The sequence below is a fragment of the Podarcis pityusensis genome, assembly GCF_964106645.2.
Source record: "Podarcis pityusensis genome assembly, chromosome: 6".
Lineage (NCBI taxonomy): Eukaryota > Metazoa > Chordata > Lepidosauria > Squamata > Lacertidae > Podarcis > Podarcis pityusensis.
Window position 1 is genome coordinate 12741389 of NC_138030.1, and position 229403 is coordinate 12970791.

At 42.7% G+C, this 229403-nt stretch overlaps 4 protein-coding genes and 4 long non-coding RNA genes across 11 annotated transcripts; 6 read left to right on the top strand and 2 right to left on the bottom strand.

The window, feature by feature from the left end:
• Nucleotides 1-26410: 26410 nt before the first annotated feature.
• Nucleotides 26411-130949, top strand: LOC308480336. The gene is made up of 2 exons (XR_013988054.1): nt 26411-26633; nt 130712-130949. It is a non-coding gene; the product is annotated as an uncharacterized lncRNA (long non-coding RNA).
• Nucleotides 53364-96143, bottom strand: EDN3 (endothelin 3). 3 transcript variants are annotated; one of them, XM_081011632.1, is made up of 5 exons: nt 94827-95789; nt 90820-91093; nt 60078-60254; nt 58293-58432; nt 53364-56209 (listed from the first exon to the last, which is right to left on the bottom strand). In XM_081011632.1, the coding sequence occupies exons 1-4, from the start codon at nt 94876-94878 to the stop codon at nt 58306-58308; spliced, it is 630 nt and encodes a 209-aa protein (XP_080867758.1). In that variant the 5' UTR covers nt 94879-95789; the 3' UTR covers nt 53364-56209; nt 58293-58305. The 3 variants fall into 3 exon arrangements, with proteins under 3 accessions (XP_080867758.1, XP_080867759.1, XP_080867760.1); XM_081011633.1 differs by having other exon boundaries at nt 58324-58432; nt 94827-95753; XM_081011634.1 differs by lacking the exon at nt 58293-58432 and having other exon boundaries at nt 94827-96143.
• LOC308480248 lies at nt 74328-102185 on the top strand. Its single transcript, XR_013987947.1, has 7 exons — nt 74328-75602; nt 77676-77883; nt 78669-78745; nt 86863-87738; nt 93953-94506; nt 100327-100838; nt 101271-102185. It is a non-coding gene; the product is annotated as an uncharacterized lncRNA (long non-coding RNA).
• An 8103-nt stretch (nt 130950-139052) lies between the features above and the next one.
• On the top strand, nt 139053-147435 carry LOC308480220 (large ribosomal subunit protein uL15-like). Its single transcript, XM_081011677.1, has 5 exons — nt 139053-139192; nt 142405-142468; nt 144058-144133; nt 145822-145996; nt 147262-147435. Exons 1-5 carry the CDS (start codon nt 139190-139192, stop codon nt 147388-147390), a joined length of 447 nt encoding a protein of 148 aa, XP_080867803.1. The 5' UTR covers nt 139053-139189; the 3' UTR covers nt 147391-147435.
• Nucleotides 147436-147914: 479 nt separating this feature from the next.
• On the bottom strand, nt 147915-193062 carry ZNF831 (zinc finger protein 831). The gene is given in 9 exon segments (XM_081010980.1): nt 147915-150535; nt 151920-152005; nt 157628-157800; nt 160039-160190; nt 160815-165020; nt 186423-186440; nt 186442-186477; nt 187368-187426; nt 188751-193062. Coding segments are annotated over 8 exon segments (5511 nt in total). The 5' UTR covers nt 187413-187426; nt 188751-193062; the 3' UTR covers nt 147915-149740.
• A 2674-nt stretch (nt 193063-195736) lies between these two features.
• On the top strand, nt 195737-205906 carry LOC308480181 (androgen-induced gene 1 protein-like). 2 transcript variants are annotated; one of them, XM_081011609.1, is made up of 6 exons: nt 195737-196403; nt 197302-197445; nt 199943-200044; nt 202397-202512; nt 204738-204889; nt 205757-205906. In XM_081011609.1, the coding sequence occupies exons 1-6, from the start codon at nt 196233-196235 to the stop codon at nt 205780-205782; spliced, it is 711 nt and encodes a 236-aa protein (XP_080867735.1). In that variant the 5' UTR covers nt 195737-196232; the 3' UTR covers nt 205783-205906. The 2 variants fall into 2 exon arrangements, with proteins under 2 accessions (XP_080867735.1, XP_080867736.1); XM_081011610.1 differs by having other exon boundaries at nt 195748-196400.
• A 10504-nt stretch (nt 205907-216410) lies between these two features.
• Nucleotides 216411-217323, top strand: LOC308480342. The gene is made up of 2 exons (XR_013988060.1): nt 216411-216827; nt 217055-217323. It is a non-coding gene; the product is annotated as an uncharacterized lncRNA (long non-coding RNA).
• Nucleotides 217324-218621: 1298 nt separating this feature from the next.
• LOC308480299 lies at nt 218622-228472 on the top strand. Its single transcript, XR_013988009.1, has 3 exons — nt 218622-219916; nt 225038-225107; nt 225553-228472. It is a non-coding gene; the product is annotated as an uncharacterized lncRNA (long non-coding RNA).
• The last annotated feature ends 931 nt before the right edge of the window (nt 228473-229403 follow it).

Sequence of the window (229403 nt, forward strand, 5' to 3'; positions counted from 1 at the left end):
GTTGGCAGGAGCTGGGACCGAGCAACGGGAGCTCACCCCGACACGGGGATTTGAACCGCCGACCTTCTGATCAGCAAGTCCTAGGCTCTGTGGTTTAACCCATAGCGCCACCCGCGTCCCTCTTCTGATGTTTAGGAAAGTCCTAAAAATTGACTTGTTTTTGCTAGCCTTTCCTTGAATTCTTTTACTCACCTGCTCATGATTTTGGTGGTAGTTTTCCTCTACATTTTAGGCTGTGTAGCCACCATACGCTTAAAAGCACATTTCCCCACCCCAAAGAATCCAGGGAGCAGTAGTTTATTCCTAATGGAGCTACAATTCCCAGCACCCTAACAAACTACAGTCCCCAGGGTTCTTTGTCAGAGGACATGCTTTAAATGAATGGTGTGAATGCAGCCTTTGTGAATGAATGAATGAATGAATGAATGAATGAATGAATTTTATTATTTCGGTCACAGACCGGTTCCAGCCCACATACAATATCAAGGAAGTCATAAAACACGATTGGGATACATTTGAATTTGCAGTTAGGTATAACAGGGACAATACAGATATAGCAACAGTTAAAAAAATATATAAATTAAAACTTTGTTGTTGTTGTTTAGTCGTTTAGTCGTGTCCGACTCTTCGTGACCCCATGGACCAGAGCACGCCAGGCACTCCTGTCTTCTACTGCCTCCCGCAGTTTGGTCAAACTCATGCTGGTAGCTTCGAGAACACTGTGCAACCATCTCATCCTCTGTCATCCCCTTCTCCTTGTGCCCTCAATCTTTCCCAACATCGGGGTCTTTTCCAGGAAGTCTTCTCTTCTCATGAGGTGGCCAAAGTATTGGAGCCTCAGCTTCAGGATCTGTCCTTCCAGTGAGCACTCAGGGCTGATTTCCTTCAGAATGGATACATTTGATCTTCTTGCAGTCCATGGGACTCTCAAGAGTCTCCTCCAGCACCATAATTCAAAAGCATCAATTCTTCGGCGATCAGCCTTCTTTATGGTCCAGCTCTCACTTCCATACATCACTACTGGGAAAACCATGGCTTTAACTATACGGACCTTTGTTGGCAAGGTGATGTCTCTGCTTTTTAAGATGCTGTCTAGGTTTGTCATTGCTTTTCTCCCAAGAAGCAGGCATCTTTTAATTTTGTGACTGCTGTCACCATATTCAGTGATCATGGAGCCCAAGAAAGTAAAATCTCTCACTGTCTCCATTTCTTCCCGTTCTATTTGTCAGGAGGTGATGGGCCCAGTGGCCATAATCTTAGGTTTTTTTGATGTTGAGCTTCAGACCATATTTTGCGCTCTCCTCTTTCACACTCATTAAAAGGTTCTTTAATTCCTCCTCACTTTCTGTCATCAAGGTTGTGTCATCTGCATATCTGAGGTTGTTGATATTTCTTCCGGCAATCTTAATTTCGGCTTGGGATTCATCCAGCCCCGCCATATAACCTAAAAGTATCATTTAAAACCTTAATCATTATGATAGCACAGCTTGTTCCCTAAGTGTTATTACATCACAACTGACATATGGCTCTCAGATCTGCAGCTTCTTTAACCTTGCTCCCTTAAAATCATTCCAAACTAAGTTCTACCGCTGCCTGCTAGGGATCCCTTCTTGTGTGTCTAACGTAGTTGTCCGTCAGGAGGTCAGGCAAATCCCTGTTAGCCTTCGGATAGGGATTCTGAAGATCCATGATTGGTTAAAACTTACCTTTTTCCCTGTTGGGTTGGCACCCTTAACCCTACTGGATTTCTACCAATCCAAATGAAAAGCTACACTGCATGAAAAGCTAAGAGGCTTGGGGTTTTCCCCACAGGCCCTGATAGCTGTAGGTTATGAGAAAGCTAGAGCAATAATCCACCAACGAATTTGGGATGTGGAACTGCAATGCCACGTGAGCAAGATGAATAAACACCCAGCAGCCTTTGTGTCTTTAGGCTGATAGCCGGTTGCTTTAATATTTCTGACTTTTACCAACAATTTTATTGTGATAGTTGTATTCTGTTGCATTCTAATCATAAGTAGTTTTGAGAAGGTTTTACCGTTAAAGGTGGCCTAAAAATATTTTCAATTAATAAATCTAAACAGTCATGGTGGTTTTGCTCCTCTATTGCCTTTATAGCACAGGCTGTAAATGTCACCTGGGAGTTACATCTCTGACCACAATATAAGGACAGGATTCCTCTCTACAGGTACTTCCCCTAAATTCCTGATCATTTCCCGGCAATGGAGGGGGGGAGGGAATTATAGCCAATAAACTCAGCAACAATTTTAGTATATATATATGTTTATACTGCCATATAACTTGTCCAGTCACCATAAAATACAGCTACGCAGGGCTATTTTTCAGAAAGATGCAGATTTCTGAGCATTCCCCAAGTACATTCCTTTAAAATCTTGCCAGTAATATTCCTTAGCTATTCCCTTAAGGTATAATATGATTTATTAAACATGTGTCTGTTATTGCCTTGCAGAGCTGTTAAGATGACATTTGTAATTTATTTCAGCGCCTCACGAAGCTTAAACTTGGCTTGGAGAGATAAACATGAAGATTTATGCATGGAGATCTCACACCCAGCCTTGCACTCTTTTGTTTACATTTTAGAGTCCTAGATAAGGTAATTGTGAAGCCCCAAGTGTCATTTGTATACCAATTTCATGTGTGCAAAAAAAAAAAAATTAAAAAAAACGTTTCCCAGTTTTTCTGTAAATCAAGATCGCATTTGTGATATCCGTAAGGGTCAAACTAGAATTGATGTGGGAGAACTGTGACTAGGATTTTCTGCAGTGCTGAAAAAAAAAAGTACCCTGAAACTGCAGAACAAAACATACAGGTACCCTAACATTGTAACGGCCCCATCTTTAAAAGGAAAATTTGGGGAGCACAATAAATTCCACCATAGAGAATAAAAATGTAGAAGCTTGCCTGCTTTGGGCTTTTCATAATGTTTCCTATCTGGTAAACGTACCTGAGATAAAAAGGTAAAGGGACCCCTGACCATTAGGTCCAGTCGTGGCCGACTCTGAGGTTGTGGCGCTCATCTCGCTTTATTGGCCGAGGGAGCCGGCGTACAGCTTCCGGGTCATGTGGCCAGCATGACTAAGCCGCTTCTAGCGAACCAGAGCAGCGCACAGAAACGCTGTTTACCTTCCCGCCGGAGCAGTACCTATTTATCTACTTGCATTTTGATGTGCTTTCGAACTGCTAGGTTGGCAGGAACAGGGACCGAGCAACGGGAGCTCACCCCATCACAGGGATTCGAACCGCCGACCTTCTGATCGGCAAGCCCTAGGCTCTGTGGTTTAACCCACAGCGCCACCCACGTCCCTTCGTACCTGAGATAAATTGGGCTTATTTTTAATTTTCACCTAAATGAATTAAATGAGGTTTCTTTCCCCCTTTCCCCACCTGTTTGTTGAAAGAAAGCTGCTGCTTGTTTGACTGCAGCTCCTATCCTCCCTGACCATTGATCAAGCTGGCTGGGGTTGATGGGAACTGTAGTCCAACAACACTTGAAGGATTCCAAATTGGGAAATGCTGGTATACAATATACCCAGGCAGCAATCTGACTTCACAGTCACTGTTGTATGACATTCACAGTTTCAACAACATTAAATGCCTTCTCAGTGGAAGGCATTATAAGTTTATTTGTATGCTTATTAGGCACTCGGAAATGAGGCACTCAAATAAAAGGTCTTTCCAGAGGCATTCGTCATAGGTGATTTAATGCCTGTCATTTCTGCAGCACTGGGTTTTCTTCAACAAAGTGCTGTTTTAATGAGCGGTACTCAAGATTATTCTTATTATTTATTAAACTGTGCATCATTTGTTCTTTATTTATAGTGAAATGCTTTTTTAAAAGAACTAACTAATAGATTCTGCAATTTGGTGTTTAAATATTCAACCTGGTTCAAGTTATTTGCGTCAGATCAATTACCTTTCACTGTACTTAATTCCCCCAGGAGGGGGATTAAGGGTTTACTCCTTAGCCTTTTACGTCTTCAGACCCAGAGACCTCCTCCTAAATAAATTCACACTTGACTCAAATTTTAGTTTTGGCAGAATTTAGGCCACAACTTTATTGATTACAGAAGGTGATTGGTTGCATAGGCTCTGGTTTGACTAGCTCCCTGCACCCTTGCAGGCAGCACTGACCCAGGGCACCAGCATAGGTCAGCCAAGGGTGAACACCTGGGTAGGCGAAAAGCCGGGAACAGACTATGTTCACCACCCAGATGTCCCCCTGGACTCAGGCACAGGCACAACCCCTCTCAGGGTTGACCAAACCAGTTGAGTCCCTGGATTCCTTTAACGGAATACCCTTCACATAAGGATGGCGAGACCGCTCTCCCATACCTATCACCTGAACCAGTGCCTATCCACAACCTTATAAGTTGTGACGGTTTGCTACGCGACAGGCGAAACCCAAATGGCAACAGCTAATCAGCCAAGTGGGGAAATTCCTGCCATGCCCCTGTCCCAATGACAGACGACACACGATGGCATAGCAAGGTCAATCACACCATGCCCTAAAAGTAGTGAGAGGTGGGCGGGTGTTCTGAATGCACGAGCCGAAAGAGGAAGCTCTGGGTCACGTGCATGGGTATATATATATCCCTCGATCCATTTGGACTGCGTCCCATTGGCCAGATTGAATCCAAAATTGAGAGACCTACCAATCAGGTGCTGTGTCTAACCAATCCAACCCACCCACAACGCAGGAGGTTAGTCTCCAGGTCTCACCGCAACACGTGCCCTCTTTTAGGGAGGACACGATTTCTTCTTCCCAAGATATCCTCCAAGGATATTTAGGATATTTTGGATATCCTGCAAGGAGGTTTAGGATCAGAGTTTTCCTTCTCCTAGATGAGCTACCTTCCCATGTTGTTAAAATATTGTACAGATGCTGATTGTCTGGTGTGAAATAATTGACTGAGGATTGATTAATCTCCAATATATTCCTGATTGTGTTCGCTTCACTGCAGACCTCTTATCATCAGATTGCAAACAGGACATATGTGCCTAATAATGGGACTTAAAAACTGCCTAACTTTAGCTACTTTATCTATTTATTTGTGCATTTGAGGCATATTTACCCTGTTGCTCAGCCAAAAAAAATCCTCCCCCGCCACTCTCAGAGAGGGTCATAAAGATTAGCAGTAACACAGCTCCTGCCCTCAGGATAACAATATAAAACAAATGGCATATAAGGAAAAGATGATGGGAAGGGAGGAGGAAAAACATTCTTAAAGTTACAGTTCCTGTAATAATAAGCTGGGATGGAAACAGTTCAGCGAGCCTGATGGGATGTTGACATTTGAGGGAGGGCAAAAAGCAGCTTTATGTCCTTACTGTGATTCACTGCCTTAGCTTTAAAAAGAACACTTAGCGTTTTTCCATGAACAATATAATCTGCTGCGACATCTCTTTTAAACCTGGGGGCTTTAAGAACTCCCTGTTGTGGTTAAGCACCACACAGCATCCACTGATCCTATCAGCTAGCCGTTTCCACTATTAAAGCCACAGCCATGACAATACCAAAAGAAACTCGGGCCTTTTCCTGTTCAAACCTCATTAAAATGAATAGCACATGTTCAGGGGAAGACATCCCCACACAGACTGTGTACACGTTACCAGCTTAAAACACAACTAGGCTGCTCATTTTCTCAGTTGGGATCAAAGCTGGTTTGGGGGGAATGCCTGAAGACACAGTATTTCATAAGAAACTGCAAGATAGATGTGTATTATTGTGGGTAACTGATTCGCAAACCAGCAGCAGGGGTGGACTTGATGCAGAGTAAACAGGATAATGGCCTCTCGTTGTTGTTGTTTTTAAAAAATGGCTAGTATAGCATCACATGCTGTGATGTTGCCCAGTTGGATTCCATTTTGTGCCTATTCTCGTCCTCCTGACAGCCACAGAAAGCTATGATAATCTTCTAAGCAACCTGAGGGATACATCCCAGTCTCCTTTGGCTACTGCCTCTGTTATGTACTGAAGTTCTCACCCTGGGCCAGCAGGAAGATACTGTAAATAGTTTTCACTCAGGTCCACATATGCAAATAAGGAACTGAAAGTGACGTTCAGTGATTGGATAGTTACAAAAAATTGTTACAGTTGCTTTGTAGTTGAGCTCTAGATAAGCAGGTTGGCCCAGTTCTGTTCTGGCCTGTGAATAAACAAGAGCTGCCTGAAGAATCGCTGTGTCATCTGATATGTTCACCCACAACTTAACAGCCTCTTTCTACAGTTGTTGATGTCACTGAAAGGCTTCACTCTGAATCAGTATTTCTAGGAAAATCACACACACACACACACAGAGAGAGAGAGAGAGAGAGAGAGAGAGAGAGAGAGAGAGAGAGAGATCGCATTACCTAAAGTCAGGAAGCACACAGGCAGATACGGTGTGAACATCACACAACACTCTCTCAATAAATACCATCTTCCCTCTTTGTTTTGAAGGCACTTGGTGTCCTACTCCAGGAGTTTTATTTCCGGAGAAGAGCACAGGAAGGTCTGGCTTATTTAAAAACTGTCAAACAATCAGACAAGAAGTAAAACTCATTTTTATATACAAACTTAGGAAAATATGAGGGATTGTTTGAAGGAATGAGAGAGGAAAGGCAGAGTCCCATATCAATCTGCCAGGAAATAATTCTCATTGAACTCAGTGGCAGACCCTCCAAGTGTCTCTATCTTCCAGGGACACCCCGGATTTACAGAAGCTGTCCCAGTTTTTTATTTGATCCCAGAATGTCCCGCTTTCCTTAGGATGTCCCTCTTTCCATCAAAGAAATGTTGAAGGAATGGAGTTATGCGACCCCCGAGCCAAAGAGATAAGTAACTATACAACCTTTAGAAGACTTCTGAAGGCAGCCCTGTAGAGTCTTACCTGTACTGTTCATAAAATATTTCTTCTCCCTGGGAGATCTTCCCTTCCCTGTCTCTCACACAAGGTCTTCCTGTTTCCTTTTCCTCTTTTTTTCTGTTGCTTCATTTCTGGTTTTTGTTTTGTTTTGCTTTGCTTTGCTTTGCTTTGCTTTTTGCTTTTGCTTTTGCTTTTGCTTTTGCTTTATGCTTTGTTGTCCTCTACTCTGGGTCACTGAAGGGATTGTACCCACATGAAGGTGATGGACCATATGCCGTTCATTCCAACAGTAGGAGTTGAAATTGCACAGCTCTTTCTCTGAGTTTTTAAAAATTCATATGATTTTCCAAGCCCGGGAGAAAGACTGATCAGGAAAACATGAGGCAGGGGTGTGTTGTCCATGATACCATCTAGATGCTGCATAAAAAGCAACAGAACAAATTGTGACTATCCCACAGTATCCAGTGTGGAAACAGCCTTTGGGCACTAAACAAAATAACTGTTTTCAAGCAACGATCCTGTTGTAACGTATGATTGTTGGCTTCTCTTGTTGGGAGGTTCAAACCAAAAACAAGAAACTCCCATTCTTCCCAGCATTATCTAAATCTTGGCAACCAGTGATCTTCTGAGGATTACAAAACTATGATTTAAAAAGAGAATATCCAAGCTCCACAGACCCCATGGAAGGCTCAAGTCAGTGTCCTAGTTCAGGATGAGGTTCTCAGGAAAGCTGGCCCCGCAAACTGCTTGGATCAGGACCAACTTGGGAACCATGTTTAAGCATGTCAGTTATTCCGAATAAGATTTCCAAAAATGTGTTTGTGGAAGGGGTCGTCCACAAAACAAGGCCTCATCTGCACTACATATTTAAACGCAGTCATGGCTTCCCCCAGAAAACCCAGAGGATTGAAGTTTGTTAAGGATGCTTAGGGAACCGCTAACAATTTTATTATAGTTTGACTTCCAGCGCAGCCACCATGGCGAACTGCCAATCCCGTGCATAGCTGTCAACTTTTCCCTTTTCTTGCAAGGAATCCTATTCGGAATAAGGGAATTTCCCTTAAAAAAAGGGAAATGTTGACAGCTATGATCCCGTGGTAGCGGATGCCAGCCGTGCAGTTAATTAAGGATAGTTTGGGAGCAATTATCCTTGCAAGTCCCGTCCCCACCCACAAGTCGGGGGGGGGAGAGCTTTCTCTCACGGATCGTCCAATTACTGCTTCTCTCTCTGATGGAATGCGGGGTCAGGGATGCAGAGGGCATAACACTGCACGTATTGGAAACTCCCCAATGTGGTCGCCATGAGCGGAAGTCTTCTGTTTCTTTTAAGATGTATCTGAATTTGGACTTAAGAAACAGACGTGTTTTGGAAGAAGGAGAAAGATAACTTGAGAAATGAATCAGCCCCTGAGTGCCAAGGTTTTGATCTGGAGAGGACTCTCGTCATCATAACTGGAATGCTACATAAGTGAAGGGAGCCTTTGTTCTCTTTATACATACCGCATACCGCATACTATTAGAATGAGAGATGAAAGATGAAGAGTTAAAATCAGTTATGATTAAATGGGCACAAGATGTAGGTCACAACTTTATGATGGAAGATTGGGAAAAATTATGGAAAACTGATTTAAAATTTACAGATTGTTCCCTATTGAAGAAGAATTACATGAAGATGATGTACAGATGGTACACAACACCAGTGCAGTTAGGGAAAATGTACAAAACTAGTTCAAATATATGTTGGAAGCGTAAGGAAAAGGAGGGGACATTTTATCATATGTGGTGGGATTGTAAGGTAATTTTTAAAAAATTGGGAAATGATATACAACGAATTGAAGAAAATGTTCCATTTAACATTTGTTAAAAAAACCTGAAGCATTTTTATTAGGGATTGTAGGGAAAGATCTGCCAAAAAAGCTGAAAAACATCTTCATGTATGCGACAACGGCCGCAAGAGTTTTAATAGCACAAGGATGGAAGACTGAAGAAACCCCAACTAAAGAATTATGGCAAGAAAAATTGATGGACTATGCAGAATTGGCAAAACTGACATACAAGCTACGGGACAAGGATAACTGTGACTTTAAAGATGAATGGGAACCCTTTACAAAGTATTTGAAGACGCAACAAAGCAAATTGGACTCCTTGGCTGGTTTTGAATAAACATTCACAAACTTTTTATTGATAATAATCAGCTAAATAGTTTGAGGATCTATGCAACTGTGTAACATGCAGAAAACAGCATTTTTAGAGAAATCAAGGACTGGGACTGAGGGAAGTCGGGGGGTTGGTGGGTTCTGTGGGGGAAAGGAGGGGGAGGGAGGAAAAATGGGGGGAAATAAGGATGATATGTTTTTGGATAATACGTTTTGTTTCAATTTTGAATAAAAAAAAGTTATTAAAAAAAAGAAGAAGAAGAAGTTTGAGTGCTGCTCCAGGGGGAAAAAGCATTTTCTGGTGCAGCCCCTAAGTTATGGAATTCCCTCGACATAACTTCAGAGACACCTCTGTACCCAGGATTATGATAGCTGAGATGTATGTGTTCTAGGCTTACCCTGCTCCTGTGACTGTAATTGGTTTTAACTCTTTTTAATTTTTAATTACTGCAACCTTCCTTGGGACTTGCTTGTGAGGGGTAGGTAATAAATTCAATCATCATCTTGAAGGCACAATACAAAGGATGTGGGATGAGAACATTTAAGATCACCATGTTCCAGATTTTCAGAAACAGGACTCCTCAGAAACTCCATCTTACAACAAAGACCCCATGCTGATTTTATGACTTAATTGTCTGCCTTGGTCCCTCTTTCCTCACCCAGAAGCAAAAAGAAGAAGAAGAAGAAGAAGAAGAAGAAGAAGAAGAAGAAGAAGACGACGACGACGACATTGTTGGCTGGTACAACCTACTTTAGGTCAATGCAAGACCTAAATGTGGGCTTCTTGTTAACCTGACACACAGTGATTTAAGTTGTACTGTAGAAGAATTGACAGGCTATGAGGAAAATCAGCTGCAGTTTATGGAAACTGTACATGCATACTCTGTGAAATGGGAATAGTAATTGGGGCAGGACATGACAAATGCTGCACCGTCAGCAGTTATGAATTGTTATTTCTCTCCCAAACTTTCAGCACAGTACATGACCCTAAGATTCATCAATGGCACCTGGGTGGGCTAGAGGCTTCCTGCCACTTCTCCTCAGGAAATTCGTGCTCTTGAATTACCCATGCTATAAATAGCTATATATGTATTTACATGGATGCTGGTAAATGCCTGAACTGCTTTCTGGTCTCACTCTCTAGGCATTTTCTTGGAATCAAAAATACTCCCTTAGCGTATGTATCCAATCCTAAATTTTGGATCGCTCAACTGAGCAACCTATTTGCCTGAAATTATCCAAAATTCCTTTGGATTAATAACATCTTTTTGTTTGGTTTTTTGAGCTCTTGATCATTTATAGAAAAGCAATTAGGCCGTCAGACCATAACTGACCTCATATACTCCAGGGAAAGTGTAATTTCAGCAATTTTTGGAACTCTGAAAAAGTTCTGCTTCTCGACCGTGTCGAGCGTTGTGCAATCTTATGCCAAAAAGTGTGCTTGCAAAGTCAGGCAAATTGGATTGCAATTTTAACCCTTACTTGAGAAAACTATAATATCATTAATGGAACCTGAATGGGAGAATCCTCCGGTGCGCTGGAAGCACTGGCGGAGGAAGAGGAGTGTGGGGGAGTACACCGCCCCCGGCAGCGCGATCCCCAGGGTGACATCATGGCGGGAAAGTAAACGGCGTTTCCGTGTGCAGCACTGGTGCTGGCTCACCAGTTGCAGCTTCGTCATGCTGGCCACGTGACCCGGAAGTGTCTTCGGCTCCCGGCCTCTTGAGCGAGATGAGCGCGCAACCCTGGAGTCGGTCACGACTGGCCCGTACGGGCAGGGGTACCTTTACCTTTACCTTACTATAACTTGAATACAAATAGAATCCATCTCACCATAGACTGCTATCCAGTTGCTAGCTGATGATGTGCAACTTCCCCAGCTCTCACTTCCTAGGGCTTTTTGTCTTTAAAGGGTTTTTGGGTGAGATACCCCCTCAAACTGGGGGTGCCTTCAACTTGAAGGTTATCCTCCATAAAGACAGACAGTCAGTCACAACCCAAGTGGATTTTACCATTTGTAACACGTTCTCTATAGTGTGGTATACAGTTGTATATATAGCCAATGTAGCAATTTTTTAAATTTTTTTATTTTATTTTATTTTGCAAGGAATGTCACCCAAGGATGAATAAATGAGCAGACTCGAAAACACATGATTTCTGGGCCACTAGGTGGCATTGCATTGTAGCTTTCTTAGCAAAATAAGAAGCATCTGAATCAGAATCAGAAGAATCTTTATTTGCATCAGCCACTAGCCATAGCAATAAAATAAAATAAAATGTACTGAAGATAGAGGTAAAAACTTAACTATAGAAAATACATTTTGGGGGGTTTACATCAATAATCAAATAATAGATCTTATTCTAATTGCCCCCGCTAAAACCCTTGCAGTTTTTGCTGATCATCTTGATCTGCTAAAAGAAAGGACATAGCAGCAATGGTTGATTGACCCGGCATGGACAATAATAGAGGGGTAATACCCTCACGGGTACTACCCGTGACAGGACGTGGGTGGCGCTGTGGATTAAACCACAGAGCCTAGGACTTGCCGATCAGAAGGTCAGTGATTCGAATCCCCGCGACGGGGTGAGCTCCCATTGTTTGGTCCCAGTTTCTGCCAACCTAGCAGTTCGAAAGCACATCAAAGTGCAAGTAGAGAAATAGGTACCACTCTGGCTGGAAGGTAAACGGTGTTTCCGTGGGCTGCTCTGGTTTCGCCAGAAGCGGCTTAGTCATGCTGGCTACATGACCCGGAAGCTGTCTGCGGACAAACGCCGGCTCCCTCGGCCAATAAAGCGAGATGAGCGCTGCAACCCCAGAGTCAGTCACGACTGGACCTAATGGTTAGGGGTCCCTATACCTTTACCTAATACCCAAACTCCTCAAATTTTTATAAAGTGTGTAAGCCAGAAGCACGTGAGCCACTGACTCAATACTGCCATCTCCGCAGGGACATAACCGTTTTTTTGTATTAAATATTGAGAATGGATGAGAATACAGATGGTGGGGCAGCTGCATTTCACGGAACTTGAAGCTGCTCCCTGGCATCTAGCAAACGGATCAGAGCATGCTCGTTCTTTCGCCTCTGTGATAATTACACACATTGTGGTGCCTCTGGTTATATAGCTTGGCTTTGATTCATCTGCTCTACACACAGAAGGAGGAGCCCGGCAGTTCCATGAATGGAAGACAGAAGACTGGCAGAGGCTGAGTGACAAGCAAAGGAGGGTACATGGGAAGGAGGGCGAACCGTATAGTTAAAGCTATGGTTTTCCCAGTAGTGATGTATGGAAGTGAGAGCTGGACCATAAAGAAGGCTGATCGCCGAAGAATTGATACTTTTGAATTTTGGTGCTGGAGGAGACTCTTGCGAGTCCCATGGAATGCAAGAAGATCAAACCTATCCATTCTGAAGGAAATCAGCCCTGAGTGCTCACTGGAAGGACAGATCCTGAAGCTGAGGCTCCAATATTTTGGCCACCTCATGAGAAGAGAAGACTCCCTGGGAAAGACCCTGATGTTGGTAAAGATGGAGGGCACAAGGAGAAGGGGGCGACAGAGAACGAGATGGTTGGTCAGTGTTCTTGAAGCTACGAAGGTCACAAAGAGTTGGACACGACTAAACAACTTAACAACAACAACATGTTAGTAAAAAAAAAAGCGTTATAAACATGCAACACCAGATGGTGCTGTAGAGCACAAAATGTTTCTATGCGGTTTTACATAGTGTTTTTTTCCCCTTTTGTTTGTTGTCATGTCCGACTCTTCGTGACCCCATGGACCAGAGCACCGCCAGGCACTCCTGCCTTCCACTGCCTCCTGCAGCTTGGTCAAACTCATGTTTGTAGCTTCAAGACCACTATCCAACCATCTCGTCCTCTGTCGTCCCCTTCTTGTGCCCTCCATCTTTACCATCATCAGGGTCTTCTCCAGGGAGTCTTCTCTTCTCATGAGGTGGCTAAAGTACTGGAGCCTCAGCTTCACGATCTGTCCTTCCAGTGAGCACTCAGGGCTGATTTCCTTCAGAATGGATCGGTTTGATCTTCTTGCAGTCCATGGGACTCTCCCACCACTCCACCTGCACCACACTGAGCTCCCGCTGCCTCTGTCTCCCTTTGGGTAAGCAGCAGTAACACAACACAGTCTGAGGACAGGAAAGCAGTGCCCCACCAGCCTCATCTGCAAACTGATTTGAAATGCCCACATTAGCAGGAAAGGGCATTGCCCAGAGGAAGAGGGTATGCATGGCGTGCAGGAGTTCATGACTTCACTTCCTGTCTGTGGCTGCTGTGACTGTGGAGATCGATGCTGGAGAGACAAGTTTTGTTGCAGCTGGGCGAGAGGAAGACGTCTGGTTGTGCAGAGCAATGAATGTCGATTTTAACTTTTGTATTGTAGACTGATTCTTTTCTACACACAGTCACAGACCCCTCTCTATTGTCCAGGCAAACAAAAGGCTCCAAAGTGGGACATTCTCTTATTTATTTATTTTTCTTGTCTCTAAAATCCTTTATTATTTTATTCACGTAATATACATTCTTTACAGCAAACAACTCCAAAATAAGCAGACAACTCCAAAATAAAATCATATCAAAGTGGGACATTTTCAATGGTAGCACCTCAACTATATAGAACTCCCCGGCAAGGAGAAATCAGGCAGTCCTCTTTTTCAGCTGTAGAAGAAATGTTAAAGCTATCGTTCTAGGTTTTGAAAGATAGAGTCATCAGGGTTTTTTTACACAGTTGGTATCAACCGCTATTTGTAATATGTTACAGTGTTGTTTTACATTTCTGGTTTTTATAGTTGTGGGAAGGAAGGGTAGGTTATGAAAAATTAATAGATAAAAAGCAGTCTGGGTAGTTTCTCTCATAATAAATCCTGTATTTGCATAATTTCCTCTGCAGTAATCATATTTATTCAGATCAGCTCTTATTCCTTCATTTTTGTGCTTTAATGTTTTGTTGGAAGCTGCCCAGAGTGGCAGATGGGCATATTATTATTATTATTATTATTATTATTATTATTATTCTAGATATTACTTCCAATAATTGAACCTCATTCACAATTCATCTTTGTTCATAGCGAATGATGACAACACAAGTCTTATTTAGAAACATGCAAACTGTTGGCACTCATTATGTCATCCGCTTAGCTCCACAATCTCCTGAGGAGAACTGGGTGGTGACTTGAATGTGCTCTAGGCTCTTAATAGTCCTGAATACTGTTTCCGTTTTTATTATCCTTATGATCGTATCTTTTTTGTTTGTCTGAGGGAAAGAGGATTATATGTACTCCAACGTGAGCCTCCAGACAGCCCCATAACATAAAGGTTATGGGACTGAGCCCTTCTTAATTTTCAGAGAATAAATAAATTTATGCCCCAGGGTTTTGTTTTTTTCTGAATAACTTTATGAACAAAACAAAACAAAAAAACCCAACTGCGATACCGAGTTGTTAATGAAATTCCTAACTGAATCTCTCAGTGCAAAAGGGTACTGCGCTGCTTGGAAACTAGAGAGCGGAAAGGCAGAGGTGTGTTGCCTCACCTCAAAAGGGATATTGCAGAGCTGAGAAAGGTGCAGGAAAGGGCAACAGAAATTTCTCTATGAGGAAAGGTCACAAGCAAACTGGCGCCTTTTAGTTGAGAACAGGAGTGGAAATAATAGAGGCTTATAACTTTATGCACAGGGAAGAAGAAGCAGATAGAGAGAAGATCTGGAACAGACAAAAGGGAATCCTAACAGCACTTAGTTAAACTGTGGAATTTGCTAGCACAAGACATAGCGACGCTCACCGACTTGGACAGTTTTTTTATTTTGGATAATAATAATAATAATAATAATAATAATATATTTGTACCCCGCCCATCTGGCTGGGTTTCCCCAGCCACTCTGGGCGGCTTCCACAAAGACCAAAAATACACTAAGATGTCACACATTAAAAACTTCCCTGACCAGGGCTGCCTTAAGATGTCTTCTGAATGTCAGGTAGTTGTTTATCTCTTTGACATCTGATGGGAGGGCGTTTCACAGGGTGGGTGCCACTACTGAGAAGGCCCTCTGCCTGGTTCCCTGTAGCTTTGCTTCTCGCAATGAGGGAACCGCCAGAAGGCCCTCGGCACTGGACCTCAGCGTCCGGGCAGAACGATGGGAGTGGAGATGCTCCTTCAGGTATACAGGACCGAGGGCTATTGAGGGATGTACAGTAAGTCATGGTGAAAATGTACCAGCAGTGCTCACCAGTCCCCATAGCTGACTTGTATTCATAGGTTCAGGAAGATGTTTTATTTGTTTTGAGCTGCTCAGCGCTTTTCCAACCTTCGTTAAAATCAAAGCTGGCTTCCCCCTTGTTCACTGCAATGGGGAATCTAGAAACAGCTGAAACAGATTTCCTTTCCGTGGAACTGGATGCAGCATGGGAATGGATTAAGCCTGCCCACTGGTACCATCTCCAGGGGGGCCAGGGTCTTGAGCACCCACAAATTTTTTGCTGTGGGTGCCCGACTTCTGCCCACGTCACCACCGGGACCTACACCGGTGCCACAGGGCCTCTGTTGGGACCTGCTGTGGCCACAGATGTGCTTCCACAGTCTGGGGCCCAAGTCGGTGCCTCTGAGCCTGCAAAATTGTAGGCAGCTAATTGAAAAGATAAAGAGACAATCTCCATTGACTTCCATAGGGTAAGGGAATGGGGGGCGGAGGGAGACCATGCATCCAGAAGAAAGACTGGAATGGGGAAAGTGTCACATGCAAAGCCCCTCTCATCGCAAGTGGACTTCGGTCCCCGTCCCCCCCATGTATTTCTGGGGGATACAAGCTCTTCTACTAGGAAGAAAAAGAGATCTCTCAATTAATTTGCATAGGTGGTGAAAGAGCATAAAAGCAAACACCATTTTTAATTCCTTCCTCCCAAATCACTGTGATTGGAGTGCCCTGGGGGGGGGGGGGGAATTCACAGTGATTAAAACCTAGATAGACCTATGAGTTGAAATAAAAGGTTATCCATGTGCAGATGCACACACAGAGATACCCCTCCCTCCTACTTGAGCTCAAGTTGTTTCCATAGCCAGCTTGGCTTCCCTATCTTTATTTATTTTTTAACGCCCATTTCTTTAAAAATTCAGCGTGCTTTGAGCACCCGATTCTGCAGAGCAACTTAGGACTGGAGGGAGTCCCTGGTCCGACTTGAGATGCCTTGTTAATGGCTCAGACTGACTCAGGAAATCCAACTCATAATTCAAAGAAGTACCCAAAATGGATGCACACCCCTACTATGTCTACCTCCAGTTTCAGAAGCACAGTCCCTCTCAATACCAGCTGAGCTTGAGAAGTAGCAAGAGACGGAGAGAGCTATTGGCCACAGGTCTTGTTATGAGCTTCCCAAAGACATCTGGTTGGCCACTGTGAGAATAGGATATGAAACCAGATGGGCCTTTGGCCTGACCCAACAGAGCTCTTCTTGTGTTCTTAAAATCTTGTCAGAAATTGGGACAAAAGGGGGCTGTATCAAGAAGTAAGAGATCTAGACTTCTTCTGCCCTCTTGGCAATTCAGAACTGCACTGAGCGCCAGCATGCCTTCTACCCATTGCTCAACCGTCAAGAGTGTGGTGAGACGTTCAGTGTTGAAGAATCAACACAAATTTGTACTCAGAGGGAAATGGTTTCAGTCCTTGCCTCCTTGCCAGATCTTTTCATAACACTGGCTTCCGGCTTTCTTCCAAGATTTCATTTTTTAGGAAAACAAATAAATAAATAACAGTGGCTTGAGTAACATGATTTTGCTGCTAACCAGGACGCGTCTGAATTGCATTAAGCACTACAACTTTTCCAGACCAAAGGGGGATAAAGTGATAAAGAAAAGAATGGCTTTTTTTGGTCATTTTAAAATAGAATTGGAGACCCAGCAAACATTTCTAGAGTTCATGGCAGTTGGCAGCTAGCAGGATTGCCAGATGGACTTTATTTTTAAGAGGTACCTGCTGTTTAAAAGGATTCTTTCTTAATTCCGAGAAAGGCATCACAGATATAATGTATGCTTCTGGTTTTCAGACACAACACCGAAGTGTTTCTTATTAGTGAAGTGTTTCTTATTAGTCTTTGACAGTCCACATGTGCACTGGAATGACTTGTGATCAAGATGCAGGCAGATCCTTGCTTTCTCTCAAGAACTACCCCTAGCAAAAGCATAGTGCAGAAGGTTTACCCAAAGGCTCAGCAGATCCCATTGAAACCTCCTTTCCCAATGGCACGTGCACACACACGACAGCAGGCCATGACAGAGAGTGAGAAGCCTGTGACAGAGTCATAGAATTGCATAGTTGGAAGGGACCCAAGCGTCACATAATCCAACTGCCTATAATGTAGGAATCACAACTAAAGCATCCCTGACTGTTTTTTTAAAAATCCAGTGAAGGAAAGCCCACCACTAGCAGACTCTCCAAGTGTTCCTGTTTTCCAGTGACAGTCCCTGACTCACAGAAGCCATCCTGGTTTCTGATTCGATCCCGGAATGTCCCACTTTTCCTTAGGAAATCCCTTGGATGGTTTGGAGTTATGCAACCCTCAAGTCAAGGAGATACAACCTTTAGAATACATCTGAAGGCAGCCCCGTATAGGGAAGGTTTTTAAAAAATGTTTAATGTTTTATTATGTTTTTACATATGTTGGAAGCTGCCCAGAGTAACTGGGGCAACCCAATCAGATGGGCGGGGTATAAATAATAAAATCATTGTTATTATCATGGAATTTGTTGTTGTTGTTTAGTCGTTTAGTTGTGTCCGACTCTTCATGACCCCATGGACCAGAGCACGCAAGGCACTCCTCTCCTCCACTGCCTACCGCAGTTTGATAAAACGCATGCTGGTAGCTTCGAGAACACTGTGCAACCATCTTGTCCTCTGTCGTCCCCTTCTCCTTGTGCCCTCCATCTTTCCCAACATCAGGGTTGTATTCCTAGCCTTTGATCCGTATTGTTGGAAGTGCCCCCATCTACTAGTCTCCACTAGCATCCATCAGTGCAGGTCAGTGAACTCTGCATCTTTAGTGAATGCTGGTAGCTTCGAGAACACTATCCAACCATCTCATCCTCTGTTGTCCCCTTCTCCTTGTGCCCTCCATCTTTCCCAACATCAGGGTCTTTTCCAGGGAGTCTTCTCTTCTCATGAGGTGGCCAAAGTATTGGAGCCTCAGCTTCACGATCTGTCCTTCCAGTGAGCACTCAGGGCTGATTTCCTTAAGAATGGATAGGTTTGATCTTCTTGCAGTCCATGGGACTCTCAAAAGTCTCCTCCAGCACCATAATTCAAAAGCATCAATTCTTTGACGATCAGCCTTCTTTATGGTCCAGCTCTCACTTTCATACATCACTACTGGGAAAATCATAGCTTTAACTATATGGGCCTTAGTTGGCAAGGTGATGTCTCTGCTCTTTAAGGTATCATGGAATAGGGTGTCCCTATTTTCATTGAAGAAATGTTGGAGGATATGCTCTAGTTCTGAGGTAGGACATTCCACTGTCGACTGTCTCTTATTTTGTTAGCTTGTTCCTCTTTAAGGGAAGCAAATTATTCCATTTTTATTTTCGTTATAGCTTTATAGCTAAATAGCAGTGCTGTAGAAAAGAAGGTGGGAACTAATGGAAAGAAATCACTCATTGAAGCAATACACCCATGTGCAACAAACTCTGGCTAATTAAAGTGAAATTAAACACTAATCCATACAGTGAAGCAATACAATGAGCTGAATCTCCAATGGGAAGTTTTCAATTAGCACTGAAAAGGAGCTTTGCTTGACTGATCCTTATTTGTGAGTAGGCCAAGGATTTTGGCCAAGGGAAAAAAGTGTTACTGGACAATAGTGTTCCTGCTTTTCTGTACAAAGTTACGCTCAAAGCAGATCACCAGGACAGCAAGATATAGAAAAGACAGCACGTTATGTTGACTTGTTTGCACATGTCCTTCATTTTAATTCCATTTATAGCAAATTGCAAAAACGCCTCAGTAGCACTCAATGAGTTGTGTGGAAGTTCACATATTAGGAATGTGCACTGATCACATTCCTGGCAATTTATAAAACAGGTTGTCTTGATCTGAGGCACTTCATAGTTTGCCAAATTTAGCTCATGATCTGTCTGAGTAGGAAATTTAAAAATTACTTTTTCCCTGATGACAGAAGTAGATGAAATTTGCAGACATACTATCCCCTGCAGAGTGGATAAAGCCTGTTGAATTATAGACAAACAGGTCCAGGGGCTTCTGTGTTTTCTAGGTCAACTCTAATTACAAATTTGACCTCTTAGCCACCTCTCGGGTGGGCACCATTGCTATTCTAAGAGAATGAGGGACGTGTTCATTTTTCTAGAAAAATAGCTCTGACCTCCCACAACACAGATAGCTGAGCTGGTTTCTGCAAGAATCTGAGCTGAGCTTGGTTCTGCAAGGAACCAAACCTGAAACCTATCATCACTCAGAGAAATGTGGCAAGTGTAAGAGATCCAAAGGAACTATTAACTAAGAGGACTGCACATCTTCCGATTCTGAAATCCATTCTAGAAATTCACCCAGCGAACAGTGCAGAACAGAAACAATAAAAGTAGAAAGCAAGGGAAATCCCCTCCACCCTTCATAAACGTTTTTATCGTCTGGATCTGCTCAAAATCGCAATTCCATTAAGGAAATAATGTTGCCAAGTCAAAACCAAGAGTAGCCAATGTGGTGCCTTTGGGTGTTGTTGGGGCTCCAACTCTCACCAGCCCCATTCTACATGGCCAACGGTCAGCTGCAATCCAGCAATATCTGGAGGGCACTGCATTGACTACGCCTGCAAGGAGCAGGGAGATGAAATGCAGGAAAAGATCACTATACTGAATGAATGAAGCAGGTGATAGCTCCAAATTAACAACTGTGGGTTTCTGTTTGCTTAGCTATGTTCATTTGGCCTCAAGGCCAACAGTAACCAGGAGTCATTATGCACAACCTCTAATATAAGCCATTTCCTCCAGCGTGCATCCAAAGCACCTTTTGCTCAGGCCTTTCCCTTTTCTTCTCTTGCAGGAGTGAAAACATGTTTTGATGCCACCCTAATTAAAAAATCTCTTTCTTCGGGGCCTTTCAGATGGTTGTTGATTACTTTGACTATATGCCCAATGTTGTAAAACAAGCCTTCAGGTTCTGTATGTTGAGCAATCGGTCTGAAAGGAGATTGCTCTTCCAGAGTGTTGTTTTCCTGTGTGTCTGTAGGGCTATGGCAATGGTGTTCCATGTTGCGAAGCTATGTGTGGCCTTAGGGAGGGAAAACCCACATTTGCAAATCACAGTGAAGAATTACCCGCTATCACCTTTGGAATCTTATTTATGAGATGAAATGTGAGACGTTCTGAGCTGCAATAAACCATTGTAGCCTTTGAACTGCTTGCCAAAGGATTAAAGGGTTTGAGGAGGTTTATAACTACACTATTAAACTTTACTGGGAACATCAGCTTTGAATGAAACTCAGAAGAGGTGAAAACAGTGGTGGGAAGGTTTGTCAAGGTAAAATATGTTGCCTACTTGTGAAAGACACTTGTGGCAGCACCAGAGAGTACCCAATGTGATGTCATCCAGATGTTGCAGACTACAACTACAACCAGCCCCAACCAAAATGGTCAATGGCCAGAGATGAGGAGGGAAGGCATTTTAACCCTTTTGGCAGCTGCTCTACACAGATCAGCTGAGAAGCTTGGGCTGTGTGCCTGTGTGGGTGCATCCTGCTAAAGTGAGAAGTGCCCACACCTACTTTTGGACATACCTGCCACCAGCATGTGGTCCCTGGCTGTCAGACTTCAGGGAATCCAAAACCCCCACAGTAGGCTACCAGGAAGAGACAAACAGGGAGAGTTCTTACCAATGCCTTTTATTCAATATTCACAGAGAGAAGCTTAAAAATGCTGCCTCTTGGAGTAATGGCGTTGCTCTGAGTGAAACCCCACCCTGTCCGTCTCTCCCATTATACGTCATCCCTACGGTGGCTGATCTGTGTCTTCTGCCTCTGAGCTCTCTGCTCTCCTACTTTCAATGCCCACCGGTTCTGGGAGAAGGGGGATCTGAAATGCTTTCTGAAGACACTGAGTCTGTCAGCTGTCTCTCCCCTGGTGCTTCTTCTTCCTGCTCCTCTTCCATTATTTCCCAGCTTTCCCCCTCATCTGTCTCTGAGCTATGACCCCCCGCAAATCACTGTTGTACAGTGGTACCTCGCAAGACGAATGCTTCGCAAGACGAAAAACTCGCAAGACGAAAGAGTTTTTCATTTTTTGAGTTGCTTCGCAAGACAAATTTCCCTATGGGCTTGCTTCGCAAGACAAAAACGTCTTGCGAGTTTGTTTCCTTTTTCTTAAAACCGTTAATACCGTTAAAACCGTGCTTCGCAAGACGAAAAATTCGCAAGACGAAAAAACTCGCAGAACGAATTAATTTCGTCTTGCGAGGAACCACTGTAAATCGATACTGCCCTCCTCTTCTCTGGAAAGGTCAGGCATGGGAGGCGGTTCCCACCATTCCTCCTCTGTCCAGTCCCTGACACTGGAGGGGTTACCAAGGGGGGAATGTGACCCTCAGACTAAAAAGATTAGGTGCCCCAATATGTACAATTGCAGCCTATATCACATGTCCTCAAGAAATGCTTGAACTGTCCTTGACGTTTCTGGAAGAGCAATCTGCAGAGAAGGAAGCGAGAGGAACCATCAAGCGAGTTATATTTGGGATTTTGCAGCTGATGGTCTTTCTAAAACTGTTTCCTGCCCATTGCTCCCAATGGGAGGGAAATAAATTGTGCCAGCTCCAGACCTGGGGGCAGAAGGGACTCTGGGGGATGGGAAGGCTTTGGACCAGGCTCTAGCCCATGACCCTCCTTTTGTCACCTGACTTTGGTGTTCCAACATCATAAGATCAGGCCAAATGCTCAACATAGTCCAGATGCCTGTATGAACATGAAGCTCGCAAGCAGGACCAGAGCGCAACAGCTCTCTCCTCTTGTGCTCCCCAGAAACCATAATAATAATAATAATAATAATTTTTATTTATACCCTGCCGTCCCCAGCCAAGGCCGGGCTCAGGGCGGCTAATAAGCAATAATAAAAACAAGTTGAATGAATACAACTTAAAAACAAGATTAAAAATACAACATTAAAATATTGAAACAGTAAAAATATTAAAGTAGTATTCAGAGACATACTGACACTGGGCACAGCCATCAGGGCTAGCAGGCAAATGATGGTGGTTTTATCCTGTGGTTTTAATAATAACTTGCAAGACTGTCAGAAGAGTCTGGCTGAATCTGACCGAAGTCCCATCATAGTCCAGCATCGTGTGGGTCAACCCAGTGGAAAACTGAATCAATAAAAGACCACACAAAATGGCAACTGGGCCATCTTGAAGAAATTATTTAGCTTTCCGTTCGTTCGCTCAGCAAAAATCCAAAGGGCTAAAAAAAAGTGATGCAAATAATTATTTTAATTTATTCCTCATTTTTTTCCTACACTCAGCAAATGTCCACAAGGATTTAAAAAAAAAAAGTCTTTTCAGTTATTCTTTTTTCAAAGCACCATCATAGTGGCTGGTACAAACTAATGGTTCACTTATTTGTAAGACACATAATAATATATCATGTGCAATCAAACCCTTTCTCTGAGTCATTGGGACATTGCCTTTTTTTCCCTTTCAAAGCCTTTGCACCTTTAAAGGCTGAAATACAATTGTTGTTGTTGTTGTTTAGTCGTTTAGTCGTGTCCGACTCTTCGTGACCCCATGGACCAAAGCACGCCAGGTACTCCTGTCTTCCACTGCCTCCCGCAGTTTGGTCAAACTCATGCTGGTAGCTTTGAGAACACTGTCCAACCATCTCATCCTCTGTCATCCCCTTCTCCTTGTGCCCTCCATCTTTCCCAACATCAGGGTCTTTTCCAGGGACTCTTTTCTTCTCACGAGGTGGCCAAAGTATTGGTGCCTTAGCTTCAGGATCTGTCCTTCCAGTGAGCACTCAGGGCTGATTTCCTTAAGAATGGAGAGGTTTGATCTTCTTGCAGTCCATGGAACTCTCAAGAGTCTCCTCCAGCACCATAATTCAAAAGCATCAATTCTTCGGCGATCAGCCTTCTTTATGGTCCAGCAATTTCCCTTCACTCCATCTCTATGCTGGGAAAGCTGCCCCTACTGCATTCCAGCCTGCAGGCAACTTTTGGGAGCCCAGCTCCCTTGGTCTGCCTGGGAATGTAAAAATGCCCACTGCTGAGTCATTCCTTCAGAGGTTGGCATTCTAACCCAGCTAGGGATAGAGGTCTGCAGAATTTGGAAGAAGAAGCCATGTACACAATCAGGTGATGCTATTCACCTCTGCAAAAGGAACAGGAGACTTTTTGCGTTCCAGATGCTGTGGGATTCCAACTCCCATCAGCCCCAGCCAGAACGAATTTCGGTTCCTCTCAGTTTCAAGTCTTAAACTCAGCTCTCTGTATTTCCACAGCAGTCTGCAATTTTACGTCATTTATAAAAATCCTCGTGAAAATTCGTCTACAGTAAGCATCCATGCAAATTTATATTTCAGTGCAGCTTTAAGTAACATACATGTTTTTTTAGCACTTTTCTACATGTTTAATGTGATTTTCACTAATATATGCATCTGTATGTAAATATCCCCTTACTACATGCATTTTTTTTGCACATATGGTTTGGTTGGAAAAGTGTATTACAAAATTTAGAGAAGTGTGAATTTCACATACAGTGGTACCTCAGGTTACATACGCTTCAGGTTACAGACTCCGCTAACCCAGAAATATTACCCCGGGTTAAGAACTTTGCTTCAGGATGAGAACAGAAATCGTGCTCCGGCGGCGCGGCGGCAGCAGGAGGCCCCATTAGCTAAAGTGGTGCTTCAGGTTAAGAACAGTTTCAGGTTAAGAACAGACCTCCGGAACGAATTAAGTACGTAACCAGAGGTACCACTGTATTCCTTTGAAAAGTGCAAATCAGGCAGTTTCTTGTTAAAATGTGAACAAAATCTGATTTATTTGCCATCCCTACTGGCTGATGGGTGATGGGTGATGGGAACTCTAGTCCAACAACATTTGGAGTTCTACAGGTTACCCATCCCTGGTTTGCTGTCTACATGACTTGGGACCTGGGTCTCTGAAATAGAGCTTGCCCAAGACATCTTGCTTTCTTCAGCAAACAATAAGGCACCCTCCCGCTCCCCTCAGTCTACAGAAAAGAGATAGTCTGAATCAACCTTAAATGAACTTGAATGAGGAAGGGGCTTGCATCAAAAGTCATGCTAAAATGAAATGGGGGAAATCATTTAAGTCAGAGTTTCAATGGGAAGCTGCTGAACAGAGCAGGATTTAATCCCTACTCTTTGGCTGATGCATGATGGGTTAAATTCCGCTGCTTTGGCTGTTCCCTCTTAGAAGATTCAACCCTAAATTGTTTCAATGCCTTCTGTGTACCTCTACTATTTTTCACTTTTCGCTCTGGAAACAGTGCCCGAATAGAGTTTTGAAAACAAATATTCTTCTCCAGTTGAGAACCAAGGCGTTACCACAGATATGCACCACAATCCCAAAGGGCGATTTTTATCATCATTTATTTTTCTTCCTTTCCCCATCTCCCATTCTAAAAACATGATAATAATGCATGGGCTGAGTATACATTTAATTATTTTCAGTGGACCAAAGAAAAAAGCTGCACAATCCCTGGGAATGAACTTATAAAGCTTGATAGTTATGAAGATAGCAGCCACTTCATGGCAAAACCCTGCAAAAAGTCAGGCAGATATATGTGGTCCTACTTAAATAAACCTCAGAACCTCTGTTGAAATACTAATGTTTTTTTCAGGGCTACTGATTTGCCTGAAAAACAGTGCCTGAGGTCCAACAAGAAATGCAACCATGGAAGAAATTCAAGAACTACAGATTCTTGGCTAGCAGCTGCTTAAGCTTAGTGCTTCCACCTCCTCCAATCAACACCCTGATTTCACTTCCATAAAGCAAACAGGCATGTGTTATTGGCAGAGGATCATGTGTTAGACTGAAAAATACATTGTTCCACATGATAAATCTTTGTTATTATTTTAGAGGCACATCCAACTAGGTTGTCCTGTTCATGCAAGGACTTCTGCTTGCATAACCGAAATTCCCTTCTCTCTGCTCTCCCTGTGCTCCACCCCACTCTGCAAAATTTACTCCAAAGGGTTAGGGGAACCCCCAGGACAGATCTGGGGCATGTGGAGAAGGGGGGAGTTCCACTGAAGAAGCAGAAGCACGAACAGGTCTACTTTGTTGGATACAACCCATCATCATCATCATTACTAAAACAATAATAACTGAATATCTTAGTTGCTTGCTACATGAGGAATCTCTAAGCAATTCACTAAATTTTAACAGCAGGAAGCATTACATAAAATCTGAGAAAAGAACAAATACAACACATTTAAAGCCATAGAATAATCATAGGACAGACCCAATGAAATAGCAAGGAAAACCTCAGCAGCAAAAGCATATCATCAATTAACAACATAATCACTGACTGCCTGGGAGGAGATGAGTTTTTAACCTGGTGCGGAAATGGCGTTATTGATGTCATCAAGAGGATCTTACTGAGGAGAATGTTCTACAAGCAGGGAGGCACAACTGAAAAGGCCCTCTCCTTTGTCTTCTCCATCTCAACCTTCCTCAGAGAGGGCGCCTGGAGGAGAGCTTCAGATCAAAATTTACAGGTGCGTTCACATTGTGAAGGGTGCTCTGAAATATCTTGGAGTCCCAAGCCATAAAAGTATCGTAGACTAATATCAACACTTTGTGTTACTTTCAGAAGGTAGTGCTCCTCTCTGAATGTGTTCATGTGGAATACTTCAGACTGGAGTGCAGCTTCTTGGCCAGGGATGGTGAAAGCTGTAGTTCAGCAACATCTGGAGGACCAAAGCTTCACCACACCTGAGTTGAGACACTGCCTCTCTTCACATAAACTCACTCACTCATTGAGGTCTAGTCAACAGATACTGTCAGATACTGGGAGTAGCTCTTTCTTTCAAGAGAAGGATGCTTTACTGGTCCTCTCAGGAGGTAGAGACACCTGCCCTGTCACCATGAAGATGAGCCAAAAGAGAAGGGAACAAAGGATTCTGCCTACTAGATATAGTGAGACATTGCAGAAACACTTACTGCCCTAAATGTGCCTGCCCCGTTCCTAGATATAAGGATGTGCAAAGGGATGTGTCAGTGTTAGATCAATATCTAACATCTAACCATGCTCTGGTTATCTCCCACTTGGACTACTGCAATGCGCTCTACGTGCGGCTACCTTTGAAGGTAACCCGGAAACTACAACTAATCCAGAACGCGGCAGCCGGACTGGTGACTGGGAGCGGCCGCTGAGACCATATAACACCGGTCTTGAAAGACCTACACTGGCTCCCAGTACGTTTCCGAGCACAATTCAAAGTGTTGGTGCTGACCTTTAAAGCCCTAAACGGCCTCGGTCCAGTATATCTGAAGGAGCGTCTCCACCCCCATCGTTCTACCCGGACACTGAGGTCCAGCACTGAGGGCCTTCTGGCGGCTCCCTCACTGCCAGAAGCCAAGTTACTGGGTACCAGGCAGAGGGCCTTCTCGGTAGTGGCGCCCTCCCTGTGGAACGCCCTCCTACCAGATGTCAAAGAGAACAACAACTACCAGACTTTTAGAAGACATCTGAAGGCAGCCCTGTTTATGGACGCTTTTAATGTTTGATGTATTATAGTATTTTAATATATATTTTTAGAAGCCGCCCAGAGTGGCTGGGGAGGCCCAGCCAGATGGGCAAGGTATAAATAATAAAATTATTATCATTATTATTATTATTATTATTATTATTATTATCTAAACTTTTGGCAGTTAGAGTATTTGCTTTTGTTGTAGCTGTATTTAGGCTTAACCATGTGTATTGCCAGAAGTGCCTTAAACCAGTGATCTGCATATGTACCTCGGGTTACAGATGCTTCAGGTTACAGACTCCGCTAACCCATAAATAGTACCTCGGGTTAAGAACTTTGCTTCAGGGGAAAAAAAGAACTTTGCTTCAGGATGACAACAGAAATCATGCTCCGGCAGGAGGCCCCATTAGCTAAAGTGGTACCTCCGGTTAAGAAGGGACCTCCAGAACGAATTAAGTTCTTAACCTGAGGCACAAAGTCATTAAAGACTTTGGGAAGAATCGTTTTTCAAGACTTTGTTCTTCAGCAACTGGGAGCCATGACAGCACATAGCCTTGTGTTTTACCCCAGTAAACCTACGTAAAAGCACCTCAAAAGCACAGGGAGGGGAATCAAACCTTTTAATTTTTAAAAAAATCCATCAAAATTAGGAGGCTCCTTGCACAAAAATCACTGGATCTTTGTGTCAGACAATTGGCAGACTTCATTTCGCTCCACCCTAAAGGGGCTACTATGCCTGACAATTCCAGCCAGTTCTGCCAAACAATTTTTAAAAAAAGGTATAGGCAGTTGTTGCTTTTCCTTTTGTAGTAAATGGGTCAGCCATCCAAAATGAGGTGAGGCAACTCTTTGCCTCTGATCTGAGGTGAAGCATAATTGTCCAACCAAGGCAATCCCCTTCCAAGCCAATGAGGAAGATTCTGAGGTAAATATATTTTTTTCTCCACACAGCCCTGAGAATCAGGCATTCACAACAAAAACCTCTTAAGGAATAGCAGTATGAGCAATTTCTTAATGTACCTCAGAAAAAGAACCTCCCTTTCCTTCCTGCTGGGCTTGGCACAATATCTTATAGCACAATATCTTATATTTTATCCATTATAATGAGTGTTTATGTTATTGGGGGGGGGGGTTGTACTGCAAAACAGAAAATACATCCCTCCTTGGCCTCACCCTGCCTTTTCAGCTTCTGCCATTTTTGGCCATGGTAAGTAAGAATAGAGAAACCAAAACAAGCAGCACAAGAAAGAGGCAGCAAGAAAAGATAGCTTGTAAAACAAATTTTTACAGCCACAAAGAATGGAGATCTTTGCCCATCTCTGCAATGCTGCCTAGTGTTGGGGCTGGGACAACTTATTGTGTATTTGAATTATGGATGTTTATTTTAATGTTTGTGTAACTGGGTTTTGTTTGTATTTTATAAAACATTATTACAAAGATTAAAATCATTGTGGAAGAAATTGCAAAAGAAGTGCACACAGAAGGCCAAAAAAAAACCACATGCATGGTGCCCTACATCCAGATACACAAAAAAGTCAATTACAGTTTAAGGTGTGCCTATAGAGCCTAGGGCTTGCTGATCAGAAGGTCAGTGGTTCGAATACCCGCAACGGGGTGAGCTCCCGTTGCTCGGTCCCTGCTCCTGCCAACCTGGTAGTTTGAAAGCACATCAAGTGCAAGTAGATAAATAGGTACCGCTCTGGTGGGAAGGTAAACAGCGTTTCCGTGCGCTGCTCTGGTTCGCCAGAAGCGGCTTAGTCATGCTGGCCACATGACCTGGAAGCTGTACGCCTGCTCCCTCGGCCAATAAAGCGAGATGAACTCTGCAACCCCAGAGTCGGCCACGATTGGACCTAATGGTCAGGGGTCCCCTTACCTTTACCTATAGATTTATAGGTGCCGTTGGTAACTAATACAGCTTAAGCAGAATATCAAATGATATGAGTGAAAATGTATGTAATGCTAAAATGCACATAACATGTACGTACATTGAAACCATGATAAAATAGTGGGTAACTGAGCTTAAAACTGCAAAAAGAGAGAGAGAAACCAAAACAGAAATGTTTGCCTATCCCTGGAAGTGATATAAGCAGATGATAGGTCATCCCAGAAAAGAACCTCGCTGCTGCATTTTGTACTAGATGCACCTCCTTCTTTCGTTCCTTTTCCTCTATGATTAAACAATTCATCACTAGGCACAGCTTCTGAACTAACCTTAAAGGCAGCCCAGCACAGTGTCCTGCAAGAATCCAGTCTTGAGGTTACCAATTCAAGCACCACTGTAAGCTTTGTGAAGAGTTTGGTTGTCAACATTATTGACATCCATCTGTCTCAAGAGACAATGGAGTGCGCCTCCAGGGGTGAAGTCAAACTGCTGCATTAGCAGCATTAAAGTGACCTCCCCAGGGCACAAGCCTGGGAAGTGTGTGTGGAGGTCCTGGGCTGCTCAGACAACAAGACCCCTGCCTCACTGATTGTGGCTATCACACAGGGTCCCCGGACGTTTCACCGTCTATTGATCCCTGTGCCACCACTTTATTTCTTGCTGCCACCACCCAGGCCCTACCTGGTACAATACTGAGTCCAGTCAGGGTTAAATTGAAACATAAACTTTTGTGTATTTCTTGCAGTTTAACAAGCGTGTGGTTTCATAAACGGTATCGGTCCATTACAATCATGGGGTGCCTATCCAGACCCTAACTTCCGCTACCTGCTCTCACGCACTAAACCACCTCTCAGATATTTACTTGTCTTCCTAGCCCCTAACTGTTCCTGACTCAGCTTATTTTGCTACACTAACTCAACCTACCCACAAACTTTATCCCAATTCACTCCTACTCCAACCAACCTCCCAACGAACTCCTCTCTTTGCCCCTCCCAGAGCTGGTTTTATACTCCCTCTGACTCCACCCCCCTGGGTCCTGATTGGGTAACCTGTTTAACTATTTCACCTCCAGCACTCTCATATGTTAACGTCACACTGATGTGGTCCAAAAGAAAGCAGAGCAATACGTTTGGCACTAACATGGCTGCAGTAGTTGCAGGAAGGAGGCATACAAGGTGTCACCCGTCTTAGGGACTCTACTCCAGATTTGTGTAGGCTTTACTCTTTAGCCTTTCTTCTCCCGAAGATATCCTGCAAGGCAGAGGTGGTTTAGGATGTGAGTTTTCCTTCATTTTCCTAGACGGGCTACCTTCTTGAAATAGTCAGGCTAGCCTTCTGGTAGCTTCGAAAAGACAGATAATTGTTTATTTCCTTGACATCTGATGGGAGAGCGTTCCACAGGGCGGGTGCCACTACTGAGAAGGCCCTCTGCCTGGATCCCCGTAACCTTATTTCTCACAGTGAGGGAACCACCAGAAGGCCCTTGGAGGTAGACCTTCATGTCCAGGCTGAACGATGGGGGTGGAGACGCTCCTTCAGGTATCCTGGGCTGAGGCCATTTAGGGCTTTAAAGGTCAGCACCAACACTTTGAATTGTGCTCGGAAACGTACTGGGAGCCAGTGTAGGTCTTTCAAGACCAGTGTTATATGGTCTTGGTGGCCACTCCCAGTCACCAGTCTAGCTGCCACATTCTGGATTAGTTGTAGTTTCTGAGTCACCGTCAAAGGTAGCCGCGCGTAGAGCGCATTGCAGTAGTCCAAGTGGGAGATAACCAAGGCATGCACCACTCTGGCGAGACAGTCTGCGGGCTGGTAGGGTCTGAACCTACATACCAGATGGAGCTGGTAAACAGCTGCCCTGGACACAGAATTGACGTGCCCCTCCATGGACAGCTGTGAATCCAAAATGACTCCCGGATATCCTGTTCAGGACCAGGGAGTTTCCCACACCCACCTATCCCCTGTCCCCCAAGAACAGTACTTCTGTCTTGTCAAGGGTTTGAGAACCATCGGTGGCCTCACCTGGTTTAGCCAGCCAGTCAAAGTTGTTGTTTTTGGGTGCGGCTGCTGTTGTATGCTGACAGCTCCTAGGAGCCACACTCAGTGAGTCTGTAACACACCCTTACTACTTACATGGTGCTGAAATTTTGGTGCAAGTTGTAACTTACCATGTCTATGCTGTTTGGAGCATGAGTGAATTAGTATCAGCCTTAAGTTTTCTCTTAAACCAAAGCTTTTTGAGCCTTAGAATATTCTTTGTATACTTTGACACGAACACTGTCGACAGGGGAGACAATCATCTGTTGGGAAAGTTTAGCTGAGGCATGTGGGGGCCTAACCACTGTGTCGGGAATGCCTGTCATTTTTAATACAGCAGTAATATTTTTGCAGTACCCATGATGTGTTTATAGTTTGTGTAATTCCCTTTGCAGAAATTCAAGGCCAAGCAAACCGGCTACAACGCTAACTGGAAAACATCAGTTAAACAAAGCAATGCTTGTAAACAGAGAAACTTTACAAGATGCTTAGAAAGCTGAGGTAATATTAATCTGTTTTAGTATTTTAACTTTTGCATGTTTCAAAGTATGGTTCTGAATGTTTCTTGATTTTACTGTTTTGTAATCTGTTTAGAGAGTTTTTTCTACAGTCAACCAGAGTAAAAATTTTATGAAATAAATTAAATAAGTAAGGGCCCTCTTCCAGGATATCTGCCTTATAATTTGCTAGTTGTGCAGCAGAACTTTAAAACATGAATCCAGTTATTAAATTTATCTCTTCCCCTAGGATCCAGCAGTCAGGCTTGGAAGATCTCCTCTCCAGCCCAAGAAACCTTCTAAGATGCATCTCTTTCTTCTATCACTTACTCAGCCTTGGTCGCTAGCCTATAGGTTAGCTGATCATCCAGCTGAGTCACATGATCCACATGCAGATGAACTGCCCACATGACTCTCTCAAAGTAGGAACACCAAAAGCTGCCTTATACTCAGACTATTTGTCTATCTGTTCCAGTGAATTTGCGGAACAACATAACAGATTTCAAACAGATGTCTTTCTCTGTTCTCCTTCTACCTTGCAATAAACACAAACTGTTCCAGCACAATTGGCAATATGAAACTCTAGTTTTAATTGCCTTATTTACAAGGCCTCTTCCACCTCCATCTTCACCGAAGGCCTCCCACCAATTCTACTCAACAGCTCATGACAAGAGTTTGCATGAAAAAGCCAACTGGTGTTCATATTTATTCTTGCCACCAATTACTATTTTGTTGCTTATTTTGTTAACTTATTGTCCTGTGCAAAGTGTTTGGAGAGAGAGAGAGAGAGCTCATGCTCCCTTTGAAAAGCAAAGTTATTGTCTTGTTATTGTCATTAAAAGCAGAAGAGCCAGTGAGATGTAGTGGGAAGAGTTTTGGTCATAAAAGAGGAAGATCTGAGTTGCCCAATATTTTAAACTTGTAGCTACCTGGAGGGCCATTCACAAGTGGGAGGGAAAAAATACGTTCTTCTCAGGAAAGACCATTCCTATTTCTGTGTTGACCATATCTTGACCCTGGAAGAGTAGACCCACAAACTCCTCTCCTCTAAGATAGGCTCAGTTTTGGTATCTGACCATTTTACCCTCACGACTGTCTTTATTTTGGATGACTTACTTCCCACCCCTCCATGCTGGAGACTCAACCCCACTTTGCTATCTAACACCTTGGTTGCAGAAAAGATACAGAAAGTGTCCGTAGACTTTCCCCCTCCTCCATGATACAAGAGAATACTCTTTGGTGCTATTGTAGGACACGTTTAAGACAGTGTTGGTGAGACCTTTTATTAGCAAAAGAGCTTGTTGTTGTTTTTGTTTTTGTTAGGGAAGCAGTATGGGCCGCATTCCTCCTAGATATAAAAGAACTAGAGATCAAACATAAGAGAACTACTATTCCCAGAAAGCTCCTGTGCAAATACGCTGAGCCTAAGGCATTAGATATTCCAAAAACTGCTAACTCTCTACAATACTTTAGCAAAGCTTTCTATGAATTGAGTGATAAGAATTCTAGAATTTTGGCCAATCTGTTGTGGAACAACTAACAGAAGCAGAAGTATCCGCCCTTAAGTTAAATAACAGGCTTCTGATAGACTTATTGATGACTGTTTTGTAATGTAGCTGTAATGTCCACTCATAACTTCACATAGCCCATTTCACAACTGTGGATGTCCTGCTGCAAAATTTGCGAATTATCAGATTCATGTTACTACAACATACCAGTTTTGGGGGTTGGGAGCAATGCTGAGGTCGTGACCTCTCCTTGTTGCTGCATCCCCTTGATCTTAACAAGTCATCGTTCCCAACTGGGTTGAGAATACAAGACAGCAGGAACAAATCTCTCCCCAGTCCTCCCCACCCCATCACATGCCTGCAAAGACTACAGTCAGCCAGCAGCTGCTTGAGGGGGAAAGGGATGGGTCTTTTAGATAGTTTATATTTCAAGGATTAGAAGCCCCTGGAATTCAGTTCTACCTCCCATCCAACTACCCAGTTTCTACTGCCTCCTGCCCTTTGCTCCCTTTATCTATTCAAACAAACTGCAAATGCTTTCACCATGACTTCCAACAAGATTTTCAACACCCTTGCCTGTTTGAAACTCCTCAATTCTCCCACAGAGAGTCACTGCTTGGTCCCCCGCGATTAAACAACTCTTCTGCAGTCATTAGTTCTGATTTAAAAGCCAAGAGAGTGTCTGTTCTTTTGCCTAGATATGTCAGAAATGCATAAGCCTATATACTAACCACAAATTTATTATCCAAGTGCCTTTCCCTGAGAGATCACAATCAGGAAGGAATTATGAGGAATATACCCTCTTCCTTTTGTTGCTAGTTATTTGCAAATTGTTTTCTAACATCTGAAACTGATGCCAAACTGTAGCTGCAGATGTGCCTATGTAATTTGGAAAGCTTTGACCAATTGGAAAGCTTTGACCAAGCAGCCTGTTTGCATGAGCGTATTGCTTCCTTGGTGCTAACTATCACTGCACAACATCAAGGCAATGCCTGGTCTCCTTTCTTGAAACTAGTCTTTGATCTGACAGTCCAGAGGACCATCATTTGTAAGGCAAAAACCCTCAGGTGCCTGAAAACTGCAGCTCTAGTAGCTCACACTTCTTGTTGACCTCCATCTATCTTGGGAGACTCACTCGCAGGATGATCGCCTTGTCATGGTGAGTGGGCTTGCTCGTTCCTATGATCCTTGTGAGTGATGCTGTCGGGAGTTCCGTATTCCCAGTAGGGTCAGCCAAGGCAGTAAGGTCAAAGGGGAGGAGAAAGACAAAGCATGATCCAAGAAGTCCTCAATGGCAGAACTGGATGTTACAACAGCTGTGAAGGGGGATGAAGGCTGTAGCAGAGAAGAATCTACTGGTCATCATGATATTCATGCCATCGGAATAGAGCCTTATTGCAAAGACTGCACTGATCTCCACACATAAAACAAATTCACACACAGGTGTCTTCCAGAAGAAAGAAGTCTTGGGAGACTGTGGAAGAGTGTGCCTTTGTGGGGGAAGTCAAACTGTTGGAGACTTACAGCACCTGCTGTGGCTGTAGAGACTAATACAGGAGAGACATGTTTTATTGCAGCTTGGGTAGCTGAAGGTTGTGCTGCTGCAAGTGCACCATAGAGTTTTCTCTCTTCAGTCCTCGCAGTGGTCATTCCTCCTCTGGTTACTGCTATGGATGCACAACTTGCACAGGCTGTCTGCAAGACATTCCCACACAGTAAGGTTAGTGTGGCCAGGCTTCATGTCTTGTTTGCGTCATATGAGCATCATATGAACAGCAGGTATTTATCTGGGGCAGGCCCTGGTAAATAGGGACACTTGGTGCATGTCTTCAATTGTCAGGCACACTGTGGCTTTTCTCTTGCAGCAATGGTTCTACAAGTGACAAATACATGGAATAGGCATATATATTGTGGCATAGGATTTCCATTCTAAAAGACATGACACACAAGGGAAAAGGGAGGAGGAGGGAGGAGGAAAAAATGTAGCTCCGGACACCAGTTATGACATACAGGTAGCCTGAAAAATGTACAAGGCACTTGCAAATGGTTCAGATAGCCTGATGGAATGGCATTTGTAAATGTAAAGGGACCCCGACCATTAGGTCCAGTCGTGGCCGACTCTGGGGTTGCGGTGCTCATCTCACTTTATTGGCCGAGGGAGCCGGTGTACAGCTTCTGGGTCATGTGGCCAACATGACTAAGCCGTTTCTGGCGAACCAGAGCAGCGCATGGAAACACCGTTTACCTTCCTGCTGGAGCGGTACCTATTTATCTGCTTGGACTTTGTGCTTTTGAAGTGCTAGGTTGGCAGGAGCAGGGACGGAGCAACAGGAGCTCACCCCGTTGCGGGGATTCGAACCGCCAACCTTCTGATCGGCAAGTCCTAGGCTGAATGGCATTTGAGGGAGGGCCAAAGGCAGCAGGGGCAATGGAACAGCCTGTTTCTCTTCTCTTCTCTTCCCCTGCTCTGCAACCTGACGAAATGACTGCCATTCGAATACAATATCTGAGTAAACATACACAGGATTTTGTTACTAACTGTGGAGAGGTTGCATGTGTACAGTCTAGGGTTGCCATGTGTCCTCTTTTTCCAGGACACATCCTATTTTGGGGGGGTAAAATTTGAGACAAATTGCATTTATTTGTTTTGAATGGCTGCCGTAGCATGCTCTTTTTTGCTCTTCGAAGTATGGCAACCTTAGTGTGCACTGTACTATAGAGCAGGTGTGAGCAGACTTTGGACTTGCAGAATCTACTTTGTTTTTTACTAGAATCCTTGGATCCACCAACTGGAGCCTGGTGCAAAAGATATATGCTTCAAATTAAAAAATTGCGAGTCCACAAATTTGCTTTGAGCCCCAGAACTGAACGGATCACACAATATTTTGACAGCAAAAACCCACCCACCCCAGCTTTCTTCATTTTGGTGCCATAGTATACATTTCCAAGATGACTGAGGAACCACTTAATCCTAGTCATTTTCCAGCAATGCTCCTTGATCTCATCTACAGATATATACAGTGGTACCTCGGGTTACATACGCTTCAGGTTACATACGCTTCAGGTTACAGACTCCGCTTACCCAAAAACAATACCTCGGGTTAAGAACTTTGCTTCAGGATGAAAACAGAAATCGTGCGGTGGCGGCGCAGCAGCAGCGGGAGGCCCCATTAGCTAAAGTGGTGCTTCAGGTTAAGAACAGTTTCAGGCTAAGAATGGACCTCCGGAACGAATTAAGTACGTAACCAGAGGTACCACTGTAATATCCAGCCCATATCTGATCTAATATACAGTGCTTTTTTTCTTTAAAAAAATGTTTAGGGGTACTCTTGTTTTCCTACTCGTTTTGAAATACCAGGTCAAACTTAGATTCACAAAATGTTTAGGGGTATGCGTACCCCTGTGTCCCCCCCCCCCCGAAAAAAGCACTGCTAATATATGATTGCACCCAGCACCCGTGCCTAGACTCATTGTTAAAACCGTGTTTATGGAAGACAATCTTACTTGGCTACGAGTGATCGCCAAAGAAGAAGAATTGGTCAGTTGAGTTGGGTTGGGTTGTGTGTGAAAGGAGCTTGCTCACATTGGCCTAATCCTGTACATGTCCACGTAGAAGGGGGAGTTGTTTTTGGTTTGTTTTTAAGCACTGCTTAGGATTGCAACCCAAGTGGAAGACGATTCCTTTTGAAAATTGGTCCCACTGTGCGCCAGTTGCATCTCCAGTGCCTAAGAGCATCTGTTGCCATTGAAGTTGGGTTATGTCAGCAGATGTGTCAGCTAAGACAAACAATTGGGGGCCACTCTGGCTGTTAACCTCTGAAACAGCAGGTCAAAATCGCATTAGACTGGCTACTTCATCATAAACCCATCCCGGAAAATGGCTTTGTTGTGACCTGTGTCAGAGGTGTGCACTTAACCCAGGCCTCCGTCTCAACAGGTCTTCTGGGTGGCATCCTAGAATAAAACAGGACTAAAAGGAGGGGAAAGCCGTAACTCATTCAATTTCGCCCAGCTGCCTGTTGATGTTCAGCCTGCGGCCAGGGGGTTTTCTGGGGGCCATATGGCATCCTTCACAAGTGGTGAGATTTATTTTTTATTCGATTGCATCTTTGCATTTTTTGGCACACACATCTGGAGGTCGTGACAGGGACATTGTTTAATTTTATTGTATTTATCTGCTTATTTGAATGCTTCAGCTGCATGCGCTAAATTAGCTGTGCGTGCCATGCGTTATGAGCATAGCACACTCAGGCTAGGCATGCCGCAAAGCCAAATTCCATTCCGTACCTCTTCCATGTATGGATTACACAAGGAGAGCTGACAACTGCGCCTTGCCTGTTCTTGCCTGTTACGCAGAAAGTAAGGCAACGAGTCAGCTTATCTCAGCAACAGTCACAGGGATCTCCAATCTCACCCTGGCAACACCTTTGACCCCAAGTGCTGCTATAGTTCCAGCTGCTGCTGTCAACTCTCAAAGTGCTACACTCCTGCTTCCTCTTTCCCTTCGTTTCCTTTGGTTCTACAGAAGGGTATGCCCTTCCCTTTGCCATACTCTCCATGCTTTGCAGTATCAGCCCCTAGTTGCCCCAACACAAGGGCAATGCACCCATGATCTTCAACAGATGGACTCTAGCTTTAAGACCCAGGTGACTTATATTATGTGCCAGCGTGGGCAAAATGAAGATCAGGATCTCAGTAGGTTGGTAAGAAAAAGAAGAAGAAGAAGAAGAAGAAGAAGAAGAAGAAGAAGAGGAGGAGGAGGAGGAGGAGGAGTTTGGATTTGATATCCTGCTTTACCACTGCCCTAAGGACTCTCAAAGTGGCTCACAATCTCCTTTCCCTTCCTCCCCCACAACAAACACTCTGTGAGGTGAGTGGGGCTGAGAGACTTCAAGAAGTGTGACTAGCCCAAGGTCACCCAGCAGCTGCATGTGGAGGAGTGGAGACACCGGTTCACCACTCTTAACCACTACACCACACAGAGTTTCTTAATCACAATTGCTTAATTATGGCAGCAACAATGGGGTGATTTTCCCACCTAAATTGGGGTGCTGAAATGTAGGAAGCTAACCAAGGATGGCATTTTGTATGAAAGAATAGTGAGCAGTCTGTTCTTTCATTCCAACTGTATTTCTTTTGAACCCATCTGGTTCTTGTTAGGAGCATAGGAATCTGCCTTATACTGAGCCAGACCATTGGTCCATCTAGCTCAGTATTACCTGCACTGATTGGTTGTGGCTTTCCATGGTTCCGGGCACGTGACATTCCCAGCCCTACCTTGAGATTCCATGGATTGAGCCTGGAACCTTCAAGATGCAAACCAGATGCTGTACCACTGACCTACATCCCTTCCCCTGGTTGGCAGATCTTGGAGGTCAAGTAAAACAGGAAGTAGATCCAACAAACCAGAAGTCTGCCCACCCTTGTTCTACTCCTAGAGGACAGAGCTGCTGGTCTGGTTTCTGAGAGAGCCGTACCTAAAGGTAAAGGGGTTTCAGTGCTCATCTCGCTTTATTGGCCAAGGGAGCCGGCGTACAGCTTCCAGGTCATGTGGCCAGCATGACTAAGCCGCTTCTGGCAAACCAGAGCAGCACACAGAAACGCCGTTTATCTTCCCGCCGGAGTGATACCTATTTATCTACTTGCGCTTTGACGTGCTTTCAAACTGCTAGGTTGGCAGGAGCAGGGACCGAGCAACGGGAGCTCACCCCGTCACGGGGATTTGAACCGCCAACCTTCTGATAGGCAAGTCCTAGGCTCTGTAGTTTAACCCACAGCGCCAAGTTTCTGACAGAGGCGTACCTAGGGGTCTCTGCCAATTGCACCCTGGGGCACAAAAATCACCCATCAGACTATGGAGTGTCTGATGTCTATGTGTATGGTAGCACACTTCATCTGTTGTGGTGAGATCAAATGCAAAAGAAACTTTCCGTCCTTCTCGCACTGTGGCACAAAGGTGTGCAGTAAAATAATTTTTTTCTGGGGTGAGGGGTACCAATATAGCTCCTTCCTAAGGGCACAAGGGACCTTAGGTACACCTCTTGTTTCTGATTGGTTTTATTGTCACCCTGAAGGTGGCCTAAGGTTGGTATTGAAGGTGTAAGGTCAGCAGGAGTCAACTGAAGGAGTCGGTTGGGTCCCACCTGGACTTATGAAGCTGTTGACTGTGGGCTTATCTCCATCTGTCCAAGCAACTCTTTGCTTGGGCAGTGACGATCAACTTGCCATGTTGACTGTCATCTTGCCTTCAGACTGCAAGCAAGTGGCTTTAGAAATGAGATCTACGAGTCCTGGTTGAGCTGCGGTTTGTCATTCTTCAGTCCCGTTGAAATCAGTAGGACACATTAGCCACAGCTAACTGAAGTCCTGCTAATTTCAATGGGATTTCAATGTAACTAATTTTTGCAAGCTTTTTGCCGGTCACTTCCACTTACATCTGAGGAACTCCAGTCTCTCCTCTGCTGTGCTTTTTACGACTAGGCTGGTTTCTGCTGCTAACACTGATTTTGTGGCTTCATTATTTGCTGGTATGAAGTGGATTTTTAGATGTTGCAGTGGTTTTCATTGTTCTAATTTCTTAAGGCCTCCCAAGTGAAATGAGAGTGCAGGGCACAATATGTAAATCTTTAAATAAAGAAACATTCGTTTGAATTGGTCTGGATGGGAATATGACTACCATCATGAGTCTGATGATTGTGGATGTTGAGAAAAGTGGTACCATGTTCATGGAACTTGATGCTGGCTGTAACCATCTGCTTCATATTAGTATTCCCCCCCGTGCAATAGTTGGCACCTCCCTACCAAAGACAGGCTGTAATTGCTCACTTGCAGGAGAAACTGTGTGAAACAACCTTAAGAGTTAAGTCAAAACCAAATAATGTGGTTCTGCAAACCAAATAATCCAGGGCAACTCTCCTGAGACGTCATCTTAAATCCAAGCGCTCCAGTTTTCATGGTTTGTAGCCTACATTCTTTGAATGTTTTATCTTCAGAGCTCTGAAAAGGGGTTCAAATTACAGGAAGCTCTGTCCATTTGAGACCCTGTCTCCTATTTCCATGGTGCTGGCAAACTTCAATGTTATGGTTTCTGTAGTATGGGGACAAATACCATACTTACATGGCTGCTTAGTCTATCAAAGCACAACATGCAATGTGGTTTAGTGTCAGGGGAGAGAGAAAGTCAATTCACTTTGCATTTTAATGTGAACTGAACTAATTCACGATTCCCAAAACTATATGTGAACCAAAACACAGCCACCCTTCGAAATTTGCATTTTTCTGGATTTTGTGATGCAGTATTCCAACAGAAAAGGCTAGAAAAAATATGTACATTGGGAAATGTGTGCATAAAATAAAATCTAAACATGAATTTTATTAGAGATTATTGCTTGCAAAACTGTGAATATTAAGCAAAACTTGAAACAAAAATATGTGTATTAGGAGAAATTCCTACTAAAATGCTGGTGAATTTTCATGGTGACCTTTTTTAAATGGCAAACTGATACAGAAAGACTGGGAAAATGAGAAACTGAGAAAAAGTAAAATGGTCAGCTTTGTCAGTTGCTAGTGTAGGTCCTGGGAATCTGCTCCCACTGGTTTCAAAATCCACACCATTTGTTATCATGCCTATTTTGGTGTCCTAACTTCTTTCACCTTTAAAATACTAAGTAGCTTGACCTGCAGCTAACCCGTGACATGATAAATTGACATCAGAAGGTGTTAAATTCTGGCTTCATTCCTGTGAAGTTAACACATTTCCTCTGGTGTGATAAGCACAGTGAAACAAAATACATTTTTTTAAGCATGTAGGTGCTTTTATCTCTTTTATGAGCTTTTGCATCTGTCTTGTTGAAGGGCTGTGTATGAGAAGGGCAACTTTGGAGGGAGTGAATAGATCAGTCCTGTTGTCTTTGTCCATGGAGTTTTCTTGGGAGGGATACTGGAGTGGCTTGCCGATTCCTGCTCCAGGTGGATCACGTTTAGTCAAAACTCTCTACTATGAGCTGCCATGGACTGCAAGAAGATCAAAACTATCCATTCTGAAGGAAATCAGCCCTGAGTCCTCACTGGAAGGACAGATCCTGAAGTTGAGACTCCAATACTTTGGCCACCTCATGAGAAGAGAAGACTCCCTGGAAAAGACCTTGATGTTGGGAAAGATTGAGGGCACAAGGAGAAGGGGACGACAGAGGATGAGATGGTTGGACAGTGTTCTCAAAGCTATTAACATGAGTTTGACCAAACTGCAGGAGGCAGTGGAAGACAGGGGTGCCTGGCGTGCTCTGGTCCATGGGTCACGAAGAGTTAGACACGACTAAACGACTAAACAACAATAGATCTGCCCAGGGTTGTTCTCCTTTCTCAAGTGGCCACCAAACTCTGAGTTGCCAGCCTCCAATCTGAGCCGCACCTCTGGGTTCTACTATATACCCTTTCAAGATATAAAATGAGATCAAGGTGAGGTGGGAGACAAAGGGTGGTTGACTCTAGCCCTGGCACAAGATGAAAGGCAGGGAAGAGTGGCAGAGATATAAAAAGGGGACTTGAGTCAGACCCATTTCAGATGGGACAAAAGAGGAGAAAAATAGGACAAGCAATTCAATTCAAATCACTTTCATTTTCTCCTCCCCCATATTTCTGTCTTGCCCGGAATTGATCTTGTACATCTCCCTGTTGTTGAGCGAGGGGGAATACAAGATCAATCTCAGAGCAGACAAAAGTGAAAGCCAATTTGTGCATACTGTCTGCCCCTCCATTCTCCTTTTTTTCTTCTTCTTTTTTGAGTCATGTCCAAAACAGCTCCCCTGTAGCTTTGACCAAAACTATACCAGTAGCTGGGAACTCACACATACTAGAAAATGCAGTCCGGCAAAGCCAACTGTATTTCATCTTGGAGCAGACGAAATAAATTAAGAAAATGAGACAAAGCCGAGTTGAGATAGGGGGAGTCTTGCTTTATGCAATTGGCAGCCTTTTATCCTTAATTGTATGTTGCCTTTTTAAAAAATGCTCTTCTGTTAGAGGATCTTATCTTGCACAACAGCAACTATGGTAAATTGATATGAATATCTATTTGGGAAAATCTACTTTTTTCCAAACCTCAGTCTCTGGAGTGCCCTCCTTATAGTATAACTGTATTTGCACAACCTTCTGTCCAATTTGCTCCTGCTTATTTGCATTTTTTTATTACTAACAGTATTTGGACATTGTGGAAACAGTGGCGCTACATTGCACTGAACTGTTCCTTTATCGTTGTTCTGATTAAAGCAGGTGTGGAGAAGCAGTGACCCTCCTCAAGGTATTGTGCTCCGGTTCCCAATAACCACAGCAATCATAGCTGATGGTTCTTCTTTCATCTTTTTCTCTCCATCCTTTTAGCCCAAGTTACCACTTCTAAGGTACATCACTTGCTTAAATCAGTGGTGTGGAAAAGATTGGCTGGGATCTATTGGTTGATTTATAGCAGCTTGACAAGAGTTTTCAACTCCGAGTTACTTTAAACATGGCAACAACCAAATGGCTTTTCCCAGCTAAACTGGACTGCTGAAATTAAGAAAGCTAACGGAGGTGCAGAAAGCTCCAATCATTTCTCTCAGTGAAAATAAAGTGCTATGCTCAGAATATGCTCAGAGGCACCCTGGTTTTTAATTGCCACGTTTGTCTTTTGCTGGCTGTGGTTGGTAGATCTTGGGGTTCTAGTGGAAAACTAAGTACAGTGGTACCTCAGATTAAGTACTTAATTCGTTCCGGAGGTCCATTCTTAACCTGAAACTGTTCTTAACCTGAAGCACCACTTTAGCTAATGGGGCCTCCCACTGCTGCCGCGCCACCGGAGCAGGATTTCTGTTCTCATCCTGAAGCAATGTTCTTAACCCGAGGTACTATTTCTGGGTTAATGGAGTTGGTAACCTGAAGCGTATGTAACCTGAAGAGTATGTAACCCAAGGTACCACTGTAGATCTCAGAAGCCTGAAGTTTGCCTACCCTATCTTTGTTCACATCTGTGATTTTTCACTATGTGAATCTTCCTCTTCCTTGGACTGCAGCCTTCCTTTGTCTTGACATGCCAAATACAGAAAATGTCATTTTTTGTGATAACGAGCTCTATCAGAGCTCAGTAGCGTGCAATAACTCTTCCTTAAAAACCTTTGACCATTGACATTCTTCACACATTTTCCTGGAGCATGTTTCATTCATGTCTAGGCTGTTGCAAATTTACTGGCCCTGAGGGCTGTTTGCTTTATAGCAAAGCTCCGCTTTTATCTGAGAGTATGTTCCGCAAAAAGCTCCCCTGGGTTTCACTTCAACAAGGTCTCGCAAGTTCATCAGCCAGATGTGAGTTTGTAGCCGACTTAGCACAGCAGACATACCTCCTGGCCTGCTATCCTGCTGCCTTAATATCCATTGGGGATTTCACCACTGGTTTTCTTGGGGGTAGAATTGTACTCTGGTGGAAGAATTTTCCCTGAGATATTTTCCATTTTAAATGCATTAAAATACAGCACTGCCTAGGTTTGATATGCTTACTTTAAATGGCATTAGATTTATAGAACTTTTGCTAGACAATCAGTTTGCAACATTAAAAGCACAGTTGGTGCATGAAATCCAAAGAACTTTCCACAAAGAACTCCATCTATTTGGGGCATACCTTTTTTCTTTGCTCCCACCAGTCAAACTGTTCTATATTGTTGCTTAGAAAAGAAAAGAAAATTGTCCCAGCTAAAAAGACCATTGCAATTATATGAGCTGTCTGGACTGTGGATACTTATGCAGATATCACAGGCACCAACTGGGCAATTCCCATAACATCACTACTGGCATGTGACACATCCTATTCTTATTTGCATTATTATTTTGTAACCCAGTGCTCAGCATTCTGAATGAGGGGTTGCAAGGGCACAGACCTTGTCTTCCCGCAAGGTAAACTGTCAGTCCCTGCCTCCCCTTGCAGCAGGTCCATTTTTTATGTTGCACTTTTAGTAGGGCTGGCTGCTGGCTGAAAGAAAAAGGGCTTTGCTTCACCAGGCTCCTGTTGTGTACTGGAGTGCTGGTTAATGTCAGGTGTTATGTACTGAGTTGAATAGGATCCAAACTGCAGCAGTCTGATTGGTCCTAAAACAATGCAGCAGTATGATTGGTTGGCAGGAGCCACCCAATCCAGCTCCAGATAGAAGTGAATCCACAACCTGATTGGCCTACAGGACAATTCCGGAATTAGCCAATCACGTGCAGCCCATTGTGTAAATAATGTATACAAAGCAGATACTTTGAGGGGACTTTCATTCCCTCCTCACCACTATGAGCTGAATAAAGAGCATGAAATCCACTCTCAACTCTGAGTATATTTCATCAGTCTTTGTCTTTTTGAAGGCAGGCATTGGCCCAGCCATCCCGTCCTCCTCCAAGAAGCTGGTTTCTTACCCACTTAACCGCTTACTGAAAGCTGGTTCATGTCATCACTTGATTAGCCAACAGTTGCTCGCTTGTAGTGGGATTGTGATTCAACTCCATTGACACCAGATGAAAGTCCTAGCTGTGTTGTAAGATCTGCAATGCCTTATTCCCAAAGCCATGCCATCAATTGATATTGTGGTCATCAATATATGTACCCTCAAAATAAATGGCCTGACAAAGTAAATCCAGCACAAGTCTTTCTGTATCTCAAAAATAGGTTAACTGGCTATATGCTAACTCTATCAAGAAAATGGCAAAAAGTACCCAGTTTGCAAACTTCTGGCTGGCTGCTGATGGAAGCAGAATACTGGGTTAATGGGCCTTGACTGGATCAAGCAAAACAGTTCTGATGTTTCAGGACTAAACGGCCTTTTAAGCCCAATTGTAATTAACTGACTCTAATTCATTAATCAATTCCATACTGAGTTGGCGAAATTCTGAAAGGCCCAAAATGCTTTATATTTTATAAGAAACAGATACAGGCTACTCTGTAGAATTTGCTCCCTCCTCCATGTGGAACTAATAGCTTAGCTTGAAATGCTGGATTTAAATGCTGATGTTTATCGGTGTTTTTGTTGGTTCCCTGTTTTGATGCAAGGTTATACGAACATTTTCCGTCATTGTACTTGTGGATGGGCTTCTGTTTTGTTTTCAGTGTCTCAGTCAGGGCGCCATTCTGAGATCTTGGGACAAGTTTATTATTGTTTAGCGAACTTTTTGCACAAATTATTCTTTCATTTTGATCGTTTCCAGTTCTGATTAAAGAAGCAGCAGTGTAAACAGCTTAATACAGGAGCAGGGAGTTTACTTTTGAATAGTTGTGCCGGGACAATAAAATAATCCCATCCCAAAATTATCTTTTTTAAAATTATCTTTTATTAGTTTTCAAATTATTATGGAGACAAGAATAACAAAAATTCAATAATATATCCAACTAAAGGCAGAGCATACAAATTTTTATTTAATACCACTGAAATAATAGCAACCTTATTTCTCTAGACCAGGGGTGTCAAACTCAAATTCATCGGGGGCCGCATCAGCAGTTTGGTCACCCTCAAAGGGCTGGTTCGAGTTCGAGTGTCTTCAAAGCCCATGACACCTTTAACAGCTGGATTAAGTAATGCAGAGCTTCTGGCTCATGGAACACTACACCTTGATTTCATTTGAATACATATATGAATATAAAAATTGTTTCCTGTTTGGCTTGGTGTTTAAGTTACACAAGATGTGCAGGTTTTAATTTTTCTCATTCCCCAAATTTTAATTGAGCATTTGTTTGGATTTTTTCCCCTTTGCTACCTACCCTAAACCTTTGAGGAGGGCGGGAACTGATGGCCGGACCCTGTAATAACATTGAGGGAAAAATTGCATGATGTGTAAATACCCTAAAAAATAAACCAATTCCTTATCAGCTTTTTTTCCATATATAAATTTTTGCAACGCGCACCCTGCGGAAGCTGCGCCTGACGTTATTTACAAAACATACACTTGCGTATCGAATTTGCTTTTGAATCACGAATCCCCAGAGGCGGAGGATGCTGTTCATTGAGCAGCGCGGAAACGCGCCTAAAGAAATAAATAAAGAAAAGAAAAGCAAAAGCATGCCGCCCCGAGTATTCACAGGGCGCACTCCCAAAACACAAGCGCGCTCTCGGTCTCCCTCTCTCCAACGCGCGCGAAGCCGGCTCTGCCCTTCTCCGCGTTCCACCTCGCGCAGGCGCACTGCGCTCCCGCCGGGACTTATTTCACCCCGGTGAGCCCGAAAAGAATTTGAGAGCAGCAGCAGCGGCCTCCCATATCCAACCCCACCCTCGCCGTGTCAAATAAGTCTCGGCTAGGTAGCTGGAGGAGGGAGAGGCCTGCGCCTGCGCAGAAGGGACCCGAGGCGCCCTGCGCGCGCGCCGCAGCCCAAGCTTCCCTCACAGATATATATAGACCAGACTACACGGGCCACATGACGAGGTCTGGCGGGCCGGATTCGGCCCGCGGGCCTTGTGTTTGACACCCGTGCTCTAGACGGTTGGAAGAGATACATGAAAATCTGAACCTAAACTATATGAAATAAAATCCCACCGTACTGAATAGAAATGACCAGGAACTTCCTGTCCCTTAGAGAACAGTTAACATATGTGTTCTTTTTCTGCAATAACTAACTCCAGAGATATTTATGCCATAAGGATATAGTCAGACTTGTGCTATAGAGACCCTGTCAGCCGCCGGCGTCCATGTCAATAGTTCCTTTTGGTAAAATGAATTCATAGCAGGGTCAGCCCAGGGCGTTTTGCTGCCCAAGAAAAAACAGAAAATACTGCCCTTCCTCTGCAGCAACCACCACTTGAGGAACTGGAGGTAGTTATCATGGTGATGACAGGTAAGGAATGACTAGGGGGAGGAATTAACTCTGTATTGTCAAAAGTGCACCTGCAAGTTAGGGGAAAGCATAGTATCCTTTAGTCTAGGGTTACCAGATGTCCCCAGTTCCTGGGGACAGTCCCCGGATTTGCAAATCTGTCCCCGGACAAATTCCATCCCCAGAATGTCCCCAGATTTGCAAATCTGTCCCCTGGAAATGTGGCAGCGGCAGCCTCAGCAGCCCGGAGCCAGCTTCAGGAGCTGCTCACTGCTCACTGCTGTGGCGCAGGAAAAATGGCAGGCCAGTGTGGTGTAGAGCCAGTGTGGTGTAGTGGTTAAGAGCGGTGGACTCGTAATCTGGGGAACCAGGTTTGCGTCTCCGTTCCTCCACATGCAGCTGCTGGGTGACCTTGGGCCAGTCACACTTCTCTGAAGTCTCTCAGCCCCACTCACCTCACAGAGTGTTTGTTGTGGGGGAGGAAGGGAAAGGAGAATGTTAGCCGCTTTGAGACTCCTTCGGGTAGTGATAAAGCGGGATATCAAATCCAAACTCCTCCTCCTCCAGCGAGCAGCTCCTGAAGCCAGCCAGAGCCAACTGCACTACCAGGCTAGCCCCTCCTGGGCAACGGCTGCCCGCCTGTGACTCCCGAGCCTCCCCTGATCTGTCAAAACGAAGGGGGAAGGGAAAGGAGATCAGGGAAGGCTAGGGAGTCATGGGCGGGTGGCGCGCCATTGCCCAGTTTTTAAAAAATCTCTGTGCATTTATGTTTCACAGGGTGAGAAAGAAGGGCTTTGCACCTTTATACAATATGCATGTGTGCTTGGGCCCAGGGTGTTTTGCCTCACCATCCCCACTACTGACTCCTGTTGCTACTCAGCCTCCCAAAAAAAAAAAAAAAAAGGGTCCCCGGATTCATTGAAAAGAATCTGGTAACCACACTTAGTCCTGTGTCTCTCAGCTGCTCCTTGGTGTGGACCCAATGAGGCAGTTGCTGCAACAGAGAGACCCCGCTCCCAACCTCAGCTTAAGTATCTTCCTTATCCTAAGCAGATAAAGACTCCACCTACGTGTAACTTAAAGCCCTAAATGGCCTCGGTCCAATATATCTGAAGGAGTGTCTCCACCCCCACCATTCTGCCCAGACACTGAGGTCCAGCGCTGAGGGCCTTCTGGCAGTTCCCTCGCTGCGAGAAGCCAAGTTACAGGGAACCAGGCAGAGGGCCTTCTCGGTGGTGGCGCCCACCCTGTGGAATGCCCTCCCACCAGATGTCAAACAGAACAACCAGACTTTTAGAAGACATCTGAAGGCAGCCCTGTTTAGGGAAGCTTTTAGCGTTTGATGCATTACTGTACTTTAATGTTTTTTTGAAAGGCGCCCAGAGCGGCTGGGGAAGCCCAGCCAGATGAGCAGAGTATAAATAAATTATTATTATTATTATTATTATTATTATTATTATTATTATTATTACCTGCTTCTGCTCCTCCCTCTTCAATCCTCTTCTGGTCCTGGGGCAGGAGATGTTGAAGCCTCCACCAGCCTGACCTCTCTTTCCCTTCTCCTGCAACTGTTCTTCACTCTCCAAACCTGCAGTTTCTCCTGTCTCTGACCCTCGTCTACCTGACTGTTACATGTTCCCCAAGTTCACCAATCCCTTCTTCCAAGTCAGCCTCCAACCCCACTTCTCCTAGTGCCCACTCATCAGAATCCAGCCACCACACCTCAGTGTCCAGCCAGCCTCTGACAGCAACCCAGGGAAGCTGGTGGCAGAGTAAAAGGAGAGGAGCCGTTAGTGGTGGGTGGAAGAGGAGACCGACAAACATAGGAGGCAGTTCCTTGGAAGTCAAATCTGCCACCTGAGGCAGCTGCTTCACCCTGCCTCATGGGCAGGCCAGCCAAGGGCAAGTCTACTATGAAACTAATAAAGCTTAAACCTCAGGGCCCCTAATCCCAAAGGGGCCCCAGAAACAACTTTAGTGCACATTGCTCAGAAATTTTGGGTCTAGTGAGTGGCACGACTCAAATTGATTAATTTTTTGTTGTATACATTTCTACAATCCCAAAGTTCGACCATCAGTAGCACAGATGTTGTAAAGGTGTGGTGCTCTGTCATGGAATAACACCACTGAAGAAGATAACAGTGGTTACCCAGAACTCATTGCTGGTTGAGAAGGAGCGTCCCCAAATGTAGATCTGCCAGTGGGGCCATCCCTCCTTCATAGTACCTGTCCACATATAGAGAAGGGATATCTCACAGGGCTACAATTCTCAGCGTTCCCTCAAAAGAAGGATTGGCTGTTAAACCACTCTGAAAATTGTAGCTCTGTGGGGAGAATAGGGGGTCTCCCCACATGTCTCATCACCCTTAACAAACTACAGCTCCCAGAATTCTTTGGGGTAAGCTATGGCTGTTTAAAGTGGTACCATAGTGCTTTAATTGTATAGTGTGAAAAGTGGCCTAGGTGTTGCCAATTTATTATTTAAGAAGCTTTGGAAATATAGGACAACCCATATGTTCCCTTCCTCTTCTCCCCTGCCCCTCAAACACACAAACACACTGCAAGTAGAGCTTTCATTAGAAGAAAGTGCTTTTTTTAAAAAGAGCAGCTCAGTAAAATACCAAGATAATGTAAACAGAGAATTTCAATATTCTTTGTTTAAATTGCCTGGTATATTGTAAACCACTTAATCCTGAAAGATTTTGCTGTTCTATAAACCTTTTCCATACATAGAGAGAGATGTATTTCTATTCTCTTTTCTCTTTTCAGCGTAGCTACAGAAACAGATCTTGTTCTGTGTATTTAACATTTTCCTCGACTGCTGCCGTAGCAGATTCTAACAAAGGGATTAAGAAGTTTTAAAGTCCACAGGGGTGGCACATTGTTCCGTTGGTCAGGAAACACTTTTGTGTTAGTTTACTCAGCTTAATAGTGGCTGAGATTACACTCTTTGGAGCTTTATTCTGACCCAAATTTCCTGGACCAGAGAGTTTCATGGTTTTTTGTTTTGTTTTGTTTTTGCACAGGGCAGCCTCAGAACCCAGAGAGAGGAGGCTTTAAAGGCAGGGAATTCCATGAGCGGATGGGCAGGATCAGGCCCTCTCAAGCATTCTTTCAGACATTGAACCCTCTTCCTTAGTTCCCTTTACTTAACCAACCTTTTCATTCTTATAGATACCTGATTTTTTTTTTTGTAGCCAGCCCCAGTAGAATGGAGGGTCTATCACCTTGATATTTACTTGCTGAGATTACCATCTGAGATAGCTCGGATGATAAAGCATGGGACACTTAATCTTAGGGTCATGGGTTTGAGCCCCACCTTGGGCAAAATATTCCTGATTTGTAGGAAGCTGGACTGCATGACCCTCCTGGTCCCTTCCAACTCTTTGATTTTATGATATATATATATATGGGGCCAGTAAACTCTGTTAGCAGCACTGATTCTTGCGATCCCTGGGACCAATGAGCCTGCACTGCACTGCTCCTTCAGAATGCTGATTGTTCTGCTCTAACACTGCCTCTAATGGGCTACAGCAAATCTCGCAAGTTCTGGGCACTAGATAAAAAGTACAGGGAAATAGGTTTCCATAAATAATCCTCAAGCAATTTAGCCTCAGCTTTTTACTGTTGATAATGCAATTGCCCTGTAAAATGCACACAAACCCCTCCCCCCATACTATGGAGGCACTAAGAAAATCTTATCAGTTGGGACGGGCCCTCTAAGCATTACACCTGAGCATCAAAACCTTTCAAAGAGGGATGGAATTCAAGATTTGGGGAAATGGCCAAAGGGACCCAGTTCCCCTTTGATGTTTGGTTTTCTGCTACATTTGGAAGTACTTCTCCAACCCCACAATCTGAAGAGTGTTGTTTGTTTAGTAATCCTAGTGAGGTGTGGTTACTGGAGAAAAGGCTCTCTCATCTCTGCTCTCCTAGACAGGTGCAACTGGCACCCACCTTGGTGTCCTTTCGGCACTACTAAAAGACTTTGTAATTTTCCCAGGCCTTTTGATCTGGGTTAATATGGGGAGTACGGGATCTCAGATGATGTCTAGACAGCATCTTAAAAAGCAGAGCTATCACTTTGCCAACAAAGGTCCGTATAGTTAAAGCTATGGTTTTCCCAGTAGTGATGTATGGAAGTGAGAGCTGGACCATAAAGAAGGCTGATCGCTGAAGAATTGATGCTTTTGAATTATGGTGCTGGAGGAGACTCTTGAGAGTCCCATGGACTGCAAGAAGATCAAACCTATCCATTCTGAAGGAAATTAGCCCTGAGTGCTCACTGGAAGGACAGATCCTGAAGCTGAGACTCCAATACTTTGGCCACCTCATGAGAAGAGAAGACTCCCTGGAAAAGACCCTGATGTTGGGAAAGATGGAGGGCACAAGGACCAAGGGGACGACAGAGGACGAGATGGTTGGATAGTGTTCTCAAAGCTACCAGCATGAGTATGACCAAACTGCGGGAGGCAATGGAAGACAGGAGTGCCTGGCGTGCTCTGGTCCATGGGGTCACAAAGAGACAGACACGACTAAACGACTAAACAACAACAATGGGATCTCAGGGTGACTTTTACCATCAGAGGGGAGAGCATAGGCAATTGGTTCCTATTTCCCTCTCCAGAGCACCCAAGAGCCTACAGGTAGCCTTGAGTAGTCATGCTGGCTTACCCTTCAAGTCTGGTGGTGTTGCTGGTGAATACCGAGTCGGTCCATAATAAAACATTGCTCAGCCAGGATTTGATCATGGATGAGGGGGCTGGGCTGGCATGCATTACAGAGGCCTGAGCGGGTAAGCCACTTGTGCCCTATTAGGTACTTGGCCAGATCGGAGGGTCAGAGGAGTCGCAACTGACCACAGGGTTTCCGTCATAATCACTAGGAAACCAATCTGGCTGGGTGCCAGATGTGAAGGGCTGTTATCAAGTGTTGGGTGACTGGCAGATACCGCTTGCCCTGACTCATGTGTTAGAGACAGTCTTCAAGTGTGGTTTGGAGAACTGTGGGATTTTAGCTTGTCATTTTTTCAGGTCCAGCTCAGTAATTCATGGGCAATGCGTCAACCACTGGGCTGCCTCAATACATTGATCGTAGGTCCACACATAGTCATGTCCTTGGTCTGTTTTTTACTACAGGACAAACTAGGAGTAATCCAATGGCCAGGAGGGATGATCATCTGCTTTGCATTAAGAAGTTCCTATGTTCAACCCTTGGTATCTTCAGATTGGGCTGGGAGTGCCCCATCTGAACTCCTGGAAAGCCAGTGCCAGTTGGTATGTACACAATACAGAGTTGGATGGAGTAAGGGTCAGATTCAGTATAAGGCAGCTTTCTATGTTTCTGTGTCATAGACGGATCACTTTCTGGTGAGGTTTGGACTAATATGGAGAGCCAGTGTGGTGTAGTGGTTAAGACCGGTAGTCTCGTAATCTGGGGAACCGGGTTCGCGTCTCCGCTCCTCCACATGCAGCTGCTGGGTGACCTTGGGCCAGTCATACTTCTTTGAAGTCTCTCAGCCCCACTCACCTCACAGAGTGTTTGTTGTGGGGGAGGAAGGGAAAGGAGAATGTTAGCCGCTTTGAGACTCCTTAAAAGGAGTGAAAGGCGGGATATCAAATCCAAACTCTTCTCTTCTTCTTCTTCTAATATGCCCCTTCCCCACTTGGGGCAAAAAGAAGAAATAGTCCTCCAGCCACTTACAGTGAGATAATGGCCATTGTGCCTTTTAAAGCACCTATCCACCCCACAATGACTCCTGGGAACTACAGTTTATCCCTCAACAGAGCTACAAATCCAAATTGAAACGAGCACCGCTAGGCCTGCATCATGCAGTTGAAGAGCCAAAAGAACTTCCTTCAGCCTGTTTGTGGCTAGCCTGCGAAGGAATCAAATATGTTACTGGTACGGAAGAGTCTTTATTAGTTTAGTTTCCCTGCATCAAATAAATAGTTGGATGGCAATCGCAAAGCTGCAGCCAATCACTGTGCTTTGAACTGTTTCAGATGCCTTTGATCCATTCATATCCAAGACAAAATGAATTATGGCAAGTGTTGCATCCTTCAGAAACTTGGCTGATAAATTACCCAGGCAGAAGCATCACTAACCCAGAAGCAACGAAGAGAATCATGTTTCAATAACTTTGTGGGTTTTTACCATTGGAGTTTGTCTACAGACATGGCATCCCTTGAAATTTCTTGCTAAGCTACTCATTCAGATGCAGACTAAATCTACTCAGCTTCATATTTATCTCATTTAACAGGAGCCAGGGTTAACAAACTAGCATTCCTTTTGGTTGAATCAAAACTAGGCATATCCTTGTTCGATAGTAAGTTCTACAATTTCTCTTTATGACTCAGCCTAACGTTTTAAGAAGGATGGAAATAATTTGATAGTTCTGTCACTACCCTTCAAAAAATGTACTGGGGTGAATTCTGGAAACGGGGAAGGTGAGGGGTGGGACTTAGATCAGTTTGAACTGAAGGAAAGCTGACTGAAAAAAGTGCCTATTGGCTAGCATCTGTGACATCACCAACAAGGCTATTTTAATTTTTTGCTTACTTTAGACGTTTTATGGAGGAGCTAATAACACCTTATTTTAAAAAAGCATATTTTATTCCCAACAGTCGCTAGAGAAGTTTTGCAACTTTTTTTTTAATGTTTGCAGTTTTGGCTTTAATTACGTGATTGATAATAAGACTTTACGTACCAGAACCATGATTTGGCCAAGGTTCCCAGAAGCAGCAGCACCACATAACGACATCTTCAAAAGCGCTTGGCACTCAACAGCAGAATCTGTACCCAAAGCTGAAAGTTGCCGTGGCTGCTGGCAATTTAGGCTTAATCAAGTGTGATGCAAAGAACTTGTAGCCTAAAATATTGAGATTAATATCATCTGGGTAAATCACAAACCTTTTATTTTGCAATATGTTGTTGCAAAGTTACTCAAGTAGAGGTGGGTAGCAATCCGACAAGGCCAAACTAAACAAACCACAGAAATTTGCTACAATCCATAAGTTAAAATTGAAAACAGATTCCATAGGAGTTGAAGCAAGTTTTGACCTGTATTTACCTAGGCTCAATAAAGAGCCAGTTTAATCTCATCATTGAGCCTCATCAAACTTAACAGAATAAATTAATCACAACTAAATTTGAGTCTCCATTCTTCTTATGTGATGCAAGTATAACTAATTACCTGGCTTGGAGACACCATATTTGCTCAATTTGATCTTTTGCTACACTAATGAACGCCTGGATTACAGAAAATGGATTTCCATTGTCTATAGGAACCCCTATCAAACCATTTGGGACTGTAAGGAACCTTGGGGAAACTGATATTCTAATTAAACCATTGACATGTATTTAATTCCATTACCTGATGACATAAATTTCTTTATATGTTGAAGGCCACATACTGGGGAAATTTGGGGCCACAATGTTGGACATTTTGTTGGTACATTTTACATATGGTCAAAAGATTTAATTGTTGTGATAGAAAATACTCAGCTGCCTAAGTATCCTTACAACAGTGTCAAACTTCCTATGTGCCTATTCCAGAAGACTGCTGGATTTTTTGAAAGAGGTATGTACACAAGCGACGTATCCAGTGCCTAGCATTTAGGTCAAAGATGATCAACTTATTCTCAGGAGCTACTACAACTCCCATAATCACTGACCATGAGCCATGCTGGACAGTGCTCATGGGAGTTGTAGTCTAAAACATCTAGAAGACACTGAGTTGACTACCATGACTCTAGATGATAGTCTGAGGTCCAGAACTGTTTGATCCACACTGACACGCCTAGTGGACAGTTATATTCCATGATAAGGTTACTGTCTAGGATGAAGGACTTTCTGGGTAGAGACAGCAGGAACTCAAATGCTATGAAGTCACTGACTGGGGTGGGGCTGAGGGTTTGCCAGATAAAAGTTTTGTGTACCTTTCTGCATTTTCCGAGTCTGTGGAAAGTAGCGATAGAATAAAATTTGCATGAAATACACGAAGAGCATCATTTTTCTTTTGCTTACAATTGGAAGCAGGCAAAGCTGCAGCTGGATTTGGGCCTTATTCTGTAGGACAAGGGCCTGCTTTAAAAACAGTTTCATATGCTCATATTGTGACTTTCTAAAAGAAATCTGTGGTTATTAAAATTTCCACATATACCTCAGATAGCAATCTATCTCATAATAAAAGGTTAGTTCCTTGAAAACGATTGATTTCTCCACTGAGTTAATTAAAAGAAACACACACAGTAAGAAAAGCTATTTGCCAGTACAATAAATAGACTAAATCTCAACAAAATACATCAAATTGGGGCCAGGAAAATAGAAAACTAGTAAAAATGTGATAATGGAGAGAGGTGTTTTACTTTTATAAGTAGAATAATTTATTTATGTAATATATTCATATATATATACTATATATATATATATAATATAGACAAAAGATCTCTTCCTTTCTTGCTGAAAACAATGTCCGTTACTTTTTTTGCAAATTTTATATAGCTGGTTTGGGGATTTGCACGTTTTCTGAATGAGCCCAAAAGTTCATCAGTTCAGCCTACAGTCTTAACTGTGGTCTCCAGAACTATGTTCTTGTAAAATAATAGACTTTTAAAGAAAAATCCATTCTTATGAAAGTATCCTTTGAAAGATTCTCAACTATTAGTAATGAATGTCTTTTTCCTCTTTCTGATTAGCAAACACTGGGTGAATGTTCTTCCGCAGTCTTCTTAACATGCACCCAACTAATTCAAAAAGGCCATCCATTGATTGTATAGAAATACATCCAATTCTTCTGCTTCATCTGTTCCTCAAAAATGAACTTTCATAATTGCAATTAACAGTTCCCATCACTGTATTTTTCCAGCCAGCCCTTCTAGCAATTTGAATTAAGGGCTAATATATGGCTTTGAATGTCCTTCAAATGCATTTTTAATGTTTCAGAATTTCTTCACCCCAGGGCAGCAGAGTGAATAGGACGGATAAACTAGCATTCTTCTCTCTCAACATCTATCCAGTAGATCTGTTGTAAAATTCCATTTCAGTGCAGGAATAATGGGTGCCTAAATCCAATAGCCTATGAAATACTCCCAGTATACTGTTAGCTTGCTATATGTTATAATTATATTAATATTAGCCATTCATATTCAATCTGCATAGATATTGTAATTTACATTTCTTCACCACTGAGATTACAATAGGAAGACAGGTTTGAACAACATTATGGAGAAAAGGGTGCCTTTTATAAAAAACAAAAAGTGACCAGAATATCAAATATAGGTACTGTTCCAATGTCCCAACTTGTCCCATGACAACTGCATGCGAAAAGCTAGACATTCATACATATGACAAGCAAACAAGTGAAGCATTCTTTTTTCCTGTCCCGCATCTTGACAGAATAGGAACGTTTTTCACTCTTTGAATCTTTATTTTTTTTTCTTTTTTAGCCAGTGGGGGCTGTTCTTGGGACCGTAAACAGCGAAAATGTTGCTTTCCAAAATTGATGGATGCCATCATGGATGTCACCATCATGTGGGGTGTATAAGACTCAAGCAAGACATTAGCCAGAACATTGCAGTTCAGTAACACTTCCTCCAGGCAGGTACATTGTCCACTTTCAAGATTGCATCAGTTCAGGAAAAGGAAGCACCTGCAGGTAGATAATCCATTTGAGAGTCTTGAACATTTGTTCATCTTCAGTGAGTTTCATGTCTTAGGTAGTAGGTACTCAACTTCATACCTGTGGAAGAAAAATGCACAATGAAAGGCTTTTCCAAATCCTGTTGAAATTTTGTTTTGTATTCTGAAACCATTATTATTTTTAACGGCCAAAAGCAAGGGTTATTTTATAAATAAATGAAACAAGCACTGAGACCCTGTGTGGTGGCATGGTTAGAGCTGCTTTCCTCAATGTGATGTCTACACAGATCAGCTACAGATCCCACAAGACCCCCGCTCCATACAAGACTTCAAGAAAAATATATATTTACCAGGTGTCTGGACATACTGCAAAGCAAAGTGTTGTCAAGCCATCCAGCTCATTTCTGGTGGTTACTGCAAGACAAGACTTAGCTCCAATTTCCCCCACAGAAACCAATTTGTTGCTGTTGTTGTTTTAATTGATGACATGGGCTTTTCAGGAACAAACTAAGAACAGAATGCTTATGCAACTTTTGAGCCATTTGCTGTAGAATAATTCTTCATTTATAAATATAAATATATACCCAGAAATGTAGCAAGCAGTGCCAGGAAATGTGCGGGCAACAGGCAAAAAATTAAATTTCTGAGAACTATTAGCCATATGTTACCACAAAAATCAACTGCCATTCTAGCAAAGAGAATGGAATTGGAGTAAGCATCATAGTATGGAAGGAACTGCTTTCAGTTATCATAGTGCCTTAGTCCACAACTAGTTTTAAAGTAGGTCAGCTCTGAGCAGGGAAGGGAGGGTGCTGCAGCAAGCCTCCCCCGCCCATCTTCAAAATGGGCTGCCAGCAAGTCCTACTGCAATTGCTGCCACTATCTTCACACACATCTCTCATATCTGGGTCGAGCATATTCCTTAGACCGTAGGCTAGGGGCTTCAATATGGCCCAGTCTCCAGCTGGATGGAGTTCTACTTACTTCATTCAGGAATAATCCCACAGACATGAAGTTAGGGTAATGTACGCGGGTGGCGCTGTGGGTTAAACCACAGAGCCTAGGACTTGCGCATCAGAAGGTCAGCGGTTCGAATCCCCACAACGGGGTGAGCTCCCATTGCTCGGTCCCTGCTGCTGCCAACCTAGCAGTTCAAAAGCACGTCAAAGTACAAGTAGATAAATAGGTACCACTCCAGAGGGAAGGTAAACGGCGTTTCCGTGTGCTGCTCTGGTTCGCCAGAAGCTATTTAGTCATGCTGGCCACATGACCCGGAAGCTGTACACCGGCTCCCTCGGCCAATAAAGCGAGATGAGCGCCGCAACCCCAGAGTCGGTCACGACTGGACCTAATGGTCAGGAGTCCCTTTACCTTTACCCTTGGACCACCTAGCTAGATTAGTGAAATTAGTGCGATCTTCCCCAGGTTGGTGCCCTCCAGATGATTTGAGCACTAGCTTGGAAAATGCTGGTCTAGTGCAATGTTTGGAAGGTTAGCTGTGCACGTCAGAAACCCAGTGTCAGTTCCCTGATGGGTCGTGAGGTAGTGTGACTGGCTGGCTGTCATCAAGTCTTAATTTTTCAGCCTAACCTATCTCATAGGTCATATTGAATCAAAAAAAGACCAAGATGTGGAGTGGGAAACCCCTGCCACAGCTGAAATGTTATCTTGTTATCTCTGCCATGAACTCAGTAGGTGGCTTTGAGCAAGATACTGTTTCTTAGTACCAGCTCCAACTTCAATTATAGGAGTAATAAAACTAATCCATCTTATTATAGGGCATCTGTAAGGCTTACTTGAGATAAGGTATATGAAGCACTTCAAACACTCTGAAATGCTATATGTTGCTATTAATAACACAGTATTAAAAAAATCTAAAATCACCAAATAATTATTTTAGTTTTTGCTTTCTGTTTTGCACCAAACAAAGCTATTGAGTTGAGTTTGGTTGCACATTTGAGTCAACAGAAAACACTTTACATTTTGAATACAACACTTCTGCCTTGAGGCAAACCAATTTCATTTTTTGGCTGGAAGAACAGTGATGATTAAAAAGTGCCTTAAATATGCACATGATCAGGTAGAAACATGCCTGCTACCTGCTTCTAGGCCTTTTCTTTAAACTAACAGACTTGACAATTATCAAAATATTAACTTGCCCTCCAAACGTTTTAGCCACTTACACGCACAATATAATTAAAACATAGACTGCACCTCTCCACTTTGAAGAAGCTGAAAATTCTCCTGGGCTACAGAGTGAGATATATGCTCCTTTTCTCGATGGGGATCTGTTTCTTCTCTGCTGTTCAGTTGCTCATTATTACTATGGAAAAGAAAGTTGGGGCTTTTAAATTACCACGCAATTTATTCATCCCAAATATTTATCTAGCTTTAGTTTTTAATTTGCACTTTGTATTTTATTATATTATTTGTATCTGTTGTTGAAAACCACCATTATCCTAAAAGGTTTTTTAAATAAAGGGTTGCAGCCAATGCTAGACCTACTAAGAGTTGATCCACTGAAATTAATAGACATGTTCTTTAATTTCAGTGGGTCTGCACTAAGTAGGACTAGCACTGAATATAATCCAAAGATTGTCTCTTTCAAAGAACAAGTTCAAAACATACCCATTGCTTTTCCAGCGTCTGCCTTTAAGGAATGCTAGAATAAAGCAAGCACTGCTTAACAGTTAACTGGACAAGTGAGCACGACTTTTTTTGACACTATTTCCACAACGCTACATCCCAAATAAATATTAAGGGCTCTTCTCCATGTTTCTTCCATTCACTAAACTCACCTGGGACAAACTCTGTTGCTTGTGCTATCTTACAAACATCTGAGTTTCCTTGTAGGATCATAGCAAGGATCAATCTAGTCCACTACAGTGGTACCTCAGGTTACATACACTTCAAGTTACATACGCTTCAGGTTACAGATTCCGCTAACCCAGAAATAGTACCTCGGGTTAAGAACTTTGCTTCAGGATGAGAACAGAAATTGTGCTCTGGCAGCGCAGCGGCAGCGGGAAGCCCCATTAACTAAAGTGGTGCTTCAGGTTAAGAAAAGTTTCAGGTTAAGAAAAGACCTCTGGAACGAATTAAGTACTTAACCCAAGGTACCACTGTATTCTGTTTCCAATGGTGTCACAGCCAGATGATTCTCAACAGCTCTCACATGTAAGGTGTTAAGATTATAGAGATCCGTAACACTTCTGAATGTGAATACACCAAACAACTGAGCTGGCTGAGCTCAATTTCAAACGAATTAACAGTGGCATAACGCATGGGCCTTTCTTACCCATCTGAACCATGAGGATGCAGCTAGCTGTGGATGCATGTGAAAGGGGACAGTGCTAACGGCCATCATCACATTTGTGGTAGGGAATTCTATACAGTTGTACCTTGAATCTCAAACGCCTTGGCTCCCGAACAAATCGGCCCTCGAGCGATCGAAACCCGGAAGTGAGTGTTCCAGTTTTCGAACGATTTTCAGAAGCCAAGTGTCTGATGCGGCTTCTGATTGGCTGCAGGACGCTTCTGAAGCCAATCAGAATCTGTGCCTTGGTTTTCAAACGGTTCCAGGAGTTTCGAATGGACTCCCAAAACGCATTCTGCTCGAGAACCAAGGTACGACTGTACACTGAATTAAGTACTTCCTGAAAAGTTACTTCCTGTTGCTACTGCATCATTTGGTTTCTCTTATATGAGAGAGGGAGAAAAAGTATACCCACGCTATTCTCAATTCCTTTTAGATACACAAATACCATAAAACAGGAGAGTGCAACATGCATTATCCTTGGGCTAATTTCATGTGAGTGGCAAGAAGGGGGAAATGAGGGAAAGGGGGCTGTGCAAGAGAGGAGAGGGGACAGCCCCATCCACTATAAACTCTGTCCCCACCTACCATCAATATGGCATCCCTCAAAAAAAAAGGGCTTCTCACCCCTGTCACAGGTGAACAATCTTACCATTGGCCATTCTGGGTCCTTCTGCAAAAGTGCATACACTGCTTGTCGCATCTGTCTGCACAAGAGCAGCGCAATGGAGGCTGTTTTGATGAATGCAAGCTCTTACGATGCCGCTCTGTAGATCTTTTGCCTCTGAAACTTCCCCTGTAATTTGCCAGTCCATATGGAACAATCCTCCTGCAACAAAAAACGTAAGAATGCTTTAGCATTTTCAAGATCGTATGGAAGCTATCAGGGGTCAGCAAACTTTTTCAGCAGGGGGCCAGTCCACTTTCCCTCAGACCTTGTGGGGGGCCAGACTATATTGGGGGTGGGGATGAACGAATTCCTATGCCCCACAAATAACCCAGAGATGCATTTTAAATAAAAGCACATATTCTACTCATGTAAAAACACCAGGCAGGCCCTACAAATAACCCAGAGATGCATTTTAAATAAAAGGACACATTCTACTCATGTAAAAACAAGCTGATTCCCAGACCGTCCGTGGGCCGGATTTAGAAGGCGATTGGGCCGGATCTGGGCCCCGGGTCTTAGTTTGTCTACCCATGTTTTAAGTGTTTTTACCCCACACTTCAGACAAAAAGAGCAGCCATGGTGGGCAGGAGAAGGGGCATCCCAGAAGAAGGAAGGAGGATGGTATGTATTGTATTATTGCTTCCCAACTTACACCTCAACACAAGCAGCCTCAATATCCTCACTGGAGTGACAAACTTCCTAAATTTATATCCAAAAGATATGATGATATTAAATGAATTAGCGAAACAATTTTGGAATTGTCCTGGAGTGTAAAAAGGGAGTCTACTCCAGACCTGGTAAGAATCGCGTGGGGACGATCGGACTGGAAAGAAAAGAGAAAAATAAGGACATGCTGTGGAATTATGGAAGAGAGGGGGTGAAGGGAGAGGAGAGAAGAGGGGGGAGGTAAAACTCCATCGTGTTTTAGCTAGCTCCAGCTAACAATTGTTTCAGCTATGCAAGATAGCTCTGCGGGCCGGCAGTGGGTTTCCTGTCTGGCCTCCTACATAGCTGAAACTGAAGAGGCTCAGCTCTGCAGGCCGGTAGTGGTTTTCCTGTCTGACTTCTCACCTCAGCTGTGCAAAGATGCAAACATTTATAACGCGAAGCAAATAATATTTGCAAAGATCTGCAAAAGGGAGGGGGGGCTTAGCTAGCCTAATAAGGTAATAAAGTGTATCTCTGCCTGTTGATTGGGGAGCAACTGGGGAGCCAAGCTGGCAGCTTCAGTATAAGAATGCTTGGAAGACAATAGGGGCGCGGCCGGTCTTTGGAAGCTATTCCACTGGCTGTCTCTCTGCGCAGATTCTGCAATAAACCTTTTTCTCTGTGAAACCCACCCTGGTGTTTGCTTGACTCCTTCATGCTAACGGCAAGGGCACGAGGTGACTGGATCCGGACCCCTTAGGTTCAGATATCCTAACATATCTGGTGCATTGGCCGGGAACCCACCTCTCCTGCTGGTTGAGCTTGAAGGCCAGGCTCGACTGGACGAACAGCTTGGATCGGCGTAGACGGCTCCAGCGAGCACCCGCCAGTTGCGGGAGGAACCAATCACTCCGTTCCTGAGTGGAGACGTCCGGTCGTGGGAGAAAAAGGATCGGTCGAGGGAGGACACAGGGTGTGTCTCAGGACATAGAGGTAAGCTCTTGGGGAAAGAGAAGAGCTTGAGATCTGATCAGCCTCACCTGGGTGTGGCAATAACGTGCCCCCAGGAAGGGTTGGCCGGGACAGTGGGGTCCTGCTGCCAGTGTGTGGAAAGGAAAAGGGTGGTGGGTGTGGAGGTGGACTGTGTGTTGTATGGCCAAATACTCCAGTGAAAGGATGAATGTGTGAGAGGTCGGGGCTTAGCGTCTCCGTGGCCAAGCGTGTCTAGGGCTGTGTGGTTCTTGGCAGCGCGAGCTCGTCCAAGCCACAGTCTGTAGCGTGTGAAGTGGGCAAGGTGCTGATTTTGGCTAGGAGCGGAGTATTCTGGTAAACATGGGTTCAGGAAGCAGTAAATGTACCCCTTTGGAATGCTTCCTGAACAACTGGAAATTGGCCATCAAGGATGATGATTGGCGGTTCAAGTTGAAGAAGCAGCGGCTTAGGACCCTTTGTGAAGTGGACTGGCTGACGCAGGGCACTGGCTGGCCGTCCCAGGGCAGTTTTGATGGACGGTTGATCAATCCCTTGTGGCAGAGAGTAATTGCAAACCATCCAGACCAAATTCCCTATATTTCCACGTGGAAAACCAATGTGGATAAAAACCCCCCTTGGCTGCAGGCTTGCCGAACTGCTCCACCACGGGCAAGGATCTGTGCTGTCCGGCAGCAGAAATTACCTCTTGTTGTCCAAGACACAGAGGAAGATGAGTTAATTGTGAGGCCACCTCCTTATACCCCCCCCCAGCACCGGCCCCACTACCACCACAGAATGATCCACCCCCGCAGAATAATCCCCAGGATAACCCCTCGAACCCAGTTGGTGGCAGCCTTATCAACCCAACCCCTGAGGATAAAAACCCCACCAAATCAGAGACAGATAAGGAGGACGAAAGTGACGATAATGAGGAGGATGAGGAAACACTGTTAAATATGTTGGAAGAGAAGGTACAGAAGGGGGAGAAGTGGAGTAAGAAGCAAGACAAATGGATAAAGGACTATGTAGACCCCTATAAAGACCAAGTGGATGTTAGTCCCCACCTTTTAGAAGTGGCACGTTGTGAGGATGGGCGCTGGAAGAAGAAACAAAAGAGGTGGCTGGAGGCAGCACGTAGAGCCACCACCCACCATGAGAGAGAGAGAGGGAAGAAAGATCAGGCTACAGCCTTGATGCCCCTCCGGGTAGTTTATGACCCCCCGGGACCGCCAGGGGAGAATGGGGCAGCAGCACCACGCACCTACACAATCCAACATGTGCCTTTTTCAACTGCTGATATTTGCAATTGGCGCAATCAAAACCCCTCCTTTGAGGAGAACCCAGCCAAAATCATCAAACTTTTTGAAGGGATCTTTAAAACTTATGACCCTACCTATGATGATGTTCAATATCTTTTGGACTCTCTGTTAACAACGGAAGAAGTCCGGAGGGTCCATAGTGAGGCAAGGGCGCATCTGAGGCAGTTACAATTAAATGATAACCAAATGAATGATGCCTACCCCCGAGCCACTCCTAATTGGGACTATCAGGATCAGAATGCTCGGACCGCCCTGGCAACATACAGGAACCATGTACTGGCGGGAATGAGGAGGGCAGCTAGGAAGCCCACTAATTTGGTTAAGGTGGCTGAGGTGGTCCAGAAATCAGATGAGTCGCCAGGGGTTTATTTGGAGCGCCTGAAGGAAGCCTACCGGCAGTTTACCCCTCTGGACCCGGACGATCCTGCCAATGCTCCGGTTGTTAAGGCAGCCTTTGTGGCCCAAGCCGCTCCCGATATTCACCGAAAAATTCAGAAAACCGAAGGGTTCCTGGGCCATGGGCTGGAGTGGATGTTAGAGGTGGCACAAACCACGTATAACCAGAGAGATGAGGTAGCCCAGAAGAAGAAAGAAAATTACCAGGCTAAGAAACTCATGGCTCTGCGCGCCAGCAACAGCAGCATAGGGGAACCTGCCCGGGGAGGAGGGCGCGGCCGCCGAGAGGAGGCCTGGCCCACCAAGACTGAGCGGTCATCTGAAGTTGCTAGGTGTCTGCTCCGGGAAATCATTCCCCGCTATGGCTTGCCCCGCTCCATAGGGTCGGACAATGGTCCAGCTTTTGTGCACAAAGTATTGCAGGAGATAGCTAAGCTCTTGCAGATAAATTGGAAGTTACATAGTGCATACCGACCCCAGAGTTCTGGAAAAGTAGAGAGGATGAACAGGACTTTGAAAAATCAACTGTCCAAATTGACACAAGAGACAGGGTCCAATTGGGTAGCGATGTTGCCCCTCGCCCTGCTCCGGGTTCGAAGTCTCCCATCCAAGCGAACCCATCTCTCTCCCTTTGAACTGATGTTTGGGAGACCTGTTCCCTATGTACGCATGATTTCCCCCACCCCGGTCCAGGATGTTGAAACAGATCATTATGTGCAGTCACTCTCCCGCACTCTTCTTTCTCTCAACAGGTGGACCCAGGCTCGTACCCCGTGTGTGCTGGTCGAGCCCCTACACCGTTTCGAGCCAGGCGATGATGTGTGGGTGAGAGACTGGGCCCAAACTCCACTACAGCCTTGCTGGAAGGGACCCTATACTGTGCTTCTCTCTACACCCACTGCTGTCAAGGTTGCTGGCATCGCCCCTTGGGTCCACCATACTCGTGTGAAGGCGGCATCATCAGACTGGACTGTATCTCCTAACCCGCAAGATCCTCTTCGGCTGACCATCTCCAGGCGCCCGACGGACGACTGCCCTGCTGCTGTCACTCCAGGAAGCTGATAGCTCTACGCACGGCTGAAGAGAGAGGATGGAAGGGGTACCCAACGCCAGTACCCCCAACGTTCCTGATAGCCAAGCCCTTCTCCACGCCCCTATCATGCCTGATATGTGGTGGGAGGAGCCCTGGACTCCCGGGGCTTGGTGGGCTTGGGTTCTGTGTATGCCCCTGATTTTCTTGATGCTTTTGTATTTCTGCTGGCACGTACGCCCCCGGGATGGATGGGGAGGATATTTACTATGGCTGCAGGCCCCTTGGTGCTTTTAGTGCTTCTTTGCTTCTGTATTCCCTGCTTGATGCAATGCATGCAGAATATGATGGAGAAAATGATGTCTCGCATGATGGGCCCCCGTGTGATGGCTTACCTGAGGGAGTATCGCTCTGTCCCTGTTGATGCACCTGACGGTGATCAAGAAGAAGAGGAGGGAGTGAAGGGAGAGGAGAGAAGAGGGGGGAGGTAAAACTCCATCGTGTTTTAGCTAGCTCCAGCTAACAATTGTTTCAGCTATGCAAGATAGCTCTGCGGGCCGGCAGTGGGTTTCCTGTCTGGCCTCCTACATAGCTGAAACTGAAGAGGCTCAGCTCTGCAGGCCGGTAGTGGTTTTCCTGTCTGACTTCTCACCTCAGCTGTGCAAAGATGCAAACATTTATAACGCGAAGCAAATAATATTTGCAAAGATCTGCAAAAGGGAGGGGGGGCTTAGCTAGCCTAATAAGGTAATAAAGTGTATCTCTGCCTGTTGATTGGGGAGCAACTGGGGAGCCAAGCTGGCAGCTTCAGTATAAGAATGCTTGGAAGACAATAGGGGCGCGGCCGGTCTTTGGAAGCTATTCCACTGGCTGTCTCTCTGCGCAGATTCTGCAATAAACCTTTTTCTCTGTGAAACCCACCCTGGTGTTTGCTTGACTCCTTCATGCTAACGGCAAGGGCACGAGGTGACTGGATCCGGACCCCTTAGGTTCAGATATCCTAACAGGGGAAGATAGCCGAATGACTTTAATTAAAATTGAAGAAATAAACCAGATGATTTCCCCTCCTCCCCTCCCGTATTTCAACAACTCACTTTCAGCCTCAACAAAATAAGAGTTCTGAATTGAAGAACAAAAACTGAAAAAGCCAGAAGCTGCATATAAAGTCCACATGGATCTATCTATTCATGTAAGAGCCCCCCAAATGGCCTCACAATACATTTTATGTCAACATACATACTTAACGAAAGTAGCTGCAGCTTTCAGCTATACCACACAAATCAATTTGCATGCACTAGTTCACTTAAGAGACACAGCCAGTAATCTGGTTTGGAGACAATGCTAAACTATGGCTAAGTGCTAAAATGCACTAACTTTGGGCTTGTGCACTTCTTCCAATATGGCTGCAAACAGAAACTTGTTAGTTTTCACTTCCGTTTTCAATTAACTGAACTCAAAGTATGGTTAACCTTAAATGTGGTTTAGGCAAATAAGCAAGGATAATAAACCATGGCTTTGGGCTTAACGCTAAAGTGCGGTTAAGCAAAAGTAGAAGCAAAAGTTTCCAAAATCCTCCTCATAAGGGGAGGAAGGAGCAAATCAAAGGCTCAACGAGGCTTGTTTCTGCAACAATAAACCATCATTTACCAATTATATGCCACTCAAATGCTTTGATCTTTAGAACTGGCACTTTTACAAGAGCCACATAATGTTTGTTAAACACTTATAATGAACCAGCGCTTCAGTGTAGGTAGGTTTCTTTGTTGCACTGTTTTCCGTGCCTGGTAAAAACTTTTTTGTCTAGGCAAGCCTACCCAGACATGTAAATTTAACCAGTATTTTAATATGTAACATTATTTTATAGTGTATATTTGTTAACATGCTGCTTTTATTTATATTTTGGGGAAAGAGTTGTTCAACCTGTTTTAAAACATCTGATTTTATCAGTGATTTTAATTTATCACATATGTAAACCACTTAAGAGATTTTGGTGCTCTTAAATAAGTAAATGCCAAAAGGTATCAGAGAGGGAGACGAACAGTGCAGATCAGAGCTTTCCAAACTGTGTGTCGCGACACGTTAGTGTGTTGGCTGCAGTGTGCTGGTGTGTCACACAAATGCTCCCCACACTCCTCCCAGGGCTGGAAAGGGGTTAGTTTAACCTCCGGCTTGCAAGTAAAACGGAATTTCTGTGTCGCAAAATGATGCATGTCTAAAAAGTGTGTCACCAACATGAAAATTTTGGAAAGCTCTGGTGTAGATAGTAACGCTTCTAAGCCATAGTTTATTGTTTCTTCTTATTGTCACAATTAGTTTATTAATTCCCTTCTAAACCACTGTCTCTCGGCAATTTACACATACATTAATTAAAAAATTAAAACACGGTAACAGCAAATAAATTTAAAACAAGACTAAAACCCTGACAAGTGGACCTTCATGGGTAAAGACCCAGCCCAATCAGCTGGGAAAGACTGAATGAACAAAACTGTTGTGAACTGTTTCTGAAAAGAGTTAGTGCAGAGTGGGCTTCTGAGATCTTTAGAATTTGCAGGAGAAACTCTCCTACAGACCGCAGCAATTTACTGGGTTTATAAGAGATAAAGCGGTTTCTCAAGTAACCTGGCCTTGACTTACAGGGGGAATTATAAGACTATGTTAGCACCAATACCCTCAACCTGGTAGCAAATTGGCAGCCAGTGCAAATTCTGAAAGTAAGGAATTATATGCCCAGTGGTAGCTTACACCCACAAGCAACCTAACCACCATGTTCTGCACCACTTGCAGCCTCCAAACCAACCCCACATAGAGAGCATGAGGTTACTGGTGCACAAACAACTATGATCAAGTTATCCTGATCCAGAAAGGACCGCAACTGTCTTGCCGAAATAAGGAAAAAAAGGCACTCCTAGGACTCAGCTATAGAGCTGCTATGCAGCTGCAAAATAAAACATTTTAAGTGTGTTTTAAGTGCAATATACAATGTGACACTAGATAGTGAGCCTAATGGAAAATTCAACGTATTTTTAAAAACACCTTTTTAAAAATAGCATTTTCAGAACTGTTTTTATATGTGTGTAGATTCTACCCTAGTCACTAAGGACACCTGTACAGTGGTACCTCGGGTTAAGAATTTAATTTGTTCTAGAGGTCCGTTCTTAACCTGAAACTGTTCTTAACCTGAGGTACCACTTTAGCTAATGGGGCCTCCCACTGTTCTCATCCTGAAGCAAAGTTCTTAACCCAAGGTACTATTTCTGGGTTAGCAGAGTCTGTAATGTGAAGCGTCTGTAACCTGAGGTACCACTGTACCTCCAGTGACAGAAGTGGATCAAGGAGCATCCCCCAAACCACACACCTACAGTACTCCTTCAGGGAGAATCCAAACTCATTTAGCATTATGTCCAAAACCGAGAGTGAAGAGTCATGAGTCCCCACTGAATCATGTAGCTCATTGGAGTAAAACAATGATAAAATTGGAGCTCTAAGATGCTCGGAGGAAGGGTGGGAGAAAATGTAACTATTGAGTAATGCCCAAGACTGGTTCCAGCAATGTCATCAGAACCATTTCCTTCCTCCACTTGAGAGTCCACAAAGAGCTCAATCATCAAAAATTATTACATTCTGCTGGAATTGCCAAATGAGTCTTCAATGCTAATCCAAACAGCACTGAAAGCTTACATATGCACACAAGAATACAAAGAATGGCAACGTTGATTGGCTATAGCGGTTACAGAAATCCGATGACTGAAGAAGAGGAATGGAAAGAAAGAGGAGGAAGGAGTTTGACAGCTGAAAGTGTAGGAGGTTCCATGAAGGCCTAGGAATGGCCTGAAAGATTGGTACAGAAGACATGTATTTGCAAAAATAAATAGAAGTAGATAAGAAGGCATTAAGTGAAACAGGCAGAAGAGAAAAGAGGAAGAGGAGTGTAAAATCATGGAAAAGTTACAGCAATAGAGAAAATTAAGCAATTTAAATGGGCTAACTGTGAATAAATTGGTAAGTAATTGCACTCCAGCGCAATCCTTTTGGGCTTCAGCCTACACTGAAAAAATCAACTCTCACTTATTACAATTATTTTTTTAAGCCAAACACAGGGAAGGGAACACAGTGAATTTTATATTACATGTTTTAGGTTTATGTGCTCCTCCCCAAGTGCCCGTAAATATTAGCCTGACCGTGAAAAGCAATGCGTCAACAAAACTACCGAAAAATTTATTAGAGTGGAAATGGGAGTGGGGAAGAATTTGCAGAGCACTGACACTAATCCTAGAAAAATTAATAGGGTTTCGCACCAATGTGTATGACTAGTAAAATTCCCCATCTCAAAGGCATTGGGTGGCTGTGTGTCTCATTTCCTGTTTTTCCCCCACATAGTACAGCAATCAGTCTGATCAAAATTAAGTTTTATTTTCTCTAGTTTTGCACACACACACAAAGAAAAAAGGAGGGAAATTCTAAATTTATGCAGCATAAATGTTGTTTAATATAGAACCATACAAAATTCTAAAATATTCAAACTTTATTCAGATGAACTGAACTGAATGCTACACTAGAAATCTCAGCTCCAAGGAAGGTAGTACAAAATATTTTCTCGCTCTCCAAGCCAGTTGTTTTCCATCTATTTCTTTAACACACACACAAGCACACAAGAAAAATGTTCTTCTCTCCCAACCCCCTCGTCTCCTGTGTTTGGGTCAAAAACAAGGCATGAGAAATTAATTTCTGCCTCTTAAAACAAAACAGACCTTCCCGCAATAAGGAAGGGAAGAAGGGCATCAATAAACATCAATATAGAGGTAGAGAATGTGAAATAACGCAGAGCATTTTCTGCAGCAATAAACACAGCATATGGGAGTTAGTACTTACTCTTCTGCATTTTAATATTCAGCAGCATGAATAAATGTACACCAGTATTAAATGCCTCAAGACACCTTAGACCAAATTGGTACCCAGTCCAGCATTTTAGCTCTAATATTGGCCAGCCACCTGTGAATGTCCATTTATGTCATTCACAAACATGGCCTGATGGAAACAGCCATTCTGGATTGTTTACATCTTGCATCTGATAATCAGGAGTGTACTGCCCCTGAATATGCCATTTTTCATTATTTTGGCTACTAGTTTCCATGAAGCCATTCAATCCTCTTTAAAAGGACCATTAGACAGAGTGTTGGACTATGATCTGGGAGGCCAGGGTTCGAATTCCCCATCCAACCATGAAGTTCAATGGATGACCTTGGGCCAGTCACTGCCTCTTAGCCTAACACACCTTACAGGGCTGTTGTGAAGATAAAATGGGTAGTGGAGAATCATGTACACTGACTTGAGCTCCTTGGAGAAAAATATGGTACATAAATGGCAATAAGAACATAAGAAGAGCCTGTTTATCAGGCCAATGGCCAGTCTAGCCCAGCATCTGTTCTCACAGTAGCCAACCAGATGCCTGTCAAAAGCTCACAAGCAGGATTCAGGCACAAGAGCGCTCTGCCCTGTTGTGGTTTCCAGCAACTGGTATTCAGAAGCATTGCCATCATGGATTTGTCTATCTAGGTTAGTGGTCACCACCGTCTCTAACAGAAGCAATGCAGTTTCATTTTTTCTTCTTCAATCTATTTCAGAAACTTGTCCTTTTTCTCAATCAATCCAAAATCCACTTACCCAGAAGCAACATTGAACTCAATGGGACTTCCCTCTCTGCAGATATGCATAGGATTGCACTTTCAAAGGTTTTATTTAAAGCATGAACAGGTGGACCTGCCCACATAGGATGCCACGCTGTTATACCCTTTAAGATAAAAAATAAAACATGCAAAACTGACCAAAGACTGTAAGACTAATCAAATCTGCATCAACTAAGACTTGGGAAACTAAACCCAAAGCAAGCCATGGGGCTACTGTCCTTAACCACAACACCACCCTGAAATCTATTTTTAGGATGCAATTACACTTTAGACTTTTTCAAAATAAATAAATTTAAAAGATAAACTAAACTTTCCCATTCAAGGAGGAACAGAAAGCTTTTGCTGCTTACGATGTGCAGGCTTAAAACTCATCCAATTTTATTTTTCTCAAAAATGTCTGAGAACCACCAACATTACAATTTGCATGTAAAACGTCAAATGATGTCTGTCTCTGAACAGTTAGGCAGAACTAGTAGCTTCCAAAAAGGATTATCCGCTGTCTGTTTTGCCTGCCCTTTTTCCCTGTAGCGATTAGAACTGTAATCTTTCCATTATTTACTTTTAATAGCTTGAGACATTGATTCACTCTTAATCCTTCTGTCTGTCTCTCTCTCATGCAAAGTTGGAAGCAAATGCGTATACAACCCGGTGCTGTATAATTCTCTCACGCAAATCTCCCAGAAGACCACAGCAGTTTAGCAAAGGCTCAGGAACTATCCAATCCTGGGTAATGGCATTTATAAGCTTCTTTACATAATATTCTGTGTGTTTAGCTAATTTTATTTGAACTGCAATTAACATTAAACTGTTTGTGTGTTAGCTGGATTGATCTTCCCTACAAATATAAGGAATAAGTATGCCAACAAAGTATAAATCCTTTATTTTTATTGTGTTTTGAAAGATGTGGCCAACACAATACTTTCGCAACCTCGAGAATTTATCTGCAACTTAAGACAACTGTACAGTCATACCTCAGCTTACAGATGCTTCAGGTTGCGTTTTTTTTGGGTTACGGACCCGCCGAAACCCAGAAGTACCAGAACGGGTTACTTTCGGGTTTCGGTGGTCGCACATGTGCAGAAGCGCTAAATCGCACGTGTGCCGATGCGGCACTGCAGGTTGCGAAGACTGCGGGTTGCAAACGTGCCTCCCGCACAGATCACATTCGCCACCCGAGGGTCCACTGTATTCTCTAAAAGTGTGTATACACACACACACATGGTGAGTCTTTTAAAAGAGGCCCCATGGAACATGTGTACTCTGTATCTACAGGGCCTCTTTTAAAGGACTCGCCCTGTATATCTGCCTGCAGCAAAAAATACATGAACAGCTAATGTTTCATGAGCAGGTGTCAATGTTACAGGAATGTTTACTGGAAACTGTGGAAAGAAAGTTTTCCGATAAATGACCTGTGACCAACAAGTGACTATTCACTGACAGATACACAAATAAAGGCCTCATGCATATAAGGCTTTACTATGTGTTAACAAATTGCAGATCTGCACGGAGTCCATGTGGGAAGTTGTAATGCCCTTGGGAATTTGCACTTGGCTGTGGCAGTGCCCAAACTATTTGTTTCTTTTCAACCTAATCTTCATCTTCATTTGCAAGGAAGACAAATGTCAGAGGAGTCCCATTTTTTAACACAAGGATTTCATATTCAAGATCATCATACCGTCAACCATTTTCTTTTCAATTTCCATCTCAGACTCAACAATAACAAATTTGCCAACTGAAACCAGTACTTCAGTGACTGCTTCAGCATCTGTGTTTTCTTTCAGGATAATCATATTTCCTACGAGGGCATCCTCCCCTGTGTTCATTTTTAAATATGTGAAATATCCATTTACACTTTGTGTTCAACACTGCCTTCAACATTTCTACATTTCTACATTTGTACTGTCACCCTGTGAGGCAAAGTAAGAAGCCTTTGGCTCCGGAGGTGAAGTTTTGGATTTGTAAATGAGTCCACCTGTTCAGCCTGGCTCATCAGTCTGGGCCTCCCCCTCCTTGACCCATCTGAGTGGAAACTGGTAGGAACTTGTATATACTTCAAGAAAAAGAGTGGGGGCTGTTAGAGAAAAATCAATACTTGAGGAGTAGAAAAATTCTAAGTTGTATGTAAAATGTCGTCTTGAAAAGCTGCTTACCAGATGGAAATTTGGAAAGTTTTCTTTAAGATTATAAAGAGCACGTTCAGTATATATGAAAATGAAAAATGGGTCTGTAGGTTGACATTTTAATGGAATTACCCTCCTGTTGTTTTCAGTGGGTAGTATGTGAAAGGGTTTGCATGTAATGCTGGAAAGTAACGCAAGTTTGGCAGCTGCAGAAACCTAAACAAGGTTTTGCACAAGTTAAATGTCAGTGGAAAGTAGCATGCAAGGGGCAGATTGGACAACACTACTAAAGACCACCATATCCAATCAGCAAATACTAACGTATTATATATACCGTTTTTTTCCATGTATAAAACTAGGTTTTTTTACCCAAAAAAATTGATTTAAAATTAGGGCTCATCTTATACATGGGTAGTGCTGAGAGGTGTTTTCTTAATTTGGAATTCAAAAAATAGGGGGAATCTTATACCTGGGGGCATCTTATACGCGGAAATATACGATATATATATATATATATGTATTAAAAAACCTACAACATGTGTATATTGCCTTTCTATCTTTAAATAAATACAGCCTTCCCAAGGCAGGTAATAAATCTCTGTTAACTTTTTTCTCCTTGGATGCTTAACTTACATAAATCTCTGATACAAAACTGTCCCGTGCTGCCACTTCTGCATAGTAGAAAGAAGTGTGGCCCATCCCGTTTCACCACCCGAGGTGAAATAGGAAGGTGTCGCCCCCACCAAAGCCTCACTTTCCAGGGTATGCAGGCTGAGACCCTATCTACCCGCAGGCTGCCTGGCAAGAGTGGTGCATGCTCTGGTTCTCTCCCGCTTGGACTACTGCAATGCACTCTACGTGGGGCTACCTTTGAAGGTGACTTGGAAACTACAACTAATCCAGAATGCAGCAGCTAGACTGGTGACTGGGAGCGGCTGCCGAGACCTCATAACACTGGTCTTGAAAGACCTACATTGGCTCCCAGTATGTTTCCGAGCACAATTCAAAGTGTTGGTGCTGACCTTTAAAGCCCTAAATGAAGGAGCGTCTCCACCCCCATTGTTCTGCCCGGACACTGAGGTCTAGCGCCGAGGGCCTTCTGGCGGTTCCCTCGCTGTGAGAAGCCAAGTTACAGGGAACCTGGCAGAGGGCCTTCTCGGTAGTGGCACCCGCCCTGTGAAACGCCCTCCCACCAGATGTCAAAGAGATAAACAACACCTGACATTTAGAAGACATCTGAAGGCAGCCCTCTTTAGGGAAGCTTTTAATGTTTGATGTATTACGGTATTTTAATATTTTGTTGGAAGCCGCCCAGAGTGGCTGGGGAAGCCCAGCCAGGTGGGCAGGGTATAAATGATTTATTATTATTATTATTATTATTATTATTATTATTATTGCAAGACTTTGAAGTGAAGCTGCTGCCAAGCGACTCCAGGGATTCCACCGTCCAAGGCAGCTGCTTCAGTCTGTCTCATGGGAGGGCCAGCCCTGGAAGGAAGCTCCAGAACCACTTTAAAGTCCACCGGAAGTTTGTATTTTTAAAGGAGGTGTTCCTTTACATACGCCAGTGATAAGTAGATAGGTGCACAGATAGGCAATGCTAGTATTATCAGAACTGTCAGTCACCAGAAGGAGAACCCCTCCCACAGACACAGAGCCAGCTCCACGACATCAAAGATGTTTTCTCTGTGTGTTCAAAGAATGCCCAAAGGGACCTCTAGAGACAGCTGTGGCTTCAGGTTTCTTTTCCCATGCTTTTTTTTTTTTTTTAGTTTAACATCTGCTTAACGGTCCATTAAGGAAACAACTATTGTTCACCGTCAATTAGCAGGCTATAAGAGAACACTCTCACTGTCCTTTACACAGCACCATTTTCATTGCAAAGGACATTATTATGGCTCCTGACATTCCAGAAGAGCGTCAGTCAACAATGACAAGTCTGAGACTAAGCCGCTGTCCAGTTCAACAGAGGAAAATAGATTTTGTAGACTTTACACATAAAAAAAAAGAAACCTACCACATTACTAATTCTTAAAGGCAGACCAAAAGCAACAGGTTGCTCCACACTACAAAATGACAACTCAATATTTGAGCGCAAAGGAACAAGAATAATTTGAGTTTTAAAACCCTTTTTTTTAAAAAAAAAAAACATGTTATTGGTGATGCCCTAATAGTAATCAGACTGGAAGTAATGGGGATAATTTTCAGCATTTGTGGCTTTGGCATAATAATTCAATGGGAGATATTACAATCAGCAATGTGAAACAGCTGTGTGGCAACAGCTGAAGGCAGAAGTTGACTGCATTTTGATTTCGGCAGCCAGGATCTCAGAAAACAATTGAAACTATACTTTTTGTAGCACAGTGGGCAAAAGTGAGAAGGGAACATTTCTTTATTTTTGTTCTCTTGTGAAGCACCCGAGCTAAAAATCAGCTACTGAAGTTAACCACAGCAAATAAAGAACCAGAATATATCGTGTGATTCTGGAATTGTCTTTGTCACAAAAAGGCCATAGATGTGTTCTAAAAATAAGTTCCAAAAATGAACATTGACACTGATTTGTTACGGCATTTAGTGCATCTGCCCTTGGTATTAATGAGCAATTCTACAGTTAGACACTTATCCAGAGCAATTCCTAGTTGCGCCAACTATTTTGTAACTGTTCTAGGTGGACTGAGGGGGGAAGGTGTGAAGTGGTAAAACATTTTGAAGTAATCTGCATTTAAAAGGGGGGAAAAGATTCTGGGGTTGCAATCCTAAACACATTTACTAGGCCCCTCAACACAGTTACTGTAGATTTACTCCAGAACATAAATGCACAGGACTGCAATAAAAGCTGCTCAAGAGCTGTCCAGAGTTCCCTGGAAAGAGGAATTGATTGCCAAAGCCACAAATCCTGTGAGGGGAATATGAAATATGGGTCTCCTTGGGTGGCTTTAAAAGGTGGCTTTGACTGAGGGCTCATCCATGCTTCTGCTTATCCAACGCCTAGAAAGCACAGTCTGAGAGGTTTTCCCCAGGGGAAACTTGCTCTTTACCACTAAATCGGAGAAACAACTGGAAAAACCGATTGGCGTTTGCTTTGATTCAGCGCTAAAGAGTGGTTTTTTTCCGGCAGGAAAGCGGCAAGACAAGCAGAAGTCTAGATGAGCACAAAATCTTGAAGCACGATGAGGCTATTAGTGGCAATGCTGCCGCCCATTCTCCTGACCCTGGCGCTATTTAGATACGCTCCGCCACTGACAGGAGTCTCCTCACAGCATGCTTAACAAACTACAGTTGCCAGGATGCTTTGGGGAAGCCATGACTGTTTAAAGTGGTGCAATGCTGCTTTAAATGTATAGTGCAGAAAGGACCTTGCTCTTTATTTTTTAATCTCTTCCTCATTAACTCCCTACCGCCATTGCTAAGCGACATCTCAAAGAAGGCGTCTTGCCCTTCCTCCACCATTGCTAAACAACACCTCATGGGAGTAACTGTCAGTTCCAACTGCCAACTTGAGGGAGTAACTGTCAGTTCCAGCCAGGGTGGATTTGATTTAAATCACGATTTAAATCACTAGTCAGTAAGAAGAAGAAGAAGAAGAGTTTGGATTTGATATCCCGCCTTTCACTCCCTTTAAGGAGTCTCAAAGCGGCTAACATTCTCCTTTCCCTTCCTCCCCCACAACAAACACTCTGTGAGGTGAGTGGGGCTGAGAGACTTCAGAGAAGTGTGACTGGCCCAAGGTCACCCAGCAGCTGCATGTGGAGGAGCGGAGACGCGAACCCGGTTCCCCAGATTACGTGACTACCGCTCTTAACCACTACACCATACTGGCTCTCGACTTGATTTAAATCACTAGGCAGTAAGACTTGATTTAAATCTCTTTTTTTACAGAAAGACTCATTCTTGCTGGTATAATCTTAATATTTACAACCAGATGAAGGTATCATTTTTGGAATAATACACTTTCAGAGTAGTTTTTACAGTTATATCACAAATTACTGATTTGGTTATACTATCAGAAATAGACAGATAATTATGAAATTTAATAAGTTAACTGTTTATATTTGCACAACTTTTCTGCTGTACTTTATTGGAACGAGAAAAATAATCATTAGTAACAATTTAAACTATTTAACTAAAACAATAACATGTTAACTGATGTGGTTAAAAGATTAAAAAAAACAACTACTGAGTTTTAGCTCATGTGAAAACTACTGAGTTTTAGCTCATCCTTATTTCCTGATGAATAGCCTTTGGACTATAACGTAACTTAAATAGAAAACTATCTTTAGAAAGATTTTTCCTCCAAAAGCATTTTATTTTAAAAATCCAATTTAAATCAAAAGAATCTGATATTTTTTTTTAAAAAACCGATTTTTTTAAAATTCTTTTTAAAAAAAAAAAAATCATTGATTTTTATCCACCCTGGTTCCAACTGCCAACTTGAGGGAATAACTGTCAACCAGCCGTGAGGGAAGAGGACTTGGAAGGAAATGGTTACTCAGATTGTGTCAAGAGTTGAAGGGGAATTTACATGGCAAACATTTCATTTGGCTGCTTTCTCACGGCAGGAGACCACTTCAGAATTAACTCATTTTAAATGGGTTTGCACCAGCAAAAGTAAACCTCACCGTACTCTAGTTCACTTTGTATTCACAATGTAGTTGATGTTAAAAAATAATAATTAAGTGCTTTATAATAAATGATTAGGTGCTGCACAGAACATTAAAAGATGTTCCTGCCCACACATTTCCAATTCCACAGACATGATAGAAAAAAGGTGGGGAAGAATGGGCAGGGAAGAGAAAAGCAAGTAAATGTGAAGCAGATATGGGGAACTTGTCCCAAGGGAACCTTAAAATAACAAAAAGCCACACGGTAAGTCAAGTATTTGCAAACATTGTAAGCTGGCTGGGAATAGCTCACCTAAGTAGGCCTCTTTTCAATGGCTACATGCATGTGGTTTCCCTTAAGTTGTATATGCAGTTAACAGGGGAGACGTGAAAAAGCTGTTTTAAAATGTATTCTATATTATAGCCAAAGTAGGTTTTATATTTAAATTAGAAGCACAGATAAAGTGTGCTTAAGAGACTATTGTGAGAGCACTTTAAATCTGCACACGAACATATTAACTGTCCTGCTGGATGTACAAAAATATCCATTTAGTCCAGTCTGGTTTTTGACTCTGAGCATGGTTGGTTCCTTTTATAGCCAAAGGCTGTTAATATCTGTCTGACATGTACATGATTTTTCCAGTCCCCTTCTACATTTGTGGCAGCAAATTCCCCAGGTTCATTATGTGCTTTGTCACAAGTACTTCCTTTAGTGGTGAGGAGTCTACCACTTCCATTGTACTGTTCTACTGTTATAATTTTAAAGTCATATGTAGTAGTTTAACATTCTGGTTTTTTTGTTTTATGAAGATCCCCTTTACAATAAAGACATTTTCAAGTAAAGCAGCAGAGCACTGAAACCTGGCCTGGAGCAATTCCAATTCTAGGTATAACTGTGATGTCAAATTCTACCACAGAGAGCAAAAGGAGTTCACAGAACTATGAATTAAGCCTCGTATGTCCCTTGGTAGCTGTGTTTCCTTGACGCCTCTGAGTATTCAACAGTCTGCTCCAAAGGGTGAGTGTTCATTACATTCTAAGGTGACTCAAAATTACATCACTCTCATAACCAATTTTAATGCAAAACTCAATACTGCACTTTAGGGCTTCTTGTAACATTTCTAATACTATGATTTCGCGTCACAAAATCTGTACAGAGAACATACAACCCTCTCCAAAACAAACACACACACACACACACACAATTTATTCAGGAGAGAATAATGATCAAAACAGTTTTGTATCTTGTTGAGCATTACCAGTGTGCTGTGATTTGGGCAAGAATGTAAGAAAAGCTATACTGGATCAGGTCAAAACCCAGCATCCTGTTCTCACAGTGAAGAAGCAAATGCCCATGGGAAGCATGCAAACAGGACCTGAGTGAAACAGCATTCTCCCCACTTGTGATTTCTGGTATTCAGAGGTATAATGCCTCCCGACAGTGGAGGACAGAAAATAGCCATCGTTGTTGTAGTCACTGATAGTCTTACCCTCTATGACCTTGCCTAATCTCTCTTAAAGCTATCCAAGTTAATGGCAATCACAACATCTTCTGGGAATGAATTCCAGCATTTAACTGTGCAGCGTGTGGGAAAAGCACTTTATTTTGGCTGCCATGAATATACTAACATTCAGTACTGTATTTGATGGCACCCGTTTCTACGATTACAAGAGAGGAAGAGAAATGCCTCCGTATCCAATTTTTCTATGCCAAGCATAATCTTATACAACTCTATCATGTCCCCTTTACTCACCTTCCTTCCTCAGACTAAAAGCTGTTAATGCAGTAACCTTTCTTTATAGGAGAATTGCTCCAATCCCTTGATCATTTTGGTTGATCTTCTCTGAACTTCTGCTAGATCTATGATATCCTTTTAGAGGTAAGAAATGTACCAGAAATGTGCACAGTATTTCCAGGATGGTGTTCAAAACTCACCAAAGATTTGTATAACCGCATTATGATATTGACAGTTTCATTTTCATTCCTGTGACTAATGATTCCTAACTCGGAATTCACATTTTCCACAGCTGCCACACCCTAGGTTGACATCTTCATCAATCTATCTGCTAGAACTAATTTTCTATGTGCCTGGAACAATCTTCATGTCAAAGAACAATCATGCGAGACACACTTGCAGTTCTACTACTTCAATGAGAACTGGGTCTTGCAGGAAGGAATGTTTAAATGTTTGTTATAAACATCTGCAATGTTTATTACTACTAGTAAATTTTTATAGAACCATCTATGTACGTAGTGCTTTACAAAGAACACAGCTGGCATCTTCCTCCTCCAAAGGGACTTTACACCCTAAGTATTTCAAATAGGCATTCAGATAATCTTTATTATCACACTCTGCATAATGTGGAATAACTCAGTGTTCGCCAAGACTTCAGTCACGTAGCAACATGGGCTCGTATTTTATTTCTATTCAGATATCCACCCTGCTTAGTAAAGCACAAGTAGGAAACCTTAGTCACAGGGGCCAAATGTGGCTGCCCAGATCCTCCCCAGGCCACAATCTTTACTGGCTCTGTTCCAGGCCCTCCTTTTGAGTGATTCTGCCAGGGTAGAGGTGGGAATGTGTCCTGGAACTATGATAATACCTCAGTTGCCTGGATGGATGGATGGATGGATGGAGAGATTTTGTGGGTGTGTAGAAAGCCAACCTGTTTGTGTTGGCTTTTTGCAGTATGGTAGCGCTGCAGAGAGCTTGCTGGGGAGACCATGCATTAAAAAGGGACTCAAAAATAACTTAAACAAGGTTTTAATAAGAAAAACAAAAACTCCTTTTACACTAAATACATTAACAAACAAACATGACCCAACCACCAACCCATCCCCCAGGGTAATGGGAGAGCTAGGTGCTGCTCCTTATATACTACACCCAATTGCCAACACAGCTTAATCAGTACAACTCGGCAGCACCTGCTATGTTTCACAGCTGTAAAGCTGGGTCTCGTTATCTTGCTCTGGCCCTTGCTTTGGCCCCTTAAAGACATACACATCGGGTGGAACAGTGATGAACCTTTACATTTAAAGAAACCATTCAACAGTTTGTGACTGGAATGTAGCCTACTATACAAAGGCGAGTGTCATATATTTTGAATCTGGCCCTGCCCAGAACTAGCATATGGTCCCTGAAAGGTCTCCCATGTAGGAATGCAGCCGTCAGGCTGCAAAAGGTTCACCATCCCTGTCATAAACTATGCTCTCAAATATATTTTCAATTAAAAATCAAGAACAGTAGAACTCAGCAAAACCAAAATAAAGGAAATACACACAAAGTTAAGACCATCAACTTGGACACAAAAATACCCATTTCCAGAACAATTATATACCTTCCCCTGGTCTGCAAAACAAGAAGATTTTAACCACCTACAGCCTGGGAGAGAGTATGCTTGACATAATTCCATGGCTAGGGAAACTTTTAAGTTCCTTCATGTGGGTAACACCACTTGGCTGGAAAAAAAAAACATGAAACAGGAGAGTCACATATCTCCCAAGTTTTTTTCTCCCTTTGCATAAAAGCAGCTGCTGGGGTGAGTTAACCCTTTCCCTAACACCATTTTCTATATGGAAATCAAGCCCTTTAGTTGGATCAGCCTTTTATTGCATAATTTTGTTGTTGTTTAGTCCACTGCCTCCCAAAGTTTGGTCAAACTCATGCTGGTAGCTTTGAGAACACTATCCAACCATCTCGTCCTCTGTCGTCCCCTTCTCCTTGTGCCCTCAATCTTTCCCAACATCAGGGTCTTTTCCAGGGAGTCTTCTCTTCTCATGAGGTGGCCAAAGTATTGGAGCCTCAGCTTCACGATCTGTCCTTTCAGTGAGCACTCAGGGCTGATTTCCTTCAGAATGGATAGGTTTGATCTTCTTGCAGTCCATGGGACTCTCAAGAGTCTCCTCCAGCACCATAATTCAAAAGCATCAGTTCTTCAGCAATCAGCCTTCTTGATGGTCCAGCTCTCACTTCCATACATCACTACTGGGAAAACCATAGCTTTAACTATACGGACCTTTGTTGGCAAGGTGATGTCTCTGCTTTTTAAGATGCTGTCTAGGTTTGTCATTGCTTAATTAAATTGCCTCATTTGGCCTGACCCCTTGGAAGTTACACCAAACCGTCTGTGCTAAAATAGTAAAGTTTAAAACATGCCAGGAACCCACAAAACAGCAGGGAATTAAAATGTCCAGGCATCAAGCACTGGCCATTAGAAGTCTTTTCGACTTAATAGGGAGAGAAAACAAAGGGTGGAAAGGTTTGTGGTGCTTCTGGAAAATGTTCAGCCTCTAGCAGATTGGCAGCTGCCCATTTGGCAGCAAGAGTTAATGAGGAAGGAATCTATTTGAATTCAATTATATTGTATACCTAAATTCCTTTTTAAATATGTTACTCGCCTTGAAGCTTTGGAATAAAAAAAAAGGTAGGAAGGAATGAAAATATAAACCAGCTAGCAGTCTGTCAGCATGTTGCTAATGCAGCAGAGCATGTGAAGAGGAAAACTTGGCATACCAATGTCATTGAGTAACACTGCCCAATAAACAACACATGATTCCAACACATCAGCGGGCTGGCACATTTATAACACTTTCCCACCCTTATTATTCTAGTTAACTCCCATTCCCTACAAATAAGCACGTATACTGTATAAGCCTGGATAGCTCAGTTGGCTAAAGAATGGCAGAGAATGATAACACCAAGGTTGCAGGTTCAATAGCTGTATGGTGCAGCTACATATTCCTGCATTGCAGGAGGTTGGACTAGATGATCCTCAGGTCCCTTCCAACTCTACGATTCTATATTATACCAGCAACCATGCCACATTTAATCATAGAATAACAGAATTGCTCCCTCCATACATCAGTTTATTATGCTATCACGAGGCTGGGCATTGCTTTCCTTTTGGGTGAAGACAGAGGCAAAGTGGGTGTTTGTCACCCAATAGCATTTCTCCATCTTCTCCATGCAGAGGACCTACCACTTGTTTGTTCTTCCTCTTGCTTCGAACATAGAAAACTTATTTTTAACCTCTCTTGCAAGCCTGAGCTCATTCTGAGCTTTAGCCCACCTGGCGTTCACCCTCCAATTGTTTACTACTCGTGTATACTCCTCCTTTCTTCCATTTCTTACACATGCCCTTCTTAACTCTCAGCTCATCGGTAAGCTCCTTACGCGGCCACACCAGTTTCTTTAGATGATCGTCTTCCAAAGCAACTACTCTATTCCAAACTTAAAAATGGAAAGCGTAATGCTGGTGGTCAACAAAAGAGGTTTAAAGATTGTCTCAAGGCAAATCTTTAAAAATGTAGTATAAACACCAACAACTGGGAAACACTGGCCTGCGAGCGCTCTGGTTGGAGAACAGCCTTTACCAAAGGCGTCATGGGCTTTGAAGACACTCGAACTCAGGACGCAAGGGAGAAACGTGCTAGGAGGAAGGCACGCTTGGCAAATCCACACCATGATCAGCTCCCTCCCGGAAACCAATGTCCCCACTGTGGAAGGACGTGTAGATCCAGAACTGGCCTCCACAGTCACTTACGGACTCATTGTTAAAACCGTGTTTATGGAAGACAATCTTACTCGGCTACGAGTGATCGCCAAAGAAGAACAAAGAAGAGATGCCTCAACCTTTTCTTTCTTGTTGGAATTGTCTGCTTTTGTGCCTTCATTAGCAGACCCATTCATCTAGGACTCCCTTCTCTTGAGTATTTCTGACCCAGTAGTGCCTTAAGCTTTCTGAAATCAGCCTTAGCTTGATTTACTTAGTGCATAAATCCTCAGAATAATTGAACAACCTGTCAATTTGTAGATAAATATTAGGGAGACAGAATCAAGTCTCCACTGTTTTCCAAATTTATCCTCACAACAACCCTTTGAGGTAGGGTAATGATTTACTCAGTATTGCCCAGCAAGTTTCAGGCATAAGCAGCTATTTTTGAACCCATGCATCACCCTCCCAGGTTCAGCAGCCTGCACTGTCAACCAAATTGCCAGTGTTGCACTAGCAAAAAGAAGGAGTAAGGAATCTACAGGAAATAACAATGGCATGTGGGGTAGAACTTCATGTCTTCCTATCTTTAACACCAGAGGTAGTTGGTGGCTAGACCAACTACAGTAGAGAATTTGGCTGCCTGAGTCTGAATAGTCATTCAGCATAGCAGAAAAGGCAAATCAAATTCAAAACAGTGTTTTCTATTTTAACACTCTTTCACAGTTTATTAGAAAGCACTGCCAATTTAAAAATGGAAAGCATATGATTGATTCATTGCAGAAGGCCCATTTTTCAACATTAAGGACCGGAACGAGCAATTCTGCACATATAATCCTACTAAGGTGAGCGGAATTTGATCAAGGATAACTGGCTCATTGATTGATTGATTGATTGATTGATTGATTGATAGTATGCTAAACTGAAATTATGTGAGATATTTATTCCCAAATTCAGATCTCAAATTTAAGCTGCCTCAGGCAAGAAGGTTTATCTAGACAGATAATGCTTTGGTACAAAACAACACTGATAAGAGTTTAACATTCAGTTGTATTTTACTGCACAAAAATGTGGCAGGAATGTGCAGCCTATTAAAGAGAAGGGTGCATTTATCATGTGTTTGAGGAGCTCATCTACACAAAAGCAGTAACTTACAGAAATCTATATTGTGTGAAAAGGCCCTCACCTTAAAAGTTCCCTAGCAGTACCTCTTTTTTATATATACTTAAAAAAGGTTCAGAGACTAAGGACAGAAGTGTGCAATCCTATAACAGTTTTCCAATAACAGTTTCCCAAGAAAGAAACACATGCTTATCATATGTGGTATGAAAAGCAGCCACATGTCTAATCTTTTCTCCTTTGAAAAATTACAAGTGGCAAACAGCAGATGTCCTGGGTCGCATTGATTAATGTTTTGAAGGGAACAGCCATAATTTGTTTATGTAGGTTCCTTACGAAACCAGTATCAGAAATTTCAAAACACAATACTTTGAAATAACCCTAAGTTTGCTCTAGAATGAGAATTCCAAATGCATTCTTATCCATGTCATCTTCCTTTAGCAGATAAATAAAGATAAAACAGAAGCTCAAAACGTGGCATATTCAATGCACGAAAATTGTGAATACTGAAATAATGTATTATTATTTGGGTCATGATTTAGCCTGCATTTTAAAAGAGAAATAGAGTTTAGAATGTCAATTCATATTCCTTTATTAAACCACTTCACTCACAGCATTTTAAAGGTTTACTTCTAAAAAGAATGCAATTTGTGAATTAGGCAAATGTACTAATGTATGGCACAGGTACACCTAGAGAGCCAGTATTAGCCACACCAATCTTTCAACAATTCACTCAGTACATTACTGTGTGGTATGTGGTATGGCAATTATTCTGTATTCCATCTCTGTGCCAAAGAGGAGAATTAGGATCAAGAATCATAGTGATATAACTTCCTGATTCCGGTGCACCAGGAATGGGGTCCCTCCCAACACCACAGGAGAGAAACAGACTGAGATAATCAGATGATGATAAGGGGATTTCATTATCTGCATTCCTCTTCGGTTGGAAGAGGAACCAGGCTCTCACCCGCAGTTTGCCTGGAGGTCTGGCACTCGCTTCCCCATGGAATGCGAGGGTAGGCAAAGGTACTGGGTGCACGGAGCACTCTGGCTGCCACAAACACACACCCCCCATCCCATTCCTGGAAACACAGGTTATGCTGTTAACTGGATTTTAATTGGAGAAAACTACAGGCACATGCCAGAGACGATGAGATAAGAAACTGCGAAAACAACCCAGCTACAAGGATGTGAAAGGTTTGGATTGAGAGCCAATTTCATTTGGTGAAAGAGACAATGCGGAGAGGGGAGCCCACAGTTTGCTTACTTAAGGTTTTTCTCTACATTTATGATACAGCAACCCCACCCCACCCCAGAATGGAAGTTTTATTTTTAAATATTTGCACAAGTGAGGATGGAAGAGATTGGAATATAATATGGAATTTAACAAAATTGAAACTGTGTGTGAGAGAAAAAGGAACTGAGAGGGAACCAGGGAAGAAAGGCTATGCTTTGAAAATATAGCGCAAAATGCACCCTAACCTCCATTATCCACAAAGGAATCTGTTTGAGATAAGGATAAATGGCCATAAATCAGTGGCAGGGAGGAAAGGAGTCTACCAGTTGCAAGAATAGAAGTTTTTGGATTAACTAACTGCCGTCTGGGTACAGACCGTTCTTTCTAGGCTGGAAAAATGGCAAAGATGGCTTGTTTACTAGAAACTGAATCACGGGACAAAGCGATGCAGTGACTTTTGAAAACTCTGAGATAACAATTTCTCCCAAGACTTGACTGGAACCATCAACAGTTGCAGGAATAAAGGATACAACACCATATATGGATGGAAAGACATCGTGGGGGTAAATGTCACACACAGGAAAGAATAACGATTGCAGCTAAAGTTCCTCACTTGAAACTTTATAAATTACCTATTATACCAACACGAATTGAAATCACAAGATTATAACTGTTATATAAGGGGTATTTATATCTGAATGGAAAGGAATGAAAATTATTACAATTTTGGAACACAGAAAAAATGTAGAAGAATGAACTTATCAACTCTAGCATGCGAGGGGGCCAGTTTAATTAAACTTTATAATTTGACATTTGAATAATTGGCATTAATAATTGTATCAATTGGATAAAATTGGCATTGTTATAATGAGGCTGTTATTGGAGCAATATACTACAGTGATATGGAAGCCAATAGCAGCATATCCTATCAAAATATCTAGCAAAAACCTTCACTTACTAGTACAAGCAAAATACTATAAAAGTGTACTGGAGCAAAATACTATAATTGTCCTGGAGCAACTATTACAGCTTTTCAGATATGCACCATGGAAAACTAAGCAATCTATCATCTGACAAAAAGTGCAGTTGAGAAAATCCATATGTGCAACATGATGGGATCCAGAGAAACATACTATTTCCAGTTTTCAAAAAAATCCTGTAGCATCTGGATTTCTCTTATGAAGTTATTTGCTATTACACAGGAGTTTTTAATTGAAAATGTATGCTTATATAGTTCTTTATGACACAGTGGGCACTGTTTTCAATTCCTGGCATTCATCTGTGAGAAGTGGAAAACATGCATCTGGGTGTCATACATTTTCTGTGTATATGGAATTTAAATGCTAACTATTCAAGCCACAAATCAAGTGTATTTAAAAGCTGGATGGATCTGAAGGACTGCAGCATTTTTGCAACGGTATCTTCATGAGGGTCAAATTAATCTGTATTCCAGTTTAATTCTAGTGCTGCTTTTGTTTCTTATAATGTATTTTAACATATTACAATTTGAATTCTATGAAATTCATATTGTAAACAATATATAAGAAATATTATAAGCAATAAAGAAACAAAATAAAAATCATATAGCATGTAACACAGCATATTACAATTGCTACAACAGGCAGAAGAATCAGTCCACTAATACCCACAGCCATGTTCAAGTAGTCCATAGGGGAAAAGGTCTGGAAACCACTGATCTATTCCACAATGCTTTGGCATTAGAATGCAAGGTGGCATTGTGATCTGTGTTAAGCAAAAACATGAAGTACATTCCCACTTTATACCTTTGTAACCTAAGCTTGTATTGACACCACAAATTCCAAGAGGTCAAACTCCAATGGCCTCTTCTCAAACACCTCTTGGAATTGTAGCTCTATGAAACAGGCAAGGGGCTAAGATCAAACAGGGAATTCTCTGCTTTCCATCAAACTACAATCATAGTTTGTAGGGATCAAATGGGAAAGATCATGACTAGTAAATAGATATAAACTCAATGAAAGTTCAGTAGTGCAGTCTTATGTCCCAAGAGCTCAGGAATCCAGCTTTTCAGAAAGGCAACAGTTGTATAGTATGTTCTAACTATTTGCTCAAGCAGAACACAGTTTGTACACATTTTCAGTGTGGCATGACACAATATTTTTCTTGCAGCATGTTGAACTGCAGAGGCTCTACACTAGCACTTCCGAATTGTTGTCCCATGGATCACCATGAATGGAATGCTGTTAAAAAAAAAGGCAAGTAACATCTAACAATCAAATGCTTCCTCTTTCCTGCTTCCACTTGCCTGTTTCTCAAGTACATAAAACAGCTTAAGCCACTCCGAACTAATGCTCTGAAAGAAGTGCAATCTAGGACATGACACCCTGCTTAGAAACCACCTGGAAACCACAGCCCACCTTAGAGGTTGGCATAACTCATGCTCAGTGATAAATATCTGCTTTGTCTATAAAGGTAAAGGTAAAGGGACCCCTGACCATTAGGTCCAGTCATGGCCGACTCTGGGGTTGCGGTGCTCATCTCGCTTTATTGGCCGAGGGAGCCAGCATACAGCTTCCGGGTCATGTGGCCAGCATGACTCTGGAAAACCAGAGCAGCGCACGGAAACGCCATTTGCCTTCCCGCAGGAGTGATACCTATTTATCTACTTGCACTTTGACGTGCTTTCGAACTGCTAGGTTGGCAGGAGCAGGGACCGAGCAACGGGAGCTCACCCCATCACGGGGATTCGAACCACCAACCTTCTGATCAGCAAGTCCTAGGCTCTGTGGTTTAACCCACAGCGCCACCAATTCCTGGTCTGGGGAAAACGTGGTGTATTAACAAAAACAACGGAAATGGAATTCTGCACATGCTAAAATGCACTATTATTATTTTGAATGATACAATACAGAGTTCCAGGGTCTAAGCCCCTCCAAGGTGTGGCTCAGCCTGTGGGATGCTGGCTTATGTGTTTATGTTTGGGTTTTTATCTTTTATAGTACTGAAATCTGATTTAAGCGATCTTGAGGAACCTTTGACTGAAAGGTAGGGTATAAATCTTCAAACTCAATGGCAATGGTATGGAGGATGCATAAAGGGCTACTCCTTCTTAGTCTAAAACAAGAACCAAACCGTACTGTCTTCTCACACACCCAGTAGAAACACAAGAGAAGGGTATGCTTGAATCTTGTCAACATGCTCATTTTCTATGGGCAGGTGTTAACTAGTCTCTTGAGGGAGCAATATGCAGTCTTTGCAGTCTGAAGCTGTATGTAGTCCAAGCCAAGGTGGAAACAACTGTTATATGTCTCCTCCAATGTTTATTTCACTTGTTTAATTAAATAGTGCTAACAATGTGCAGGGTGTTTTACAATTTGTATGAATATAAATGCCTGCCCCAAGAAACTTACAGTCCAAAATTGTAAACAGGAGTGGCAGGACAGGGGAAGTGGACAGGATAAACCTTTTGGGGAGGGGAGAGAATATATGTCAATAATTAAAAACTTTAATTAACCTGAATATACTTATCTTTTTACCTTTTGTCACATGATGAAATAAGAATAAGGAACCTTTTTTTTCTTTCATACAGTGCCTAATATGTTAAATGCATAACATTATTATTACCACTATAGTAAGCACCTAGCAATTTCACATGTCCAAGTAATAATAAATATAGCCCTGCAAATAAATTTACAAAAGATGCTTACCTACAACCCTTTTTCTAGCCTACCTGCTAACTTTATACATTCCAAGCAGCCACTGTCAGCCAAGGGATGGTTGAAAGAAAAATAAATACAGTGTTCCCTTCCTTGTTGCCTGAAGGCAATGCTTCACCACAGATGATTAGATAAGTGGCTACTTATAAGCCTGTAATAATATCATTAGCAGCCCAGTGTAACTCCAGTGAACCAACTGCCAGAACAAAATATTCCAAGTAGAAAGTATTTGTGATAGAGGTTCTAGAATCGTAGAATCACAGAATGGTATATTTGGGAGGATTTCCGAGGGTTGTCTAGTCCAACCCCCTGCAATACAAGAATCTCAACTAAAGCATAAATGACAAATGACCATCCAATCTCTGCTTAAATAACGAATATTTATTATAACTTGAATCTATTGGTTCGGGTCCCACCCTCCAGGGCAGGAGAAAACAAGCTTGTTCCATCTTTCATGTAGCATATCATATCTCTCAGTCTCCTCTTCTCCAGGCTAAACATAACAAACACTCTCAACCGTTCCTCATAAGGCTTTGTTTCTAGACCCTTGATCATCTTGGCTACTCTCCTCTGCACACGTTCCAGCTTATCTATATCCTTCTTAAATTGTGGCACCCAGAACTAGACATAGTTGTGGTCTGAGCAAGGCAGAATTGAGCAGTAATATTACAAATTTATAGAAAGGGGGGAAAGAGTAAGGGAATTATGTGTGTGTGTGTGTGTGTGTGTGTACTTCTTGCATGCCAGACTGTGCTGTCCATAGATTTTTGTGGAATTCTTGAAATGTCTAGTGAAAAGGGTGGGATATAAAAATTAACTCCTAACTTTAACATGTGCCAGATGCACAAATTCAGCAGCTTCCTCCCAAAAAGAGAAGGGGAACCTTTTCCAGCACTCACTTTCATTGTAAAAATGAAAAATAAAAAAATCCTTCCTTTTTTTGTAAACACTATTGGGGCAGTACTTCAGCATCTGAATTATTTTTGTCAAATTAGTTGTCAGCTACAAAAATAATTCCATCTATAGGTTCAGTGGCACGTGGTCTAAACTGAGCCTCTTGGGCCGGATTGAGAAGGTGAATGGGCCGCATCCGGCCCCCGGGCCTTAAGTTGCCTATCCCTGCTCTTGGGCTTGCCGATTGGAAGGTCAGCGGTTCAAATCCATGCAACAGGGTGGGCTCCCACTGCTCTGTCCCAGCTTTTGCCAACCTAGCAGTTGAAAAGCACACCAGTGCAAGTAGATAAATAGGTGCCGCTGCAGCAGGAAGGTAAATGGCGTTTCCGTCATGGTCCTCAGTGTGCCAGTAGCGATTTAGTCATGCTGACCACATGACCCAGAAAGCTGTCTGTGGACAAACGCCGGCTCCCTCGGCCTGTAAAGCGAGATGCGCGCCGCACCCGCCTTTGATTGGACTTAACCGTCCAGGGGTCCTATACTTTTACTTTACTTACTTCATACTCCAGGATCTGGTGAAGACACTGCAATATTTGGGGTAGGAAGCAGGCATCTACAAATCCACTTGCTCAGTTTAATACCCCAGGCACTCGGGTGAACATCCAGCAGCTCACAACCCCTCTCCCTTCCACACTGAAATACAGCCAACTGCATTCGTATTTCTACATGGAGAAGACAAGAACCAGCATCGCCACACCTCTCCTCTGCATGAGGAGGTTCCTCACACAGCGGCCCAATGCTGCCATGCCGGAGCTGTCAGACCTGATCCAGGGGCAGAAGAGAAGGTGCGCCACTCGTCTGCTGGAGTCTGGCATGTGAGGGAGCTGCCAAGGCAGCTTCCTCGCATGATGGCCCAGCACCACTGGGCTGCCCAGTCCACCGGGGGGCACTTGCCCCACTGGGGCACCAGCAACCTGTGCTATGCCACTGTGGGTGAGAATAAGTAGTGACTGGTAAGAAAGCCAAGCCATTGTTTGCAGACTCAGAACTGGAAGGAATTTTCATGCCAGTAAGATCAGCTACTGACTCTGTTCAGTTTTTGCCTTCCTATCCAATAGTGCCTTTGCACAATTCACTAGGGCTATTATATGAATAGTTTTACTCATTGGTTCCTTGCTTGGAGGTTACTCCACTTTGATTCACTTTATCTTATCCTATTTTCAGCTTCTGGTACACTAGCTAGACGATACAAATCAAACTGTGTATAAACACGTGCACACAAAGTCAGTTATATACAGCCATTGGAATCGCAGCCAAACTCCACAGAAGAGCTACATAAACAACATCTAAGAGATGTATACAAACTAATTCCGTATCTTATTCATTCAGCATCACCAGACTATACCGTTATGCAGATTAAAGTGTATACTCCACATGTAACAGTGCATGTGGAGTATATAAAACAGCAGGGAGATTCACTTTTCACACATTATTTAGAGCAAACCTCCTCACTCACTCTGGGGTGTTGATCCAGATTATGTCCAGGTGGCAGTAATAAACACACTCCTTATCTTTGTAGGTGTAGCAAGTGCAGCGCTTGGCTCTGTGGTGTACCTCCGGTGGGCCAGCCACTTTCCCCACGGTGGCGTTGCCGGCTGAAAGCAGCCCTCCTACTGCTGTCTCGTTTTCTTTGCTGACCCTCCCGTGGGGCCCTGGAAACCTCAGCTCACTGTTGCTGCTACTGCCACCACTGTAGAGCAGCAGGGGGCGAGAGACGGGCAGTGAGAAGCCTGCAAAGTCGGGGAGAAAATAAAAGACAACGTTTAATCAGAAGGGAAAGCTTCTATTTCTGCAGTAAGGCATTTAAGACCAATAAAAAGGCAGCAACATCTGGAACAAGATTTAAAGGACCATTGACTGTCACAATCCTTAGCATGTTTGCTCCAAGTTAATAGTTGTTTTTTATTACTTTTTAACATATGGAATGGAAACTGCAATAAATCATGAACATCTATTTATGCTAATCAACAACTGAGACTTCCACCTATGATTACATGTTTTCAGACATCATAATAAACCACAGCTTATTGAGACACTGGATAGCTCAGTTGGTTAGAGCGTGGTGCTGATAATGCCAAGGTTGCAGGTTCAAACACACCCCTCTCACCTCCTGTGTCAAGGCCATGAAGAGCTCAGAAGCTTTCTCTTACAGTTTGATTCACCATGACCTGTTATGCCATCTGAGCAAAGAAAAACTATGCTAGGGTTTGTTTGAAACAAGAGAGCTTCAAACCACGGAGTGTAACATTATACAGCTATTAATCAGGAACAGAAGTGAAACTTCCAATCCACTTCTCACAGTCACGCTGGAGGAGTGGAAAGCTGACGAGCTGAAAGCTTGCACAGGCTGATCCATCTCATAATAAACCAGTTTATCATAACATCTGAACATGGCCAATGGACGCATATCACTTAGCCGTGGTTAATAAATCATAGTTTAATGAACCATGGTCTACAAAGCAGGACACTAAGTGAGTAGGACGGCGTGCATGGCATTTTAAGCCACAGTCTAGCATTAATGAGCAGATCACTCCCACTTTGCTAAAAAGAACACAAGAAAAGTCTACTGGTTCAGGACAATGGACCATCTAGTCCAACATCCTGTTCTCACAGTGACCAACCAGATGCCTATGGGAAGTCTGAAAGCAGGACCTAGAATCATAGAATCATAGAGTTGGAAGAGACCACAAGGGCCATCGAGTCCAACCCCCTGCCAAGCAGGAAACACCATCAGAGCACTCCTGACATATGGTTGTCAAGCCTCTGCTTAAAGACCTCCAAAGAAGGAGACTCCACCACACTCTTGGCAGCAAATTCCACTGTCAAACAGCTCTTACTGTCAGGAAGTTCTTCCTAATGTTTAGGTGGAATCTTCTTTCTTGTAGTTTGGATCCATTGCTCCGTGTCCGCTTCTCTGGAGCAGCAGAAAACAACCTTTCTTCCTCCTCTATGTGACATCCTTTTATATATTTGAACATGGCTATCATATCACCCCTTAACCTCCTCTTCTCCAGGCTAAACATGCCCAGCTCCCTTAGCCGTTCCTCATAAGGCATCGTTTCCAGGCCTTTGACCATTTTGGTTGCCCTCCTCTGGACACGTTCCAGTTTGTCAGTGTCCTTCTTGAACTGTGGTGCCCAGAACTGGACACAGTACTCCAGGTGAGGTCTGACCAGAGCAGAATACAGTGGCACTATTACTTCCCTTGATCTAGATGCTATACTCCTATTGATGCAGCCCAGAATTGCATTGGCCTGAGCACAACAGCACTTTCTTAGTGGGAACATAAAACCGCAATTCTTGACTTAGTGTTCTATCCAAACCAGGGATTGTGGCTTAATTCAATCCCAACAAACCATGGGCATAGCCAGGGTGCTTCCCCCCAAATCAAGTAAATAAATAAAAATACTTAACTAATTGACCAATTGCACTGAAGATAATTCAGTTCTGCCTCTCCCCCCCAATAAAACTTGCCCCCCCCCCAAAAAAAAAAAAGTCCTGGTTACGCTCATGCAACAAACCATGATCTGAAGCCAGATTTTGCTTGTAGTTTGTTTGGAGAAAAACAAATCACAGTCAACAATTTGGACACCATAAACCAAGGGCAGTTTTGTTGTTCCTGCTCATGCAAGGGGAGGAGCAAAATGAGACTGATCCATGCATTCCTGGTAAAATATTAACTATGGCTTACCTGAGAACAATGCCAATGAGGGAAAAGTTGAGCAAATGGATGAAAAGAATACAAAGTCGTACATTGATTGTCAAACTGCACTACTTTGCCAAGTATAACAAGCACGAATTTCTCCTAAGCTGCCAGTATACAGATATCAGAAGTCTTTTATTGATGTTGGAGGACCACTGGCTTCAACATTTGCTCTTGGCCACTAGAAATGTGCAACTTATCCCTCGGAGTTGTGCAACTTCTAGATCCTGAAATGCAGGAAATACTCCAAAAATTCCTTGAATAATTTAGTGCCATATTACGCTGTGAGAAAACCTCTCACCAAAAGCGTGCTGCCTTGTAACAAGCCATAGCATGCAAGTTAGAGGCACATTTTATTGTCATCTGCCAGATCCTTCTGGCATGCAGGATTTCAAGGGAGATCAGAGCAATACCTGCAGGGATGACAGTGCAATCTTAGAGGTGCACTCCAGGCATCCTCACTTCTACAAGCAAAAGATCCTAGATGCAACCAGTACACAGTGCAGTACAGCCATGTGAGATACCCAAAATAATGCAGTATTATTTCCGTCAGAGAACTTCCTGGTGGAGACAATACCGGACTTTTTGCGTCTTCAAAGCATTTCAGATAGACTACTAAGATGATTCTCGCAACCCCTTGGTAAGGCAAGCAAGAATGATCAACACCACTGCAGCCAAGAGACAGTGGTTTTGCTATCCTTAATGCTATGATGAGAATGTGTTACTGAGGTTAGATTTCAGCCAGGGATTTATTCCCAGGCTCCCTGTTCATCACAGCCACAGCACGAGAAAACATTCTTCTTTGTTCAGCAGCAAACGTGCATAACTCCAAAGTACACATAATCAATATAATACTTTGGAAAGGTCTCTGCTTTTTATTTTTTAGAAAAATTGTCAGATTTCCTTGACCCAGAAAATCCTACATATTTCATTTGAGGGACAGTTAATATGGAAAGGTGGGTTTGTAATTTTTTGTTGCCAAATAGCATTATTTTTAAAAAGCAAGGGGATGGAAAAGCAGTTTTAAATGTTTGGTGTTTGGTTTGTTTCTATTTTTTATTGCTAATTGTTGTTTTTAATTATTGTACAGTGTATTTTTTAATATTGTCTTGCTTTTAAGTCACCAAGGGAATAGTCATTGATGTAGCCATTTAAATTTTATAATTACTTAACATTTCAGAAGTTATAAGCTTCTGGCAAGATTTTGTTGTTCCTATTTATTCTGTTTGGTATTCCATAGAGCACATTGTTCTTTAAGTTTTATATTTATTATACAGTATTGTATTATTAATAATAATGCTGTTATTGTTAAACAGAAGAAACAGTGTTTAGAATTTCTCTAATGCCATTAAGAGAACTCTATCTTTGATCTTGACTCTACAGTTACTAGGAGGCACTAATGCCCATAGGATTTGAAACTTCAGTGTACTTAACGCTCAGGTATGTGGGTATAGGATTGCAATCTTCCACTGCAATCCTACACTCAACTAGGAATAAGACCCATAGAACTAAACTAGATTTATCTCTGAGACGTGATAGGATTGCACAGCTCAAAACCTATCCACATTTACTAGGGAAGTAAGCCAATTCAAGGGCTGGGTTTTGAGTAAACTAGTTACGGATCGCGCGGCTAATCGCTGCAAAATCGAATTCTTGTTCACTATCACCGCTCCCGGGAATCCCTTCCGAGAAAGCGATCAGAAATAACCAATACAATCGATCTCTTTCTCCGCCACCTTTGTTTGGTTTGGTTTTTTTACCTGTACTCGAGATAACTGTAAGCCCAACAAGTACCAGGAATCCCAGCTCCATTAAATCCAATGGGAAGCTTCGCAACTTGCAGGCAAACACAGACGGCGAGGAAGAAGGGGCTGGCGGGGCGGGGCGGGGAACCCCCGTAAGACTTGCGCGTGCAAATATACTCCTGACGGAAGAGAAAATCCCGGGTCGCGGCTACATGGAAGTTCTCCTCCCGGACCTGTTTCCTCCACGCGCCGAGGAATTAATGGCGCCTGGGGTCTTGGATTGCCGGTTGCGCCCCCACGCCGCTTGCCCTCCAGCTCCCTCTTTGCAGAACTAGTCCCGAAGAAAGCGTTGCAAAGCCAAGACGCGCTCCATAGCTCGCCTTTCCTTTCCTCTCCCTTCTTCTCTCAGCACCTCTCGATCCGATCCGAAACGCGCGTTCGGGGCTTCCCACGCGCGCACCGGCACAAACCGCTTCTAAGCGAGACTGCCGAGTTGCTATGGTCTTTCTTCGTCTCCTCCTGTTTCCAGCATCGTGCTGCAACGGCAGCTTTGCCCAGGTAAGTGCCGAGAAAAGCAGCAACGCCGGACACTCCTCCGCCAAGGCGAGCCACCTCTCGCCAAAACAGGGTTTTGCGCGCGTTTCTCATCCCATCACTTGCACCGAGCTGTTAAGCGAGCCGTCGGAGGAGGGGTGGGTTTAGGAATGAAGGCGGGGCCTGGGAGCTGGCTCTGGTCCTGATTGGTTCCGCCCCAGCCCGGGTTTTGCATACGGAGCAGCGGAGAGTTGGCATTAGCTCGCAGGTTGCATCGTGGAGAGGTTGTAAGTGCGTCCACAGCCACTGCGTGTTACGCAGCTTGTATAAAAAGCATGTGCCCATAGCCAAGCCCCTAACTCAATAAAAAATCAAGACAAATCTGAGGTTCTTTCCCCTCCTAACAAAAGCCGTCCCCCCACCAACAAAAATCCTGGCTACGCCCATGCATGTAAAGTATACAGAAACGGTTTAATGTGCAAAGTGCTTAGCAATCTTGAATCTTTGCTGGCTATCCTATCCTGAGCGTGCCTGCCCCGCCCTACAACACCCAGGGACCGGGGCCAGAAGCAGCAGTTGACCTGTTGGAGCTGAGAGACAGGAATACTGTATGACCAAAGTCCATAGCTGTCAACCTTCCCTTTTTTTGCGGGAAATTCCCTTATTCCAGCGCCGTTTCCCACTGCTATCCCGGATTGTTAGATATCCCATAGACTGTCCCCGGGACAGGTGAGGCTGCTGATCCCTTATTTTCGAGGCTGCTGATCCCTTATTTTCAAATCTGAAAGTTGACAGCTATGCCAAAGTCGTAAACAAAGACTACTAGGAAATAGATCAGGGTTGTGAACCTGAGACTCAGGGCAAGGGAGTAGGAACGAGCCTACTGTCCAAAGGCAAAATTTGCATTTCTTGCTCCAGCCACTTTTGCCTGTGTTCCCTGGAAGGTTGTCCAGAAGGGAATGCAATCCTCAGAGTGAAAAATATAGCCTACTCCTGGCATAGATCAAAGATGGGGAACCAGCTGTAGCCCTCCAGATATCACTGGATAGCAGCTCCCATAATCCCTGAGTATTGGCTATGCTGACTGGAGTTGATGGGAGTTAAGAGTTCAACAACAAGGACAACTCTCAGGCACTGAGAGCACTTGAACCCAGATCTAAGCCTGTCAACTAGATCAGTGGTTTGACAGCTTCCTAACTTCATAGAATCCTTCCCATGTCATCTACCAAGACAGTGGATTCTGGGCCACATATGTTCTAGGGCACACTCTCCCCTCATAGAAGACACTGACGAAGGCCTCCTTCTGTCAACTGAGAAGCCATCTCTTTCAGCTGCACATTGCAGAAGATTTCTATTGGTGGATAAGCTGTGTTTCCAGGAAGTTTGTCTGCTGTTACTGCACTAATAATTAAGGAATAGCTGTGGGATGTGAAACACAGAGCAGTCAAGTACAACTTCCTGTTTCCTCCTAGGCTGGGACAGACTTCCTCTACATGTGACCAGAGGTGGGCGTGGCCTCACCTGTGCAGGTAACAAAAGCATAGGACTGGCCGCCATCTCTCTCTCTCTCTCTGACTACATTTGTCGAAGAAGCAACATCTGCTTAGCCTAAGATGCTCTCTTGGCTTCCAGCCAAGCGAGAACAAAGGGACTATCTCTTTATGGGATTGATTCCAGGTATATTACTTTTGTAACGTAAGTCTGCCTTCTGCATAGCTGTCAACATTTCCCTTTTTTTAAGGGAAATTCCCTTATTCCGAATAGGATTCCTCGCAAGAAAAGGGAAAAGTTGGCAGCTATGGCCTTCTAGGATCCATCTGTGAACAGAATGAGTGAGTAAACTCTTTTTATACTTTTATAGAAGACTGTGTCATGTCTATTTCTTTTATGAGGAACTAAAGGGGAAATTATCAGGTAAATTATTTTAGAGGCTTTAGTGAGCCTGAGCAAATGCATCCACTGTTCAAGTTTAAAAAGGGGAATGTTACTCTGCTAAATTGTAGAACTTGTTAACACAAGTTGGAAAGAATATAATCAAACAATATATCCTCTCCTGCAGCCCTGAACAGATATCCCACAATAGCAGATAACCTTCCAAGGAACTCAAAGGGTCCTCCAGAACAGTTAGAAAATTGTTGCTCTAAAGTTGACTAATTGTTACTTATAAGTAAGGTTGGGGGGGGATAAGCACCCCAACCCTAATAAGTTTACTAAGAAAGCATCACTTTTTATTTCAATGGTACTTGTTGGGTAGCCAGCTCAGTACTCAGGGACGTCAAAATGCTGGGAGGCGCTTAGAAGCAGCTGCCACCCACTTCCATCCTCAACAACTGAGGAACAGGACAGAAGCTGCAGCAGCAATAGCCTCCGTGCCTCTAAACTTTTATAGATGGAGGTCTCTGGGTAAGGTGCAGGCAGTCTTGCTTCCAGACCATAAAGAAATGATGTGCAGTTTACAAGGGTATTCAGTACTGGTTGTGCTTATTAAAGTTTATTTGAGAACAACTTGGGAAGGAAGGTTACGGTAATTCCTCCTTATTGTAGGTGAAAGCCAGATTTCAGCTGCAACGAAAAATATTCCCAGCACTTCCCAACACAAGTACCAAATTCATTTCATTACAATAGCATGTTGCAGATTCCTCACTGATATACTGCACTGCAGATTTACAGTTATTGTGGCCTTTTTCTTCTTTACGGGAGATGAGTTACACAGGTAGACTATAACCCTGCAATATGTTATACCCTGGGACGGTTGACTCTGGCTAAAAGTCACAGGTGGGGCCATTGCTGGGTGAGCAAAGTAATATGTGTGCGAAACGCCCTGATTGAACTGTAATAAACTGAAGAGCAGCTTCTAGAGTGCTATAATTCACAAGTCTGGCTAAGTGCCCTTGACACGGGAATGGCTCCATTACAGCAGGAATTACTGTGTGATTGAAGCCATAATACAATAAACTGACCTCTGTGTACTGGCACATCATTGACACTATGCATATTGTGTCAGAGTACAGTTTCTTTTTTTCTTTTCTGAAAACCACAATACTGTTAGCAGTTGTCAGGCTGTAGGCCAACACCTCAAACTACAACTTACTGTCGGAAAATATTCAGAATGATTTACAGCACACAAATGCATTGCTTTATATCTGGGTGTTCTAGATACTGCTTTATATCTGGGTGTTCTAGATACTGCACTGATTCACTGCACAAAGTACCATATTTCACTTATTCATAGAAAATTAAAATGTACTAAGAAGACAGTTTCCTGTTGCAACGCATCATTGCAACCAATGATACATTTATGAGGGCTATGGTTCTTGGTTTTTATCATTTCCTTTGTTCAGATGTTGCAAAATTCCTTCTCTTTCCCAAGCAATGAAATCTTCATACAGCAATAAGGAAGAACAAGGGAACAAATCATAATTTTATTTTGTATTTATTAACTCTTGTTGACTCAGTTCCAGAGGAATAGCTGCATCAGTCTGTTGTAGTAAAACAATAGAGTCTGTCCCATCCTAAAGACTAACTGATTTATTGTGACATAAGCCTTCATAGGCTAGAGACCACTATATCATGTAAACTGTACTGAGGAGACAGTCTCACTCAAATAGTCTAATCACCATTTTCAGATTGCTCAAGTTTTTTAAAAATAAGATATAATAAACTCTGACAGTAAGGATATATCCAGAAAGCATGCTGGAGAGTTCACAGTTAGCCATCCTTGATTTAGAGGCAGCATCAGACAAAAGTGGTCCAGGATATTTTGTCGCCTGAAGCTGAACATCTAAATGGCACCCCAGAGTGGTAAAAATAAAATAATAAGCTAGGCAGGTGGCACTATGCTGCTTTTTAATGGCATACCCAAATTTGCTGTTTGAGTATGCTGAATAGCAGCTCTGGCCCTGACACAGGTGGCCAAGGGCTTTAAAATCCACTTCTTTCTCAACATAGATCCATCTTTGGTTCTTTTGTCTTCAAACGAAAATAGACAAATGACAGCTAATTCCTGAGCTGCAGTGTAAGAGTGCAACTTAGACATCAGACACAATTACTAGAGAATCAAACACTGGTTGGGCTGTCAGATTTCCTTTACTCTTCCCTTTAAAAAAAACAACTGGGTGTGTGTGTATTGTTTTCATTTGTTACTATATTGTGTATTTTTGTTTCTGTATTGTAAACCACCCTGAGATCCTCAGATGAAGAACCGTATAGAACTTCCTCAATTTAATTAAATTTGTTAGGTTTGTATATATACTGCACTTCATCCAAAGATCTCAGGGTAGTTCACAGTGTAAAAATGCAAGATCAAAACACAAAATGCATAATAAAAACAAGAAGTTGATAATTTTTTATTTAAAAAAAATTAAATGACCATTCATACAATAATCCACTTAGTCATTCCTTATTAAGTCAACGAAATGAGAGTGAATCCTGTCCTGGATTCCTTGGAGGAAGGACAGGATTTTGTAAAGAGACAGAGAGATAGAGAAATAAAATAAATATTCCCTTACATTCATCATGTGCTGAAGAGCCAAGGAGTGCTTGGTCATTGCACCCAGTGCAAAGTCAGCTTACAGTCATAAAATATATTTCCTACTTAACAGCAATTAAAGTTCAGAATGGAACATCTTAGCCAATGCTTTGATCTAGCAACTTTCTTTGGGATATAATACAAATGACGTTTCCAACGCCAAAAGAAGGCCTTTGCTAAATATGTGAATAAAACAGCTTGAATTCTAGAAGACTCTGGCTGCTATCAATCAAGGCTGGGTTAAACATTTCTGTGTTTTGACTGTAATGCATCTGTGGGGTGGCTTGCCAAGAGATGGATGTCACCTGTAACTTGAGAATAGTTAGATGCCTGTTTGTTACATTTTCCTTACTGATTGAAACAAGAATTGCTTTAAGCCTCATGTGTGACAATGCCCCACAAATAAGAGCTAAATTTTGTCAGATTGCGCCATCTATCTTTATTCCGTTTCAGATAGTTGTTGCTGGAAAAATCCCATGAAGCCCGAAATAGATGCTCTCTTTCATTGGGCAAGCAACAATATTAAAGTGAAATCAGGAATTTCATGCAGTCTTTTACTAAGGCAAAAAGTGTGTGTGTGTGTGTAAAAGGCACAATTCACCCATTGAAGCCCCATTGATCTCAGTGGGAGAGATGTATGCATATGCTTAACTCTTCAAAATGCTTAATTTTGGCTGGCTTGTACTCATAATGCTACATATAGTTAGGTTGCTTAGGTTAATCAGACCATCGAAAGCTCTGATAAAAGAAGGAATCTCTCAAATGTCAATGATCAGGGACATTTCCAAAGTAATCCCATTTAAAGTGATAAGTTGAATACAGTTGTGATATCATGACTCTTCGTTGTTCATTCAAATGAACTTGGTTTGGGAGTTCCAAACATAATTAAATGGTTCCACCCATTAATTCCCCAAGAGGGTTAAGTCAGTGGACAATGCCTCTCATTTTCTATTGTCATAAGAACAGTGGCGTAGCATGGGGGGTGCAGGGGGGGCCGGCCGCACCGGGCGCAACATCTGGGGGGGCGCTCGCACTCGCAGCTCTCTGCCCCTACCTGGCTCACTCACTCTCTCTCACTGCAGTGCTGGCTGTGCGAATCCGATCCGAGCCGCTGGGTCGCCGCCCACTGTGGAGGGGGTGGGTGCCAGGCGTGAGGTGCGGAGAGAGAGCGAGGGACGATCTGGGGGAGGGACAGTGCAGCGGCCGCCCAGCGCAGCGCTGAGCGCGGGAGAGAACCACACCAGACCAGACCAGGCAGCAGCAAGAAGAAGCTGGCAGCGGCGGCAGGTTAGGGGTTAGGGGGCGCAAATTACTTGCCTTGCCCCGGGTTAGGGGGCACAAATTACTTGCCTTGCCCCGGGTGCTGACAACCCACGCTACGCCGCTGCATAAGAAAGGTTGGGTGTGCATTTTTTTAGTTCTGTGCAAATGTCACAATTTATAGCATAGCAACAACAGTCCAATCCTGCATAGAGTACGGCACATCTTAGCACATGGTTCAATATGCCTGGTTCTGCATAGGATCGGGATGAAGGGGGGGAGCGATGAGAAAGGACTGTAATATTATTATTTTTAATCCCACAAAAACATTTTATTTATATATATATTTGTAAGCAAGCTTTTCATAGGCATGGGCATCCTGGTGCACATATTCCACTGTTATGTTCACAATGGGGAGAGGTGATTAGCTTATTATTATAATTTTGCACACATGGATCTACTCCTTCCATTGAAATTAATGAAACAGCTTGCCCACTTAACAGCTCAGTGAACTAATGCACACATGTGTATTAATGTGATGTCCTAGCAGTCTCTCAAGCTTGAGACAATCAGAAAATAAAACAATGGTTCTGAAATATTTAACAGCATAAATTTTAAAAGGAATAACATTTTTCTAAAAACAACCAATTTTCTTTCTCCAAATTTATCTGAGTTTCATATGGCTCTCTCTTTGAGAGCCACTAGGAAAGTACCGTATGTCCCATGGACTGCAAGAAGATCAAACCAATCCATTCTTAAGGAAATCAGCCCTGAGTGCTCACTGGAAGGACAGATTGTGAAGCTGAGGCTCCAATACTTTGGCCACCTCATGAGAAGAGAAGACTCCCTGGAAAAGACCCTGATGTTGGGAAAGATGGAGGGCACAAGGAGAAGGGGACGACAGAGGACGAGATGGTTGGATAGTGTTCTTGAAGCTACCAGCATGAGTTTGACCAAACTGCGGGAGGCAGTGGAAGACAGGAGTGCCTGGCGTGCTCTGGTCCATGGGGTCACGAAGAGTCGGACACAACTAAACAACTAAACAACAACAACAACAACAGGAAAGTTATCAATATAGCCAAGTAAGTGCTTTGTTTCCTTGACTTTTAACAGTTGTTCCTAATAGCTGAAGTGGTGTAGTATTAAATGCCCTAGAAGCAGTGATTCCCATCTCCATGTGTTCAAGGATTAATGTTTCCTTATTTGCAGCAGAGAAGACAACAACAAAAAACTGTGGCCTTTTCTGTTGTGACAACAGTATACCCCTGCAACACAACGATTTTAGTTTTTGTAAGCCACTTCTGTATTTGGGTCAAAAGGCAAGTTAAAAATATATTAAATAATATTTAACCATTGGGTCACACCCTAACCTTGAATATATCAGAAAGCAACAGCCCAGATTTCCTCAGCACCATGCTAATGAATAGTGCAAAGTTCATGCTTCCCATTATTTCTAGTTATTAAGGCAATATCAGCAAATGTACGGGCATAAAGAATGCTGAATGTGCAGATGCATCACTCAAAGTGCAAAGGCATCGCTCAAAGTAAATAGGTCATTCTCTGATTTCTGTGACATTTTGACTCAGACATGAAGCCATCTTCATGGCAAGTCGCCATTACAGTATTAAACTTCAGATTCTCAACTGAAAAATGGAGCCATGGATGCCCAAAGGCTTGTTCTGAGAAACCTGACTACAGGCTCTGTCTGCTTTAATGCACTTACTAGAAGAGCCTCTCACCAGTTCTTGGAATTATTGCATGGAGACTATCCCTGGCCCTGTATCTTTAACGTTGCCTCTTAATAGGAAGTCGAGGAAGCATCTGCTTTTGTTTCTGAATCCTATTGTCCTTCCTCTTTCATGCCAAGGACATTGCACATCCTTTTGTAAACCAAGAATTCTTTAATTAAAGAAGAGGAAGAGGAAGAGGAAGAAGAAGAAGAAGAAGAAAAACCAGTCTCCAAGTGTGCCATACTACTGTAGGGGAAGTAGCAGATAAAAACAATAAATTAAAGGTGAATGGAAAAAGGAAAGCCTAGATGCCTCATCTACCCAACTCAGCAGCAAATTTAAATTCAGGAGGAATTTCTGCATTGTTGTTGTTGTTGTTGTTTAGTCGTTTAGTTGTGTCTGCCTCTTCGTGACCCCATGGACCAGAGCACTCCAGGCACTCCTGTCTTCCACTGCCTCCCACAGTTTGGTCAGACTCATGTTTGTAGCTTCGAGAACACCGTCCAACCATCTCGTCCTCTGTCGTCCCATTCTCCTTGTGCCCTCAATCTTTCCCAACATCAGGGTCTTTTCCAGGGAGTCTTCTCTTCTCATGAGGTGGCCAAAGTATTGGAGTCTCAGCTTCAGGATCTGTCCTTCCAGTGAGCACTCAGGGCTGATTTCCTGAAGAATGGATTGGTTTGATCTTCTTGCAGTCCATGGGACTCTCAAGAGTCTCCTCCAGCACCATAATTCAAAAGCATCAATTCTTCGGCGATCAGCCTTCTTTATGGTCCAGCTCTCACTTCCGTACATCACTACTGGGAAAACCATAGCTTTAACTATACGGACCTTTGTTGGCAAGGTGATGTCTCTGCTTTTTAAGATGCTGTCTAGGTTTGCCATTGCTTTTCTCCCAAGAAGCAGGTGTCTTCTTCATTACAATCTAGCAACTCTAGCTCCCACCAAGGGCGCAGGCCCAGGAGGGCACAAAAATTGTGCCTTTTCACTCTGGCTCGGAGTGGCAAGGAGCCCACGCATTTTCCTTGCCAAGGGCACAAGAGAGCCTAGGTATGCCTCTACCTTTGTTTACAGGTTTTTACAGAGCTTTTAAAAAAAAAATCACCACAAGGAACACATATTAGTGTGCATACCAAGGGCGACTATAACCCTGTACAATATTACTTCTTTCTGTGTACATGAACATGGGAGGAAAGAGTGGGGTTGTGCAAAGTAGCCCCACCTGACACCGGCATCTGCAACATGAATATCTGAAGGGAGGTGACCTTGGTGTGTATGGGGGGACATGTGAAAACTTCTCTGGGATCTAGAACTTCTCTGGGATTCTTCAGGGTTACCGATCCCAAGGAAACTTTTGTGCATATAACCATAAGCATGAAGGGCCCCCTCTCTATAGACGTTAATGCTGAATATGTGGGTTTTGCTGAAGGGACAGTCCTGCTCCTTGGCCCTTTGTACATAACAAAAAATAACACCCAAATAGAGCTTACACCTATTAATTGGATCAACATCAACTGGTTGCAATTCGTGGGCAGTCATTTAATTTTATCCTGATTCTAATTTTTAAGCTTTATTTTAATCAATTGTTTGATTGTGTTTTAATGTATTTGATATTAACTGCCCTAAGTCTGGTCTTGGCTGGGGAGGGCAGGGTATAAATAAAGATTTACCTACTTTACTTACTTACTTTTAGATACTATCAATTGTATCCAGTCTGGAAATTAGCTGATGACAATAATTTGCAGATAGTGCTTGGAAATTATCTGCCTTGCAAATAGTTGTAAAGCTTGACATAAGCAAATACTTTGTATTTGGTACTTTCCTGAATCTGTTTTATTTTAATGGACTAACAGTAAGCTTTTCTGTTCATGCGCATTTAATTCTGAGATTAATGATTAATTTCATATGCTCTGTGACATGGATAAAAAGGCCCTTTTTGTAATCAGACAGAAAGAAATATTGTTACCACATGCAATTCTACTGTGATAGCAGCTTCTAAAGTATTTTGAGATGGGTGGCATTTCTTCTCTCTTTCATCATTTATAAATTTAGATTGGTTGCTTTTTGATATATGATTAAAGACTTTTGTAGTTTAAAAAAAAATCTTTTGAGAGCATGAGGTTCTAATGGTTGAAATCTAGAAATAAAACAAGCATCCTGCACAAAATAAAGCCATCCCATACACATCATAATGGTGGAGAAAAAACTAAGAAGGTTCAGCATAATTAGAGCCAGAAACTTTATAGCAGATTGCTATAACGGTCACTAGTTTTTGCTTTGGATGTGTTTGGTTAGATGTTGGAAAGGTAGGTTTTTCAAAGATGTAAATAGTACCCATAGGGCATCAAATTTCCCTTAAGACAAGGCAAAGCAAAAGATCCCATTTTGAAACTGATGTTTGAAACAAAATTCCCTTTGCACCCCCTTTGTAACAAATGGGAGCAACACAAGAACACTTGTTCTTTGGCCCAGCTCACTTTTCATTTCAATTGGGTATACAGTGGTACCTCTAGATACGAACGGGATCCGTTCTGGAGCCCAGTTCGCATCTAGAAGCAAATGTAACTAGCGATGGCATGTCTGCGCACGCTTCTGCGCATGCGCGTGATGTCATTTTGAGCGTCTGCGTATGCGCAAGCGGCGAAACCCGGAAGTAACGCACTCCGTTATTTCTGGGTTGCCGCAGAGCACAACTCAAACACGCTCAACTCAAAGCATATTCAACCTGAGGTATGACTGTATGTGGAAGAAATTCCTGGGGGATTGTGTCATAAACTCTAGGGTACTGCAAACACTTGCCATATGTTAAACTTTATTATCTTAGTTACAGGTAGGTAGCCGTGTTGGTCTGCTGTAGTCAAAACAAAATAAAAAAATTCCTTCCAGTAGCACCTTAGAGACCAACTAAGTTAGTTATTGGTATGAGCTTTCGTGTGCATGCACACAACTTAGTTGGTCTCTAAGGTGCTACTGGAAGGAATTTTTTTGTTTTTATTATCTTAAGTACAACTCTGAATTCTGCAGGGACATTTGCCATAACTGCTCCCCTGCTAGGTCCCTAAGCCTAATGCCCATTCCCCAAATTCTAAACCTGACAGGTAACAGAGTAGCTAATCGTATTGGTACTATTCTCTCTAGGGGTGATACCCAATGTCAGACCCTATGAATAGGACTTAGCTGAAGTTTTCCCAGCTGTAGACAGAAGTTACAAATCTGTTCTCTTTCCATCAGCTGAACAACGCAAAAGGAATGAGAAGAGGGGAGCAGTATCCATTTAAAGCAGAGACAAGGGCAAAACAATGTGGAAAGTGGAACAGCTGAGAAGGGTGATACCAGAATACCCAAACTGAGCTTGTAGTAGGAATCCCCAAGACAAGTGACTTCAACACATTCCATTTGCTATATTTAGAATATCATAGAATTGCAATGCAAATTCATCCCCACAGATTTCTTTAAAAGGTATTTGTCAAATCTGGCCTTTGTTTCCAAAACTGAGATTCAGAAGTTGCTATATCAGAGTTGTCCCACAAGCATCTCTTTCCTGAATACAGGTCACTCTATTTCTGGGTTAATTATATATATAACAGATAACTGCCCTTCTGTTGCCAGACCTACACTGGAAAACTGTGCCTGTCTTCATCATGCTGCCTTCATTCATATTTTCAGGTAACAGAGTCAAAATATTTTATTATGGAAATAGGACATTTTCCATATTATTTTATGCATAGTTATAGACTAGAGCACTCCCCCATAATCAGTTCACAGTTAGGGAAAACTTCAGCTAAGTCCTATTCATAGGGTCTGACATTGGGTATCACCCCTAGAGACAATAGTACCAATACTAAACCACTCATCAGCTTAAGTTGCTGCAAGCACCAGGCAGGCCAGTTTACTTTTATAATATATAATGCCCCATTCTCCATTCATAGAAAGTGATTCTCTCAGCATGCACAACATCCATCAAAGGACAAATTTCCAGGTTTGAGTGTTTCTTTCTGCAACATCCATTGCAACGCTTAACGAAATATTTCCCCTTTCCATTTAACTACTGAATATATTTGATCAACTTTCTATTGTATAAACTTTGCAAAAACCATCCTGTTATTTCAAAATACAGTGCAAATAGCTGTCCACCCCACAAGCACCATCCAGTAGCCACAGTGAGCTCCCAACCCTTTGGAATGAAAACACAGTTTTCCAGTATGTGGATGTCATTTGCACACAGGTCTCTCAACATGCAACAACTTTCTGTTTACAAATTAAACCCTTGGCATGAGCTCAATCAATCTGTTGTATTTCTTCTCTCGGGTGACATGCTGTTTAGATCTCTTTGGGGGCCTCTCTTTGGTGGATGGGAAAGGAAAGGTCATATATTCAAGTGTTAGATTGCTAGATTGATGGGACACTGCTGTGGGAACAAATGAGAGGCTTTGGGCATAGGGCTGGGGCCTGCCTATTAATAAACAAAACAAAGGGGAAAGGGAGATTCCTGCAACTGTTCATACCTCACTTTGGGCAGAATCCAACAAAGTCACTACAAGGGTAGGACGACTTTTGTGCCACAGAACTTCCCCTCCCTACCTCTCCCTCCGCATCGACTCTGGATGGTTAGGGCAGGAAGTGTGGTGCAAGGAGGGGTTGTTGTGGATTTTCAATTAATCACTGTTTAATTAACTAACTGCAGCATTGCAGTTAGATTAATCATTTCCAATTGTTCCCAGATGTTCCTAAGCACATCCAGCTTCTTTGGCTCATTATAATGTTTTAACGTTTTGCCGTAGAGTATCCTGGATATGGTCATAATATGTAAAATCTCTGTCTGGTGGGGGTTTTTCACCCCACTCCCTTGGACCTGTGTATAATTTAATAAGCCTAACAAATGGCCAATAAGAGTTACCTGGATGTTAAATGTATCACCCACCATCTCCAGCACCGTTTTCCAGAATCTCCCTACATTTTAGAACATACCCATCCAATGGCAGAGGAAGAGGAGTGCGGGGGGAGCGCACCGCCCCTGGCAGCGCAATCCCGGTGGGGTGCCATCGCAGCTGCCCTCCTCCCCGTGCTGGGCGCCATGCCCCTGTGGGTGGTGTGCCATGCCCCTGTGGGCAGCGCACCATGTCCCCAGGACGCACGCCACGCCCTGTGGGTGGCACACCATGCCCCTGGGACGTGCGCCAACCCCACCCCACCTGCTCTCGGCCCCCTGTGCCAGAGCATGAAGCTTCCATGTGGAAGGAATCTCCTTTGGTTTCTCAGCATAGCCAGCCCTTTCCATCACCTGCCTTACTGATTTGTTTGCTTTTCCATGGGGTCCGATACCAGTGAGCTGCCATCTTTATGCAGCTTTCTTTATATGAAGTTGGTGTAGTTTAGAAAAATGGATGAAATTGCCCTAAGTGCTTGGGCCGTGTCTTCAGCAGCCATCTCCCATGTCTGGGTTCTGTTTAGAGAAGTACACTAGCTGGACTGGGTTGGACTAGATGACACTTGGGGTCTTTTTCAGCTCTACTACAGTTCTATGATTCTATGATACTCGGCCACATGCATAACATGTACTGGAGTGAAATCCCCTCAGCATGTGGGCTGATAGTAATATCATTGCTTTAATTTATACTTCATGGCGCATCAATGAACCAGTCACAAAACCAGATGAATTACCAGTTTGTAACTCTTCCTGAAGTCAATGAGTTATCCAGTCTTAAGATGAGCTCCAGGTTTTTTTATATTCCCTTTGAATTTCGAGGCATAAGCATCTTGTTATGGTTGTTTCCTGGAATCTATTCTATGAAGCTGCTTTTAATTTTTCTCTCTCGGCTTCTCACATCTTCCTTCTGCCTTCTTAATGTATGTTTCTAAGGCGAGACAAGTGGCTACTTTATTTCCAATTAAAAGTCCGCATAAATCCTTCAATTTAACAGCACTGTATTTTGGGCAGATTTTCAGGGCAGGTTACAGCTCATAGAATTGGCAAAGAGTGATGTAGAAAGGTACTATACAAATTTAAAAATTATTTCCAGAGCTGCAGCGATGTCAGTATGTTGCAGCAAAAAGGGGGGGGGGGGGGAGGAAGAGTCTTATGAAGCCTTAACAGACAGGCACTGACAACTTTGTACTTTATTTTTTAAAAAATAAAGTTTTTTATTTATACAATAAGAAAAAAGAAAAAAACCACAAATACCAAATTACACACAAGAATAACCAACAACTTTGTACTTTCAACCCATGGGGTTCTCCGCATGACTGACTTCAGGTGTTAAAAGTGAGTGACTTCAGGTGTTAAAAAAAGCATATAGTATTTTATTAGAGTGGGAAACCAAAGATGAAGAGGTTAAATCAGTTATGATTAAATGGGCTCAGGATGTGGGACACAACATTCAGTTTGAAAGTTGGGGAAAATTGTGGAAAGTTGATATAAAATTCACAGATTGCATACTATTAAGAGACAATTACATGGAAATGATGTATAGCTGGTATATCACACCAGTGAAAATGGCAAAGATGTTTAGGAAAGAAAATAACAGATGTTGGAGAAACACCCTGAAGCCTTTTTGTTAGGTATCTCAAATCAACAGCTACCAAAAGAAAAATGGACATTATTTATTTATGCTACAACAGCGGCAAGAATCTTGATTGCACAATATTGGAAGACGGAAGAAATACCATCAAAGGAACAATAGGAAGAAAAATTGATGAACTATGCAGAATTGGCTAAGCTAACAGATAAACATGAGAGAAAGGGAAAAAGGATTTCAAAAGAGTCTGGGAACCATCTACGGTTTATTTTCAGAAACAACAAAAGGGACTGGATTCACTGGCAGGATTTGAACAAACGTTCACAATTTCATTTGAGTAACAGATATTTCAGATACTGTAAATGATAAGGGATTTTATTTTTGTGTAGGAAAAGCAGGATACAATAAATAAAACTAAATAACTCAGCAGAGGGGGAGTTGAAGGAAGACAAGAGGAGGGGAGGGAGAATAATTGTAAATTAACATGATGAATGAGATTTGTATCATTATTTGTTATAAAATTCAATAAATATTAATGTACCCAAAAAAAGTGAGTGACTTGAGGTGAGTAGTTATGCAGATAGAACTTTAAGCACCACCAGCTTGGACGTAACTCCAGCTCCATGACACAGAGACCAGAATGGGGTGGGGGGGGCAGGGAAGGGAAGGGAACATTAAAAAAAAAAAAAAATTAATAATAATGTTGCACTTAGCCAACCACTTGGCAGGGCTTCCCAAACCAGAAAAATGAAACTTTGTACCCATTGAGAACAACAAGCTGTGTCAAACGAGGTCTCAGCTATGCACCCTCCCATTCAGAATCCAAGGAAGCACCATATGTGCTTGACACGTGGCTACAGAGACTTCCCAGGAGTCCACAGGACTCTTGAAGCCTGTTCCTCTATACAAGCATAGCTCAGTCAAAAAAGGGTGGATACTCTCTCTCAAAAGTCATTGGGGAACTCACTTGTGTATGCGTGCCATTTTAATTAATTATTTCCACAAGTCTTGGGTCCTTGAAGGGAAACTTGGATTGGCTAGAGCCATCTGCTCAGAGGTTGCTCTTCTTCAGCAAACCACTTCATTCTTCTAATCCTTTGTCTAGGGGGAATATATTAATGCCGACCACTACCACAATCAATTGCACTTCTGAAGTTGCATTTTCTATCCAAACCACAAACTGTAGTTGCCAGGAAAATGTGACAAAAACATCCTTTTCTACACAACTGTTGAAGACACAGCAGCCATGCCCTAATTGGCATCTGGTCACCCAAAGGCGAAGAATGCCATGAAATTTTAGAACAATAGGGCTTTTCTGAGAGGGCATTTGGCGTGTTTAGTACAAACATACCTTGCTCTTCTGCGGTCAAGCTTATGGGCAAGGGGGAAGGAGGAACAGTTCTGAAAATTCATATTACGGGTCGGAAGCTGTCTGTGGCACTAATGGGCTGTCCCATGCAATGCCACTGAAAAATATTCTCTTCTCTCATCCCAAGAGCAGTTTTGTTTGTTTAAGTTTGCTTTAAAAAATTAAGCTGAGTAGACACATCAAAACATTCATGGAATGCTTTTTAAAACAACTTAAATTGTGAGCGGTTGGGGCAAGTTTAGCAAGAGAGCCAGCATGCAGGACTCACCTTTGCTGAAGTTCAGTCTTGGCAACACAGAAGAACTAATGATGGTTCATATGACTTTGGAGGTGGTGTTCAGTCTTCTCTGGATAGGATGGCAGTCCCTCCAAATGTACAAGTTTACAGCTGTGTGATATTGCTGCATGCCACTCCAATCTCACCCCAGTGGTGAGAGATTCCAGGTGTTGTAGGCCCCTACCCAGGGTTCAGTTTCCTTGGAATGAGGAACAGTGGAGACTATGGTGTCCTTATCATATATGGCTTATTCACACATATATACAACCTGAGCCTAAGATGGAGGGGCTCACAGCATTAACACCCCAAGAGTTCTTGCTTCTCCCACAGTCACAACCTTGGAATCAAACAGAAATCTAACATGGTTCTCACTCTCTGTCTTCTGCCTGCTTCTACCCCAGGTTTTGCACACCACTCAGGCTTTTGTTTTTCTCACTTCCAGCCAGGTGAGGGAAGGGGCTCCACCCATTTGCTCTCTGCCACAGAGTCACTTCTTAATGGGCTTAGGCCCATTAACTCAACAAGAAGCTGGCCTGGCCATTTCAACAATTAACTCCTCCATTATATTTTAACCCTTGCTGGATCCTGGATCCTAAGAACTGGAAGGGATTCAGGCATCATACCGACTAACCCCACAAAACTCACAACAATACAGTGGTACCTCAGGTTACAGACGCTTCAGGTTACAGACTCCGCTAACCCAGAAATAGTGCCTCGGGTTAAGAACTTTGCTTCAGGATGAGAACAGAAATCGTGCGGTGGCGGCGCGGCGGCAGCGGGAGGCCCCATTAGTTAAAGTGGTGCTTCAGGTTAAGAACAGTTTCAGGTTAAGAACGGACCTCTGGAACGAATTAAGTTCTTAACCCGAGGTACCACTGTATCCTTTTTGAGATGCAGCAACCAGAACTCTACTCTGTGTATCTAGTGTGGTTGGCCATAGATTTCTATCCCAGCATGATACTAGCAGTTTTATTTTCTCCTGAGTAATCTTAGCAGTCATGGAAAGAGGAGAGGTCCTCTTGTGGATGAGGAATTTGGGAAGTAGCAGGAAACGCAATGGAATAGATGAGACAGAGCGGTGGAGGAGGCAGCCTTGCAGAATAATTGAGATGAGCAAGGGATCTAGGAGTTGCCAATTCAGCACTCACGTTCCTGCTACCTAATACAATTATCTCATTGCAATGCTCTCCTCAGGTACAGTATGGTCACCTGAAGCTCTGATGTCTTCTCAGCAGCAGCTGAAGACCTTTTAATTTTCTCAGACCTTTCTAGATCAGTAAGCATTTGTTATGTGTTTATGCCAGGGGTCGGCAAGGCTTACCAGGCATGGGCCAGATCACTCCCGTGGAGATCCTCCGTGGGCCAGACCGGCGCAGTGCGACACTGGAAATAGCGCCTGCGCATGTCTGTGGCTCCGGAAATCGCTTCTGCACATGCCCAGACACTGAAAATCGTGCCTGCGCAGAAGTGGTTTTCGGCGTCTGGGCGTGCAGAGAAGCGATTTCCAGAGCCGCAGAAGAGAGTCCCTGCACTGCGCCAGTTTAGCACAGCGCGCATGGAATTGCCGATCGGTCGGCTCGGTTTGGGGGCAGCTCATGGGCCGGTTAAGCGACCCTCATGAGCTGCTTCTGGCCCATGGGCCTTAAGTTGCCGACCTCTGGTTTATGCTAACGTTCTGTTGGTTTTACTAATTTCATTTCATTGTATTGCTTTTTTGTTTTAATGAATGTAAGCTGCTCAGCAAGCCTTTGGACTGAAGAGTGGATTTTATTTTCTATGATCATTAAACAAACAAAATAAAACTAACATTTGATTCGCTGGTATGCAGATCTTTCATTTTAGTTTCAAGGCTGGAAGGAAGCCAGGCTTACCAAACAGCTTAGGGATGTGCATTCTCTTTTCATATTCCGCCTGACTTTAGCCTCGGTAGCACTGCACTATTTAGAACCTCTCTATTTAGCCTGGCACAGCATAGCAGGGGAAGGTTATGGGGATCACTGGGTAAGTTAGTTGAACAAAGAAATACCTCATGCTCTTAATAAAGCTAGACCACCACCCCTGAAATTATATTTTCTGAAGAAGAAGAGGAGGAGGAGGAGTTTGGATTTGATATCCCGCTTTATCACTACCCGAAGGAGTCTCAAAGCAGCTAGCATTGTCCTTTCCCTTCCTCCCCCACAACAAACACTCTGTGAGGTGAATGAGGATGAGAGAAGTGTGACTAGCCCAAGATCACCCAGCAGCTGCAGTTGGAGGAACAGGGAAGTGAACACGGTTCACCAGATTACAAGTCTACCGCTCTTAGCCACTACACCACATCTTTGAAGACAACCTATTGCCAGGTGCATGCATGCAGGACTTAAGTCATGAACTAGAGCTAATCTCAGGAAGAAAACCCAACATGAGCTCACATTTGTTGGTTCCCCCAGCAAATCCTGCAGCCTTTGCAGTTGTGGTAGTCAGAAAGGCAACCAAAGTAAGTGTGAAACCCCACAAGAGGAACACAATTCCAAGGTTCCAAATGGGAAGCTTTTGAGAGCTAGCAGGCTGGCTGTGGGGCCATTTTCCAGAGAACATGTCAGCATGGATTACGTAATCCACAAAACCAATGTGGACTTTAAACTAGCAGCCCCACTATTCATTTTAATTATTCGCCTTTCCTCCATGGACCTCAAGGTGGCACATGTGGTTCTCTTCCTGCCCATTTGTCAGGGACTCAGAGGAGGAGAACAATGGAGAGGGGGATGATGTCAGGAGGTGGGCAGAGAAGTAAGAATGGTGGAGACCACCTCCTCATCCTTACCCTTCCAGGGAGGAGGAAGAGGGAAGCAGTATAGATGTACAAAAGTGACTTGCGGGAGGTCACAAATCAGAGGCAGATGAGGGGGAAAGCTGGGAAATAATGGGAGAGGAAGAGCAGACAGAGCCAGAGCAGCAGCTGGCTGACATGTTGTCACTAGAAAGCATTCCAGACCCACCACCTCCCAGAAACTGGCGAGCCTTAAAAGTAGGAGAGCAAAGAGCTCAAAGACCGAGGGCACTTAGCGGCACCCATAGAGAAGGTGGTGATGATGACGAATGAGGAAGTGGGAGAGAAGTGGAGTGGAGATTCACTCAGGACAACGCCATTATCCAAGAGCATGGGTAGGCAAACTAAGGCCCGTGGGGCGGATCCGGCCCAATCACCTTCTAAATCTGGCCCACGGACAGTCTGGGAATCAGCGTGTTTTTACATGAGTAGAATATGTCCTTTTATTTAGAATGCATCTCTGGGTTATTTGTGGGGCATAGGAATTCGTTCATTTCCCCCCCCAAAAAAAATATAGTCCAGCCCCCCGCAAGTTCTGAGGGACAGTGAACCAGCCCGCTGCTGAAAACGTTTGCTGACTCCTGCCCAAGAGGCTGGGTTCTATAGCCTCTCTCTGTAAAGTCTGAAATAAAAAAAGAGTTAGTTTGCATTTCTGGGTAAAGAGAGTATTGATCTGATGTGTAGAGCTCTTTCCTATTCTAATTAATTCAAGAGGGTTCTGGAAGCTTCTCTGTGTGAAAGAATCTGGTGCAAGCTGGAAGTTTCTAGCTGACACGTAAGTTTCTATTCTGCCTAGAAACAAGCAGAAGGTTCATGGTGTTTGGGTTATTCCTTCAGAGAAGCTGAGTGCAGCTGGCTTAAACTGGTTCTGTTATTTCTTCTGTCCAGGTCATGCTGACTATAATAGTAAGGTCAGAAGGAGCTTGGGTTTCTCTTTCTCTTTCTATCTCTTTTCCTTCTGGTGTGGTGTTCTGTACATAGTATGCTTAGTGTTAAGGTTTTAGTCTTATTACAAGTTATTGTAAGTTTAAGTTAAGTCTGCTGCAACTGGATTTCTTATGGACAGTGCCAAACCGGAATGTATTGGATTTGTGACCATTATGCTCATTTGCCTTCAGTAGCAGTAAAGCTCTGCTGCATGGAATATTAATTGCCTCTGGTCTATTTTTTGGGAATCCTGCAACATGTTTAGGTTTTTACTCTGCTAACTATATGTTGGAATCTGCTCTGGATCAATATGAGTAGAATGTATGACAAAAAGGACTGTAAGAAGTTTTTCCTTACTTTCCTGGGTAACCAGCTGGGAGCCGCGGACAGCATCATGATACCATTTTAGCCTCACGAGAAGCCTGTGTGTTTGGTTACGCTGAGATGCTGTAACAGTCCCAAGGTCATCCAGTGAGCTTCATGTCTGAACAAGGATTTGAGCCCTGGTTTCCCAGGACTTTGTCCAACACCCTTTAACTACTACAGGCTTGGTGGTTCTGATGCAAAAATGTTATCTGAATTGCTGTGGAAACTGGTTAGATGCTGAGACAAACCTGGTCCTCAAGTAAATGACAGGGCTGAGGAACTGAAACAAAACAGAGCCAGCAAGACCCAGCCAACATCCATTCCCCAGCTCATCATCAAATTATTTACTCTAAAAACTACGCATGAGTTCCCTGCATTTGCAAATTGAATGTGCAATAGCTGCATTAATTTAAGTATTGTTCTCATCTGCTTTCTGTTATAAGCTAACAGCATTCACAAAAAGACAGCATCACTTATGAAAACAGCCTTAATAAGTAGCTGTTCCCATTCCAAAAATCTAAACAGTGGAGGGTGGAGGGATGCTGTGCTGTTGTCACCGTAGTAACCCTTTGCTTACTTCAGTCAGTCCGACAACTTTGCTGTTTATTTGAAGCAAGTGGGATTTTTAATGAAACAAAATGAGAGCCGAGAGCCGAGAGGCAACCTATAAGAGGGCCCATTGGACTCGCATCAAATTGAGTAAATAATCTTGGTAATTTTGCTCCAGGACATATGTTCAGGTCCTTCCAAATTCAATACAAGTAGTCTGTCAAAGCATGCAAAAGCATAACAATCTCCAAAGCTGCTTAAACTCAGCTGACGTAGCTCCGTCTAGAAAAGTCAAAACCCTTCAGGATACAGAATAGACTGTCTTGCCCCCACAGTCCCTCCATATTTATTCATGGGATGAGCACTGTTAGTAATGTAACCCTAATCTACATCGGGATCTGATGTCCTGGTGGATGCTGCCACCTGAGGCGGTCACCTCATCTTGCCTCATGAGAGGGCCGGCCCTGCCTGCATACACACCACCCATTTAAAGCACTTGACTTCCCCCAAAGAATCCTGAGAACTGCAGTTTACCCCTAACAGAGTTACAGTTCCCAGCACCCTTAACAAGCAACAGTTCCCAGGATTTTTGGGGGGAAATACTGTACTTTAAATGTACAGTGTAAACACAGTCCATCTCCCCCTCAACAATACAACCTAGCTGCTCTCTCTTCTTCGGTCATTTGCGCATGCTTTCCTTATAATGCCTTGGCCAAATAAACCACCATTCCTGTTCCACCCCCTCAGAAATACTTTCTCCACACCTAAACGTTCCTCTCACACGGCCTCTGAAATGGGGCACTGAAAAAACCCGCTTCTCCTCCTTGCCCCATCAAAATTCTTCCCGTTCAGCCTCAGGAATGGAAATGTGCCCCCTTGAAAAGAGGTGTCCACACACAGAGAGGAGGGGGAGAGGGAGGGAAGGAGGGAGACCTTTCCACCTATTTCCATGTTTCTTTATTTTAATCTAATTTAGGCAGAGCTAGAAAATTTCCAAACAGCTGCAGTAACAACAACAACATTAAAAATGCACACAAACATGAGGACCCTGCTAAAAACTTACCTGGTAATTATTTAAGAACACAAGAGAAAGCTTTTTTTTTATTTTACGAACATTCCTGCCGTAGTTGTGGTATAGGGATTTATTCCCCCCCCCACACACACACAACTTCACATACTTACATTGAACCACATGTACCGTTTGAAGCACATGTAGCCTTAATTATTATTTTTTCTTCTTCTTCATAGTCTTCTTTGTTTTCCATCACACTGTTGTCAGGAGCACACCTTCAAAATTCAGGACAATGTTTACAGTACCAAACTATGTATTTGGTTCCAGAATTACTACCCTGGTGATTCTGTGGAGGAGGAGGGTGCCCTTCTCAATTCTTTTCTTCCCAGCTTCTATGCCCTCTCGCATATAGAGTTACACCTCTCAGTACATCCCTCATTCGCCTTTATTCCACAGAGTCTGTATCCATGGGTTATTATTTCCCATTGACTATCTCCTTTCCAGGTTTCTAGCCAGAGAGGCTACTTGACCCTCCAATGGCAGAGCTGGATCCAGATTAATTCATCAGTTTCTGTTCCTGTGGGTTACAGGCATCCTTTCTTTACTCTCTTACCTTTGTAGCCCAATAGTGCTCATGTCCCTGTTCCTCATTGTGCATGTGTGATCCAGCAATTCATGTTAAAAAAAAAAAAACCACAGGCAACAGTCCCCTAGTGCTTGTGAGAGATGCACCCTTTTCAATGATACATCATTAGGGTACTCTGAAGGCCAGCTTTTTCAGTCTTGTGGCTTTCGTTTTCTTTTAATCTCCAGTGTGCTAGCTGCCTTTGTGTTTATATCCAGACTGCTTTTATTAAAAGCCCCCTGTCATTTGCAAACATGCTGTGCAGCTGGGAAGGAGCAAAAGGAGCCTATCCCTTTCCCACTCTGTTAGCCCGAACAGTGATTAGAAAGGATTGGGAGGCACACAGCTAAGCAGAGGAAATTTTTTGACAGGAAAGGCCTCCTGCTGAGGTACAGTTTTGTTATGACAAACTGCACGCTTCCCCCGCCAATTATCTACTTAGCAGGAGAAACCTCTCCTAAAGTGCTTTGCTGCTGGGCCTGCTGTGTGCAGCCAGATCTCTTAAGTATGAGTCCTAAAGAAAGGATTGACAATGGCATTAAACATAATGCCAATTAACTCTAGTGTTTACTACTCAATCTTTAGTGCTTTTGTTTTGGGGGAAGCACAAAATATTATCATTAGTGTGTGTGTGTTTTTATATAGTTCTTACTGATATGGAGTGCACATCCTCTTTTTTTTTTTTTTTTTGCTGCCTATCATAGCCGTTTTGTGCCATGACGCTTATAAGAATACCAGCATCTCATTTTTAATGAAAAAAAAGTTGTTGTTGTTATGCCTTTCCTCCAAAAGGAGTCCAGAGCAGGTATCCCTCACCCAAGCCCACCCCAGAAACACCTCAGCACGTGTACAACCGATTCATTTTGTTTTGCGTTGCATTGACAAACTTCATTATTTAGGAAGTTTTCCAGTGGCTCTAATTGCTAGGACTTGGATTTAAAAAATTTAAAAAAGGCCCTGCAAAAGAGCAGGCTGATGCACATGCATATTTTTCTGTCTGCAACAGCTTATGCAAGTCACTTTATAATTCAGTTTCACAACACCAGAAGCAATGCCACGTGAAAGTCATTTGATATCTTTGGGACTGCAGGGCGCATAATGTGTTTCCTAAGCAAGAGAAGCAGAAGAATTTGCAACCGCCAGGATGAGAAACCTCTATAGAAGAACCAGGAAGAAAAGGGGACACAGACTACGGGCTCATCCACACTGCCACTTGTCCGTCCCAAGCCTAGAAAGAACAGGTCTGAGCAGTTTTCCCCTTGCCCTGCTCCTTTCCCATGGAAAACCCACGCTCTGTCTCTAAACTGGAACAAATGGCAAGCCATAGAAAACCCGAATTACTCCAATTGAGCACTAAAGCCCAGTTTCCCTCTGGGGGAAAGCAGCAGAACGAGAGGAAGTGTGGATGAGCCCTAGTTGTGGCTCACATGGGAGAGTGGCAGAAGAAAGGGTAGGTCATGTGAAGTGCAATAAAGAACGTGCCAAGTAATTCATTGTTTGCTAAAGAAAGCTGATAATGCCAAGGTTGCAGGTTCGATCCCCATAAGGGACAGCTGCATATTCCTGCATTGTAGGGCGGTTGGACTGTTTCCCAAACTTGGGTCTCCAGCTGTTTTGGGACTACAATTCCCATGATCCCTGACCACTGGTCTCGCCAGCTATGGATGATGGGAGTTGTAGTCGAAAAACAGCTGGCAACCCAAGTTTAGGAAACCCTGGAGTAGATGATCCTCAGGGTCCCTTCCAATTTTATGAACATAGGGAATTCTTAGAAACCTGCGACATATCTCTTCCCACGCCAGAGTTCAGTGCCTGAGCTCCCACCCACATTATTCCCCATAGCGGAAGACAAAATGCCTGCTAGAATAAAAAAGTATTCCATAGGTGCCAGAAGTTCAACAGAGAGCGGGGCCTGTCTGACCTCAGCTGGGAGAGAGTTCTGTGAAATAGGGCCCACAATACTGGATGCTGTTGTGGTCAACATCACTATACTGTAAATTGTGGACCATTCTGATGGCCTGCTTTTAGGCTTCCCACGAGCATCTGGCTGGCCACTGTGAGAATACTGCACTAGAGAGGCCTCTGGTCTGATCCAGGAGCAGACAAAGGGGATGGATTCTGGTGCACACCTGGTCTACCAGCAGCTGCGTTGCTGCACTTATCAGGCGTGAGAGGCTGGTGCTGTGCAAGTGCGCTGGCAGAGCCAGTCCTGCATTCCCACCAGTGCATCTGCACAGCGCCAAACTCCCCTCCTTCTTGGCCCTCTCCCTCATCGCAAGTGTGGTGTTTCCACTGATGGGAGGCCAGGTGTACACCACGGCCTCCTCATCTGTTCCAGCATGGCTCCTCCTGTGTCCTTATGTCACTGAACAGCTGCTGAGATGGCCATAGAGTTGGAAGGGACTGAGGGTCATCTAGTCCAACTCCCTGCAATGCAGGAATATGCAGCTGTCCCATATGGAGAGTGAACCTGCAACCTTGGCATTGTCAGCACCATGCTCTAACCCAGGGGTAGGCAACCTAAGGCCCAGGGGGCCGGATGCGGCCAAATCGCCTTCTCAGTCCGGCCCGCGGACAGTCCGGTAATCAGCATGTTTTTACATAAGTAGAATGCGTGCTTTTATTTAAAATGCATCTCTGGCTTATTTGTGGGGCATAGGAATTTGTTCACCACCACCCCCCAAAAAAAATAGTCCGGTCCACCACATGGTCTGTGATAGGAAGTTCTGCTTCTGTACATGAGTCCTCATCCACCCTAGAATGTTCAGCTCACATTGAGTTCATGAAACATCATACCCTGACCTGTTCTTAATGCATGGTTGACCACGTCTACGGAATGCGATGGTTATGTTCTTTAAGTCATGCACTATCAATCACTAGTAATAGTTTATTAAGTCATGCAATATCAATCACTAGTAATAGTTTATTAAGTCATGCAATATCAATCACTAGTAATAGTTTAATAAGGAGGTTTTCATACCTGTCTAACCATGTGTTCCCTTTCCCAACCTTTAATCTATTGATGATTAATGCCCTTGCATTGTATTTGTGTTAACCAATCAGCAACAAGCACATATGTGGCAATGCTGTAATATTCAATAAAAGGGACTCGCCGAGACATGCTCGGCAGATGCCTCCCATATGACACTTGCCATTCGTCTGTCGTTCATTTCAACCCAACAGGTCTGAGGGACGGTGAACCGGCCCACAGCTGAAAAAGGTTGCTGACCCCTGTTCTAACCAACAGAGCTATCCAGTCTGAAATGCATGGACAGACACAAGCCATAAACTATTTTCCCTCCATCTCTGTCTGGCAGGCAAACTGCCCATTTCACAGAACATAAAATATCGGCTTCATGCAAGGAAGACTTTATGTCTGACAGCCAACATTACACACACTTTCTCTCCTGGATCATTTTTATACGCAAACTTCTTTCTTTCTCACCAGCCTTGACTGCTCTGTCCTTTGTCCCTTTCTCAGCTGTTCCATTTTTACTCCCTCCCCCTGCAACCCCTCTACTGATCCATTTTTAACCCTCCCATGGGCCCTGGCTGTTTTTTTTTCATTCTCCCATTATGTACCTTTCTTTCCACTACGAAAGCACAGATGCAGCCAGGCCTCGCTATCTCCTCTTCTCTGAGCCCATGCTCCCTCCTGCTGGTAGCATCCAATTAAAACTGTCCTGTCTCTTCTAATAGGATGCTACCAGCAGAGAAAACTGCCTTCTCTTTTGGTGTGCTGGCCAATTAGGCTTATAAGCAGGCAGTGTTTTCAGTACTTGTTCAGGGAAGTTTTTAATGTGCGACATTTTAATGTATTCTTAATCTTTGTTGCAAGCCACCCAGAGTGGCTGGGGAAACCCAGCCAGATGGGCAGGGTACAAATAATTTATTATTATTATTATTATTATTATTATTATTATTATTATTACTACTACTACTACTACTACAGTGGTACCTCGGGTTACATACGCTTCAGGTTACATACGCTTCAGGTTACACACTCCGCTAACCCAGAAATAGTGCTTCAGGTTAAGAACTTTGCTTCAGGATGAGAACAGAAATCGTGCTCCGGCGGCACAGCAGCAGCAGGAGGCCCCATTAGCTAAAGTGGTGCTTCAGGTTAAGAATAGTTTCAGGTTAAGTACGGACCTCCGGAACGAATTAAGTACTTAACCTGAGGTACCACTGTACTTAGGAGAGCGACGAGGAATTCATATGGTTCACAATCTGGCACGAAAGGGACTAGGGAGCATGGCAGGCACCCTGATAAATCTTGGGGCAGGGGGCACTGGTGCACATGGGTGCTATGATGGAGGCTCAAGTATCTGTTTATGTAAAGAAGGGGCGCAGCCAGTTACTAGACAGTGTTGTTCTGACTGTGGGTGCTTAAAGGAAGGGATTAGACACAGCAGAAGCTGCAAGAGGTTGGGTTTCTCTCCCCGCACCCTAAAATACTACTGCCATTGGTTCAACTGTATACACAGTGTTGTGAAACCAGATGGTACAGCAGACTTTTGTACCTTTCTCTTACTTGGTACAGCATGTCAATTTTCCTGTTATAACAGGAAACAGCACTGATTCGTGATAAAAAGGAATGTTCTTCTACTTTTAAGTAGCGCACACGCCAAAGTGACCAAAAATTAGAGCTTTGTACTCACAAATGTTCCTTTGACTGGTCCAATCCGTCCCCCTCCCTGTTCAGCCAATAAGTTTGTTCCTGAATATTTTGGAGCCATTCCCATTTTAATATGGTCTGCCTATTGCAAAACTCTTGCCACAGGACTAAATATGCTTTTCCGTAGTTTTAATTTAGTGTGTAATGTTATCCCGTCCTTTCCTGGGGGGGGGGGGACCTGGTATTTATCAGGGGGGTTTCCCTTACAAGTCTGAAATGTCACAGCACCTTCTTTGTCTTGTCTGCTGATTGGAGTTGGGTTAGCTTCGCGCAGTGTCAGACAAGGGAACGTAAACCTGCCCAGATTCTTCTTGCCACAGATTACATATAGCTGTGGAAGCCTGGGGCTTTTGCAGGAGGCAACACTGAGGACAACTCCTCAAATACAGTACAGTTGCTGAATATGGTATGGTATTGTATTATGACAAGCTACCATTAAGCTAATATGAAAGTGTGGTGGAAGAAGGTAGATCAGGATCTAGTTGGTTTCTGACTCCCAAGTGCTTAACAATGGCAGCAACCAACCTCCCCCTTGAAGTAGGAGGGAAGAAGCCCTGATCTTTAGTTACTCAGACGTACACGTTAGGAGTATGCACAGGGCACAAGATCTGCTGTATCTCTATGCCTTAAAAAAATCTGATCTATTTCTGAGTTCTCTCCGCTTCAGTCTCTGTGTGGGTTCTGAGCCACTCTGTATAAAAGCAATAACTTTTCTCCCTTTGGGCCAAAGTGGATAAAATTTACAGGCACACAAGTCCTCTAGAGTGGACTAAGCCTGCCAAATTGCAGACAAATCCGTCCAGGCGCATTTTGTAGGGGGAAGTAAAAAGGATCTGTTTTCCTCCATAATTCATAAGGGGCGGGGGCGGGAGTTTGTCTCTTTCTTACTTGCAGGGCAATAACTGGATCCTTCTTTTGCAACTCCAGAACTGCTAAAGAGCAAGGAGAAGACCCCAATGTAAGAAGCAGAGTAATACTACGAGAGGTAGCATGAGATTTGGTGGCCAGAATGTTGGCTTTGGTTGTTGAACAACTGTATTCAAATTTTCACCCATCCCAAAACTCATAGGGTGGCCTGACTACAGATTCTCATCTACAAACTAATACATTACACACAGGAAGATCACAGGATAAATTGCTCAGTTGCAAAGCAGATGCTTTGCAGATTCAATATCCAGTTAATTGATCTCAGGTAGCACAAGCAGGAAAGACTTCACAAGGGTACAATGCTGGGCCAGACAGATGGGCCGGTGGTCTGATACAGATTCAAGAATGCAAAGCATTTTGCTTGCTACCAAAGAGCCTATGATGGATGAAATTAAAAGCTTCCATCAGTGGGGAGGGGGGTGTTTCTGGGACAGTTGCTGCCGTATGCTATGCAGGTTTATGTATGTAAATGCCTCTAAGATTGATGGGACCAGGCATCCCAACTCCTGGAGCGGAGGTGTCTTTGGCCCCCTCAATATCTGAGGGGCAGAGCCAAGCACAGCACAGTTCAGTGTTTCACACCTCCTGAGCGCAAGAGAGGAAGCGGCCCCATACTGGACTCTGTGCTTGGTCTCCTCCTGATGATGCAGTGTTGCACGGGTGATACATGTTGTGCACATGTCACACACACATGGTGCATGCCAGGCAAACACCATCATGCGCAGAACATGCACTGGGTCCCCACCCACCCACCCAAACCTGGGTACAAGACGGTGAATGGGTCCTACTGCAAAGTATGTCTGCACTGGATTTTAGTCTTTTTCACTCACAGCCAGATTTAGAACCCAAAGATGGATGAGCCTGTGACGGTTGCCAAGCCACTGGATTCTGTGTGTGTGTTCTCTCAAGTAACTGCTGCAATGCTTCATATAGCTTTGCTTTTGTTCATATTGCTTAAGACCTTGTAGCTAATTAAATTGTCACATATTTGCTTGTGGAGAGGAGACAAAGAGCAGAGCACAGAAACATACAACAGCCTCCTGAAGCCAATTACAAGAAAATGTATCTTTATACTTTATTTATTTGGTATGTACTGTGCTTAGTTTGGGAAGAGTTTCAGAAGCCCCGATCTCCAGGGTCTTCGTTGGACTGGGTCAGTAGCATTGGCAACCGGTACTTCCGTGATGACTATGCATTGCCTTCAGGATCAGAGAAACTAGGCCTCTCATAATGACCACTTGATGAGAGACAATACCATGTTGGCAGCTATTGCCACAATGTCCTGATTATACGTGTCCCAAAGGATTCTAGAACCCCACTCAAGAGCTGGAAACAAGGCTGGCCCAGCTTTTGAACTAGATCCTGTAACGGTTCCTTTAATACTAGTTTGCTGTGCCGCGATTAGCATATGTACCTTCATACTGAGAAAAAAAAGTCTGCTGATTGCTGCATATCAGAAACAGAAGGAGGCCAGGTTGCTTTTATCTAGGTCCTGCAAAAGGAATTTCATAGGTCCTGCAAAATCCACCAGCAACACTACCTGCTCTTGAGCATTATCTACTAGAGTTTTTCTTCTTTTCTTTTTTTTAAAATAATTTTTATTAACCGGCCAATCACATCAAATCAAATCACATCACATAAATTCCAAATTACAAAGCCGAATTTTAAATTTTCTTGAGGGAACCCATATTTCAAGATCCGAAGGGGGATTCTGATCATCTTCTTGCTACTGCGTTAATGTCCAAATCAGTCCAAACAAAGTTCATAATTCTATCCAGACTTATCTTGCTGTTTCCACATCACATCTTGTTCATATATTTTCTCTTTTTTCTTTATGATCTCTTCTGATAGTCTCCTTAAGCCGATAAACACCAATAATAATCCTGTGTGAATTTTTCCGTTCTTCCAGTCCTCAAATCGAGATGGTTTCCATATATCATCGCCTTCATAGATAACAGCGCTCTTTCCATCATTAATTACAGAACTGTCGTTCTTAAGTCCCACTGAGGAGTTTCATCCACAATATAAAAACAGCTCTATTTCTCCATTTCTCCTCTCAGACTTAAGTCCTCTGACAGAACTTCCCAATATGGCGACGGTATTTTTAACTGCGTCATTCCAAAGCCCTTATACATTCCACGCTCTTCTTAAAACATGCTCTGGTTCAAAAGTTTATCTCCACACAGCCTTAAATCCACAGCTTAAGTCCTTAAAACGACATTTCTGACTTGTGGGTGGGGGGGATTCTTGTTTAATCACATAAGGAAAGAAAGGAAAGTTTTTTCCCCCTCCCCCATCCGTCCCTTTGCATACCGAGTCTTGGCGTATCTTCTCATGATCTATACTTGTTCCTCCGACTCGCCTTGTTTTATCAGAGATCTCTTCTGTTAGCAGTCTTTATTCCCCCTTCTTCCTTGAAATATGTGCATTAGCTTCATCCAAATTGTTTCTTTTGAAGTTCTTGCAGCTAGTGGCGCGGATCAGAGACAGCGTCCAGGAGTGCCGAAATCCCACAGGAGGGCATTGTGCCTAGTGCCCCCATCCCCACAAATTCGGGGGTGGTATAGGGCACAGCAGGGAAAGGCAGTCCCCCACCACAATCTGGGGGGGGGGGGTAGGGAGGCTATTTACTCCCATCACAGCCTCCAATTTACCTCGTGTGGGTCGGAGAGATGTTATTGTCAGCCATCTTCTGATGCGCCCCTAGTGGTCCCTCGAGTTTTTCTTCTGTTAAATGTTTTTGTACTACAACTCCCAGCTCGAGACCCAAGTTTTGGAAACACTGGACAGGCTAAGCATGCCCAACTCCTGCAACCATTTCTCACAAGGCTTGGTTTCTAGACCTTTGATCATCTTGGTTGTCCTCCTCTGAACATGTCCAGCTCTTGTCAATATCCTTCTTAAATTGTGGTGCCTGGAACTGGACAGTACTCACAGTACTCCAGGTGTGATCTGACCAAGGCAGAAGACACTGGCACTATTACTTCCCGTGATTAGGACACCATAATTCTGTTGATGCAGTCTAGAAGAATGTTAGCTTTTTTTGCTGTTGCTGCTGCTGCTGCTGCTGCTGCATCACACTGCTCACTCGTGTGGAGCTTGTGGTCTACTAAGACCCCTAGGTCCTTTTCACATGTACTACGGGCAAGTCAGATGTCCCTCATCTTATATCGGCACAGTGGTTATTCTAGCCTAAGTCTAGAACCTTGCAATTGCCTATATTGAAATTCATTTTGTTCATTTTGGCCTAGTCCTCTAATCTGTTAGGGTTATCTTGAATCCTAATTCCTTCTTCTGTAGCCTTAGCGCCCCCTCCCAGTTGGGTGTCACCCACTAATTTGATTAGCATCCCCTCAATTTCTTCCTCCACGTCTTTTATAAAGACATTATACAACAACAGGCCCAGGACAGAACCCTGCAGCACTCCACTTGTCACTTGATTCCAGGATGATGAGGAACCATTCATTAGTACTCTTTGGGTTCGGTCAGCCAACCAGCTACAAATCCACTTCACAGTTACCTTGTTCAACTCACATATTACAGCTTCTCTGCAAGAGTATCATGAGGGACTTCATCAATGACCTTACTGAAAGCAAGATACACACTATGTCCACAACATGCAAACTGAAATTTTGCAACTGCCTGGCAAACGTTGGGGATAAGTGAAGCTGGAAATGATTGTCTGTATTTCCCTAAGGGGAGGAGTGACTCGGATGGGAGCCAGAGATTCTACACAAAGGAACCTTAATGTTCTTTTAATGGCTGTGGATGTTTCCTGCATGGGCATTTTGCCTGTAAGGGTAAGGTCTCCCAGACCAGAGTTTGACAGAATAGCAGTTTAGAGAGATCTGAGAAAGATTTGAGAAAGAAGCATCTTGGGGTGCAGGATCCTTTTCTGGGCAACTGATATAGGTTAGTGGAGCTGCAAGTGACACAGCTGTGGAGGTAACCTTCTGTGCACACTTACTTGGGAGTAAGCCCAAGGACCACAGTAGGAGTGGACGCCTGAGAAAACTTGGCTGTGTTGAGTTGAGAAGTATCTGATTTAAAGAATAGTGGATTACTGAAACAATGGCCTGTTCCACATGTCACAGCAAAGCTTCTTCTTTCTTCTTTGGCGATCACTCATAGCCGAGTAAGTTTGTCTTCCATAAACACTGTTTTAACAATGAGTCCGTAAGTGACTGTGGAGGCCAATTCTGGACCCACACATCCGTCCACAGTGGGGACATTGGTATCCAGGTGGGAGATGATCACGGTATGGATTTGCCAAGCGTGCCTTCCTCTTAGCACGTTTCTCCCTTGCGTTCTGAGTTCGAGTGTCTTCAAAGTCCATGACTCCTTTGGTAAAGGATGTTCTCCAGCTGGAGCGCTCGCAGACCAGTGTTTCCCAGTTGTTGGTGTTTATACTACTTTTTTTAGATTTGCCTTGAGACAATCTTTAAACCTCTTTTGTTCACCACCAGCATTATGCTTTCCATTTTTAAGTTCGGAATAGAGTTATTAACAGCAGAGCAGTTAACAGTTCACTGAGAAAGTGAACATCCGGGCTGTTTTGCTCCTGCCCACTAACGCATGGAGGCTCGATGATAGCATCCAAACTAGGGATTGCGGATTGGTTTGTCCAGACAAATTACAACTAATAAGCCATTGGTTTTATCAGTGTGGTTTGCTTGGAGAGAAACAAACCGCAACTCCTGGTCCGAGACACAACACTAAGGCAGAGGCTGAGGCTTGTTTCTTCCCAGTGCAAACAGGGTGGAGCAAAAGCAGGAGTTACAGTTTAACCGTGATCTGCAAACATGGTTATAATAATAATAAATTTTATTTATACCCCGCCCTCCCCAGCCAAGGTCGGGCTCAGGGCAGCTAACAACCAATAATAAAAACGAGTTGAATGAATACAACCTAATAACAAAATTAAAATACAACATTAAAGCATTAAAACAATTAAAATGCAGCCTCATCACAGGAGGAGAAAGGAAAAAGAAAGAGGGGGAGGGAATCAAATTGACTCCAAGCCAAAGGCCAGGCGGAACAACTCTGTCTTACAGGGCCTGCGGAAAGAAATCAGATCCCGCAGGGCCCTGGTCTCATGAGACAGAGCGTTCCACCAGGTCGGAGCCAGTGTTGAAAAAGCCCTGGCTCTGGTTGAGGCTAATCTAACTTCCTTAAGGCCCGGGACCTCTAGGGTGTTGCTGTTTATGGACCTTAAGGTCATCCGTGGGGCATACCAGGAAAGGCGGTCCCGTAGGTAAGAGGGTCCTAGGCCGTGAAGGGCTTTAAAGGTCAAAACCAGCACCTTAAATCTGACCCTGTACTCCACCGGGAGCCAGTGCAGCTGGAAAAGCACTGGGTCAATATACTCCCATGGCAGAGACCCTGTGAGGAGCTTCGCTGCAGCATTCTGCACCCGCTGGAGTTTCTAAGACAGCTTCAAGGGCAGCCCCGCATAGAGCGAATTACAGTAATCAAGCCTGGAGGTGACCATCGCATGGATCACTGTGGCCAGGTCGGGTGAGAAAGGTAAGGGACCAACTGCTTGTGAAAGTTGTTGGAGGTTTTTTGCCCTTCAAAAAGTGCTCTATAAATGCTAAACGCATTATCTGACTTGGTGCCCCATCCTCTACTCTCACATGTGTTGTTTGTTGGCAAAATCATGTCCTACAAATCTCGCTTCCTGGTTGGCCCCTAGGCAGTGGGATGCATCCACCACTGTGTGTATCTGTTGTCATAGATAGTGTTGGATGCGACCCCACTCTCCAAGCGGTGCAAGATTCCGGGAGTCCCAGGAGCTCACCCAAGGTCTGTGTTTCCTTTTGGAACAATCAAGCACAGCAGAGACTACGGTATCTTTATGATATATAGTTTATTTACACACATATACAACCTGAGCTTGCAATGGAGGGGTTCATGGCATTAACACCACAAAGGGGTCGTTTCTCCCTTGGGTTCAAACTGAGATCAACCGTTGCTCTGTCTCTCTAGCTTTTCATATTGCTTCCCCCCCCCCCCCCAGTGCCATCACTAAGCTTCTAATTCACATTGCTCCTAACTTTCTACTCTAAACTCTGGCTTTGAGAGAGGGGCCTATCCATCTGCAGAGTGCTTTGATGCTTTGTTCTTTTAATGTCCCATCATCTGGGGCTTATCACCTCAAGAGGAAGCTAGTGTGGCTTAATTAGCTTTTAACACTTGTTAGATCCAGGGATTAGTCTGGCACAACCCAGACTTTCAATAAATTCTAACACTTACTGAATCCAGTAATTTAGAAATGCCTAGCACCCTCAAACTCGTAACACCAGACTCATCTGCAACTGCTTCCAGTTCCAGTGTGACTGTGGTGTAGTGGTTAAGAGCGGTGGACTCGTAATCTGGTGAACCTGGTTCGCGTCTCCGCTCCTCCACATGCAGCTGCTGGGTGACCTTGGGCCAGTCACACTTCTCTGAAGTCTCTCAGCCCCACTCACCTCACAGAGTGTTTGTTGTGGGGGAGGAAGGGAAAGGAGAATGTTAGCCGCTTTGAGACTCCTTCGGGTAGTGATAAAGCGGGATATCAAATCCAAACTCTTCTTCTTCTTCTTCCCTGTGTTTTGCATCCCTTTCCCAAGAGGACTCAAATGTTATTCGTCCTTTCTCGGTGCCTGTAACATAGACATTATCTCAAGCCCTTAGAATGCGTTGCCAAGTAATTGCTGCCTTGTAAATTTCCTTACTATTTAAGCTCGGGCTGCTTCACTGAATTTCACGAAGTACACCCACCCACGACTCGTAATTGAGTTCAGAATATAGGTTATTTTAATCTTTCTTACTAAACCATTCCTCTCCTTAACCATTCTGTGTTTCTCCTGCTCTGATTTCCATACCATTTGCCAGCTTTGTGGGGTCAAGGGAGCATCGGTTCTGACAGGATGTGGACTCTTCTTGCAGTATAGGACTTGCAAGTCCCCTCAGGTATGGTGCTAATTATGGATAGTTCCTCAAGTTCCACTTTTTCTGACCCATGACGCCACAGTTCACATCTGGTATGAATAAAAGCAAAAGATCTGAGTTTTATGCTCTTCATATCAGACATGCAAATATAATGATCATTTGCCTTTCGCTCAGGTTTCTTCAATCAGGCCAAAGCTCGCCAACTTTTTTCCTTTACTCCCTTAAGCGTCATGCTATTTCCCTAGATAAAACCTCTTCTATTTTTCTTTTTCTGCTGCTTTCTTTCCTAACTGTGTTTACTCTGTCCAGTTTGAATTCCTCGCTCACTTTCCGAGCCAACAAGTTTATACAATTCAATCAAACATGCTTATGCAAACTCTTTCATAAGCTAGGACGTGTCGACAAGTCAGAATAACACACCCTGCTTTCTATCATCAATGCTACAAATAATTTCTTTGCAAATTGAGAGGAGGTGAGTACATACACTAAATTTTAATTTCTCTTATCTGAAGAGGATGTAAGGGGTCTCCGTGAGGGCGCCTCATTCTCTGGACTTTAAGTTAAAGGATTGGGGGGGGGGGGAATCTGGGTGTTTTAATTTCAAATTGACCAGGGTCATTTAAGTCTGTTGCTTATTTCCCATATTTTCAAGCACACAAATTAAGAAGCTTGAATTTAAAGCAACAAAGAGTCTTGTGGCATCTTGTGGCAACAAAGAGTCTTGTGACCTTTAAAGCCCTAAATGGCCTCAGCCCAGTATACCTGAAGGAGCATCTCCACCCCCATAGTTCTGCCCAGACACTGAGGTCCAGCGCCGAGGGCCTTCTGGCAGTTCCCTCACTGTGAAAAGCAAAGCTACAGGGAACCAGGCAGAAGGCCTTCTCGGTAGTGGCACCCGCCCTGTGGAACACCCTCCCACCCAATGTCAAAGAGATAAACAACACCTGACATTTAGAAGACATCTGAAGGCAGCCCTGTTCAGGGAAGTTTTTAATGTGTGACATTTTAATGTATTTTTAATCTTTGTTGGAAGCCGCCCAGAGTGGCTGGGGAAACCCAGCCAGATGGGCAGGGTACAAATAAATTATTATTATTATTATTATTATTATTAAAGACTAAGAATTGTGTATCCAACGTCAATTCCACTCAGAGTAGACTCACTGAAATTAACGGACATGACTAACCTAGGTTGCTTAATTTCAGTGGGTCTATTCTGAGTGTACAACCTAGCTAAAAACAACACTAACATAGTTACCATGTCATAACCCCTTGTTGACTAGAGTCCACTTTTTCAGATGCAGAAAGTATAATCCTTATTAACCCATGGGTACAAAGAAAGATAGCGTGTAGAGGCTGGAGACAAATGACAGTGAAAAACAAAAAGTACAGACATTAACAATTCGATTAAGAAATTCACGGCATGTAATGCCCTAAGAGAAAATTTAATGAAAATGATTTATAGGTGGTACATGACACCAGTCAAGCTTGCAAAAATTTACCATTTGCCCGATAATAAATGTTGGAAATGTAATGAGACTGAAGGTACATTCTTTCACCTTTGGTGGACATGCCCAAGGATTAAGACATTCTGGGAGATGATTTATAACGAAATGAAAAAGGTATTTAAATATACCTTACTGAAGAAACCAGAGGCCTTTCTCCTGGTCATGGTTGGCCAATTGATGTCAAAGAAGGATAGAACTTTTTTTATGTATGCAACAACAGCAGCAAGAATACTCATCGTGAAGTATTGGAAGACACAAGATTTACCCACCCGGGAAGAATGGCAGATGAAGCTGATGGACTATATGGAATTGGCGGAAATGACTGGCAGAATCCGAGACCAGGGAGAAGAGTCGGTGGAAGAAGACTGGAAAAAGTTTAAAGACTATTTACAGAAATACTGTAAAATTAATGAATGTTAGAAAAATGTTGGAATGAAGTTATATGGCTTTAGTAGAAATGTTATAAGGAATTAAGTATAAATAGATTAATAGAGTATTAAAGGGAAAAATAAGGTTAGAATGTGTTAAGATAATTATAGGATAGAAAGCAGAGGAAGATGGAAAGGAATTGCTGAAACAATTAATAGAAGTGGAATACAAAAAGGGAGGTGTGAGGAGGTCATTGAAATAAGTGAATGAAAGATAAGATATTGAAATTGTTTGATGTGTTTTAAACTGTTTTTGTTTTGTTTTGTTAGTTTAATGTGTTAGTGTTATGTAGTGTTTTTGTATTGTATTGTATTGTTCATTTTTTTCCTCCTTTCTTTGTAGTGTTTAAATTGTTGGAAAAGTAATAAATATTATTTTCAAAAAAAAGAGTTTAAATGTATGCAAAGTAAGCACACTGACCCTTCAGGACAGCAGTACATCATAGCCCTGCTGAGTAAATCAGCATCTGTAGTGGGACTGCTAACCATTGTCTCTATTTATACCCAAACACATCTAACTAAACATCTGGGTAAGGTGTAATTCAGCAGTTTCATGCTGGAGTTTCTCTTTGTCACTGACCACATTAAGGTCAGTGACAATATGTTCTGATAGCTGAAACGTTCTTTTACTGTGTCCATTTATTCTATTGTGTAGCGAAAAGAACTGGAAGAATCAGAAACCTGCTCCTGACCTTAAGGTTGTCAGAAACAGTGTGTATATTGTTTTTAAACCTGGGTTTTCCCAACAATGGGGGGGGGGGGGTTTGTATTTTTGCTACAGCTAAGTAACATGGTTACCCCTCAAAAGCCTATTATTGCATTCCCCAAATTGAAATGCAGTCACTTATCAGTCACTGCCAGGAAAATAAGAGTTACTATAAATGTAGTTAAACTTATTAATAAATCTGTGGCAGAAATGACTGGCAGAATCCGAGACCAGGGAGACGAGTCGGTGGAAGAAGAGTGGAAGAAATTCAAAGATTATCTACAGAAACATTGTAAAATTAATGAATGTTAGAATGATGTTGGATAGAAATTAAGTGGTTTCCAGCTGTAATGCTTTAAGGGAATATGAAAAAAGGGTTATAAATAGGTAAAAATCTAATGCTATTATTTTTAAGATCAAGGATTAGGATAATTAAAGAGGGTAAGGATTTGCTGAACCAACAGATTGAAGTGGAATACAAAAAAGGGAGGTATGAGGAGGTCCGGGAAACAAGCTAAAGGAAAATAAGTAATGGAAAATCTGTGTGTTTTTAACCATTTTTATTTTGTATTTTTGTTATTTTTTTTCTTTCTTCTTTATTGTAATATTTTAAAAAATCTTAATAAATATCTTATAAAAAAAATAAATAAATCTGGTTTCATTTTGGATATATAACATACCTTCCAAAAAAAAAAAAAAAAAAAGGATCCAGATATCTTCATTGTGTAATTGTGCGCACTTTTTCACTGCAAAGGCAGGGCAAGAAGTGTAGTCAGCCTGACAGTGTTCCTTGCCCAGATAGTTTTATAATATCCTGGCTTAAAAATGTGTAGTGGAGGGCCAACCAAGCTGCTGAGTATCAGACTAGACGCCATAAAAGAGCCTATTTCTGTCTTCTAGTCTTGCCAAGGCCGGAGTCTGTCGTAGTGCTAAGAGATGCTGTAGACAGGTTCTTTGGACAGGCAGCTGATTGTTGCTTCCCAGGTCCAAGACATGCTAAAGTTCTGCTGGGCAGGGGCTGGCGGCTGGTGCCCAGGGCAGGTGTCTGTGCCCCGCCCCCCAAGCAGGGGCAGAGTGTGCTAACCCATTTCTTGCCACTGCCAGACAGGCACAGTGGCTGAAGAGCAGCCTCTGTGCCCAGTCCCTGCCCGGCACAGCAGCACCAGCCCTTCACTCTTCTTTTTATGTTTCTGTTATGTATTAACATTGGTGGCAGTTCTCACTCAGGGCCACCAGTATGTAAATGAAGGATTGAAAACTGTCGCTCCTGATTGGTTAGCTAGTTGTGAGTTGTTACTGTTTCAAGTTTGTTGTTGTTGTTTAGTCGTTTAGTCGTGTCCGACTCTTCCTGACCCCATGGACCAGAGCACGCCAGGCACTCCTGTCTTCCACTGCCTCCTGCAGTTTGGTCAAACTCATGCTGGTAGCTTCGAGAACACTGTCCAATCATCTCGTCCTCTGTTGTCCCCTTCTCCTTGTGCCCTCCATCTTTCCCAACATCAGGGTCTTTTCCAGGGAGTCTTCTCTTCTCATGAGGTGGCCAAAGTATTGGAACCTCAGCTTCACGATCTGTCCTTCCAGTGAGCACTCAGGGCTGATTTCCTTAAGTATGGATAGGTTTGTTCTTCTTGCAGTCCATGGGACTCTCAAGAGTCTCCTCCAGCACCATAATTCAAAAGCATCAATTCTTCAGCGATCAGCCTTCTTTATGGTCCAGATCTTACTTCCATACATCACTACTGGGGAAACCATAGCTTTAACTATACGGACCTTTGTTGTTTTTAAGATGCTGTCTAGGTTTGTCAATGCTTTTCTCCCAAGAAGCAGGCGTCTTTTAATTTCGTGGCTGCTGTCACCATCTGCAGTGATCATGGAGCGCAAGACCTGTCCATCATGGGTGTCCTGCATGGCATAGTTCATAGCTTCTCTGAGTTATTCAAGCCCCTTTGCCACGGCAAGGCAGTGGTCCATGAAGGGACTGTTTCAAGTTACTTAGTATTATATAAAGCAGCCAGCTAGGATGCAGTCAGTCTGATTCCAGGAGCAGTTCTAACTGCTGCAATAAAGAGCTGTGAATCCAACAGAGCTGTGTCCTTCATCCATCTTTTCCACTATTCAACAGTTTCAAACAGAGATGAAGTAGATTTCTGCCACAGTAGTCTTTAAGACGCGGGTGGCGCTGTGGTCTAACCACTGAGCCTCTTGGGCTTGCTGATCAGAAGGTTGGCGGTTCGAATCCACATGACTGGGTGAGCTCCCGTTGCTCTGTCCCAGCTCCTGCTAACCTAGCAGTTCAAAAGCACGCCCGTGCAAGTAGATAAACAGGTACTGCTGTGGCAGGAAGGTAAACAGCGTTTCCATGTGCTCTGGCTTCTGTCAACATGTTCCGTTGCGCCAGAAGCAGTTTAGTCATGCTGGCCACATGACTTGGAAAGCTGCCTGTGGATAAACACCGGCTCCCTCAGCCTGAAAGCGAGATGAGCGCCGCAACCCCATAGTCACATTTGACTAAACTTAACCATCCAGGGCTCCTTTAAGTTTGCCTTTACCTACTGTAGTCTTTAAGATGCCAGCGGTTTCATTTTTCTTTTTTGCTGCAAGAGAATGAACTTTGCTCCTTCTTTGAAATTTTATGGAATTCTGACACACATGACAAGCTTTATTTGGATATTCTCCTTTTTCAAGCCTTGCACTATTTGGGAATTGATTGATCAAGTCCATGGCCACAAGATGCAAATATGGCTTTATATGTAAATCAGACACATCAATTTGCTGTGGCCCCCAGCTGCAATACCCATGGCCAGAGGCACTGAACATTAGGCTGCTGTAGGGTGGGCACTGCAAGGACATGTTACTGTCATAGCTGTCAACTTTCAGATTTGAAAATAAGGGACCAGCAGCCAAAATAAGGGATTTTCCGAACACAGGTATGTTCAACTTCTGAGCCCCTCCGAGCCAAAGGCAGAAAACCCAGCCAGCAGCCAAACGAAGGCTCAAGTGATGGTTCCCACAGCGCAGCAACCCGGCAAAGGGGATGCAGCAAGGGAAACCACCATCACCTCTCCGCTGGAAAGCGCTGAGCAAAGGCGAGTCCCCAGGCAACGCGGCCGATTTGATTGGCACAAGACATGCAAACTCCACTCCCCAGTCGTTCAGCGCTGGGATAAGGGACTTTCCCACCAAATAAGGGACAGTTGACAGCTATGATCAGCAGCCTTGAAAATAAGGGATCAGCAGCCTCACCTGTCCCGGGGACAGTCTACGGGATATCTAACAATCTGGGATAGCAGCGGGAAGCAGCGGGAAACGGCGCTGGAATAAGGGAATTTCCCGCCAAAAAAGGGAAGGTTGACAGCTATGGTTACTGCCTTCCCACCCTGCTTCTGAGCAAACCTGATGCTCTCTACATCACTCCTAAGCATCAGCTACAGTGCCTGTAGCTTCTGGAAGTTGTAGTTCAAAACATCTGGATGGCATTGAGTTGGGAAAAGGCTTTCCAAAAGCAACTGCTTGGCAACTGTTGAAAGCAGGACACTAAACCAGACCGTATATTGGCTTGCTCCGCTGGGACTCTTCCTAAGAAGTATTAAATCAGTTTTTCTGTCTGGGATTTAGATAAGTCTCAAGGCTCCCCTGTAGCTAATTGTGAATCCTATGACTTTTGTTATAATTGTGATGTTTAGCTTATTTATTTAGTTGTTTTGTAAATAGTGTTTTATAGATTGTAATTGTTTTACTGATGATTTGTAATTGTTTCACTTATGATTTATCAATTATTTATATGATTTATGTTGCATTTGTGATGTCCTATTATGTAGTTTTTTTGTCTGTAAGCTGCTTTTTGATGTATGTGAATGAAAAGTGGCATAGAAATATAATCAAATCAGTTTAAAAATGATAGCTTGTCCCGGGTGAAATAGAGAGTAAATAAATGAGAGGAGGTGTAGTGGTTAAAGTAGGGAACCAAGAGCCAGGTTCAAATCCCCACTCAGCCATGAAACTCATATTAGGGAAGTCACTATCATTCAAACTTACACGGTTCTGAGGATAAAATGGAGTGAAGGGAAGAACCCTGTATATATATTTTTTATCTCCTTGAAATGCAGAATATAAACTTGTTTAATGAAAATGAAGCACACATTCATGCTGAATTTGTATTCTGAATGAGGAAGGTTAATAATCATGTCATTCTTCTACTCAGAGAGGCAGAATGCTGAGAAAATTCATAAAAGGTTCTACTGCCGTCTGGCACTGATTCACTCTGATATCTCTAGGTGCGTAAATTGACTGATCTTAAATGCTTTAGGGTTGAACTCTTACAACGCGTTGGAAAAAATATTGAGACTAATGTATGCCCAGATAAATAAAATGGAGGGGGAAAGAAACATCAACGGATAAAGAAGCAACACTTGGAATTTAAACAGTTCAGTTTATTATCTGTAGCCTGCCTTTTGTTGTTATAATAATTAAAGTGGATTACCAAAGGTTTTTGTTTGTTTTTTAAAGGAAGAAAGTTGCACACATTAAAACAATATAATGGCAATATTCGTGTGTGTATATAAAATTTAAAAGCAGCTTTTTCCAACCACCTAAAAGAGGAAGATACAGAAAGCAGAACCTGCCACGCCGCTGCAGTCTTTGCGGGTGCTACTTGTCTATCACAGCATCGGTTACCTATCGCAACCCTACGCACACTTACCTGGGAGTCTTCTACTCTTCTTTGGTGATCACTCATAGCTGAGTAAGATTGTCTTCCATGAACATGGTCTTAACGGTGTGTCCGTAGATGACTGTGGAGGCCAATTCTGGATCCACTTGTCCTCCCACAGTGGGGACATAGGTTTCCGGGTGGGAGTTGATCATGATGAGGGTTTGTCAAAAGTGCCTTCCTCTTAGCACTTTTCTCCCTTTCCTCCTGAGTTTGAGGGTCTTCAAAGCCCATGACACCTTTGGTCAGGGGTTATCAACCTGGTCCCTACCGCCCACTAGTCGGCATTTCAGGATTCTAGGCGGCCGGTAGGGGGTTCTACGGCACAAGTGGAACCCTCCTTCCATCGAGCACTGGTGGGCGGTAAGGAAATTTTACCATCAAGAAAGATGCATTAGTGGGTGGTAGGTATAAAAAGGTTTACTACCCCTGCCTTTGGTAATGGCTGTTCCCCAGCTGGAGCACATGCAGGCCAATGTTTTCTAATTGTTGGTTTTTATCCTACCTTTTTTTTAGATTTGCCTTGAGAGAGTCTTTAAACCTCTTTTGTTGACCACCAGCATTACACTTTCCATTTTTAAGTTCGGAATAGAGTAGGTGCTTTGCAAGACGATAATCAGGAAACCAAACATGACCAGTTCAACAATGTTGAAGAATCATTGCTTCAACACTGGCAATCTCTGCTTCTTCCAGTACACTGGCCTTAGTTCGCCTGTCTTCCCAAGTGATGTGTAAAAATTTTCAGAGAAACCACTGATGGAATCTTTCGAGGAATTGGAGATGGCATTTATAAGTGGTCCGTGTTTCACAAGCATGCAGTAAAGTTGGTACAGTTGTACCTCTGATTATGAACGTTTCTGGTTATGAGCGCTTTGGGTTACGAACTCCGCTAACCCGGAAGTAGCTGCTCCTGGTTGCAAACTTTGCCCCAGGATGCGAATGGGAATCGCGCGCCTCTGCAGCGGGAGACCCCACTAGCGAAAGCGTGCCTCAGGATAAGAATGGTTATAGCTTAAGAACAGACCTCCAGAACGAATTAAGTTTGTACCCAAAGGTACCATTGCAATACAATAGCTTTGTAAACAAGCATTTTGGTTTGCCTGCGAATGTCCCAGTCCTCAAACACTCTGCACTTCAATCAGGAGAAAGCTGCGCTTGCAGAGCTCAGGCAATGCTGGATTTCAGCATTGTGGAAAGATAACTGCCAAGGTAGGCAAAGTAATTGGCACTTGCCAACATTACACCATTAAGTTGGATTTGTGGCACTGCAGAGGGGTTGTTTTGTGTTTGTTGGCGCAGCACTTTGGGTTTTTTGGATGTTGGGCGATAGGCCAAGCTTTTTGTAAGCTTCTGCAAAGGCATTTAGGAAGATTTGGAGGTCATCCTCTGTGTGGGAACACACTACGTTGTCATCAGCATATTTGAAGCTCTATGACAGAAGTTACAGTAACCTTACTCTTTGCTTTCAGCCTGCTCAGATTAAAGAGCTTTCCATCTGCTCGAAAGATGATTCATATCCCGGTGGGGACATATCTGGGAGTAAGAGCCCACTGAACACAACAGGTTGCACTCATATGCAGACGTGCACGGGAGCAAGAGTTCTCAGCATCAGGGACCATGTAGCCCATAGAGAACCGAAAGACCTCCCCATGTGCCGCTCTAAACTTTTCCCCCCACCTCTACTAAAACCGCGATCTATGCAACAAGCGCTTCTGACTCTTCTCAGCTGCTATTGACGGACCGCGACGCGTTTTGTTTTTTCTTGGGGCCACGTGATCAACGGAACGCCGCCGCGCGGAAGAAGCCGGCATCCAGAGTATCGCGAGACTCCGCCCCCCCCCTCTCTCTCTCTCTCTCTCTCCGCGTGCGCGCATCGTTTACAAGGCCCATCCCCGAGGGGGGCTTTGAGACCTCGCGATAGAAGGGCTTTCCTTCCCGTGACATCTCGCGAGAGGAGCGCTCTTTCCCTTTTATCTTCTTGGAGCCGCCAAGATGGTAGGTGGCGAGTGAGGCGGGGGCGCCGCCTGAGGAGCGGGGCCTGGTGCTCCGGCGCCTCAGAGGCCGTTTCTCTCGACGGAGGGTGGCCGCGCGGGGACTTAGCCGCCAGGGAATGGCGGCTGACTCTCGGTGGGTGGGGGGGGGAGGTTTCTCGGGGTCTTTTACTAACAGTGAACTCAAGGCCGGGCTCTGCGCTCGGAGCCCCCTTCGCCCTCGGGCTGTCCTACCTCGCAGGGTTGTTGTTGGAAAGACAACATCCACGACGCGCTTCCCTGCCTCCTCCAGCTCATCGGGACTGGCGCTTCTCCCCACGGCTTTCTTTTTAAGCCCCCCCCGGCCCATGGTGGGGTTCGGTTGGGTGTTGAATGGAGCAGCGCCGCCCCTCAAAATATCTGTTATTGATCTGCTCCTTTCTCAGTCGAAGGGATAGCTGGGGGGGGGCGGGGCGGGGCGCCCTTTAGATCAGGGGCTCCTAAACTCCGGACTAGAAAGTGGCTCGGGAAGTTCACTCAGGTGGCCTGCTGTACGTAGCACACCTGTAAGCAGTGGCGTAGCGTGGGGGGTGCAGGGGTGCAGGGCGCAACATCTGGGGGGGGCGCGCTCGCAGCTCTCTGCTCGAGTGCTAAAATCCACAGGTTAGGGGGTGCAAATTACTTGCCTTGCCCCGGGTGCTGACAACCCACGCTACGCCACTGCCTGTAAGAATAAAACTTTTAAATCGTACAGCATCTACCACAACACTTTACCATTGCTCCAGTGAGGAAAAAGACCATCATCACGTGAGGGACCCCTGACCATTAGGTCCAGTCATGACCGACTCTGGGGTTGCGGCGCTCATCTCGCTTTACTGGCCGAGGGAGCCGGCGTACAGCTTCCAGGACATGTGGCCAGCATGACTAAGCCGCTTCTGGCGAACCAGAGCAGAGCACGGAAACTCCATTTACCTTCCCGCCGGAGCGGTACCTGTTTATCTACTTGCACTTTGAAGTGCTTTTGAACTGCTAGGTTGGCAGGAGCTGGGACCGAGCAACAGGCACTCACCCCATCGCAGGGATTTGAACCGCCGACGTTCTGATCAGCAAGTCCTAGGCTCTATGGTTTAACCCACAGTGCCACCCGTGTCCCGGTCTGACAAGACCCCGCAGCAATTTTTGAGTGTTTCATGGGATAAAAGTATTTGCATAGAGGTCCAAAAGCATTTTTTTTCTGAAGGCTGCTCCAATGCCTTATGTTTCTGCTCTTTGCAATGTGTCATACATGGGTGTCAGCACTGTGACAGTGAACAGGTTTGCTTAGTGGACCTCTGGGGAGAGATGCGCTGTAATTATTGCTTTGCCTGCTTTTAATTATTATTATTATTATTATTATTATTATTATTATTTATACCCCACCCATCTGGCTGGGTTTCCCCAGCCACTCTGGGTGGCTCTCAACAGAATACTGTATTAAAAACATGATAAAACATCAAACATTAAAAATTTTCCTAAACAGGGCTGCCTTCAGATGTCTTCTAAAAGTTAGTTGTTTGTTTCTTTGACATCTGATGGGAGGGCGTCCCACAGGGTGGGCGCCACTACCAAGAAGGCCTTCTGCCTGGTTCCCTGTAACCTCACTTCTGGCCCTCAGAACTGGACCTCAGTGTCTGGACTGAATAATGTGGGTATACTGGCAAATATACCACATGCCAAATAGGAGGCATGACACAGGAAACTCGCACCAAGTCAGGTGGTTGGTTCATCTAGTTTGGTTGGGGTTTTTTGGCGGGCATTGGCTCTCCAGGACTGTGGGAGAAATCATTCCCAGCCCTACCTGGAGGTGGAGATGCCAGAGATTGAACCAAGAGCCATTTGTGTGTGCTGTACCATGGAGCTATGGCCCTTCCCATGTTGAGGTCTGAAGGGGGATTTTAGTCATGTTTGCGTGATTGGGAACCCTACTTTAATCAGGAAACCAAGCTGCACATGCAAGTGAAAGGCTGCTTCAGACCTCAGCTCAACATGGGAAGATCAGGAAATGAACGGGCAGGGCTGGTGCACGTGGGGATATTAGGGGTTGCGGAGGGTTCTACTTCCATATTCAGGTGAATGTCTGAACATGCCTATATACAGTGGTACCTCAGGTTACATACGCTTCAGGTTACAGACTCCGCTAACCCAGAAATATTGCTTCAGGTTAAGAACTTTGCTTCAGGATGAGAACAGAAATCATGCTCTGGTGGTGCAGCAGCAGCGGGAGGCCCCATTAGCTAAAGTGGTGCTTCAGGTTAAGAACAGTTTCAGGTTAAGAATGGACCTCCGGAACGAATTAAGTACTTAACCCGCGGTACTACTGTACTGTTATTGAATCCAATCTTAATAGCCTGAAAAGACTGCTGGCCTGAAGGGATTTATTTTATTTATAGGTGTACAGTGGTGCCTCGCAAGACGAAATTAATCCGTTCCGCGAGTCTCTTCGTCTTGCGGTTTTTTCGTCTTGCGAAGCACGGCTATTAGCGGCTTTAAGAAAAAGGAAACAAACTCGCAAGAACTCGCAAGACGTTTCGTCTTGCAAAGCAAGCCCATGGGGAAATTCGTCTTGCGGGACGACTCAAAAAACGGAAAACCCTTTCGTCTAGCGAGTTTTTCGTCTTGCGAGGCATTCGTCTTGCGGGGCACCACTGTATTTATTTTATTTTATTTTACATAGGTTTTAGTGTGGCTTATCTTGCTAGCTTAGTATGGCTAGCGCTATAGCATATTGATGCATATATAGTATGGTATCCATATGGTGGTTAAAGTTTCAGGCTGCAGAGACCAAGGTTCAAATCTCCACACAGCCCTGTGGCTCACTGGGTGATCTTGGGCTGATCACAGCCTAACGTAGACACAGGAATTTGTGCAGATAAAATGAGGATAATGGTGTATATGCCATCCTGAGGTGAGAAAAAAATATGAGATTACTTATTTACCAGTAAGCACCACTTGAAGTTAATTAAACAGTCAAAGCACAGCAAACATTGAAATGCCAGTGTCTTCAGAAAAGGTAAATGGGAAGCACACATTAATCAGGCCTGTAAATCTGATTAAGGTTCATAAGCAACTGTTCCAAGCTGGAGATCCCCCACTGGTGTATTCCAATCATGTGTTGGTTTTTGAAACATCGTGTTACATTTGTTCTTCTTTCATTGGGCACTGATATAACATATGCTGTCATATTGTCTTTTTCTTAAGCCTTCAAGACTGAGGAAGACCAGGAAACTGCGAGGTCACGTCAGCCACGGCCATGGTCGTATTGGTACGTGTAGAAGCAGCTTCCATGTAAAACTATTTTGCTACTTAAATCTGTTGTTGCTTCACAGGGTTTTGGAATCTTCTCCCCTGGTTATCAGGTGACTTAAACTTAAAGGGGAAAAAAGCTTTTTGGTGTCTGACACTTCTAGTTTTTGGCTTGCTCCCCCCCCCCCTTTTTTTAAAAAAAAAACTCCTGAGTGTAGTTGCATGGGAGTAAAGCATATGGTTTATAATTTTTTTATATTGCCTTTCATCCAAAGATCACAGGGCGGTTTGCAATATAAAAACACAAAAATATATAGCATAATTAACAAACTAAAACAATAACACTCCCCTTCACACACACAGTTTAAAAGGCCATAGATGGTTTAATTAGCCAAAAGCCTGGGAGAAATGTTTTTGCCTGGTTCCTAAAGACAGGTAACAAAGGTGTCAGGCAAGCAGAAAAGGCCTATTCTTGTGTTGCTCCCCTTTGGACCTCTGGCAGAGGATGCACACGAAGGACCTCAAACGATGATCTGGGTCAGTTCACATGGGGATAGATTGTCCTTGAGGTGTTAGCTGCTAGCAAAGGCTATCTTTCCATAGCTACAGCCACTGTGCCTTTGGGTCCAGCTTGCACATTCCAGAATGAATACAAGCAGTGGGGAAGAAGTTCCTTAGTACCTACTTTATCTCAGCCAAGGTTTCCCCTTGCTAATATGAGGTTCAAGCTCTTTGCAGGAAAATAGGTAACAGAGAAGTTTTAATAAGTGTATTTAGCATAGCTCTTGAGTCAGAACTGTTATGAAATGCAATATGGTTATTGTATAGAAGCAGAGATAAATAGCATCAGTAGTAAATATAGGATTGCTTATTAACAAGTTCTGCTTCACTCCTTGACACAAATGGGTTTACCATACTTGGTGCCTAAACTTGCATAGGTTTCCCACATCCCTTCAGGCCTTGTTCCAAACCCAAAATGGCATCCACTATATGGCCTCTGGAGCAGTTGTAGCCTAACCATATATTTTTAGGCAGGCACTGAGGACAATGAATGGGTAAAAGAACTACCGTCCTAAGTCCTGCTTTGTGTAACTACCGGTAATTATACTTCCAGTTTGCTTAGAGCTAGCGTAGCATGAATGACATAACTTTAGAAAGTGGAAATTCCAAGTTCCTAGAAATGTGGTCTGAAGAAAGTAGATCTCACTGCTTTGCTAGCCTGATAAAAAAAATTGAGCTTTTTAAAGCCATAAACTGGAAGTCGACGTTGACTGTTAAGGCCAGTAGGGGTGCAGCTAATCACACAGCAGACCTGATCCTTTGCAGGTTCACTATGATTCATACAAAGGCTGAACTAAATGTTTACTAGAGGGAAAACACGATGGAACTTCTGAGTAAACATGTGTAAAGTTGTGCTCTAAATTCTTGGGACAGTTAACTCCTCTATGATAGTATGGGTGTGTCTGCAGGCTTAAGCTTGCCTAAATCTTGTGTTGGATTGTGGTCTTTAAGTACTGGTGATGATAAACATTTAAGCTGGCAGTGTGTGTGCGTGTTTCTCTGCTTTAAAGTTTTTTAAAAATATTTCTGTTTGATGTTTCTCTTTAGGTAAGCATAGAAAGCATCCTGGAGGGCGTGGTAATGCTGGAGGCCTGCACCACCACAGAATAAACTTTGATAAATAGTAAGCTAGCCCTTTTTTCTTTACTTCCCTTCATTTCTTCCCTCATCAACCCCCCCCCCCCAAAAAAAAAACTGGCACCAAAAAATAACTACCTATGTAGATTCAGCAGTTAAGAAATACCGTTTTCAAATACTGAACTGTATTTAAGGAAAGTATACATGCATTTTATTGCAACAGCTGTGGAAAGCTTGAACTTTCATCACTTGTGGCTTCTCAGAGCTCTATGGAAGCCAGTAAGTACAAGTCTATGTAAAGTATATTTAGTATCTGCTTTCCTAATGAATTTTATTTCACATAGTTTTGGGGAATACAGTGGGATCCCCCCAGCCTTTCAGAGCAAATTCTTTTGGTGGAGTAGGTGGAGAAGAAGGACCCTCCCCCCCACACACAATTTGCACAATCAGAAGTGTGCTGCAGGAGGCCAATACGATTGGATGGTCCCCCTTGTTTTGTTTAGTAAATATTAGCAAAATACGCTAAATAGGACCTCAAGTCAATATGGGGCATTAGAAAAATTTCCAAAGAAGTTACAATGATAGTTTTCAAATGTAGGAAGCTGCCCTATACAGAATCAGACCATTGGTCTATCTAGATGAGTACCATTGACTGACTGGCAGTGGCTCTCCAAGGTTGCAGGCAGGAGTCTCCTCTAGTGTTACCTGGAGATGTCAGGGATTGAATTTAGGACCTTCTGTGTCCAAATCAGATGGTCTACCACAGAGCTACCTATGGCCCTTCCAGAAAATGGAAGTGCTAGCCCACTTTTTATTACAGTGGTACCTTGGTTGTTGAACTTAATCCGTTTGACTCCTGAAACGATCCGAAAATCAAGGCACAGCTTCTGATCGGCTGCAGGAGCTTCCTGCACTCAAGCGGAAGCTGCGTCGGATGTTCGGCTTCCGAAAAACATTTGCTAACCAAAACATTTCTAGGTTTGCGGCATTCAGGAGCTGATTTGTTCGACAACTAGACTGTTCAGGAACCAAGGTACCACTGCATTTGGACTTCAGGTGCACCTAGTATCATAAAACAAACTGGCTCAACACACTAGTTTTTAAAATAAATTCTTTTTTAGCCTCTAGATTCTGGTTTATTTCAAATGTACGTAGACATGTAGAATAGCAATAATCTTATCTGTTCCAGTCCATGATATACTGTCATACACAATCTTTTTCCTGCTTTTATCTGTTTCCCTGAGAATTTGGCAAGACAATGAAGTTGCATATTTACAAATAACTGAGACTAGAGTCACATCTAGATATTTTCAGTTATCATGGTGTGCTATAGTGCTCAGAAAGTAACAACTGACTTTTATTCACTGACTGTGCTCCGCATAGTACAGTCAGCCATCAGGTTAGTAACAGAGGGCTGTTCCTCAGAGTAAGAGATGTGTGTCAGCAGGAGGGTGCAGACAACAATGTCTCATGTAGAGCTTTCTCCTTTCTCAATATTTGCCTCATCTTTGTACCCTGTATTAAGAAAGAAGCTTACTTAAAAGCACTCTGAGCTCATGGCTGACCTCAGATTTGAATTAAGAATGTCTGCATTACACCTTTTGCTCTTAACCTGTGCCAGATATTTTTGTCGGTAAACCTAGACATGGTCATCCAATAAACCTTGGTATTGTTGCTTATGCATTTAAAAATGCATCATGCAGTGATTTTTCAGTTTGTGATTTTTCTTTCTAGCCATCCTGGTTATTTTGGAAAGGTTGGTATGAGACATTACCACTTGAAGAAAAACCAGCACTTCTGTCCCACAGTCAACCTGGATAAACTGTGGACACTTGTTAGCGAGCAGACAAGGCTCAAGTATGCCAAAAATTCGGCCGGATTATCACCTGTAATTGATGTTGTGCGCTCAGTAAGTGTCAAAAACTTTTGAATGAATTTTTTATAGTGATGCAGCTCTTCCCAAATATTGCTTTTATATTTGCTTCCTATCATGTAAAAACCAAGGAAGGTCTGCATAATTTGACTACAGTAGGCCTGCCCAGACCAAATGGGAGTTTGCCAGCCTCTTAGTTTTGCTACCTGTTGGCTGCATCTGGCTTGATGGGGCATAGATGGTGGAGACCAAGCTATAGGCCAGGCTTGCACAGTCTGTAGAGTGGGCATTTTTAAATAATAATAAAATAATAATAATAATAATAATAATAATAATAATAATAATAATAAATTTATTATTTATACCCCGCCCGTCTGTCTGAGTTTCCCCAGCCACTCTGGGCGGCTTCCAATCAAGTGTTAAAAACAATACGGAAAGTGATTGCATTACTTAAATTTATTGTAGGTTTTACAGTTTGTTGGTTTTTTCAGAAAGAGCTAAACCATGAGCCTGTTTGGATGAATGTCATACCAAACCATGGTGTTATGTAGTGTAGGGGCAAAATGACCAAGGAACCTCAGTCTCCACTTCGGGAGCCTGCTTGTTTGCAATAAGCCATGGCTTGTGTCAGCATTATGAGTGAAATAGACGTATGTTGCATATTGTAAAAATGCAGTTGTAGGATACTGGTAACCCCATAACCCTGGAGTTTGAACAGCTAATTTTCCAATTAACAAAACAAAGGCAGTGCCCATTCAATAGACTTGGCTCTTTCTATTACTCATATACTGAAAAGATGGTGAGACTTCATTGTATGTCTGTAGATACTGTATTGTATATACAAAAGGGGAGGTGGTAAAAAGATGGAACATTTGTCTTTCTGTCTCTTTACATTAACTACACACTTTCAAACAACTATCTCAATATTTCAGTGAAACATGATATGGTGAAAGCTTTTTTTTTTACTTTAATTGCCCCATATTACCCAAATGTTCTGTCGGCTGGAATGCACAGCTAAAGAATGCTGAGACTCATGATGATGGGCATAGTGAATATCATGAAGTAGCAAGCACACTTTAAATTGCACATGTTCCATTATACTGTCAAGTTGCTATTTTCTGTTTCCTCCCTTGTAGTCTCTAGTTCTACAGCTTCCCTCCTACCCACAGTTTGTTTACTTGCAATATTTCACAAAGTGTACATAATCTTTTAGTTTTATTGGAACTGATCAGTGATGGTTGGAAAAAAAATTGGTACCTTCTGGGTTTGCTGATGATTCTCCTATCTGTTTATGTTTTTAGGGTTATTATAAAGTCCTGGGCAAGGGGAAACTGCCCAAACAGCCTGTAATTGTGAAAGCAAAGTTCTTCAGCAGAAAAGCAGAAGAAAAAATAAAAGCAGTTGGTGGCGCTTGTGTGCTAGTAGCATAAGGACTTCTCTATGTACTCAGAGTTAAATAAACATCATTTCAGCTACCTTGTATTCTCATTTTAATAAGCTGTTGAGAAAGACTGCTAATTCTAGTGCCTGCTGGCTTGTCTACAGGAGACAAAACCTTTTCTAATGTACCATATTTACTTGAATGTATTGCACACCTTTTTGGGCCAAATTACGTCACAAAAATTAGGGTGTGCTTTAGATTTGATGGTGCCAGCAAATACTTTTTGGGTTTCAAGGTTTTGAAAATTGAGGTGTGCATTAGATTCGTGTAAATTCAGCATCTCCTGACATTCTTTTCTTTCAGCACATGCATAATAAAAGGACAGAAGACTCAACAAATGTTGTCGACTAACCATTGTACATTATGCATCACGGCAAGATGCACGGTTGTCATTTAAGAATAAAGGGGGCAAATTTCACATCCAGTCATGATTGTTATGCTACAATTAACAAGCAGAGCTGAATTGACTCTTATTGTCACTCTGAAAAAATACCAACATCCATAACTGTAGTCTTCACTTGGAATTATGGTAATGTTTTAATAAGCACAAGATTTCATGAAGATAGAAAGGTATTTGCAGAGCATATGTAAAACCCACCAAGAAACATCTACTAGAAAGTTTCTAAGACAATAATTCATATCTCTGTTACACACCTTCCAACAGAGCTTATGCAATTCTGTACTAGTTCTTAAGTAGTAGTAAAAAAAAAAATATTTTTTAGGTTTGGTAGGCTTTTTTCCACCCTGCAACATTCAGTATGCTAAAAATCAATACAAAGCTCTTACAATGTGGTTACCAATTTGGCAAAGTATAAAAAGTCTGCATTTACACTGTTGAAAGGAACAATAAGAAGTTTGATCATTTTCAGCCCTACATATCTTATGGATGTGCTGCGTTGCTTTTTATTGTTCAGTAATGCGTGCCTTTCCTAGGTATGCAGACTTGGGGCCAGCAAGGAATAGATGGCCTACATAAGGTTTCATTTTTACAAATTCTGTTTTGATCAAGGAGCAAGCAGTTATGAGTTTCACATGAAAGATTCATTGCCTTGTAACATAACATCAAAAAGTATTCCAAAACTCATATGAAATACTAAATATAAAACCTGAATATAATACAATAGTGCAATTGCGTTCTAAAATTGGCATCACTTCAAATTAGTGTTATAACAAAATTGGGTTCAGTTTAGAAAAATTCAGTTTGACCAATTGGACTTTGTACATAGAAGCTGGTGAATCTTCAATGAAGTGTGTTTTGTTGTTGCACCTAGTTCAAAGACTGAACTAGCACAAAAACTGGGGAAGGAAATGTGTTTTGGTATTTTACATTCAAGTCCTGGGGCTTAAACAAAAGAACAGCAACCCTGTTGAACCTAGAAAACAACTCAAAATATTCCAATTTCAGAAACCTCAGGAAATGTTCAACACTGGTGAGCCATGTTACCAGAGCAGTGGGGGATATAAAATATTCAAATTCGATTTCAGAAGGCACAAAACACAAAGCAAAACATGCTTGTGTTGTCTGTCACAAGGGAGCACGGAAATATTTATGCAATACGGAAAAGCTGTAGGATGTCTTAAAGGTGCAGATCTCCTCATGCAAAAGTCTAGATGGAAAAACTTGCAGAAAAGCAGCAGCAGGGAAAACAACTCCAGAGTAGGTGACACTCAAGTGTCAACCCTCAACCTGCACATGGTCTCTGCCTTCTATTGTATCAACATAAGAGACTGACCAATAGCATTGAGCTTACAACAAAACTTGAAGCAAGGAGCTACGGCGATGTTGGTTTACTGTGCGGGGACCAACTGCTTCCTTGCTTCATATAAAAGTATTAACACATCTAAAGAAACCCAACTTGAGGTCAGGAATGGTTTTTTTCCTGCGCTTAAGGTGGAGGATAAAGGCAGGTCTGGTCCTTACTGGACTTCCTATTGATCATGCCCCTATATCAGGGGTGGAGAACCTCAGGTCTAGAGTCTGAATTTGGACTTCAGGCCAGCTTTCAGGACTCTTCCCCAAGCCACTTCCATTGCCAACCCTATTCTCTGATGTCAAGTCCTTTTGGTGGGGTAGATAATGCTTCTTGCTTGCCAGGACAGAGGCGTGGATGTAGAAACCCGATTTCTGCATGGCTGGAATGTCGCTTGCTGTACAGAGGTGAGAGTCGTACACCCATTTCTCTGCCCATTTAGCCTTTGCTTCCACTCACCTTTTGCATCTAGCCCTGCCAACCACTAGTATGTGGCCCCTGGAAGGTTGCCGAGGAGAGAATGTGGCCCTTTGACTGAGAAAAGGTTTCCCACTCCTGCCTTATCTTCAACAGCAGATGGGCTAGTCACTATATTTCTATAATCAGCCTGTCTTCATCATCACTGCTGCTTATGTCGTCATATTCCACGTGAGCTTGTTTGCTCATCACTTCTAAGCTTTGTTTTTTGTAGGGTTTGGATAGTGTTCCAGAGCTAGCTATGAAAGTAGAGGGGGTTTTGAAAGGAGGAAATCCAGGTTTAGAAAGCTTTCCTTGATCATTGCCTGGTTTTGTAGAGTGGATGTTCTTCTCTGTACAGCTGCAGTGGCCAGGAGAGCTGTTGGTCTCCTGCACAAGCCCTGAACTATGTAAAGGATTACTTGAAAATGATGTACCAGTAAGCAACTTGGATCCGAACAAAGCAGGACATGGAGTTTGGAAGGTGGGGGCAAGCTGCTCTTTTAGAGATGGATATAAAGCTCCACCTGTGGGTTTTTCTTTTCTTCCTGTGACGTGGACAGAGGGCTCTAAGTCGGTAAAATTTTGATACTTTGATTCTACATTATCACAGTCTGCATTTGATTCCACAAATATAGGACTAATAACCTTTGAATCCACAATGCTGTGTGAATGGCTCTTGCCTGAAACTATCAGTTCAAAGTTGCAATGCTCAATGGAAGGCCAACAATCATCAGAAATAACATCTGGCTGTGGTTCTTCCTTAAATATTCCTAAGGCGTTGACATCAAAGGTGTTTGCTTTTTCCACTACTGCATCAGTGGCCAGTGTAAAGGAATATGTTGCTTTTGAAACATCTGGAACTGCAGGCATCATCTGAAGAGAGAGACTGCCCCTGGAGCGTTCATTAGCAGACCCAGAAACTTCCTACCAGAGAAGGAGATGAAATTATCAATTCATTGAATTCACTTTCAAATCCAAAGCCACTAAGTGCATTGTGTAAATTAAGTAACTCATTTAATTACACTGACTGCAGCCTTACCCAGAAGTTAGTTCCGCAGAATTCTATGGTGATGACTCCCAGGTAAGTAAGGTTAGGATTGCTGTTGTTGGGCAGTATTCAGTGCACTCTTTCTGTCAGTGCAGGGACATCTGGCTGTGTAATGGAACTTCCCCTCCCTCTCCCCTTTCCCCCAACTTAACCAGTTCTGGGAGTGTCCCAAACACACTGTTATAGATAGTGTGAAGTATTCAGCAGGAGGGGAAGGGAAAGTTGCACAAATAAATACTTGCACTAAAGTCTTATTTCTTCAAGAAGTCTACTAAGGGCCCATGCTGAAAGTTATTTTCTCACTGCAAAACGGCTTGCAGTAAGTAGGCACCTTCTGGAAAACGAATGTCATGCAACTTATTCTTGTAAATGGCATCTATGTTTAACTTTGGGGGATGACACTTTCATGAGATAAGTTTTCATATGGATAGCCATGGTGCCTGCCAAAATTCATCTTGTAATACAAATACCTTTATTGGAAATGGAAGATCACTGACCATCACAAATGACTACCATTTCGTTCCCCCTCTTGTCATAATATTAATAGATAAGTAGTTCTGTTAGTTCAATAAGTTTTCACGGAACAAATGAACTTCTCTCTCTCCTCTCCTACCCCCCCCCATCTGTTCTGGAGTTCCTCCAACCCTCTGGATCAGAATTAGGGGAGGTGCATAGAGAGAAGAGGGGGACTTCCACTGTGTGATAGTTCTAGCACTAAAAAGTCTATATGGCTGTCCTACACTACAGGGCCAGTTCCAAGGTTCAGGTGTTACTTTACAAGGTGCTTAACAATTTGGGTAGAGGATAACTCTAGGATACCTGCCTGATCACTGAAGTCTTTCTTATCACTCATGGCTCAAATGCACAACTCATTTCCACCAGGAACAGCGTGTTTAGTACTGTGGGACCAATTTCATGGAACTCTCAGTTGAGGTCAGCCAGGCCCCTTCTGTACTGAAGTGCTGGTACTTACTGAAGACTTTTTAAAAATCCCAGTAGCCATTTTAATTTAAGTTTTATTTTATAGTTTCAACTGATGTTTTATTTTTTGTACTGTACTTTTAACTTGTTTGTTTAATGATTTAATTAAGTATTATTAAGTTGAGTACCGCCCAAAATATCCCATTGCTTTTTGCGACTATTAAAACTATCCAGTGGGGAATGGCTGGTTTATCAACTACTTGTCCTTTCAGCTTTTAATTAGTCCAATGTTACTTGAGTTACCAAGAGTTGAAAAGGTATTCCCAAATGACTCCTTACTTCTTTCATCTGGTTCTTTTTCACAGAGGAAGCAGCTTTGTCAGTTGGGGCATAAGATGTCTCCTGCTGTAGATTTTGGTCATTCCCTGTTTGGAAAGAAAACAGAGACACCGTGGTTAGCAGGCTGATTTTCGTTTTCCACTTTTTCTGGGCAAATAGGTTCCAGGTGGCTTCCACTTAAGATTTGAATTCATAGTTAGTGATATACAGAACGCATTTGACAAATGAAATTTTACAAGTAGTTGCTTGTTTTTGCCACCTTAACTGCTTGTGATGTCTTGGAATACATCAATGTATTTAAACATCTCTGTAAGGCAGGCTGGGCTATCAAATTTAGTTTACCATGCCCAAAGCCAACATTTATCTGCACTTCAATGGCAACATCATCAATTAAATTTGTATACCACCCTTCATCCACAGACCTCAGGGCTGTTCACAACTTAAAATAAACACAAAATACATAATAAAAATAAGAACAAATACAAACACAAACCAATAATCTCCCCTCCTACAACACATTTAAAAGGGCATCAGATTTCAGTCAGCCAAAGAGTATGGTTGAAGAGGAACAAGAATTCTGAATTGCAGACCAACAGGTAAATGAAGTGGAAGCCGGGGGGAGTGCTAATGTGGGTGAAAGTGTCCAGAATTAGGAACAAGGGGAGTAGAAACATGTTTCATGCTTTGAAAGGAGTTGTCACATCTGGGTATGGTACCTTTTAGCCCTCACAGATGACAGATGAGTTGGAAGTCAGAGAAGGAAAAATGGAATGCCCTAAAGGAATAACACACAGAAACAAAGTAACCAGGGAACGTATGATTAAACCTATTAATACCCTTTTTTAAAAACATGATGGAAATAATGGTTTAATAATTCTCAGCTCCATAGTCCATGTTTTCATACTTCCATCCATGGAAGCTGAAAGCACTTTATTGTAAAATCCATCCTGTGTAATACTGTCAGCCTTATAGTTTCAATCTAAATGATCATGAGAAAGGCTGGAAAACAAATGCTATGCTGGCTTCGATATATCCTTTAGCAATAGAAAAGCTGGGCCTCGTAGATACTCATCCCTTGAAAAACAGCTTACACTCCTTAGTGCAGCAATTACTAGTTCATGTCTCCAAGGAAACCGGTACCAAAGAGCTAAACAGAGATGATTAAAAAGGGAAAAGATGTGGAAGCAAGGAGAATCTGTGCTGAAATGGAAACTGCCCCAAGCCTCTACTTTAATTCAAAGACAGACAGTGTTAAGTGGGGGCCCTGGGACACACTGCTATAGAGATGGGGAGCCTGTGACCCTCAAGGTGTTATTGAATCCCAACTCCCATCAGCTCCAGCCAGCACAGTAAATGATGAGGAATGATGGGGGTTGTAGTCCAACTGCAGGAGGACCACAGGTTCCTCATCCCTGTACTAGCACCATATGTGACCCAATGGGAATTAAAGTACTTCTTCACTTGACTCAAAATTAATGCAAGTACATTTGTCATGCTCTTGGTATCGGTTGTCTGGTACCAGACACCTTGACATGCCATTTCAAATCTGAATACTTGTGCATCCATTTTAAGCAGTGTAGTGTAAGAACATACAATGACTTAGACTTGACAACTTAGACAGCATGGCCAAGAATTGGCATCTTCAAAAATTTTCACCTGCATCCAAGAGCAAATGTTCTATTAGATGCTTAAAGGTAAAGGGACCCCTGACATTAGGTCCAGTCGTGACCGACTCTGGGGTTGTGGCGTTCATCTCGCTTTACTGGCTGAGGGAGCCGGCGTACAGCTTCCAGGTCATGCGGCCAGCATGACTAAGCCGCTTCTGGCGAACCAGAGAAGCACACGGGAACACCGTTTACCTTCCCGCCGGAGCAGTACCTATTTATCTACTTGCACTTCGTGCTTTCGAACTGCTAGGTTGGCAGGAGCAGGGACAGAGCAACGGGAGCTCACCCCGTCGCGGGGATTCATTTTTTTTTTTTAAATCATATTTATTAAAAGTTTAAGAATTACAGAAAAAAGAGAAAAAGAAAACAACAAAAAATTGACAAAGCATACATTACAATACATAAAAAGAAAAGCATAAAAAACAATACAACAATACAGCAAAAAAGAAAAACACAATAACATTAAAACACACATCCAATGTTCCATATCTTTATCTTTCATTTACTTGTTTCATCGACCTCCTCACACCTCCCTTTTTGTATTCTAATTTAATTAATTGTTTCAGCAAATTCTTTTCATCTTTCTCAATTTTTGTTATATAATTTATCTTAACGATCTAACCTTTTAATTAACTCAACAAATCCTTCCCATCTTTCACTATATTCTGTCATTCAATTTACCTTAATTTATTTAACCTTATCTTACCATAAAAAAAACCTTAAAACTTAAAACTTAATGTACATAACTCCTTATATCATTTCTACTAAAGCCAAATAGTTTCATTCCAACATTTTTCCTAATACTCGTTAATTTTACACTAATTCTCAAAATAAATTTTTTAAAAACTTTCTTCCAATCTTCATCCAACGTCTCTTCTTCCTGGTCTCGGGTTTTGTCAGTCCTTCTTGTCCATTCCATCTAGTCCATCAACCTGGTGATCTTATGTCCGAGGCTCTTAAGTCTTTTCCATATCCCTTCTGCAGATCTTCTTCTTGTTTATACCTGCACTTTACTTTGTCTTTTGTTGATCTTTTTCTTAATTTCTTTCCTTTCTCATTGGGGGGTAGGTCTCGGGGGGACTCCAATCCAAAAATATCTCCATCTCTCCTCAGCAGATCAGCCCATTCCCCACAGTCAACACTGTAATCCAGAAAGTATTTAAAAGCATGTTTCAAAGTCCTTCCAAAATTAAGAGCCCTCACAACTCCAGACCCCCCCTGGTCCACTCCAGATTCAAACTTCAAGAACAGCGGCTTATGCTCCTGCAAGGCCTCGGATCTCTCCATTTGTGTTGCTTGAGGTTCAACAGCAACCTCCTCCATTATCTTCTGCACTTGCACTTGCCCTGTCAAAACAAGTTCCTGGGCTGGTTCCTGAATGGTTTCTATATGGGTATTCGCCGTTTGTCCAAAGTTTTTAACTGCAACAGTCATCAAATCCATCTTCTCATGCATCTGCTCCAGCAAAGCGCTTGTCTTACAAAAAGCAAGCACCAAAACTTCTTCTAAACACATTTTTATTCAAGGTCAGAGTCTGGTCTCACAATCCTAATCTTACAGCTGTGAAATCCCCAGATCGACTCCGGCAACAAATTAACAAGCTCCCTCTAGAGGAGACAATTTCTATTTGTATCCATCTTTTGAAAGCAGGACCAACAAAAGAAAATTACTTTCATTTTTCAAATACTTTGTTTCTTTTGAATGCAAGAAGCAACATTGGAGTCAATTTGTTTCTCTTTTTTTACTATCTGTCAAAAGACGTTCCATTCACAGTCGATGAACTTCCCCATAAATTTCTGTCTCTGACACCCCGTTCCCAGGTTTGAGACGGTGGAAATTTATCTTTCTTTACTCTCTCTCCTGCAGGCTTAAACAGTCAAAAATTCCCCCCCTTTTCTCCTGCTTCCAAGAGGGGTTTTGGTGGTAATAACTGAAGGAAATTTAGACCTTTATATATGACTTTCCAGACTTTAGCTTACAAAGTTTTTGCTTCAATCTATTTACAAAAAACGGGAGGCGGACTTCCTGTTTAGAGCCTTCCCGCTTCAGCGCCAAATTAAAATATTTCTTAATCCAATTTTCCGTTCTACTCACGGGTACTTGTTTAGAGTCCAATTGTCCACAGGAAAAAGTCAGCGCTCTCCGGCAACGGCTGTGCGGCTTCACTCCGTAAAAGTAGTGGTTGATTCAAAACGCCGCGCCACTCACCCCATGTCGCTTCAGATCCCCGAAAAAGGGTTTCCCTGCGAGTAGGGGAGGCGCTCCTGGTGTCAGCCGAATCCCACGTTCCCAGGCTTCCTCCGCCTGGGATTTTTAGAGGGTCTCCGCCTTCGCCGCGGCGGCAAGACCCGATTTTCACAGAGCGGGTTCCTCTCGGTCAGAGGAACTCCGCCATTGCCGATGGCGCTAACCCGGAAGCCTCCGTCGCGGGGATTCAAACCGCCGACCTTCTGATCGGCAAGCCCTAGCCTCTATGCTTTAACCCACAGCGCCACCTGCGTCCCTTCTATTAGATGCTTACTTGACGTAATTAAGAATGTGGCATGTAACCATCTGTGCCAGGGCTATCTTTCATATGAGCCTTGAATTAAGAGGAAAAGACAGTGAACATGCCACTTGAACATGACCAATGCAGCACTATGTAAGCCTCCCACCAGCACAACCATTTAAGCTTGCACATTGGGCTTTTATCGCCATTGCATGTCCCCTAAATCTATCTTAGGGGTTTCCCCAACCCTCCAAGGCTTATTTGGGAAGGATGTAGGGAACACATGGGGAGTCCTATTGCACAAGTGAAAATTCTTGTGCTGACAGGAAGAGAGAACTAGGTATTTAGCAGGAGTCAGCATCCCTCTGTGAGCAGAGGCAGAGCAAGGTGGGTGCGGTACGCCCCGGGCGCCATACCTGAGGGGGGTGACATCGCCGCAGGTGGTACACACCCACCCACCCTGGATGCTCTCTGCTGCTGGCACACACCCCTGGGACACGCACCACTGGCAGAGTATCCCCGCCTCTGTGAGAGAGATTGAATTTGGACCTTCTGCATTCAAAGCAGCTATTCTCCCACTGACCTACGAGCCCTTCCCAAACACATGTAGTACACATGAATGCATGAAGCAGTAAGGAGCAGCTGCATTTGAGCTGAGAATAGTCTGGGGTCAGTCACCAAACCATTCAGCTGGACTGGAGTAATGATGTGCTTCCAATTATTATCTCCTGGTGAGACCAGAGGGACGTCGCCTGGGTGTGAGTCGTGAAGGCCACTCCCCGCCAGGCCCTTTCCATCTGGCCTAGGGGGTGGGGCCCAGACTCACCCAGCTCCACTAAAGACTAGCTCCTGGTGAGACCAGAAGGACATCGCTATGCCTGACAACAAACCGTAACGACTGGATTATTTTGCCCCATTTTTTTGTGCCTGCCAAACAGCCACGTCATGCTTATTTTATTCTCTTGTTAATCATGCTGTTTTAAATGTGCATTTTATATTTGATTTTTCTTTTGGAAATGTTTATGATTTTTGTTTGTTAACTTTGTGTTAAATATGTATTCTGTAGTTGATCTCCTTTGTAATGTTTTATTTTGAAATCTTTAAGCTAATATTTTAGTTTTCTGTTAATTATGTTTCTTTGACTGTATACTCTATATTTGATTTTCTTCTGGTTGTGTTATTGGTGTGTTATTGATGTTTTAATATTCTGTAAACCGCTTTGAGATTTTTCTTAAAAATATAAAGCAGTACAGTGGAACCTTGGGTTAAGAACTTAATTTGTTCCGGAGGTCTGTTCTTAACCTGAAACTGTTCTTAACCTGAGGTACCACTTTAGCTAATGGGGCCTCCTGCTGCAGCCACGCAGCCGCCGCATGATTTCTGTTCTCATCCTGAAGCAAAGTTCTTAACCCGAAGTACTATTTATGGGTTGGTGGAGTCTGTAACCTGAAGCGTCTGTAACCCAAGGTACCACTGTATAGAAATAAAATGAAGAAGAAGAAGAAAAAGAGGAAGTAGTAGTAGTAGTAGTAGTCATGGAGAGCTAACCTTACCTTGAGAGGCTGTTGGAAGACAGGACCATTTTCCACAAGGTTCATGGCTGTCGGATGTGTGGGAATTGGGACGCCTTTTGGGGGTCTCCAGGGGCCTGTTTGCTGGCCAGCGTTGCTTGCCCAGTCTGTTGGTTTTCAGCAGAATGTGTCTATGTCCATAACTCCCCTTATATCTACAAAGTAAAATATACAGGTTTATGTCTTTGGAATGCTTTATGACCTTGTTTTCCGAGGGCCACATGTCATCACAAGCAATGGAGGGCCCTTCCGGATTGGTGCTTTTGTGCAGGTGTGTTCTGCAACATGCTACTGATGATGCAATAACTGTGCATTAGTGATGGATCTACAATGGACCATCCACACATGGTTCTACTTCATTAGTTGTTCTGTGGTGCTTCTCCAATGTTACCACATTATTGCCATCTGCAGGGGAACTCCTGCACTAAAGTGCACCAAAAAAAAGCAGAACCAGGAATTTAAAAACCCAACCCAACCATGTTTGGTATAAAAGTTACTGGATTTCAGCAGGAAGTTATGGGACATGCACAGATTGGAAACACAGCAGTACGTTCACCCCGAAACCTAGCGGCTGAAGTAGAGATTCCAGCTCTAAGCAACATTCCAGCCCCGGATATACAACAGTTCACAGAAGCAGATGAAGCAAGAGTGGGAAGCATACATCTTGTGGATCATCTGTCTAATGCGGCTTTTGTATGAGACAACAGGTTCTTAACATTCCAGTTCTCACCTTTTAGACTCTAAAATGACTGAAAAGCAGGATAAAATATGCTTTAAATGACTAATACTGAAAATATTGCCTTTCCCGTTTTGTAATGAAACCATTATTTGTTCTGTAGTGCTTGCCAATAACTTGAAATCAATAATGACGCATATGAAAGCATATCTGCAATTTAACATTAATCCAGTTAAGGCCACCAAAGAGGCGATTTACCCCTGCTGAAGACTTGGCCTGAAGACCCATACGTTTTGCTTCATTATTGTAAACTGAAATTTGGTGACCAATCAAACCCACACATAACTCTTTCTTGAACTTAGTTGCCTATGACGCCAAAAATGCCAGCTAATCTTCTACTTGGGACAAGGGTAGCCACATAACATGTGTTCCAAGTCACAATGTGGCTCCATATGTATTCTTCACTTTAAGTGTTCTTGATGATACCATCTGTTTTGTCTGAGTTCAGTCAGTTACGATCAGAAAGCAAATTTTCGTCCAAAAACCATTTGGCCTAATTCAGTTTTCTTTTAACCATATTGCAAATGGCAAGGGTGACTTCATGCGTGGTCTAATCTGATGTTACTACAGATATGAGATTCAGGACTACACCCATGCTAATCACATTGTGTTTTATGGCAGCTCTTATGTAACATTATACGAGCACTGCAATTAAACAGTGCTTGTCAAATTTCAGGATTTATCAGCCATGCTGAGGTGTAAAGGGAGAAGATACCTTCATCTGTACTTCCTTTGGCATCTATTATTTGCTCTCTCCTCTCCCACCTTCTTTGTTACCTCTCTTTCTTCTCTCTCCTTTATGAACTCAGTCATTTTGTTTACACGGGGGAGCCAGAGAATAGTTAAAGGTAAAGGGACCCCTGACCATTAGGTCCAGTCGTGGCCGACTCTGGGGTTGCGGCGCTCATCTCGCTTTATTGGGCGATGGAGCCGGCGTACAGCTTCCGGGTCATGTGGCCAGCATGACTAAGACGCTTCTGGCGAACCAGAGCAGTGCACGGAAACACCGTTTACCTTCCCGCCAGAGCGGTACCTATTTATCTACTTGCACTTTGACGTGTTTTCGAACTGCTAGGTTGGCAGGAGCTGGGACCGAGCAACGGGAGCTCACCCCGTCGCGGGGATTCGAACCGCCGATCTTCTGATCAGCAAGTCCTAGGCTCTGTGGTTTAACCCACAGCACCAGCCGCGTCCCAGTAGAGAATAGTTACGGAGACAAATATAATCATAAATAGCCAGGACCAGGGGCAGCCCATCCTGTTTCACCACCTGAGGCAAAATAGGAATGTGCCGCCTTGTTCATGGCTCCCTTGTTTATTGGGGTTGCTGAAGCACCTCATTTACCATGGTCTCAGGAAGCTCACAGGAACCTCTCCAGAGGTGGCAGTGGGGGAGCACCCGAGGCAGCTACATCAGGACAGACCAGCCCTGACCAGGTACAAAGTCTGGTTTTTCGCATTTTAGTTGCTGTTGCAACGAGAACACCATCAATGAAACTTCTACCCACAGAGCTACACACATGCACTTTTGTTCTGAGAGAAAAAGACATCAAGAACAGTACATCTGGAGCTACCACCATGCCATGTTTGTAAATACTACACATATCCAGAGAAAATGATTTTTCTATTAGATTGAAGCTAACCCCGATATTTCTCACCGTTTTTGACTGATCTTCATTTTTTTCCTTTTACGGCTTCTCTTTCCTTTATTGGTTGAGAGTCCTCTCACTTTGTTAAGCTTTTCTTTTGCCTCTTCTGCCTCTGGAATGTCTTTTAACAGCACATCAAATCCAGTTGTTGTAAAGCACTGCTACAAATATAAAAAAACAAAACAAAATGGCAAGATAAATGTAATTTTTTAAACCACCAAAATTATGGAAGAATTTAACCCATATAGAGAGCGCTAGAGAGAGAGAGAGATCAGAGATCAGGGACGGTAGCAGCAGCTGCCCAGAGGACTCCCAAGTAGAGGGGGAGAAGTGAGCAGGCTGAGGGAAAACTCCACAAGGGAAGGTGTTCGTAGAAGGGTGAGATGCTGCCTGTTACGCAGGCAAAGGGGTGACATAACTGGGCTCCTGAGCCCCACAGGGGTGCTGCAGGAAGAATGTAGTTGGTCAAGGGAGCTGTGGACTAAAAAAAGTTGGAAACCTCTTAGTTAGATACTACAACCCATGAAAAGCATGTCATAATCGTCACTGAGAGCTCTATTAAGGTAGGTGATTTTGAGGGTAGGTGTTTTGAGGGTATCAACCAATGTTTGTCATGGATGGCCCCATGGCCCTTGGATATCACAATATGAATCGATCATATGCTGCTAGTATTAAGTACTAACAAGATAACATATGAGCATGCTCCTTAACCACCATTCTTCCATTTTATTCTAGGTGCAATGTGATATTCCTCTATTTGGGAAGGAAGGGAGTAAAGGAATTACCTTCTCTACCTGCTGCTTCTGTGAAAAGCAAGTGACTGGTGCTTTGGGGGTCCCAGTCGTCAAGCCTTGGCTAGCAGCCTTCTTGGTACTTTTCATTTGGCAAAAGGAAAGACTACATTTTGACACCATGCTTTCATTTTTGCAGGTATGCAGGGAAGAATAAGCAGAATCTTTCTTCTCCATCTGCTCAACAGGAAGAGGGAGGTTTCTAGATAAGCAACACCACGTTAACTGAGGCTCCGCATTTAGAGTTGGGAAGGATATATTCAAGCTCGGAACTTTCAAGTTTCCTGCACGAGAAACTGCACTTAACTGGGACAGAGTGCAGACTTCCTTCTGTTGGGTGCAGAGCACATGGCAATAAAGCGTGTCCGAGGAATGGCAAAGGCATTTGGAACTATCGACCGAACAGCTGGACAGATCTTGAAATCCTGGAAAAGGGTTAACAGCCGATTGCCATTCCGTGATTTTTGTGTCTGTGTTTCCACAAAAAACTGCCCTTTCCACCAATGAAGACACAGATAGAACCGAACTGTTCCCTGAGTGTATTAACTGAAGGGCGGGACTCTGCCCAGTCATGTCCGAAGATATAAGAAACCCTCCTCTATACATAGATGTAAAGTATATTTTCCCCCCTGGCATCTGTGATGTACAAACAATCACACGTCCATCCCCTTCCTGTGGTAGTTTTTGATCATCTAAATGGTCTCCATTATTGGCTCCTTTCCCCTCATCTTTCGTCTTCTCCTTCTGCCTGACATTCTGTAGATGGCATCTTCTGTCTAACCTGGTTGTGATGCTGGTGGTTTCTAGGATAGCTGGTGAGCAAACTACCAGAGACTTCAGTGTTGTATGTACTTCCCCTTTTAGCTCTTTTGTTCTGTTCGGATGACTCAGTTCCAATTGCAAAGGGCACAAAAATACATCTGTGGAGCTGGTTCCAACTGATCTATTGTTACTGGCAAGGGAAGAGGAGTCAGTTGACGTGCAGGGCAGTGAAATACAGGGCATTTCCTTTGACACTCCTGCTAGAATTAATGGCATGTCTGTACTATTCGCTTCTTGTGCACATTTTAGGATATACTTTGGGAGAAATTCATTTTTCTTTAGATGTGGAGCTACTGTATGTTGTGTGTGGGGTGGTGCTGTATCTCCACTCTGATATGACATTTCTGTCCCCGTTATCATCGGACATGGGTTTTCTGTCAGTTTTTGTAAAGCAGATGAATTGCAGGTGTGCTCCTTTTTTATCCCAGCCTTGAGTTGTTCAGAAAATGAAAATGCTGGTACACTTGCTTTATCAGTGAGATTAGCAACATCATCCTTATTATTAGAAACCATTACGGGATATTTGACTGCTTCCTCATATTCCATGTTGCCACCTGATGCATTTGCTCCTACTGTTCTTGTCTGCTTTTCTCCTTTAACTGAGTGACTTACTGATACTGGAGCAACCATATTAAGAAGTTTGTAATGGTCTAGTGGTTTCACAGTTCTCTCTTCTGAGCTGCTGTGACCAATACTGACTTTTAGTTTTGTATTTTCTTTGCTCTTCAGTTTATCCACTTTTAACTTTTTTCTCTCTGAGGGTAACTTTTGAAGTGTCTGCACTGGCTCACTGCTGTCACACTGCTGTGGTGGTAAGCCCCCCTGCTTAAGTTGAAAGCTTTCTTTTCCACCAGTATCTTCTCCTTTGCAGGTCAAAATCTCATCATGTAATGGGGGCAAAAGTTTAATAAATCCCTCTTGTGTAATTGTCTCCTCTGAGCCAGTATTATGCAAGCTAGCAGTGTTTAATGAGGTAACAGTCTCTTGATCTGTGGCTTGCTGAAGTGGGAACTTCAGTTCACAACTGGTACTTAAAGGATGGACCTGATTGTTGCTATTTGATTCTTCCTCTGAAACACCAAATTCTTTGTATCTGTGTTCCAGAAGTGTTTTAGTCATATCACTGTGTTCACAATCACTGACAGTACTTGATGTTTCCATTGATTCTGCAAAGCTCCTTGAACTCTCCTGTAAGGAAACACATTGCAATATAGGACTACTGATAGAATGGCCTTTCAATTCTTCAGTATTCAGTTTTGCAGAAATGGCTGCCATTGTGGTGCTTCTGCTTTCTCTTGGCAGAGTAACTCCCTCCTGACTAGTTGTTTCCTTGGCATCCAAATGGATGCTTGAGGTATCTGTCTTATTTTCCTTTGGTTTCTTGGTCATTTGACTGCTTTTCATTTTCTGGTAGATTTTCTTAAATGTCTCATCCCCATAAACCTGCCATTTTTCCTGAGAGAACATTTTAAATTTTCTTTGACTGGGTTTCTTATACTTTGCGTTTGCTCCTTCCCCCCCAGCTCCAGGCTTCTTAGTGCCTTTCACCTCTTCCGAAGAAGATGAAGATTCAGTCATGTTACTTAGCAGTAAGTCATCTACTGCCACCTGCCTGACAAGTGCTCGGGGGTGGCTGTTAGGAAAGCCTGCTGTACTTGCAGCAAAGTTGTTCCTATGCAATAAACCAGAAAAACTTGTGTTTGGGGACATTCTAGCGAAAGAAGTTAATTTTGAACTATCTATTTGATCCTGTACCCTCCTAGTACTCTCAACAAAAGGCAAAGAGTTACTTCTGGTAACAGGCACACAATCAATTGTCGTAGAGAACTGAGTGGGGACTGAGTGAAAAAACAATGGCTTTGATTTTTCCACAGGTGTGAATATAGACTTGGCTGAGAACAGAGAAAGGTTCTTTTTTCTGTTTATGTCAACGGGCCGTATGTCAAAATGGAACGAGTCTTTATACGTATAAGGCATCGGCAAGTCAATGCTGCCCTGCTTGGACAGGACTGTTTTCCTGGGTCTAACATTGTCCAGTTGGGTGTCATCCACCACAGCTTTATTTTGAGATATTAGCTTTGAGATATGCTCCTCCAATTTCTTTTTCTCAAATGTTAAGGCTCCTGGTGCTTTCTCAGCCAAATCTACTTTTGAGCTATTTCCTGCTGTGTACCTGAGGTTGCTAATGGCTGTATCACTTTCTGACTCTATGCTGTGCTCACAAAGACTGTGCAGAGGGCTGGGAGACAGCATCTGCTGTTCCACACTATCAGAGCGTGACAGGTATCCTGAGTCAGTGCTTTCACATTTCTTCAGCTTGTAGTCTGGAGATCTGCTGTCCCATAGCTTCTCCGAGTACGTGGCTTGCTGCCTCTGTAGCTGACTGTGCTTACTGACAGTTGGAGACCTTTGCTCCTGAATCTTTCTTCTCTGGAGCGAATTCAATGGATCTTTCATGGTCTCTTTCTCAAGGGCATTCTGACTTAGCCCTCCATGATAGTTGTCCGCTGTCATCCACTGCTTTTCAGATCCAAGGAATAAAGCATTCACTGCCGGCAAAGAAGCATCAGGAAGGTGCTTCTCCCTAGTTAACACATCTGTGGACTCTGAAATGGCTTGTTTAATCAATGTCCTTGGCTGGTCACAGTTTCTATCGTTGGCTTTTGTTGTCTGGAGAGCTCCAACACTTTCAGACACCTTCTCGTTCTCTTCTAATGTACTACTGTTGTCAGATTCCGAGGGCTGCCTGGCATTGTTTACATGTGTTTGGGATCTCCTATGTTTATACAAATTGCTTTGAGTTTTAAATGCAATGCCACACGTAGTACACGGAAAAGGTCTCTCACCTGTATGTGAGCGCATGTGTTTCTCAAGAACACTTGGTTTTAGGCAATCACGGCCACAATGTTTACAGAGGTACTTCCCAGCACTTTTGGATTTCCCTGGGCTTCCAAGTGGCAGGCATGGAGGATTTTGTGGCAAAACCGATAAACCACTAATTATATTTATTGTCCTAGGTTGCTTCTGAATGACTGCCTGAAGTTGATCTGTCCCCTCTGAATGTAAAACTGGGCTTACGATTAAAGGCATATTAGTGCTGTCTAAGTTGATACTGGTTCGGCCTGTGGGTAGTCTGTTGTTTGGATGATGACATTCTGCCTGGGTAGGTTGATAAAGTGGTATGGTAAGGGCTTTCAGATATATAGTCTGGGAGACACCTTGTTCTGGCTGAAGGACCACCGGACTCAGTGAGAGATTTGATGCTGCTGGCACTGCTTGAAGGCAAGAGAGCTGAACTGGCTGATCTTTTAGTGACGCTGGAGGACAAGGAAGTCTCTGCGCCTCCATTCTCTTTATGTTATACAACTGTTCAATTGTCTGTAGAAGAAATGAAACAGAAGCCATTAAATTGAAATCAACACTATGGGTTGGAAGAAGAATTAGTTTAATTTAGATCTCATTGACAGCATTCTGAAAACTTGTCAAAATTTAAGTCCAACTGATATCAAAGGGGCCTAAGAAACAGCTAACTGAGTCTGGATCCATCCCCCTGTTTATTTCCCACATTCTGAAGTTAAATGTCAACTGTAGTTTTTGGTCTTCTCGTAGGAATCTGGGCCATTGCGGTAAAGAGAATAGTGGACTAGATGGATCTAATATTGCAGGGCTCTTCTTATGACAATTCACAGTCATTTTTTAAAGAAAGCTGAGTGTTAACTTTGATATTTAATTTAGCTGTCACTCTGGGAAACAATGCTCTAAACATTCCTAAAAAGAAAGCCAAATGTCCCGATCCCACAGAAAACGAACTAACAAAACTTACATTTTAATCAGCACCTGCTGGTTTAAAAAACAACTGAATGAAGGAAGGCCTCAATTATCAGGAAACATGAGCCAACAGATATTCAGGGACTTGGTTTTGCTTATAAATCTGTCATGCACTCTCACTAATAAAGTAGAAAATATCAAGCTTTCACGGACCAAGGCTCAATGCAGTGCATAAAGTAAAATCGAAATGGAAGTGGCAGGACACTTGCCACCCCATAAAACTCATAATATTAAATACTGATGGCTGTATGTCCTTACAAATTGGTAACACATCAGTTTTAACTATTTTAAGTAGACAAGATATATTCTAGTGTTTGACCTTAAAATTAATTTGCAACGCAAATGTCAGGTTAAAGGGCAGGGCGCCTGTGTGTTTAAGAGCAGTGGAAAAGGAAAACCTTTGTCAAGCATGGAATACAGAGGTGAGAAGCTTCTGATACTCAACTTCTATTGGAGTCGCCAATAGGAGTTTCCTCCTGTGCCAAAGGGGAGGGACACGGGTGGCACTGTGGGTTAAACCACAGAGCCTAGGACTTGCCGATCAGGTCGGCGGTTCGAATCCCTGCAACGGGGCGAGCTCCTGTTGCTTGGTCCCTGCTCCTGCCCACCTAGCAGTTCGAAAGCACGTCAAAGTTCAAGTAGGTAAATAGGTACTGCTCCGGCGGTAAGGTAAACGGCATTACCATGCGCTGCTCTGGTTCGCCAGAAGCGGCTTAGTCATGCTGGCTACATGACTCCCTTGGCCAATAAAGCGAGATGAGCGCCGCAACCCCAGAATTGGCCACGACTGGACCTAACGGTCAGGGGTCTCTTTACCTTTACCTTACCTGTGCCAAAGACCAGCTTGGGAAGGGCTTTTCAACAGTATCAGAGGAATAATTGGTTAACACCTCCCTCCCCATAGGTTGTATCCCCAATTCTTAGAGCACCTGCCAGCTGCTATGTGCAATTTAACACATATACATGTAACACCATGTCACTTCTGCAAGTGTACATGTAGTTTTTGGCCCTAAGCATGGCTACTGCACTGAAAGTTTTCACAGAACTGTTTCTATCAACAGCCCCCTCTATCAAGACCCCCTCCAACAGTCTAGCTAATATTACCTGCCATTTGGCTTTTCTTCACTCAGAACTATCTCCTGCCCCGATTATATTATCTGAGGTCTTACGCATGAGTTGCTATCTGCATTTGCTTACCGTGCCCCCCCCTCCAATTATTAGATTTTAAACTAAACATTATTTTGGCTTGCAAACCACTTGGGAGTGTATTGGCAGAAAAATGTAAATAAATAAATGTACTCACACAATGGCTTCAAGCAAGCCACTACCGCTGCATGCACACGACACATGTACTGGAAAAATGCATTTTAATGTGACTCCCAGCCTGAAGGACTGACATTAATTAAAGGTCAAAGGGTAATAGTATAATATAGAATATAATATTACACAGATGGCGTGAAGCAGCCATCCTACTTGATGCCAGCAGTTCAATGTTTTCCAAAACAAGCTGATGTTATCTTGCTTTGTGGCATCCGGTGTTTTTCACATTTTTGTCTCTTTTTGTTGTTCTCCATGTTCTGAAGATTCTTCTACAGGATAGACACAGTGTGCTCCTTTACATGTGGAAACTGTAGTATGGTCTACACATGCAGCAGAATGAGGGGGAAGAGTGGACTGTACTGCTTCCAGCTGCAAATGGAGTATGATATTTCTGAATGTTTATATTACATTATAAAAAACCCCAACTGTGAAAACACTTAGCACAGAAATCCTTGTACGTTTTTCTGATATCTTGTAAGTTTCAGATGGGCTACTAGGCTGACAATTCATCCAATTCTCTATGTATAAAATGTAAAAAATGTAAAAAATATACTGTAAAAAAACACTACAGTATATCTGTTTGTTCATTTATTTTACTTAACAAAACTTAATTCCCAAAAAATGTGTTTAACCCAAGAATGTATTTTGTTTTTTACTTTGTTATGTTTTTCTGTGTTTTTATACTGTAAACCACCCAGCAATGCTCGGTGGTTTAACATTTTGTTAAACCGATCCCTCCAGTCTCTACCATCTCGTAGATTTGATCCCAAAGTTGCCCATCCAGCTTGGATCATCCTTTTTATCCTGCAACAACCTATAGTTTAAACTATCGTTGTCTTTCGTAATAAGTTGTACTTTCTTTTATTCTAGGCACTGGTCTCTGTCCAGTTACTGATTCCCCCTAATACACTTGTGCCCTACTGTAAGCATAATTTACCATTTAGCATAACATGACTCTTAGCTAAAGGCCCTGAATTATGAGATAAAGGCAGTAAAAGGAATTTTGTAAGATATATTATCTCTGGAATTTCCCCCTTCTCTGCAGCACAAGTGGAGAATCTGCATGCTGAAAAAGGCCAAATGTTATTTTAAAATAAGTTTCCTTCCCTCATGATTGCTGTAAAAAAAATCTGAAAAAGTGGATTGCCTATGCTTTTTCTTCAAGGTTTCTTCAGTTAAAGAAAGATGCTTTATCACCATTTTGAATCCCAGCCAAAGTGTGCCCCAATTACATTTTAAGCTTGCACAGGCACAGACTGTACCTACATGGGAACATACAACAAGAAGCTGAACTTATTTCTCTTTGACAGAAGGATGCTGGGCTTATGGCCAACATACATCATTCATATACATCATTAATTCTGTAGAGCTTAAAGTTACCGGCAATGCACTCCTTAAAATCAATTGCAAAGCACTCATTTAAACATTTCCCATAAGCCCAGAATTTACTGAATAAGGGATGGTTTTCTAATTGTTTGGAAAGATGAACCAAATACACCATATATGGTCTGTTCAGAATATTTTTATTCAATGGGACCAAAAAATGCAACCTACAAAACTTCAAAAAAAAAAAAAAAAGGTTTGTTATAAATGCACCCATTTGGTTTCCAAACATTAGGAGTTTTTCACAAAGCCAAGATGTTGCAAAACCTATAGACCAGAAATTATTTGCTACTAGGAAAATTACTAATAAGGACTTAATACAACCAAAAAGATTCTCAGGAGCTGGGTGTTAATTGGAAGGTATTTCCTGAACAATCCAGCCAGGATGCTCTTAGGCTAACTTGGGACTGCCAGGAATACGCTTTTATTTGTTGCTTGGTCCCACTTCAGTTCTGCAAGGAACTTATCATGGTTAGTGTGTGGAGCCATATTAAACTTGTGAATAAAATGCCTCAGGGATGTGATGTTCCCACACCAACAGCACGGGAGGTTTTGGAGCCCGGTGTGCTTGCAAAACTTGCTTGGTAGACTTTTCTTTTTTCAAGAACTACTAGGGTTTTTCAGCTGCAGTAGGAACATAGAAAGCTGCCTTATGGGAAGACCAAAGGTCCGTCTAGGTCAGTATTGTATACACTGACTGGAAGCTGTTCTCCAGCATTTCAAACATCCCTACCCAGAGATGCTAGGGACCGAACCTGGGACCTTCTGCATGCCAAGCAAATGCTCTACCACTGAGTCATTACTTTCTGCAGGTGTGTATGAACCTGGCACCAACTCCAATCTTAGCACTTCAGGAGCTGGTAACCTTGAGCTTCACATATTCGTTGGAGCTGCTGAAGTGTCCTTATGGATATAAAAGCACAAATAATATTTTCATGGAGGCGTTGTTTCTTCCCAATGAGCTAGACCCTTAACAAATAGTCCAATGGACCCCGAATACTAGAAAAAAATTAAAATAAGCCATTTGTATATATCTCACCCACTTGCAGCAAGGAACTTGAAAATGATGGAACTGTTCTTACTTTAACTAGGAAACTGAGCTTTGGTGCACACAGAGTCTGGTACCCTAGTAAGTCTTTAAAAAGAGCATTGGTAAACTTATCCTTCAAAACAGGGGCCAATAAGTGTATGTCCCCAAATTTAAGATATTTTCAGGCCACTGAGGGGGGGGGGAGATAAATTTTGCATATACATAATGAATACTCTTCTTATTTTGGAAAAGTTTTTAAAAGGAAACTTTCTGAATGTAGCTTCCTCAAACTGATGGTGAAATCATACTCTAACATTTATGGGACTTCCAAGCCAGTCAGCTGAAACTTCATATACAACCTATTCCACGCATCACCAAAAAGACTGAAAATGGAGCATATTTAAAACATCAGAGTGCTCTGCAGCAAGCTTTTGCCCAGTTCAAAAAGAACTGCCCTGCATATGCACAGAACCATTTTTTAATTGCCTCAGGAGATAAGAAGTCTTGCTGTGACACTTCCAAACAGGTCCTACAACTCACATATGTAGTTTTGCCAGAAAGATGTACTGAAAGTGATTAGCTTCCACATTTTGCAGGGAGGAAGTCTATCTCAGAGCAGTCCAACATGTGGGCCTTAAGACCATTTTGGCGGTCCTCAGAAACATCTGATGCTCCACCACCACCAAAGGACTCACAGTGCCTTCTCAAAGTCAGGTAAGCAAGGTGCTGGGCTCTGAGGAGGAGGCCTGGGGGCTCTGACTAGGTCCTAAAGTCCTCCCATCATCTCCTTCCCAAAGCCTAGTTAGTACTTCCCAGCTTTGGGAAGGACCTGGAGGGCTACAGGCCCCTGCCGGAGCCTTGCACCTCCTTCCCAAAGCCCAGTGCCTCACTTATCCAGCCTTGGCAAGGTGGCATGAGGACTGGTGGGGGCACCAAATTTTGGCCCACTGCGTGACAAGGCACTGGGCAGCCCAATATGAAAAGTTGGATCGGTCCTGGAGGTTCTGCTGAATATGATTAGAAGGGACCGGTTGGTTAAAGGCATACAGGTCGGAGCCAAACAGTACAAACTGAGAGCATTTGCAGATGACTTAGTATTGACGTTACAGGAGCCAGAATCTAGTACTAAAAGGGTTTTAGAACTAATTCAAGAATTTGGTCAAGTGGCAGGATTTAAACTGAACAAGTTAAAAACTAAGGTTTTAGAGAAAAATTTAACACCGATTGAAAGAGAGAGGTTTCAGAATGAGACAGGTTTGACTGTGGTTAAGAAAGTGAAATACCTGGGGATTAATATGACAGCCAAAAATGGGAACTTATTTAAAGATAATTATGAAAAATGTTGGACGGAAGTGAAAAAAGATTTAGAAACTTGGTCAAATTTGAAGCTTTCACTGTTGGGTCGTATTGCTGTGATAAAAATGAATGTATTGCCTAGAATGCTGTTTTTGTTTCAAACATTGCAAATTGTGGACAAGATGGATTGTTTCAAGAAGTGGCAGAGAGATATTTCTAGATTTGTCTGGCAGGGCAAGAAGCCCAGAATAAAATTTAAGATATTAACTGATGCAAAGGAAAGGGGTGGATTTGCCCTGCCAGACTTTAAACTTTACTATGAATCAGCAGCTTTTTGCTGGTTGAAAGAATGGCTACTTCTTGAAAACACAGACATTTTGGACCTAGAAGGTTTTAACAATGTATTTGGATGGCATGCATATCTGTGGTATGACAAGGTCAAAGTCCATAAAGCATTTAAAAACCATATTGTCAGGAAAGCATTGTTTAATGTTTGGATAAGATACAAGGATTTATTGGAAAACAAAACCCCAAGGTGGCTGTCACCGATGGAAGCGAAAGCTCTGAAAAGGCTCAATATGGAGGCCAATTGGCCGAAATATTGGGAAATTTTGGAACAAGATGGAGATAGACTGAAACTGCAGAGTTTTGAGAAACTAAAAAATAAAGTGCGAGACTGGCTTCATTATTATCAGATAATGGAGGCATATAATTTGCACAAGAAAATTGGCTTCCAGGTGGAAAAATCAAAATTAGAAACAGAACTGTTAGAACCCAAAACTAAGATTTTGTCAAAGATGTATAACTTGCTGTTGAAATGGAATACTCAGGATGAAATGGTGAATCTGTTATGATTAAATGGGCACAAGATTTTGGACATAACATTATGTTTGCTGACTGGGAACAGTTGTGGACCACAGGTATGAAGTTTACGGCATGTAATGCTTTGAGAGAATATTATGAAAATGATATACAGGTGGTACATGACCCCAGTCAAGCTTGCAAAAATTTATCACTTGCCCGATAACAAATGTTGGAAATGTAAAGAAACTGAAGGTACATTCTTTCACCTTTGGTGGACGTGCCCAAGGATTAAGGCTTTCTGGGAAATGATATATAATGAACTGAAAAAGGTATTTAAATATACCTTCTTGAAGAAACCAGAGGCCTTTCTCCTGGGCATAGTCGGCCAATTGGTGCCAAAGAAGGATAGAACCTTTTTTATGTATGCCACAACAGCAGCAAGAATACTCATTGCAAAGTATTGGAAGACACAAGATCTACCCACTCTGGAAGAATGGCAGATGAAGCTGATGGACTATATGGAACTGGCAGAAATGACTGGCAGAATCCGAGACCAGGGAGAAGAGTCGGTGGAAGAAGAGTGGAAGAAATTCAAAGATTATCTACAGAAATATTGTAAAATTAATGAATGTTAGAATGATGTTGGATAGAAATTAAGTGGTTTCCAGCTGTAATGCTTTAAGGGAATATGAAAAAAGGGTTATAAATAGGTAAAAATCTAATGCTATTATTTTTAAGATTAAGGATTAGGATAATTAAAGAGGGTAAGGATTTGCTGAACCAACAGATTGAAGTAGAATACAAAAAAGGGAGGTATGAGGAGGTCCGGGAAACAAGCTAAAGGAAAATAAGTAATGGAAAATCTGTGTGTTTTTAACCATTTTTATTTTGTATTTTTGTTATTTTTTTCACTTTTATTGTAGTATTTTAAAAAATCTTAATAAATATCTTATAAAAAAAAAAAGTTGGACTGCCATGACCCAGCTGCTTGGCACTGCACCTCTTTAGTTCCATCATGCCTTTGCCTTTCTTGGTACTTTATTTTCTTGTCCAAGTGAATCTCTCTGTAAGGAATGTTTGGAAAACATTCAAGTTTACATGCACTTTTAATTTCAGGGTTGGCACAGGGGGAGAACAAACAGCTGAGAAAAAGACACCCTGCTGAGACCTGAGTGTCACTCACTGATCTATTCTTCCTTGTGGTTTCTCCTTCTCCCGCCTCCGTTCCAGGCCTACCATTTGTTTATTTATTTAACCAGCCAAGCAAATGGTATCATTAAGCAACAAACAGAGTATTTTCATTTGATCTTTCAGCCATAGTGTGCTCTGTTCTGCTGTCCTAAATTTAATCAGCAACATCTCCAGCTTTGCTCCACACTGAGACGAATTTATCTGGAAAAATCTTGCATTTGCACTTCAGAGCATACCATAATAATGCAGAATATAAAGGGCACAAGCATTCAGTGTTGGATTGGAAAGCAAACAGCAGGTTTTGAAAGCCCAACCAACACCAAATTAGTTGGACTCCACAGCACAGGGAAAGTAGAAGCTTTCAAATGCAAGAAAATAGGATTACCTATGCACTTGTGAAAATATTTGAAGTTGTCTTGCACTGCAAACTCTGGATACCGTACAAAAAGCACCAGTGTTTATTTCTCCAGCAATTCCGGATAAGTAGAGGGTCCTTCATGAATAAGCATAAGAGATATGCCTGTGTTGAAGTTCCTAGCTTAGGATGTCCACGGTCAATTCTTGGCTGCATGCAGAATTATTTTGATGTTCTTAGTAAGTGCTCTTCAGCTGTTTGACAGACAATAATAATGACTGTTCCGATGGGCCTTAGCAAATACAACCCACACAAACATTAAATGTTCAGGTGACTGGGTGGTTGTTTTCAAAAGCTAGTCCAGGCATCTTAAAGTCAGCTGAGAGATTCCTCATCTTCTGGCAATGTCTCATGTACAGAAAGCATGTTCAGTGCTTTGCACATGCACGCACACACAATCATTCTGCTTTTTTCACATTTATTTAAATACACACACACTGTGAATGGCATATTGGGAAATCTCACAGCTGAATATCTGAATACCTCTTCAAACGCACACACTGTGAATCACATACTGAGAAATCTCACAGCTGAATATCTGGAGGCAGGAAACAACCTAACTATTTGGACAACCAGAGCTTTATATATTGACGTAGATCAGCACAAAGGTTATATGTACACTACTGCACAGTGGTAACTGTAAAAGGCAGCCATGGGTTGGAGACAAAAACACTGGGAAAAGATCTCACACCTCTGCTGAAGAACCATCTCATACTTGTGTGAGTCTCACCACTGATCCTAAATTGGTGTGCAGGGATCCTAAAGTGCAGGACAATGTCTTTTTAAATTGAAAAGGAGGGGTATGAAGAAAAACAGAAGGCAGGGAGAGAAAGCGAGGGATAAGAGGGCTCATCTACACCAGCTTCTCTCATGCCTAGAAAGCATGTTTCCAAGGGGTTTTCCACTTGTACTGTGCTTTCTAGGCAAGAGTCCCAGTGGTTTTGGTTTTGCCTCACCACTTTCCCTTGGAAAACCCACTCTTTAGCAATAAATCAGAACCAACGGCAATCCACAGAAAACCCAATTGCCATTTGCTCCGATTCAGAGCTAAACCGCTTGTTTTCCCGGGGGAATGCGGTGGGGCAAACGGAAGTGTGGATAAGGCCACAGAGAGACAAAGGTTACATAGTGGGGTGGGTGAGTTGAAAATAATGTCAATTTATTTCACATCTGGCAACCCATGTGCCCCTTTGCTTTCAGAAACTGCATGGGTAGATGAGTCTATAAAGCCCAGGACTCAGAGGGGAGTGGCTTCCTATACAATCATAGAATTGTAGAGTTGCAAGGGCACCATGGGTCATCTAGTCCAACCCTCTGCAATGCAGGAATCTCAACTAAAGCATCCATGTCAGGTGACTATCCAACCTCTTCTTAAAAACCTCCATGGAATAGAAGGAGAGTCCACCACCTTCCGAGGGACTCAGTTCCACTGTTGGACAGCTCTTACCGTCAGAAAGTTCTTCCTGATGAATGCAAGTTTGCACCATCATCCAAGTGAGTTCTTTAGATAGGTAAAGATGTGTATCATACTCCTCCGAGTTTCCTCTTTTCCAGGCTAAACATAGCCAGCTCCTTGATTTCCAGACCCTTTAAAATCTCATAAGGCTTGATTTCCAGACCCTTTAAAATCTTGGGTCCCCCACCTCTTCACATTCCAGCTTGTCAATATCCTTAAATTGTGGTGCCCAGAACTGGACAAAGTACTCCAGGTATGGTCTGGTCAATGCAGAGCAAAACGGTACTATTACTTCCCTTGATCTTGCACCTCACCTGAAGAGACTCCAGCAAAAAAGGTCTGAAAAGCCCTTTGTGTACATATACTGTAGTAGGCAAAATGCAACCCTCTGAATCCTTGCCAATTTTTAGTCATCTGATCCTTACTTCCTTTAGGTGATCATAGTTAAAACAAACTATGGTTCCCCAAGTTTGGACATTGCAAGAAAATGAAAACTTCTGCTTCGTAACTAACTGCTAGCTCCTCTTCGTGAATGTAAACAAAGAGGAAATGGGAACACACGATTCTAAACCCTATGAAGATTCATCCTCATGATAAACTATGGTTTATTGTTAAGTCTGAATCCAGGCTTGCTGTCTTTCACTGCTCAAACAATGCAATGCAAAGAACCTACTGACTTTCATATCATGTGGGACCTGTGGATTTATGGTTGCACAAAACCATGAACAAGACCTCTAGCTGTCACTAAGAGATATAAAAGTAAACATACCTTTTAGTGAGTGGCATATCCCAGTTTTACTGATACAAGCTATGGCCAGGCTCACGCTTAACACTGAGACAAACCATAGCTTAAGTATGATCAACCAAATGTCCAGGTTACAGCTGAACCTAGGGTCATGGTTTGTCTTTACTTTGGGAACCAACTCATTCATGCTATGCCATGGTTTGACTTTGTATTGCATTCGCACCAGGTCCCTAAAATGTTCCCATAACCTTTGAGAATTCTTGGAGTATAGATGAGCGCCCTGTAGACAAACAAATGGCCAGTGCTCTTCATTAGGAGTACAACTTTTATAAGCATCTGAAGCTTATGATTTTGGTTTTAACACTCAAACGCAGCCATAGAAAAATGAGCATTCAAAATGCATGGGGATCCACCAAGCTGGACAATAAGCACCTTTTGTATTGTACTGCTGTCATTTTCTCCTTTATGAGTACTATATCACATTTCAAAATGAAACGGGAGACTTCATGCTCTGAAACTCAATCATGCGTATTAAAGGAAAGAGTCACAGCTCAGTGGAAGAGAACATGCAAAAACGTCTCTGGTTCAACCCCCGATATCCTCAGGTAAAGCTAGAAAAAACTCTAGCGACTGCTAGTTAGATTAAGGTTACCAGATTTTTTGTTACCAGATTTTTTTCAAAGAATCTGTGGACACTTTTTTAAAAAAGAGAGAGAGAGAAAAGTTATTTTAAAAAGTTTTTTTTTTAAAGTAATCTCTTCTGTGATCTCCTCTGTCGTGCAGCCTTCCTCTGGGCCCCGGCCTGCTCTCTTGGAGTGCTAGCTGCCCTGGAGTAGGCTCAGGCCACTTCTGGGCTTGGCCACATGTCCTTGCCCTCCCGTTGCTCTCCTACCTCTCCTCCTCAGCGGTGGCAGCAGCAAGGTCAGGGCTCCCCTCTTTTTGCTCCTTCCTCTTTCACTCTCTTCCTTCTCCTCCTCTCCTCCTCCTCCTCCTGTCGGCTCCGGGTTTTCCTGGCCCCGGAGTGCCGCTGGGCAGTCGGCCAGGCGCTCTTGCTCCCGGCTCGATTTGGGTTGGGGGGGGATCAGCGGTTCCCCCAGTTGACAAGCCAGCCGTCCCCGGTTCCCCCTCAGCAGTTGTAGTGGCAGCAGCAGTCTCAGCAACTCGTAGCCAGACTGATAGCGCAGTTGGCTCTGGCTGGCTTCAGGAGTTGCTCGCTGCCGTGGCACCCACCATTTTGCCTCGCCAGAAGTCCCCATATGATGTGTCTTGTGCCATTGAACCAATCACACAACATTCATTCCCTAATAATAAATCTATAACAAAATATAAATCCGGGGGCATTAAATGAAATCTGGAGACATTCTGGGGACAGATTTTGTCAGGGGACAGCTTTGTAAATCCAGGGACTGTCCCTGGGAAACAGGAACATCTGGTAACCATAAGTTAGATGGACCAGATCTGACTTTGGGTATAAGGCAACTTTCTATATATTTCGATGTAAAGGCCATTTCCCAAAAACTAAGTGCTAGAGATATATAAAATAATACTTGAGGTATTTAGGAGGGGCAACAGTCAAATTTTGAAGTTTTGGGATATTTTAAGCACATGTCCTGCTTTCTGTACCTACTGTCATTGCATATACTGTTGTCATCATCATCTTTCTTGTCAAAAGTTGAAAATAAATAAATAAACATTAAAATTAAAAAATCTGAAATAAAAAATTAAGAGATCTCTCCAGCATGTTGGGGTTCCAGCAAGTTTGTACTGCAGCATACAGTATTTCCTGACCAACAGGAAGTCCTGTGAGGTTGTTTATAGATGCCACAAAATCAGCCTAGAATAACTACATACATCGTCATCAGGTCAGTTCTGTGCCTTGCTTCTTAATAAATATGAAGGAGCAACTGAACAAGTATAATATTGTCAAACAGATCAGCCATTCCAGTTTCTTCCCTCCAATTTCCTCCTTCACTTACAATAACTATGGTTACCATTACTGAAATCCATAGTTCGTTTCCATGCCACAGTTGGAATGTACACTTTGCAATGGGCTTGGGATTCTGCTGCACAAATTATGGTTTGTGGTAATGCTAAGCAAGCATAGTTTGTCTGATTTGGATTCAGCAGTGAACAAGTTATTGCAAATTAGAAAGTGAAGGAGGGGATCAGGGCATGAGTGCTAAGGCACAACGCACAACCTCAATAGTGGAACCATGATACAACCAGACCACTGCAAAAACAGGGCATCAAGAAGTATGTTTTGTCTTTAGTACCGTATTTACTCTAGTCTAATGCCCCATTGAATCTAATGCACACCTTAATTTTTGCAATGTCATTTGGCCAAAAAAAGTGAGCATTAGATTCGAGTAAATACGGTACAACACAGTAAGCAATCTACAGAGCAGATATTCAAAAATAAAGTTGCAGATTTCTAAGCTGGAGTAGAAATATTTCCCCTGCTATCTATTTCAACTGCAAACAATTTTCATCTGACATTTCCCATTTTTTGTTCGCTGTTGAAACTGGTTTCATCCTCCAGTATCTTATAGCTAAAAGTTTCAGTGCAGTTGTTGATAATACCTCCCAAACCTTATTAATGGACCAATTGCTGTAATATTCTCTTTTCAGGACCAATCTGTGGGCCTGATTTATGGTACTAAATAAACCATACTTCCATGAGATTATTGGGTTTGGCTGTCTCCAGCGCCTGTGCTAACAAAGCCTGGCAGCCCAGCATTCTATTTGTAAATTACCAGTAACCAAGGAAGCTCATTGTCCTTATAGTATTTGAATCTAGGTTACAGACTTTATATATCTGTAAATGTTAAAACCATTTTGAATAATAAATTAGCCTTGCCTATGATTCACCCGAGACAGCTTGTAATATCAAAATGTGCTAGAAACTGTATTTTGTTCTAGTAAAATATACATGCTTAGGTAAGTTTACAAAACATGCTTCAGTCATGGGAGTGGCAAGACTTTCTATACATACTGTAGCAAACATCTGATAACAACCTCTGCTAATGCCACAATACAGTCCCATCAGTTCTTATTTTAACGTAAAAGCATTTATCCATTATTTAACTCTTATCCTAGAGTAATAAAAGTCACTTCAGAGCATGCAATAGGATGACAGAGCAAATTATTACAATTAGTACAAAGGGCTACAGAGCAGATTCTAAAGCCGTTCATTAAAAATTCAAAGCAAAGGAAATAAGAATCTCTGATTCATCTCAGTATGGAAGAAAAAAAGCATTCTTTATTTTTACTCTCCTGTTTGATCATTTGCAAAGCTAGAAATTTCAAAAGCTGACCTCAGTAAAAACACCCTTTGCACAATAAGTATTAAAGCAAATATTGTTTAGAGCACTTGCCTTCTCCTTGACCAATGTTAATTCAATATGAATATTTTTCCCATACTAATTCTAGGAACGGTACTCATGAAAACTAAATTACATAAAGTATGCACGATTTAGGTTATTTTCATGGCAATTAAATTTAGATTAGTTCTTTTAAAGGAAAAACAAATCTTATACATGTGTTCAGCATTTTCATAATAAGCTGCACAAACAAGATTCTTCCTGCAAATGTGCATAACAGGGAGTTTCAAGTTATTCTGGTCAAAATCACTTGTGCTTTACAGTGCCAGAAAAGAGTTAACTGTCCTTAGCATGCATACCACACATCAACAGGCTTGCTTTTCTATAAGCACAGAAACAAACCTGGTCCATATTTCAAAGTTTCTGATGCCTGAGCAAAAGGTGCAAAATATACCAGTAACAAAGCCCTATTTAAGGTTCTTTGCTTTGGGGAAAAAAAGTGCTGTGTGTATCAGAGAAAAGCAACCATCCTAACAGTCACTGCATTAAAATACCCACAACTTAGCCCTTCTCGTTCTTTGCAGTCTCTCATCAAAGCTAAGCAGAGAAATTAACAACAAAGCTCTTGCTAACCTTTAGATGGCTAAGTCCATAGGCCAGAGGTGTGCTTCAGGTTTCTCTGGGAAAGCGCTGGAACAACAACAACAAAAGATTCAGAGTCTTCTTTTCAATTGTTCTGGCTCTCTTTTTTAAAATGTGTAAAAAAAACCTGATGCACAGAAGGTTTGGTTGTGGGCGGTGGGCTTTTGGGTGGGGAGGGAAGAAGAGGGTGATTTCAACCCACATTTAGCGTGGGAAGAGTTTTAATAGCTCTAGCTGGTAATATGGTTTTCCTGCTACAGTGTCTGTACTACTGCAGCTCTGTGTGGGCGTAAAGAAATGACACGACTGGGTTTCAAACCATTAGAGCAACATTTGCAAACAGATAAAAAAAAAAACCATCAGGTACAAATGAAAAAAATCCTCTCTTTTTTTCACTTTAAAGATACAGCAGGACTAACAGCTTTCCAATCCATCAGAACCCTCCTTCTGGTCGTGTAAAACACAAGCAGCAGCTGCAATACATAGGAATAGACTTGGTAACTTTTTCATGTAATAAATGTTGTATGGATTACTTCTGTGAGCTCTTTGTTAGGTATTTCAGAAGGCATTTCAGCCATTTGTTCCATTATGCTCTCTGTAGTCATTGCCCTACGTTCTAATTCCAATTCCAATTCCAATCTCCAAGTGCCCTCACTTACATAGCCCAAACAGTAACAGCCCCATACAAAAGAGAGGCATCAGCAGACTGAGTGAGGGTAATCTCAAGGTTTGCATAACTGGGGGAGAGGGTCCCTCCAAAGAGAGTCTAGTGAGAACTGAGTGTGCTCATGCTCACAAAGGTAAAGGGACCCCTGACCATTAGGTCCAGTTGTGGCCGACTCTGGGGTTGCAGCGCTCATCTTGCTTTATTGACCAAGGGAGCCAGCGTACAGCTTCCGGGTCATGTGGCCAGCATGACTAAGCCGCTTCTGGAGAACCAGTACAGCGCACAGAAACGCCGTTTACCTTCCCACCAGAGCGGTACCTATTTATCTACTTGCATTTTGAAGTGCTTTCGAACTGCTAGGTTGGCAGGAGCAGGGACCGAGCAACGGGAGCTCACCCTGTTGCAGGGATTCAAACCCACAGCGCCACCCACATCCCTGCTCATACGATGCTCATAGAATGTTGGCAATTGGGGGGGGTAGGGGAGGGATGGGCAATGGAATAGCTGGAAAAGTTGGAAGATGTCAAAAACACAGAAACACACATACACATATAGTGCCCCCCACTCACTTTCTCAATCTAGATAGTCTCCTACATGAAAAGGGAGGCTTCCCCCTCCTCCACCAGCACATACACATACACTTCCTTTGCTGCAGGGTCCCAGTGCTATATACAGTGCTAAAAGTAATTTTAATTCTCTGAGTGCCTGTTCTTATGTAGCCAAAACAGTACTATCCACAGAGAGAGAGGTATCAGCCAGCTTACTGGAAGAAGCTCAAAGTTTACAGAAATACAAAGAATATTTAGGAAAAAATCTCGGGGGGGAATCCCCCTTTCCCCCCAAAAAACCACAATTGAGGACTGAGCATGCCCAGTGGTCATAGAATGCTGAGGACTGGAGGGGGGCATGGAATCTGCGTATCCTTGAAGAGGGCAGGGTTTCAACCAGCGATGATCAGGGATGTTGCAGGTCCCACGTGCATAAAGATAATTTTTAAAGAATGATGAAGTTTTTCCACTTGTGAACAAAAGTGAACTACACAAATATTTATTGGATAATATAAAATAATACTTTTGAAATTTGAATTAATGAAACCCTCAACACTCCTCCATGGCTGCAGCAGGCAAAAATATTATTCTTCAACAAGGCCTTTGACTGATTAACATCTGATACCCTTTTAAATATGTTTGTGAGAGGGGATGGGGTTTGTTTTTGTTCTTGTTTTTATTATGTATTTTATCTTGTATTTCAATGTTGTGAACCACCCTGGGATCAAAAAGAGCTGATAGCTTGTAACCACAAAGATGAAAGGAAATCAGAAACAGAAGCAACTAACAGTTCAAAAACCAAACCTGAATTTCTATGTTAAGCTCCCAGGAAATGGTGCAGAACAGGTGTAGAGTAAGGACGTTATTGGGGGGAGCTAGCCCGCAACATGCATTTATATAAATATCCTCAAAGGTCTAGATTAGAGTGTGCCCCCAATCCCACAAAAAATATTATCTCAGACTAAGAGTAGCTTCCCCAAAGTAAAGCAGCTGTGTCTACAGATAATGATGAGGAATGGAGCCCATTATTAAAAAAAAAAACCACTTTATAGAGTTCTTCATTCAAATTTCTAGTGGTGAAATGTGTATCAAGGCCATTTATAACAATTGTGAGAACATTTCGAGTGTGCAAGTCTCTGAACCCGAAGTCCATTTTACTGCCTCAGAGTTCTGAGGTATTTAATCCAATGTCAGGACTGCAATGACTCAACGTGATTTCAGACTGAGAGGACAGTGACTGTTCCCCCTCTCACACAGAGGCAAGTTCCTCCACTATCTTTGTAAATTGAGAGTATAACTTAATCCAACTTTCAGCAGTGCACAGAGAATCATACCATTTCCATTCTGCACATGAGGAATTGTGTTTTAAAAAGCACCTGAAAATTCAAACGAAGCTTGAAGTGTTCAACCAAAGGTGCTAGCTTTGTACCTGGTGGGAGTTTTTTAAATGGGAAGAGATATATTTCATCATGCAGTCTCTCACTGATATATCTCAGGTGGTACAATTTCATTAAGACTATCACATGGCCTTGTCAAGTCAAAAATTAAATTCCTTCTTATGGTTCTGTTTAGCGTACAGTCATCATATTCCCTCATTTTAAAAGTCTTCTGGAAAACATTTTGTTATTATGATTACACTTTCTGGATATTCTAAATCAATATACAACTGCTCTCTACTGCAGACGCTGTTCAAATAGCCTCTTCAACTTTATTCCTCTCAACCACTCTCCCCCTCCCCCCCCCCAATTTTTCTCTTCCTCCTTCCCTTCCAGCTCCCCCATCTACATGAAATCAGGTCAAGAGCTGCATGTGACTCTTGGAACACAGGGCTGGAACACAGGGTTCCTAGCCCTGGAATAGATGAAGTTGAAACTCCACAAGATGCCTTATTATTCAAAGCAACAAATCTCACATGTACTATGCTGCTAGTGTTCAGCTGCTGCACAAATAATTACCTGTCAAACTCTTTTACGGCATCAAATCAATGCATACATGCCACTTTATCATAGCCACCAGACTGGCACAACCACAGAGTTGTAATGGTTTGTATGTGGAATTTGGCATCCAAACAGGATTTAGGAATGACATAGGAATCTGCCTTATACCATAGGTCCATCCAGCTCAATACTATACAGTGACTGGTAGTGGCTCTCCATAGTTGTTTATCAATCCTTTCCAGGGAATTTTGGGAATTATAGCTCTGTGAGACGAATGGGGGTCTCTTAAAAACTCATCATCCTTAACAACAGTTCCCAGGATTCTTTGGGGGAAAGCCATGACTGTTAAAGGGATAAAACTGTGCTTTAAATGTATTGTGTGGATGTGGCCATATACGCCACTGGATCCAACCCTTGGAAAACATTCATCAAGCTCAGCAAGTCACAGGGTAGGAAGACAGGTCCTCTTATGGATCAATAACTGGTCAAAGAACAGGAAGCAGAGAATAGGAATAAAATCAACAGTTCTCACAATGAAAGGATGAAAAGTTTTAATAGCACTGGAACCAACAAAAGTTGCTAGTTGCCATTAAAGAGCAAATTATTTTGCTACAAATATCCATTGTCTTGGATTTGCTGTCAAGCTCACTAGGATTCAAGGAATCATAAATACTCACTTTCCCTCCCTTCACCCACCCCAATTTGACGAATCACTGCAATTAAATATAAGAAAGAAAATTTCAGGCTCTCGCTAACTAATCTAAAGCAACCTAATAGGTGAAGCATCTTAATTCCATTACACTGGCATCTTGAGTATTTTCACTCTCCCATTGACACACTAATAATTCTTCGTACTCCTACAGCTCATAGCACTTCATGAATCAAGGTCTCAGAGCACTTCATGAATAAAGATTATTTTTTACCACTTGTGTTCTGCACATGCATAATCGAATAATGGGTTCTTGAAAAGTAGAGTCCTTGCTATTATCTGTTTATAAGAGTGTTAATCTGAAAGAATAGAAACACTGTTAACTATTATTATACAAAAAAAATCATAAAATATTCCTTCCAGTAGCACCTTAGAGACCAACTAAGTTTGCTATTGGTATAAGCATTCTTGTGCATGCACACTTCTTCAGATACCCATGCATGCACACGAAAGCTCATACCAATAACAAACTTAGTTGGTCTCTAAGGTGCTACTGGAAGGATTTTTGTTTGTTTGTTTTGACTACAGCAGACCAACACAGCTACCTACCTGTAATCAGAAAATATATCCACAAAATCAGGTATTCCCATGATTATCATCAGTGTAACTTCCGGGGCGGGGGGATCAGTTTTTAATTGCTGAGCAGAAATGAAGCATCTTTGTGAATCTTGCTGGAAATGAGGTTATAGTTCCCTTTTGAGTTCACTTTACCTTTAAAATAAATAATTGTATTTCCATTTAGAGAATCGAAAATATATTAGCAAAGAGGACTACATAAAAACTTTCTACCAGCAAACAGAATAAACAGTCCTGGCAAAACTGATAGTTGTGTGCATAGGATTAAAGACATAGCTAGAAAAGACACTTAACTTGCTCAAAACTGCAAAGAATTTTGCTTGGCAAAAATTCAAAGCACCATGGAAACAAATGAAGTCACTGGCACCAAATAAGCCCACCCATTCTAACATGTCTTTATGGAGAATGCATTGAAAAGATTTGGAGAAACAATATCATTACTGTATACAGATGAACTGATCTACATTTAGCAGTGGCCAAACCTGTTCCAGGTCATGCCTATCTTGAAAAACCTAGAGCCAGTTCTCAAAAGGGAACGGCATCCATGCAATCTCTCCTGGAAGTCACAAAGATGAAGTGGTGCTCCACTGTTAACGCTCCATGATCTCCAATCATGGTATGATGACAAACCAGATCCCATGGTACCAATTTAGCTGCAGTTGCACAAGCAGAAGTTTCAGCTACTGAAACAGGATTGGAGACAGCACCTGTTTGGATAAGTGAATTTTCATATAACAAGCATGTGGTTGGCAGGCCCTTTTTTGAATCAAAGAATGTCACAATGCTGCAGTTCCCATGGTCCTAAGTAGGCAGCCACACCAATGATGACAGAGCAGCAGGCAGGCAGGCAAGCAGTGGGCCCAGATGAGCTGCAAAGGAACAGCTAAGGCAAGCCAGGGCAGCCCCTGAGCAACCTTACTGCTCTGCTGCTGCTGCATACCTCGTTCCAGCAACACAGTGTCTGCCCCAGCAGCATCAGGTGTCAAGGAGGAAGAAAATGGCAACAAAGCAGGCCTGTCAATGGAAAGCTGCCCCAGCAGGCAAGCAGCCTTGGTCATGAGGAAGTAACCAGAGGCAGGCAGGTGGATCAGTGTGCAGTGGGCTTTGCAACCCTTCCTGCTTTCCCTGTCACTGCCAGTGGTTGCTTTGGGAGATAAGGTATGAATGAGTAGGCCAGCAGATTGAGTGGGGAAGACAGGTGGCTGAAGCAGGCTTTCCCATACCTCCTCTTCTGTCTCCCCTTTGCCAATGAAACATGGAATCTCCAGTACACACATGGAATATGCCCATTCTCAACTTTCAGACAGTCCCACATTCAGTGTAACATCTGTGACCGCTCTGGACATGCATTTATTTAGACTAGTTAGTCACTTGTTACTTGAAGGTCTGAAAACAACTTACAATATATTTAAAAACAAACATAAATTATAACATTAAAATATGGCAAGTTCTTAAAGAAATGGGAGTGCCTGATCACCTCATCTGTCTCCTGAGAAATCTCTATGTGGGACAAGAAGCTACAGTTAGAACTGGATATGGAACAACTGATTGGTTCAAAATTGGGAAAGGAGTACAGCAAGGCTGTATATTGTCTCCCTGCTTATTTAACTTATATGCAGAATTCATCATGCGAAAGGCCGGGCTGGATGAATCCCAAGCCAGAATTAAGATTGCTGGAAGAAATATCAACAACCTCAGATATGCAGATGACACAACTTTGATGGCAGAACGTGAGGAGGAATTAAAGAACCTTTTAATGAGGGTGAAAGAAGAGAGTGCAAAATATGGTCTGAAGCTCAACATCAAAAAAAAGATCATGGCCACTGGGCCCATCACCTCCTGGCAAATAGAAGGGCAAGAAATGGAGGCAGTGAGAGATTTTACTTTCTTGGGCTCCATGATCACTGCAGATGGTGAAAGCAGTCACGAAATTAAAAGACACCTGCTCCTTGGGAGAAAGGCGATGGCAAACCTAGACAGCATCTTAAAAAGCAGAGACATCACCTTGCCAACAAAGGTCCGTATAGTTAAAGCCATGGTTTTCCCAGTAGTGATGTATGGAAGTGAGAGCTGGACCATAAAGAAGGCTGATCACTGAAGAATTGATGCTTTTGAATTATGGTGCTGGAGGAGACTCTTGAGAGTCCCATGGACTGCAAGAAGATCAAACCTATTCATTCTGAAGGAAATCAGCCCTGAGTGCTCACTGGAAGGACAGATCCTGAAGCTGAGGCTCCAATACTTTGGCCACCTCATGAGAAGAGAAGACTCCCTGGAAAAGACCCTGATGTTGGGAAAGATTGAGGGCACAAGGAGAAGGGGACGACAGAGGACGAGATGGTTGGACAGTGTTCTCCAAGCTACCAGCATGAGTTTGACCAAACTGCAGGAGGCAGTGGAAGACAGGAGTGCCTGGCGTGCTGTGGTCCATGGGGTCACGAAGAGTCGAACACGACTAAACAACAACAACATTAAAATAGTTCATACAAACACCTACCTTTCATTCAAACACACACAGAGCTGTGTATACACTATGTATAAACTGTACACCCTGTCTGCAGCAAAAACATGTAGTTTTCTCATTCCATAATCATTCATTCAATCTAGTGTACTTGTAACAGAATTGGTGCTATATGAACTGTTCCTCTCAAATCTGTCAACAGTCAGACAGCCTCATTCTGCACTAATAGAAGCATCCAAACTCTTTTCCAAGGCAGCCCCATATAAAGTACGTTGCACTAATCCAATCTTGGTTAGTAGATTGTAGCCCAGTTATCACTGTAGCGCAGTTATCCCTGTCCAGATAGGGTCATGGTTGGGCCACCAGCCTAAGCTTATGGCACTCTATACCACTGAGGCTACCTGGGTCTCAAGTGACAGCAATGGATCAAGGTGAACCCACAAACTACAAACCTGATCCTTCAGAGGGAGTATGATCCCCATCTAGAGCAGGCAACACAACATTCAGCTGGAAAAAGGAAAGTTAATTTAAAGTTAGCAGGAAAGCCAAACCTACCCAGGAGCATCTTGTGTGCACCTAAAAACATACGAAGTCAAAACATCTAAACTGACATCAGTTAAATTAATAGATAACACTTTGTTTCATAGTGAAAACAGTCATTAGTACAGCAGGTGCATTCATGAGTTGCCCACTGTTTCACTTATATCCCTATGGTAAAGACAGGCAGCTAATTGTTCCTCAGCAACTATACTGCATTTCAAAAAAGGATCACATGTGCACACGTTCCTTGCTATGGTAACAGCACCTGCACAACAGCCTACTGTGACTTCTCTTATCACATCTGCAAATCTTTTTTTCTGCATGTAGCCATTTACAGCACACAGACTTTTCATGGCAGCTAGAGTACTGTAACTCAAGAGCAAGCACAGTAATTCTGTGCTTCCTGTATCACTCACCCTACTGTGCTCACCGAGCTCTTTTTTCCACGGAGGTTTAAATTTTTATTTCACAAAAATTCAACAAACAGCAAAGCAGCCTGCAACACAATTACTACATATTTTTCAGTATTTTAAAACTTAAAAACTGAGACAAGGTTGAAAAGGTGATGTATACGTTTTAAATAATTGCCAATTCCATATTAATAGTGTGTGAAGTGTGTGAAGAATACTGCACAAGACACAAAACTGGCACAATTCCTGCTCAGATGGCCTATATTTGCTTCATTCTTAATAAGTCACATGACATTTAAAATAATGGTTTAATCATGAAAGTACCTCCGTCCTGCCACATAGGTTCACACTGCTCCAACAAGTCATGATTGGACTGGGTTCATTTGTTCCCAACAATCCATGAGGTCAGAAAAAACTGAACTTAAAAGAATACAATTTTGTACCTACCCACGCATCTGTTTCATTTACTTCGATTGGGCTTTTAGTGCACATCCACTAGTGGAGAACTGTGTATAAGTAAGAGAAAGATGACAGGAAAGGCCAAAATGAACTGAACAAAAATTATGATTAGTCGCTGCAAATTTAGGAAGTAGTTGCTTATAGACTAAGATGTCAGTTTTAGAGGCATGAATGGGAAGGGTCTGGGAATAGAAAGAATATGGGTTTGCACTGAGAATGGAATGGATTGACAAGAGTCTGACTTATGATTATTTCTACATATAATGTGCAAAAAGGAAAACTTACCTGAAGCACACCAAATTATGGTCAAATCTGGCCAGGATCTTGCATTCTCATTTGCTTTCTTGAAGCCCCCATCCAGATGCCAAAGAGTTTAGAACTACTCTTCTCATAATATTTTCCCCGCTCTTTACTTGCTATCTCAAGCGAGGTAAGAAGCCATCCCAACCCACACTATCTATGAGTGCTGCATCCTTCAACCTCAGTTTTTATGCATGTCTGTTTTTCTCAGTTGTCAGGGAAACACTACAATTTCTATTGTTGCAGCTTAGCATCTAGATCAGTATTACTACAGACAAAATGGTTTAGAAATATAAAGGCAACTCATTTAATTTCACTGTTTGCCTAGAGGCCAGGAATCATTCTAACATCTATACAATCTTCTTCCATTATTAAAGAGTTGAAAGAGCTTAAGTTCACAGAAAATTTGTTTGAATGTTTCAGTCTATATGAAGCTTTTTTTTTTTTTACATATAAGCAATGCTGTCTATTTTAAGCCTGTAATTTAATCCAAATAACATAACACATATGAAAGATGTTACCATGAAACTACCTTTTCCAAAAGCAAACACATATATATTTCAGAAAGCAGATTCATTTTATTTAATAAGTAAAAATTAAGTCAGAGCTGTCTCATACTGCATACTAACTGCTAACCAAGGTGATGTATCATACAGTCATAATAATCTGACTCAGTATCAGGGAATTTTGGAAGGTTCACTATTACAAATTCCTCCTCCCCTTTCTCCTTACTCATGTTTAGTGATACTCTCCCTCCTTTTCTGCTTTGAAACAAACCCCAGCTTACCACTGCACCCAAATCAACAAGCCATGATTTGTTCTTGATCAGAAGCCATGGTAAAACCCTGAAGTTTCTAAGATGATAATAATAATAATAATAATAATAATAATAATAATAATAATAATAATAATTTATTTGTACCTTGCCCGTCTAGCTGGGTTTCCCCAGCCACTCTGGGCAACACACATTCTCCCCAACCTAACCCCCCCGCTTCCAGACTGAGAAGGCTTGAGTGGGCTAATTCCTTCTCCTCTCCTCTCCCCAACCCCAACCCCTTCAACATTCTGTACCTCTTGAAACCATCTTATTTTGGGGTGGCCCCATTTGACTTCCATGCCGATAGCAAATCCAGGTCAGAAAGGCCCATTATATCTGAAAACAGAAAACATCTGCATTTTGAAATCCATTTTTAAATATAAAATTCAAGTTGCATTGTATACATTCATAGAAATACATTCATAGAAATACATATGGGAATCCCCCAAAGCACAGAAGTGTATGGTGTCATGAACAAAGATGCTTGTGCCTCACTGACTGAAAGTAGCAAGAAATTAAGATACTTCCCAATAGACTGTAAACCAAATGTACACTTACTCAAATTTACCATAACTAGGAAAGTATAAAAATGGGTTCTTTTCATCTCTCTGAGACTGGGAGTTAGGTCTCCCAATAACAGAAGCCAGCAAAGCAAGCCAAAGCACAGATGGGAGACAATATTGGCCTGTAGGAGTTTCATCTTCATATACTTCAAGCGGCCTCTGGGCCAATTCAAAACATGCAAATGTGTGCTTCACTTCCTAAATTGTACAACTGAGGTTGCTGGTTTGAGAATCATATGTTTGAGTGATCCATCAGGAAGAAATTCCCCAAACACAGAAAACTAGATGATCAGGAAGGAAGGTTAAACTGCTTTTCACTTGTGTAAAAGCTTCCTTCACAGGATGACATTTTTTTACACATTCAAACACTGTCAGAAGTGGAACAGCCAGCAGCAATGAATATTATTTCTGCATATTTAGGAACATAGGAAGCTGCCTTATACCACGGCCAGACAAGTTATCTGTCCAGTCCAGCTCCATTTTACTCTATTCAGTGGCAGAGCTTCATGCTCCGGCACTGGGAGGTGGAGAGCAGGCGGGAACGGGGCTGGCGCGCATCCTGGGGGCGTGGTGCGCTGTTTGCGTGGGCTGGGGGGCAGCTGCAATGGCACCTTGCTGGGATCGTGCTGCCGGGGGCGATGCGCTCCCCCCGCACTCCTCTTCCTCCACCAGTGACTCTATTCTGACCAGAAGTAGATTGCCAGGGTCTCAGGTAGTGATCTTTGCATTACCTATTGCCTAATCCTCAAATGGAGAGATGCCAGGGTTTGAGCCTGAGATCTTCTGTTCACAAAGCATGTAGTGAGTGATGGTCCCTCCCTGGTTCTTAATTTGAGGAGGAAGATTTGCAGTCAGCCAGGAACATAAATATGCTTGAAGCATACAAGCTATATTATTATAACTGTATATATAATCAGATGAAATGTGAAACAACAAACCCTTGTAAGGATACCTATATACACATGATTGTACAGTATCTCAGTACTCAAGCATACACAATTTTACCAGGCTTGTATATGACCATATTGTAAAAATTCTGTCACTTTTTTAGCTTTCATGTAGTTATCAGTTGTCACAGTAACACTAAGATTCTCCCTTTTGCACTCTAATGTCTAGAACTATGTTTCCATAGTTACAGAGAAACCTTAGTAATTCGGCTGAGATTTATAACAGCATTTATTTTAACTTATCACTACCAGCAATAGCTACGGTATGTTTTACAAAAGATGTCATCAACAGCTTGGGGGCCAGCTGATAGCACTAGCTAAAGAATGAGGAAAGGGCAATCTCGCCTCCTCTGTTAAAGCATTGCACAGCTGAAAATTTAAAATATTAGCCATTAGAAGAACCCTGCAGGATTTGATGCATGACTCAGCTAATTATCCCATAAAGAGAGCCCTGCAAGATCAGATCAAAGGTCTACCTAGCCCAGTGGGAATTATTTTTGAAAGGTATGTATAGGGTTACACTGTTTAACATCATTTAAAAGACGGTACTGTACACAAGGTACAGAAACTCCTAAAGAATCTGGCAATCCATGATAACTTCACAAGTGGCAGGGAGCGGTCCCCCAACAGCAGCACTACAAGCTGCTGCAAAATGGAGGAACTACGACTCAATGCACTTCTCAGTACAACAAGGTGCATTATGTCTCCTTGTTCACTCAGCTGTAGACTGAAACAAGAACTGATACCTGCATGGTATCTCTCTATGTGTCACCCAGCTGTACTTTGTGAAAGCATGTCCATACTAAAGAAGATTTACAGTTGTTCATGTATTTTATTCCGCTTGCTGCTTTCAGGTCTTAAAATGTACATGGCTCAGGTATTTTATATATTGAGCAGTATAGAAATTCATACAAATAAATAAACCAACCCCAATACAACGCTCTCACACTTACCATGGCATATATACTTAGAGAAAGTGAGATCAAGAAACAAGTGTCTTATGTCTGAAGTATTGGCATAAGAAGATGAGGCCTTTTAGCAGGGACTTTCAAGAACTTAACAGAGATTTATAATGTGCCAAAAATGAGTTATCTTTGTCAGCCAAATGATCAGAAATAGTTTCAGGACAAAGAAAGTATTCATTTGTACAATACAGTGGTACCTCAGGTTACGAACTTAATTCGTTCCGGAAGTCCGTTCTTAACCCAAAACTGTTCTTAACCTGAGGTGCGCTTTTGCTAATGGGGCCTCCTGCTGCCGCCACACTGCCAGCGTGCAATTTCCGTTCTCATCCTGGGGCAAAGTTCTCAACCCGAGGTACTACTTCTGGGTTAGCGGAGTTTGTAACCCGAAGCGTTTGTAACCTGAGGTACCACTGTATATAATTAACTTACAAAATCCATTACTATGAATCATTTAGATACCTTTAAAAAGGATCAGACTAATTTGTACAGGACAAGTTTATGTTATTAATAGGTAGCTGTTCAAAAGCAGTACACATCCAATTAGTAAGAAGTTTAAGAAGTTCTTTGGCTGGGGTAGTCACACAAAACATGGGTTCACAGCACAAAACTATGGCATCAGTTTTGGGGGAATCCTGAATTTTGGGGTCACAAGTTAATGAAGCCCTAAGGAGGCTGCAGAAAGAGACTCTGTTGCGAATATGACAAGGGCAGAACTTACAAGTCTATAAGCAAATCAACAGGAGACACTTAAGGATTTAATTAAGACCCTGCTGTGCCCTATGGAGGAGCTATTTCAGGGATTTAACACCAAGCTTGAAGCTCTGACAGAATCTACAACAATGACAAAATTACAGGCACATGATGAAAACTTTACCCGTCTTCACAGCTGAAGATATGGAAATGAGAAATAGACTAACGGATTTGAAGAATAGTTCTAGAAGATATAATCTTTGTTTTTATTTTTTAAAGAGTAAGCTAAAAAGGGGGGCTCCACACAATTTATTGTTTCATAGCTAACAACAATACTCCCCAATTTGAAACTATATATGGCTGATTTGGAGTGTTTCTATAGAGTGCATTGCTCCAAACCATGAGACAAAAACTGCAAACTAAATGGGAGCAATTCAAATAGCCAGACTACTCTGCCACCAACTGCAAGCTCCTCTATCCAACCCAACTGTAAAAAAAACACACAGCAACTAGCCCCTGAGAAACACCTCCCAACCACAGGAGGACAATACAGAGGGAAAGTTTCTGCAATCCATAAAATACTACTCCAAGACACTGTACATTTCCCCAACACAATTAATTAAAGAACAATGGGAACCAGATTTAGGTCAAGAAATAGATTCAACCCAATGGTCCATCACACTGTCAAAATCACCCCTTAACTCAATTTTGCCAGCAAAAAGGAGCTCACACTACAACTCAACTATAGATATTTAACTATATTTAAATCACTCAGTAAAACATAGGAGTAATGTACAGGTCCACCTTCTCCTGTATCATTCTGCACCCACCCTCAAACTGGTTCTTTAGCATGCATTTGTCACCCATACAACGTGTATACATTTCACAAGCAATGCTCACCTTTTGTGGTTTCCAGTCATTTATTTCTTCCCCGAATCCCATTTGCAGCCTCAATGTAGCATACAGGTGACTTGCTGTCCATAACGTTTATATCATGGCATGCATGTGGGTTCACTATGCTGGGAGCATCCAGCATATGCAAAGAACTGCTTGGGGCTATGATGCTTCCTTAGCAGGCTTACACAGCAAGGGTAACCAATATGGTTGACTAAAACTTTCATTATCTCTGCTCATTGGCTATGCTGGCTAGGGCTAATGTGAGTTGGGAATGCAACAACACAAATCAACTTAAATGTAAGAAATTTGGGTAATATAGTACTAACAAGTCTAGTAAGACTCAGTGGCAGCTACATTGGTGTATTTGTCATATTGACAGCAGCAGAAATACACTTGTGTAATTTGGTAATTGACTCACTCCATTAGTAAAATCTTAAAATAATTTTAAATAGGAGAATTACATTATGCGTAATGCTCAAGGCAGGTATTATACCATCAGCTTTGCAATACAGTGGTGCCTCGCAAGACGAAATTAATTCGTTCTACGAGTTTTTTCGTCTTGCGATTTTTTCGTCTTGCGAAGCACGGTTTTAACGGTATTAACGGTTTTAAGAAAAAGGAACCAAACTCGCAAGACGTTTTCGTCTTGTGAAGCAAGCCCATAGGGAAATTCGTCTTGCGAAGCAACTCAAAAAACGAAAAACTCTTTCGTCTTGCGAGTTTTTCGTCTTGTGAGGCATTCGTCTTGTGAGGTACCACTGTAGTTGGGTATAGTTAAAGTATGAAAAATCTCAGAAAGATAAACATTTCTGGAAGTTCAGTCAGAGTGCACCATAAATATGTACAAAAATGCAATGGATTACTCATCAGCACATAGTCAGTTATACAAGAACACTAGTTAAGATTGACTTTCACAAAAGTTTATGTCTGTCACCACGGAAACCAATTCTGCATTACTATTTAGCACCCTCTAGTGTGCGGTTGTTATGTGGCATATTTCTTTTATCAGTAAGAAATCAATTAGGTAATCTGCATACCGTAACAATATTTGGAAAAAGGAACGGGTCATGAGAAGAAAAAAGAAGCCATATCAAGAGATTATTAATGCTTGATGGTTTCATACAAAATACATGTATCTGGAAGACACGGTACACTGACTTGCATCACAGCATGTTAGCAGCTCCTGCATATAGATACAAGCCCATGTATATTTTTTAAGATGAAAACCTAACACCAAGAATGTTCAGATAGAGCAAAAATTAGTAGTTAAATAACAAGACTCAAGATTTAATATAAAGTAAAAATCTAGTTATCCCCAGAAGTTTAAATTAAAGCTCATGATACCCTGTTGGATAATGCAAATATCATTTGAATTAGACAAATAAAACAAATCCACCTTTTGTTACTTCTTTACAAGTTATATATTGTTTCTTATAAAAAGCTATACATTAAACAAGAGAGACAAGCAGCATGGTAGCCAAAGGGACTGTATGGTTCCCATCACCTACCCACACTTTCAGTTCTTCCATATTTTCAAATTTATGAATTATGGTCCTTTAGTGAAGAATGCTGACAAGTCTTGTATATCTATTGTTCTGAGGTCAGCATTATTGTACACATCACTTTTTTCTGACTTAAACACAACAGATAATTATTTAAAGTACAAATATACCCAGATACTTGAGATCACAGTTAAATAAATCATAACTGTATGTGAAGAACAGCATCAAAGTAACAGAACCTGTTAACAGCTATTGTGCAAAGTTAGTCCATTTCCAGCAAGCATCACTTATGCAGAGGCTTGGATTAGACAGATACTTGAACATTTACACCACTGAATTAAAAACTAATTGTTTTCGTTTTAAATCAAAACAATTGTGTGTGAAGAGTTTTAGCTATTTTGGTTCTTATAACCCCTAACATGTAAGCCATTATTTAGAAAAAATTATACTGCTATGAACATTATTTTTACAGATTGCTGACAAGTTATTAGACATTATTTTGAAAGGTGGGATCTAATACTAAACTGTGGGACAGGATAGCTAGGGCTTCTTTACAAAACAACTGCGGAAATCAGTGTTTGTCTCTTTCTTACAAACTGGAAAAGGCTCCCAACCATCATGAGATTTCAGCCAAGGCTTGGAACAAGCTCTGTTTAAGGCCTTGTCCAGCATAACACACTCATTTTAATCAGCAGGCAGTGCAACCCACCTGTCCACCTTCAATAGCATAGGATTATCACAGGCAGCAACTGCTCATCCTTTAGGTCATTGCACTAATAACCGGAGGTTTGGAATAATGCTAATTGATAATGCCTGTCATCCTTCATGAATTTGTCTAATTCCCTTTTCAAGTCACCTAAATCAGTGGGTCTAATCAATGCTTGGATGAAGGATCGTCCTAGTGTATCATCCTACACTGCCTTCAGTTATACTTAATAGTGATAGGATACAAGTGTTATAAATAAGGCTTGTGGAAGTGAATACATTCAGTTTATATGCTAAATACAAAATGGAATATTTAAGAAAACAAATGAAGCCCATCCCACTTCTGAGGAAAAATGCATATTACAAAAGCACTTTTTAAAAATCTACGGTTGATAAGTGGTATTTAAAGCCATGTGCATCTCAAACTTGATTAGAAACTGCTGCCAAATTTGGTGCTGGGGACAGGACAGGTGAAAGCATGTTCAGCAATGAGATACCCCCTGGGTCTTCTGCAGATATACTGCACCAAGATAAAACTCAAGTCTATTTTATTGTGGTTTTAACCTTCTGTATGTTTTAAAATTACAGTTGTAAAAATTTTAGTGGTCATGTTATTGTTTTGCTATCTTTTTCTGGAAACAGCTTTGAGATTTTTTTCCTACAATCAAACTGGTATAGAAACTTTATTAAACAAACTTCTTATGACGAAAGGTTCTAGAACTCTTTAGGAGGTAGCGTGGTCCAAGTGGAAGAAAGGAGGGCACTTATTCGCTGTGTTTAAAATAAAAAAATTTAAAAAGGCGATTTCAACCTTGCACTGACAGCCTCTGGCGTGAGCAACCCATCCTTCCCTGCAGCTGTCAAACAGGGTTCAAATGACGACGCGCCCACCCTCGTCACAGCCCAAGCCCCGCCCACAGCATCTAGGCGAGGTCAGGACCATTTCCAATTTGGGGGCGGGGGTGAGGATCCGAGAAGCGCTGTCACAGCGGGAAACCCAGGTCAACCCCTGCCACGGATCAAGTGTTTTGACTGCCTACCTGCCATGAAGGTTTCGCGAAGAAAAAACGGGGCGAAGGAGGAGGGGGGCGGCCCTGACCACCTCACTGTGTTACCACTACCCCCACCCAAACATAAACAGGCAAAAAGACAGAGCAGTCGCTGACATGGTACGGTCCACCCTCTGTGAGGTGAGGAGGCGTCGCGAGGAGCCAGTCAGGCTCCCCTCCGTCGAGGCAGAAAGGCGCCAAAAGATGGCGGCGGGCGGCTGAGCGCCGACGACCTCCTGCAGCGCCTGCGCAGTGGGCACCATCGGCGCGAGCGGCCGCCGTTGGTGGCGCCTCGGCCTCGAGGGGCTGCGGCCCGGACCCGCCATTCCAGCCAGCGCGGGCGAATGGGCAGCCGCTGCCGCTTCTCCACCACATCCATACGAGTCCCCTCGCCCGGCGTAGCCCTGGCTGAGCCACAATGGCTGTGCCGCTGCGGGGCCAGCGGGCCGCGGCGCTCCTACATTTCCTCTGCTTCCTCTGGGCGGTTTTCGCCGTCAGCCAGAACGCGGGGTTTCCCAGGTCGGTCCGCAAGGAACCGGACGTCACCTACGGGGGCTCCTGGAAACACCTGACCTTCCTCAACCAGGTGGTGGTGGCGGCGGCTGCGAAAAGGGAACGAGGGAGAGCGGGAGGACGCCGCGCGTGCGCAGACGGAGCGCTCCTTGGCCGCACGTGCAGGGCGGCGCGCGCGGGAAGGTGGGGGAGGGGAGAAAGAGAGTTGAAATAGGTTAGGGCGGGTGAACCCGCTGAGGTAAATTTAGTTTCTTTTGTGTGCCCCTTCCCCCCCCCCCCGTGAGTTTTATAGCAAAAAGTGATAATTAGTTATACATCACCCTAACTGGCATCAGTTACTCCTAAGTACGCTATGACTCGCATGCCCCCGTTTATTGTTGCTGTTATTTGTTGAGTCCCTGTCAGGGTAAAAGGCGGATATAAATAAATAGATAATGATGATTTCCCCCCCCCAAAAAAGGACTCAGAGCAACTTTAACACATAAAATCTTGTTTACGTTAAGATACAATGTTGGTGAGGGAAATATAAAGGCCTTTAGATAATAGATACATAAAATCTTGTTTGCGTTAAAATACAATGTTGGTGAGGGAAATATAAAGGCCTTTAGATAATAGATACATAAAATCTTGTTTACCTTAAGATACAATGTTGGTGAGGGAAATATAAAGGCCTTTAGATAATAGATACTCTGAACCAACCAGTAATATGCTTCAAATTATTTTCCTTGGCTGAGTACGCCTAATAAACATTTAAAGCGCAGCCAATGAATTCTGGGAACTGTAGTTTGCTAAGAGTGTTGGGAATTGTAGCTCTGTGAGGAGTAAGCTACAGTTCCCAGGATTCTTTTTTGAGGGGATGGGTGGAAGCAATGTGCTTTAAATGTATGGTGTGTTAAGAAACTAAACCAGAAAAGGAAAAAATATACATACTGAGCCCCATGCGTATTTCTAACAGCTTCTTTGTGATTTCATAGGTTCTACAGACAATCCTGTATCTGTTATGTGTCATATCTGATACTGTAGCTCTGTGCATGCCTTCATTAGAAAAAAGAGTATCATCACTGGTGGTGCCTCTCAGAGATTTCATCTTCTCTTCGTATGTGTTTCCTATTGGCTTAGTAAGTAACTACTGTTTCTATTATTGAAATACGTGCGTACTATAGAACAGCGCTCCTCATACCTGATGCATCCTGATGTTTGGAACTACTTCCATTATCCCTGCTGGCTAGGTCTGATGGGCGATGTTCTCCAGATTTCTAAAAGACTGTCACAAAGAGCCTGGCATGTCTAAATGAAACCAACAGCATTGATCATTCTTAAAATACAATAAGTAACTGTTGTTGTTGTTGTTGTTGTTGTGTTGTTTTCATTTAATTATCTTGCTCCATTCCAAGGGTGCTGAGTAGATTGTCACCTGGTATATTTAAAAAGGGCTGATTTCCCTCCAAATGGTTTGAATCTAAGATGAGTGTAGGGCTTTACAAATCCCATTCTTAAAACCTACCACATTATCATTTAAATCAGGAGAAACTTTGTTTTGAGAAGAAAAGCCCAGATAGTTCATTTTTAATAATGAAGCTAACAGACCTATAGAATAGTTAATGATAGTCTAGCACGAGCATTCATAGATGCCACTGGAGAAAGGCTAGTAGGTTCAAGACTTCCTCCAGGCGTCTAGTTCCCAGTTTGGTACCCCCTCACCATTGAGGCTGGGAGCCTCAATAGCACCCCTCTGGAGGCTTCACCTGGGGCAGAAAAACCGGGTAAAAAGAAGCAGTAGGGAAACCTAGTTTCAACAAGAATAGACTGTCCAAAGCTACTATTTGCATTTCAATGAAAGTCTGCATTGGCATCTCTGGCAACTTCAGAGAACATTTTTGGCAGGACTGCGTGGGAGAGAGAGTGTGTATAAGGGCTTGTGCACATGAGTTTAATGTTCTGTTTGCAACTGTTTGCCTATTTAATTTGCAAAGCATACATGTTACTCTCAGACGACACCAATCTTGATACGTTCCCCCTATAAATTTAGGTCTATCTGATAAGGAGATAATCCAGTAAATTGGGAAATTGGGCTTCAAGATGCTTTGCTTGGGGTCACAGACAATTTGTTTCTGTGTTTTAAGGTGGGTGCATCATTCATCACTTTCTGCTACTCCCCTTTTCACATCCACTGCTTCCTCAATGTTATTTATTTATTAAGAATTTGAACAACAGGCAGTAAAAGCAATCAATTCCATCACCATAATGCATTAATGAAAACTATGACAGCCATTCATATGACTGAATATTATTAAATTGTTATTGTTCGTATATTATTGAAACATATATTTTCACAATTCTCTTGAGTCTTTGATGGGTTCATCCTCTCATCCTGTTTATTAATAAAATCAATAAAATCAGACCAAGTTTCTAAAAAAAAATAAAAATTGTTGTTGCCCTTGTGTCTGAACTTGACTACAGTGGTACCTCGGGTTACATACGCTTCAGGCTACAGACTCCGCTAACCCAGAAATAGTGCTTCAGGTTAAGAACTTTGCTTCAGGATAAGAACAGAAATCGTGCTCTGGCGGCACAGCAGCAGCAGGAGGTCCCATTAGCTAAAGTGGTGCTTCAGGTTAAGAAATGTTTCAGGTTAAGTATGGACCTCCAGAACGAATTAAGTACTTAACCTGATGTACCACTGTAGTTAGTTTTTCTGACTAGTCAGTATAATTATCCATGCTTCTAACGATAGGTAACAATAGATAATGAGTCCTTCCAGCATGATTGCACAACTAGCAAATGCACTGCTACAAACAAAAAAGCAAGCATTTGCTTATATGGAATTTCAATATTTTGTCTACTGAAGATTGTTGACTGTATTTTAATTTCTTTTCTAGCTGTGCTCACAACTATTTCCAGTATGCTACTGAATGTCTGTGTATATTTTCTTTTGCTCCCTTAAGATTGGCACATAACTAGAAAACTGTACATTAAACATTCTGCACCAGATATTGTACAGCTATCTGATAAGTGTGCTTTGAGAATTTACAGTTATGACTGTGCTGCTTGCTCCCCCCCCCCCCAACTTCCTGGTTGGGAAAAACTTAAAAGTCCACACCAAGCTAACTGCCTACAGGCCCTTTCAGTACTTAATTGACATAACAAAATAAACAAATTAGAAGGTGACAAACACAGGAGGGAGCGCCTGCTGGTATGAAGGGTAAAGTCTGAAGCTGTACCTCATATACAAATGCAAATACTTTTGGATGTGGACTACTCCAGTCTAATTCAAATGGGGTGAGAGGGAAAGGGATTCATGGCTAAATGGTGCTCAAATGCGGACAAACACTTAAACTCACTACTTAGGTTTCCTTGCAGCTATTTATTTGCAAAACAAGAAAGCTTGAACCTTAATACAGAGTGTTTGATGCTAAGGTTTTTATTATTTTTATCTGGAGAAATAAAAGAAAACTATATGCACAATAATCAGGTTTTATTCACTGTAATAAGCGAGCTGCGGGAAGAAAGAAGGGGAAAAGTTAACAGATTCTTTGATTTGGAAAAACATTAACTGTCTATTGTTACTATTTGTCTGAGGATACAAGTGTTAATTGTCAAATGTTTTAATGACAGTTTGTACCTGTTGCTTTCTGGAGCCTTTACGTATATGACAGAGAACTAGTGTATCCGTTACAGCTGGATGACGTTAATCCAATTTGGCTTAATCATACTATGGTAAGTGTACACCATTTGTTTTTCAGGTATCTCTTTTGCTGTGTTCAGTTCATTTATTGTTTATCTGATCGTAATATTTTGCAGAACTTAGGTATAAGGGTCAGTTCAAATGTAATAGGTGAAATGATTGTTTAACATTGTGTGCATAAGCTGCAGTGAACCTTTGGATCATGTGTTCCCATTTCCTCTTCTGGAGCATGCCAAAGATGAGATCAGAAGCACATTCTTCTAGGATTAAATTAAATGGACCACCCTGTTATGTCCAAACTACCGTGGGGCACACAGCAAGAACCCAGCCACTGAATCCTGTGGAATCTCTGCACACAGGAATTTGAATCCCCTTATACCACTATGCAAACATATCCCTCATACATTATTTGGACTCTACAGCAAAGGGAAGGAAGGAGAGGGCACGTAGCACATCATTCAGATAGCCCCATTTAAGATGTATAGCTACTTTGTTGTTGTTTAGTTGTTTAGTCGTGTCCGACTCTTCCTGACCCCATGGACCAGAGCGCGCCAGGCACTCCTGTCTTCCACTGCCTCCCAGTTTGGTCAGACTCATGTTTGTAGCTTGGAGAACACTGTCCAACCATCTCGTCCTCTGTCGTCCCCTTCTCCTTGTGCCCTCAATCTTTCCCAACATCAGGGTCTTTTCCAGGGAGTCTTCTCTTCTCATGAGGTGGCCAAAGTATTGGAGCCTCAGCTTCAGGATCTGTCCTTCCAGTGAGCACTCAGGGCTAATTTCCTTAAGAATGGATGCGTTTGATCTTCTTGCAGTCCATGGGACTCTCAAGAGTCTCCTCCAGCACCATAATTCAAAAGCATCAATTCTTCAGCGATCAGCCTTCTTTATGGTCCAGCTCTTACTTCCATACATCACTACTGGGAAAACCATGGCTTTAACTATACGGACCTTTGTTGGCAAGGTGATGTCTCTGCTTTTTAAGATGCTGTCTAGGTTTGCCATCGCCTTTCTCCCAAGGAGCAGGTGTCTTTTAATTTCGTGACTGCTGTCACCATCTTATTCCCACCATAAACAGACGACATCATCCATTCACCCTTCCTCCACTGCTAGCTGCTTCATATAACCACTGAGCCTCTTGGACTTGCCGATTGGAAGGTCGGTGGTTCGAATCCCCGCAATAGAGTGAGCTTCCGTTGGTCTGTCCCAACTCCTGCTGACCTAGCAGTTCGAAAGCACGCCAGTGCAAGTAGATAAATAGGTACTGCTGTGGCAGAAAGGTAAACAGTGTTTCCATGTGCTCTGGTTTCCATCACGGTGTTCCGTTGCAGCAGAAGCGGTTTATTCATGCTGGCCACATGACCCGGAAAACAGTCTACTGACAAACACCAGCTCCCTCGGCCTGAAAGCGAGATGAGCAGCGCAACCTCATTGTCGCCTTTGACTGGACTTATCTGTCCAGGGGTCCTTTACCTTTTACCTTTTATACCATGACAGCCCTTGTCTCACTTGTGCAGGCTGAGACTACTCCCTGACATTCCCCAGAGCCTGCATGAAAAGGGAGTGGTGGAGGGGTCACAACCCCCACCCACTCCACCAGTCAAAGCGAGATTGAACTACGGTGTGGGAAAGTGTTATTTTATATGCTAACTCCAAACAGCAAAGTCAAAGCCTCTGTTGGACATTCTCAGGGCTAGAATAGGCTCTGAAATCAAAAACACACATGTATGTGGTTGACAACCAGTCACCCCAACAGAACTCCTGGGCCTTTGAAAGAGACAGCAGAATAATAGGTGTAGCAGGTCATAACAGTGGCGGATTTAGGGCAGTGCAGATGGTTCTGCTACTGAGCTGAGGGGACTAATAATAAGGTCTAACCCATATCTATACATGTACCTATTCAAAGTTGCGGGGGCACCAAATTTTGTCCTCAGGGTGTGATATTACGAGTGATTGCCAAAGAAGAAGACTTAGCTTGAGGAAACTGAGCTAAGGAACTGCTTGTGTCAGGGAGGAAACCACTGTGGCAAAGAATTAATAAATTTCCCAAGATGGATCAGACAGCCATAGAAAATGATGCCAGTAATTGCCAGCTGATTGAAAATGCTCTCATCTGCTACTATTTTGTAACTGCTGCTACCCCTGCATATGACAGTGGACCTCAGTCATTTTCAACCATCCTAAGTGGGCCCTACAGGTAGTAAATTTGAGAACCGCTAAGCTAGACTATAAAAATATGTATTTGGAATAAAACATGGAACAGAAGTTCAAAAAACTGTAATTTAATACAACTATTGAAAACAATACAACAAACAATAAAACTTTGTTTTGATTTGCCATATGTTTCCAGCACTTATATTTGTGTGTGTTTGTGTTTTATTTTTTAGCATACCACCATCCTCCCACTGCTTTTCATAGAATTGTTCATTTGTGATCATAAGTATCCCCGTAGATGTAGAGGAATTTTGGGACTTTGCGCCTTTGCAGTTGTATACCTCTCATGGTAGGTATCAAGTATCTTTTTCAAACACACTTCAATTATAAAGCATTTTTAATCATTTTAGTTGGATTGTTCCTTTTATATTAGCAAATCCTTTTTTAAAATAAATTTTTAAAAGCATATGAAGCATATTGTGCATGCTGCCTATTGGAATCCGTATGTTTAATGGCTTCTTTAAAATAACTACTTTAATATATTTATCATGTTGATCTCAAGATACTTTAAACGTACAACATCATTTTATAATAAACTGTCTGATAAACTCATCTAGTATAAAACTATGTGAAAATGCTTATATTCAATATTCTATTTGTTTCATATAATTAATAAGATTAGTCCAAATTGTTATTGGTTTCGTCTCCTTTCTCTTAAACATACCATTTTAACAAGTTTAAAGGTCATGGCAGTGTTGGTATCTTATTAAGCAACTCTTGTTTCGTTGATATTTTATGAATGTGCCATTTAGCAGCTATTAACATTTTTGCTGTTATCAAATTTCTCAATAAATTATGATGATCTGATCACACATCATTTTCAAAATAGCCTAAAAGAATTTGTAATTGATGCAATGTAATTATACAGTGAAACCTCTGTTTTCGAGCGTCTTGGAAGTCGAACATTTTGGCTTTCGAACGCCAAAAACCCAGAAGTAACTGCTTTGGTTTTCAAACAATTTTCGGAAGTCAGACGTGCCATTTTGAGTTTCCCTATTGTTTTGAGGCTTCTGCTTTCAGTTTTAGAACATTTTGGAAGTCGAACGGTCTTCTGGAACAGATTACATTTGAAAACCGAGGTTCCACTGTATTACATTTCTAACAATTTTTGGCTTCTTTGAACTAATTTTCTGTAATTCGTTGAAATGTTTATGCAGCAATAAAACATTGGAAGTAAATATTACACTGCTAATGCCTATTGCTCCATTACCATTTCTGTAATTACCGTAAGCATAGTCCTATTATCATTACTTTGATCCATTTATGCAAGACCTTAAAATACCATTTCTGTGGTAGCAGGCACAGATTAATTCTAGTGTAGCCATTTAGTTATTATTTTTGACTAGGTAAATTAATTTATCATGAGCAGCGCACAGGCAAATAGCTTTTTTAGTCTTAAATTTTGACAACAGATGCCACATGTAGCACATGTAGCTGGTGTAAATACACAGTTCAGAAACTGCATATCATTCCTTTAGGTTCCTAAGAATAGAAGCTTGAGGGCTCAATAAAGCTGCCCTTCAGTGCCCGTTACATTAGATTCCTTAGCATGCAGTTGTTGGAGCTCTGAAGAGGAAGCTATATACCGTATTTTTCGCTCTATAGGACGTACCGGACCACAATACGCACCTAGTTTTTAGAGGGGGAAATCAAGAAAAAAATATTGGATGGATCCCGCTCGCTGCTTTGGCTTCCTCTTTAGCCTTGCACAGCCTCTCCAGCCGGGAGAGGCTGCGCAAGGCTAAAGAAGTCAAGGCAGCGAGCACTATCCATTTTCTACAAGGAGGGAGAAGGGACTGACTGGCCGTGTCAGTCCCTTCTCCCTCCTGGGGAAAAGCCCGCAAGAGCTGCGTGGAGCTTGTGTGCGGTTCTTGGGGGCTTTTCCTGCCTGCCTCCCCCTGCATTTGCTCCATAAGACGCACACACATTTTCCCTTACTTTTTAGGAGGGAAAAGGTGTGTCTTATGGAGCGAAAAATACGGTACTTGTTGCTGTCTGGTGTTTTTATGGTTCTGTGGTTGGTATGCTGATAGAGATTATAGCCATAGCTACCTCAAACCAACCTGCAAACCCATTTTTAACCATGTCAAGCATTAATTATAAACCAACTATACATGGTGGGAAGCATTACATTAGATTTCACATGCTTTATACCTCTTCTAGATGCTAAAAAGTCTTCACAAATACTTACCAAGCCCCATTTCACTCAGAAATTTCTGTTGAATAATCTTTATTTTTTAATGAAGAAAAATTAGTTGTTTTGGGAAATGAGATGATCTAGCAAAAGTAAAATACTCATAGGTCATTATGGTCCTCCATTTAAATCAATATTGCTTTCAAGTATGAATTGTACTTCTATGTTTTTAAGAAAATCCAAATTTATGCACTTAACTTACAGTTTTATATTTGAAATTATCAGCAAATATAGAATAGTTTTTCCATGCAACTTCAGAAATCAACTATCTACCTATAAAATTTATGGCTATTTGTGACTCTGTCTCCCCTTGTTTCTAGGATAATGTGGGTAAACCATGCAAGTGGGATTTGGGCATATCCAGTTTTAGGAGTGCTCAGTCCATTAGGACGGGCAATATTTATCTCCATATCTTTTCTTATAATGGTAATCTTCTACTTCGTTGGGGAGCAACTAACAAAACGTTTGTGGGGTAAGTAGGATTTTTTTGTTTGTATTTTCAGTGCTGTAGCTGGCACAAGGAATGGACTTTCCCAATATTCAATGCATAAGTGAGGAGAAGAGTCATTTAAGTTGGTTCCCCAAGAAAGACTGAAGTCATAAAGTCACTTAACCTGGGAGTAGTTTCAATGTATTCAATGAACTTTTGAGATGACTTGTCTGAGACTGAGCTGTGAATGTGTTCAGTCAGATGCAAGTTCTGTTTCACTTGTAAAAAGACTATAGTGATAAATACAATACCTCCTGGGTGCACTTCTGTGCACTGAAGGGATTCCCACAGGCATTTTTCTGAGCCATCCCTTTCACCCCAAAGATTCTTGGCCAACCACTCTGCCACTGTACTAAATGCTTTGCAGCAGCTTGACCATTTCAGACTTCATGAGGTGCTCCCACAGTACACATAGTTATCTAGAAGCCCGGCACACAAGCCTCTTCCACAGTCATCTGAAATACTCTGTGTACTGAGGACTTGGAGAGAAGTGTGTCACTACATAGCTGCATGTGAGGTCCAGCTGGAACTCACATTAACATGAATAGCACAGCATCAGCAGTTACAAGTGGAGGAAGCAGAGAACCCAGAAGAGCATAGGTTGTCAGTTAGTGGGTCAGGACGCACTGCCTGGTCTTAGCCTGAGTTGGGTCACAACATCATCACTATCACCATACAAATATATGGTACAAAAATTAAGAAATTGTTCCCTAAATTCATGTTAAAGGAAGTGGGTTCCAGGTCTGGAAACACGGAACACTACTCCAGGGGAGCATTTGTGGGCGGGCTCTACATTCCCATATGTAGGAAAATATTCTAAAGTTTAGTGTTCTTTTCTTTCCCTTCCAGCAAAACGTAAAAGGAAGTGCACATAGAGAAGAACCTGGGAAAAGTATAAGGTCATTAAAAGTGCAAACTCACTTATGGAACAGAGTGAAACTTTAATCAAGATAAAAGCATTCGTAACAACCTCTTCTTAAAGATTAAGTATACTAAAAATGGACTTTTCTCAGACACGTAATATATAGTGCCATCAAAATAGAAAGTGGGGAAATGTACCAAATCAGATTAACAGTGCTTTAAACAAAATTACTAATTTTTGTATAGGAAAATTGGGTATATATAAGTGAATTACATACATATTTAATACGTGCATTATACCTGGTACCTTAAGGCAGTAGGTGTTCCCTTTTGTGTTTGTCCCTATCTTGTAATTGATTGATTTTGATAGGCCAGTTAAGTACAGACGGAGCATATTCACAGATAGTTGCACGTTTTATTTATTTATTTATTTATTTTAAATGCCCACCCAAGAAGTGTACACAGTCAGGCAATTGTAAATATTCTTGTGCAATTTTCTGGTTATTTGCAACTCTAGGAGATCAAAAGAAATATATAGAAGCTCTTGGTGCACCCTTAATAGCATACTGGAAGAGAAATGGAAGCAAGAGTGCACCAAAAGTAGTTACGAGAATAAGGGTGGGGGGAGAGAAAGTAGTGGGCATAGAAAGGGAAGGAGTAGAAAGTGGCAATTGATCCAGTCACCTCAAAACACTGAAACAAATTATCTGCGACATCTGGTGCACCAGTGTGGAATCTGATTTCCCACTATTGCATTATCCCCATATTGGGTAAACCCACTTTTACAGGGGGAAAGCATTGAGATTTGTGTTGTTTGACTGTGGACTGTGCAAATTAAATTGGAGCGCAAACAGCTGCAAACACACAGTAGACTACGGTTACCAGACGTCCCCGGATTCACTAGTCTGTCCGTGGACAAAATCTGTCCCCAGAATGTCCCCAGATTTTAATTAATGTCCCCTGATTTATGCCTGGGGACTTCCACCGAGGCAACATGCTGGGTGCCATGGCAGTGAGCAGCACCGGAGGTCCCGGCCATGTCAAAGTTCCAGCCAGCCAATCCGCTGGTTGGGGGCAAGGCTATTTAAACTAAGGCGTGAGCCAGAGAGCTTCCTTCTAGCTCGCTTCCTTGATCAATGCTCACCCTGAAATTGCATGGAGTCGCCCGCAGCAGAAGAGCCCAAGGTGCTCTTCTGCTGCAGGCTCTGCACCCCTGAGTTGGGGGGCGGGCGAGTGAGGCAGTGAAGAACAGGAGAAGCGTAGAAAACAGTTGTGCTGCGTTGAGAGAGAGAGAGAGAGAGAGAGAGAGAGAGAGAGAGAGAGAGAGCCTTGTGTATGTGTTTTAATGTGTGTTTTCCCAAGCCCAGCGAGTCCCTTTACTCAGCACCACCTCTTTTGGGGGGCGTTTGTGTGTTTGTAGATGGGCTTCTCCACCTGCCTTGTGTCAAGGTGCACGCCTGGCAACTTTGGGGTTCCCCCCCTAAAAAAGGTGAAGAACTCTGGGCAACCCTTTCCTAAAATAATAAAGCATGAAATTTAAAAAGTATCCCCGGATTCCTTGAAAAAAATCTGGTAACCATACAGTAGAGTCCAATTTGGACAAGCCCTTAGTTAAAAGGTTAAAATAAATAACGGTTCTATACTGTGCTTAGTAGGGTTAATGAAGGTGAGTGGGTCTTTATATGTGTTGCATTTTAATACATTTTGACATGTTCTCTTCCTTTCCCCAAGCCTGTGAGCAAGACCCAAATACAAATTCACATAAATAATCTTGGTGAATATGAACTACAATCCTAAATGTTCCTAAAATACAATCCTAAACGTTCCCATAAATGTGTCAGTCTTAATCAATCACGAATCTGTATAGGACTAAGGATGCAATTTACCTCTCTTTAAATAATTATAGTTATCTACAAGTGGCTGTCAGGGTTGTGGCATGTAACAAGATCCAGTTGAATAATCAAGTCTTTTCTTTCTGATGAAGGCCAGGCAACCTTTCCCTTAGAACTAATCCAGAATGAGACTTTTGAATATTTAATTTCAACAAATATCCCTTTCATCTCAGGTCTTGTGAACTAAAACATTGGATGTGAATATGCTGAGTCGTGTAAGAGGAAAGGTCTGTCAGTGGCTGCTAGGCATTGTGGCTGTGCTCTTCACGGCTGGAAGTAGTGTTCTTAATAGCCATTGCTGAAAACCACAGGAGGGAGAGTGCTCTTGTATTTGGGTCCTGCTTGTGGGTTTCCCACAGGCATCTGGCTCGCCTCTGTGAGAACAGGATACTAGACTAGATGCACCATTGGCCTGATCCAGCAGGCTTTTCTTACTTTCTTTGCATGACTTAAATCTTTTGGACATTGTTTTTAAATGTTTTCAAGCATAGTGTCCAGAATGTACAAAGCAGGTGGAACAAACTAATTAAAGACCTACTTGCAGTGGTGGATTTAACTTGTTAATTCAGGGCAGCGTACAGGCATTGCCAGCATTTGTTTGATGGTGCACCATTTCCAGGCCTTTCAGATTATATTTCTCGTGGTAAAATCTTGCTGTGTTTTTCCCCAGCGGTAATAAAAATCACCTAGCCAAATGTAGCCTATAAATCACTAAGAGCATGCAGTAGGCTGAATACTCCTAGAACTTCTATTTTGTGGTTACATATCTGAAATGTTTCAGAACTCCTGCTGAACCTGCTGCCTCCTGAGATTTGGACTAAAGGGCCCAAAGAACTTTTAGTTCCATCTAATTAAATAAGACATCACATCAAACAAAGCTTTGGTTAATATATATTATCTGTCAGAAACTCTGACCTTATATTAAGAACTCATATTTCAAAAGTCAAATGTTAGTGTTCATTTTATAATCATTTTTTTATTTAAGATTTTCTTGATTTACAAAAGTGTGCGCAATATCTCTCGTATATATTTTTTTCATGTAACACTTTTACAAATCAGTTTCATTTGTTGGGAAGAAAAGGGGGAAAGAGGTGGAGGGGAGGGAAAGATGGGTGGGGGTGGGGTCGGGTGGCGATGTTTCTATTTTACTTACTATGTGTAGGGTTTAGTGTCAGCGTTGCTTGTGTAGGTTCTTTGCTGTTCACTTGTGTTCCTTTGGTGATGAGAGAGGTTGGGGTTGTTCATTTGTGGTTGGCTGTGGTGGTCTTTGTTTTCATGTGTGAGTGGGGTGGGTGGGTGTTTTGGATCAGGTTTTTATAATGATTTTATAATCATTAGAAGATTGAAAATAAAGTATTGATGACAGCCTTGCATGCCATTGGCCTTTTTTCTCCTTGGGTGCATTTCCAGGTGGGTTCTGCCCACATGGAAGACCTACTTGGTCTGAACTGCCAACTCATATGGATGTATGTAATCATGCACTTGGGCGTAGCCAGGATTTTTGTTGGGGGAGGCAGGACTTTTGTTGGGGGGGGCAGAACTGATTTGATTGGTCAGTTAGTTATTTCTATGGTGTCACTAGATCCAGGGGGGGCAACTGCCCCCCTCGGCTATGCCCATGATCAGACACACACATTCTCTCTCTCCCCTCTTTCTGACTCTTTCTTCATCCTCACTGTACTCAAACTTCTCCTTTTTTCATTCCTCAGCTGCCTTAAGTGACAGAGATGTGTAGCCCTAAAATATTCTCTTGTATGAAGGTACTGTATCCAAACGTCTGCCATTGTTTAAAACTGCCATTTTCTTCTCCATCCCTTCTTTACCCAAACTTCCATTGTTTTAAGCCACCATGTTTCCTCTCTGTGTCCTTCCTTTCTCATTCCCATGCCATAGTCAACACTGTTGTTCAACCTGCCTTCTCTTTTGCTTTCCTACCCCCACCTTGACTTCATGCAAACCTAGGATAATGGCACTGCACATCTTCCAAAGGGGTTGCACAATAATAGCCTTACATTTTATTTATTGGAAGAAGGGGAGGGTATATGTGTGTGTGACAGCAACAACAGCAGCTTGAAGAAATGTTGCCACTCTAAAAGCAACCTTGGCACAACCTTTGGTGGAAGAAGCAATTCACACAAATGCACTCCTTCAGCAAGGAGTCTGACTTCATAGCCCTGTATGAGATGACTGTGTGGGAATTACCTGCCTGGCCCCATAGTAAAAACTTTTAAATTTCATTGATTTCAAAGGGGGGAAAGTGCTCACATCTCTTCTCCTTCAACCAGCTGGACTTAAAAGAGCTTAGTTTGGGTCTGGATCGCACCCACTATTTCATTAAATTAACTAAAAGAAAGAAAATCATACATTATTTTCAGGTAACATTTCACAGAAAAAATTACAGTGTAGTATTCTCAAATGAGCGAACAAATCTCATTTTAACACCTTATTCAGATCAAAGCCACAGGTTTAACACCCTGACCATTGGGACATTCTACATTCAACCCTGTTAGAATGCATGGCAGTTTCAGCTCAGCATCAGGTTTTTGACATCTTGCTAATTGTTTCACGTTGTTGTCAATGATAGGCTTACCATGAAGCATTGTGAAGTACTTGGTGCAGGCAGCTGGTTCTCATTTTCTTGCCTCCATTGTCCTCCATCTCTGAATCGTGGTGTTTTGTTTTAAATGAATTCCAGTCCTGAGCAGTCATTTTGCATCAGGTATAAAAATGTTAAGTCCAGCAGTGATTCTTGGTACAGTATTCTTCATATTAAGTATACATTACTGTTGCATGAATATTTAAGATTAATCTATCAGAAAAATGATTATAAGCACAAGGATATCCATTGTTAGAATCCAAAATGTTTTCATAAACTACATGAGTTTTGGAAGGGATGTTATGACTCATTCCTGAGAGAATGAATCATTAAGAGAATGTTCCACAGCAAATATGTTGCCCTGTAACTATCAGTTAGAAATCTTTCTTCATTACAACATTCTACCATTTATCCATATATTCTTCAGCCAGGAAGGGGGAATCATTTTCCTTTAAGTGAAATCTTGTGTGATCTAAACAGGGTATGTGGAGAGAGCTAGCATGTTGAGGACATAACTACAGGTGTCAATTTTGAATTCCAGATGGGCAGGGTATAAATAATAAATTATTATTCTTAATTATTTATTTCAGCTACATTTCACTCATTTATTCTTTGAGAACAGTAAACTTAGCCATTTTTGTTTTGCTTGTGACTTCTGTCTCTGAGCTTCAGGATGTTTTAGCCATATGTATACTTCAAAAATTGTGCAGGAACATCAAACTAACATTTAAGACTAACAACTCTGGATTGCTATTCACATGGTGTTCTTAGCCTAAAGTTATCTATTGTACATTGTATACATGATCTGAGAAATATACACCCCTTTCAATCATTATTTTCAACCATGTTTGATTTACCTTTAAGCTGAAAATTCTAGTGTCTACTCCAACTATTTTTCGGTCGTGGCTTACGGGATTCAGCCTGTCAAGACTTCACTTCACTGTTCATAGATCAAATAAAGTATATTATAGGGTTGTCAGTTGAGCACCTTCAAATCCTGTTCAGATAAATATTTAGTTAAGCTGGTTGTCTCAGTGCTCTGGGATGATTATTGGCTGGCTGACACTGCTTTTTAAATAGCTTTGAAATTGCTCTTTTTTTCCTTCTGTGAAGGGATGCAAACTCATCTGGCTTTAGAATAAGACAAATGAGGCATAAGGCCATATTTATTTGATCTGCTTTAGGGAAGAAATCTGGCTGCACAGTTTTGAAAACTTGTATGGCTGCATCCAAGTACATACTGATACCTTCCTCTGCCATGGATAGAACTAGATTGGTTTTTTGATATACAAACACCAACCTGATTTTTTGTTGTGGCAGAACACAGATGTATTCTTATTCATATCCAGTCATATTGTTTGAAATATAGGACTTTCCTCTATTAACAGAGAACCACTTCATAATGCTATTATTTATTTATATGGTTTCTTCTACATTCATATATTTAAATCAGTGGAAGTTCCTCAACTCAGGGCTTATCCACAGTCCCTTTTGTCCTGATGCTTTCCCCTGGGAAAAACTGCTCTTTAGCACTCATTCGGAGCAAAAAGCAATTTGGATTTTCTCCAGGTTGACGTTTGCTACAATATAGCGCCAAAGAGCAGATTTTCCCTGGGAAGGAGCGGGGCAAGTGGAAAATGTCTTGGACCTGTGCCTAGAAATTGTGGGTCAAGCAGGAAACCACTCGAACACGGGACAAGCATGTGGATGAGCCCTCAGTTGAAAGTATAATTTCATAGTAAAATTCAGAGATCAAGCAATCGTCCTGATACAAAATTATCTAATTATGTGAGTCATCTGCAGTAGCTGATATATTATTTCTTGGGGCTCAAACTATCACATTTCTGAGTGACAAAAATAGTCCACCCACAGATAAGAGCACATGTACTGACAAAATTACAGTATGAAATGCACACAGCCAAATAGCTTCACACACACACTCACAACATACACACACACTCCAGGAATTTTCCATATGTTAAAAGTGGTCATTGTTTGTGCCACTGCAGTTTCATGAACTGGTGTTGGAATAGGAAGCTTTTTCAGGTCAAAGCTATCTGTGTGCTTATGTCCGCTGTGCAGTATTGGTAATTACCAAATAATATCCAGCAAGAACGTGTTTAATTCATGACCAAGAAATTTAGCGATTAAATTGTTATTGTGCAGCGCCTTCAAAGTGTATGATGCGTTACAGAATAGCATAAGCAAAAATTCAGTTACCTGCCCCAAGGAGAATGCAGTGTACACTGGAGGGGGGCACGTGGAAAGAGATGTATTCTTCTAATACTAGAATTTGGGTTCAACCAATGATAATGATTGGCGGCAAATTCAGAACAGGCAAAAGGAGGTGCTTCTTCACAAAGCACATAATTAAGTTATGGAAGTCACTGCACAAGGTGTGATAGCAGCCACTACACTGGACGGCTTTCAAGTGGGGTTAAATAAATGCATGGAGGATAAGTAGCCGTGTTACTGTAGGGCCATAATGATAACTTTCACATCCTGGAAACAGCAGCAGGGGGAAAGCTATTGCCTTCATAGCTGGCTTTACAGCTACCATGGGAAATACAGTGCTGAATTAGTTTGATCTGAGCAAGCAATGCTCTTCTTTAATTCTTCTTTTTGAGAAGTAAGTGGCAGATTAGTACTTCAGCTTCATCCCCTCCAGTGGCCTTCCTGTGGGCTCTGTTGCCACAGACACCACTTTTTCCGTAGCTCATTAGCGACCGAGCGATGGGCCACCGTTAGGATGGGTGCAAAGCAGAGGCCTTTGGATGCTCACCACTGGACTGCTGCTTGCAGTAGAAGGGTGAATATTTGTTGTTTCAGCTTGCAAATGCACGTGATTAATCTCTGCAATCATTTGTAGCACAAATTGACCAGATACCACACTCCTAATTCTTTTTGTTAAAAGGGTTGTTTACTCCTCTCTCCGCTGCCCCAGGAATGAAAAGTGAAGGTTGGAATACATCCCTTAACAGTGAGTTTCCGTCATTCTGGAAAATTTCTTTGAAAAAGCTGCAGCCGGTAGCATGAGTCATGCAATATGTGTGCTTCGTTTCAAACATGGTGAATCACTTTTTAAATTGAAATGATGCATCTATCATGAGCAGATTTTTTTAAAAAAACACCTCCACTTAAGAAAGTTGTGTGCCATCTGCATAGGACATTTTGGTGTTCTGAAAAATGTACAGAATATAAATGCATGTGAGCACAATCTGCTGTCTCTTCATATTTAATGTCTTAGATAAAGAAGTCAGAGGCCAAATGTGAAAGAAATGGGTCATTTGGAAACATTACATCCTGGCTAGACTTAACAGATGTCGTTAATTGATGGAAACTGTTGAGTTCATACAATTCTGCATTCAGGTGAGCTGCTGCCTCTGGAGGCAGAGCATAGCCATCCCTTCTAGCAGCCAATGATATCCCATCCTCTTTTAAAGCCATCTGATTTGTTGGCCATCAAAGTTGATGGTTCCATCCATTCTTTTGGTCACCCTGCCTTCCACCCTACCAATGTAGCATCAGCAGTCACTGGCAATAACCAAGGGGTGGGGAGCCTGTGTAACCCTCCAGATCATGGGTCAGCAAACTAAGGCCCGCTGGCCGGATCAGGCCCAATTGCCTTCTAGATCCGGCCCACGGACGGTCCGGGAATCCAAGCAGCCGACATTGCACGCTCGCGATGGCAGGCTTGGGGATCAAAAGTGAGGCGGGTGGCTGCTCAAGACAAGCCCCTTCTTCTGTTGCGTGCATGCAGCAATCTTTTCTTCTGGGGTGGGGAGTGGGGAAGAGGGAAAGGAGCTACAGTTCGGATTTCCACCATGGAGCTGCTGGCGACTGACCTCAGGAAGGGCAGTTGCAGCGGCAGGGGCTCAGAGGCACCTCAGGAGCAACGCCCGCCAGTGTCTGTGGCGGTGGTCCCCACAGGGGGACGCGGGGAGCGCCTGGGTGGCTGCACTCCAAAGCAGTTCTGCGCTCTGCTAGGGAGGCCGCTCATTGGCTACACGGTGCGAGCCATGGAAAGGTAAACAGCACACGGGGAAAAGAACGTTTTTGCTTGAGCGGCGCCGGCCTGACTTCGCGTGGCCAACGGCTTTTCCCTTCACCCACGCATGCACACACGCTCTCCAGGGCTGACAGGAATGGTGCTCTTACTTCAGCCCCCCACCCCGCCTTACGAGAGAAATAATAACTGTCAACGCATAAAACACAAAGGAAGCAGCGTGGGTGTATGAGGGAACAGCCCCCCCAAATCACTTTTTTTCCTCAAATTTTTTTATTGATTTTCCACATTTATCACAAAAATAACATAACAAAACACACAACAAAGAAAAACACATTACACTACAATAAACTAAACACAAAAATTGTTTCTTCAAATACCTAATTCTCATTACATCGAATCCTCTCTAACTGAATTTCATTATATCACCTATATAACAGTTCTCCAAATTCATATTTCTGATAATACCCCCAAATCACATTTGGGCAACGTTGGGGTTGGTCCCAATAAAGGTTTTTGCCAAAAATGTGGGTCATAATCATGGCAACATATAGTCCGGCCCCCCCACAAGGTCTGAGGGACAGTGGAACGGCCCCCTGCTGAAAGTTTGCTGACCCCTGCTCCAGATCTAGTCAATATTCTGCCTCATCAACCCCAACCAGCGTGGTCAATGGACAGAGATGATGGGAACTGCAGTCCAACCGCACCTGGGGAGTCACAAGCTCCCTATCCTTTCAATAAATTGAAAATTTTGCTCTTTCGGCCTACACGAAGAAGAGAGAACTGGGCATTTTTAAACAGGCTTTCCTTCCATAAAGGGCTAGACTCTGCCTTCAAAAGGACACACATCACTCCATCTGGGGATCATCTGCGTGCAGAATTTGAACATTAAAAATGTTTCACCACAGATGTTTCTTCCACCATATGTTCCTTACATCTACTGAAGAAAATGCAACATCTTGAAAGGATTGCAACAGCCAAACAAGTGTAATTTATTACTTTTATTTGAATTGCCTGCAACAGAAGAAAAACACGCCTACAAGAATGCAGGCTACAAAACCAACAGCTCATGATTGGCGTTTTTAAAAACAATTTTAAAAATGTTGAAGCAAATGGGAAGGAAACAGATTAGACACACAGCTATGTTTTTCCAAAGCAAACTTTTCCAAAGCAAACCCATCCCAGTATTTTTATAATGACTTCTGAATCATGTTCTTTTTCACATTGTTTGATGATTGGTAATCATCATCATCATCTGTCCCATCTTGCCTTCCATCAGCCTTCAGAACCAACTGATGATTTCCTGGATAAAGACACAGATTTATATGCCGGTTTTGCATTTACACAAAATTTAAGATAAAATTGTGTGGAACTGCCAAGAAGAGGAAATATTCCGATAAACTATACAGAAGTAGTTGTTGTTTAGTTGTTTAGTTGTGTCCGACTCTTTGTGACCCCATGGACCAGAGCACGCCAGGCACTCCTGTCTTCCACTGCCTCCCGCAGTTTGGTCAAACTCTTGCTGGTAGCTTCGAGAACACTGTCCAACCATCTCGTCCTCTGTCGTCCCCTTCTCCTTGTGCCCTCCATCTTTCCCAACAGAAAGTTATTAGTAAAACAGAAGTTAGTAAAACGCAAACCTGTCTTTGAAAGAGCAGGTTTGATGCTGCTGCTGCTGCTGCTATTAAACAAAACATTAATGTGTTTTAAAATGCCAGTGCTTCTTCTCAATCACAACTGCCCCAATGAGTGTGAGCATACCTTACTCCTTCCCACCCTCCAGATAACATGTGATTTTGTATGTGAGAGAGAGAGAGATGATGATGCCTTACTGAGTACTTTGCCCTCACAAGGTGATTTACAAAGCATGAAAACACACTTACCCCCCCAAAAAACCCACAAAACAGCAATCCTGCAGCAGCTAAAGATTTTTTTTTTTTCAAGTACAGCCCAATTCAGCCCAATGTGTAAATAAATGTGTCTTTGGAGTGGCATTAAAAAAATGACCAACAGGAGTTATACAGTGGTACCTCGGGTTAAGAACTTAATTCGTTCTTAACCTGAAACTGTTCTTAACCTGAGGTACCACTGTAGCTAATGGGGCCTCCAGCACTGCCGCGCGATTTCTGTTCTCATCCTGAAGCAAAGTTCTTAACCCGAGGTACTATTTCTGGGTTAGCAGAGTCTGTAATCTGATGTACCACTGTATATTATTTACCTTCCCACCAGAGTGGTACCTATTTATCTACTTGCACTTTGAAGTGCTTTCAAATTACTAGGTTGGCAGGAGCAGGGACCGAGCAATGGGAGATCACCCTGTCGCAGGGATTCGAGCTGCCGACCTTCTGATCAAGCCAGCCCTAGGCTCTGTGGTTTAACCCACAGCGCCACCCGCATCCCTGTTCTTAGTCTGCCTTAGTCTATTCTTAGTCTCATTCTTAGTCTGTCTCAAACTGCTGTCTTCCTTTTCACCCACAGACAGCCTGATGACATCAGCCTCAGCGGAGGGATGGCAAATCTTGATTCCCAAAAGGCTCTCTCCTTCCAAAAGAGTTTCCTAATATGGTTAGTTCCCATAGCAACATATTGCCTGTGCTGTAGTGTACTTGGATAACTACTTAAGTCCAAAACAGCTATCTTTGCCTAACGAAAGATGTGCTGGACCAGGCTTGTCCATCTTGAGCCCATTACCCTTCTCATAACAGCCTAATTCACATTCTCCTTGGTTGCTGCTCTAGTGGGGGTCTAGCTGCTTCCCTAGTCCTCACTATTATTTTCTTGTCGTGCACCAGAATAAAGATCATCTCAGCTTGCAGGAACAGGATGGGAGAAGACATGGCACCTCTTGATCTACCTCTCGTCTTCCTTTTTCTAACATTGGCTGTGACAGTGCGAACTCAGCAGTTGCCAGACGCTGCCCTTGGCGTAGCGAACACGTTCTGACAGCCACTTAGAGCAGCAGGCTGGCACCTCTGTCCGTGAGTGGCTCTATTCCCCAGCCCAAGCCAGAGCCAGCTGTTTCTGTTAGGTTCCACTCAAATAAAAGAGCAACTTCTGTACAGATCGTTGGCAGCGTGGAATGTGCATTCAGCTCATAACAGCAGCATAGGAACTTTACAGGAGCAAAGAAAAGATTAAATGAAAAACTCTGCCTGTCTATGAGGATGCAGACCTAACTGAACCCAATGACCTCCATACGCCACTCAAGTATGATCCAAAAACTGCACCAAAAACGCTTGTGAGTTTTCTCACATCTTCCTTCACATTCCTTCCGCTGCAAGAATATCTCACTTTTCAAACCGCTGTACTTGTCTGGCATGAGGTCGCATAGAGCAGGTTATCTTGAACCTCTTCAAGAACCAGGACCTACTTTTAACCCAAACCTGCATTTTGGGGGACCCATTTCTTAATATTTTGCCATATTTTTGCATGGTGGTCATGCTCCTGTTGCAGCCCAGCTTGAAGATGTTGGCTATTTACAGTTTAGTTGCACTGCAGAAAGCTTGCTGGGGAGACCACGCATTACAAGGAACTCAAAAATAACTTTAACAAGCTTTTAATAACAATAACAAAAGCTCCTTTTACACTAAACATATCAAAAAGCATGACCCATCCACCAACACAACCCCCAGGGTACTGAGAGAGCTAGCTGCTGCTCTTTATATACTATACCCAATTCCTGACACAGCTTAATTAACACAACTTAGCAGCACCTGCTATACTGTTTCACAGCTGTAAACCTGGGTCACTTTATTTGCTCTGGCCCTTAAAGACATACACATCTTGTGGAACAGTAATGAACCTTCAAATTTAAAGAGACCATTCAACAGTATCAGGCTGCAGGCCACTAGTGAGTCTCAGGCCACCAGATGAAGACCAGTGACATACAGCCACCCAAGGGCCCCTCCAGATATCCTTTGCATTGTGCATTCATTGTGATCTGTGCTCATCATGGTATCAAGGCAGTTATACACAGTTCTGTTTTCAATATAGCTGGCAGCTACAGAAGTTTCAGGGCAGACATACTATTTTGTTTATAATCAGTGTCCACCAGTTACTTCCTGTTGAAATCTTGCTATTTTTCATGCCGCAAAAGTTCTAGCTTTTTTTTAACCGCTTTTGTTGCTTATAGAAGCATAGAATTACAGAGTTGAAAAGTACCATTGTTGGTCATCTCGTCCAGCCCACTGCAATGCAGGAATCTTGCCCACAACCATATTATTATTATTATTATTATTATTATTATTATTATTATCATTATTATTATCATTATTATCATTATTTGCCGTATTTCAAACAATGTAAATCCAGACAGAAAAATTGTCGAGCTTTTCTTTTGGGGCCTTTTGATTTTGGGGGCCAAATACTTTTTTTTAGTATTGCCCCCCCCCCCCATGCTGTTTTCCAGCTATTTTTATGGGGAAATGGCACTGCAAATGAGAAATGCCAGAGATATTAATTAAGAAGGCAAGGGATAAGGGGGAAAGAGGAATAGTTTTAAAACGCCACTATCCCTTCCTTACCCAGATTCCATTTTAGGGTTTATTCCTATCCCTACACACTTAGTAAGTTCCATTCAACTCAGTAGGATTTGCTTCTGAGCAGATATGCCTAGGATTGCATTGTAAATATCTGAATAATTCAGGGCTTATATTAAATGAAACAGTGGGAGAGTCAAGATAGGATCTCTTGGTTTGTTTAAATTTAAAAGCAGCCATTCTAGGAGCTTGGCCTGGGATTAGATCAGGGCCATGACACTAAAAGGGGAGGCAGCTTTCCTTGTACAGTTTCCCCAAATACAACCTTCACACACACACCCTAAAAGCTTGCTATTTGTCGTACAGGACCAAAGCATGCAAGTACTCTGAATTAGCCCTAAAAATGAAAGCTCTTTATTTAAAAACAAAAATAAAAAAAGCAAATGAAATAGCAGAGGTGAAAATTAGGTGGTTCCCAAAAGGATTTCCCATGAAAGAAAAATCCAAACCCACCCCCCCCCCCGCATTCGACAATGTTTTTGTGTAGTTTTACTTTTAAGGGTATGTAGGATTTATTGGGACGCCAAATCCTGCTTCGATCTAGAGCACCATAAGATACTGGCATTAGCCAATATCTGTTTTATAACTGTTATAAAACCGTTCCCAGCCAACAACGTTACAAAACGAGTTGGCTAAGACTGAAGAGTCATTCTGGGCAGAATGTGGTATGATAGCTGATGAACAGCTATAAATAATGGCAAGCCACTAGTTATCAGTCCAACAGTGGCTTTCCACAATTAATTATGTCCGTCCTGCGCCATTCACAGCACTGTTCTGCCCCCTGGTGGAGAACACTCCATGAGGCCACGTTCAAATGAAGCCATAAATTAACACAGGATGGATACAGTTTTAGCTGAAGCCCTTTTGAAAGGTGATTGCATATACAATGCATACCCGTTCCACTTTTGCCCTTGAAAAACAGGAGTTGCACTTTTTTCTTGTAGAGTTTCAAAAACCTGCAAAAGCTGTTTGACCAGAACCAACAGAGGGCATAAAGAATTTGAGCTGTCTCAAACCAAAACGAATTTCTGACTGCAAACCTGAGAAATTACATACTGGAATGCCGCTCTAGACCACATGGGCCCCCCTTGGCCCTGCAATTGATTACTCTTACAAGTGAGTCCCATGGAGTTCAATTGGACTTACTCTCTAGTAAGCTTGTTCACAACTGCTTCCTTGCCTCCAGGGCCTGCCCAATGCGCTTTGGTGCCTAAGGCGAACCACAAAACCCACACCCTTCATGCAACCTGACTAGGACATTTTCCATGTTTGTACAGCACCAAGCACTCACCAGCTCCCAGCAGGGCCAGTGGTCAGGGATGACTTGACTCTGCAGTGTTGTGTTGTGTTGTGTTTACACTGGGGCCTGGGAGACCAGACTTCAAATCCCCACTCAGCCATGCTGTTCATGGGCCAGTTTCTCTTTCTTTCTTTCTTTCTTTCTTTCTTTCTTTCTTTCTTTCTTTCTTTCTCTCTCTCTCTCTCTCCCCCTCCCTCACACACACACACTTTGCCTAAACCTACCTCACAGGATTGTTGTGAGAATTAAATTATGAGGGGCAGAACCCATGCACACCACCTAGAGCTCAAGGGATTAGAAAGTGGGGGCACATGAATGCAATAGATCCATTGTAGTCCTGTAATAGGGACGTGGGTGGCGCTGTGGGTTAAACCACAGAGCCTAGGACTTGCCGATCAGAAGGTTGGCAGTTCGAATCCCCGCGACAGGGTGAGCTCCCGTTGCTCGGTCCCTGCTCCTGCCAACCTAGCACTTCGAAAGCATGTCAAAGTGCAAGTAGATAAATAGGTACCGCTCCGGCAGGAAGGTAAACGGCGTTTCCGTGCACTGCTCTGGTTCGCCAGAAGTGGCTTAGTCATGCTGGCCACATGACCCAGAAGCTGTATGCCGGCTCCCTCAGCCAATAAAGTGAGATGAGCGCCACAACCCCAGAGTCAGCCACGATTGGACCTAATGGTCAGGGGTCCCTTTACCTTTACCTTTAGTCCTGTAATATTTGAAATACGAAGTCAAGTGGAGGAGGTGACCAAGGCAAAAATCAAGGAAACAGGTGGTGGGAAGCAGAAGGAAGGCGAGAAAGTGAAAGGATGGGCAGGCAGAGGAGGAGATGGCAAGGTGGAAGAGGAAGCTGCTGCCCCACTTGGACTTTATAAGGCAGGATTGTCGTAGGCACTGTGTGAAGCTGTGGCAGAAGTGGGGCAGTAGCTTGCTGCTCTCTTATAGTCCTGCTGCTCTCTGGGAGCTTGGCGAATAGGCTTGCTGCTCTCATGGCACCTTGAGGACAAAGAAGGGAAGTAGCTATGGCAACCTCACCATGCAAAGCAGCATTGGGTCAGCAGCTTCCTTTTCTTCCTCAGTGCCACTTCTCTTGGGTACCGTCTGAGGCAGCTGCCGGTTCTGCTTGTCTCTTTTCTCTTGAACTGGAGGTCACACTGACACCTCACCTGGTTGTAAACTGCTTAGCAATCTTTGTTGGGTTCCTCTTTTATGTCCTTTTAGATTGAACAAATAAAGAATTCACCAGTGAATGCTAGGGTTGCCAGCTTCACTGTCCCTGCTCTGCTGCCTTTAAGAACAACTTGACACACACAAATTTAGCAGATGAAGCTCTTCCTGGCTTCAGAAAAAGCTCCAGCTACTTACTTTCTGTTTGTCAGGTTTAAGCTGAGGCTCCAATACTTTGGCCACCTCATGAGAAGAGAAGACTCCCTGGAAAAGACCCTGATGTTGGGAAAGATGGAGGGCACAAGGAGAAGGGGACAACAGAGGACGAGATGGTTGGATAGTGTTCTCGAAGCTACCAGCATGAGTTTGACCAAACTGCGGGAGGCAGTGGAAGACAGGAGTGCCTGGCATGCTCTGGTCCATGGGGTCACGAAGAGTCGGACATGACTAAACGACTAAACACCAATAACAACAACAGTAGCAGGACCTGTTAAAACAATTGGCAGCCCTAAGCATGATGGAAACTCAAGCCGTTTAGCCTTAGAAGCCTTGGCATAGGAGCAGGGCCAGGGAAAAAAACAAGTGCAAATGTATTAATATCAGATCAAAGATTAGAGCCACATCTGTACACCATCAACATTTTATAAAAAAACAGTACGCCTTTTAGCTCTGCTATGTTCTTTATTCATGAATTTGGCTTTTCCATACCCTCCAATATTTCTCCAATGAAAATAAGGATGTCCCATTCCATAATGATAATTTTACTATTTATACCCCACACATCTCACTGGGTTGCCCCAGCCACTCTAGGCAGCTTCCAACATATGTAAAAACATAATAAAACATTAAACATTTTTAAAAGAAACTTCCCTATACAGGATTGCTTTCAGATGGCTCAGGGGTCGGATAACTCCATACCCTCCAACATTTCTCCAATGAAAATAGGGACATCCTAAGGAAAAGTGGGACATTATGGGATCAAATCAGAAACTGAGATGGCTTCTCTAAACCAGGGACATCCCTGGAAAATAGGGACACTTGAAGAAAATAGGAACACTGCTTTTCACATCTGTTCCACCCCATGCGAACTGATCTAATGAACCCTCCCAATTGTCCTTTGCAGAGCTGTAGAACAAGCAGCAAATTTGCATGTTCACCACTCACTCAGATGGACCTTTTTAAAAAATTGCTTTCAAGAATGAGATTTGTGATGAGTCAGCAAAGATGATTAAATGCAAAGGACAGTTTCCCTGTACCTTTAAAAGTTGTAGAAGGTTGGGAGGGGGCCAGAATTACAGCTGCAGTTGCCCTCCACACCCTTTTATGGCACATAAAAATTCTGTCATTTACGTAACAAGTGAAATAGGGGTGGGAACCTGTGACCTCTTACTTAACAAAGTCATCACAGTCATGTTTGATTTACAGCTCTGGTAAAGAACATTCCATGCTTTGAGGCATTGCCACTGGTAGCTATATTATGAGTTTTATCCTCCAGTTGTTGTTGACTCCCAACTTCCCTCTGCCCCGGCCAGGTATGTCCAACAGTCAAGCACAATGGGAGCTGTAGCTTCCCCATCCCTGTACAGTGGTACCTCGGGTTAAGTACTTAATTCATTCTGGAGGTCCGTTCTTAACCTGAAATTGTTCTTAACCTGAAGCACCACTTTAGCTAATGGGGCCTCCCACTGCCGCCATGCCGCCGGAGCATGATTTCTGTTCTCATCCTGAAGCAAAGTTCTTAACCCAAGGTAATATTTCTGGGTTAGTGGAGTCTGTAACCTGAAGCGTATGTAACCAGAGGTACCACTGTATTAAAGGTATTGGAGCCTTGAAACCCTTTGCACCTAGTCTTTCAACTCCCAGAAACTGTGTGACTTTAAGAATGGATCTTGGCTCCAGTCTTTGCACCTGAATCCATTTGCAATGCAGAGGAGGAGAAAGGCCTGAGCTGATAGGACAGTGACTGTAGAAAAAGCCTGCACTAAGGCTGCTACTGAAATCCTGCTTTTTTCTGGAGTTCCAAAGAACTCTGCAAATTGGTTTGGTCTATTAGGTAATGAACTATGAATATAGGAGTTGCAGAGTGGGTGGGATGCTATGCCAAGTAACCTAGCTCTGTAGATTTTAAGAGAACAAGTACTTTCTGAAGGACATTAATTTAAAGATAATTGAATGCTTTCTAAATGATGCATTTTGAAAAGTTTTTAGTGCTGATATTTTGGCATAATTGCTTGTTTTATGTGATGGGTTTTCAATTACCTGGGATTAGACATCATTGCTCTAGATCATAGGTAGGCAAACTAAGGCCCGTGGCCCCATCGCCTTCTAAATCCGGCCCGCGGAAAGTCCGGGAATCAGCGTGTTTTTACATAAGTAGAATGTGTCTTTTTTGTTTAAAATGCATCTCTAGGTTCTTTGTGGGGCCTGCATGGTGTTTTTACATGAGTAGAATGTGTGCTTTTATTTAAAATGCATCTCTGGGTTACTTGTGGGGCATAGGAATTCATTCATTTTTTTTTTTTCAAAATATAGTCCGGTCCCCCACAAGGTCTGAGGGACAGTGGACCGGCCCCCCGCTAAAAAATTTGCTGACCCCCCCACTCTAGTTGAACTAGTTCCCATTCAACGAAGAGGGTATATAAGCTGTTGGGGTTATTAACCAGATTCTCACTCCCCATCCTGCCTCAGCTGATTTAAATGAGAAGGTAAATCAATGGATTCCTGTTCCAGACAACAATGCATTTCTACTCCATACAGGTACTCCTGGTGCCTTCCTTTGTTGCAATTCCCAGAGTGATAGCAGTGTTGATGTAATGCAGAAAAAAAAAAAGTGTTATGGGAATGGTTGTAGCTCAGTGTTAGAACAACCGCTTTGAATGTAAAAGGTCTGAGAGTCTCCTAGGCAGAGGTGCCAGCTTCTCCAGAGGATTGAGAGGGCCCAATGCGATATTGTATGGAGCTAGGGGCAGAGCTGAACATCCTATGAAAAACAACTACCAGACATTTAGAAGACATCTGAAGGCAGCCCTGTTTAGGGAAGCTTTTAATGTTTAATAGACTACAGTATTGTATTTTAATATTCTGTTGAAAGCTGCCCAGAGTGACTGGGGAAACCCAACCAGATGAGTGGGGTATAAATAAATTATTATTATTATTTATTAAACTGAGAGTGGCTGGCCCCCTCAAAAAATACTTGGGGGGGGGGGACAAAACTGCTTCAGTCCCTAGGAGTCATCAGCTTTTCTCCCAGGCATCTCCAAGGTAGCACTGGGAAAGACTTCCACCTGAAACCATGCAGAGACACTGCTGGTCAGTGTAGACTGGGTCTGGGCAATCTCAGGTATTCATATGTATGGCTATCTTCTCCCCCCCCCCCATCTGACGCATATCTCTGATCTCAGGTGTAGGGCAGGTAAAGGTGTGGCTCAAATGAACAAGTGACAGTGAACTTCTGATTGTGTCTCTGCAAGCAGGAATAGGAACTGGAATTGGCAGCACTTGGCACTGAGCAGAACTAATCCCTGCCCAAAGTGAGGCTTCCATTTAGTAGGAATTGTGGTAGCGGGGCATAAATCAAAGCCAGGACTACAAAGGAAGATTTTGGAATGCGTTTAGAGGCTGCTCCCAGTTTTTCCTTTGAAGCTGAATCACCTAATGTCATGTGACATGACATCAGGAAATTCAAAAACTGTCCTCAAAAACGTGTGTGATAATAAATTAGCAAGGCTTCATTGTAAGATGCCACAAGACTTTTTTACTTTTTCCTTGTGTAGCTCCTTCTTCCTGCATTGGAAGCCCAGCATAGCCTGTTGTGACAGTCAAAGCTCAGCTCAGGAAGAAACCGTAAGTTTTTGCTCTTTGTGTCTCAGGTTCTGGGGTGTATCGGGCCTTGCCCAAGTACCAAACTTCCAACATATAGCAACCCAAATTCCAGACAAGTTGGTGCAGGGGCATCCCTACCGTTTGGCAAACTGAGACAGTCCCCCACAGTGGCAAATGCTGGGAGCAGGCAGAAGAAGCCCCCTGGGTATTACTGTCTGGATAACAGAGCTGTCTGTATGCTACACAGCCTGCCTAGCCACACCCAAACCATCCAGTTGCCTCAAGTGCAGTGGATTATACTATCCTGTAATTAGTGCTTAAGTAAGATTCAATTGCCCCGGGGAAGGTGTCTAAGAAAAGCCCTGCTGGATCAAGCCAAAGTCCTATCCAGTCCAGCATCCTGTTTTCATAGGCAACCAGATAATCTCTTGGTTCATCCCTTTATGCTTTTATTCCTAAAACAAAGATGGCAAGATCAGCAGTACAGCAGACACCTGTAAGAAAACAACTCAACAATGACAAAGGAAGATTGGAGCCAAAAGGTACGTTGCTTGCCGTTTCATATTGTATGTTCTGCATCCCATTCAGTTTTGACACAGAGCCATAGTCGGGTATCCTGGTAAGCTTTCTGGGCTGGCCTGAGATATTTTGCTGTCAGAAGTGGAATACAAATGGAACCTTCCACCAATCAGTTGTACACCAGAAGAGGGAGATGGCCTTATTGTGAGAGGCTTTCTGTTTTTTCCATCTTAGCAGAAGTTTATGCTTCTGTCTGAGGGAAACATATTCATTAATTAAGAGGGGTAAATTAGAGTTCCTATATTTACTGTAAACTCTCTTCAGCTGGGTTTTAGCTTGCTTGCACTCTTTGTCGAACCACCTGGAAGATCCCACTGATCTTCTTGAGCCACTGTTCTTGATCTTAGTTCTCAAGTGGTCTTGCAACCTGTCATTCAAGATCTTAAATAAATCCATAGGCGCAGCAGCAGAGGTAGCTAAGATAATGGCAGTATGAATAGCCTTTAAGTCAGCAGTATGAAGAAGCTGGGTCAGTGCTAGATTGAGTACTGGGGTCCACTTAATAGTATTGCCTGCAGTCACACCTAAGTTTGCATTACAGATTGAGTTTTGGAGGAAGAATTATTAAATACTGGGCCTACTAGTACCACTGTTAAAGGTAAACGATCGCTTTCAGTATTATGGCCCACTTCCAACTCCATGACAAACTAATATGCAAATTGTGAGGTCGTAATATAATCTATCACACTGCTTCCATGCTTTGTAAAGTCGGTATATTCCCCAGGCCAATCGCCCTCTATCATACCATTTAATATTAGCAAGTCCCTCCGCCTTATAACTTGGGCTAAACAAAGCCCATGATCTTTAGACAGAAGGGAGGTACCTCTGGCAAAGTAAATATCTGGTTCCAGAATTTGATTGTAATGGGTGTACAGTACAAATTTACATTGTTGACTCCCATGTGTGCATTAAAATACCCTGCAATGATAAACACTGCAGTAGGACATAGGGATTTGATGGATTCTATATAATTTTCTAGTTCTGTCCAGATAGTATTTACAGTAGTTTTGTTGTTGTTGTAGACAAAGTGGTATGTAGACGTTAATCAGCATTAAACATACTTTCAGAACTATAACCAAGACAGCAGTTGCAAACGGGTTGCATGGAATCACGGCTGCTGTAGTTGCATTCAACTTTGTGGAGGAAACATGTTAGACCCCCACTAGCCCTACAACCTTTTGTTGAGGGAGTGGCTGTCTGAGTGACATTTGTATCCGTTAAGCAATATGGAGACATCTTGCCATGTTTCTTGTAGCAGAACCAATCAGTTGCATCAATGTCATGGCTGAAAAAGTTATTTCCGCACTTTGCAGCAGAGAATCCCATAAAAGTATCTCATTGGGGGCACAATAATAAATGAAATAATGAGCAATTTGCCTTTTCATGATACTCAAAATAAGCTTCCTGAGGTAACTGCCTCATTCTGCCTGAGCTTCCTCCACCTTATGATTCAACTTCCACCTCTCATCCCAATAGGCCCCAAACTTAGTAGGAAAAGATGGCTTGCCTCGTGCTTTATGGGCAAGGGGCAAGATGAATTAGTTACTCCTTTCTTGAGAACCATGTAGGAAATTTTAGGTCCACTCTTGCGTTTCTTGGCTCTGTTCCTTTTCTTCTGCTTCTTCATGTCTTCTTTAGGATATCTTTCTTCTCTCCTGCTTCCCAAGCGCATGGTTAAACTATGGAGTCCACTCCCACAAGAGGCTGTGATGGCCAGAAACTTGGATAGCATTAACAAAGGAAAAGACAGATTCAGGGAGGATAAGGCAATCATTGGCTCCTAATTCTGATGACTATGTTCAATCTCCACTGTTGGAGGCAGTAAGCTTCTGAATTCCAGTTGCTGGAAACTGCAGGAAGGGAGAGTACTGTTGCCCTCGGGTTCTGCTTGCAGGCTTCCTAAAGAGAACAAGATGCTGAAACCGATTGCCTCATCCAGCACTCCTTGTGTTCTTAGTGCCGCACTTACTAGTTCTTTCCAGAACTGGAGATCTTTTTTCTGTCTTGATTGCTTTTATAATTCTCTAATTCTCTCCTCCTTTAGTACAAAATTATGTGCCAGTACACTGATTTCCTTATTGCTCCCTTCTCTCCTAAGCTGTGCTTTACGATAGCAATCCTGTAAGCAGAGAAACAACGGCATACCTTCCAGCATATTAACAGTAATGGTTGGTTTGTAATGCTTTTGTAAAACCACTGCAGTGCAATTTAGTGTTTCCTCGGGAGGCTTAAATCACCTTGGAGCCTCTTGCACTGTTAGTGGAGGAGAAACATTTGTAATTTAGATTTTTGCATTCACTTGATAAAGCTAATTGAAACAAGAACTCCTTAGTTGCTTATGTAGAAAAGCACCCTGAAAAAGGATGCTGAGTGTGAAGCAGCAAACATGGGCAACCTTTAGTCTTGGATTGCTTTTATAAAGCTATGTCACTATGTGTGTATGTGTTTTTATTGTAGGCAGAGCAACTATGAGTGGTAGTCATGGAATGGGTGGAGATCGCCACACCTTTCTGCTGATAATTTCAAACATGCTTGTTTTGTTCTTAGTGACTGGTTTTGTGTATTTCTGTTTGTAGTTATATAGAGCTTTCAGTATGATAGCGAGTTATATAAGCAAGTTTGCCCCCTCCCAAATGGAGGAAAATAATTCTTAAATTATGCTAGTTAAGGACGAACAAAAGCAGTTCAATTACAGAGTATGAACAGCTTTTGAAAAAGTACTTGTTAAGTATACAGTGGACCATCTAGTTATGTACCGCTCCGGATATGGAACTTTCAGGTTATGAATGCGGCAAACCAGGAAGTGTATTCTTCCGGGTTTTGCCGCATGCGCATGCACGCTCAATCATGCCATGTGTGTGCACAGAAGCGGCACCTCTGCTTATGGACTTTTCAGGTTGTGGACGGACCCCCGGAATGAATTTACAGTGGTACCTCAGATTAAGTACTAAATTCGTTCCGGAAGTCCCATTCTTAACCTGAAACTGTTCTTAACCTGAAGCACCACTTTAGCTAATGGGGCCTCCCGCTGTGCCACCGGAGCCCGATTTTCTGTTCTTATCCTGAAGCAAAGTTCTTAACCTGAAGCACTATTTCTGGATTAGTGGAGTATGTAACCTGAAGCGTATGTAACCTGAAGCGTATGTAACCCAAGGTACCACTGTATAGTAGTCCATGAGAGATGCCACACTGATTTGTAGATAAAATGGACTCTGCTTTGGAAATTACATTTCCTCCATGAGTTATATTTTCAAAATGTCTTTTGCAGAGCAACATGTTGGAACCATATGTGATCACAAAGCTCAGGTTGGCCAGCTAGCTTTATATTACATCCAGTTCCCCATTTGTAATTCTCATTTGCAGTTCGATGATACGAGAGATTCATCAGGTCTGCTCACTTGCGTATTACTTTGTGCTGACCTTTCCGTGGGAAACAATGTTTGCAGCTACCGCCGCAGCAACACACAAGGTGTGTATGAGACCTTGGACCAATCTAATAAAAACAATTAAAAATAAATAAAAAGAACCTGAGGCACAACACAGCAAAGATAAAGAGAAGAACAAAAAAGAAGAAAGACACATTCATTTTTACCGCAGCAATACGGCCCAGCAGTGAAAGCTTCAAATTTGACCAAATTTCTAGATCTTTTTTCACTTCAGCCCAGCATTTTTCATAGTTGTCTTTAAATAAATTCCCATTTTTTGCTGTCATGTTAATCCCCAAGTATTTAACTTTCT

What these genes read in the sequence shown, in the direction of transcription:
- LOC308480181 (XM_081011609.1), top strand. Translation starts at nt 196,233, where the DNA reads ATGGCTGTGCCGCTGCGGGGCCAGCGGGCCGCGGCGCTCCTACATTTC. An exon ending in TGACCTTCCTCAACCAGGTG is followed by an intron (nt 196,404 to 197,301) that starts GTGGTGGCGGCG and finishes GTGATTTCATAG; the next exon opens with GTTCTACAGACAATCCTGTA. An exon ending in TTTGGCTTAATCATACTATG is followed by an intron (nt 200,045 to 202,396) that starts GTAAGTGTACAC and finishes TTTATTTTTTAG; the next exon opens with CATACCACCATCCTCCCACT.
- LOC308480220 (XM_081011677.1), top strand. An exon ending in CCACGGCCATGGTCGTATTG is followed by an intron (nt 142,469 to 144,057) that starts GTACGTGTAGAA and finishes GTTTCTCTTTAG; the next exon opens with GTAAGCATAGAAAGCATCCT. An exon ending in TAATTGATGTTGTGCGCTCA is followed by an intron (nt 145,997 to 147,261) that starts GTAAGTGTCAAA and finishes TTATGTTTTTAG; the next exon opens with GGTTATTATAAAGTCCTGGG.
- EDN3 (XM_081011632.1), bottom strand. Translation starts at nt 94,878, where the DNA reads ATGGAGCTGGGATTCCTGGTACTTGTTGGGCTTACAGTTATCTCGAGT. An exon ending in ATCTGGATCAACACCCCAGA is followed by an intron (nt 60,255 to 90,819) that starts GTGAGTGAGGAG and finishes TTTTTGTTGCAG; the next exon opens with GAGGATTGTTCCATATGGAC. An exon ending in AGGACCCAGAATGGCCAATG is followed by an intron (nt 58,433 to 60,077) that starts GTAAGATTGTTC and finishes TCTTTTCCATAG; the next exon opens with TAATAATGAGCAACTGAACA.